General features: G+C 46.5%; 6 protein-coding genes across 10 annotated transcripts; 3 read left to right on the forward strand and 3 right to left on the reverse strand.

Moving 5' to 3' along the window:
• Positions 1-17,683: 17,683 nt before the first annotated feature.
• Positions 17,684-40,030, reverse strand: SURF4 (surfeit 4). 2 transcript variants are annotated; one of them, XM_040442082.1, is made up of 7 exons: positions 39,874-40,005; positions 34,755-34,763; positions 29,671-29,857; positions 29,114-29,190; positions 27,534-27,577; positions 25,335-25,521; positions 17,684-21,422 (listed from the first exon to the last, which is right to left on the reverse strand). In XM_040442082.1, the coding sequence occupies exons 1-7, from the start codon at positions 39,919-39,921 to the stop codon at positions 21,156-21,158; spliced, it is 819 nt and encodes a 272-aa protein (XP_040298016.1). In that variant the 5' UTR covers positions 39,922-40,005; the 3' UTR covers positions 17,684-21,155. The 2 variants fall into 2 exon arrangements, with proteins under 2 accessions (XP_040298016.1, XP_040298017.1); XM_040442083.1 differs by lacking the exon at positions 34,755-34,763 and having other exon boundaries at positions 21,156-21,422; positions 39,874-40,030.
• Positions 40,031-44,270: 4,240 nt separating this feature from the next.
• STKLD1 (serine/threonine kinase like domain containing 1) lies at positions 44,271-77,086 on the forward strand. Its single transcript, XM_040406449.1, has 19 exons — positions 44,271-44,469; positions 44,571-44,660; positions 45,666-45,710; positions 51,844-51,918; positions 53,614-53,718; positions 54,583-54,653; positions 55,453-55,568; positions 57,214-57,326; positions 57,413-57,573; positions 57,773-57,903; positions 58,544-58,627; positions 64,139-64,252; positions 64,686-64,829; positions 66,213-66,341; positions 70,757-70,885; positions 72,505-72,633; positions 73,117-73,257; positions 75,415-75,494; positions 76,986-77,086. The coding sequence occupies exons 1-19, from the start codon at positions 44,455-44,457 to the stop codon at positions 77,031-77,033; spliced, it is 1,920 nt and encodes a 639-aa protein (XP_040262383.1). The 5' UTR covers positions 44,271-44,454; the 3' UTR covers positions 77,034-77,086.
• On the reverse strand, positions 76,407-98,523 carry REXO4 (REX4 homolog, 3'-5' exonuclease). Of its 2 annotated transcripts, none has more exons than XM_040406451.1 (10): positions 98,385-98,523; positions 89,389-89,626; positions 88,609-88,961; positions 84,722-84,874; positions 83,358-83,551; positions 83,153-83,241; positions 82,968-83,042; positions 81,061-81,135; positions 79,615-80,694; positions 76,407-76,417 (listed from the first exon to the last, which is right to left on the reverse strand). In XM_040406451.1, the coding sequence occupies exons 2-9, from the start codon at positions 89,602-89,604 to the stop codon at positions 80,557-80,559; spliced, it is 1,293 nt and encodes a 430-aa protein (XP_040262385.1). In that variant the 5' UTR covers positions 89,605-89,626; positions 98,385-98,523; the 3' UTR covers positions 76,407-76,417; positions 79,615-80,556. The 2 variants fall into 2 exon arrangements, with proteins under 2 accessions (XP_040262385.1, XP_040262384.1); XM_040406450.1 differs by lacking the exon at positions 98,385-98,523 and adding an exon at positions 90,629-90,739.
• SARDH (sarcosine dehydrogenase) lies at positions 98,458-157,866 on the forward strand. Its single transcript, XM_040406448.1, has 21 exons — positions 98,458-98,595; positions 105,354-105,666; positions 110,950-111,128; positions 112,466-112,645; positions 113,037-113,160; positions 114,029-114,129; positions 116,184-116,288; positions 117,200-117,329; positions 119,239-119,325; positions 120,426-120,516; positions 124,591-124,732; positions 126,003-126,086; positions 126,543-126,656; positions 128,424-128,562; positions 129,300-129,413; positions 130,698-130,845; positions 134,860-134,953; positions 147,270-147,432; positions 152,051-152,219; positions 152,645-152,780; positions 157,048-157,866. Exons 2-21 carry the CDS (start codon positions 105,360-105,362, stop codon positions 157,171-157,173), a joined length of 2,733 nt encoding a protein of 910 aa, XP_040262382.1. The 5' UTR covers positions 98,458-98,595; positions 105,354-105,359; the 3' UTR covers positions 157,174-157,866.
• A 4,009-nt stretch (positions 157,867-161,875) lies between these two features.
• On the reverse strand, positions 161,876-191,247 carry DBH (dopamine beta-hydroxylase). 3 transcript variants are annotated; one of them, XM_040442816.1, is made up of 13 exons: positions 191,210-191,247; positions 187,201-187,532; positions 186,578-186,724; positions 185,883-186,140; positions 183,198-183,374; positions 182,712-182,814; positions 177,293-177,459; positions 171,316-171,459; positions 170,760-170,798; positions 167,019-167,078; positions 166,342-166,469; positions 165,556-165,715; positions 161,876-162,575 (listed from the first exon to the last, which is right to left on the reverse strand). In XM_040442816.1, exons 2-13 carry the CDS (start codon positions 187,528-187,530, stop codon positions 162,441-162,443), a joined length of 1,848 nt encoding a protein of 615 aa, XP_040298750.1. In that variant the 5' UTR covers positions 187,531-187,532; positions 191,210-191,247; the 3' UTR covers positions 161,876-162,440. The 3 variants fall into 3 exon arrangements, with proteins under 3 accessions (XP_040298750.1, XP_040298747.1, XP_040298748.1); XM_040442813.1 differs by lacking the exon at positions 191,210-191,247 and adding an exon at positions 190,987-191,067; XM_040442814.1 differs by lacking the exon at positions 191,210-191,247 and adding an exon at positions 188,493-188,528.
• Positions 191,248-282,832: 91,585 nt separating this feature from the next.
• Positions 282,833-284,884, forward strand: FAM163B (family with sequence similarity 163 member B). The gene is made up of 2 exons (XM_040405877.1): positions 282,833-282,925; positions 284,309-284,884. The coding sequence occupies exons 1-2, from the start codon at positions 282,833-282,835 to the stop codon at positions 284,687-284,689; spliced, it is 474 nt and encodes a 157-aa protein (XP_040261811.1). The 3' UTR covers positions 284,690-284,884.
• The last annotated feature ends 3,474 nt before the right edge of the window (positions 284,885-288,358 follow it).

A 288,358-nucleotide genomic window follows, 5' to 3' on the forward strand; every position in this document is an offset into this window, starting at 1 on the left:
ATTAAACCTGACAGGGCACACCTGTGAAGTGAAAACCATTTCAGGGGACTACCTCTTGAAGCTCATCAAGAGAATGCCAAGAGTGTGCAAAGCAGTAATCAAAGCAAAAGGTGGCTACTTTGAAGAACCTAGAATATGACATATTTTCAGTTGTTTCACACTTGTTTGTTATGTATATAATTCCACATGTGTTAATTCATAGTTTTGATGCCTTCATAGTCATGAAAATAAAGAAAACTCTTTGAATGAGAAGGTGTGTCCAAACTTTTGGTCTGTACTGTATATACGTAATGGTCCTCATACAACATGAGTCATATATACGTAATGGTCCTCATACAACAGTGCTCAAGCAATACTCATATGACAGTTGGTATTGAAAGTGAGGGACCACCAAGAAAGAATCGCTTGTAACTACATGTCTTTAATTGGACTATAAGCTACAACGGAGCAAATCACCTGCACTTAAGGAGATTTGAAATCCCCGCCTGGAAATCTAAATCACATGACCGCCTAGTGCACCACGTGGGACGCCACATAGGTCCTGGCAGGTCAAAGTGGTGGAACAGAGCTGTACCGCTACAACAAACACTCAAGAGCCTGGGAAATCCTACCTGCAGGTCCTTGCAGCTCACAGCAGAGCATTACATCAAAAGCTCCAGGTGCACAAGCGAACTTACTACAATAGAAGACGCAGGAGTGGTAAAGTACCCTGTCATATGAGTATTGCTTGAGCACTGTTGTATGAGGACCATTACGTATATATGACTCTCATGTTGTATGAGGACCATTTACTAAAACCATGGAAAGATAGGGAGTCCTCTACTGCAGGCTGCCTTCAGTAGAGGACTCCCTATCTTTCCATGGTTTTAGTAAATTCACATGGTACACCTGCTTCGGCTTTCGCCTCCTTTGCTGGTGTACCTTGTAATTTACCTCTCCCACTTTCTCGAGTACCTCGTAGGGCCCCTGCCACCTAGCTAGGAACTTACTGTCTACAGCTGGTACCAGATTCAGAACCCGATCACCCGGGTTAAAGTTCCGGACCCGAGCCTGCAGATTATAGACCCTACTCTGGGCTCGCTCCCTGACCAGAGGCAACACTGTCTCCATCCGTCCTGTGGGTGACGTACTTAATAACACTTTTGTGCGGTGTGGGTTGTTGTTCCCATGCTTCTTTATCTATTTCCAACAGACCGCGAGGGTGTCTGCTATATAGCAGGCCTGGGGTTTCCTCTCGCACTGCGAACATGAGATAGGGCAGAAGAAGGTCCCAGTCCCTCCCATCCTTAGACACCACTCTTTTTAACATGTTTTTTAATGTTTGATTAAACCTCTCTACCAGGCCATCCGCTTGCGGATGATACATGGACGTCCATAGCTGTTTTATGTGGAGCAACTTACAGAGTTCCCTCATGACAATACAGATGGAAGCGATCATTGTTGAAGCGCTGACACCCGTGACCCAGTCCCACATACTGCGGCGGGGCAGGGAGCGGAGCGCATAGTTCCCTGCCCCGCCACCAATCACCGCCATAGGCTTCAGGCCTAGTAGGCCTGAAGCCTATGCAGTAGTGAAATGCAGGCGCGCGTGATGATGTCATCGCGCGTGCCTGTGCCGGGACTCAGCAGCACAGTGCCGGGACTCTGCAAGCAAACACAGGTAAGTATTTAGCTTTAGGGTTTCCTTCTTTCTTTCTTTTTTTTTTTTTCTTTTCTTTTGCCAACTTTGGGGGACATGAGGGGGCCGGGGTGCACAGAGGACGTGTGGGGGCAAACTTTTATTTTACAATGTGGCAACTTTGGGGGACATGAGGGGGCCGGGATGGACAGAAGACGTGTGGGGGCAAACTTTTATTTTTTCAATGTGGCAACTTTGGGGGACATGAGGGGGGTGCACACAGGAGGACGTGGGGGGAATATGGTGGGATACTGTGTGGCACAGTGGGGGGGGCAATTTATTATGTGGGGGACACTACTGTGAGGGGGACACTACTGTGTGGGGGATACTACTGTGTGGGGGCAGCGTGAGGGAAATTACTGTGTGGGGGGCAGCGTGGGGGATACTACTGTGTGGGGGATACTACTGTGTGGGGGCCACTACTGTGTGGGGGCAGCGAGAGGGAAATTACTGTGTGGGGGGCAGCGTGGGGGACACTACTGTGTGAGGGGCAGCGTGGGGGACACTACTGTGTGGGGGGCAATGTGGGGGACACTACTGTGTGGGGGGCAGCGTGGGGGACACTACTGTGTGGGGGATACTACTGTGTGGGGGACACTACTGTGTGGGGGCAGCGTGAGGGAAATTACTGTGTGGGGGGCAGCGTGGGGGACACTACTGTGTGGGGGGCAACGTGGGGGACACTACTGTGTGGGGGCAACGTGGGGGACACTACTGTGTGGGGGCAACGTGGGGGACACTACTGTGTGGGGGACACTACTGTGTGGGGGCAGCGTGGGGGACACTACTGTGTGGGGGGCAGCGTGGGGGACACTACTGTGTGGGGGGCAGCGTGGGGGACACTACTGTGTGGGGGGCAGCGTGGGGGACACTACTGTGTGGGGGGCAGCGTGGGGGACACTACTGTGTGGGGGGCAGCGTGGGGGACACTACTGTGTGGGGGGCAGCGTGGGGGGCACTACTGTGTGGGGGGCAGCGTGGGGGACACTACTGTGTGGGGGCAACATGGGGGACACTACTGTGTGGGGGCAAGGTGGGGGACACTACTGTGTGGGGGCAACGTGGGGGACACTACTGTGTGGGGGGCAGCGTGGGGGACACTACTGTGTGGGGGGCAGCGTGGGGGACATCGGACTTTTGCCTGAGACTCAGTGACAATGTCATGCTGGATTATGGAAGTGCGTCCAGGGAGGTCCGAGAACACATCCGTGTTCCGACTAATGAACTCCCTGGCGTCCTGAGTCTGTTTAGAGGAGAGGCTGTCAGCAATTTTTACTGTGGCAACTGCTTCTCTTGCATCAGACCGAGGAGCCTGAACCTTTTCTCCTACAAAACCTGGCAGCAGGCTGCCTTCAGTAGAGGACTCCCTATCTTTCCATGGTTTTAGTAAATTCACATGGTACACCTGCTTCGGCTTTCGCCTCCCCGGCTGGTGTACCTTGTAATTTACCTCTCCCACTTTCTCGAGTACCTCGTAGGGCCCCTGCCACCTAGCTAGGAACTTACTGTCTACAGCTGGTACCAGAACCAAAACCCGATCACCAGGGTTAAAGTTCAGGACCCGAGCCTGCAGATTATAGACCCTACTCTGGGCTCGCTCCCTGACCAGAGGCAACACTGTCTCCACCCGCGCGCCTGCATTTCACTACCGCATAGGCTTCAGGCCTACTAGGCCTGAAGCCTATGGCGGTGATCGGTGGCGGGGCAGGGAACTATGCGCTCCGCTCCCTGCCCCGCCACCGATCACCGCCATAAGCTTCAGGCCTAGTATGCCTGAAGCCTGTGCGGTAGTGAAATGCAGGTGCTCGTGATGATGTCATCGCGCGCGCCTGTGCCGGGACTCTGCAAGCAAGCGCAGGTAAGTATTTAGCTTTAGGGTTTGCTTCTTTCTTTCTTTTTTTTTTTTTTGCCAATTTTGGGGGACATGAGGGGGCCGGGGTGGACAGAGCACGTGTGGGGGCAAACTTTTATTTTATATTATGATGTGGCAACTTAGGGGGAGATGAGGGGGCAGATTATAGACCCTACTCTGGGCTCGCTCGATGCGCTGCCTCCATATGCTCCCTGACCAGAGGGAACACTGTCTCCATCCGTCCTGTGGGTGACGTACTTAATAACACTTTTGTGCGGTGTGGGTTGTTGTTCCCATGCTTCTTTATCTATTTCCAACAGACCGCAAGGGGGTCTGCCATATAGCAGTTCGAAGGGCGAGAACCCAGTAGAGGCCTGGGGTACCTCTCGCACTGCGAACATGAGATAGGGCAGAAGAAGGTCCCAGTCCCTCCCATCCTTAGACACCACTCTTTTTAACATGTTTTTTAATGTTTGATTAAACCTCTCTACCAGGCCATCCGCTTGCGGATGATACATGGACGTCCATAGCTGTTTTATGTGGAGCAACTTACTGAGTTCCCTCATGACCTTGGACATAAAAGGGGTCACTTGGTCAGTCAGAACCTCTTTAGGTAGTCCCACTCGGGAAAACATCTCCATTAACTCCTTAGCTATGAGTTTGGCTGATGTATGTCGCAGTGGCACAGCCTCCGGGTACCGAGTGGCGTAGTTGAGGACGACCAAGATGTGTTGGTGCCCTCTAGCGGACTTCAGTACTGGGCCTATGAGATCCATAGCCATTCGCTCGAACAGGACCTCGATATGTCGGGAGAGGCATCAGGGGGCTCCTGAAATGTGGCTGGGGGCTATTTATCTGGCAGGTTGGGCAAGATTTACAAAACTCTTCTACCTCTCTGAACACACTGGGCCAGTAGAACCGCTGTAGTATCCGGTCCTGCATTTTCTGCCACCCCAAGTGACCCCCAAGACCCCCATGTTGGTGGGCAAGCTCCAATACGATACGCCTTGGGCACCACCAGCTGTTCAATATGCTCACCCCATAGTTGGTTTACCCCATACAGCATTTCCTGGTGAACGACAAAATGGGGAAACATCGACTCAGCCCCAGGTTTTTGTGGTTCACCATCAATTATTACAACACTCTCCCAGGCCCCGGATAAGGTTGGGTCCTGGTGTTCTGCGGTTCTGAAATTTTCACCGAAGACATTGAGGTCTGCCAATTCAGGACCCCGCGGCAAGTTCTCAACGTCTCCTAACAACACACTCAGCGGGGTTGTCTTCCCCTCTGTCTCACCCCTAACGCTGACCCTTCGGCCTCGGGTTCCCAGGGTTCTGGCCTCCCAGGCCACTCTGCTAAAGTTACCCCTGACTCAGGGGCATCAACAACTCTCACAGCCGGCCACAGGGTCGGGAAGCCCGGAAAGTCTCTCCCTATTATTAGTTCATAAGGTAAAGTGGTAGCGATGGCCACCTCGTGGGTCCACTTGCCGCCTCCCGTGGGATAGTCCTTTAAATCTCCATGTATGCACACGACCTCGATTTTTCGACCAGTAGGGTAGCTCTTGCCAGAGACACCAAATTCCCTGAGTACAACAAAGCCACTTCCAGAGTGTCTCCCACTTCTACCAGGCACAGGTGGTTATTGTCTATAGTCTCTGGGATACCTGATGCACACAGCTTCCTGGCGTACAACAAGTTCCGGTATCCATAGTTAGTCTCCATGGGTTCGCCCCGATGGGGACAGTCGGCCCTTACGTGGTCAGACTCCTGACACCGCCAGCATACTATCGGAGCCGGGTCTACGGGGGGTACACCCTGGGCGGGCTTGGTTGGCACAGGTCTCTGGGTCTGGGATGGAGATTGCTGCAGTTTGGCTGTCCCCCTCCCAAACGAACCCCCTTTCAAATTCCTTGTAGCCTCATAGCGGTCCACCATCTCAAGGGCATTACCGGGAGACACCTGGCCGGTCCAGTGCTGGAGGGGATATGGCAAAGCCTTCCAGAACACATCAGCCAACAGACGGTCCAACATAGCAGTGGGACTCAGCACGTCAGGTTGCAGCCATTTTTGCAACAGGTGTAATAGGGTATAATACTGGGTCCTCGCGGGCTCAGCCGGGTTAAACTCCCACTGATGCACCCGCTGGGCCCGGAATAATACATTCGTCCCCAGTATCACCAGGATCTCACCCTTGACTGTCGGGTAATCAGCCGCTTGATCATCCGGTAAGTCAAAATACACCTGCTGGGGTCCAGACGCCAGGAACAGAGCAACGACCTCAGCCCATTGCTCCCGGGGTAGCTTCTCTCTCACAGCTACCTTCTCGAAGATCGCCAAATAGGTCTCGACGTCGTCTGCGGGGGTCATCTTGGGGTCCGCTTTCCGGACATTGTGGACACTCTGGGATGCTCCTGCTTCTTGTAAAGCTATCACATGTTGTATCAGCAGCTGGTTTGTTTCCTGCTGTTGATTATTGGCCTCCCGCTGTTGCAGGTTAGCTTCCATGAGGGCTTTCACGACAGCTTCCATTTTGTCGAGGGACACGTGTTGTAATCTCGCTGAATTGATGTAAGACATATGTAACACCCCAGAGTTGTGTTACGACACTCTTCTACCCCGCTACAATCTCCTAAGAGCCTTTACCTTGTAATCAGATGTAATTTTACATTATATCCTCACAACTGTGCATTGTAAACCTTGTTAAGTGTATATTGCTGTAATTTCCATGTTCACCAGCAGGTGGCAGCAATGTGTTAGCAAGGAGTTAAGATCAGTACATCTAGGCTGGAATAGTTCGTTCCAGCTTAGCTCAACCCTCTGTGAGCAGAGTGGGCTGTGCCCATATCCTGCAGCGTGGGGAGAGAAGGAAGTTAGAGTCAGTGTGCCAGCCACCCCTGTTGGGGAAGGCTGTGTATGTTAGGAGCTCCCAGATATAGGGAACCAAATTAGGATCTTGTCTCAGCTGAGACATTGATCATCATCCCCAGCCTGAGCCCTGCAGCCTTGGCTGGATGAAGCAAGCAGACAACTCCAGTTCTAGGAAGAAATCATCCCCTGAAAAGATAACTGTGAGTAAAGTCCAGAGACCCAGGAGAAGCCATATTCCTCCTGAGCTAGTCAGTCCCCCATACAGCAGAAGATAGAAAGTGCAGAAGCCAAATTCCTGCCACAGCCTAGAGCTAACAAGCAGACGTCTTTTCCTGCAAGCTCCAGGTTGATAGAGCAGAAGCTAAATTCCTGCCAACCATTGCCAATACCTGCTGGGACCTAAGACTAAAGCTGTACCTTGCTTGGATAAAAGTTACCCTCAGTAAAGACGAGTTTGAACTTTACCAAAGGTCTGGATCTCAATTTCTGCTGCAAAATCCCTCTATTACTCCTCCTATCACTACACTCAATTTATTGTAAGTGAGCCAGGAGTCCAGTCGTACCCAGGTAGAAGACACCGTTGACACCATTACCACTACCATACAGAGACATTACACTACTCTGGCATTCCTAACCTGGGGCATGAGTTATAACACCTTGGAGAGCCCTGTGACAGTACCCTGCGCACGCTGCAATTGGCGTCACGAACAAAACTATAGACTATTATATCCATATCCTGACCCACTGCATAATTTGGCGTCAGTGTAACCGTACCACGGTCCTGTGCTCTATTGCACATACAACCGTGCCCGGAAAAACTAAAATATTTCGGCCTTCACGCCAGCCTCACTGCAATGCCCGCATCTTCTACCAATTGTGGGGATTCGCTCTGGTAGTTTGGATAAGCGGGTGCAGTACAGAGGCAAAGTACAAGTTCGTAATTCAAATGTCCATGTTTATTCACACATAAGGTCAAACAAAAAACACTCTTTGTAAGGTTGGTGTTTGTTCACACCGAGTAGAAAGTTCGTGCATAACAAAAAACGTCACCTTGTCGGCGGTTCTGCCTCCAGCAGTCCAAATGCAGGCTTTAGGTGGCCTGTTCTCCCAATGCACAGGTCTCAGGTTTTCAGCCCAGCACAGGGCTCAGTTCCTACACCAGCGATTGCCAGAGCTCTTCTGTCAGAGAGAGGTAATCACTCTCAGCTGACACTGACGGCTGGGTTATTTTTAGGCCAGTCAAGACCCAGCCTGGAACGTAGGGAGTAGTCATCCACCTAGCACTTTGACTACTCCCAGTAAGAGCCGTCCCGAATCAGCTATACAGCCATACTAAAATAGCAAAGTGTCAATCAGCATTAGCTGCCGCTGACACCTGAAAATACCTGCTCTTACTTCACCGAGGCCCGGAACCTCGGTGACACCTACCTTCCATCAACGACCCTTGCGCCTTCCTACAATATGTATCCATAGGGCCTCATGCATCCAGCGCATACAAAAAGTGTAAAAAACGTAACTAGCATTATAGATAGAAAGATGATAGATAAATATTCTGTATGCCTAAATAATGACATATGTCACATCTTCCTGTTAGAGACATACGCCAGTGAGTATTCCACGTGTATATAACTGATGGAAGGAAAAAATAAAGTGTGAACAGGCCCTAAACTGACCCCCAATCAAACAGATAATGACAGCACAACACTTACATGTGCTGTAAATTATGAAGCATGGATTGTGAAACATTGCTGCCATCAAGTGGCAAAAACACATATTACATTGCAAATAAATTTGGCCAAAAAAAAATAAAAAAAATCAACATGAAAGTAAGGCCTCATGCACACGGACGTATGTATTTTGCGGTCCGCAAAAAACAGATCTGCCAAAAATATGGATGACATCCGTGTGCATTCCATATTTTGCGGAACGGAACAGCTGGCCCTTAATAGAACAGTACTATCCTTGTCGGTAACGCGCATAATAATAGGACATGTTCTATTTTATTGCGGAACGGAAATACGTACATACAGTACAGACCAAAAGTTTGGACACACCTTCTCATTCAAAGAGTTTTCTTTATTTTCATGACTATGAAGGCATCAAAACTATGAATTAACACATGTGGAATTATATACATAACAAACAAGTGTGAAACAACTGAAAATATGTCATATTCTAGGTTCTTCAAAGTAGCCACCTTTTGCTTTGATTACTGCTTTGCACACTCTTGGCATTCTCTTGATGAGCTTCAAGAGGTAGTCCCCTGAAATGGTTTTCACTTCACAGGTGTGCCCTGTCAGGTTTAATAAGTGGGATTTCTTGCCTTATAAATGGGGTTGGGACCATCAGTGGCGTTGAGGAGAAGTCAGGTGGATACACAGCTGATAGTCCTAATGAATAGACTGTTAGAATTTGTATTATGGCAAGAAAAAAGCAGCCAACAGTCTATTCATTAGGACTATCAGCTGTGTATCCACCTGACTTCTCCTCAACGCCACTGATGGTCCCAACCCCATTTATAAGGCAAGAAATCCCACTTATTAAACCTGACAGGGCACACCTGTGAAGTGAAAACCATTTCAGGGGACTACCTCTTGAAGCTCATCAAGAGAATGCCAAGAGTGTGCAAAGCAGTAATCAAAGCAAAAGGTGGCTACTTTGAAGAACCTAGAATATGACATATTTTCAGTTGTTTCACACTTGTTTGTTATGTATATAATTCCACATTTGTTAATTCATAGTTTTGATGCCTTCAGTGTGAATCTACAATTTTCATAGTCATGAAAATAAAGAAAACTCTTTGAATGAGAAGGTGTGTCCAAACTTTTGGTCTGTACTGTACGTCAACTAAATGCACACGGAGTAACTTCCGTTTTTTTTTGCGGATCCATTGAAGTAAATGGTTCCGCATACGGTCCGTTAAAAAAAACCTGAACGGACGCGGAAAGAAAATACGTTCGTGTGTATGAGGCCTAAAGGTGTAAAAAGCAACTAATATTGGATTCCTAATGACTACGCGCAACGATAGTCAGATGCATTGTTCATGCAGGTTTTTCTGGCATTTTGCAAAGGGGGGGGGGGTGCAGCATAAAATGGAAAGCTCCAGAACGCAGCGCAACCTGGCTTTTTTTGTAGTGAAGTTTCTTCAGCCTTGAGGTGCTTTATTTTGTTTTGGTCAACAGCATTTTTTTTAAGTCACTACATGCCAGTTTCCCTTACGTCCTACCAGCAGCACAGATGGGGTTAACCCCCCGTGGACTGCGAGGAGCGGCGGAATTATTAATGAGCCCAAGTAAATCATACAATTAAATACCCCCTAAAACCCCTTAGTGACCAAGCCAAATTTTGGAAATCTGAGGTGTCATTTTAGCTTACAATAACTTTATAACGGTTTTGCACATCAAAGTACTTCTGACATTGTTTTCTCGTCACATATTGTACTTTACTTAGGTGGTAAAGTTCTACCGATAAAATATGCGTATATTACTTTTTTTTATTTTATTTAGGAGACTGTTAAGGTAATTTTAACATAAATTTTAAAATTTTTGAAGTACATATTTTTTCCTGCAACAAGCCAAGTTTGCAGAGGCTTATAAGTGTCAGAATAATAGAACCCCCCAAAAGTGAGCCCATTTTAAAAACTAGGCCCCTTAATGTATTTATCTATGGGTGTAATGAGTTTTTTGAACAACTTGTTTTTTAAAGAAATGAATGCTAAGAAGGTGAAAAATAAATAAATTTTCAGTTTTTTTACACAAAAGTGTTAATTTAAAGACCTATTTTTCCTACAGAGCACATTATTATTGGTCCCTGATGGTTACTGTGCTGAAGGCAGATCTTCAGCACAGTAACCAGTGCGCATGTCTGCGCCATTTATTTTTATTTTTTAATTAGATGTGGGGGAAGGGGGCCCTAATAACTTTATTTAACACATCTGGGGGCCATATTACCCCGATCGGGGTGCTGGGGGACCCGATCGGGGCATAATTTGAACTTCTCTCTCCTCTCCAGAGAGACCTTACCGTGAGTGGCGGCGGCCGTCTTTCAGTCTGCGCATGCACCGGGCCGCCGCCGCCATCTTTCTTGAGGGTAAGGGGGGTGGGGGGTGAGGATCGTGACCCAGCTTAGGGCCGGAAGCGCTGGGGGACCCAATCGCTGCACCGGAGACTTTCTTACCTCCTCTCTTACATGAGAGGAGGGAGAAAGTTTAGTGCGGGCAGCTCCGCTGCCAGCATTTTCTGTGATCGCTGTGATAAAGTGTATCACGGCGATCATGTGATCAGAGACCGCTTGTCACGGTCTCTGATCTCTGCCCCGAACCCTCAGCTACCTCCGGTAGCTGCGGGCACGGACCTACACCGCTTGATTTTTTTCGCTAACTTGGGCTGAAGTGCCGCCGTAAAAAGGCGGCGCTCCAGCCCAAGGCCCCTTAGTGACCGCCGTAAAAACACGTATGGGTGGTCACTAAGGGGATAAAGGAGGGAACCACCCCAAGCCCACAGTTTTTTTTCTGTCCTTCCGGACAGGTGGACTCCTTTTTTTTCGGGGATCTCTCTTTCTTTTCAGGCGCTGGTCCTTTGGTCTTACTGGCTGTCGGCACCGTGCCATCGCACCTTGTTTTGCTCCTCTCGGCAGCGTCATCGGTCCTGTTTTCCGCGACCGATGGGCGCTGCCATCTTCCGTACGTGACGTCGTAATGGAGTCGGACGTCACTTCAGGGTATTCCCCGCGGCCGTGATTCACGGTCGCTGGGGATCATATTTTCTTCTTCCTCCTGTTAGGAGGATTTTTGTTACTTTCTTCTATGCTCTGCTAGGTAGCATTTCTTATATTTATAGGTGTTCCATAAGTTTGGTTATTTTTTCCTCGCCTAGGGGCGGAGTTTTTCTTCTTGGTTTAGTCTATTTAAGGAAGCATTGTGCACCGGCTCGGTCTCTGGCTGCACACGCATCACAGCTAGCTCCCAGAGTCCCTTATAAGCTGGTATTTTTTCTGCTTATAGGGGCCTTTGTTCTTGGATAACCTTTCTTCTGCTACCTCCGGTGCCTCTTACCTTTCTGCTTAGTAACATTTGTTTTAATATACAAATATCGTCTTTTCCTCCTGCAGTGATGTCTTCTCCCCGCGGGATCCTGATAGCAGAAAGTTGGCTTCCAAGAGGAAGCATTTATCTTGCTACGATTGTAGCACTCCTTTCCTTTGGAGGATTGCTATCCCTAATCTAGGTGTGACAGCTGCCGTCCGAGGGTCCAACCTTCTGGTGAACCTACCATGCATGACGAGGGTATCGGTTATCCCCGTTCGTCCCCTGCATACTTCTTTTCCTCTTATTAACCCCTTACCCCCAATAGATTTCCAACCCGGCGTTCTCCCCCCCCCCCCATCCATCCGTTAATAAAACTCGGACACCAAGCTGGAATAAATTGGCCACAGCAGCCGTTTATTAGCATGAATTATATAAATAACCATAAATAACCATAACCACTTAGTTATCAAAGCATAAACATAACCATTACTGCCGGGGGAGGTCCTTGAAGCACCAAAACTGAGTTGCCCCACCGGGGAAGCACCACTGAATGGCCCCCTTTACTTCCGCCACAACTGCTCACCCACCATGGGAGTCCAGCCCCAACCGTGGAGCCCTCCCAATATCCTCACCTGCAAATATCACCAACTTCAAGGACCCCCCACCGCCACTAACGCACAGATTTGACCCCTTAATTCTGTGCGTCCATCCACATTCTCAGGGCAGTCTCGATTCCCTCCTGCAACGCCAAACTCCACATATCCAGCCCGACTGCATTGAGATGCACTCCGTCGGACCGCCAAAAACCCCCAACACCCTTCTCAAGCTCCACATGTCTAACTGCCACCTCCCTATTCCTGGCCATAAAACGACCTATCGCCCTATTAACTTTAACTCCTGCCCTATTGACAGCATCCACCGACCTAGCGCCCCTCCAAACCATCCTCAGGACTATGTCCGACCAGACCGTCACTAACTTGGGGAACAACGCCCACAAGCCCAACATGTAGAATTTTGTGTCCCTCAGCAGCTCTCGAAATGGCTGCGCCGCCAAATCATTCCCACCCGCGTGCACCACTAACAAATCCGGTGCCCTATCCTGCTTAACAAAACGATGCACCTCCAGTAGCACTCCACTCCACACCATACCCCTACGACCCAGCCACCTTACCACAGCCGCTGAACGATCGAAACTCATTTGCTGACCGTCCGGCCGCACCGCTGCCCGGACGGCCCCCCAAAAGACGTAAGAATGTCCTAATATCCACACCATAGCGGGTACTGCTAACAACATCTGCAAGAAAACCCCTCATCTTCCCTATCTACAGACGATTCAACCGAATATAGGACTTAAAACGAGCCGATTCCCAACGCCCAATGCGCTTTATGACCTCATCACCCAACCCCCACAAAAAAATTGGCCTGTTAAGGGAGGGGGGCAAACACTCAGTTAATGAAGAGGTTAAAATCCGCATTTGTTTCTGTAGATTTTTACACAAAGGGTGAAATCTGGGGCTAATTCGTGTCAAAAACTGCAAGTAAGGGCTCATGCGCACAAACATATTTTTTCTTCCGTTTCCGTTCAGTTTTTTTTTACAGGTCCATATTTGGAACCATTCAGTTCAATGGGGCTTGAAAAAAAACCAGAAATTACTCCACGCACATTACGTGTCAGTATGTCCGCTCTGCAAAAAAAAATAGAACATGTCCTATTCTTGTCCGTTTTGCGGACAAGGACAGGTTCTGTTTCAATGTATCAGCAAAAAAATAAAATGGATGCAACATGGACGTCGCACGGCTGTCCGGACCGTAAATACATACGGTCGTGTGCATGAGCCCTAAAGCCTCATTCACACGTCTGTTTTTAAATCTGTGAAAGGGTGGTCGGTCATCCATCCGCGTTGGGTCTGTGCGTTATCTGTTTTATTGACACTGAAAAGCTGAAAAATCATTTTCAAAGCATCGCTTCCTAATGATCCGGGAAACGCGGTTGAAATCTGTGTTGCATCTGTGGTTTTCACGGACCCATAGACTATAATGGACGTGATGGATCCATGCTAAAAACACAGACCCACAGACCGTGGGAAAAAACTGATGTGTGAATGAATGGGGAGTGTGCTGTCCGTAGAGAACACGTACACCACACGTACGTGGAACACTGACATGTGAATGAGGCTTAATCCACAAGAAAACCTGCAGATGTGTGCAGGTAGCCTACTTGTCCCAATAGGCGTCCATCTTTCGCATGATTTTTCCAAACTTATTAGATTTGTGAAAATATTGCCATACATTTGACATGAGGTGAAGTAAAGCAGAGAAAGGTGTCTGAAATGGCTGTGGTACCCCATTGTGAATACATTTCTTAGAGGCCGGTAGTTGCTCTAATGTGGGGGCCATCATTTGTACCCCCTTCTATGAACCCCATATTTTAATAACGTAACTCTATAGAGCATCCAAATACCCAAAAGTCCTTCCCCCATCCCAGGCGGTCAATACACAATACTTGGGGCCTACACAGACATCGAAGCCTTGTCGCCCATAGCAACTAGAGTTCACTTCTGTGGAAAAATGAAAGCTGAATTCTGATTGGTTGCTACAGGGCAACAGCTCTCTGAGGCAGTTTTTATATACAAGGCCTAGTACTTGGGCCAGACCATTATGAACTGGAAACCAGTTTATTTCAATGCAAACTGGTGGAATCTCAGCGAGAGTACAACACATGGCAATAAAAATAAGAAACACCTTAAGGCGCTGTAGTAAGGTGCGCCAAGTTTATTAAGAAGCACACTGCTAATAAATTTGGCTGGACGCCCGCAGTAAACTACGCTTTATATCTCGCCGCGTCCCCTTCCGCTAAGCCCCACCCACTTTTCCTTATCACTTAAAGGGTCCCTTCACACATGAATTTGGCTCTGGTGGGTTTTTTTTTTTACCAGAATACAGGTCTGTTCACACGCCGAAATTCCACCGGTGGCCGCATCCTTTCTGCACTGAGGATCCCTTGGCTTATAGCCGCACCCACATTGAAAAGGGACATATTCATTCTTGGCGACCGCTTGAGATCCTCAGCGCTGCCTCCCTTCGAGATGTATGGGAGGCAGAAAGGAAGCGGGAGCCGGTGGGATTTCGCTGTGGCTGTCCGCTCCAAAATTTGAAAACTTGCTGTATGTTTTTTTTTTTCTTCCATCGTCCATGGTTTTGCCACCATTTTGTGTTTTTTTTTTTTTTAACACGTGTATTACTACTACTGTTTTCTTCATGGCCTTTTTTCCATATAGAGGCGATGTAAAACCGCTGCATTTAAAAAAAATTTTTAAAAAGAACCGCCACCTAATTAAGAAAAATGTGTGTTCTGGGCTTCATATTTTCTGTAGACCTTCAGCTAACATCTGGAGGTGGCAATTTTACCACAAAAAAAAAAAAAAAAAAGGCGGCAAAAAGAAATGGTGATGAAAAACGTAGCCATGAATGCGCCCTAAAAAGGCATAGAACTGCAAGTCACTTGTTATCATGCAAAATCTATGAAGTGGATAGCGGAATTCTTGTTTCTGTTGGGGAAGAATAGTTGTTTTCTTCTTCTGCGCAGAACAGGAATCCATACGGAAACAGCGCATGTGCCAAATTCATCGATGAGGCGCAAGAGCTGCTGGTGAAGATGTCGCAGTAGTAAACCGACACCAAGGTGGACCTGGCATTTTCTGTCACTTTTGTAGGTACCGGAAAGTGTGGGTTCACACGTAGATTTGTTTTAATGGCATTTTTGTGCTCAGTTGCGTTTTTTTATGCGGCCAACCAGTGTGCACCTCTAGGCCAGTATAAATAACCCCGTCAAAAACTCCTAGCGTGCGGTGGTGATGGTTGGCCGCATCTGACACCATCTCTGACTACATCAAGCCATTGCGCTGATATGTTATGATAGTCCACTGATGAACCAAGTTGTGGAATAGGGGAAACGCGTCAGGTCACCTTGTTTCTGGGACACCACCTGTTAGGAAGGGACCTGTATCGCAGAGACAAACACCGAGAAGTAGGGTTGCCCCTTTCCGGGCGAACACTCCCTTTTAGGGCAGCGCCCACTAGGACACTAAGGAAAGGGTCCCTGTCAAATCTGACGCCTAGAAGTGGATTAACGTAAAGAGGAACCAAGGGGGTCCTTTATCAAACAGAAATACGTCTAAATTTGGCATATTTCTGGCGCAGATTGTGGCGTTTGCGCCGAGTCTTTAGGATAGGTCATCAGTACCTGATCAGTGGGGGCCTAACCAGAGTGCTGGTGCCTTTTCCAATAGCTGATCGGCAGGGATCATGGGTGTCGGACCCCCACCAATATCTCAGAAAACCCCTTTAAATGTAGCAGGTTGCAGCTTTTTTTTTTACCATTTTGACATCTCCGTTGTAGGAAAAAAAAATAAAAAATGGCAGAAACAAAAAAGCACAAATGTCTACTGACAAAACATAAAAGCAGTTGCTATGGCGTTTTTGAGTGAACAAACCGCCAGACCAAAATTACGTGTGTAGTGGCCCTACATGAGCTATGTTTAGTAGGACTATGAAGCCTCGCATGTGTCAGTGGAAAAAAAAACCCAGCACGGGGGGGATTTATAAATATATGGCGCTCCGCCTGCACGCAATATTTTTGCAAGTACTTACGCCATTGATAAATTTGCCCCATTGATTTTTGCACAGAACTCTTGAGAATACTTCTCATGAACATGGCTTACCGTTACCAACCTGTACTGGTCCAGATGTGGAAACTGGTTTACAGCCGCATTCACACGGTGCAGCAAACAGTAGAAACCAGCACTCAGACTAGGAGCTCGATATTGATGAGCTATCCTCAGGATAGGTCATCAATATCTGATCAGCGAGGGTCTGACAAATGGCCCCCCGAACGATCGGCTGTTCGTGGTGTTTTTCAGCGAGAGCTGCGGCCACTTTACAGCGTCATCCATTGTATAGTGGCTGTGCTTGGTATTGCAGCCCAGGCCCATTCACTTAAATGGGATTAAATTGCATCTGGAGCATGTGACCAAGAAAGAGGCAGTAGCAGTCACCTCGCCAGAGCACCACAGCCTCTTCCAGCAGCTGGGCGGGAGTCGGACCCCCACCAATCCTGAGGATTTTGCAGATTTACAGCGCTGGAGGTGTGGCACTCCGGCGGTTCGTGCACTCCTGATTAGCCTCTGCCCCATAGGCTGATTTTAATTAGTTTCAGTATAAGGCCTTTTTCACACTGGCGTGTGCGGCCCGTTGCCGTATTCCGTTCCGTGGGCATTCCGCATCACGGATGCGGACCCATTCACTTGAATGGGTCTGCAAATCCGGAGATGCGGAATGGTGCGAAACGGAACCCTACGGAATGCTTCCGTGGGGTTTTGTCCCGTACTTCCGTTCCGCAAAAAGATAGAACATGTCCTATCTTTTTGCGCAACGGCCGGATCGCGGACCCATTCAAGTCAATGGGTCCGCGATCCACTACGGCTGCCTCACGGACTGTGCTCGTGCATTGCGCCCCGCATTTTGCGGGCCGCACACGCTAGTGTGAAAGAGGCCTAAAGCTGTGGCCTGCTCTCACTACATTCATTGGAAGCTGTCTGGCACAAGGAAAGGTATGGAGTGGGCTCGGCGTGCATGTTGGTATCTGCATCCCTTGTAAGTAATGGAGACCATTTTGGCACCAAAAATGGTAAAAGGCAGAGTGGACCCAGCATGCATGTGGATCCAACACTTCCTGAACTTTATCACGGCCATTATGGCACATAACAGGTAGTATTTAGTGTTAGGACCCGTCTTACAGAGATCGCCTTGACGTTCGGCAGACGGGTTCAAATGGTTTTGTACAAAATGCATTTGCCAAGCATCTCACTTTATAAAAAGGCGTAGCATTAGCACTATAATATTTTTTGTGACTATGGCATTATTGTACTTTATGTGGTTTTCAGGATGCTGCTGCATTGTCTTTTTTTCTCTATGTTTTCAGCCATGGCAGCGTGCACCTGCGCACTGGGATGTGCTGACCGACCCCCTTTTCTTTGCAAATCCTGAGGATAGGCTATCAATATCAAAATCCGGGACAACCCCTTTAGCGAAATGCGTTGCGATGGCCAACGTGTTCACGGCGGCTCTCCCGATGTCGTGACACTATAACTCCCAGCAGACTCTTAGACGAGCGGTCTCTAAATGTCACGGCTCAATCAGCTCCACAGACCGAGCATCCTGTAAAGTGCGGTCACACGTGGCGCAGAGGAACACGGATCTCTCACTAAACATGCCTCTTTTTTTTAATGAAATATATTACAATGTTGAAACACTTTTAGCTCCACGCAACTTTTTAGAAAAAAAAAATATAAAGGCAAGGACTGCTCTGTAATAAAAAGGACAGTGGGGGGGGGGGGGGGGGGAGGGCAGAATTTAGGAGGAAAGTAGGCATTTATAGCTGCACTAACACAGTAATACTACCGCCATACGGTAAACTGTCCACCTATATATCCCGATTGATAGTTGTTGGCACAGTCGTCGCTTTTTACCTGCACTACGTTACCCCTTGCCAGGTCCAGACCAATTCTGCCCCCATGGCAATCGTGGCATCACTGTGCATAGGCAGCTTGGTGGCTTTTTATCCCATATTACGGCCCTGCAGATGGCCCGTTAACACAGGCACAAACGCCCGTTTTGGACCTACCACATCTTCAGTTTAAGAGAAGTTGACCATTCTAGCCTACACAAAAAGTTGAGTGACAACTGCTTTACTTTTACATTATACTCCAGTTACACCCAAAGCCACATTCACAATTTGAATGGTCAGGTTCAAGGATGTTATTTTATTACTACTTGTTCGGTGCCTTTATTGTGCCTCTTGTACCGATTTTGGCTGTCAGTTTTTCTACCCATTCACTTTAACGTTATATGTAGCTCAGAGCGAAAGCAGCAACCAGGATGCAGCTTTAACCGTGAGTGGAGTACAAGCTAAAATCAATCCATTCTTTGCCGTGGAGCTTCATGTCACTCAAAATCCATGACCTCCCCTTCTTCAAGACATGGACATAACCTTAGGGAACGAGTAGTCGTCATTATATCCCAATCTCGTGTCCCTAGTGCTAAAGGGAAACCCATACTATAAAGCAACCCCCCCTCCCCAAAATAATCCATCAGTGTAAACAGCAGCTGATAGGCATCACATTCGGCTAAGAAATATTACCCGAGATAGGTAAGTGACCCTGTAATTAATAGGTACCCCTCCCCAACAATTAAATACCTAACAAGATACATTAAAAGTCCAGACATTGGCTCAGTAATAAAGCTGGGGCCCCTAGGGACACAGGGTGTGGGGGGGGGGGGGGGGGGGGGGGTGTGCAGGGACCTAGTGAACGAAACATAAGAATTCAAAATGCTTTCCTATTTGGCCAAGAACAATAAGAAGACGACCAACGAGCGAGACACTTCTGTACAAGAAATTTGGCTTTGGCAACTGATAGAAAAGGTGGAGCGGCCTGACATTTGGAGAGGGGTCCGGCCACTTCGAACTGAGTAAAAGGTACTTGTGATTAAAAGGTGATATAAAGCTTAAAGGGGTCTTCAGAGAATAGAATATTGATCAATATATCCGATCGTGGTGGTCCGACTTCTGATGCCCCTGTTGATCAACCGTTAGGATGACATCATGATCCATCACATGGTCTATGTTCCATTTTGTGCCATTCAAGTGAATGGGCCTAGGCTGCAATACCAAGCACAGCCACTAAATGTAGGGCACTATGCTTGGTATGCTGTGAAGAGGCTGATCGGCAGAGGCGCCGGGAGTCTACCCCCCCCCCCCCCCCACATGGTGGCCATTAATACTCTACTCCCGGGAAACCTCTTTAAGGGAATGTCCACCAGGGATGGATACGCTGTGGATAGTCAGCTGAGAAAGTGGGGAATGATAAGCTGTAGCGTTTACAATGGTGGCAAAGTGGACGACGTTCTGCAAAATGGAAATTGGCTTACAGTGCTGATTTTATAAGCTATTAACACTTCTGGGGGGGGGCGGCAATTTTTTAAATGATTGATTTGTACTTATTTTGAACTAAAATAAATTTTTTCAAATGGTCTTTATTACAAATTTTGAACCCCTTTCTCTGTGCAGCCTTGAGTTTCTCTAGTAGCAGGCTCTGAATTTTCACTCTGTTCCATCAGGCAGCTCAGCTGATGGCTTCTGATCTCCTAAACACTCATTATAGCTCAGTTCTCTTCTTAATGATAAGAATGTGGCCTAAATAGGTGCTTAAGTGTTTATCTTGTAATTCAGAGATCGGGTTTATTAAATGACCCCACACAAAGTAAAAGTACCAGTCCATCAGCTACACAAAGCTATTCTTTGTAAAAGAACAGCTCAATATTTTTAATAAAGACCAATTGAAAAAATTATTTTTAGCCCAAAATGAGTAAAATGCAAATCATTAAAAAAAATTGCCCCTGAAGGTGTACATTGCCTTTAAGCATGGCAATTCACAGATTTCACCCTTTGCAATGCAATGGAAAATGTGGATTTTGCACAGGAAGCTGCAATGGATATTTTCCACAGCAAATTACAGCCTCTGTGGATGTACCCTTAAAAAGAGGTCTTCCAGGAACCACCTATTGATGATCTAGCTTCAGGATAGGTCATCAATATCTCATCGGAGGGGGTCCGACCCCCAGCACGTCCACCTGTTCCCTGGAGTCTCCTTGGCTGCCAGGTTACAGTCACTTGAATAGGAGCTGAGCTGCAGTAACACGGCGCGGCCACTACACTTTGAACAGCGCTGCTCAAAGCGCTGGCTGCCGGAAATATCTGTCTGGTGTCACCCCCCCAATGACCGGATATTGATGACCCATGTGAAGAATTTTGCACCTGGAAAACCCTTTTAAAAAAGGGCCAATAAACCAAAAATAAAAATCCAAAAAATGCACCACTATAGACCTATGAAACTTCTGGCGGTTCTCATTAACAGGTGTGGATTCTTCTGGACTTCCTGTCAAATGCAATGTCTGATTACAGAGAGCAATAAACGGAGAGCAAACAGCGAAGGCATACTTTAGACTGCATGTCCCTTTAAGTCCATGCAAAATCACAGCACAGACTTGCTTTGATGGACCAGACCCTTTAGAAGCACAGAGATTTGGGGGGGGGGTGATGCAGAGTCCAAAAAAAAAAAAAAAAAATATAAGAAGTTACACAGCACCAAGACCTGGCGGATACAGTATTAAATAATTAACCAGAGAATTGCACAGGAAAACATGGTTCCAGGAGCGTCCACATCCTAGTACTGCACACAGCTCTCCTTCCAGGGTTATGTGAAATCTCTACAGGACAGAATTCAGAGCCAGAGGCCGAGCCCTGTGGTCACCGTCAACCGCGCCTGGCTCTGGAGAAAAAAAAAAAGTAGAATTAAAACAAAAGGACGTAAAGCGGAAAAAAACGCTTCTTGAAGATCGATATACTGCATTCTGCACGGCTCAGGGAATCTCGTAACATTTTCTGAGCCAGGCGACCCAATCGAAGTCCAACCGGCTGGTGAGATCAGTGGACTATGGTGGTGAAGGTTCCTACAGGACACGGGCACGGGATAGGAACGCCGCAGGAATCCGTTGGTGGGATACAAAAGGGAAGGTAAAAAAAACAAACAAAAAACAATGAACATGGGGGAGATGTTGTAGCAGGACTCTGCTTCTAGGAGAAGAAGATTCCACGTGAGGTAGGGTCAGAAGCTACCACTCCTTTTTCTTTTCGTCCATGGAGACCCCACCAGGTCCCAAGGCCACCACTAGGAGAAGTCCGCCGATGACAGACATGGTCTGAAAGAAGTCGTATTTTAGGAAGTCGTGCATGGGTTTGTAGCCTGGGATGTTCCAGAAAGCGTTGAAGTAGACGTTGATGGCGAAGAGCCAAACCACCAAGGTCAGGGCCGCCAACTTGGTCTTGAAACCGATCGCCACCAGGATGATTAAGGCTGTGCCCACAATGTTCTGCAGAATCTGTAAGGGTAAGAGGAGCGCAATATGTTAAAGGGGGTGTTTAAGTCAGAGTCGGAGCTATTCTTGTGATAAAGGAGTTGTCCTAGATTCATCCAAAAGAGCGCCTCTCCTGTCCACAGGCTGTGTCTGGTATTGTAGCTCATCTCCATTCATTTCACTGGTGCTAAGCTACAAGAAGGGCCCTTGCACACGACCATATGCCCTCGGAGACATACGGTCCGTGAGCGGCATTGATCGTGCGCACAGCATCATAGATTTCAAAGATGCTGTGCACGTCCGGCCGCCTGCGGTGCTATTGTCCTGCACTTAAAGGCCATATCAGTGCGGGACAATACTCCCGCGGGCGGCCCGACGTCCACAGCATCATTGTAATCTATAATGCTGTGTGCTCCCTTGCGCACGATCAATGCCGCTCACGGACCGTATGTCTCGGAGGGCATACGGCCGTGTGCAAGGGCCCTAAGAGAAATAGCTCCTGGTTGGAAGTGCCGCTGTTTTTTTTTTTTTGGTGTGGGGGTGGGGGGGAATCCTATAGAGCTACTTTAAAAGAGGTTGTATCATGAACGCAACCCCTATTTTTTTATGTCCTGTTAGGGTAGATGGACGTCATAGATGGAGTTTCCACCGTCAGGACCCACCATCTGTGAGCCAAAAGAGAGAACAGCTTTGTAGGAGCCAGGGCCGTCTTTGCCGCAGGGCAAAAGGGGCAGCTGCCCCGGGCCCAGTTGCTCCTGGGGGCCCAAGGGAGCTCCGTTTCCCGACTCCCATTCACTAGTGACTGCATCGCTAGGTTAAAACATTCGGGGCCTGGGCCCCTGATGTTTTGTCCCAGGCCCCGAATGTCCTGCCTGGCTGCTAGATACAACTGTATTGCCGTACACAGAACGGAAATACAATTGAATCTAATACACTGGGAAGAGGTGAAGGACCTGTGGTGACATCACAGGTCATGTGATCAGCAAACCAGGCTGTGATAGGATGACCTGGATGATGTCACCATCATGTGACCAGTGCAGGATTGGACGAGTGAAGAAGGAGAAGGAGCCTAATGGTGATGTCTGTACATGAGAAAAGGTAAGTTAAGGGAGAGGCAGAGCAATGCTGGGAGTTGTAGTTATTTAACTAGAATGTATGTTAGGGCTGAAGGGAGGGATGTTATTAACATGGAACTGTGTGCTTGAGGTGGCTGGGGGAGGGAGTGATGTTATTTACATGGGACTGTATGTTGAAAGTGGATGGTGGGGGGGAATGATGTTTATGTACATGGGACTTAATGTTTAGGCTACGTTCACACTTGCGTTTGGGGATCCGCTTGTGAGATCCGTTTCAGGGCTCTCACAAGCAGCCCCAAATGCATCAGTTTAACCGCAACACATTCTGAATGGATGCAGATACATTCAGAATGCATTCGTTCGGCTCCGTACGGCCCCCCGTTCCGTTTTGGAGGCGGACCCCAAAATGCTGCAAGCAGCGTTTTTGTGTCCGCATGGCCTTGCGGAGCCAAACGGATCCGTCCTGACTTACATTGTAAGTAAATGGGGACGGATCCCTTTGCATTGACACAAAATGGTGCAATTGTAAACGGATCCGTCCCCCATTGACTTTCAATGTAAGTCAGGACGGATCCGTATTGGGACTTAGAAATTCTAATCTAATACAAACGAATCGGTCCTGAACGGATGCATTCGTTTGTATTAACGGTGCGGATCCGCACGAACGCAAGTGTGAAAGTAGCCTTAGGGGGTGATGTTTACATAGGACTGTGCATTGGAGGCGACTGGGGAGGAGGTGATGTTATTTACATGGGACTGTGCGTTGGAGGAGGTGATGTTATTTACATGGGACTGTATGGTGGAGGGAGGATTATAACTGCAGGGGGCACTGCAGATCCAGGGGACATTATAGGCGGTCTTATTACTACTGGGGGCTCTATAGGAGGGTCTTATAGATCCGCCTTATTTCTACTAAGCGCACTATGGGGGCCTTACTACTACTGAGGGGTCTGTAGGGAGCTTTATTACCACTGGGGGAACAATAGGGGGCCTTATTTCTACTGGGGACTCTGTGAGGGTATTATTAATATGGGAGGGCTCTTCTAATAATGGGGGCATTGTTGAGGAGCATTATCACGGTTGGGGCAGTGTTACTAATGAGGGCATTCTAGAAGGGAATTACTATTGGTGGGACTATGAGTAGCACTATTACTATGGGGGGCAGTAATGTTTCTTCAGGATAGTATTTGGGGGTATTTGGGGGGGGGGGGGGCAGGTACTTAACTAAAGGCTTATGGGCCCCTGCAAGAGTTCAGCTTGGGCCCCCCTTCCCTCAGTGCTTTGTGTGTCTTCTTATGCAGCACAAGTGTCTTTGGGCCCCTTCAGGCTCCTGGGCCCGGTAGCAACTGCTACCTCTGCACCCCCTATGGCTACATTCCTGGGGGGGAAGGGGCACAGCAAGCAGCAGGATAACACTGTGGGGACTCCAGTTGGGGGATAATGATAGAATGTGAGGAAGCTAAGATGTCTGTGTGTCACACTCTGCAGAGACGAGGCGGCTGAGAGAAGTTGTCCAGACCGAGTGAAGAAGATGATGAGAGAGAAGATGATGACAGAGGGGAGACGTCACCTGGAGGCCCTGGACGTGACAGGTAAGTGCTGCTGTATAGCAAATACAGCAAAGTGGGGGGGGGGGGGGGGGGGGGGGGGGGGGGGGGGGGGCGGGATCCAGGGGGCCCAAGTAAATTCTTGCCCAGGGTCCAATCAATATTAAAGACGGCCCTGGTAGGAGCGCCTCCCATTCTGGTGAACTCAAGCAGATAATGTATTATATTCATTTAAATGACCACCATGTAATATTACCTTTCCCCAGCAGTGGCCGCCGTAGGGAAATGCCTAGTTAGCTGTGGCTTCTCCTGGCAAAATCTGCCGATTACCTGGGGGTGGTCAGCTAATCAGCCTGGCCCCAAATTCTGAAAGGGGTCACCTCTGATTGGGCAACCCCCTTTAAAAAGGGTTTTCCGAGATATTTTTACTGATCGGTGGGGGTCTAACACCAAGGACCCCCACCGATCAGCTGTATGAGACGGCACCAGCACTCGCAGTAGCGCTGCGGCCTTCTAACAACTTTCCATAGGCCGTTCGTCGGTCACATGGCCTACTCATTGAAGTGAATGAGGTTGAGGTGCGATACCAAGAACGGCCACTATAGAACATACGGCGCTGTGCTCGGGGAGCAGAGAGAAGGCTGCGGCGCTACTGCGATAGTCAGACGATTTTGCCCAAGAAGCCACAGGTACCAGACATTTCCTTGCAGCGGTGGCCATTCAAATTAATATAATACACCCGGGACCTCCGCTTTCTCTCAGCGCACCATACACAGCGCTGTCCATTGCATAGTGGCTTTGCTTGGTATTGCAGATCAGTCTCATTCACTTCAATGGGGCTGGCTAGGTCAAGGGACTGATGAATTGACTAGGGAAAGCCTACTACTACTGCGAGTGCTGGTGCCTTCTCAAACAGCTGTTCAGTGGGGGTCCCGGGAATAGGACCCTCACCGATCAGATACGGATTACCTATCCAGAGGGTGGGTCATCAGTAAAAATATCCTCGGAAAAAAACTTTAAGGGGTTGTTCCTTTAAGGTTAAATACAATAGACTGCTAACAACAATCATTTTGGATTCTTAAAGGGGTTTTAGCACCACAATCACCAGGATATGCCAACCCTTCCTGATCAAGGGAGTCAAACCACTGGGATCAACACTGCCAAGGTGCTACTAAGGCTCAGCTGCCCATTGAGGGTTTCTCGGCACCACTCCCGACCGTGCACGGGCCATAGTGATATCATAGCAACGTGTCGCCTCTTACTGTGGTGGGAAACCCCTTTAATAGAAATGTTCACCCCCCACCAGGACTTACAGAGAAGAAGCTGGCATCAAAGTGCAGCAGGGTCATGAACATGAGGACAAGCAGCACGCGACCTCCAAGCTGCATGTACTGCTTTGGGGAACTCTCGCCCATGGTGGGCACTCCGGCAAACATGCTCTTTCCTTCAGACCGAGACTCAGCCAGAAGTAGTAAGAGGCCTCCTCCTAGAGCCAGGTTCCTGGGGGAGAGACAACATGAAGTCGGATTACTTTATATCTGATGCAGTAAGGCCTCTTTCACACGGGCGTTGCGGGAACATGCGTGATTTTTCCTGCGCGAGTGCAAAACATTGTAATGCGTTTTGCACGCTCGTGAGAAAAATCTGCATGTTTGGTACCCAAACCTCTTCACAGAAGTTCGGGTTTGGGATCGGTGTTCTGTAGATTGTATTATTTTCCCTTATAACATGCTTATAAGGGAAAATAATAGCATTCTGAATACATAATGCATAGTAAAATAGCGCTGGAGGGGTTAATTTTTTTTTTTATTAAACTCACCTTAATCCACTTGCTCGCGCAGCCGGCATCTCTTCTGTCTTCTTTTTTGCTTTGTGCAGGAACAGGACCTGTGGTGACGTCACTCCGGTCATCACATGGTCCATCACATGATCTTTTACCATGGTGATGGATCATGTGATGACCGGAGTGAGGTCACCACAGGTCCTTTACCTGCACAAAGCAAAAAAGAAAACAGAAGAGATGCCGGCTGCGCGAGCAAGTGGATTAAGGGGAGTTTAATTTTTTTTTTTTTTTTTAACCCCTCCAGCACTATTGTACTATGCATTCTGTATTCAGAATGCTATTATTTTCCCTTATAACCATGTTATAAGGGAAAATAATAATGATCGGGTCTCCATCCCGATAGTCTCCTAGCAACCGTGCGTGAAAATCGCACCGCATCCGCACTTGCTTGCGATTTTCACGCAACCCCATTCACTTCTATGGGGCCTGCGTTGCATGGAAAACGCACAAAATAGAGCATGCTGAGATTTTCACGCAACGCATAAGTGATGCGTGAAAATCACCGCTCATGTGCACAGCCCCATAGAAATGAATGAGTCAGGATTCAGTGTGGGTGCAATGCGTTCAACTCCCGCATCGCATCCGCGCGGAATACTCGCCCGTGTGAAAGGGGCCTAAGAGCTTTGCCGGTCCCTGTTCACGGGGCTCCAGTGATGCCATGTCTACACATCACTCCAATCACTGCACAGAGACCAATGGGGTACCTAGGAAGGGTCGTTCATGTGACCGACGCAGCAAACTTTTTACGTGTATGGCACATGACCATCGCGGGCCCATGTGTGATCACAGCATGAACGGTCAAAAACCTGAAAGTGCGCACTTCCGGGTTAATACCAGCATCCCCGTGCGGCAATTGGGGATGCCGGTAATGAATTCTAATAGGCTGGGTCTCTCTGAAGAGACCCAGTGTATTAGAAGTGCAGTTCCTATGTTGGCCAGCAGGTGGCAGGCCAACATAGGAAATCAGTAATTCATGCAATACTATACACTTTAAAGGGAACCTGTTACCGGGGTTTTGTGTATAGAGCTGAGGACATGGGTTGCTAGATGGCCGCTAGCACATCCGCAATACCCAGTCCCCATAGCTCTGTGTGCTTTTATTGTGTAAAAAAAATGATTTGATACATATGCAAATTAACCTGAGATGAGTCCTGTCCCTGACTCATCTCACATACAGGACTCATCTCAGGTTAATTTGCATATGTATCAAATCTTTTTTTTTACACAATAAAAGCACACAGAGCTATGGGGACTGGGTATTGCGGATGTGCTAGCGGCCATCTAGCAACCCATGTCCTCAGCTCTATACACAAAATCCAGGTGACAGGTTCCCTTTAAGGGGAGTATGGAAATAGTTTATAAAAAACAAAACTATTGAACTTTGTAGCCTTCTAGACTGGATAAAAAAAAATTATAAAAAAAACCCAAAAAAAAAACCACAAGCCCTTATATGGATCTGAACGGAAAAAAAAAAAAAAAGTTATGGTTCCAGGAAGACCGTGAAGAAAAATGAAAACACAAAAACAAAAAAAAACTCTCCAGTATCCTAAGGGTTAATGGAGAGGTTATGACAACAGGATTGGCCCGAATACGATGGAAGCTGGACAGATGGACATGAGATCCATCAGTGGTTGTGTTGAATGGAGTCCATAGAAGCGAATGCACGTACCTCAGTAAAAACTTCAGGTCCCACAGGATACTGTACGCAATAGTCTGCGGTGGAAGAAGACGCATATTACACAAGCCATCAATGTACACATTCAGCAGTCACATCGGATCATGAGCCGTGGGGGTCTGACTGCTGGAACCCCACCAACTCCTAAAATGAAGGTGCTATGGGTCGACCTGGTATCTCCTGCTGCTGAAGCCAGTGGTGGCTTCAGTAGCTGACGGGAAGAGCCCCCGCAAGTCCTTCCATTTTAGACTTTAAGCAGGTGCCCGCCATCGGCAGATCCCATCATACATTAAAGGGATGATGTCCTGTTTATGTGCCGTGACTGTTAGCGGGGGTGGGGCCTCTAGGTGCAAGTTCATGTACTGAAGCACGATGCATGATTTTTTATTCTTTGTAAATGTGAAAAACTTTTTTACAAAAAATAAAAAATAAAATAAATTCAGAGAGCATAAACACGTTTCAAAACCGTGCCAGTCTGCGGTAAAACAGGTGCGTTTTTGCAGCGTAGTAATTGGCCGCACGGCACACTACAGCTATAAGTGAACCCGGCGGCCTCTTGCACACGAATGTATTTTATTTCCGTTACCGTTTTGTTTTTGCGGTTTTAGTTTGTGGTCCGTAGGCGGAACCTTTGTACTTCCGTAGGCCGGAAGTACAAAGCGCTATGCACAGCGTAGTGGACGAAGCTTGTAACTGCAGCGCTGCTCCTATTCACATCAATGGGAGCAACGCATCAGTAATGAGCTCCCTCCGCTGCACAATGGACGGAGCTGTAGTTCTGGCGCCAAAGCTACTCAAACAGCCGATCGGTGCGGGGTGTCAGATCCCAACCATCTCCTAAAGGATAGGCCATCAACAGAAAAGGAGTGGACAACCCCTTTAAGGTCCCATGTACATGGGAATGCGAAAACAGGAGCGTCGCGGGGAGCCAGGTAAGTGGAATCAGTGTGAGGGGCCCGGGCAGTAGGGGAGACATTTCCTTTAAAGGGGTTCTCTCATCTCAGACACTGATGGCATATCTCTAGGGTAAGCCATTGTGCGTCTCCCACCTCTCCATGAAAGTGGCCCCCGAAGCGAAGGAGAGTGCGCTGCGCATGCACCACCACGTCCCTATTCACAGCAGAGCTCATCCCGTGAACAGAAGGTGCCCGTGCATCATGGCTGCTCTCCCTTCATTTCGGAGGGCCCGTTCTAGAGACGGATAGGCGCGGGTCCCACCTCTCCTGACTGGCACATCCTATCCCAGACCTAGCGTATTGCTAGGAATACCCCTTTAGTGAGCTCCAGATCATACTCAGACGAGCTGAGGCTCAGTGGGTATAAGGGCGCCCGTACATGAAGAAGCGGTTGTATGATGTGCGGTTGCTACCCGTCGGTTTACAGTAGAACGCTGACGTTTTACAACGCGGTTTTTGGTGGCGCAGCGAGTACAGGTGAAGCACACCAAACCATGCGGCACACCCAAGACCACAGGCTGAAAAACGGCAAACCGCGTGCATGATGGCCACGCGATTCTCGACTGCTCATCTTCCCAGATGTGAAGGAATGGAGTGACGCACACGAAATGTCCTCACCTGCATCACTATGATCCCAAACAAACCACAGCAGGCGTATTGTACGAAGTTGCGACTCAGGACCAGTATGCAGCCGCCTGGAAGACACGGATTAACGACACTTATCATCATCAGCCATCACTGCACATAGATTTCTGTAACATCCCGAAATCTAGGAGGCGAGAGCCGCATCCTTCACCCCGGATCTTTATGCACCCATGATGGACCTCTACATACGAGCAGGGGAGTAGTGATAGACGACACCAGGCGCTTACCTGCCCCCCCGCCCCCAAACAAAGCTAAAATCTGCCCTTAGACCTCAACATCAAGTCTTCTGCGTGACACTAGAGGTAGAAAAACATGGCCGCTTTCTTTCAGAAACAGCCCCACACCTGTCCATGGGCAATGTCTGGTATTGCAGCTCAGGTCCGTTGCAGTGAATGGGACTGAGCTGCAATACCACACGTCACCTGTAGACAGGCGTGGCACTGTTTTTGGAAGAAAGCAGCCATATTCATGTTTATTCTACCCCCCGTCCCGTAATAAACCTTGGTGCCCCTGCGGATTGTCACACTCACCCAGTTGTCCTAGCAGATTAATAAGGACGAAGATGGTGGCCAGCACGTAGCCGCAGTTCCACGTGACCTCTATGTAATCTTTCTGCTCGCTCCACTGGAACCACATGCGGATGCCATCTTCCAGGAACGTGCTGATAAGACAGAGGCGAGCGATGTGCGGCAGGTACTGCTTCGTGACCCGCAGGAACTGCAGAAGAAGCAGCAGAGGGTTAATCCTGTCTGTATACCCAAATAACTCATCCTGGTGGCCTCTCTTCGATGCCAGGGTGACCCGAGCACCTGGGGTACACATGGGCCTACACAAGACCACCTTACATAATAACCCCTAGGGTGACCCGGAAACTTGGGGTACACATGGGCCCAACTTACCCTTAATAACCCCTAGGGAGACCTGGACACTTGAGGTACACATGGGCCTACACAAGACCACCTTACCCTTAATAATCCCTAGGGAGACCTGGACACTTGGGGTACACATGGGCCTACACAAGTCCACCTTACCCTTAATAACCCCTAGGGAGACCTGGACACTTGGGGTACACATGGGCCCACACAAGTCCACCTTACCCTTAATAACCCCTAGGGTGACCCGGGCACTTGGGGTACACATGGGCCTACACAAGACCACCTTACCCTTAATAATCCCTAGGGAGACCTGGACACTTGGGGTACACATGGGCCTACACAAGACCACCTTACCCTTAATAATCCCTAGGGAGACCTGGACACTTGGGGTACACATGGGCCTACACAAGTCCACCTTACCCTTAATAACCCCTAGGGAGACCTGGACACTTGGGGTACACATGGGCCCACACAAGTCCACCTTACCCTTAATAACCCCTAGGGTGACCCGGGCACTTGGGGTACACATGGGCCTACACAAGACCACCTTACCCTTAATAATCCCTAGGGAGACCTGGACACTTGGGGTACACATGGGCCTACACAAGTCCACCTTACCCTTAATAACCCCTAGGGTGACCCGGGCACTTGGGGTACACATGGGCCCACACAAGTCTACCTTACACATAATAACCCCTAGGGTGACCTGGACACTTGGGGTACACATGGGCCCAAACTAGTCCACCTTACCCTTAATAACCCCTAGGGTGACCCGGGCACTTGGGGTACACATGGGCCTACACAAGTCCACCTTACCCTTAATAACCCCTAGGGTGACCCGGGCACTTGGGGTACACATGGGCCCACCTTACCCTTAAAGGGTTTCTATCACTTCGTTTCACCTATTTAGCTTTCAGACACTAGCGATCCGCTAGTGTCTGCTTTATCTAACCATCCTAATATAAGAGCTTATTGTCCTGCCGTTTAGCTAAAAAAAGAACTTATATAGATATGCAAATGAGCCTCTAGGTGCTATGGGGGCGTGATTAGCACCTAGAGGCTCCGTCTACCTTAACAAACTGCCGCCGCCCAGCGCGTCCCTCCAGCCCGCCCATCTCCAGCTGAAGCGATCCTCTCCGTGCGCGTCTCTGTTCTGCGCATGCGCAGTGAATGTCTGATGCTTCCCTGCTCAGACATCTCCACTGCGCCTGTTCCTCGGAGCACTATGACGTCATCGGCGCAGGCGCAGTGGAGATGTCTGAGCAGGGAAGCGATCAGACATTCACTGCGCATGCGCCGAATACGAGGCGCATCGCATTCCGGAGGAGATGGGCGGGCTGGAGGGACGCGCTGGGCGGCGGCAGTTTGTTAAGGTAGACGGAGCCTCTAGGTGCTAATCACGCCCCCATAGCACCTAGAGGCTCATTTGCATATCTATATAAGTTATTTTTTTAGCTAAACGGCAGGACAATAAGCTCTTATATTAGGATGGTTAGATAAAGCAGACACTAGCGGATCGCTAGTGTCTGAAAGCTAAATAGGTGAAACGAAGTGATAGAAACCCTTTAATAACCCCTAGGGTGACCCGGGCACTTGGGGTACACATGGGCCCACCTTACCCTTAATAACCCCTAGGGTGACCCGGGCACTTGGGGTACACATGGGCCCACACAAGTCCACCTTACACATAATAACCCCCTACTAACCAGTCAAAAAGGATGGTGAACCACCAAGCCATGAGCCACCTTTGCTCATGACGTAGGGGGTCCTTGTAGCATTAGGGTGGGCATCATTCCAGCCCCTCGGCCCGCACTTTGGGGGGGGGGGGTCATTTAAGGTTAATGCATCTCCACACACAGAGACAAACGATCAGCAATCCGCAAATCTGGGCCGAGCATGCACCGTTCACAACTACAATCCTCCCATTCCTGGCACGTGCGGGGGAAGGGAAGCGACAACAGGATGGGTCATCAATATCAGACACCCAGCACCCCCGCCGATCAGCTGTACGAGTAGACGACGCGCGCAGTGTGCACGTGCCATCTCCCTTCTCTCTTCCTGTCCGCTGCTGCTGTCTCTGATCTTTCCGTACAACCCCCTTTAAACCAGGTGTGCTGCCTTCTAGGGTTGACCCTGCTGTGAATATCAGTTGCAGGATTCCCAATTAGACTTTTATTCAGTGCACTGAGGGACAGGCGCTGGCTCTGAAGCCCTTATTTGCATAAAGAATAAAAGGTTTTCTTCTCAGGAACCCCGTCACCCAGATATCAGTTTAACCTGCAGTATCAACCCTACTCGGCGGCATGCCTGGTTTAATAGGCTTGATCCTGCAAAATGGCATAAAAGATAGAAAAATAGGAAAACACCACCGGGGGGCGCTGGACTAAAAAAAAAAAAAAAAAGTGAACCTGGACTGTGTGTGTCAAGCATGCACAAGGTTCACGCCCAGTACAAACAGCTGTACTACAAAGGGTTAAACAGCTTTGGCTTCACGGTTCCCGGGCGATCCCATGAAAGCCGAGATCCGCGTTACGCCACCAGGACATTCCCGGCCGTACAGATCGGTTTCCTCCAGGACACGTGACATGAACATACTTCCGCAGAACTAATGTGCAGCGTGCAATACCCCCTTCCCACCACAAGGGGCGCCTCTCGGAAACCTCCTTTAACCCTTAGGGTACTTTCACACTAGCATTATTCTTTTTCCGGTATTGAAATCCGCAAAAGAACGCATCTGGTCTGTCCTAATGCATTCTGAATGGAAAGCAATGTCTTCCGTTCCGTCCCTTTTACGGTATTTGACCGGAGAAAATACCGCAGCATGCTGCTTCCCCCCCCCGGTCAAAATCCCAGAACACTACCGCAAATGGCGGCATTAAATTTCCATTGAAATGTATTAATGCCGGATCTGGTACCAAGTTTTCCGGAAATTACCGCATCAACGGATCCGGTTTTCTGGTCTGCGCATGCGCAGTGCTTTCTAGATGTGAAAAAATAGATAAATACTGCATCCGTTATTTCGGAAGATAGCGGAAAGACGGATAGCATACGGATTTTCCGGCAACGGAACTGCCTGCCGGATTTTTCTAACGCTAGTGTGAAAGTACCCTTAGGCCCCATTCACACGAGTGAGTAATCCGCGCGGGTGCGATGCGTGACGCGAACGCATTGCGCCTGCACGGAATCCGGACCCATTCATTTCAATGGGTCTGTGTACATGAGCGTTGGTTTTCACGCATCACTCGTGCGTTGCGTGGAAAAATCGCAGCATGTTCGATATTCTGCAATTTTCACGCAACTCAGGCCCCATAGAAGTGAATGGAGCTGCGTGAAATATCGCAAGCATCCGCAAGCAAGTCCGGATGCGATTTTCACGGATGGTTGCTAAGAGATGTTGTTTGTATACGTTCAGTTTTTTTATCACGTGCGTGCAAAACGCATTAAGGCCTCTTTCACACGGGCGTTGCGGGAAAATGTGCGGGTGCGTTGCGGGAACACCCGCGATTTTTCCGCGCTAGTGCAAAACATTGTAATGCGTTTTGCACTCGCGTGAGAAAAATCACGCATGTTTGGTACCCAAACCCGAACTTCTTCACAGAAGTTCGGGCTTGAGATCGGTGTTCGGTAGATTGTATTATTTTCCCTTATAACATGGCTATAAGGGAAGATAATAGCATTCTGAATACAGAATGCATAGTAAAACAGCGCTGGAGGGGTTAAAAAAATTTTTAAAAAAATTTAACTCACCTTAGTCCACTTGATCGCGATGCCGGCTTCTCTTCTGTCTCCTTTGCTGAACAGGACCTGTGGTGACGTCACTCCGGTCATCACATGATCCATCACCATGGTAAAAGATCATGTGATGACCGGAGTGACGTCACCACAGGTCCTGTTCAGCAAAGGAGACAGAAGAGAAGCCGGCATCGCGATCAAGTGGACTAAGGTGAGTTACATTTTTTTAAAAAAAATTTTAACCCCTCCAGCGCTGTTTTACTATGCATTCTGTATTCAGAATGCTATTATCTTCCCTTATAGCCATGTTATAAGGGGAAATAATAATGATCGGGTCTCCATCCCGATCGTCTTCTAGCAACCGTGAGTGAAAATCGCACCGCATCCGCACTTGCTTGCGGATGCTTGCGATTTTCACGCAACCCCATTCACTTCTATGGGGCCTGCGTTGCGTGAAAAACGCACAATATAGAACATGCTGCGATTTTCACGCAATGCACAAGTGATGCGTGAAAATCACCGCTCATGTGCACAGCCCCATAGAAATGAATGGATCGGAATTCAGTGCGGGTGCAATGCGTTCAATCCGCGCGGAATACTCGCCGTGTGAAAGGGGCCTAAAATCGCATTGCACCTGCGCGCTAAAAACTTAACGCGATCGCAAACAAAACTGAATGGACTTGCTTGCGAAATCGCGCAGTTTTCACTGAACGCATCCGGACACGCTCGTCTGCAAGGGGCCTTAGAAACCAACGGGGAAAAATTGCAAAATGGGTTTGGGCAAAAGAACAGATTTATAACACCATGCCCCTAGTGGAGAGAGAGGGAACTACACATCATAACAGTATCACTCCAGCACAGTCCGCTCCACTTCAAGGCCGCGGACAGGTCACGGCTCGCGCGATCTTCCCCCGCGGCGTGGTGCACGGTCTACGTGTAGGACACAGGACACACTCGGCATGCAGCAGGCTCTAATACTTAGCACTCGGACGGCCTCTAGCACTAACCGCTGCTGCCTGGAAGAGAAGGGAGAAGGAAAACGTGAGAATGCCCACTGCGCCTCCCTCCGTCCCCCTCGCCTCCCCCCGTGCCCTCACCCACCGCGCCTCCCCCCGTGCCCTCACCCACCGCGCCTCCCCCCGTGCCCTCACCCACCGCGCCTACCGCGCCTCCCCCCCCTTGCCCACCGCGCCTCCCCCCCCTTGCCCACCGCGTCTCCCCCCGTCCCCTCGCTCTTCCCCCCGTGCGCCTCCCTCCGTGTGCCCTCACCCACTGCGCCTTCCCCCCCGTGCCCTCGCCCACCGCGCCTCCCCACCTCGCCTCCGTCCCCTCGCCCACCGCGCCTCCCCACCTCGCCTCCGTCCCCTCGCCCACCGCGTCTCCCCCCCCCGTCCCCTCCCCCTCACTCATCGCGCTTCCCCCCGTGCCTCCCCCCTTGCCTACCGCTCCTCCCCCCGTGCCCTCGCCCACCGCTCCTCCCCCCCGTGCCCTCGCCCACCGCTCCTCCCCCCCGTGCCCTCGCCCACCGCTCCTCCCCCCCGTGCCCTCGCCCACCGCGCCTCCCCCCCCGTGCCCTCGCCCACCGCGCCTCCCCCCCGTGCCCTCGCCCACTGCTCCTCCCCCCCGTGCCCTCGCCCACCGCTCCTCCCCCCCGTGCCCTCGCCCACCGTGCCCTCGCCCCCCGCAAATGTCTTGCTCTGTGCCCTTGCGCCCCCCCCCCCCCCCCCCCTCCGCTCCATATGGTCACTTTCATTTTACACCAAAGGATTAAAAAAATTAAATAGAAATCTGAGCGTGTTAGCGAGAGCCTCATTAATGCAGCGGAGGAGATAGTGAGTCAGTGGGTTTCCAGGAAACCGCCATGATGAACATCTGCCGAGCGTCAGCAGAGATAACGGATATATATCTAGTGACGACCAAGTTAACCCTCGACAGTCCCAGCGAATAACACGCGCTGGAACAGGTTCCAAACTTCGAGGGTTAGGCCGTCTTTCAGGACCCTCCTGTATAATGTATAAAACGGTGGGACCCGTTTATAGTCAATAGGGACTGTCCGGCGCCATTGCTTTCTGTCATGTGACGAATCCGCCAGAAAAAAGGTGTGAACGCAGACGTGGACCGGTCTATATAATACCTAAAGCCAAATGCCCACCGTGAACTGGTCATGTGAACAGTCCGATGACTGGGTATTAAAGTGGCACTCCAACAGTGGTGCCATAAATGTCTGACAGGCGCGGTGCCCACCTCCAAGGACAGTCGTCTACTGGGAGAAGGGGGTCCTGTGACCCTGTTCTCATACTGGTGACGTCCGTCATCTCACCGCTGGTTTCCATTACGGCAGCTGTCTATAGACTGGACAACCAGTGGTAGTCAGAGACTTTCCCAGTGCAGATCGCCTGCATATTATTGCGCCCTTGTGCTGACTCCGCTGTGCCCGGGTCCGTGCCACCACCAGGCTGGGAACTGTGCCCGGGTGCACGATTACAGCAAACATTTATATTCGTTTAATTAAGTAAACCCACACGACACTGGATAAATACACATGACAGGTGGCAGAACCCACCCCGACCTATGGCCTGGCACAGGATGCCATCTAAGCGTGCCACCAATGACGAAACCATTACCATGCAATTCCAAATCAATTCCAGACCATGTACAGTTATACCGCCATATGGTGCCAGTATGACTGCTATGGAGAATAGTGGGACCAGGTCAGGAAGATTGGGGGATGGAGCACGAGGCTGAAGAGTGGTGCCAGTGATATACCCATCCATGCCCACTATAATTGACAAGCCCCTGGTACTATATACATAGCAGTGCCCAGACAGTATACCCTCTCAATGCCCTGATACTATACACAGTGCCGTCATACCATGATACTATATACCTGTCCAGGCTCTGACTATACCCAACCAATGCCCTGGTACTATATAACCATGCGTGCCCGTTTAGTGTTACCAGTAAGGCCCTGATCGTATAGCCAATTGATGCCCCAATACTATGCACAATGCCCAGATATTACAACCATATCGTGATACATGCCCACACGTGCCCAGATATTACACCCTCTAATCTATACATGTCCAGACACTGTGCCCCATTTTCACAGCCATGCTATACCCAGTTATGCCAGTTACTATACACACACCAATGCCTTGGCATTATACCCAGTGATGCCCTGATGCTATAAACACAGTAACCCACTATCAGAGTCATCCAGGATAATATGCCCAGTGCTGCCCAATATTTCTGGACACTGTGCCCAGCGCTGCCCAATATTCAAGGATACTGTGCCCAACGCTACCCAATATTCCTGGATACTGTGCCCAGCGCTGCCCAATATTCAAGGATACTGTGCCCAGCGCTGCTTAATATTCCTGGACACTGTGCCCAGTGCTGCCCATAATATTCCTGGATACTGTGCCCAGCGCTGCCCAATATTCCTGGACATTACGCCCAGTGATGCCTAACATACAATACGCTCTCATTGTCCTGATAATATACACTGGTGCCCTGGCACCATACACACACCTGGACCTCTGATTTACTATACAGACTAGCGCCATGCCAACCCACAGAGCATACTGGGCAAATGTATCGCCAATTACACACTTTTAATGGGCACACCGATTATTAATATGGTGGAGGTCTGGGGACAACTGGCGACCTCTATGTGCCCATGCCCCGTATCCAGTGATCAGTCACAAGGTAATGCCAGCCTAGCAGCAGCCATGTTGGAGATTTCCCCTCATTTGTACCCAGCACAGATGCCACCACTATTTCAGAAAATGTGGCAGCCATAGTGTTTATTCTATGTACCAGGCTCTCTGTGCCCAAACCTACCACTACAGAACAGCCATGGCTGGCAGTCACTGGTCGTCCTGTCTTTCACCATATGATGCCAGTCCTGTTCTGTCAAACATCACGTTGTAAGAGGTGGCAGCGATATAGATTCTACCAGTGAATGCCAACCTCTCTGCACCCAAACCCACATCTCTACCTGCTCAGTGTCACCACAATGGGTGCCAGCCTCTCTATACCCTGGTCCAGTCCTTACATTAGGTGCCAGCCTCTCTATACAATGGTCCAGTCCTTACATTAGGTGCCAGCCTCTCTATACAGTGGTCCAGTCACTACATTAGGTGCCAGCCTCTCTATACCCTGGTCCAGTCCTTACATTAGGTGCCAGCCTCTCTATACCCTGGTCCAGTCCTTACATTAGGTGCCAGCCTCTCTATACCCTGGTCCAGTCCTTACATTAGGTGCCAGCCTCTCTATACCCTGGTCCAGTCCTTACATTAGGTGCCAGCCTCTCTATACCCTGGTCCAGTCCTTACATTAGGTGCCAGCCTCTCTATACCCTGGTCCAGTCCTTACATTAGGTGCCAGCCTCTCTATACCCTTGTCCAGTCCTTACATTAGGTGCCAGCCTCTCTATACCCTGGTCCAGTCCTTACATTAGGTGCCAGCCTCTCTATACCCTGGTCCAGTCCTTACATTAGGTGCCAGCCTCTCTATACCCTGGTCCAGTCCTTACATTAGGTGCCAGCCTCTCTATACCCTGGTCCAGTCCTTACATTAGGTGCCAGCCTCTCTATACCCTGGTCCAGTCCTTACATTAGGTGCCAGCCTCTCTATACCCTGGTCCAGTCCTTACATTAGGTGCCAGCCTCTCTATACCCTGGTCCAGTCCTTACATTGGGTGCCAGCCTCTCTATACCCTGGTCCAGTCCTTACATTGGGTGCCAGCCTCTCTATACCCTGGTCCAGTCCTTACATTGGGTGCCAGCCTCTCTATACCCTGGTCCAGTCCTTACATTGGGTGCCAGCCTCTCTATACCCTGGTCCAGTCCTTACATTGGGTGCCAGCCTCTCTATACCCTGGTCCAGTCCTTACATTGGGTGCCAGCCTCTCTATACCCTGGTCCAGTCCTTACATTGGGTGCCAGCCTCTCTATACCCTGGTCCAGTCCTTACATTGGGTGCCAGCCTCTCTATACCCTGGTCCAGTCCTTACATTGGGTGCCAGCCTCTCTATACCCTGGTCCAGTCCTTACATTGGGTGCCAGCCTCTCTATACCCTGGTCCAGTCCTTACATTGGGTGCCAGCCTCTCTATACCCTGGTCCAGTCCTTACACTGGGTGCCAGCCTCTCTATACCCTGGTCCAGTCCTTACACTGGGTGCCAGCCTCTCTATACCCTGGTCCAGTCCTTACATTGGGTGCCAGCCTCTATACCCTGGTCCAGACACTACATTAGGTGCCAGCCTCTCTATACCCTGGTCCAGTCCTTACATTAGATGCCAGCCTCTCTATACCCTGGTCCAGTCCTTACATTGGGTGCCAGCCTCTCTATACCCTGGTCCAGTCCTTACATTAGGTGCCAGCCTCTCTATACCCTGGTCCAGTCCTTACATTAGGTGCCAGCCTCTCTATACCCTGGTCCAGTCCTTACATTGGGTGCCAGCCTCTCTATACCCTGGTCCAGTCCTTACATTGGGTGCCAGCCTCTCTATACCCTGGTCCAGTCCTTACATTAGGTGCCAGCCTCTCTATACCCTGGTCCAGACATTCATTAGGTGCCAGCCTCTCTATACCCAGGTCCAGTCTCTACCTCAGGTGCCCACCTCTCTATACCTTTGGCCAGTCACTACAATGTGTGCCATCCTCTTGCACCCTCAGGTGGCACTATCAGGCCCCTCTATACAGACACCTTGCCATTATGACAGATGCCAGTCCTGGTTCCATGAGCTGTTACTATGGCCCTCACCCTCAGGTGCCATCACCTGGTGGATGCCAGCCTGCAGGTGCCCTCATCCAGTACATACAGGCAGCCATGGTATGGGGGGCACTAGGACCAGGGGCCTGAGCTATGGCCCCCCGGCCGGTGCTGGCCATGGAGGGGCCCGGCCTGACGTCTCTGCAGTGTGGCCCCCGGTGCTGGCGGCAGTGCTATAGGCCAACGTGTCACCCCAGTGGGGCCCCCGACACTGCCGCCAGGGCCCCGCTCCATGTGTCTGTACAGCGCCCCCCCTGCATGTGCTCCCCCCGTGCAGCTCCGACTGTGGCCCCACAACTAGCAGGGTTTGGCCCCGGGAAGGACGGGATGGGGCCCCCGGGTCTCACCTGATCCGCGAAGTCCTCGGCGGCGCCCATCATGTCGTTATTGCCCATGATCCGTGCCGGTGTCGGGCTGAGTCTCGGCCCCTCCTCCCCGGACAGCAGCTGCTACTCCCCGGCCTGCCACGTAGGCCAAGCCTTAAAGGGCCGAGCACAGGGGGGCGGAGAGACACCGGGGGGAGGAGCCGGGGGCAGTACTGCAGGAGGGGGCAGATAGAGGGGGCAGTACTGAAGGTCGGGGGCAGAGAGAGGGGGCAGTACTGCATGAGGGGGGGCAGATAGAGGGGGCAGCACTGCAGGTGGGGGGCAGATAGAGGGGGCAATACTGTAGGAGGGGGGCAGAGAGAGGGGGCAGTACTGCATGAGGGGGGGCAGATAGAGGGGGCAGCACTGCAGGTGGGGGGCAGATAGAGGGGGCAATACTGTAGGAGGGGGGCAGAGAGAGGGGGCAGTACTGCATGAGGGGGGGCAGAGAGAGGGGGCAGATAGAGGGGGCAGTACTGCAGGAGGGGGCAGATAGAGGGGACAATACTGTAGGAGGGGGGCAGATAGAGGGGGCAGCACTGCAGGAGGGGGGCAGATAGAGGGGGCAGTACTGCAGGAGGGGACAGATATAGGGGGCAGTACTGCAGGAGGGGGCAGAAAGAGGGGGCAGTACTGCAGGAGGGGGGCAGTACTGCAGGAGGGGGCAGCACTGCAGGAGGGGGGCAGAGAGAGGGGGCAATACTGCAGGAGGGGGGCAGAGAGAGGGGGAAGTACTGCAGGAGGGGGGCAGAGAGAGGGGGCAGTACTGCAGGAGGGGGGCAGAGAGAGGGGGCAGTACTGCATGAGGGGGGCAGATAGAGGGGGCAGTACTGCAGGTGGGGGGCAGATAGAGGGGGGAGTACTGCAGGTGGGGGGCAGATAGAGGGGTAGTACTGCAGGAGGGGACAGATATAGGGGGCAGTACTGCATGAGGGGGGCAGATAGAGGGGGCAGTACTGCAGGTGGGGGGCAGATAGAGGGGGTAGTACTGCAGGCGGTGGTAGATAGAGGGGCAGTACTGCAGGAGAGGGGTGGATAGAGGGGGCAGTACTGCAGGAGAGTGTGGATAGAGGGGGCGGTACTGCAGGACAGCGGTAGATAGAGGGGGCAGTACTGCAGCTGAGGGGTAGATAGAGGGGGCAGTACTGCAGGACAGGGGCAGATAGAGTGAGCAGTACTGCAGCAGAGGGGTAGATAGAGGGGCAGTACTGCAGGACAGGGGCAGATAGAGTGAGCAGTACTGCAGCAGAGGGGTAGATAAAGGGAGCAATACTGCAGCAGAGGGTAGATAGAGGGGGCAGTACTGCAGCAGAGGGTAGATAGAGGGGGCAGTACTGCAGCAGAGGGTAGATAGAGGGGCAGTACTGCAGCAGAGGGTAGATAGAGGGGGCAGTACTGCAGCAGAGGGGTAGATAGAGGGGGCAGTACTGCAGCAGAGGGTAGATAGAGGGGGCAGTACTGCAGCAGAGGGGTAGATAGAGGGGGAGTACTTCAGCAGAGGGTAGATAGAGGGGGCAGTACTGCAGCAGAGGGTAGAGGGGGCAGTACTACAGCAGAGGGGTAGATAGAGGGGCAGTACTGCAGCAGAGGGGTAGATAGAGGGGCAGTACTGCAGCAGAGGGGTAGATAGAGGGGGCAGTACTACAGCAGAGGGGTAGATAGAGGGGGCAGTACTGCAGCAGAGGGGTAGATAGAGGGGGCAGTACTACAGCAGAGGGGTATATAGAGGGGCAGTACTGCAGCAGAGGGGTAGATAGAGGGGACAGTACTGCAGCAGAGGGGTAGAAAGAGGGGCAGTACGACAGCAGAGGGGTAGATAAAGGGGCAGTACTGCAGCAGAGGGGTAGATAGAGGGGCAGTACTGCAGCAGAGGGGTAGATAGAGGGGGCAGTACTACAGCAGAGGGGTAGATAGAGGGGGCAGTACTGCAGCAGAGGGTAGATAGAGGGGGCAGTACTGCAGCAGAGGGTAGATAGAGGGGGCAGTACTGCAGTAGAGGGTAGATAGAGGGGCAGTACTACAGCAGAGGGGTATATAGAGGGGCAGTACTGCAGCAGAGGGGTAGATAGAGGGGGCAGTACTGCAGCAGAGGGTAGATAGAGGGGGCAGTACTGCAGCAGAGGGGTAGATAGAGGGGCAGTACTTCAGCAGAGGGTAGATAGAGGGGGCAGTACTACAGCAGAGGGGTAGATAGAGGGGGCAGTACTGCAGCAGAGGGGTAGATAGAGGGGGCAGTACTACAGCAGAGGGGTAGATAGAGGGGGAAGTACTGCAGCAGAGGGTAGAGGGGGCAGTACTGCAGCAGAGGGGTAGATAGAGGGGGCAGTACTGCAGCAGAGGGTAGAGGGGGCAGTACTGCAGCAGAGGGGTAGATAGAGGGGGCAGTACTGCAGCAGAGGGGTAGATAGAGGGGGCAGTACTACAGCAGAGGGGTAGATAGAGGGGGCAGTACTACAGCAGAGGGGTAGATAGAGGGGGCAGTACTGCAGCAGAGGGGTAGATAGAGGGGGCAGTACTGCAGCAGAGGGTAGAGGGGGCAGTACTACAGCAGAGGGGTAGATAGAGGGGCAGTACTGCAGCAGAGGGGTAGATAGAGGGGCAGTACTGCAGCAGAGGGGTAGATAGAGGGGGCAGTACTACAGCAGAGGGGTAGATAGAGGGGGCAGTACTGCAGCAGAGGGGTAGATAGAGGGGGCAGTACTACAGCAGAGGGGTATATAGAGGGGCAGTACTGCAGCAGAGGGGTAGATAGAGGGGACAGTACTGCAGCAGAGGGGTAGAAAGAGGGGCAGTACGACAGCAGAGGGGTAGATAAAGGGGCAGTACTGCAGCAGAGGGGTAGATAGAGGGGCAGTACTGCAGCAGAGGGGTAGATAGAGGGGGCAGTACTACAGCAGAGGGGTAGATAGAGGGGGCAGTACTGCAGCAGAGGGTAGATAGAGGGGGCAGTACTGCAGCAGAGGGTAGATAGAGGGGGCAGTACTGCAGTAGAGGGTAGATAGAGGGGCAGTACTACAGCAGAGGGGTATATAGAGGGGCAGTACTGCAGCAGAGGGGTAGATAGAGGGGGCAGTACTGCAGCAGAGGGTAGATAGAGGGGGCAGTACTGCAGCAGAGGGGTAGATAGAGGGGCAGTACTTCAGCAGAGGGTAGATAGAGGGGGCAGTACTACAGCAGAGGGGTAGATAGAGGGGGCAGTACTGCAGCAGAGGGGTAGATAGAGGGGGCAGTACTACAGCAGAGGGGTAGATAGAGGGGGAAGTACTGCAGCAGAGGGTAGAGGGGGCAGTACTGCAGCAGAGGGGTAGATAGAGGGGGCAGTACTGCAGCAGAGGGTAGAGGGGGCAGTACTGCAGCAGAGGGGTAGATAGAGGGGGCAGTACTGCAGCAGAGGGGTAGATAGAGGGGGCAGTACTACAGCAGAGGGGTAGATAGAGGGGGCAGTACTACAGCAGAGGGGTAGATAGAGGGGGCAGTACTGCAGCAGAGGGGTAGATAGAGGGGGCAGTACTGCAGCAGAGGGTAAAGGGGGCAGTACTGCAGCAGAGGGTAGATAGAGGGGGCAGTACTGCAGCAGAGGGGTAGATAGAGAGGGCAGTACTGCAGCAGAGGGTAGATAGAGGGGGCAGTACTGCAGCAGAGGGGTAGATAGAGGTGGCAGTACTGCAGCAGAGGGGTAGATAGGGGGGCAGTACTGAAGCAGAGGGGTAGATAGAGGGGGCAGTACTGCAGCAGAGGGGTAGATAGAGGGGCAGTACTGCAGCAGAGGGTAGATAGAGGGGGCAGTACTGCAGCAGAGGGGTAGATAGAGGGGGCAGTACTGCAGCAGAGGGGTAGATAGAGGGGCAGTACTGCAGCAGAGGGTAGATAGAGGGGGCAGTACTGCAGCAGAGGGTAGATAGAGGGGGCAGTACTGCAGCAGAGGGGTAGATAGAGGGGGCAGTACTGCCGCCTGGCATTATGTTACAGTGTCACACAGCTGATCCCCGGAGGCCTTGATTTTAGGATTATATGACACAACCTCCTAATCCTATGAGCGGAGGACCCCCGTGAGCTGCGCCCGTCTCCTATATGAGGGGCTACACTGATGACTGACAGATACCTGTCAATCACTGTGTGTGGGCGGGGCCAGCAGGACTCCCAGGCTTTCTCTAGGAGTCCTGACAGCAGTGACGGTTATTAGAGTGTGCGGCCTCATGGTGACAGACACCTGAGAAGTGAAAGAGAAACCATTTTCTTAAAGGGTGACTTCTATATAAGAAAGCTTTGCAAAATTAAAAATAAATTGTAGCAGGAAATGTCCTGAGGAGAAATCCGCACTTATCAGACATAGATTACGCAACCCCATCAATCCAGAGTACAGTAGGGTTTGCTGTACTGCGCATGCGTGCTCTCACATAATACGTACTGGGAATTCTCCGGCGGGTTAATACTGCGCCGTCCAATGAGCGCGGGAGGAGGCGTGACTTTAGTCTTCCACTTCCACGCCTCTGTCTGTCTCCATGGTAACGACAGGACGCCGTGGAGGACGGAAACCGATACGGCCCGAATTAAGGACTTATAATGAATAAATACAAGGTAATGGAACGCGTTTCCAGCGTTATTCGCGCTGTGAGCACAGGGACAAAGGAGTCTTCTCGTCTTAGCATCTCAGACTGTGGTGTAACTTGTGCTTGCAGGTCCTGGAAGAATGGGGCGCTGGAGCTTTTGGGGTGACCTGTCTGGTGGAGGAGTTAGGAGGAGGAGCAAAGAAATGTGTTGTTAAGAAGGTATGGGAGCTGTGTGCGTCCTCTCTGAACCAGCAGCTGGACCCCCACTCATCATATGCGGTGTACACCCAGTGTCTATGTATGCACACCCAATCCCGCTCAGTCCCCTTTGTGCCCCCTTACTGCCACCTGTGTCTCTTCCAGTAGTTCTGCCCACTTAGTACCCTCCACAATAGTGCTGCCCCCTTTGTGCTACTTCACAGTAGTGCTGCTCCATTAGTGCCCCCCTTACAAGAGCAGTCCCATTAGTGCCCCCCCTTACAAGAGCAGTCCCGATAGTGCCCCCCCTTACAAGGGCAGTCCCGATAGGTGCCCCCCTTACAAGGGCAGTCCCGATAGGTGCCCCCCCTTACAAGGGCAGTCCCGATAGTTGCCCCCCTTACAAGAGCAGTCCCGATAGTTGCCCCCCTTACAAGGGCAGTCCCGATAGTGCTCCCCCCTTACAAGGGCAGTCCCGATAGTACTCCCCCCTTACAAGGGCAGTCCCGATAGTGCTCCCCCCTTACAAGAGCAGTCCCACTAGTGCCCCCCTTACAAGAGCAGTCCCACTAGTGCCCCCCTTACAAGAGCAGTCCCACTAGTGCCCCCCTTACAAGAGCAGTCCCACTAGTGCCCCCCTTACAAGAGCAGTCCCACTAGTGCCCCCCTTACAAGAGCAGTCCCACTAGTGCCCCCCTTACAAGAGCAGTCCCACTAGTGCCCCCCTTACAAGAGCAGTCCCACTAGTGCCCCCCTTACAAGAGCAGTCCCACTAGTGCCCCCCTTACAAGAGCAGTCCCACTAGTGCCCCCCTTACAAGAGCAGTCCCACTAGTGTTCCCCTTACAAGAGCAGTCCCATTAGTGCCATACCATTGATTTCTAAACTGCAACTCCCAGCAAACCCTGAGAGGTGCACATGCTGGGAGTTGTAGTTTTGCAACAGTTGTGGAACATTGGGTTGAAGATCACTGGAATATATTATTAATAGTTGGGGTTCCCCTTTAAATGATATCTGTATTTTCCAGGTGGAGTGTATTGATGAACGGGAGGGAAATCTCGCCCTGGAAGAGGTAATTATCAGATACAGAAAAAACGCACCATTTATAACCAGTAGGTGTAATATTAGTCTGACTGGACTGAACCATAAGGTCGGGGCTACACCCATGGCTGCAACACCTGTTGTGCCCCGACCTTATGGATCGGTCCAGTCAGTCTATTGTTCTAGTTACTGGTTATAAATGGTGATGGAAGAGGAACGGCACAACATGGAGTCATAAGAACAGCTGCTGCAGAATTGTTATTACATGGGGGATGCAAGTAGTCACTAAAACAGACATGTCAGGAGAGGTGACGGCTCCTCTTTAACCCTTTCCCGACCAGCGCCGTAATAGTACGCCCGCCCGCCCGATCAGCTGCAGGGGACCGGCTGTTCCCATTAGCCGGACCCCTGCTGTATGCGCTGGTATCTGTGAAAACACCGATGACGGCGCATTAACCCCTTCTATGCCGCGGTCAGCGCTGACCGCGACATAGAAGGGGTTTGCTGTGGGTGAACGAGCCCATCCGGTCCCCGCGCTGCTGTAGCGGGGATCCGATGGGTGAAAAGGCAGCCCAATGCCGTGCAGAGGCTGCCCAATGCCTTGCACGTCATGGGGACCTGCCTTCTACGGGTGCCCAGCAGATCCAGCCTCAGGCCCGTCTCCTAGGCAACCCGTTAGTTTTCCGCGCGGGTGCAATGCGTGAGTTGAATGAGGCTGCGTGAAAATCGCAAGCAAGTGCGGATGCGGTGCGATTTTTACGCACGGTAGCTAGGAGACGATCGGGATGGGGACCCGATCTTTGTTATTTTCCATTATAACATGGTTATAAGGGAAAATAATAGCATTCTTCATCCAGAATGCATAGTACAATAGGACTTGAGGGGTTAATATTTTTTTTTAACTCTCCTTAATCCACTTGTTCGCGCAGCCGGCATCTCTTCTGTCTTCTTCTGTGAGGAATAGGACCTTTGACGTCACTACGTTCATCACATGGTCCATCACATGATCTTTTACCATGGTGATGGATCATGTGACGGACCATGTGATGACCGCAGTGACGTTATCAAAGGTCCTATTCCTCACAGAAGAGATGCCGGCTGCGCGAGCAAGTCGATTGAGGTGAGTTAAATTTTATTTAAAAATTTCTTTAACCCCTCCAGCGCTATTTTACTCTGCATTCTGTATTCAGAATGCTATTATTTTCCCTTATAACCATGGTATAAGGGGAAATAATACAATCTCCACAACCTTGAACCCAAACCTGAACTTCTGTGAAGAAGTTCGGGTCTGGGTACCACATTCAGTTTTTTATCACGCGCGTGCAAAACACATTGCACCCGCGCGATAAAAACTGAACAACGGAACGCAATCGCAGTCAAAACTGACTGCAATTGCGTACCTACTCGCGCGGGTTTGCCGCAACGCATCCGGACCTTATGCGGACACGCTCGTGTGAAAGAGGCCTTAGTGTATGACTCAGTGTAATACACTAACAGGCAATGCATTACAATACCATTTCACACAGGCGAGTATTTCGCGCGGATGCGATGCGTGAGTTGAACGCATTGCACCCGCGCTGAATCCCGACCCATTCATTTCTATGGGGCTGTGCACACGAGCGGTGATTTTCACGCATCACTTGTGCGTTGCGTGAAAATCGAAGCATGCTCTATATTCTGCGTTTTTTTTCACGCAACGCAGGCCCCATAGAAGTGAATGGGGTTGCGTGAAAATCGCAAGCATCCGCAAGCAAGTGCGGATGAGGTGCGATTTTCACGCATGGTTGCTAGGAGACGATAGGGATGGAGTCCCGATCTGTATTATTTTCCCTTATAACATGGTTATAAGGGAAAATAATAGCATTCTGAATACAGAATGCATAGTACAATAGGGCTGGAGGGGTTAAAAAAAAATTAACTCACCGAGTCCACTTGATCGCGTAGTTGCGGATCTCTGTCTTCTGTAATGTTGAGCTGCCGGCTAAGGACCTGTGGTGACATCACATCACATGGTCCCTCACCATGGTGATGAACCATGTGATTGGACCATGTGATGAGCATAGTGACGTCATCAAAGGTCCTATTCCTGTGCACAGCAAAGAAGAAGACAGAAGAGAAGCCGGGCTGCGCGATCAAGTGGATTAAGGTGAGTTAAATTGTATTTTTATTTTTTTAACCCCTCCAGCCCTATTGTACTATGCATTCTGTATTCAGAATGCTATCATTTTCCCTTATAACCATGTTATAAGGGAAAATAATACAATCTACAGAACACCGATCCCAAGCCCGAACTTCTGTGAAAAAGTTCGGGTTTGGGTACCAAACATGCCGATTTTTGTCACGCGCGTGCAAAACGCATTACAATGTTTAGCACTCGCGCGGAAAAATCGCGTATTTTCCCGCAACGCACCCGCACCTTTTCCCGCAACCCCGTGTGAAACCAGCCTTATACTTACCTCTTTGGAGCGATGCGATGCAGGTCTCTTCCGGCCTGTGTCCTGCGCTGTACGGCTCAGGTGGCGCGATGACGTTATCGCGCCGCCTACCCCGGCCTCTGATAGGCTGCCGGCAGCCTATCAGAGGAACAGGAAAGGGACACACCTCTCCCCAGCTCCTCCGCACAGACTTCTGTTTGTATCGCTGTCCTGAGGACAGCGATACAAACAGATCACTATGGAGATGAGTGCTACCACAATGGAAGCGCTCATTTCAGTGCCCCGCCGCCGCAAAATAAAAACTGTTTAAAAAAAAAGCCATTTTTGTCACCTTACATCACAAAAATTGCAAACCTAAGCGATCAAAAAGGCATATGCCCCCTAAAAAAGTACCAATTAAACCGTCACCTCATCCCGCAAAAAATTAGCCCCTACCTAAGACAATCGGTCAAAAAATAAAAAAAGCTATCACTCTCAGACAATGGAGACACTAAAATAGGATTTTATTTTGCTTCAAATATCACATGACCTAAAACAACGTAAAAAATAAAAATAGTGCCATTTTTGGTCACCTTACATCACAAAAGGCATATGCCCCCCAAAATAGTACCAAACGGTCACCCTACCTAAGACAATCGGTCAAAAAATAAAAAAGCTATGGCTCTCAGACTACGGAGACACTAAAACATCATTTTTTTTGTTTAAAAAATGCTATTATTGTGTAAAACTTAAATAAATAAGAAAAAGTATACATATTAGGTATCGCCACATCCGTAACGATCTGCTCTATAAAAATATCACATGACCTAACCCCTCAGGTGAACGCTGGAAAAATAAATAAATAAAAACTGTGCCAAAATTACCAATTTTTTTTGTCACCTTGCCCCATAAAGTGTAATAATGAATGATCAAAAAATCATATGTACCCAAATATAGTACCAATAAAAATGTCAACTCTTCCTGCAAAAAACGAGCCCCTGCACAAGACGATCAGCAGAAAAATAAAAAAAATATGGCGTTCAGAAAATGGAGACACAAAAACATACTTTAAAAAAAAAAATGCTTTGTTATGTAAAACTCATACAAACAAAGAAAGTAGACATATTAGGTATCGCCGCGTCCGTAACAACCTGCTCTATAAAAATAGCACATGATCTACCCTGTCAGATGAATGTTGTAAAAAATAAAAACAGTGCCAAAACAGACATTTTTGGGTTACCTTGCCTCAGAAAAAACATAATATAGAGCAATTAAAAATCATATGTACCCCAAAATAGTACCAATAAAACTGGCACCTTATCCCCTAGTTTCCAAAATGTGGTCACTTTTTGGGAGTTTCTACTGTAGGGGTGCATCAGGGGGGCTTCAAATGGGACATGGCATCTAAAAACCAGTCCAGCAAAATCTGCCTTCCAAAAACCATATGGCGCTCCTTTTCTTCTGCGCCCTGCCGTGTGCCCTTACAGCAGTTTACGACCACATGTGGGGTGTTTCTGTAAACCGCAGAATCAGGGTAATAAATATTGAGTTTTGTTTGGCTGTTAACCCTCGATGTGTTAAAGATAAAAATAGAAAATCTGCAAAAAAGTGAAATTTAGAAATTTCACCTCTATTTACCTTTTAATTCTTGTGGAACACCTACAAAGTTTGTAAAATCAGTTTTGAGTAGCTTAAGGGGTGTAATTTCTACAATGGGGTCATTTATGGGGGGTTTCCACTATGTAGGCCCCACAAAGTGACTTCAGACCTGAACAGGTCCTTAAAAAGTGGACTTTGGAAATTTTCGTAAAAATTTTAGGAATTGCTTCTAAAATTCGAAGCCTTCTAACGTCCTCAAAAAATAAAATGACATTTACAAAATGATGCCGACATAAAGTAGACCTATGGGGAATGTTAAGTAATGAATATTTTATGAGGTATCACTTTCTGTTTTAAAAGCAGAGAAATTGAAATTTAGAAAATTGCAAATTTTTCTAAATCTTTGGTAAATTTTTATGATTTTTTCCTAAATAAAGGTGAAATATATTGACTCAAATTTATGACTATCATGAAGTACAATGTGTCACGAGAAAACCGTCTCCGAATGGCTTGGATACATAAGTGTTCCAAAGTTATTACCACATAAAGTGACACATGTCGGATTTGCAAAAAATGGCCTGGGCAGGAAGTCGAAAACTGGCACTGGGGTAGAAAGGGTTAAAGGGGTTGGCCCATCTTGCACTTTGGTGGCTTATCGCTAGGATGTACCACCAATGTGGGGCCCCCAAAATGAATGAGGGCGCACCATCCTCCGTTCACTTCTGTGGGAGTGCTGAAAATATCCAAGTGCCGAGAACTCCCATAGAAGTGAATGGAGAGGTGGCCGCGCATGCGCGGTGCGTTCTCCTTCACCTTGGGGGCTCCGTTCTAGAGATAGGTGTGGGACCTGCACCTATCGGACATTGGTGTCATATCTTAGTGTTATGCCACCAAAATGCGAGATGGGCCAAACCATTTAAAGGCTATGGACACCTTTTGGGGGCAATTTTAATTTATTTATTTATTATGATTGCAATTTACTCATTTTGGGCTAAAAATATTTTTTTCAGTAGGTCTTTATTAAAAAATATTGAGGAGTCCTGTCACAAAGGGTTAACGGTTTGTCCAGTTGTGTGACTGGTACTTTCACTTTCTGCCGATCATCTAATAAGTGTTATCTCTAAACGACTAAAAGGTTATAAATACTTAAAGGGGTTATCCGATACTGTAAACTGCCCCCCCCCCCCCCCCATATGCCGGGCCCCTCACAGGGAATATACTTATCCCGCTCCTGGTCCCCACACCGCCGCTTCTCCCCATGCTTCGATGAAAACATCCGGTGTCGGGGGGAGCAGCCAATGGCAGGCGGGGACGAGCCTCCCTAGCATCGCTGGTGACGGTGACGCTAGGGAGGTTTGTCACCATCTGCCATTGGCTGCTCCCCCCGACACCGGATGTTTTCATCGAAGCATGGGGAGAAGCAGCAGCAGCGGTGTGGGGACCAGGAGGGGAGCGGGATAAGTATATTCCCTATGGGGGGACAGTTTATAGTATTGGATAACACTTTTAAGCCTGTATTACACCTACTGAATTTTTGACAGATGATCGCTATCAAGTGTTGGTGTGAACTCTTGTTGGCGATCACGTTGCCGCCACTCGTTCATCGGGCAATTGTGATTTTTGAAGCATGCTTAAAAATCATTGTTTGCCGGCAGCAGATCGTGCTGTGTAATTACGATCTGCCACCGGCAAACCACTGCCATGGCATAATGATCGCTCCTCCCCATGCTGCGGGGGAGTCAGCCTGTGTAATACAGGCTTTAAGTAAGCCACCTTCTATTAGTAAGATAAGAACTGAGCTATAACGAGTGTTTATAGGGTTAGAGATCATCAGAGATAAGGAGCCGTCAGGCAGGGAAACAGTAAAAATACAGATCCTGCTACTAGAGAATCTCAAGGCTGTACAGAGAAAGCAGCTCAACATTTTTTTTTTTAATAAACACAAATTTTTAGCTCAAAATGAGTACAATGCGGTAATTTAAAAAAAATGCCCCCAAAGGTGTACATAGCCTTTAAATTCCTGAAATTCCCCTTTTATTACCAAATTACAATCCTGGTCCAGGCTACTGTTCATAGTGAATTGATAGCATGAAGAGTGCCATTATGGACAACATAGTGTACGTTAATATTTTACTTTGTCCTTCGCTACAGGCTATGGCATTGCTGGAGCTTCAGCACCCTCATGTATGTGCCTATCAGGAGTTTTTTATGGTCTGGGATCATAAGGTATGTTTTTTACCTCTTGTATATGCTTCCACTATGTAGTATATTACTTATATACAGTGGATATAAAAAGTCTACACACCCCTGTTAAAATGTCAGTTTTCTGTGCTGTAAAAAAAAGAGACCAAGATAAATCTTTGCAGAACTTTTTCCACCTTTAATGTGACCTATAAACTGTACCACTCAATTGAAAAACAAACTGAAATCTTTTAGGTGGAGGGAAGAAAAAATATAAAAATAAAATAATATGGTTGCATAAGTGTGCACGCCCTTACACTAATACTTTGTTGAAGCACCTTTTGATTTTATTACAGCACTCAGTCTTTTTGGGTCTGAGTCTATCAGCATGGCACATTTTGACTATTCTTTGCAAAAACACCCCAAATCTGTCAGATTGCGAGGGCATCTCCTGGGCACAGCCCTCTTCAGATCACCCCACAGATTTTCAATCGGATTCAGGTCTGGGCTCTGGCTGGGCCATTCCAGAACTGTAATCTTCTTCTGGTGAAGCCATTCCTTTGTTGATTTGGACGTATGCTTTGGGTCGTTGTCATGCTAAAAGATGAAGTTCCTCTTCATGTTCAGCTTTCTAGCAGAAGCCTGAAGGTTTTGTGCCAATATTGACTGGTATTTGGAACTGTTCATAGCTCCCTCTAGCTTAACTAAGGCCCCAGTTCCAGCTGAAGAAGAACAGCCCCTTGGCATGATGCTGCCACCACCATGCTTCACTGTGGGTACGGGGTTCTTCTGGTGATGGGCAGTGTTGTTTTTGCGCCAAACATATCTTTTGGAATTATGGCCAAAAAGTTCCACCTTGGTTTCATCAGACCAGAACACCTTTTCCCACATGCTTTTGGGAGACTTCAGATGTGTTTTTGCAAAATGTAGCCTGGCTTGGAAGTTTTTCTTGGTAAGAAAAGGCTTTCGTCTTGCCGCTCTACCCCATAGCCCAGACATATGAAGAATACGGGAGATTGTTGTCACATGGACCACACAGCCAGTACTTGCCAGATATTCCTGCAGCTCCTTTAATGTTGCTGTAGGCCTCTTGGTCGCCTCCCAGACCAGTTTTCTTCTCGTCTTTTCATCAATGTTGGAGGAACGTCCAGTTCTTGGTAATGTCACTGTTGGGCCATATCTTCTCCACTTGATGATGACGGTCTTCACTGTGTTCCATGGTAGATCTAATGCCTTGGAAATTATTTTGTCCCCTTCTTCTGACTGATACCTTCTAACAATGAGATCCCTCTGATGCTTTGGAAGCTCTCTGTGGACCATGGCTTCTGCTGTCGGATGAGACTAAGAAAACTTCAGGAAAGACCAACTAGAGCAGCTGAACTTTATTTGGGGTTAATCAGAGGCCCTTTACATGATGGCCGGTGTATGCCGACTCCTATGTAACAGGATTGTGAATGTGATTGCTTAATTCTGAACACAGCGACATCCCCAGTTATAAGAGGGTGTGAACACTTATGCAACCACATTATTTTAGGGTTTTTTCTTCCCTCCACCTAAAAGATTTCAGTTTGTTTTTCAATTGAGTTGTACAGTTTATAGGTCACATTAAAGGTGGAAAAAGTTCTGAAATGGTTTATCTCTCATTTTTTTACAGCACAGAAAGCTGACATTTTTAGACTTTTTATATCCACTGTATATACATATTATAGTATCTAATGATGGAGATGATTTTTTCTTTAGATCTCATCGCAGTTTTTTTGCCTGGTGATGGATTACTGCGATCAGGGGAACCTGGAGCAGATGGTGCGAGATAACAGACGAGAGGGGAGGATCATAAATGAAAAAGTAAATAACAAGTCCAATACAGTGACATCCTGCTTGTTTCCTAGACGTAGGACTATTATCTCAACCATCAGGGCCCCGGTATTTCTATGGAGGAGGGAGAGCAGCGGCTGTCAGATAGGATTCTGCCCGGGATGTCCCATGTCGGTCGATGGGTCCTCAGGATTCATTTTAAAATCTCATGTCATCATAGAGATATAGGAGAGCTCGACTATCGGATCTAATCCCCCGGTGAATTTCAATGGGTCTGTGTACATGAGCGTTTTTTTTCACGCATCAGTTCTGCATGTTCTATATTCTGCGTTTTTCACGCAGCCCTGGCCCCACAGAAGTGAATGGGGCTTCAGTGCGGACGCGATGCGTTTTTAACTGATGGTTGCTGGGAGATGTTGTTTGTAAACCTTCAGGTTTTTTTTATCACAAGTGTGAAAAACGCATTGCACCCGCGCGGAAAAAACTGAACGCAATTGCAGACAAAACAGACTGAACTTGCTTGCAAAATGGTGCGAGTTTCACTGAACGCATCCGGAGCCAATCCGTCACGCTCGTGTGAAAGGCGCCTAAACCAAAGGATTCAACAGGGAAAATCTATATGGCTGCCTCCGTGTTTCCCACATCAGACGATACGTAGAGTATAGACGTTACACGGATATATGACTGATCCAGAATAGCACATATCGGACTGTTTTATGACCCAATTAAAGGATATGAAATCACTTATTCAGCATCCAATGCCGGGGCATGCTGGGCCTTGTAGTGAACGCCTCTAACGATGCCAATGCTCCTGCTCCTTCCTCGCTGTGCGATCAGTATATCTGCGATCATACAAAATGGTTTCTCATGTATTATCTCTTTTTTTTTTCGCAGATCATTCAGAGATTTCTCGCTCAGGCCATCGAGGCTTTAATTTATGTTCACAAAAAGCGCGTCCTCCACAGGTAGGTCCTGATTTTCTCGTTTGGAGCCTTTCAGGAGGGGATGAAGTGCGTCCCGAGGGATCGTCTCCACCATGCAATCCAATTTCATGCACCCTTAGGGTGCTGCCACATACAGCATGTCACGTCTTGTGTTATTTTTGGGCATTTATATATAGTGTGTTACACCCCCCCCCCCCTGGCGGTTTTTGCATGCCTTGCATTTTACATAGGACAGTATGTGAACCCCCCCCCCCTGTAATGTCACTCCTTACAGTACATTGGTAGGAAAAAAAAATTCCATGAAAAAACACAACACGGATCGGCACTCGCATTTTGGATGTCTATGGGACAGATGTTGGGGAAAAAACGCCGCGCCCAGAGTGAAAAAAACGCCGTGACTCAGTAAAGGCATCTCAAGGGTGAAAAAACACCACTACAAAAAAAATAAATTAAATTTGTCCTGTATCCAATATTTCCCATAGACTTCCATACAACATCTGGAGCTGGTATTGTTGCCAAAAGAAAACGAAAAACCGCCAAACCCCTCAAAGATGGGCAAAAAAACAAACTATGTGTGAGACCCACCTTAAAGGGATTGTGCAGTAATAAGTCGGTTTTAGCTAATGCCTGCACCCTGCCTCCCCGCTACTCCGGGCCATGTTCTCGCCGCTCCAACGTCTGGCGCGCGCTTGACCTAGTCACATGCTCCATTGCAACCAATGACTGTAGACTAGGTCAATGGGCGGGGTAGAAGTGGAAAATTCATCACCAAAATTTGCCAAGGGGGTTCTTAGATTTGTTTCATTTTCGCCCATCATAGAAACCTCAAACCAAGTAACATCCTCCTGAGGCGGGAAGACTTCTTCGTCTTAAGTGACTTTCTTCCTCAGACGTTGGCAACAGATGAAATGAAGATGAAGATAAGAGTGGATCCCGGTAAGAGCGCTACATACACATGGCTCCACTTGTCCTGTTAAAGGGGGTGTCCAGGATTTTGACATTGATGGCCTATCCTGAGGATAGGTCACCCATATCAGATCATTGGAGATCTGACACCCCGCAACCACACTTTTCCATTGCATAGGCTCTAAAAATCCTGGACAACTCAGTTTAAAGGAGTTTTCCAGGGTTTGTCTCATTTTAGACATTGGTGGAATATCGCTAGGATACGCCACCAATGTCAGATGGGTGCGGGTCCTAGAGGTATCTCCAGAACGGGCCCCCCGAAAGTGAAGGAGAACATGCGCTCTCCATTCATTTCTGTAGGAGTTCTGAAAATAAGTTCCAAGCAAGCGCACTCAGCTATTTTCCAAAATCCCATAGAAATGAATAGAGAGCGCATCGTGCAAGCATGGCCACCACTTCATTTGCTGCCATGAAACTGCCGGAGATGGCTGAGCCAGCGCTGGACTATTTTCATCAGTGTCATAGAAGTGAATGGAGGGTGGTTGCGCATGGGCAGCTTCTCTCCACTCACTTCAGGGGCCCCATTCTGGTAGGACCTGCACCTATCACCAGAATGGGGCCCCTGAAGTGAGTGGAGAGAAGCTGCCCATGCGCAACCACCCTCCATTCACTTCTATGACACTGCCGAAAATAGTCCAGCGCTGGCTCGGCCATCTCCGGCAGTTTCATGGAAGCAAATGAAGTGGTGGCCATGCTTGCACGATGCGCTCTCCATTCATTTCTATGGGATTTCCAAAAATAGCTGAGTGCGCTTGCTCTGATATCTTTGGAACTTCTACAGAAATGAATGGAGAGTGCATGTTCTCCTTCACTTTCGGGGGGCCCGTTCTCCTTCACTTTCGGGGGGCCCGTTCTGAAGATACCCCTGGGTCCCGCACCTATCTGACATTGGTGGCGTATCCTAGCGATATGCCACCAGTGTCTCAGATGAGACAACCCCCTTAAAGGGGTTCTGCAGTTCTTTTAAACTGATGATCTATCCTCTGGGTAGATCATCAGCATCTGATCAGCGGGGGTCCGACACCGGCGACCCCCGCCGATCAGCTGTGTGAGAAGGCAGCGGCGGCCTCCTCGCTGTTTACCGCAGGCCCAGTGACGTCACGACTAGTATCACTGGCCTGGGCGCGGCTAAGCTCTGTTCACTTGAATGGAGCTTAGCCGCGCCCAGGTCAGTGATACTAGTCGTGACGTCACTGGGCCTGCGGTAAACAGCGAGGAGGCCGCGGCGCTACTGCCAGCGCGGCTGCCTTCTCAAACAGCTGATCGGCCGGGGTCCCGGGTAGGGATGAGCGAATCTACTTCGGATGAAACATCCAGTCTATTCGCATAAAACTTTGTTTCAATACTACACGGAGCGAGCGCTCCGTACAGTATTAGAATGTATTGGCTCCGATGAGAAATTGATTGATCGGCGGGGTCCATTTGATCCAGAGGATAGATCATCAGTTGAAAAGAACTGCAGAACCCCCTTAATGATTAGGCCATAAGTATATTGACCTTTAGGGTCCCCACAAATCAGCAGAGGAAAGGGGGTCACAGATTCGTATACCCAATATAAAATATCGGACGTTGAGAATGTATTAGGTTCTCCTTTTAACCCCTTTTGACCCTGCAGAGAGAAAAATATTCATGGCTCCAGAATCGCTAGAATTCCTGTATACGGACAAGTCGGACGTCTGGTCTTTGGGGTGTATCTTACTGGATTTGATGATGACGTCCGCGAGGACGGTAGGTTACGTCAGATCGTTGCCTATGGTCCGAGATGACCCCCGGCCATCCTAATACTATGACTGATGACTTGTATTCCCGTGTAGGACCCTGAGATCATTGAGCTCTTGGAGAGGATAAAGTTGGACCCACCGTACTTACGTGTAAATTTAGATTTAATTCAGTACAAAGTCGGTTACTCAGAGGAGCTGTTCCGACTGCTACCAAAGATGCTACAAATTCATCCTGAGGATCGCCCCTCGGCTAAGTAAGTAGACATTGCGAGAACCTGCTGGAGCGCGGTGTAGAAATCGGACACTCACAGTGGAGCCTGAAAGGGTGGAGCATGACACGGGGATACTCTGTGTCGTGCCCCACCCCTTCAGGTCCTGCAGTCGGTATAACACAGGGTATCGGCGTTCCTTTAAGCAATCATGAGTTGGTCTATTTCCTTCGCCCTCCAACAGTGACTTGCTGCGTGAGCCTTACGTCATTGAGTGCTTGGTTTTGATTGGTTCTCCCATGTCGGGTTTGAAGAAGGTTCTGCCCCCTGGTGTTCTAGACGAGATTAAAGATGGCGGTATAGAAAATGTAATAGGTAAGAAGGATACAGCAGCAGCAGGCTCATATACGGGTAAATAGACTCTGGAGGACCCCCAACCTCTGATATCAATAAGAACCAGGTAATGCTTCTTTTCCCCTGTGGAGGCGCTAGAGGGGAATTCAGCGCCTGTCACTGGTTCATCGCAGGCATCCTCAAACTGCGGCCCTCCAGCTATTGTAAAACTACAACTCCCACAATGCCCTGCTGTAGGCTGATACCTGTAGACTGTTCGGGCATGCTGGGAGTTGTAGTTTTGCAACAGCTGGAGGGCCACAGTTTGAGGATGCCTGATCTACAGATTACAGGGGGGAATCTGCTTATTTTTGGTGCGACCTTTTTACAAAGGTTTGCCCTATGCAGACTCCATTTCATTTCTGTGAGACTGATGGACATAGGGAATGTTGTACTTGGGTGTCCCATGGATGGAGCAGTGGTCACAGACTGCCGTCCTTGTGATCAGTAGGGGCTCTGGTAGTTGGACCCCCAGTGATCGTACCGACCCCTGTAATCGGTGGCGCTCCACTTCTTCCGTACAGAGCGGAGGTCCTCCGGGGTCTTCTAGCATCCGGCTTTGTCTTCAGTCTGTGTCGTTTTCTGCAGTCAGTAAGGATGTGTTTTGTGCTTCTTCTTGCAGGGCTCATGAAGAGGTACCCCGACTTCGAGGAGGCTCAGTTATCAGCACTGAATCGCCTGATCAATTATGATTCAGATGGAGAAGGTACATTTTTGGATCTTCATGGGTGGAGGGGGAGGGGAGAATATAAAAATGGAGCTATTAAAAATATCACACATCTATCATTAGATCAATACCAATCTCTATAGATCCTTTTAGTGATAGACACAAGTATCTAACAAAACTGGGCCCACCCCTCACATTTTTGTAAATATCTTCTTCTGTCTTTTCCTGGGACAGCGCTGAAGAGCTGACACTTTGATACGATGTACAGTAGTCGCTGTGCGGCTTGTATAACGGTGTACATATAACAGTGTACATTGGGCGTTCCCTCAAAATAACGCAACACACCGCCATTAATGTCTAAACCGCCGGCAACAGAAGTGAAAATGGTCAAATTGCCCAATTAGCCATTTTTCCTCGTTAGTGTTACAAGGACTCAGGTGTGAATGGGGGACAGGTGTGTTCTATTTGGCGTTATCGCTCTCACGATCCCTCATTCTGGTCACTGGAAGCTCAGCATGGCTCCTCATGGCAAAGAACTCTCTGAGGAACTGAAAAAAAGAATTGTTGCTCTACATAAAGATGGCCGAGGCTATAAGAAGATCGCCAACACCGTGAAACTGAGCTGCAGCGCCAAGACCATACTGCGGTTTAACAAGACAGGTTCCATTCAGAACAGCCTCGCCATGGTCGACCAGAGAAGTGGAGTGCACGTGCTCAGCGTCATATCCAGAGGTTATATATGAGTGCTGCCAGCATTGCTGCAGAGGTTACAGGGGTGGGGGGTCCGCCTGTCAGTGCTCAGCGTCATATCCAGAGGTTGTATGAGTGCTGCCAGCATTGCTGCAGAGGTTACAGGGGTGGGGGGTCAGCCTGTCAGTGCTCAGCGTCATATCCAGAGGTTGTATGAGTGCTGCCAGCATTGCTGCAGAGGTTACAGGGGTGGGGGGTCCGCCTGTCAGTGCTCAGCGTCATATCCAGAGGTTATATATGAGTGCTGCCAGCATTGCTGCAGAGGTTACAGGGGTGGGGGGTCAGCCTGTCAGTGCTCAGCGTCATATCCAGAGGTTGTATGAGTGCTGCCAGCATTACTGCAGAGGTTACAGGGGTGGGGGGTCCGCCTGTCAGTGCTCAGCGTCATATCCAGAGGTTATATGAGTGCTGCCAGCATTGCTGCAGAGGTTACAGGGGTGGGGGGTCAGCCTGTCAGTGCTCAGCGTCATATCCAGAGGTTGTATGAGTGCTGCCAGCATTGCTGCAGAGGTTACAGGGGTGGGGGGTCAGCCTGTCAGTGCTCAGCGTCATATCCAGAGGTTGTATGAGTGCTGCCAGCATTGCTGCAGAGGTTACAGGGGTGGGGGGTCCGCCTGTCAGTGCTCAGCGTCATATCCAGAGGTTATATATGAGTGCTGCCAGCATTGCTGCAGAGGTTACAGGGGTGGGGGGTCAGCCTGTCAGTGCTCAGCGTCCTATCCAGAGGTTGTATGAGTGCTGCCAGCATTGCTGCAGAGGTTACAGGGGTGGGGGGTCCGCCTGTCAGTGCTCAGCGTCATATCCAGAGGTTATATATGAGTGCTGCCAGCATTGCTGCAGAGGTTACAGGGGTGAGGGGGGGTCAGCCTGTCAGTGCTCAGCGTCATATCCAGAGGTTGTATGAGTGCTGCCAGCATTGCTGCAGAGGTTACAGGGGTGGGGGGTCAGCCTGTCAGTGCTCAGCGTCATATCCAGAGGTTGTATGAGTGCTGCCAGCATTGCTGCAGAGGTTACAGGGGTGGGGGGTCAGCCTGTCAGTGCTCAGCGTCATATCCAGAGTAGGGTTGTTGCGGGTATCGAAATTTCGATACCCAATCGATACTTCTGTCCCGGTATCGATACGATACTGGGATTTCCATTTTTTCGATACTGGGCTGCGCTTCTGCGCAGTCTAGTATCTCTGAACATGAGAGCGCTGCTCTCAGCGCGCTCATGTTCTCTCAGCAGCACGGGGAGAAGGAAGCAGTCTCTCCCTCCCCCTGTGCTGCTCCCGCCACCGCTGCCACCAATGAGAAGAGAGGGGCGGGCGCACTGCGCCACCAATGATAGTACTTTTCCCACACAGAGCGGCGCCCAGCGATGTCCCAGCACTCACCATTAGTCCTGGGCGCCGCTCCGTTCGCCCGCTGTGACCCATTACTGTCTCCTCTCCTGCTCCACATGCTGATTACTATCGGAGGGATGGGGAGGAGACATCAGCTTCTCTAGTGGGCGTTCCTTCCTGCGCTGCGATTGGACAGCGCTACAGCCAGGGAGAAGGAACGCCCACTAGTGAAGCTGATGTCTCCTCCCCATCCCTCCAATAGTAATCAGCATGTGGAGCAGGAGAGGAGACAGTAATGGGTCACAGCGGGCGAACGGAGCGGCGCCCAGGAATAATAGTAAGTGCTGGGACATCGCTGGGCGCCGCTCCGTGTAGCCTAATACTGAAAGTCTGGACCCAGGAAAAGTAGACTTTAACCCATAATACAGGAGGCGGGTGCCGGTAGCAGAATCGCATTGCCGGCACCCTGCCCCTGAAAGGGAGCTGCGATCAGCGGCAGTTAACCCCTAAGGTGCGGCACCTGAGGGGTTAACTGCCGCTGATCTGCCAGTACCCGCCTTGGTGGTGCAGTGTGCCCCTTCTCCCCCCCCCCCCCCCAACCCCCATCCCATTAAAATCATTGGTGCCGGCCCCTCTCAACCACCCCAGTATTAAAATCATTGGTGGCAGTGGCCACAGGGTCCTCTCCCCTCCCCCTCATTGGTGGTGCAGTGGCAGCTTCTGATCGGAGCCCCAGCTGTGTAAGCCTGGAGCTTCGATCGGTTGCCATGGCAGCCAGGACGGTACTGAAGCCCTGGCTACCATGGTAACATCCCTGATGCTGTGTGCACAAGGCACAGAGCAGCAGGGACAGTGTGAAGTCCTATTTACCCTGATAGAGCTCTATCAGGGTGAATAGGACAAGGGATGAAAAGATCCCAGGTTCTGGCCCCTAAGGGGGGAATAGTTATTAAATAAAAAGTGTAAAAAAAGGAAAAAAATACCCCACCAACATATGAAGTATGAATCCCCCCCTTTTCCCAATTTCACATATAAAATGTATAAATAATAAACATATTACATATCGCCACGTCAGAAAAGTCCAAACTATTAAAATATAAAAAAAATCTATGCGGTGAGCGCCGTAACAGAAAAAATAAATAAAAACTGCGCGATTCGCCATTTTTTTTAATGCAGAATGCATATGGCTTTTTTGGTTTATTTTTTTCGCGTGGTATCGAATGGTATCGAGTATCGCAATACTTTTTCATGGTATCGAAACCGAATCAAAAAATTGGTATCGCAACAACTCTAATCCAGAGGTTGTACGGGTGCTGCCAGCATTGCTGCAGAGGTTACAGGGGTGGGGGGTCAGCCTGTCAGTGCTCAGCGTCATATCCAGAGGTTGTATGAGTGCTGCCAGCATTACTGCAGAGGTTACAGGGGTGGGGGGTCCGCCTGTCAGTCCTCAGCGTCATATCCAGAGGTTGTATGAGTGCTGCCAGCATTGCTGCAGAGGTTACAGGAGTGGGGGGTCCGCCTGTCAGTGCTCAGCGTCATATCCAGAGGTTGTATGAGTGCTGCCAGCATTACTGCAGAGGTTACAGGGGTGGGGGGTCAGCCTGTCAGTGCTCAGCGTCATATCCAGAGGTTGTATGAGTGCTGCCAGCATTGCTGCAGAGGTTACAGGGGTGGGGGGTCAGCCTGTCAGTGCTCAGCGTCATATCCAGAGGTTGTATGAGTGCTGCCAGCATTGCTGCAGAGGTTACAGGGGTGGGGGGTCAGCCTGTCAGTGCTCAGCGTCATATCCAGAGGTTGTATATGAGTGCTGCCAGCATTGCTGCAGAGGTTACAAGGGTGGGGGGTCCGCCTGTCAGTGCTCAGCGTCATATCCAGAGGTTGTATGAGTGCTGCCAGCATTGCTGCAGAGGTTACAGGGGTGGGGGGTCAGCCTGTCAGTGCTCAGCGTCATATCCAGAGGTTGTATGAGTGCTGCCAGCATTGCTGCAGAGGTTACAGGAGTGGGGGGTCCGCCTGTCAGTGCTCAGCGTCATATCCAGAGGTTGTATGAGTGCTGCCAGCATTGCTGCAGAGGTTACAGGGGTGGGGGGTCAGCCTGTCAGTGCTCAGCGTCATATCCAGAGGTTGTATATGAGTGCTGCCAGCATTGCTGCAGAGGTTACAAGGGTGGGGGGTCCGCCTGTCAGTGCTCAGCGTCATATCCAGAGGTTGTATGAGTGCTGCCAGCATTGCTGCAGAGGTTACAGGGGTGGGGGGTCAGCCTGTCAGTGCTCAGCGTCATATCCAGAGGTTGTATGAGTGCTGCCAGCATTGCTGCAGAGGTTACAGGAGTGGGGGGTCCGCCTGTCAGTGCTCAGCGTCATATCCAGAGGTTGTATGAGTGCTGCCAGCATTACTGCAGAGGTTACAGGGGTGGGGGGTCCGCCTGTCAGTGCTCAGCGTCATATCCAGAGCTTGTATGAGTGCTGCCAGCATCGCTGCAGAGGTTACAGGGGTGGGGGGGGGGTCAGCCTGTCAGTGCTCGGTGTCATACGCCACACACTGTGTCACATTGGTCTGCATGTCATCCCAGAAGGAAACCTCTTCTAAAGATGATGCACAAGGAAGCCCGCAAACAGTTTGCTGAAGACAAGCAGACTAAGGGTCCATTCACACGTCCGCAACTGTTTTGCGATCTGCAAATTGCGGATCCGCAAAACACGGACACCGGTCATGTGCGTTCAGCATTTAGCAGACCACACATGGCCGGAACTATAATTCGCCTTTTCTTGTCCGTGTCTGCGGACAAGAATAGGACATGTTCTATTTTGTTGCGGGGCCGCGGAACGGAAGTGCGGATGCGGACAGCACACTGTGTGCTGTCCGCATCTTTTGCGGCCCCATTGAAAATGAGTCCGCACCTGTTCCGCAAAATTGAAGCAGAGCATGATCCCCTCCCTCCGGAAACTGGGCCGCAGGGTAGTATCCAACATGATAACGACCCCAAACTCCTCCAAGACGACCACCGCCTTACTAAAGAAACTGAGGGTAAAGGTGCCGGACTGGCCAAGCATGTCTCCAGACCTAAGCCCTATTGAGCATCTTTGGGGCCTCCTCAAACGGAAGGTGGAGGAGCGCAAGGTCTCTAACATCCAGCAGCTCTGTGATGTCGTCATGGAGGATGGAAGAGGATTCCAGTTGTAACCAGTGAAGCTCTAGTGACCTCCATACCCAGTGCTGGAAAATAACGGTGGCCACACAAAAAATATTGACACTTTGGGCCCAATTTGACCATTTTTACTTAGGGGTGCACTCACTTTTGTTGCCAGCGGTTTAGACATTAATGGCGGTGTGTTGAGTTATTTTGAGGGCAGTCAAATGTACACTGTTCTACAGGCCGTGCACGGACTACTGATACTACTGATATGTTCACGTGTATAGTGACCTTATAATCATTGCTATAACATAAGACTGATTTCGGGGTTTTCCCTCTGCAGGGGTCTTGGACACAGGCGACACAATGCACCTCGTCTCGCTGGCTATGAGGACGCACAAGGACTCCAGGGTACAATGGGAGGGCAGCCGAGTGCTGCATAGACTGGTATCGCAAGGTAAGGGGTCCGGTCGGCTCAACAGAAGACCTGTGCCTATTATCTGGATCTGATCAAGGCCATAAAAAGTGAGGGGTGTCCGATTCAATGCCTTCATTTTCAAGGGAGGGATATGGCGGGAGGAATGCTGCCTAGTTGTAGCTAAATAACCTGCAGTGTCCATATAATTCTGCCATAGAGTGCAGATATAACCGTGCCGGAAAGATGACATTGCTGAGTAATACGGAAAGGTCCAACATAACACCAGAGCTAAATTCACTACAGAAGTTCAGGCCATGCAAGGTGAAGGAGTCCCTAACGGCTGGTGGCCCAGGGGCAGGTGCCTCATGAGCCTGTCCCATCATCTGGACTTACGAACCCTCGGCGGGGGGAGAAGTATTCCATCTGTTTGCACAGTGACCTCGAGATATAAGCGTTCTGTCTCTGTCTGCAGCCTTGGAACAAGAAGATCGTGAGCAGCTCTTGTCTGGAGATGATCTAGTCATTACTTTGGTGGAAGCAGCAAGGACTTCTCCCCAGAATGATGAGCGAATATCTGATATCTTCAGTGTGATGATGATGGCGATTTCAGTCAGTGGTAAGTGGGCTATCTTCTATCTATCTCATATCTATCGTTTAGGGATTGACCAATATTGATTTTTTTTTTTTAGAGCCGATACCGATAATTGGTGAACTTTCAGTCTGATAGCCGATAATTTATACCAATATTTTATATCTTATAATATATATTATATTAGTTGGCACTAGTATATTATACATGTAAATTATATATGAATAAAGCCCTTAGTTGGTAGTCAATTTATAATATACTAGTGCCAAATGCCAATTTCCACACCATTCCCTTCCCCTCCTCACTGACTTTATTTAACCCCTATCAGACCTAAGATCAGACTTTAACCCCTATCGGACCTCAGATCAGACATTATTTTAACCCCTATCAGACCTAAGATCAGACTTTAACCCCTATCAGACCTCAGATCAGACATTATTTTAACCCCTATCAGACCTCAGATCAGACATTATTTTAACCCCTATCAGACCTCAGATCAGACATTATTTTAACCCCTATCAGACCTCAGATCAGACTTTAACCCCTATCAGACCTCAGATGAATAAAATAAAAAAACTCCTCACCTCTCCTGCGCCGCGGCTCCTCTTCATCTCCGGGTCCGGCGTCTCGCTCACCCTGTTTTCTCCGGCCCGCGCTGCACTGTCACCTGACAGCGTGCAGCGTCAGGTCGTAGTGCGCGCACTACGTCCTGACGCTATACAGCCCCATCAAAGAAGACCAGGGAGGGTGAGTATCGGAAGCGCTTGCTGCGCTTCTTCCCTGCTCCCTGCACCCGATGCATAATGGAAGCGCTCACTAGTATTCGCTTTATACGCATTATCGGTATATCGGCAAGGTTATATGCCGATACCGATAATGTACAAAATCCTGAACATCGGCCGATAATATCGGTACTTCCGATAATCGGTCGATCCCTACTATCTAGTGTCGGACTGGGGTTCCTAGGGCCCACCAGTAAAATTTATTTTGGGGGCCCACCGTATGGATATATTCATATATTACCTGCTCACACAGCAGCAAGATGCTACCAGATTAATGAATATGGGGGTCCCTGCAGCAACTGGGGAGAAGAGGACACTGGCAGCTTTCCTCTATACCTAGAAGACATCTCAGCTCTGATCGTGTCTATGATAATAAACTCGGGAGTTTCTTTAATAATCTATAAGGTTTTTTTATATGAACACAGGCTGGTCGAGGTGCTGTACATTGAATATATGTATGTAGTGCAGTAAGTCTACTGTGTTACGTGCCACATGTGCAGAGAGTGGGAGACTAGGGGCCCACCTTGCTCAGGGGCCCACCGGGGGATTAACCTGTACCCCTGTGGGCCAGTCTGAGCCTGTATCTATCTCCTATCTATCATCTTGTGATTTTTCTCACTTCTCTTAGAGCCGGCAGTGGAGCTGCTAAGGAGAACAGGTTTCGTCTCAGATCTAGTCAGAATTATGGAGACATCACTGGAGAACAGAGACTTGTGTCAGTCCTGCTGTGCTCTGATATGGTCCTTGGCTATGACTGGTAGGTATAGACAATTCAAGATTTATACAGTGGCATGCAAAAATTTGGGCACCCCTGGTCAAAATGACTTGTTACTATGATCTCCAAAAGGCGTAAAGTTAAAGATTACACATTCCCTTAGTATTTTATTTTCATCTTTAACATTTTCAAAATAACAAATAAATAAATAAAGGAAAAGGGTCCTAAGCAAAGTTTGAGCACCCTGCATGGTTAGTACCTAGTAAGGGGTATAAAAGGAGAAAGAAGGTTTGAGGGTTAGTCAGATCTGATGGAAAGGACTCCACTTGATCTGAAAAACCTGAGGCACCAGGGGTTTAGAGGAGTAGCATGGAGGAGAAAGAGTAGGTAGATAGGCTGCTCGGGGTTTGTCAAGCAGACTAGTGCATCTGCTTGTGTAGGATAATTGGGGTAGAAGAAATAGGGGGGGGACCGGTGGGTATGGGTAGCCCCTCGAATCCGCCTATTTCTGGAGCGCCAATCGTATTAGGTCGGTAGGAAGGTATGTGTTTAATATAAAGTACCATAAAACAACAATGTACTACACTGGGGGTCTCAGGTGCCTAAGAGACCGTTAGCTGTAGTATCATACAAGCCAATGTGTGGTCAATGGATAAAACGAACAAGCAGAAACATAAGGGTAAAATACGTAAAAAAAGATACATGTATCATAAAGATACTAAAGTATCGTATACTTCTTACCCACTTCACGAGGGGGGTGGTTTACCAGGATAAGCATAATACACCTGTAAGCCAAACCCCCCCTCCCCCTTCCAGGCTGGATCGATTCTTCATCAGGAGCAAGGGACGGGCCTGCCCCGAAACGCATTGAGCCGGATATATACCCTAATAAAGACAGAAGCACCCGTGTGATTGGCTGCCTTCATCTTGTAAAATCCTAGAAGCGATACAGGCTGGGGGGGAGGGGGGTGTTTGGTGTACAGGTGTATTATGCTTATCCTGGTAAACCACCCCCTTCGTGAAGTGAGTAAGAAGTATACGATACTTTAGTATCTTTATGATACATGTATCTTTTTATACATATTTTACCCTTATGTTTCTGCTTGTTCGTTTTATGGGTTTCCAGAAATAGGCGGATTCGAGGGGCTATCCATACCCACCGGTCCCCCCTATTTCTTCTACCCCAATTAGTACCTAGTAACGCATCGTTATTAGATTTCTGGAGAAGGGTCGTTGATCCAGGGAGTTATTCTGATGCCTGATTGGAGTCTGGAAGGATTTTTTTCCTCTAAAATGAGGAAAATTGGCTTCTACCCCAACAGTTTTTTTTTACTTCCTCTGGATCACCTTGCAGGATAACAGGCCGAACTGGATGGACAGATGTCTGTTTTCAGCCTTATAAACTATGTAATATTATCCATTTGTAGAAGCCATCCCCTTATTAAATTCAGCTTTTTTTTTTAGACTTGGTGTTATGTTTTCTTCCAGACTTTGCTGGAATTTCATTGGATCCCTTCTTCCCTCTACCCGTGAAATGTTCCCCGTGCCATTGGCTGCAACACAACCCCAAAGCTTGATTGATCCACCCCCATGCCTAATCATTGGAGAGGTGTTCTATTCATGAAATTCTGTGCCCTTTTGTCTACAAACATACCTTTGCTCATTGTGGCCAGAGAGTTGTATTTTAAAGGGCTTGTTTTACTCCTCCATTGCCCTGCGCTGCACGGTGCAGGGCAAGGGCTGTTTGTTTACATTCTGATACTGCAAGGCGGAGACTTCCACCTAGCAGTGAGCCCGGTGACGTCACCGGCACTAATGGGCAGTCTTTAGCGCTGCCCTAGCCTGTTTACAGCCTAGGGCAGCGCTAAAGACCACCCATTAGTGCCGTGACATCACTGGGATCACTGCTATGTGGAAGTCTCCGCCTAGCATACCCATGCTGAGACCCGGTACCTCACTGGAGGTAAAGAAAAAGCCCTTGCCCCGCGCGATGCAGCACAAGGCAAAGGGGGGGGGGGGGGGAGGAGCATCGGAGCAATGAATACTGAATAAGAGAAGAAGAGGTTATGTCTAGGTTCAGCTCTGAACCCGGACAACCCCTTTAACTGGACTTGTTTCCAAAATGCATCAGGCTTTTGTGATGAGGACACATGAGAGGTTTTCATCTGGTGACTCTTCCATCAAGGCCATATTTGTGCAGGTGTCACTGAACAGTAGAACAATGTACCACAACTCCAGAATCTACTAAATCTTCCTGAAGGTCTTTTGCTGTCAAGCAGGGGTTCTGATTTGACTTTCTAGCAATCCCGCCAGCAGCTGTCTTTGAAATTCTTCTTGGTCTTCCAGACTTTCTCTTGACCTCCACTGCCACTGCCATTTCTTAATTACATTTCAAACCGAGGAACTGGCAACCTAAAAACGCTTTGCTATCTTCTTATAGCCTTCTCCTGCTTTGTGGGTCCCATTTTCAGAGTGTTAGGCAGAAGAACCCATAGCTGCTGTTTTGGGGTCAAGGTTAGAGGAGTCTGCGTATTTATAAAGCTATGAAATTTGGCCTTTCCTAACGATGATTGTGAACAAGCCTTGACCCTAACAGGCTATTTAGGTTCTTAGCAAGTCATCTGAGTGCTCACATCTCCTTGGGTTCCCATACTTGTAGAAGATACTCCTTTCTTTTTTCACTCTAAAATTGTACAAAACAAAAGAAATACACTGATATTGTTGAGACGCATGTTTCATCATTAACTTTACATCTTTTTGAGATCATTTCATCTTCATCTTGCTTAAGTGTTCACAGTAACAGTAATTTTGACCAGGGGTGCCCAAACTTTTTGAATGCCACTGTATATACTGATTTACATAGGCGCAAAGAATTAAAGTTGATATATAAAGTCAATATCAATCCTAAGATGTAGAGAGAAGGAACATATTGGATGATGTTTCGGAGCTCTGCTCCTGGCATTGGTGCTGTATACCCTGTACGCCTACATAGCCAATATCACTCCAGCCACTGTAAAACTACAACGCCCATCATGCCCTTATAGCCCCTGGGCCCACACAAGGGAGAGGGAATGCTGGGTGATGACTACCATTATACACATGATTAATGATGAGCTGAGGTGATAGTTATTATGTACCTTACATGACAATCAGTCCAGAAGATAAGAGGTGGTATTTTTAGTATTGGTTGGGGGTCTGGCCATTCATGGAACGGGGTGCCCTGAGTCTTTGTGTGAATGGAGTGACCACCGCTCCATTCACTGATGGACATAGCTGAGCACTGTACTCGCAGTCCCATAGAAATGAATGGAGGTAATGCCACCACGCCACTGAAGGACTCAGTGAACCCCTGTTCTTGTCTCTGGTGGGGGTCTCAGTAGTTGGATCCCCAGCAGTCAGACATTTATCATCTGTCCCGTGGGAGATGATAAATGTTGTCGATAGGAAACTCATTTAACCCCTCCCCGACCTCCGCCATACATGTACGGTGGAAGTCGCACCTTTAAAGATGGCGCCTGCTCAGAAGCTGAGCAGGTGCCAAAGCTGCTGGTTGTTGCTGTTGTCCTTAGTAATGATTAACGCTGATGATGGACATTTAACCCCTCAGATGCCGTGGTCAATTGTGACCATAGCATCTGAGCGGTGAAATCCCGGGAGCGCTGGACCCAAACGACCCCCACACGGATATCGAGCCAAGGGTCCTCTGAGGGCTCCAAGGCCTACTACAGCAAAGTTCCTACGAAGCCCTGGAGCACAGCCAATATTATGTTAAATCATTGCAGTCTATGGGAGAAGCGATTAGACGATCACATGTTAAAGTGCCCAAGGGAGACTTGAAATATGTGAAAAAGGAATGAAAAAAAGTTTTTAAATATATAAAAATTTCAATCACCCCTTTTCCCCATAATTAAAATAAACTATAAAAAAAATATTAGCATCGCCGTGTCCCAAAATGTTAACTGAACTGTTACCATACATATGTATTTATCCGGTACGGCGAATGCCTGAATGGAAAATGATTTTTGTAAGTACTAAAACATGAGAAAAACGATATCAATGTGGTATCGCTGTAATCGCACTGACCAGGAGAATGAAGGCAACAGGTCAGTTAGACTATACAGCAGGCATGGCCAACCTGCGGCTCTCCAGATGTTGCAAAACTACAACTCCCACCATGCCCTGCTGTAGGCTGCTAGCTGTAGGCAGTCTGGGCATGCTGGGAGTTGTAGTTTTGCAACAGCTGGAGAGCCTCAGGTTGGCCATGCCTGTTATAATGGGAACGCCATAGAGACAAAACCCGTAAAACTTTCGCAGAATGGAATGATGATGTCACACACGGGTGCTGCCGGCCTCTCACATGTGGCGGGCTGAGAGGTTGGACCCCTTATGGATCCAGCATTTATCACCTATCTTGGGGACGGGGTAGAAACCTCTGCTTTATTTTCTGGTTTTCACAGAGAACCAAACAGATGGGGAGTGTCTGAAGAAAGCCGTACCGGTAGTCTGCACCGCGCTTGAGAAATACCGCACTGACGGACCGCTGGTGGAATCGGCCTGCACCGCCCTGTGGATCCTCGGGATGAAAGGTGGACACCTAATAATATTCAGTGGACTAAGTTCATAAAATAGAATACGATGCCAGACTTTGGTGTGACCATTTCTGATCAGGTCCTACAGGGATCCGCTGACCCTATCTGCACAGCAGGGGGTTAGGGCACCGCCGTGCAGGGTAATACCGTGAAAGGGTGAATCAGCACTGTAGCCCCTTCAATTGGGGGGCCGCAGAGGTCAGATCCTCACCATCATAAAGTGATAGCCTACACTAGCAATATTTAATGAGTGGGAAAGGAATAATCTCACACTGGCTTCTAGTTGTCAGTGTATGCGGACTGTAAGGCGGCCGTCCTGCCTCCCGATAGGGAACCCTTCCCCTTCTGTGGTGGTCCAAGCCGTGCATAAGGTGCCTATGATGAAGAAGGAGAGAATAGGAAACATTTTTATATACTTAAAGGGGTATTCACATCTGGGACCGTGGGACCCGCACCTATTGCGCGAACGGAGTGGGGAAGGTGGCGGCTAAAACATACCACCAAGCGCTCTCTCCCATAGAAGTGAATAGGAGCGAACCGCCACTGCTCTCATTCATTTGTATTGGGCCGACGGAAATAGCCGAGTCGGCGCTAAGCTACTTTTGGCAGCCCCATAGAAATGAATGCAGGACGGCTGCGCATGCGCAGGGCACCCTCCAACACTTTTGGGGCTCCTTTCTCGGTGTAGGTGCGAGTCCCAGAGTTGGGACCCGCACCTATCAGACAACGGGGGCATATCCTAGCGATATGCCCCCATTGTCTGAGATTGGAATACTCCCTTAATGGCCAAATGACCCAAAGATAATTGCCCATAGTATTCTTAAAGGCTATGGACACCTTCAAGGGACGGTTTTTATGATTGCATTTTACTTATTCTGGGCTTAAAATCCCTTTTTCTTTTTTTTTCAATTGGTCTTTATTAAAAATATTCATCAGCTTTGTCGTAAAGGGTTAAATCCTGCCTAGCTGTGAGAATCGTACTTTCACTTTGTGAAATAACCCTCATCTCTAAACTGGTAATAGCCCAAAAACACTTATTGAAGCCACATTGTTATCAGTAAGATATGAACTGAGTTATAATGAGTGTCTATAAGGTCAGAGATCAGGAGCCGTCAGCTGAGCTGCCTGACGAAACACGGTAAAAACACAGAGCCTGCTACTAGAGAATCTCAAGGCTGTACAGAGAAAGGGGCTCAACATGTTTAATAAAGACCAGTTGATTTTTAGCTCAAAATGAGTACAAGGCAATAATTTAAAAAACTTGCCCAAAAGGTGTCCACAGCCTTTAAAGCTTCCAGTTACAAGAGAAAAGCAGCTCTGGAGCACAAACTGCTACTATCCCATGTGAAAGGCTGTGCAGACTAAGAGAACAGTAACGTGTAGGACCTGCAGGTTTTATTATATGGGTGGAGGGACTTTTACCCTTTCCTTTCGCAGCCAACATGGTCGCTTATACGTTAATCCCAGCGAACACATTTTAGGGGGTACAGATTCTCGCTAATAACTCCAGCCACAAATTAATGTTAGTTCGTTCTTTTTTTTTTTTTTGTCTGTCCCCATTTTAAAGTCATTAGAACCAATCCCCCATTAATCAGATCTCTATTCGATATTTACAGGACATATAACGGAGGAACAGACTGAATCCATAACATTACTCCTCCTGGAAGCCCTGCGAGCGCATTCACCGCGTCCCATCCTGTCTAAGAACGTCTGTTTGGCGCTGACTGGTTTGGTGGTGAATTCAGGTAACCCTTACATCGGTTTTAGGGCCATATTTTGCATCCATGTCCAATCTCCATTTTTTTATGGATTGCCCACGGACACCGTTCATTTCCTTGGGAGTGAGAAAACTGCAGATTGCACACAGAAGGTGTCTGTATTTTGTGAATACGTGGTTTACGGACGCGGTCATGTGCAGGAGGACTTAGGCTTTGTATGGGATTAGAAAAACATTCTCTCTTTCACTCTTCTTTATAGGCTCTGTCTCTGCCCGAGCTGCAACACCATACACGGACAAGAGTGGCGCCGTTTCTCTAATCCAGGGATCAGCAACCTTCGGCGCTCCAGCGGCTGTGAAAACTACATCTCCCAGCATGCACACTTGCTCAGCTGTTCTTGTAAATACCGTAGATGTCAAAGGAGGATTCTGGGAGTTGTAGTTTCAGAACAGCTGGAGCGCCAGAGGTTGCCGATCCCTCCCTCTAATCTTTCACAACCCAATTTTTCAGAATTGTCCGCTTATCGCGTGCTGGTGCCTGCGGCGGGGATGAGCGGCCTTCCTCTAATCAAAGAGCTTTACCGATTACACGACGATGACCCCGAAATCGTGGAGAACATCTGCCTGCTGCTCAGTGAAATGGCTCATTATGGTGAGAAGGAGCGAGGAGATACATGTGGAATAGGACTAAGAAGTCATCTGACAAGGCACTGCATCGCCAATGGTTGTGCACGTGACTACACCTTCCCCCATCCACCTTAAGGCCACGCTAAATCAATACTGCTCCGCAGTTAAAGGGTTTGTCTCACCTCATGCATTGGTGGTATATCTCTAGGACAGGCATCAGCAACCTTCGGCACTCCAGCTGCTGTGAAACTACAACTCCCAGCATGCAAACATGCTTGGCTGTTCTTCTAACTCCTGTAAAAGACAATGGAGCAGTCTGGGAGTCGTAGTTTCAGAACACCTGGAGCGCCGCAGGTCGCTGATCCCTGCTCTAGGAGATGCCACCAACGTCTCACCTCTAGGACAACAGGCACCTATCTCTAGAACGGAGCCCGCAACGTGAAGGAGAAAAGAAATGTGCAAGTCCGTCTTAAAGGGGTTGTCCAAGATTAGAAAAACATGGTTGCTTCCTTCCAAAAAGAGCGTCACACCTGTCCATGGGTTGTGTCTGGCTCGGCAGCTCTGCTCCTTTGAAGTGAATGGGATTGAGAAGCGATACCACACACAACCAGCGGACAAGAGCGGTGCTGGTTTTTGAAGAAAGTAGCAATGTTTTTCTTGGATAGCCCCTTTAAAGGGCATCTGTCAGCAGTTTTGTCCCTATGACACTGGCTGACCTGTTACATGTGCACTTGGCAGCTGAAGACGTCTGTGTTGGTACCATGTTCATATGTGCCCGCATTGCTGAGAAAAATAATGTAATAATATATGCAAATGAGCCTCTAGGAGCAACGGGGGCGTTACCATTACACCTAGAGGCTCTGCTCTCTCTGCAACTGCTGCGACCTCTGCACTTCGATTGACAGGACCAGGCGTTATGACGTTATCACTGCCTAGTCCTGTCAATCAAAGTGGAGAGGGCATGGCAGTTGCAGAGAGAGCGGAGCCTCTTGGTAAAGGACCACATGCAGACAGATAGGACCAAGTACTAAACCTCAGAGGGCTATGATTAAAGAATATGCCACCACTTTATGTTGGTGGGAGTTTGACCTCTGGGACACCCACTGATTCTAAGAACGAATGGACCGCAGCGCTATGGCCACTTGCTGTGAAATAAACGGATCCTGAGCATCAGTTATGCCCATTTGGCATCCGTTTTTAGCCATTTCCTTCAGAGATCCGTCATTTTAGATGGGGGGAAAAAAAGTCCTAAATGGTGCTGCATGCAATTCTCTGCACAGGTGGGTGGCCGAGAGTGCCACTCTGCAGAGAGCAATAGTTAAAGGGCATCTGTCAGCAGTTTTGTACATATGACACTGGCTGACCTGTTACATGTGCACTTGGCAGCTGAAGGCATCTGTGTTGGTCCCGTGTTCATATGTGCCCGCATTACTGAGAAAAATGATGTTTAAATATATGCAAATGAGCAGAGCCTCTAGGTGTAATGGTAACGCCCCCGTTGCTCCTAGAGGCTCATCTGCGTAAAATAAAACTCCATTTTTCTCAGCAACGCGGGCACATAGGAACATGGGACCAACACAGATGCCTTCAGCTGCCAAGTTCACATGGAACAGGTCAGCCAGTGTCATAGATGGGCTTTAAGGGGCTGCAGCACTGTGGCCTCATCACTCAGGGGTCCCCACCACTCACAGAGATGACATATCCTAGTTATATACCAGGGATCAGCAACCTCCGGCAGTTCAGAAACTACAACTCCCAGAGTGCTTCATTCAGCCGAGCATATTTGCATGCTGAGAGTTGTAGTTTCACAGCAGACGGAGTGCCGAAGGTTGCTGATCCCCGTTATATACTATACCCCCTTCGGTAGCAGTAAAATAGCCACGTCAGCATCTTTATTATTGAGGTTCAGTTCACTTGCACCATGCGGAGTCCAGTTCTTGTTGTCCCAATTCCGAATTTTGCAGAAACACCACCACATGTGACCTTCGGCCTTACCCGATATTACATCTCAGTCCTATTTTTAAATGTACAGTACCCCCGTACTCTGATTATGGGGTGTCTCACTGCTGGACACTTCCTGGTCTGGGGCTATCATACAATCCCACAGAAGGTGACGGGGAGCAGGGAATATACGAAGTATCTCCAATGTCGTCTTATGTGCTGTCACCTGTATGTCTCACAGGCAGCGCTCGTCCTGAACTGGTATTACAACGCGTGGATCAGCTGATGGCTGAAATCAAGGAGCGCTATGACTGCCTGGAGGTACGAAGGGGCTGATGTGTGTTCAGTGATCTACATACAATCATCTCTTAGTGCTGGATAAGCCAGTTAAGCGACTTGTGATCCAACAGTAAGACCACCTGCCTAAGGGCTCTTTCACACGAGCGAGTAATCTGCTGCGCGAGAGAGCGCCAAGCCCCGTTCCGGACAGCAGAGACACGGAGCATTAACATGATTGATAATACTCCGTGCCTCTCTGTGATCTTTTTACTACAAAATCACAGTGACATAAAGTTGTCACAGAGAGGCAAAGAGCATATTCAATCATGTTAATGCTCCGTGTCTCTGCCGTCCGCAACAGGGCTTAGCTCTCTTTCACGCAGCAGATTCCCGTGTGGAAAAACCACCGCGTATTACAGTATACCAGCAAAGCTTATGGAATTAGACAATCCTCATGTACACTTTGCAGAAATTGACCTGCAGTGCGGATTTCCAAATCCCCAGTGCGTCAGTTATGTTTCCAGTTTTAGGGTCCATTCACACGTCCGCAAAAGGGTCTGCACCCATTCGTTCTCTATGGGCCTGGACGTGAAGCGGAGAGCACACTATGTGCTCTCCGCATTTGCGGAGCGCGGCCCCAAACTTCCGGTCCGCAGCTCCGCAAAATATAGAAGCTGCAGACAAGAATAGGCATTTCTATAGGGGGTGCCGGCCGGGTGTGTTGCGGATCCGCAACACACCACGGACGTGTGAATGGACCCTTAGGCTGGGGCTACAGGACATGTGTCGCGCGACATATAAGGTACAACTACACTGGGACATTGATGTCGCACCACATATTTTTTTTTTTTAATGCTAGTCTATGGTGTCGCTCTGAGACTGCGACGCAACAGTCGCACAGAAATCCATCTCGTCGTGTCACAGTGCGACGCCATAGACTATATACAAAATATGTCGCTCGACAACTCGTCGTGTAGCCCTAGCTGCGGATTTCACCCTTTTCAAACGAAGGGTGATTTCTGAGGCAAAACCACATCAAATCCTCAATTAGAAATTGCTGGTTTTGGTGCAGAAACGTACAGAAAATCTGCACGGAAATTTCCAAATTCCACAGCTCCCCCCTCCTTCTGTAAGATATGTGACCTTTGAGTTTAGCTTTGGGTAGGACTAGAGGAGAAAGCGTCCTACAACTCCAAATTAGTAAGGCTACATGCACACGACCGTGTTTTGCAGTCCGCAAAACATGGATGGCGTCCGTGCGCTTTTTCTGCAATTTGCGGAATGGCACGGACAGCCTTTAATCTAACTGCCTATTCTTGTCTGCAAAGCGCAGGGGCCACAGAACGGAGCAACGGATGCGGACAGCACACGGAGTGCTGTCCGCATCTTTTGCATCCGAGCCGCCACAACTGAGTCTCGGATGTGGACCAAAACAACGGCCGTGTGCATGAGGCCTAAAAGTTATGAATCTGCAACAATTAGTCCAGTTTCCGTACCTTCTGCGTCCTAATGACCCTGCGCCTCTTTTCATAGGAGATAACGACACTGGCAGACGCCACACTGTCAAGATTGAAGACTTAACGTAATAAGACGCATGACTTATACAAGTAAAGATTGTATGTTTTGTTTGGAAACTGAAGATGGAAGACTCTTCTTTCTTTATGAGTCAATTCTTGGCAAGTAGACATTTCAGATGTGTGTCCTGTAGCTCGGATGTCACTGAAGTCATCAGCAAATGGGTGCCATCTACAAGCGCCATGCCCTGGATCCCTGTAGCTTGGTATAGCCCATCATCAATATCTGTGACCTTAGGCCTCGTGCATACGGCTCGGATGTGGACCCATTTACTTCAATGGGGCCGCAAAAGATGCGGACAGCACTCCGTTCCATGGCCCCGCAAAAAAATAGAACATGTCCTATTCTTGTCCGTTTTGCGGACAAGAATAGGCATTTCTACAATGGGCATACGGGCGGTTTCTGTTTTTTGCGGATCCGCGGACCGCAAAAACGGAACGGTCGTGTGCATGAGGCCTTAAAGAAATATTGCAATCTCGTATCGTAATCAGGAGAATGAAGGGGCCCCTTGACTGTTTTACCATGGACAGGTGCGCCAACCCTATTCACTTGAAGGGAGCTGTGCTGCAGATCTCCTTGCCCAGCAGGTGGTCCGGGTGCCACTGTACAGGGAACAGTAGCGCTGTCACCCCTTCTTTTATTCCACAGGTTGGACACCCACAGATCATAAAGTGGTGGTCCATCCTAGCAATGTGGCATCTCATTATATGTTGGGAATAACCCCTTCAATTAGCCAGTGCTCTGTATTCCAAGAGAGGATCTATACCTATAGGATATGCCATACATCAGGCATGCTCAACCTGCAGCCCTCCAGCTGTTGCAAAACTTCAACTCCCAGCCTGCCTGGACAGCCTACAGCAGGGCATTGTGGGAGTTGTAGTTTTACAACAGCTGGAGGGCTGCAGGTTGAGCATCTCTGCCATTAATGTCTGATAACTCAGGGGTTCCACCTCCCAGGAGAAAGGGGGTTCTAAGAAGCAGGACCCCCTCCCCTCTTATCAGACACTCATGGCATCAACAGGATGGGGATAACTATTACATCAGTGGGGGGGGTCCCACCAATTATGAGAACGGGGACCCTGTATCCCGTGGTGGGCCTGAAATAAAGGAAGCGTCCGATTGGGCATGCGCGCGGCCGCTCCATTAATTTGTATGGGAGTACGGCGCTCCGCTATCTCTAGAACTCCAGAAATGAATGAAGCGGTTGAGCACATGCAGTTCCATTCATTTCGGGGCCTCCACAGGATACTGGGTGTCTATTCTCGTATTGGTGAGTATCCCAGTGGAAGGACCCCCCACTGATCTAGTGTATCCCCTATCCACAGGATATAACTTTACCTCACCGGAATACCCCTTTAAAAAGAACAGACCATTCATTAAATCTGAAGGCAGCTTTATTTCCCAAGATCAACAACCAGACAGAAGGGTCTGAGAGCAGCAGATGGAAGAAATGTACCTCACGGTAAAGCGCCAGGTTATCGCCGTATAATACACGAAGCCTGGCCTCAAAAATATAAAATAAAAATAAGTTTCATTTCTGTACAAGACTTACAAAACTTAGAAGTTATTGTCTCTAATTAAAAATATTATATCTGATGTTTAAAAGTATGAAAAATTCTTGTACAGTATTTGAAACAGCTCAACGAAGCCACCATGTTTGTCAAAATTCAGAACAGCCCCTGCCCCGATACAATAAACACTATTCATTTCTATTACCAAATATACTGTACTCCCAGCATTTGCCACTAGGGGGCACATAAAGTGCAAGGAGCATGCTTAAAGGGGTTGTCCAATCTGGCCGCTTCCACAGCGAGATGGGACTAGGCACCAGCCCCAGGCGGCCGGGCTTACAGTTTCCGTAACTCGCAGCGCTCGTTCACTACAATGGGAGTTACAGAAACAGAGGAGCGCCGGCCCGTTTAACACTGTCCATAAGCCCAGCCGCCTGCAGCCAGTACTTGGTCCCAGCAGTGTAGAAGATTGCAGCTTCGTCCTATTCAAGTGAATGTGACAAAGCTGCAATACTATGCACTGCTCCTGGCAGACGGCGCCATGTCAAGAATGAAGAGTCTGCAGCATACTCACTAGCACCACGGCCCCTTCAAACAGTGACCACACCACCAATCTGATATCTGTGACCTATAATGGAGGCCAAGCCATCGACACCCTGATCCCAGAACACGCCTTTAAGGATGGAGCAGGATCTCTGTCCTCCTGGATCTGCGCGCTGAACTTGTGTGTACACAGCTTCCGTGCAGACCTATACGTTTTTATGGTTACAGATTTTGGGGACGTCAGTGGAAGTCATTTTTTCTTCTGTGTTAGGGTCCATTCACACGTCCGTAGTGTACTGCGGATCCGCAATACACCCGGCCGGCACCCCCCCCCCCATAGAACTGCCTATTCATGTCCGCAATTGCGGACAAGGATAGGACATGTTCTATTTTTTTTTCCGGAGCTGCGGACTGGAAGATCGGGGGCCGTGCTCCGGAAATGCGGATGCGGAGAGCACATAGTGTGCTCTCTGCATCCATTCCTGCCCCATTGAGAATGAATGGGTCCGCACCCGTTCCAGATATTGCGGAACGCATGCGGACCCATTCCACGGACGTGTGAATGGTAGGGTAAATTTGTGCAAAATTGATAAAAATTTGCACATTGATAAAATTTGGCACACACTTTTGTCTACACTTTTTCTTCTTACACCACCCCCTACTGGAGTAAAACTGCAACTTTAAAAAAAAAAAAAAGTTGAGCAATCTAGAACTTCTTTGCTAACCACAGAGAGTGGCTACGGAAACGTAAAACCAAAAAAGTTGCACATTTTTGTGCCAGAATTCCATGGAGGGAATGATACATTTCTCCCATGGTGTCTTTTCCCCCATTACCCTTACAAGCGAATTTTGGAAAGTCAGAAAAGTTTTCAGTCCTTCTCTTCCTCTTAAAGTCCCCATTCATGGAACATTTTGGCTCACCCAGCCGCCACCATTAAAAGGAAGGAGATCGGCTTCTCAATAGCCTTCAGTGCTGAAAATAAGTCTCCACGCATTGAACCCCTACATTGGTGATAATCTGTACACACATAAAATACACATAGAAAGTCTTATTGTTACAGAAGCGGCCACATAAGGCGTGTATGGCCCTGTTCACATCACACTAGGACCATCTGTTTCATGTATATGCCAGGAAAAGACCCCGATGTATACCTCCGATGGAAGGCCGAGACGACTCCCACAGTGGCGTACCTCGTCCATAGGGCCCCATTACATGAAAATGTAGACTGCACGGTACTACATAGCAGACCGCATAGACCGCAGCAGAAGACAAAAGAACCTCCATCGGGTGACTGGGGCCCTATGGATATGCTTATTGTAAACACTGGCGGCCATACATCACTAATGTGACATGGCGGACTGGTCCCTGCTTTAGCAGCGGATGACCCAAACCCCCGCCCCCCCCCATCCCCCGGAGTCTGGGGCTGAGCTGGACGAGTAAGGCACCATAACAACAATAAACTCTCCAGCGCAGATTAGGAGGATGCTTTTGATGAGGACGACTCCTTTTTTGGGGGTTCCTTTTTGGCGGGGTTATATTTTGCCTTGATGGCGGCTTCCCAGTTCTTCTTCTCCATGGTGTATAACCTCATGGCGGCTTGTGCATCCTGGATCTAAAATAAAGAGCGGTAACATGAGTACCAGTGGATAACTACCATGGAAGCCGACCAGGGCGCTGGTATGGGGCCCGGTTGTGGAATTCCTAACATAAGAAGGAGCTCAGCGCATACTGATTGTTACAGTCTCCGTTGACTATAAATTCCCATGCAGTGAGCTCCCCCTTGTGGTGGCTGCAGGCAGCTTTGTAATAAACTGTGAGAGCGGAAGCAGAATTATAGCGGTACATTTTCTACCTTTCCAAGTTTATCTGTGATGCGTACACAAAAGGTTAAGCTATTTCTCCCCCGACCCCCAAACACATACCCTCTTACTTTATCTCCTGTGAGGACAAAGGGTCGAGATGGCGGCTTGTTACTTACCGAGCAATGTTCTCCAGTCTGTACTTTTACATTTAAGATATTCTCACACAGCAGCTTCAGGGACGGACGTCCACACTACAGGGGGACAAGACAGGACATCAGAAATAAACGCAGATGTAGCCGCTAAATTCAGAAACGGAGTCAAATGAATGTAAGCGGAGCTACCCACATTGACTACAATAGGGGAACTGTCAGGACAGAAAATCCACGCTACAACCATGGCTTCTTCATGTGGTACCAGAGCAATCTGATCCCAATAGCATTTTACTCTTTAAAAGGGTTTCGGTCACCAGAATTAACCCTCTTAAACTGTCGATGTGCTAATGTCAGCAGAATCCAAATCGGCTATTTTTAGGTTTATTGATGCCCCCCCCTTACGGCACAATTCTTACTTTTGTAATATGCAAACTAGCCTCTAGGAGCGGTTGGGGGGGGCGTTGCTCCTGCTCCTAGAGGCTCTGTTCTCCCACCTCATTCCACGCCTTGCCGTCCTTGATTAACAGGGCCAGCGTTCGTCTCCTGCCGACACTGTGTGCTGGTTAAACGGCACTGCGCATGCGCGAGAGTTACCCAGCACAGGGCCGGCAGGAGAAGACTCCTGTCAATCAAGGACGGCAGGGCGTGGAATAAGGTGAGAGAACAGAGCCTCTAGGACAGCCATCCTCAAACTGCGGCCCTCCAGCTGTTGCAAAACTACAACTCCCAGCATTCCCGAACAGCCTACAGGCATCAGCCTGCAGCAGGGCATTGTGGGAGTTGTAGTTTTACAACAGCTGGAGGGCCGCAGTTTGAGGATGCCATATCTAGAAGCTTTAGCAACGCCCCCCTCCCCCCCCCACACACTTCTAGAGGCCAATTTGCATATTACAAAAGTAAGAATTGTGCCGTAAGGGGGGCATAAAGCCACACAAATAGTTGGATTCTGCTGACATTAGCACAGCGCTAATGTCAGACAGTTTAAAAGGGTTAATTCCGGTGACAGAAACCCTTTAAATATATACAGAAAGTTGAGTTATTACACAAGTACTTGGCTTCACAGTTTTTCTATCAATTTTAAAGCCCATCTGTCAGCAGTTTTGTCCCTATGACACCGGCTGACCTGTTACATGTGCGCTTGGCAGCTGAAGACATCTGTGTTGGTCCCATGTTCATATGTGCCCGCATTGCTGAGGAAAATGATATTTTAATATATGCAAATGAGGTTTTAATTAGGTTTTAATATATGCAAAGGAACCTCTAGGAGCAATGGGGGCGTTACCATTACACCATAAGGCTCAGCTCTCTGCAATTGCCGCACTTTGACAGGGCCAGGCAGTGAAAAAAAGTGCAGCGGACGCAGCATTTGCACACAGAGCAGAGCCTCTAGGTGTAATGGCAACGCCCCCATTGCTCCTAGAGGTTCATTTGCATATATTAAAACCTAATTTTTCTCAGCGATGTGGGCACATATGAACATGGGACCAATACAGATGTCTTCAGCTGCCAAGTGCACATGTAACAGGTCAGCCAGTGTCATAGGGACAAAACTGCTGACAGATGCCCTTTAAAGGATCAGCATCGTAGAGACTTGTCAGCAGTGTAGATCCAGGTGTGGAAACAATAAGACTCTTTACTACAGAATGAGGTGTCGTCCCCCCCCCTTTCGCTCCACAACTTCTGACAGGTCTGTATGATGTTAGAATTAAAGTGGCACTGTCCCTTTAAGTTTTTTTCCCTTTGCTCACACATACAGCAGCTTTCAGAATCCAACTGGTTGCGTTCGGCCACTAGGGTCACATGACGTGTCACCCCAATAAGTGACACATCATCATGTAGGAATATACACAGGGTTTACGACCATAGAAGACCCCTTTCCATGAGGTGCAGTTCTTTGATGGATGCAGACTCCTGTAGGTACATGATCTTACCTTCACCCTTTGTTTGAACGGTTTGTACTTCTGAGTGTCTCTAGTGGCCTTCTTAGGATGATCCAAGAAAAAAATCTAAAAGAAACAATAACGCAAAAGTGTAAGCCACAAATCCATATGATGTCCATAGGGCTGTCTTCATGAGACCACCCCACTATGAAACTCTAAGGATGCAGATCACCTACCTTTAGATCATTATGTACAGCGTGGCCGACCAAAATACGTCCTTTAAGGATCTCAGATACTTCTTTCTGTACAACCTTGAAATCTTCCCCTGAAATGACATGTGATGTACACGTGAAGGAGGAACTCTACCCCCCAATAAGCATAATACTAAACCAGGACATAATGTATTTGGAAGACTGCGCGGGTCAAGCCCCGAGTCCTCACCGTTCTTAATGTCCTGAGGCCTGATCCCGCTCACTGCCGTCCTGTAGTCTGTGACTCGTTCGGTGGGTTTAACAAACTTATCGTACACACATTTCCCAAACTGATTGACAATGGATACCCGCGCCAAGATGCTTTCTTCACCATCAGTGCCAACCCCCACCATCTCGCAGTCAATAGCAATAGTCCTGGTGAGTCTGAAATAGAAAGGTAAAAATCAATGTCCCGTTAAAGGGGTTTTGCCATCACATACAAGGATATGCCCCCATCGTCTCTACAACGAGAACGGAGAGGGGAAGTGAATGGAGGGCGCACTGCGCATGCGCAGCCGCCCTACATTCATTTCAATAGGCCGCCGAAAATAGCTGAGCGCGCATGCGCAGCTGCCCTCCATTCATTTCAATGGGGCCGCCGAAAATAGCCGAGCGCTGGCTTAGCTATTTCTGTTGGCCCTATAGAAATTAATGGGAGCAGGGGCCACGCGTGTGCGGTGTGCTCCCTATCAGCGCTTGGTGGTGGACGGACTCTTGCCTAGCATCTGCAGAGGAGGAAAAAGGGAGAGTGGGCCGCCACTAGGGCTGCAGCTATCGACTATTTTTGTAATTGAGTATTCTATTGATTAATCCAATGATTAATCCAGTACTCTAATAACAAAAAACGAATTAAAAGAACGTTTTTCTTTATAAAAACTCATCAGCCCCCTGTGCCATCAGCTGCCCCCCTCCGATGCCACCAGCGCCAGTGAGATAAAACACTTACCACTCCTCTAGGGGCGCCGCTCCACAGCTCGTCCATCTTCTTCTCTGCGCGCTGCACTGTCATCCTGACATCACACATCGTCAGGACATAGTGCATGTAAGCGCGCACTATGTCCTGACGATGTGTCAAGAGGAAAGTGCAGCGCGGTGCGGGCTAGCGGGTGACCACGGAGCGGTAAGTAATAGCAAGCGCTTCACTCCCGCTCCGTGGTCACATGACAAAAACGAATCCTCGATGCAAAAAAAATAATTTGTGTCGAATTACTTGATTCAATCGAGTAATCGTTTCGGCCCCAGCTGCCACCATCCACAACTCTTTGCATGGAATTTTATAGGAGTTACAGGAACGGCTGCTTGCTCTTGGTCGGCCGGTCCTCACCGCTTCATCTATTTGCTGCTCTACAGCTAAAGGCTACAGATCAAGGGACCCCAGGACTGCAAGGATCCGGCTACCACATATCGGTCATCAATGGCATTTCCATATAGCCAGGATACCTAATTCAACTCCTGGCATAACACAATCCTGCGGGCGGGGCGCCTCTCTCTTGGGCACGCTGAATCCTTCATGTACTTATCTTCCATAATGGCTTCAGTGACACCAGCACTTACCCCTCGAACGCCCTGTCCTTCACTAGAACCTTGTCCACAGCATCTGATTTTTTCTCTGGTAACCCTTGCATCTGCCGTGCGATTTGACCAGCTTCTGTACCCAGCGCCGCCTCAATGTCATCCGGATCCACGTCATCAAACCACAGGTCTATTCTGAAAAGTCACAATTTATTAACAGCCTATAAGCCACTCATTTTGTTGAGGTTGAGTTGAGGGACTACCCATAAAGCCTCCTCCATGTCATGGTCGCCGAGCTTTCCTTCATCAACTAGTTAGGCAAGATATGGAAGGGGGTGGGGTAGGTCATTACTTAAAAGGGGTTGTCTCACCTCAGTCACTAGGATATGCCCCCAATGTCTGATAGGTGCGGGTCTCACCTCTGGGACATGCACCTATCTTTAGAACAGAGACCGCAAAGTGAAGGAGGGAGCACCGAGCATTTGTGGCCGCCCTCCATTCATTTTTATGGGAGCGCAGAAAATAGTAGAGCGGCGCACTTGGCCAAATGAAATGAACGGGAAGTGCACTGCGCAAGCGAGGCCACCGCTCCATTCATTTCTATGGGGCTGACAGAAATAGCCGAGCCAGCGCTCAGCTATTTTCTGTGCTCCCATAGGAATTAATGGAGGGAAGCCACGTCTAAGTGGTGCGCCCTACGTAACTTTGTGGGCTCCTTTCTAAGGATAGGTGCGCTGTTAGGCCTCTTTCACACGAGCGTGTCCGGATAAGGTCTGGATGCGTTGCAGCAAACCCGCGCGAGTAGGTACCCAATTGCAGTCAGTTTTGACTGCGATTGCGTTCCGTTGTTCAGTTTTTATCTCGCGGGTGCAATGTGTTTTGCACGCGCGTGATAAAAAACTGAATGTGGTACCCAGACCCGAACTTCTTCACAGAAGTTCAGGTTTGGGTTCAAGGTTGTGTAGATTGTATTATTTTCCCTTATAACATGGTTATAAGGGAAAATAATAGCATTCTGAATACAGAATGCATTGTACAATAGCGCTGGAGGGGTTAAAAAAATAAATAAAATAATATAACTCACCTTAATCCACTTGTTCGCGCAGCCCGGCTTCTCTTCTTCTTTGAGGAATAGGACCTTTGATGACGTCACTGCGCTCATCACATGATCTTTTTACCATGGTGATGGATCATGTGACGGACCATGTGATAAGTGCAGTGACGTCGTCAAAGGTCCTTTTCCTGCGCACAGCAAAGATGAAGACAGAAGAGATGCCGGGCTGCGCGATCAAGTGGATTAAGGTGAGTTATATTTTTTTTTTTAACCCCTCCAGCCCTATTGTACTAAGCATTCTGTATTCAGAATGCTATTATTTTCCCTTATAACCATGTTATCTTTCAATATATCTTTATTGAGAATTTTTTCATAAATCCAAAAAATACAGTGATCAGAGGGATCGTACATATCACCCGTGCAACGGGTTATATTATATTACATTAATATGCGTTGTTCGCATGTATCAGGTGGAATCATGTACTCCAAAGATTACATCTGTACAATAGTTGGTATAGCGTCAGTACAATCCAATGACCTTATCTTACAGAATAAACATGGAGAAATGAACGGAGAACGAGAAAATAAATAAAGAAAAAGCAGAGAGGCAGACTCTGTGTAGTATATCAAGGCTTCCGAATATACATCAAAAGCATAAATAATGCAAGCAAGTATTGACTGTGTAAATACCCTTTATGTTTGTAGGTTGTTAGAGACAATCTATTGATCACTGGAGTTACCACTCCACTGTGCCCACTCCCTTTCAAATTTGCGTACCGCAAAGTTTTTGTGTGCTAACATTTTTTCAAAAGACCTAGTAGTGTCCACTGAGTTGATGATTTCCTGTATGGTCGGAATTGTTGAACTTTTCCAGTTCCTAGTTATAGCCAATTTTGTGGCTAGGAATACGTGCATGGCAATGGTCCTAAAATCATATGGGATCTCTGTAATATTAATAAAAAGCAAGGCCAAAGCTGGGTCACTTTTTAGCTCGCGGCCCGTTATTTTTGACACTAGCTGGAAGATGCCAGCCCATAAATCCTTTAACAAAGGACAGCACCATAATATGTGTATAAGGGACCCTTTGCCCCCACATCCCCTCCAGCACAGCGGCTCCAAGCCAGGATAAATGCGGCTCAATTTCAGAGGGGTAAAATACCACTTGAGTAGAGTTTTCGAGTATGCTTCAAGGTGAGATACACATTTCAATCGTTTAGTTGCATATGTGATAGCTGTGGACCACTGCGCTGGGGGGATGCTACGGCCAAGATCTTGTTCCCATGAGATAATGGGTGCGGTTTTTACAAAGGAGTTTTTCTTGCCTAAGAATGTATATAGAGGGCGGATCCCCTTCCACTTGGGTTGTGTCAAGTTCCATTGGCACAGGAGTTCCGCGTGTGAATGAACCATCAGTGTAGGATTTGTGGCTAAGAGGTGGCGAACTCTCAAATACTTATAAAAATCATTTTTGTGTATTTTGAACCTTTTTTGCAGATTTTCGAAGGAGTCAAGATCCTTCGAATTGAGCAAATCCGCCACCGTTGCTATTCCCTCCTTTTTCCATCCCTCTAGAGAGAGGTCAGGGATAAGGTATTGCAATGCCTCTATTGGAGTGATTTTTGCTATGGAAACAGTTGTTTTATGATCACTGCCATGGTATCTTTTCCAGGCTTTCAAAGAAGTAGAGAGTAAATACGGGAGGGGATGTGGTGATAGTTCTTTGATAACCATGTTCTAAGGGAAAATAATAAAGATCGGGTCCCCATCCCGATCATCTCCTAGCAACCGTGCGTGAAAATCGCACCGCATCCGCACTTCCTTGCGATTTTCACGCAGCCCCATTCACTTCTATGGGGCCTGCGTTGCGTGAAAAATGCACAAAATAGAGCATGCTGCGATTTTCACGCAACGCACAAGTGATGCGTGAAAATCACCGCTCATGTGAACAGCCCCATAGAAATGAATGGGTCAGGATTCAGTGCGGGAGCAATAACCCGCGTCACAGAGGCGCACGCGGCAGCAAAAAACAAAAAAAAATTACACTTTAAGGACTGAGCCTATTTTAATTTTTTTTTATTTAATTTTTTCCTCCCCACATTCTGATAGGCATAACTTTTTTTATTTTTCTATTCACATAGCCATATGAAGGTTTATTTCTTTGCGGGACAAGATTGTAATTGTATTGGCAACTGGGAAAAAAAAAAAATGTCTGTGGGGTAAAATAAAAAATAATTCTGCTTTTGGGTATTGACATTAGGGTGTTCACTGTGCGCTAAAAATGAAACCACGTTCTTATTCTGCAGCTCAATACGATTACAGTGGTGTAATATTACAAATTTGGATAGTTTTTTTACTTAAAAAAATAAATAAAAACATCTACATTTTCTTTGCATCGCCATTTTCTAACAGCCATAACTTTTTTAGATTTCAGTCTATAGAACTGTATGAGGGCTTGTTTTTTCGCGGGACGAACCGTAGCTTTTATTGGCACAATTTTTGGGTTTCGTACAACTTTTTGATCGGGACAAGGTGACAAAAAAAATAAAATATATATGTTTTTTTTTTCCATTACAACATTCCTTAGACTTCCCATCCCCTTAGGGAGCTAGAACCTGAAATCTTTTGATCCCGTGTCCCATTCACTCTAACAGAGATCTATTAGGGCGAATGGGATTCTGAGGCGCTCCCTGCTGTGCCTCGGGCCTAGTTGCATCTCGGTCCTATTCACACGAATCGGCCTGGGCTGCAGTACCAAGCGCAGCCACTATACAATGTACGGCGCTGTGCTTGGTGAGCTGTGAGGAGGCCGCCTCTACAAACCCCTAGACCTGATATATATGGGGTATAATATACCTGTGTGTAATACAGAACTTACTTTGGTGGCTCTGCTGTGCTGTCCTCACTAGGCTTCTTTTTAGGGTCCATGATGGGTTTATCACCTTCAGGTAATTTTCTCTTCTTCTTATTCCTCGCCTCTTTGCTCTTATCCGTAGTCTCTGGCTCTTTTATGGCTTTCTTGTCAGCCGTCAGGGTCTCCTTCACGTGACCGTTGACTTTGGGGGCTACAGTTTTAGGTCTGGGCTCAGATTTTTCCTTCCCATTCACTTTGACTTCCTTTTTAGTTTTGGGCTTTCCCTTCTCCTTTTCTTCTTTCTTCAAGCCCTTGTCCTGTTTCTTGGGGGGGGTGGTCGCTGCACGGACAGGACTACTGCTCTCGGGTTTCAGCAACTGAAAGGGTAAAGCACAAAGTTTACGGGATTATAACGGCACAATTAGACAGGCACATTTCGGGGGGGGGGGGGGGGGGGGACGACAGACAAGCTTCTAATGTGTACGAGGGTAGATAGTAATGGCAGATATTGGGAAAAGGTGGATCAGCTGTTGGATTTCAACATGCCTGATCCTTTTGTTCTAAGGAGAAATATGCCACCACCAGAGGTGTCTGGCCGTAGCCTATTCCCCTTCTATCATTGACAGCACATGCATGCTTGGCCGAGCACAACGTGCATGTGTATGGAGGAGTTGAGAGGGATAGCAGTAGGCCAAACACACATTCAGCCAACCTCCATCTACAGTGTATGGCCAACCTAATGTCCTCCTATATGGGGGCAGCCTGTATATAACACCCAATGGGATTCTCCCCCCGTACACTTACTGTCTGTAAAGCTTTCCAGTTAGATGAGAACTCCTGGGGCGTCTTGGGAGGCAGAACAGGCGTCTGTGTCACCTTGGTAGGCTTCTCTTCCTTCGCAGCGATCTTCGGATACTTTTTCCAGAATTCCTTCTTCTTCTTCTTTTTGGTCTGATTAAGATTGTTCTTCTCTTTCACAGCCGTCGAGGCTTTGTCCTTCACCACGACAGCCTTTGCCATCTCTGTGCCGTCATTAATGAGTCTGGAAAAGCCAAATGAAACACAGAGAATGAGCTGCAATACCGGACACCGACAGACGTGGCGCTGTTTCTGGGGGAAGTGCACAGACCTTTTTTAATCCCTTAAAGGGTTTCTGTCATTAAGCTAGCTGACATTAGCGATGTGCTAATGTCAGCTAGACCTAACTAGCCTATTCCTACTTTTATCCGTGCCCCCGTTACGCCAGAAATCTAACTTTTATAATATGCAAATGAGCCTCTAGGAGCAACGGGGGCGTCACCATTACACCTAGAGGCTCTGCTCTCTGTTGCATCCTCTCCACTTTGACAGGACCAGACAGTGTCAACGTCATCACACCAGGTCCTGTCAATCACAGTGAAGAGGGCGCGGCAGTTGCAGAGAGAGCAGAGCCTCTAGGTGTAATGGTAACGCCCCCGTTGCTCCTTAAGGCTCATTTGCATACAGCAAAACAATTTCTCTCAGCAATGCGGGCACATAGGAACCTGGGACCAACACTGATGTCTTCAGCTGTACCGACCTGACATTTTCGACTTTATGGCCACATGGCCCCTTAGGAAGTGTAAAAATCGCATGTCTGGAGTCTAAGGGTTAATTCGCATTGCAATTTTGGGGAGAGGGGTAACTTATACATACACCCCATAGACAAATATGTCCAGCACCATCAATATCAGGGGGCAGGGTACCAGGGATACCCCCATACTAGCGACCAATGTGTTGGGGGTCTCAGCCAGGGACCTCCACCACTTCCCAACCCAAAAGTATGTGCCCCTCACCCCAGGTCACACCTACAGCCCCTGCCATACCCTAATTTAACCCTGGGGAGGGGCAGACAGGCCCAATGTGCACTCACACCCCCCTCTATACAGCACTGCTGGGACATTAGCCTGGTGCCACCTCTCCTGTATGCCCAGCCTGGTGCCACCTCTCCTGTATGCCCAGCCTGGTGCCACCTCTCCTGTATGCCCAGCCTGGTGCCACCTCTCCTGTCTGCCCAGTTACTCACATAGGAGGACATGCCAGAGCCCGTGCACAGTCTCTACAGCTTCATATGTCGCAGCATGGTTCCTCCGGAAACCGACACATAATACGCGCCGGGTCGAAACAGCTAACAAAACTTTCGTTCCTAGGAAGAAGAGTACGCGCATGCGCCGTAGCTACTAGTTGCTCGCTCTGGGTTTGCTTGACATGCGCGCTCGGTGACTTGCGCGGTATACCTCCGCCCTCTGCTGGTCATTGTGAAGATGACACGTCAATGCAGAAGAGAATGGAGGAGTGATGGCAGCACAAGGGGAAATAGGGGTACAGCCGGGTGAAGATTGTAATGCATGGTCAGTGTGTATAAGCCAATTGCCTACTTTTAAACAGTGGCATGTTGCCACCATAACACATACACTTTTAAGAGTATATCTACATAATAAAACCATGAATCAATAAAAATTTAAATTTTAAGTGACTGTTCACTGGGTAAGAATTGCTGTGCAGTGCCCACAGACCGCCATGCAATGCCCATCACTCCTATATGGCATACGGTGACCTATCTAAAGCCAATCAGTAAGCACATACTGGTATACTTTGCCTGCAAAAAGCAAAAGCGCGCCCTACTTTGCCCACGTGTAGACAGATACAGCCCTCATAGCGCCATATTGTGCCTGCATACTGTCAAAGAGATCTCATAGGGCCCCACAGCAAAAATGGGTATGCCCTCCTCAGTACACAGGCGTCAACCCGTCCCAAGCAATGCAAAGCTCCACACATCAAATTTCTAATGAATTTAAAAAAATTAAAATAAATGTCATCCTTCACTTCATTTCATCCGACTTGTGTCTTAGGTGCTTCATAAATATGGCGCTCATTCTGACCACCATATTTCTCACCAGGCAACTGGCATAAATCCATTGATAAATCTCCAGCTTCCCATCTATTACAAAGCTGACTGCCCGCAGCCACCACTAGGGGGAGCTCAGTGCGTAGGGTATTATGCAGTTCCAACTGAAAGGTAAGCTGTAAGCATCTGTTTGCACAGAGCTCCCCCTAGTGGTGGCAGCATTAAAATACAAATTGAAAGAGGAGTTCAGCACCGTCCCCCCTTCCCCTCTCCCCAGGCCACTGGTGCCCAGAAAGTGGTATTCTTTCACACCTAGTGCCATACTGTGGCCACCTACAGCCAAATGGCGCTAAATAGCACCCAGAGAGTGTCATACCCGTCCAGCACATTTCCACTGAGAAATCCACAGCGAATGTGTTACCTGCGGATTTGTTGTGGAATTGCCCTGGAATTCACCCTTTGCATTTTAAAGGGTGAAAATTTTTGATTTAAAATCCACATCCGCTGTGGGTTCCTCGCTGACGTTTTTTTTTCACGCAGCGTGTGGATGTGATTTATTGGCAGACTCTCATCCACTTTGTTGCTACGGTGGATTTTCTGCACGCAAAACTGCGTCGGAAAATCCGCAGCATATCCCGCCCCACGCGGTAATACCCTCATAGTGCCCGGGTGCCACCACTCGCCCCTTCAAGTTTCAGAGCAGAGCTTGGTTTCCTACATACTATGCAGGAAGGTTCTGCTGCCCTCTGCTGGCCCTTTCTTGTAATGTCTCATGGACGCTACTTGTTTAACCACTTCATTACCGGGTGATTTTTTTTAATGAAATTTTTTTTTGCGTTTTCATTTTTCACTCGCCTGCCTTTCCTAGCTGCATTTGCTTGTTTTTTTTTTTTGTGGAAAATTCCAAATGTGGTGCAATTGGAAAAAAAAAATGACAGAGAATGAACGGCACAGGTCAGTTTTACTGCCTAGGGCAGGGATCAGCAACCTTCAGCACTCCAGGTGTGGCGAAACTACGACTCCCAGCATGCACTCTTGCTTGGCTGTTCTCAGAACTCCCATAGAAATGAATAGAGCATGCTGGGGGTTGTAGTTTCACAACAGCTGGAGTGCCGGAGGTAGCCGACCCCTGTCCTATGCAGTAAAACTGACCCGTGCCGTTCATTCTCTGGGTCAGTACAATTACAACGGAACCAAATTTATATAGTTTTATACTGAAAAAAAAAATATATAAAAAAAAAACAACTTGTGCATGGCTTTTTGATCACTTTTTATTCAATTTTCGTTACATCATTCTCCGTATTGGATAGAATGATTTTTTTTATATTTTAATAGTACGGGCATTTTTGGATACAGGATGCCCATGATGTTTATTTTTTGATTAATTATTATTTTATTTTGGGGGGGGGGGGGGGGAGTATTGGCCCATTACTACTAAGGAACGCCTTCCCCAATCTCAGCAAGGGGAAGGTGTTCCTGCCCGGAAAGCAAAGCACATCTGGGTTCTTTACTTTTCACATTTAACCACGGCATCCGAGGGGTTTGAATGTCTACAATCGGCACTATTGCCGATTGCAGACACTAACCCTGGGTGTCTGCTGTGCGAAACGGCGTTCAGGATGTAGTTAATGGGGATTTCTGGTACTTTAATATTAGTGGTCCATCCTCTGGATAGGTCATCAATATCTGATCGTAGGGGGTCTGAAACCAGCGCACCCCTACCGATCACCTTTTTGGGCGTAGCTCTGGTGGTGGAACTACGCTGCTCCATCCACCACATATTGAACAGAAATGTTTGCATTCTCAGGGCTCTGGAGTTAATATTTATTTGAATAGTTTGTATGTAAGACTCAGACTGGGACAGGTTGACTCCACGGAGGTCTGAAGTCCACTAAACACCCTCCATTCGGCAGAGGCTTGACTAACGTGATGGTGCCTGGACCTTGTCATAAAAAGAAACCCGTCAACAACTTGTCAATTTTTCGACCTATTTATGAAGAAAATGCTCCAAAAAATCCATTTCACTTAGCTTGTCCGTTTCATGTTTCGGGCAGGGCTTAGTGGACATGGACAAGGCTTAAGATACAACAGCGTTCACCAAAATTTTGTCGCTAAATATTCTTATTCTTCCGTATCTTTAATATAACGTATCTTTAGCACGTGAGTGACCCCTTGTCAACTCCAGGCAGACCCTCGTCTGATCCTCTCCAGCCTCGCAGACGTAACACTTGGCAAAATCCGTCCATCCCTTCCCAATAAACACATTCAGACAACACAATAAAACCCAGAGCGCGCGTCCAAGCAGACGCAGGAGGCCGGTTCCAAGCTGGAACGCATCTCCGCAGTTATTGTTGTGTCCATGGCCCCGGCCCAATCCGAATAGCTGTCTACCTGACAAGCGATGGCGAGAATTTACATCTGCATGTTCAACGTCAAGGATGAGCTCATCGTCCAGGCTCCTCACACCTGTGGGGACGCCAGAGCCAAATATTTCAAAAACGACATTGATCCGAGAGGTTTTTTATTTCCCCCCAGAGTGGAGGAACGTGTGAAGAAGTATTTGGCCCATTTGTGGAGTTGCAGAGCAGACCACCATCGTTGACGTCTTGGACTATGTGCTCACTTTACCACCACTTGGAGGTCGAGTTCAAAGGAAGCCAGTTGACCTATCAGTATGTTTTTCGGGTGTAGGAGGACACCCCTGGATCTGGAGAAAACCTACTAAACCCGGGGCAGAACATCCAAAACTCCACGTCGGTGTTGCCCCCTGGGGACCCCAGCACTGCACGACCACATCGAGTCCTTGTAGCCATTGCCCAAGACACTCAACATCTTCAAACCCCCCAGAGATGCAGGAACAGGTCACAAAAGAATATTTTGGGACTCCCAACACCCCCGCCAATCAGCTGGATGAAGGGGCTGCTGGGTCCGACTGAGAACATGGATGCCTAAAAGGGGCTCACAAGGTCTCAGTGGGGATGGTGTCTTGCAGCCATTTATATTTTTCCACCTTTTGACATGCAGGCCCTGCTGAGCTGAAGGTGCACAGATCTATATCTGCTGACCATCTACTGTGTATGGGGGTGTCCTGACTCTTCCCAGACAGCAGATGTTGGAAGAAACAAGGATCGGGCTGCTTGATTTCAACGTGTCTGATTCTTTTGTTTTCCAAAAGAGGAGCCTGGCAGTGGCTTTCTCCCTATTCAAAACACATGCTTGCTTGACTGGGCCAGGCATGCATGTGTATGTGGGGTTGGGAGAGATACATGTCAGCCTAACATCGTCAATAGCAGGGGCATCTCTAGAAAAGACTGCCCCCCACCCCCTCCCCAAAGACCTTCCCCACAATCCCCTTTCACAGCTAGTCTAGACCGACTACTGTGTGGGGGCACTAAGTGGCAAAACTACTGTAAAGGGGGAAAACTATTGCCAAGGGGACATTAAGGGTTCATTCTACTGTGAAGAGGGCACCCTAGGCCATTACTAAGGGGGCATAACTAGGTGAGTGGGGTGTTGCATGGGGAATGCAACACCCCACTCACCTAGTTATGCCCCCTTAGTAATGGCCTAGGGTGCCCTCTTCACAGTAGAATGAACCCTTAATGTCCCCTTGGCAATAGTTTGCCCCCTTTACAGTAGTTTTGCCACTTAGTGCCCCCACACAGTAGTTTTTCCCCCTTAGTCCCCCTTCACAGTAGTTTTGCCCCATACAGTAGTTATGCCCCTTATTGCATCCATACAGTAGTTTTGCCCCTAAGTGCCCCCACACAGTAGTTTTGCCCCCTAAGTGCCCATTTCAAAGTAGAATGCCCCCTTCACAGTAGTTTTGCCCCCATACAGTAGTTATGCCCCTTATTGCACCCATACAGTAGTTTTGGCCTTAAGTGCCCCCACACAGTAGTTTTGCCCCCTTTAGTGCCCATTTCAAAGTAAAATGCCCCCTTAGTGCCCCTTCACAGTAGTTTTGCATCCTTAGTGCCCCCTTCACAGTTGTTTTGCCCCTTTAGTGCCCCCTTCACAGTAGTTTTGCCCCAATACAGTAGTTATGCACCCATACAGTATTTTGCCCCCTAAGTGCCCCTTTCACAGTAGAATGCCCCCTTCACAGTAATTGTTCCTCCTTAGTGCCCTCACACATCAATGCTCTCCCCAGGGGCTTTGCTAGGTTAAAAAATTTGGGGCCTGGGCCCCTGATGTATTGTCCCAGGCCCCGAATGTTATGCCTGTCTGCTACATAAAACTGTATTGCCATCCTCAGGAGGGCAATACAATTGAATCTAATGCCCTGCAAGAGCTGAAGGACCTGTGATTACATCATAGGTCATGTGATCAGTGCTAAATGCAGTAGCTGAAAAGGACCTGCGATGAGGTCACCATCATGTGACCAGTGCAGGAGAGGACGGCTCAGCAGTGAAGAGAAATCCTGGGAAGAAGCTGTGGTGAGGTCTGCTACATGAGGAGAGGTAAGTGAAGGGAGAGCAATGCTGGGAGTTGTAGTTATTTAACTGGGACTGTATGTTAGGGATGAAGGGAGGGAAGTTATTTACATGGGACAGTGAGGTGGAGTGATGTTATTTACATGGGACTATATGTTGAAGGCGGCTGTGAGAGGGAGTGATATTATTTATATGGCACTGAATGTTGAGGGGTAATGTGATTTTACATGGGACTGCATGTTGGAGGTGGCTGGGGAGGGGGTGATTTTATTTACATGGGACTGTATGTTGAAAGTGACTGGGGGAGGAAGTGATGTTATTTACATGGGACTGAATATTGAGGGGGTGATGTTTTTTTACATGGGATTGTATGTTAAAGGCGGCTGGGGAGGGGGTGATGTTCTTTACGTGGGACAGTATATTGGAGGGGGCTGGAGAGATGGTATTTACATGGCATAATGGCAGAGAAGGGAAATAATGTTATTTACATGGGACTGTATGGTGGAGGGGCTGAGGAATTCTAATCTTTAAGACAGTAAACTGAGGAATATAACTACAGGGGGCACTGCAGGGGGCATTATAAATACTGGGGGCACTTCAGGGCGAGCATTATAACAGTAGGGGGCGATATAAATACTGGGGGCACTGTGGGGGCATTTTAAATCCAGGGGACATTAGGCGTTCTTATTACTACTGGGGGCTCTATAGGAGGGACTTATAGATCCGCCTTATTTCTACTAAGAGCACTGTGGGGGACTTATTACTACTGAGGGGGTCTGTAGATAGCTTTATTACCACTGGGGGAACAATAGGGGGGCCTTATTTCTACTGGGGGCTCTGTGAGGGTATTATTAATACTGGAGGGCTCTTCAACTAATGGGGGCACTCTTGGGCAGCACTATCATTGTTGGGGGCACTGTAGGGGGCAGTATTACTAATGAGGGCATTCTAGAAAGGGAATTACTATTGGTAGGACTATGAGGAGCACTATTACTATGGGGGCACTCATTTTTATTCAGGATAGTATTTGGGGGTACAGAAAAATGAGGAAGCTAAGATGTCCATGTGTCACACTCTGTAGAGACGAGGCGGCTGAGAGAAGTGTCCGGACGGAATGGAGAAGATGACAGAGAAGATCTACATCAGAGGAGACGTCACCTGGGAGGCCCTGGATGTGAGAGGTACGTGCTGCTGTATAGCTACAGCGGGCTTAGGAGTCGGTTGGTCGACTTAGAGAATTGGGCCATATGCATTGGGGCTTGGGCCCCGGATCTTTTGAGACCCTACCAACGCCCCTGGCTCTCCCTTAGTGCCCCCTTACATTAGTGAAGCCCCTGTGGTGTAAATAAAATAATAAAAATAAAAAAAATTATACTCACCTACCCCCGTTCCACCGATGAACAGAGCACATTCCTTCACATTGTGGAAAGACCGCAGCATTTACGTCACCTGTGGCGGCACCCTGTGTCTTGTAAATGGCTCCTGCAATAAATTCACCTGCCTCTGCGCCACGAAAACTGAAATTCTGCTGGGCGGCGCCTAACTGATGATAATTCGTCTCCTACCTCTCCCCATACATGTGCATGCTTAGCTCGGCTGAGGATGCATGTGTTGTGATTGCTAGAAAACCATTGGCAAACATCATTAGCAGCAGCATACCGCCCTGAGAGATAAAGGATCGGGCCTGTTGAAAACCAATGTGTCCGATCCCACTATTCAGGGGGGGGGGGGGGGGAGTGGGGAGGAACACAAAGACTGTAGAAATGTCACTTCATAATTTCAGATTTCAAATCCGTGCAGTCGCAAATCAGTAGCCGTATGAATGACAACATGGATTCCCACTGCTTAGGAAGAGGTATGGAATTTAGTGCAGAATGCACGCCAAAGTCTGTGTGAACATACCCTTAAAGGAGTTTTCCAAGGCTTAAAAAAAAAAAAAAAAAAAGATAGCTGCTTTCTTCCAAAAACAGCGCCACCCCTGTCTGCAGGTTGTGGGTGGTATTGCAGCTCAGCCTCATTCATTTCAGTGGAGCTGAGCTGCAGTACCAGGCAGAGCCCACGGGTAGGTGTGTTTTTGGAAGAAAGCAGCCATGTTTTTCTAATCCTGAACAACCCCTTTAATTCCCACAGCTGAGAGTTTGCTACAATTGCATCCCGCCCAAAAAAATCCCCTGGGAGCTGAACACGTCAGCACATGTCTCTCTCTCCCCTTTGCTACAATGTATCAGCCTGGAGTCAGACTGTCTATATAACCAGACTGGATACAATTGTAACAAACCCTCGCCTGTGAGAACTATTTGGGGAGGACCAGGTGTCAAGCACCTGATATCCAACTGGAAGGTTCCCCCATCATTGACGGCAAACAGAGATCCTGAACGTGAGGGCGGAATAGAAACCCATGCATATTAGAAAGCTGCAGAAAATAAAAACCACTGACAGAAAACTGGACAATTCCTTTAAGTACAAAAAAAAAAAAGAAAAAGAAAGCAGGACCGTACCATTATCAGTCAGCGGGTAGAGATCCTTTCCATGTGCTGCAGTGCACAGGCGGCTGCCATGCGTGGTTATTGACACATGGGGAGGGTTCGGGGAGGAGAATCAGTTTAACTCATTGTTGGAAGGAGTCGCGGAAAGCCCACGTAGACCAATAATAACCGCATCCAAATCGCCTCCTGCGCTTGTTTCCGGGCCGCCAGCTGCTGTCAGACGGTATGTGAACCCTAGGCTGAGGACTATATAAGCAGATCATTTAAAGGGATAGTATTACACTAGTGTCTCTCGGGGGGAGTCGCCGCGTGCCGCGGTGGTCTGTGCTGGAAAAAGTTAAGAAATAAAGTTCATTTACTTGTGCAGCGTTGAGGCCGGAGAAAACAACACGTGAGATTACGTCCTGTCCTGTGCAAGCTGCAGCTGGGGTGATCTCATCGATGAGTGCATTGTGCTGCATGTAGCAGAGCTGTACGGGTACGATTTCTTGACCGGAGAGGCTTTAAGAATGTTTTTTTTTTAAGTGTTAGCTCATGGGACAAGCTTGTATAGCACAGAAGCTAGCTGCTCGGGAGGGGGTGGTTTGTGGGTCTACCCTGTGGCTACATGCACTCTGCGGGGTCGTTCATCCGGTTTTTGCTACATTTCTGCACCAAATTCTCACGTGTTAGGGCTCATTCACATGCGGACCATATGCAAAACCATTCACTTCAATGGGTCCGCAAAAACAACGGAAGGTACTCCGTGTGCATTCTGTTTCCATATTTCCGTTCCGCAAAAAAGTAGTGCATGTCCTAATATTGTCAATGGGTCCGCAAAAAATACGGAACACATCCGTATTTTGTGGATCTATACTGTAAAAATGCTATGCCCAGCCCATATTGCTCATGTGTTTGGTGATTTAATACCATTTACACGTCCGTAGTGTATTGCGGATCCGCAATACACCCGGCTGGCACCCCTATAGAACTGCCTATTCTTGTCCGCAATGGCGAACAAGAATAGGACATGTTCTATTTTATTCTGGAGCCACGGACCAGGAGATCGGGGGAGCGCTCCGGAAATGCGGATGCGGACAGCTCACGGTGGGCTGTCTGCATCCATTCCTACCCCATAAAGAATGAATGGGTCTGCACCCGTTCCGCAATTTGCAGAATGGATGCGGACCCATTCTACGGACGTTTGAATGGACTCTAAGTTACTGTTTCCGTTTCCGATCGCAAAAAATGGATCGCATACGGAAACTATACGGATATGTTTTGTGGAATAACGGAACGGAAGAGGACTTAAATCAGAGAAGAAAAAAAAACTCAGATACGGAACAACGGATCTGTGAAAAATGGACCGCAAAACAACAACTTGTCGTGTGCATGAGGCCTTAGGGTGGGTTCACATCAGCGCTATGTATTCTGTTATGGCTTTCCGTTATAACATGGTTATAACGGAATCCATAAGACGGAAGTCATAACGGAAGCCTTTAAGAGGCATTCCGTTTTTACTTTCCGTCATAATAGAAGTCTATGGGAATCATAACGGATCCGTCGACAGGACTTTGTTTTCCGTCTTGCATAACGGAAACCAGACGGATCCGTTATGATTCCCATAGACTTAATTATGAAAGATCAAAACGGAATGCCTCTTTAGGCCACTTGCACACGACCGTATGTATTTTGCGGTCCACAAAAAACAGATCCGCACAGACATCCGTGTGCATTCCGTATTTTGCGGAACGGAACAGTTGGCCCCTAATAGAACAGTCGTATCCTTGTCCGTAATGCGGACAATAATAGGACATGTTCTATTTTTTTGCGGAACGGAAATACGGACATACGGAAACGGAATGCAGATGGAGTAACTTCCATTTTTTTTGTGTGGACCCGTTGAAGTGAATGGTTCCGCATACGGTCAGCAAAAAAAAAAACGGAACGGACACGAAATAAAAATACGTTTGTTTTTTCCGTTCTAACAATGTTAAAACGGAAAGCCGTAACGGCAGGGGCGTAGCTATAGGGGAAGCGGCTGCTTTGGGGCCCTGACCCATAAGGGGCCCATCCAGGAGGAGGAGGAGGACTAAAAGATTTTGTCAGGGCCCCCTCAACAGTATTACACAATGAAATTATATACAGTGGCAGTATAGACGGATGTGACAGCTGCCGGGCCTGGTCTGAGAGAGCGATCTTTACTAGCCACAGGGGTGGGGGGGGGCATGAAAGGAAGGGGTTGCGAAAAAATTACTGGCGGAGGAGGCCCCATTCAAAAATTTGCTGTGGGACCCAGTCATTTCTAGCTACGCCACTGCATAATGGCATACATAACCCTGATGTCAACCCACCCTTAGGGTACTTTCACACTAGCATTATTCGTTTCTGGTATTGGGGCTCAATACCAGAAAAAAAAAACTCATCAGTTTTATCCTAATGTATTCTGAATGGAAAGCAATCCGTTCAGTATGCATCAGGATGTCTTCCGTTCCGTCCCTTGTACGGTATCCAGCCAAAATCCTGGAACAATACCGCACTTGCATTTGCAATGTATCCATTGAAATGTATTAATGCCGGATCTGGTACCAAGTGTTCCGGAAATTGCTGCATTGCCGGATCCGGTTTTCCAGTCTGCCCATGCGCAGTTCTTTCTAGTTTTGACATTTTTTTTTATACCGGATCCGCTATTCCGGATGATACCGGAAAGACGGATCCAGTATTTCAATGAATAAGTCTAACGGATCTGTATCCGTAAAAAAATTATACCCGTACATTTCACAGGGCGGACTTTTGCCACGGACTTTGGAGCGCCATCCACGGCAAAACCTCCTCCTGTTGTTTTCAATGGGAGTCTGCACCGTGGGTTATTTACATACGGCTTTCCAGACCGCACCAAAGATAGACATGTCCGTTTTTGAAGTTTTTTCTGCACAGACAGCATGGGAAACCGCTTGGGGGCCAAACTGCAAACAGTTCTACAGCAGTAAAATTAAAAAAATTAAAAAAAATCTGCAGTGTGAACATGGCCTAATGGCAATGTTATCTGAGTGCTGTATGATTACATTATTTGGGCACTGTTCCTAATGCCAGCTCTGAGCTGGTGCATAACTATAGCCATAGCACTTGCTCTGGGGCCCCAAGGTTGAGGGGCCCAATCGGCTGCAAGAATATTTTTACTTTTTACTATGATCTGGGTTTTCTGATGTATAGTGCTATTATGCATACCTTTAATTATTGCTGCTTTTTTAATTTTCTTACAGTAGGAAGTGGGGGGCCCCCATCTTATTTTGCTGTGGGACCCCAAAAATTATAGTTACGCCCAGGGGTGCACCTAGCCTTTCTGCCGCCTGATGCAACAAAACTGAAACGGCGCCCCCCCCATGCCAATTTCTTAACCCCTTTGCCACAATGAAAGCGCTCATTGCCCATGGCCCTTCTGCTGCCCCCCTCTTGCCTCTACCTGGTGCTGCCTGAGGCGATTGCCTCACCTGGCCTCATTAGTGGTGCACCCCTGGTTATGCCCCTGTCTCTGAGTGAACTTTTGGGCCCAATATATCAATTACCTGGTGGCGCAAGCCAAGGGCTTAAAAATCCCAAGCCTGAGGTGGAAGGGGGGGGGGGATTTATCAAAGAAAAGCAAAGGAAAACTGGCTTAGTTGCCCATAGCAACCAATCAGATCAATCCTTTCCTTTTCTAAAGGAGCTCTGAAAAATGAAAGGTAGAATCTGATTGGTTGCTAGGGACAACTAAGCCAGTTTTCCTTTGCACCGGTTTTGATAAATCTTCCCCCCGGAGTCTGTGTTTCGCATATGTATCCTGGCCAGATCATTAGTCCTCGGGATTTATGATGCTGTGAGTTCGGGCCCAGCAAACAGATCCCAAATACAAATGAGCAAATCTGGCCTTGTTCCTTATTTGTACCACTGTGTATTTTATTAGTGCAAATTTTTGGAAAATGACCCAAAAATGATCAATTTAGGGCACCTTACTGGTGACGTGGTGCTAGACAATATCTGGATATTAGCGTTTGGGCTTACGGGATTTATCACTGCTGGTTGGCGGTTTTCATGACGGAGAACCAATGGCGGGCACATTTATCAAAACTGGTATAAAGGAAAACTGGCTTAGTTGCCCACAGCAACCAATCAAATTCCAGCTTTTGTTTTTCAGAGCTCCTTTGGAAAATGAAAGGAGGAATCTGATTGGTTGCTATGGGCAACTAAGCCAGATTTCCTTTACACCAGTTTTGATAAATTTCACCCGATGTTTCAGCTAAAAAACAAACAAAGCGGCCATCCTGAAGATTGTCTAAAGCAGGCATGCTCAACCTGCGGCCCTCCACACAACTACTCACAATGCCCTGCTGTAGGCTGATAGCTGTAGGCTGATCGGGCATGCTGGGAGTTGTAGTTTTGTAACAGCTGGAGGGCCGCAGGTTGAGCATGCCTGGTCTAAAGGGAGACTTGTCCTGGTTGCCCATAGCAACCAATCGCAGCAAAGCTTTCATTTTTTCAAGAGCACTGTTAGAAATGAAAGCTGCTCTGTGATTGGTTGCTGTGGGCAACAAACCATAATGCTAGCCTGTAGTCTGTGACATCCATGAAGGGGAGGGGGGCCCTTAGCAAATCACAATGGGGCCCCTCCTACTGTGTATGTTCACAACATCCCAGCCTTACATCCAATGATGGTCATTTACTAAGAACAGTCTTAGATTCCCCCCTACACTGCCATAAGATTAGTGGCATCTATGGCAGTCCGTAGGCCTGGCGTAAAAAATACTACTCCAGTCCCTGGCTGGCATAGTTCTTCGCCAACATTTACGCCTGGTTCCAGTAAATTTGCTGGAGCCGGCGCGCCCCCGTTTTGCCCAACTGTCGAATACAGCGTAAAACCGGCTGTGCGACTAAATATTGTCATGGGGCCTGTCAAAAGAGGGACTTTTACCACAAAAAAGTCCCAAGTCCCTTGAAAAATGATCCCCAATGTCTGCTAATTTACTCCCTTCAATTAGGGGGAAGGGAAACGTGGCACTTAGGTCTAATATTTCTATCATTGTTGGTCCTGTGGGGAGGAGGGCTTGTACAGGTTCAAGACCCTTTTCTTTTGCCCCCATAGGCAGTGGCAGACTTTGCCACAAAGCACATGTTTAGGGCCCCAGAGATCTGGGGTGCCCCTACTGGCCACAAGAGGTTGGTTGAGAAAACGGAGTAAGGGCAGCCATACCGCAGGTGCAACCGGTTCAGGTGCATGGGGGTAGGACCCTTCCTAGCTGTAGGACAATAGCAGAACTGCCCTAAGCTGAGAGTGGGGCTTAGTGGGCCAGTAGGGCAGAGCTTAGCTTTGCCACAGGGGCCCCACCAGACAGCGTTCCCTGCTGAGGTGTTATTCGGAATGGTGGAATGTCCCATCACATTCGCCACCTCCCACCACCTCCTTCCAGACACGTGTAGACATAGTGACAAGGATCAGTGAACCTGCATACAGTACACGCTGAGCAAATATTATGCTTATGTTAGCCTGTCCTGACTTCCTGACGAGAATGTGCAGGCTTAGCGCTTTTAGACAGCAGCCAATCGGAGCGATCAGAGCTGCAGTGTAAAGCATGATAAGGGACATGTGTAACATCCCAGAGTTATGTTACTAAACTCTTTTTCCCCGCTACTATTTGTTGGTAACATGTGCCTTGTCATCTAATGTGATTTTATGTAATATTCCTCACAAATGTGCATTTTCTAAGCCTGTAATTTCCATGTACACCAGCAGGTGTCAGGAATGTGTCAGCAGGACCTTAGTTCAGTTTAGCATATCTAGACTGGAATAGTACATTCCAGTTTAGCTCCCCCTCTTTGAGCAGAGTGGGCTGGCCCATGTCCTGCCTCATGGAGAGGGAAGGAAGTTACAGTGTGTGTGCCAGCCACCCCGGCTAGGGGAAGGCTGTGCAAGTAGGAGCTCCCAGAAATAGGCATCCCAGACCAGGATTGAGTCTCGGCTGAGACCAAATATCTTCATCCCCAGTTTGAGCCTTCAGCCTCGGGTGGTGACCAGCAAGCAGCACCTCCAGAACTCCAGGACGAACCATTCCCTGTGAGCATAACTGTGAGTACCATCCAGAGGCCAGGAGAAGCCAAATTCCTCCTCAGCTAGTCAGTCCCATATACAGCAGAAGATAGACAGAGCAGAAGACAGATCCCTGCCATATTCTCCAGGCACATGATAGGAGCAGAAGAGATATTGATCCCTGCCATACATTGCCAATACCTGCTGGGACCAAAGGCTATTGCTGTACCTCATGTGGATGAAAGCTGCAACCAGTAAAGACAAGTTGAATTATATTCCAAGTCTGGATCTCATTCATTACTACCAAGTTCCTCAATTACTCCTACTAGCAAAACACTCATTTATTGCAAGTGAGCCAGGATCCAGGAGTCCAGCCGTACCCAGGTAGGAGACACCGTTGACACTATACCTACTACCACACAGAGACATTACACCACTCTGGCATTCCTCACCTGGTACATGAGTTGCAACACCTTAAAGGGCCCGGAGACTGTACCCTGCGCACGCTGCAATTGGCGTCACGAACAAAAACTATAGACTTATATACCCATATCCGGACCCACTGCATAATTTGGCGTCCGTGTAACAGTACCACGGTCCTGCTCATTGCACATGGAAACCAGAAATGGCTCTAAAATATCGCAGATTTTGATAGGCAAAAAGAAGGCATAAGGGTTAAGAAGGGGGTGGGTTGTTAATATAGAAGATGGATGGCGAGCAGATGGAATGTGGCAGGGTCACATGATTGCGCCCAGAGGCAGATATTACGTTCCTAGGCAAGACAGGAGGTGGATTCCATATCTTGGCTCTACTACTACTACTCCACAGTGGCAGGGTCAGTGCTAGCAATGGCTCTGCCCGTCAAGGTGTCCTACAAGATAATGAAGGACATTTTAGGTCAGGCTCGTTGATTCGCTAATGGACTTCTCTGTCTGTTCCAGATCACCATGAGCTACTTAACCAGAACGGTGCCCTTGGCCGCCAGGGCTGGCTACAGATATGGCTACCGTGGGCTCAGCACTGCCACTAGTCAGACAACGGAGAAGAGCGTTCCATATGCCACCACTCTGAAGGAGGAAGGTTCTGCTGACAAAGGTCCTTCCAAGCCCCTGCCTGAATCTGCAGATGTGGTGGTCATTGGTGGGGGCAGTTTGGGATGTCAGACTACTTACCACTTAGCTAAGATGGGCATGAAAAATGTTGTGCTGCTGGAAAGAGACCGTCTTACCTCGGGGACAACGTGGCACACTGCAGGTAAGTTGGTCACCAACCATAATGTGCAGGATAATGTTCCTGGGAATCTTCTCATAGTGCCAACATTGCCTCCTTGGTTTCCATATTTTGTACAAGAGCACGGGCTAACAATTGGTATAGCCAAACATGGTATAGTTGTATGCCCTGTATTGGGTAGCACATGAAGTCCCTGTGACCTCATATTATGGAGACATAGCTACTGTATGTACCGTCATATGTTACCTGTGTACAGATTCTATAATATGGCTGTTAGCATGAGGCCTTAAAGGGCACCTACCAGCAGAATCGACCCTATCAAACCAGGCATACTGCCTGGTAGGGCTGATCATGCTGATTAAAATGATACCTGTCTTGTGAAAATCCATTGTTGCGTTCCCAAGAAAAAATACTTTTATTCTTTATGCAAATGATGGTCTCAGTTTACTGAGGGGTGGGGTCTAGCTCTCTAGTGCTGGCCACGCCCCTCGATGCACTGAGGCCATCATTTGTATAAAGAATTAAAGTCTTCTTTTTCTTGGGCACATTGCCACCGATTTAAACAAGACAGGTATAGTTTTAATCAGCAGGATCAGCTCTACCACGGTGTATGCCTGGTTTAATAGAGTTGACCCTTCTGGCAGGTGCCCTTCATCATTGCTCTTTTTTCATAGGCAGGGTATTTGCACATGGGACCCTATACATCCGGTAGCAAGGCCTCTTTCCATAGGCAGAGTATTTGCTTCACCACTGGATACTGTACAGCCTGTCACATTACTCTCCTTTTATAGGCGGAGTACTAGCAATACCACTGGATACTGTACGTCCTGTACCATTACCCTCTTTCCATAGGCGGAGTATTGGTACTACCACTGGATCATATATTCCCGGTAGCATTGCCCTCTTTCCATAGTGGGTGTATTTACACTTCCACTGGGTACTGTACATTCTGTGACATTATCCTCATTCCATGGAGTAATTGCGCTACCACTGGATCCTATACAGACTGTAGCATTACTCTCCTTCCTTTGGCCGGAGTAATTGCACTTCCACCGGAGACCATATGTTCTGTCGCATTACCCCTTCCGCCGGCAGAGTAATTGCACTAATCCTGGTTATCTTCTGTCTGGTTGGATTTCCACCTTCTATAGGTGGACTAGTTGCACCACAATCGCTTGCTTTAGATCCTGTTGCATTACCCTCCTTCTATTGACGGAGTAGTTGCACAACCAGTAATGCCTGCACCACCAGTGGACCCTGTACATCTGTCAGGTTTCCCTCTTTCCGTCAGCGGAGTAACTCCACTACCACTGGAAACTGTTTATCCTGTCACATTAGCCGTCTTTCATAGGTGGAGATGGGTACCACACCTGCATACTGTAAGAACCTGTAGCATTACCCTCCTTCCATCGGCGGGGTAGTTCCACAACCAGTGGTACTTGTTCTACCAGTGGATAATGTACATCTTGTCGGGCTCCCCTCTTTCCATAGGCGGAGTATTCCCACTACCTCTGGAATCTTCCGCCCTGTCGCTTTATCCCCTTGTCACATTCCATCCCGTTCCAAGGTCTCCTTCCTAGACACAGACAATCGCCTTAACCCCTGTCATATATCCGCACTACCACGGGATACTGTGACTACTTTCACACTATCCTTTTCCTCAGGTAGTCATTGTACGGATTGGGGTGGGACACCTACGTGGCAGCCTCTGTCTTTCCAGGGTGTTGACCCATGACATGCCTCTCCTCGTGCCTTGAGTCCCCATGAGGAGCATTCTAATTTTGCTGCTTTTCCTTGGCACGCTCGGCGTCCACACTCCCTTCAGTAGGTGGAACGTCTGCACGGGTTGCCAGTTTTCTTCCTTCCCCGGTGGAGTATTGCGCTACCAACAGTTCATGTTGCCTACTGCTGTTTGACCTCATTTTCAGGTTGAGTCTCCCCTCTGGAGAGGCCATGGGTGCTGGTATGGCCTCTCCCTATGAGGCAGTCTTTGCGCTGGCCGTAGATTTTTGGGCTACTCCTGTTCCGTGTACCACTGTCTGACCCCTGTGTTTTTGCGTTCTTCCTTCAAATGCCGACAGTCACTGGTTCTGGCTTCCAGGTCACATTGTCAGTAGGTGAGGCACCAAAGGTTCTTGCTGCATCCCCTTCCTCCATGTGGGGTATCGACCCTGGCATTTCGTGCGGTTTTCTTCAACACATTTACCAGGCATGGTATGTTTGGTGTTCCTGAGGCGGTGGCTGATAGTTTCACTTATTCCTTATGGTGCTGGTCAAATGCCCATACCAAGCCATGCTACTGGTGATGGGTTTGCTCACTGATGGTAGGCACTAGTGCGGTTTTCTGTACCTGGTATAACCTATGGATTTCTGTTGCGCTGGTTTAGCGCCTTGTTCTCTTCACATGTTGCGCATTGCCTCTACCATCTGCTACAGTGACATCATCAGCGTTCCCTCCTTGTGAAAGTTTGGGTATGCACTTATCCAGTTTGCCTCGGTAAGTTGTCTGCACTGCTTCCCTCACCGGGTACGGCGGTCGTACTGTCAATGTTGTCACCACTTACACTAGTTCTCTACTGAACCGTATCAGCCTCTTCTACTTGTCCTCTTCCGCAAGGCGAGTAGTTGCAATTCCCCAGATACTGTTTCTGCTTGCTTGGCCAGTTTCCATAGCCGTTGAGTTCTTGTAGGCCCCCTTTCTGCTGTGGAGTATCTGTGGACTTTGTTGCGTTCGACGTCCGCACTCCCTTCCTGGTGCAGTATTTATCCCATATCTGGTTCCGGTCTGGCCGTTTTGTACATTCCTCTCATAGCCTCCTTCTCTTCTTCTTTAGGCAGAGTTGGTCCGCAGTGGCGGTCGATAGTGTCTGATGGGTTTGCGCAACTTTTATGTTTTCAGACATGTACGTTGCTTCCACCTGTTCCCTTGGCCTCAGTACTTTTTTTTTTTATTTTTTTTTTTTAGCTTCTGGTTAGGTCTGCCAGTTCAGGCAGCCTCCCATAGGTATCAGGCTTCTCTATTCTCTTGTTATGGAGCTTAAAGAGGACCTTTCTTCGGTCCAAACATTGTAAGATAACTATCAGGCTGTGTAGAGCGGTGCCCAGGGATCTCACTGCATTTACTATTATTCCGGGGCGCCGCTCCGTTCTCCCGCTATGTCCCCCGGTATTTTCGCTGACTTGGTAATACTGGGAGGAGCCTGCCCTTTTGCTCCTGGGCGTCTCCTTCTCCCAGGCTGTAGCGCTGTCCAATCGCAGCGCAGAGCTCACAGCCTGGGAGGTTTTTTTTTTCAGCCTGGGAGAAGGAGACGCCCAGGAGAAAAAGGGCAGGCTCATCCCAGTATTACCAAGTCAGCGAAAATACCGGGGGACATAGCGGGAGAACGGAGCGGCGCCCCGGAATAATAGTAAGTGCAGTGAGATCCCTGGGCGCCGCTCTACACAGCCTGATAGTTATCTTACAACGTTTGGACCGATGAAAGGTCCTCTTTAAGGTCCTCCTCTCCATGTCTCTGCTTACCTCATTTTCCTTGAGGAACATTCTTATGAGACAAACCCCTTGGCCATAGGTCTAAAGGAGACTTTTTTTTGATCCCGCAGAACACTCTTTTCCTACCAGGTTACTCCTCAATTTTTTGGGCGTTTATTTGGGTCAGTCCCACTGCCTTGTTCCCATTGTGTCTCTTCTCTCCCTCAAAATTTTTTTTCTTGTGGGCCATGGTCATGCCTGACATCCAGGTTCTCTAGCCCTGATTTGTTAATGGTTCTGCGGGAGTGCTCTTCTCATTTGACAGCCTGGTATGGAATTGGGGGTTGTTGCCTTCTGACACCTCTACTTCTTCCCCCATGGGGGGCAGAGATTTGTCTGACCCTTGGTATCAGTTTGTTTTCTTCCCATGCCATGTCGTGTCTGTTGGTAACTCCTGGGGAGTCTTTTCCTCGGGTGCTGGTCCTTGGGTATCACCTTCCTTAGAAGTCTTCTGGGCCCAGGCTATGTTTTCTCTCTCCGGTATATTCCGTAGTCACTCCATTTGCTCTCGCGCCTGACTTGTTTTCATTCTTGTCCATGTTGTGGATATTCGGTGTGCTCGCCACTTCTTCCGAAGTCTCCTAAGCCTTGGCTTATGTCTCCGGGGCTGTTCTTCTGCCCAGCCGGGGCATCTGGGTATTCAGACGCTCTCTGGCTGGCCTTCCTGGGAATGGCTCTTCCTGTCCTTTTTCAGGGGTCCGGGTGTGTCCTCCCCCCACAATTCTGTGCGGGGCCTTATGACAGGCCTTGGATTTGTTCTGGTCTTGTTCCCTCCCCATGGTACTGCTCTTTAATGTCCCATGGTCTTCTGTGTCCCCCAATGATACGAGCGAGAAAGTAAGATTTTTGTCTTACCTGTAAAATCCTTTTCTCGCTGAGTTCATTGGGGGACACAGCTCCCACCCTGTAAGTACATTGCTGGCTCTCCTTGATGGGTCCCTCCGGTTCTTGGTTCTGACCCAGCTTCGCCTTTCTTACATTTTATTGTTTTCTGTTGGCTTTTCCGGGCCGCTCCTCCTGCTTTCGTACAAACTGATTAACTCAGTGTCTGCCAGAGGGGTATAGCTGAGAGGAGGAGCTAACACTTTTTTGCTCGATGTCGCCTCCTAGTGGCAGCAGCTATACCCATTGTCTTCTGTGTCCCCCAATGAACTCTGCGAGAAAAGGCTTTTACAGGTAAGACAAAAATCCTACTATCTCTAAACTACTGAGAGCCACATTCTTATCAGTAAGGTAAGGATTGAGCTAATGAGTGTTTATAAGGTCAGAGATAAGGAGCCCGTCGGCTCATCAGATGACGGAAATGACAAAAAATCCACAGGCAACTAGTAGAGCATTTCAGCTCTGTAGAGAAAAAAGGATTCCATATCGTTAATAAAGACCAATTGAAAAAGTGATTTTTAGGTCAAAATATGTATAATGCAATAATAAAGAAAATTGCCCCCAAAGGTGTGCATAGCCTTTAAATAGCTGTTGTCTGACCACTTGACTTTAGGAGACGTCAGGACCAGGTGTGATCACGTTTACATTGCCTGGCCCTGTCAATCAAATTGCAGAGAGAGCAGAGCCTCTAGGTGTAATGGCAACGCCCTCGTTGCTCCTAGAGGCTCATTTGCATATATTAAAACATAATTTTTCATGGGACCAACACAGATGCCTTCAGTTGCCAAGTGCACATGTAACAGGTCAGCCAGTGTCCTAGGTACAAAACTGCTGACAGATGCTCTTTAATAATTCTATAATCTGGTTTATGACCTGTAACTTTTCTCACCCTCCAGGGCTTTTATGGCAGCTGCGGCCAAGTGACGTGGAGGTGGAACTGCTGGCTCATACTCGTAATGTAGTCAGCCACGACCTGGAGAAAGAGACGGGTCTGCACACTGGATGGATAGAGAATGGTGGTCTCTTCATTGCCTCCAACAAGCAACGCCTGGATGAGTATAAAAGACTCATGTCCGTAAGAATCGTGTCATAATGTGTGTCTGGAAGATACTTCTCTCTGCTAGTCCGGAACATTTGATGATCTGGAACGTGTCAGGTCCTGTGGTGCTCAATTGGCTGTTTCCAAAAGGCCCATTCACCCCTATGGTGGAGCGGGAGCATCACACGCTTCTCCTACTCTCTAGCCCGCAAATGGGGACTTGTGGAGCCTTGTTCTTGACAATGGTGGGAATCACAGATGACAGACACCCATTATTTAAAGGGGTTATCCCATGATTAATGTAAAAACAGTACATGACAATCTTTTTCCAACAAAGCTAGAACCAGCCCTGTACCTCACATGGAACCATAGATTCCATGTGAAGGATGGAACGGAGCATGTGCTACCATCTCAGTGAGTCAGTGAGCTGGACAGAGAAATTAGGAAAAGAGCAAACAGCAGGTGGCGCTATACAGATAGATTTTATTGAATATCTCAGTGGCTATACAAAAGTTTTAACGACCTGCAATTACAAAAGTATTCAGATCCAGGCGCTGGTTTCAAAAATATAGAATATTTTTCGTGGGACAACCCCTTTAAGTTCTAAATTTTAAAAAATCTGCCCATCTACTGTGTGCCAATTATGCGGCATAGGAGCCTTTAGGCCCCCCTGACACAGGACCAAATGTGACTGCACCTAGTATTAACGCTACTCCCCTGTCAGATATATTTGAGGATGAGTAGTGCTAGGGGTGTCCGGCATCTGCTGCTCCTGTCCCTCGATAGACCTTGAAGGCTCAAGCATCTAAGCCATATGCGTTATTATTGGGGGCATCGGGATTTTCGTTATAGGGTGTTCATTCACCCATTCAGCTTTTCTAAGGGTTTTGGTTGCCCTTTTTCCTGTAAATTTCGAATTCCGTCAGTCAGAGCACGCTGTCCATAATTTTGCCTCCGTAGTGTACGGATTCTACAACACCCTTCTACTAATAGTTAACACCTTGACTTCACAGGCGGCAGAGCTGTGATCACTGGTGTAATGTAGTGTTACTAGAAACGGGGGTGTTATTAATTTTATTTCATAGTCCCGCCAGTGGAGCTGATCACGTCAGATGTTGAAAAATCTGTCCCTGTTTCCCCTGTTGAGGAGAGTAACTTTTTGGAACATCTCTTTCTCTGGAGGTCCCGGCAAATCTGTGCATGAAATTATTTTCAATGGGAATACCTTTTTTCCCCTGTAGGGGCACTGTAGGGAGATTCAACACCTACTGCCAGGTTCTTTTACAGATCACATCTGATCATTAGGGTTCTCAGCAGCAAAATATTCTTTAGCTTGCTGCTTCAATGATGATTTTGCCTCTTTTTCATGAAAGCTTGGAAAGGTTTATGGTGTCGAATCGTACGTCCTGTCGCCGGCTGAAACCAAGGAGTTATATCCACTCATGAACGTCAGCGATCTGTACGGCACCCTCTACGTCCCAAAGGATGGTACTATGGACCCTGCTGGCACTTGTACCACCTTGGCCAGGGCTTCGACTGCCAGGGGAGCTCAGGTAAGATGATTCTATTGTCATGGGTGGAGGTTGCTGAGATATGAGGAGCTATTGGGTGGGATCCTCAAACTGTATAGCTGCTTAGCGCCTGTCTGTGACTGGAAAGAAAAGTATTGGTGACCTCCGACTTCCATCCATGAACCTCTAGTGCGAGGCCAAGGCCTTAACGAAATTCACAAATCTCAACTTCCTAGAACCCTCCGAGTTTGACTGAGATGGTGGAGACACAGGAAGGTGACCAGGCTCCTCGCTTCATATAGAACGTGTTGTGCTGTCAATGAGCTTGTTTATTGCTTAATTAGTGATCTCTGTCCATAAGACCCCAAATTTGACCCACAGAAGACGTGATAAATGGCCTAATGGCTGACAAGTTCCTTCTTGTCCCTCACAGGTCATTGAGAACTGTCCTGTCACTGGCATCCAAGTAAAGACTGATGACTTTGGGGTGAAGAGGGTCATGGCGGTGGAAACGCAGTATGGCACTGTGCGGACCCCCTGTGTGGTCAACTGTGCAGGTAAAATAAATCTATCTCATATCTATTTATCTATCTATCTATCTATCTATCTATCTATCTTCTATCTCAGGGGTAGGCAACCTCCGTCACTCCAGCTGTTGTGAAACTGCAACTCCCAACATGCATACTTCCTCTGCTCTTCTTAGAACTCTCACAGAAATGAATGGAGCATGCTGGGAATTGTAGTTTCACAACAGCTGGAGTGCCGAAGGTTGCTGACCTCTGATCTATCTATCGATCTCCTATCTATCTATCGATCTCCTATCTATCTATCGATCTCCTATCTATCTATCGATCTCCTATCTATCTATCGATCTCCTATCTATCTATCGATCTCATATCTATCTATCGATCTCATATCTATCTATCGATCTCATATCTATCTATCGATCTCATATCTATCTATCGATCTCATATCTATCGATCTCATATCTATCGATCTCATATCTATCGATCTCATATCTATCGATCTCATATCTATCTATCGATCTCATATCTATCTATCGATCTCATATCTATCGATCTCATATCTATCGATCGATCTCATATCTATCGATCGATCTCATATCTATCGATCTCATATCTATCGATCGATCTCATATCTATCGATCTCATATCTATCGATCGATCTCATATCTATCGATCTCATATCTATCGATCGATCTCATATCTATCGATCGATCTCATATCTATCTATCTATCTCATATCTATCTATCTATCGATCTCATATCTATCTTTCGATCTCATATCTATCTATCTATCGATCTCATATCTATCTAATATCTATCTATCGATCTCATATCTATCTCTATACTTTATGAATTACATATAATAGTTATGTTTTCCTCGTTATTGTTTTCTCTGTAGGTGTCTGGGCGAGAGCTCTGGGACAGATGGCGGGTGTGAACGTGCCTCTGATAGCCATGCACCATGCCTATGTGGTCACTGAGCGGATAGAGGGAATCCAGGTCCCGTTGCTCGGCCCGCAGTATTTCTTATCTTGTCTTAGTTATGTGCATCCGCTGTCATTATATCAACATTTGCCAACGAGACGGCGCTATCATGTTAAAATATTGCTGCCCTTATAATTAGGTCACAATAGTGTGGAGTGCACGGTCTGCACCCATCTCTCATACCCACAATGCACCGGGCCTGACCTTGATTAGACAGCGCATCATCCATTGTGGCAGTCACTGGAGGGTTTGTGTTCTCCAAGGAAGGTGAAGACCTGATCTCAGATATTGATGGCCGCCCTCTCCTTCCATTAACCTCTATGTGTTCTGAAGACACATACAATTCAGTGATCAATGAGGTCTTATAGCCAACATTTGTAGATACCCATAGAAAAGTATATATAAACCCAGGGGTGGACGGTAGTGCCGCTGTTTCTACAGTATTGCACAAATTAAGGGAATCTGCAGCACTCTTCCATTTTGGAAAAATAATCCAGTTTATTTATTTAGTTAGGCAGCATACAATTGCGACGTTCCGACTTATGATAGTCTTTATCAAGCCATTGATAAACAGTATTGCAGTTACGCCAATGGCCACTAGAGGCACTGTATCTAAATTCTATTACTTGGATACAATGGATTTGTACGGTTCCCAGGAATCTTATACACAAGATATCATTGGGCATGCAGTCAGTCAGTTAAAGGGGGTTCTGCCATGATTGATGTAAAAAATGAAAATCAGACTTCACATAGTACATGACGATCTCTTTCTTATAAAGCTAGATCCAGCCCTGTACCTCACATGGGTCCAGAGATCTCCCTGTTAATTGCTCCAACTGTTCTTGTAGATTTATTTCAGGCTGGCAGCTCAGGGGCGTGTCCTTTCTCAGGGGGTGTGACCTTTCTGCTGCAACTTTTTCTCTGTAACTGCTACAGCTTCTAACAGAAGGTTGTGACAGTTGAAGATTTAAACTGAGCATGTGCGACCACCTCAGTGAGGTGGACAAGAAATAAGAAAAAGGAAAAAAAAAAGCAGGTGGCGCTATACAGATACATGTTATTGAATAACTCAGAGACTATGCCAATTTTTTAATTACATGCAATTACAAAAGTTTTCAGATCCAGATGCTGGTTTGAAAAATGTAGAATATGTTGCATGGGACAACCCTTTTAAGCAAACCCAAAGGCATACCATAGAGGCAGACCATGCGGCTGGTGGAGGCCCCTGGAGCGAGGGGCCTGGTCCAGGCTGGCTGGATGCTTTATTATAATGGGTGTGGGGAATCAACCCAAGGATTATGCAATGGAGATGGGGGCAAAGCTAGCATCAAGTTAGGGGTACAGTAGTTTTTGCTATGTAGACCCCTAAGAAAATCATTATAATGGGGGTCGGACCCCCACCATCTGTGGATAAAAGGGACCCTCAGCACCCTCACAATCAAAAAAGCTAAGTGGCCACTGACACCCCACCTTATTAAAGGAATTTTTTTTAAATCAATGTTTACGATTATTTTTGTAATTTTTTACGAGTGTTTTGGTTATTATGTATTATTTATTGTTTTTGTTAATTTTTGCTCTATTATATTTTTAATGATATTTTTTATCATGAATTTTTTCCGCCTCTCTACCCCACAATCTGCGGATCAAAGGGACCCCCAGCACCCATACAATCACTAAATCTAAAGGGCCACTGACACCCCACCTGCAAAATCCAAATCCAATAAATTCTTAGAGCAGTGGGACAGAATGCTAGGAAGAGAACCGGGGCCCCTTCTGTTGATCAGGGATCCCAGCTCCGTGCGTCTCGTATGACATGTCAAAAGATTCTCTCATCCTGAAATGCCAAATTAAATTTTTTTTTTAATAGTTTATTATTTTTAGAATTGGTAATTTTTTTAAAATGATTTTTATGTGTTATTTTTGTGTTTTGGTTATTGCGTAGCATTTAGTACTGTTTTTATTATATATTTTTTTTCCACCCTTTTCCCAGGATTTGAGAAGCTCTGAGCAAAGTACAATGTGTCTAAATTCCTTTTCTTCAAATTTTCTCTCTGGCGTTTTATTTTTAGAACATGCCAAATGTGCGGGACCACGACGCTTCGGTGTACCTCCGTCTCCAAGGTGACGCGTTGTCAGTGGGAGGATATGAGTCAAACCCTATATTCTGGGAAGAGGTGAGACGCTGATTGCTGTCACATACATAAGACAAAGTGAGATGAGCAACAGTGTACCTACCTCTCCCAGTCAGTGACCGTTATTGTCAGTTAATATTGAAACGCCAGCCTCCCTCCTAAGGATCGCAAATTAAAACGGACTATAAATATTTTGAAGGTTCGAAAGTATTGACCACCTTAAAAACGAAGGGTGCTCTCCAGCTTTTATAAATAAAGTTTATTGAAATGAACTCTGAATATGTTCTATAGGTCTTCCATTCATTTGGTCTTGATTGCCTAGAAAGGGACAGCCCCCGAGGAGCAGCTGTTTTCAATAAACTTTATTTATGTAAATGTGAAGACGTCCAGATGACCGTATACATAGTTACCAACGGTCTCAAATTTGCAGGGGCTGTCCCTAACTAGTTTGAGCTGTCCCAAGCCAAAAATGGACGGAGTTTATGTAAGCCCCTCCCATACATTGGCAGTACCACCTTGTTTGGGGTTGTTTCAAGGGGTGGGGCCTGTTAGTACCAAATTTACCAACTGCAAAGTTGGTAAGTACTCTAATAAGACAAAAGGACAGAGACAATCCCGTTAAATCATAGGTCAATAATAAGCTGGACAGGATATGAAAAACATGGCAGCTTTTTTCCAGAAACAGCGCCACACCTCTCTCTGGGTCGTGCCTGGTTGTGCAGCTCAGGTCGAGCTGAACTGCAATACCACACATGACCAGTGGATAGGGGTGGCGCTGTTTTAGAAAAGAGCAACCCTGGTTTTCAAACCTTATACAACCCCAAGTTCTGCCTGTTTTCTGTGCTTTTCAGCGATCCTTTGAGGGATACTCAATTTCTATAGAGAATTTATCCCTAAATGTAAAAAAATCCCAGAAAATATGTCAATAAATCCTATTTTTTTAATGTTAACAGGTTTCGGATAAGTTCGCCTTCGGCCTCTTTGATCTGGATTGGGATGTGTTCATGCAACATATCCAGGGGGCGATCAACCGGGTACCTGCCCTGGAGACTACGGGTATTAAATCCACTGTGTGCGGCCCAGGTGAGCACTTACCGGCCTGCATGTTATTTTACCAGCTTAGCTGATTGAATCCTCAGGTTATAGGCATCAGTGTTATCAACAGGGATCAGCATGTCCCAGGTGGACCAACCCCTTTAAGGTGACACTTGAGCAGAAAATTTGGTAGAAATGCGAAAAGCAAATAGGACAATTCCAAATATGGCCACTAGGTGGCAGCAAAAAGCAAGAGCTGTATAGGGCTCATTCTATATATATAGATAGATTGATTATAATTCATAACTTACTATAAATGCACAAGTTTAGCTAAATTTGCGTCACTTGTGCTCAATGCCTTTTGAATTTTTTCCATTTCCAATAAAAATAAATGTTGCTTTTAAAAAAAAATAAAAAGTTGAATTTTGCCCAAGTCACTCTGCAAATCTGTTCACTTTCATTAATCGCCCAGACTCCTCTGTGACAAGTCCACCTAGTCATGCCATGGCGCCCCATAACATTACATAACTGGACGAACGTGCTAGTTAGATGGGTGGCAGACCCAGTGGCATCTGTAATGGACGCCATATTGGTGGGCACTCAACTTTCTCCAAAGCAGAGACTAAGAAATGGTTGAATAGGACGCCTTATGGACTTCGAAATGAGTTTACATGAGGCTTCATGACCATGACAGATCCTTCAAGTAGAGCTCCGATGCCTCCGAGCCTCCCGTCTCTCAGCCGCTGTTCATAAACTGCCTCCTTTGATTCTGCTGGTGGGCCTCTGCTGCCGCCTCCTGCGGGGACATCTTCTGCTTTGGCCACCGATATCTAGGTCACATCTTTCTTCTAACCAAGATGCAACTTGACATGAACACTGGAGATGCTCTGGCCCAGGCAAATGCAATGACGGATGGAGGTGTAGGAGGCGGCAGACGGGTCTCTATTATACATGTCGTCGTGACCAAGCAGCTGCCCAAGAAATACAAAAAAAAGCTAAAATATTCATCGTCCTCCTCTCGTCACCTGGAGATAGTCTTCATTAAAGGGCAATGACACCCAATATTGCACAGTCTGTCCCATGAGTATGGGTTTTCCACCTCCAGGTCATGGCCGCCACTTTGGAGACAACTAAATGGTTCCCTTGCTCATAAGGTCCTTTCTTACCTCGTATGCCCTCTTGTAGGCTGTTTTCATACAGTCAGTGTTTCATCCGTTATTTTGAGCCAAAACCAGGTACTGGTCAAAAACACAAAATAGGTGCAGACCTTGTTATTATACCTTATCTCGGCTTTAGGCCTCATGCACACGAACGTAGGCCAAGTTTAGGGCAGAAAGGACATCATTCCTGTGCTTTCAATATGTCCGTTCTGCAAAAAGATAGAATATGTGTGCAAATGGTAGACCACGGACCCCCTGAAGTCAAAGGTTCCGCGGAGGGTACACGGACTGTATCCACCACAAAACAGACACGGTCATGTGTATGAGGCCTAAAACAGAGATAAGGTTTGTACCTGTTCAGTGTTTTTGACCTGTACCTGGTTTTGGCTCAAAATAACTGATGAAACACTGACCAAACACTGACTGTGTGAAAGTTGAAGTTGACATTAAAGGAGGGATCAGCTTCCCTCATCTGCTACATCACCCGTGAACTGCTGACAGCTCCCTGCCTTCCTCGAGGCACATCTCTGCTTAGGCTGTGATCTCCATTGATAGGGTCAACACGAGAGGTGGATTTCCAAGATTACTGACCGCACCCCACAGAGTCCATTTTGGGTTATGGGTGCCAACAGTTTTGTGTAATTTGACGTACTGATGGACTGAACTGCTGACACCCTACACACTCAGCCGATCCAGGCTCTGTCTTGGTCCATCGCCCCCATCAGTGACCCTCAACGCCCTTGTATCTTGCTTCCTGTTTACGGACACTGTAATAACTCTTCCTCTCCATTTCCCAGAATCCTTCACTGCGGACCACAAGCCGCTCTTAGGTGAATCTCCTGAAGTCCGAGGCTTTTTCCTGGGCTGTGGATTCAATAGCGCAGGTAATGGAGCCAGAAGGTGCAGATCTGGTACGAGCAACTCTGCCCGTTAAAAAACAATCATGGACCATGTCACCGTGAGTTAAAGGGGTTCTCCAGGATTAGAAATACATGGCAGTTTCCTTCCCGTAGTGGCGCCTCTCCATGGGTTGTGTCTGGTACTGCCGTTTGACTTTAATTTGTAATGAATGGGTTTAAGCTGTAATAACATGTGCGACCTGTGGTCAGGTGTGGAGCTGTTTTTAGAAAGAAATCTTATCTAATTGTGTGCATCCATGGTTCTCCACATCTTGAAGGCCATTGGAAGATGTGGACCCAGTGGGTCACTATGGGTTTAGAGCTAAACCAGGGATTGGCGTCTAAAGGATTGTGAGCTCTTCGTCCTTACCCTCTGCAAGGAGATCCCCGGGTCACTCCCCTCATAGTAGTCTCAATTAGCAATGGGGGGATCAGTGGGGTAACTAGAAGCTCCTGAGCCCCTGTGAAAGATCTGTACCAGGGCCTTCACCATGCATGTGCCATTTTTAGTACTGTCCTCCACCCTAGGCCCTGGTTGCACCTGCTACCCGCTATAGCTATACCCTTGGAAATTATGCCATAGCTCAGCGAAAGGGGGTGTAGTTTGCATAAATTTACCCCATAGTGGGCGTTTCTTTGCATCCCACCTTATTTTATACTATGTAATGACATGTGAGCCTCCTCGATGCTCTACACATGGCCATTAGTTTGTTAGTGAGTGCAGCCAACTCCTCTGGTGTACCCCAACCTGCTGCTCTCCAGACAATGCAAAACTACAACTCCCAGCATGCTCTGACAGCTGTCAGTAGTGCTGCCGTTGTCAGTTTGGAGAGCCACAGGTTGGCAAAAAACCTTCTATAGGGCATCTTCTAGATGTGTTCATATGAAAGGAACTCTCCGTCCCCGATTCCAGCCTTGAGGCACAATGAATAATTTGGTGGGATCAGCCATTTTGGCGGCCGGCGTAGCTTGGATAGCATGTCTGCTCTGTTTCCAGTACGTTTCACTGACCTTGAATCACAGATTAATTACTGGGAATCAATGTAAAGACGTATTTCTTGTGACGGCTCCTGTGGTTTCCTCAGGTATGATGTTGGGAGGAGGATGCGGGAAGGAGCTTGCTCACTGGATTATTCATGGTCGCCCAGAGAAAGACATGTACGGCTATGACATCAGGTGAGATAAGAGTCTGCTGAGGACCGCCACTGATTTAACGCATGTCTAGATCGGGAGTCTAGATCTTGCATCTCTTATTCCACTCTAAAATAAATATCCTGTTACATTTCGGTTGCTGTAACAAGTGATTTTGACGAGTAGGAGCAGTAGTCATCTGACAGCAGCTCCATTCTATGAGCACCACTTTTGCAGGGAAGAAGCCAACAGGATCTTGGTTCCTTCGTTCTTGTTATCAGAGGAGGTCCCAGGAGTTGGACCCCAACTGGTTGTAACAAACTCATGGCAAATGGCAGCGGAGAGGGGAAGTAACAGTAGTCATCTGACGGCAGCTCCATTCTTTATTCAGGGAAAGAGCCAAGGGGATCTAGGTCCCTTCGTTCTTGTGATCAGAGGTGGTCTCAGGAGTTGGACCACCACTGGTTGCAACGTTATGGCAAATGGTAGCTGTAAGGAGAAGGAGCAGTAGTCATCTGACAGCAGCTTCATACTGTGATGAGAAGCGGCTGCAGAGAGAGCCGCTTTTGCAGGGAAGGAGCAAAAGAGATCTCAAACCCTTCGTTCTTGTGATCAGAGGAGGTTTCAGAAGTCGAATCCCACTGGTCGTAGTGAACTTATGGCAAATAGCAGCTTTTTGAGGAAGGAGCAGTAGTCATCTGACAGCAGCTCCATTCTGTCATGAGAAGCAGCTGCTGAGAGCGCTGCTTGTGCAGGGAAGGAGCCAAAATGATCTCGGTCCCGTCTGTCTTGTCATTAGAGGATTCTAACCCCCCCCCCACTGGTCGTAACGTTTTGGCAAATGGTAGCTGTGAAGAAAAGGAGCAGTAGTCATCTGACAGCAGCTTCATTCTGTGATGAGAAGCAGCTCTGAGAGCACCACTTTTTTTGCACGAAACGAGCCAACAGAATCTCGTTCCCTTCGTTCTTCTGATCAGATGAGGTCTCGGGAGTCAAAGCCCACTGGTCATCAGTGGACACCTGATTCCAGGGACTCCGAAGGGACCCTCGGTCCCTACATTTTTGTGATTGGCGGAGGTCCCAGAAGTCGGACTCCCGCTTATCGTAATGTTATGTCATATGGCAACAGTGAGGTGAAGGAGGAGTAGTCATCTGTAAAGAGCGTCTGCCATCTGACAGCCTCTTCACTTTTGGGATTTTCATGAGTGAGCGTTTTTACACAGGGGTGAGTGTGTGACCCACCTACCCACTTTTAGGCAGCACGGCGGCATATTATAAAGCCTGGCAGGTTGCTGTTATCAGTCATCATAGTAATATGGGCCCATCCCAATTTTACCTATGGGGCCTCATGGTTACTTCTGAAAACATCTTAGGTGGAGAACCAGACTTCTTCCCCCTGTGTCTTAAAGGGGTTGTCCAGGATTAGGAGAAAGGATTTTTTATTTTAGTTTTGAAACCGCACCCCTCTCGTCTGATGGACTGTGCCTGGTATTGGAGTTCAGCCTCATTCACTACATTTTTTTGTGGTCTAATCCTGGACGACCCCTGTTTTCAACTTAATGGGAATGAAGCTTAATTACTGTATCGTTCGGCAACTTTAACGTTCTTTAACAGTTCTGCTTGCTGACAGTAAATAGAAACCCGTCCAAAGTGTGAAAACCAACTTTGGGCTGCTCACAGCTTCAAGAGAAAGTCCTGATAGACGGTAACCAGGTGACTCAAGTTTCCATTCACTGACAGCAAGGAAGGAACGGAAACGCAAAGTATATTAGAAAATTGCCAAATAATCCTCACTTATCCGTATCTACTCCTTGTCCCTCGACTCCTTTGTATTGAAATCCCATTATGGGCGAGCTGCGGATATTAATTATAACAGCGCAGCCGTTAATTATTACCCCGCTCCTCCAGTACTCCTTCACCCTCTTGGCCTCTTGATCTCTCCATTGTGACGCATCTGCAGGCCCCTGTGATTACTTCTTTTGCAGTGGCCGGACAGCGCCAGGCGGCAAACACATGACACGCTAAAACTTGTCATTAAAACTATTTCTGCCATCTAATTATGCCACGGGCTAATTACGGAGGTGAGAGGAATAAATGGAGGAGGAGGAGACGGCTCAGGACTGATGTCCTTCCACCAGTGACAATCCACCGCCGGAGCCCAGGAAGTGCTATAAAGGAGATGCGACAATTACCGTCACTTTTATCCCATTCCCAGGATGCTTTTAGTCACGGGTGAGCGCGGCCATTCTCTCCTCAAGGTTAACATGATCTAAAACCGTAGATAATAATGATAATTACATCACACAATATGGCATAGAGTGACGGCACAATGCCGGGGTCAATCACGCTTCAGGTTGGTTTAGTCACAGTCGGGTTTTCGTAGATTCTCCGAGCACCAGATATTGAGTCTATTGTCAAGCGCTTATAAATGAGAATATCATACTTGCCAACTTTTGAGAAGTGATATCTGAAGTTTTTGAGAAGGAATGTATTGACTATGGCGCCATGTTCAAATTTATATATATATTTTTTATTATAAACCCCATCAATTTAAATAGGGCAGGCCCCCAACATAAAGCACTTGGATTACAAGTAGTGTATACGACTCCATTCTCCCACCCTAAAATTATTACAGACCCCAGACCTCCGAAATAGATACAGATCCTACACCATGCCCTCTTAAATAAATGAGGACCTCAGACCAGAACCCATAAATGAATACAGACCGCAGAACAGACACTGTAAATGAATATAAACCCCAGACTACATCACCTAAGTAAATGCAGACCAGACCCCCTATACATATACAGACCCCAGAATTGAACCTGAAACGCATACAGCCCCCCAGACCAGTCCCCATAAAAAAAATAGAGACCCCAGACCAGACTCCTTGTATACATATAGAATTGAACCTGAAACAAATTCAGACCCCCAGACTAGTCCCCTTAAACAAATACTGACCCCAGACCAGACCCCCTAAATACATGCAGACCAGTTCCCCTAAATAAATACAGACCCCAGACCACCTAAATAAATGCAGACCAGACAACTAAACTAATACAGCACACTGGAACCCCATATCAAATACAGACCCCCACCAGCCAGACCCTCTAAATACATACAGATCCCAAACCAATCCCCCTGAATAAATACAGACCCTAGACAAGAATCCATAAATAAATACATACCCCCAAACTGGATCCCCTTAGGAAATAAATACCCCAAACAAATCCCCTAAATACATGCAGATGCTAGACCAGACCCCCTAAGCTAATACAGACCCTAGACTGGAACCCTAATCTAATACAAACCCCTGACCAAACCCTCTACGTAAATACAGACCCCTTACTAGATCACCTAAAAAAATACAGACCCCAGACTAGACCACCTAGATATAGACCCCAGTCTAGACCACCTAGATAAATACAGACCCTGACTAGACCACCTATATAAATACAAACCCCAGTCTAGACCACCTAGATAAATACAGACCCTGACTAGACCACCTATATAAATACAAACCCCAGTCTAGACCACCGGAAAAAAAAAGCCCTAAACAAATACAGACCCCAGACCAGAACCCCTAAATTAATAAAGTCACCTAGTGGAATTGAGCAACTAACAGATAAGTATGGGCCCTTCTTTCTAACTGTAGCCTGGACCTTTGACCACAGTATCACCCGTACAGCCCTGATGGAGTGCAGCATATCGGGACAGTCTCCCCATGATGTTTTTGTCTGTATTGATACGTTTCATAGGCACTATACATTCCTACGGGAAGATTTTATTAATCTTGAAAGACCAATAAACCGAAAATTGGAACTATCCATGAAAGAAGTAGGGCACCAGACAAGCATGGGCAGATGCTCGAATCCACTTTTTTCTAGCCAAGGACTCTTTATAACCCAAAGACACACACTTAGAAGGGAGAGGCATGTTCCTTGGCTAGGGGTTGCCAATAGGTCACTCGGTTAGATCAGGGAATTAGGTCTTTGGCCGTGGTGAAGGAAAGCTGGGTATAACTCTACTACTCCATGCCTGATATTTTGTCCCTTGTGGGCACTGGTAGATGCCAATTTAAGGGAATATTATTTAACCTCTTGTCTTTTTATACTTCAGGAGATTCCATCATTCCTTAACTAATCACAACCGTTGGATCCGTGAGAGGAGCCATGAGTCTTATGCCAAAAACTACTCTGTAGTTTTCCCGTATGATGAACCGCTGGCTGCTAGGGGCATGCGGACGGATCCCTTGTATGAGGTAATAGGGGCAACTCTTCTACGAATAAGTCATTCCAAAACATGAGAGCAAAGGGGCCACCGTTGCTAGACCCTGACATGGTGAATGTGGGGTAGTGGTGGCATAGACCCGTCCAATTGTCCCACAAGGCTTCCTCACTTCCATATACCACCCCATACATGTCTCATTTCTGGGTAACCTCCTTGTCTTGGTTTATTTATGGAAAAAATACACCAAAAATTTGACTATAGAATTATTTCTAGATAATTTTGAAGTCTTCGGTGTATAATAACACGCTGACAATGTACTCATATCATTGAACGTCTTCCCCGTGGTGTCATCTGCTAGATCCCTGCATTCCCAGTAAAACGGGGTTAGCCGGTCTCCCGGTAACTGGTATATTTTAGGATGGTTGCTAAGCATCTCGGGCACGACGTGATTGATCGTTAGGATTGCCAAGAGCCTCCTGCTGCATCTGCCTAAAGTTAAAAGCCACATAAGTTGGGATATTTATAACACCATTATTTTCTGTTATCGTGCTTGTATGCCTTTATATAGCTAGTGATAAGGTATGTATATATGCAGCATGCGAGCCCGCAGGGGGAGGCATGGGGCACAGAGGATGGGAGTGGTGGCAATGGCAATGAGGGTGGTTGGAGTCCTCACGGGAGGCCTCACCCTGCAGTTATGGGAGGAGCTCAACTCTTCTTTCCCTTTGGGCAGACCCTGGTTTTGAGGGCTCCTACCTGATGTTGGATGAGGTGCCCTTGGTGTCATTGGGTCTTGGGGTGCAAGGCAGGGCTCCCTCGAGGTACCTGCAAAGAGGGCAATACAGATGCTGGTTTTAGGGGTAACAAGTCCACTGTACTTTACTGAGGCACCTTGGGCATACGTCAAATACAGGCACCTGCAAAATTAAGTTTAGCCTTTCCAAGTTACAGATTTCCCAAGGCTGTATATAGAGATGTTGGCCATACAATAAATGCCTCTCTGAGTCTTTCACCAATTAATCCAAGCAATTTACCAATTTGGCCAAGCGGTGCAATTTCTCTCTCAATATCTCTGCAATGCCCAACTGCGGGGTCCAGTCCTAGATCAAGATGACCTGTTCGTCTCTGTAGTGTGGTGGGCACCAGAAGCAGTATAACTCAAACCATGTGCAATGAAGAGGCCCAAGTGAGACTGAGTTGCAATACTAGATACAACCCAAAGACAATAATGGCGCTGTTTTGGGGGAATAAAAAATCATTCCCTGATAACATTTCCAGTGTATGGTATATCCTTTCTACAGGAACTGGTCCAGGAAGGCTGTGTATTCCAGGAGAGGCATGGCTGGGAACGGCCTGGGTGGTTTAATCCAGAAGGTCCAGCTCCGGTAAGTTCAGTTGTCTTCATAACCCCCCCCAGTGGGCACCCAACAATTTGGTCAGTGCAGGATGGTCCCCAATGTCAAGTTCTTGAAGGGCTGAAGAGCAGCTTGTACAAAGAAGTCATATTTCACATGGCTTCAATATGGTCACATTTTAGGGTCCATAGCCCAGACCCTGTGGTGCTACTGAAATGAACGTTGATTATCATAGGGTTGTATAATGACAACTGGTGGTCCATGATGGACACCAAGGATGCTTGATGGACCTCATTGACGTCATTATGTTTCTTCCAAAAAAATTATAGAATCTGTGATGGCTTCTCCAATGCAGATGTGAACATAGCCTAATCGGTATGCCTAATGATGAACAGCTGTCCGCTCCTGGGATTATCATCAGTAATCACGTTGAAATAGGGAAGGGTCATCCTTACTATGATATTAATAGGACCACTTTTTGTATAGGTTCAAGACTATGATTACTATGGCGCCTACGGTCTTCAGCAACACGAAAACTACACCTACAGTCAACTCCTGGAAAAAGAGTACACCTTTGACTTCCCCCCTCACCACGATGTGGTAAGTGATTGCTCTAAGAAACTTTAACTTTAATTGGAAGTTGGGCATGTCCTTTCCATAGACATGATGGGGAGATTAGGAGTGGACATCTCATAGGTCCATCAGGGAAAGATGAGTTAGAGGGGTTGTCCTACAGTAAAACCTATCACCTATCCACAGGGCAGGTCTGACTGCTGGGGGTATCACCAAATAGCTGGACTCATATGAATAGGTTACATCACCTGGACATCTTATTCCAGTCTAAATTTATAATTTCTCCAAAAAAAGAAAAGTCCCTCAGATGACAAAAAGCTCCCAAAATCCACACATGGTTGAATGTTCTTCATGAATTGCTCCAGATGTTCATATTCACCAAGGAAAAATGTCCGTGTTGGGCTTATCTCTGCTTGCAGGTGACCAGCAGGAGCTGATGTATTTTTACCCCGTGTTCTCTTTTTTTCTTGTTCTGTCTTCTTTGTCCCTAAAAATAGTATTTTCAAATTATTCTGTTCCCTTTTCATTTAAATCACCGCTTTTCTCGCTCTTTCTTTTCTCATCCTCACCCTGCCTGGGTAAATTATGCAGCTCGTAGATTGTAAAGCATTTGATCTGTGTGTTTTTTTTTTTGTGGTTTTTTTTTTTTCTGCAGACAATTTTTTGCTTTAAGAATGCGAAAATCAAAGACCAGCTTCAGCAGGGTGACGTGGAGATCTCTGAGTCTCTGACCCTCACACGCCCCCTCCCCCCCCCCCCCCCCCCCCCCCCCCCGGACTCTAAAAATGCCACCTTGCAGTGAATGTCTACCATATTGTTTGTAGGTCTAACATTCAATGCTAATGACACAAAGCTCCAACCTTCCAGGCTTTCACTGTGTTTTTATTAACCCATTCTACACCATATATTAAAATTTTAACCCCACAGGACAACCCCCTTAAACATCCATAGGTTAGGACATCAATGTTTGACCAATAGAGTTCTAGACATAAACAACGAAGAGGACTTCCTGTGAGTGCATCTGCCCCATTGAGGCCCTAACCTAGGGATAAACTACCAACAAGTCAACCCCTTTAATGAATCTTAGTATACCATAGTGCAAGCACCCCAAATTTTGCCATTTGCTTTCCTCATTCTATAGACCCCCCTTTTAAAATGATTATATTTTTATGTTTTTTTTTGTTTGTTTTTTTTAAACTTTTTGTTTGTTTTTGGATTACCTTGCAACCAAAATTCTTCACCGGTAAAGGATCCCGCGTGGGAGTCCTTGACACGCCGCAGTTCTGTCTGCTGAGAGGACTGCTAGAGAGATGGGATGAGTTAATAATGCACTTATTCTGACAAGCTTCTGTGCCAGCGATCCCTGGCAGCGTCTCTCGGCATCTCAGCGTAGATGAGGCACAGCCTGTGTTGAGGAAAAAGCGTGTTCCATGACAGGATGACAAACCCCTTACAGATCTCCATTATAATTAGCCGTCCAGAAGCTCTCGCTAGGACTGTCACATACTGGAGATTGGGGAAGCGCTCGCTTTACAATCTCAAGGATGCTTTTGGACTTTTATCTGCTCCTCTTGATTAAGATGATTGGGGTCCAAGCTCGGAGACTCATGAAAGGGTTACTTTTTTGAGATTTTTTTTACCCACCTGACAAACTTTGGGAATGAGTCACTGTAGAGTTTATTTCCATCTCTAGTTGTTCTACTCACTGTGGAAAGCTCAGAATATCTTCTACCCTCCCCCCCTCCCCCTTCCACCGATGTTCATCTGTTGTGTTTGACGTGCTGTCATTTTTAGATCAGGAAAGAATGTGTTATGTGCAGGAAAGCGGCGGCTGTCTTCAACATGTCCTACTTTGGAAAGTTCTACCTAGTTGGGTCGGATGCAAAGAAGGCGGCTAACTGGCTGTTTACTGCGAACATCAACAAGAATCCAGGTAGACAATCAACCTGAGAATGGAGAGAAGAACCGTCATACCTCCTCATGTATGGTCCAGACCAGCACGTAATGCACAGTTGGCCTAATGTTAAGATGTTGGTATATTCTACCTCCAAAAGGACACCTCTAACCAGTTTAGATGGACATTTTCTGTGACGGGACTTGCTGTCCAGTACAGATCTACTTGTTGACTGGTGTAGAAAGGAAAGATTTAAGCTGCTGTCATGTGACAGCCGCTCCATTCCCTATTAGCAGAAGGATCATAGTATCATCCTTCTACATGATCTTCAAGTATCCTATTATTCCTTCTCTCAGCAAGGGATTCAGCACCGTTTTTGACAGCTTCTTGCCTCCCTTGGCTTGCCTTGTTCTAGCTTAGGGGTCAGCAACCTCTGCCACCCCAACTGTTGTGAAACTACGACTCCCAGCATGCTCCTTTTACCTCTAAGGGAGTTCCAAGAACAGTTGAGCAAGTTGTAGTATCACAACAGCTGGAGGAGTGGAGAATTCTGACCTCTGCTCTAGCTGTATCCGAAGGTATTTGCTATGTCTAGTCTAACCCAATCGACTATACTGAGCCTTGTGTCCAATACGTATGGTGCCCCTTTCATGACATCCCAGTGGTATATAATTGTCCGAAGAATTTGCTGATGACCCATTGGGATATGCACTGCCTAAGCTGTAGAATATAGTGTGTACATTCTCTGATGATAGTCCGTTTTATCCCACATGTAGGTTCAACCGTTTATACTTGCATGTTGAACAAGAGGGGAGGAACAGAGAGTGACCTTACCGTCAGCGTCCTTGCACCAGAAGGTTCTCCATTGCCTCTTGCACCAGAATTTGAAGGTGGGCATACAAGACACGAGGTCCAGACACGCATACCAACTTTCCAATTTGACTACTTCTATTGAAACCCCCATAGCTACGCCCCTGTATATAATAAACCAACCCCTCCTCTTTGTGTGGATTCCCAATTGACCACGCAGTGCCACCAAAAAACATGGCTCTAGTGATACTTTCTAGAATTATTAATGTGTGTTTTGGATCTAGTCAGAGGTTGGGGGACTAAAAGCCAAAACGACCCACACTGTTTGTGTATATTGTTGCTTCCGAGAGGGATGCAGGGCTCGTCTTATTAGACCTTCAGCAACCCACTTGCCATTTTCAGACAGTTCTCGTAATTTCATCCAATATAATACCACCAAACAATATGCAGTATCCAAATAATACTCCCTTTAAGGTCACATAAAAAAAGTGCCATATAGTTCTCACATACTAGCACACACCACTAAATGATACAGGACCCTCTGGTAAACAGGGGCCCTAGGCAATTGCCTAGTTTGCCATCTTTTAAAAGCCTCCCTTAGAGGTATGATTTGTTAATAGGACTCACCTTCCATGACCTATAGCAGTGACATAGCCTGCCCCTGTGCCAAGTATTTCCCTTTATATTAATCAGTGTGCTACTAATTGTGTTGATGCCACATTTCCAGTGCATTGTCACCCGTTTCTGCTGGATGAGATGAAACGCAAGAGTTACAGACGATTCCTATTAGTTGCCACAGTTCCCATATGCGGCTCCGTTGACCTCTGATCCCTGGTTCTCTCTTCAGTCGTTGGCTTTGAAGCTCTCGTTCCGATGTCTGTTTCTTATCACAGCTGATAGGGACATCTAGCGATACAGTTTACTTTATTTATAGCCGGTTTAGGCTCAGCCCGCCGTTGTACATTATTTTTATATACTGATACATGTCCTAGTTTAACTTTACACTTAACTGTAGTTCACAAACTAAATGTATCTGAAAGGAATGCACTCCAAACACTAGGCGATGATAGCCTGAATTACAAGGAATGGGCTTGAGGCATGGTGGCTCCTTTGGCTTGCTTCTGATGCACGACCTACGGCACCATAAGGAACTGAACTGAGGAGGAGCCCCAAAATCGGTAGATCTTTAGGAGTTCAAGGTTCAGAGAATTTTGGAGATGTTTCCATCATCGCGTCATGAATGGTGGCAAGGTGACAACCTCACATGAAGAAACATGGGTTTTCCTAGCAATTAGTAAAAATATGGGTAAGATACCAAATATTTGGATGTCTTAACGTGTAAACTTAGGTAGTCTTCTTCACAGGTGAAGCTTACTATCTGGCCATCGGTGGAGCTGTCGCTCAACACAACTGGAGCCACATCAACAACGTCCTGCAAGACGAGAAGTTCAAGTGCAAGTTGATTGACTGTTCTGAAGATATGGGGATGATAAGCATTCAGGGGCCTCTCAGGTAGGTTGTAAAGACTTGGATCATGTATGACTTTGCTGCCACCCTATGGAAATATGACCAAGGAAAGTTCCTACACGTAGAAGGTCCATGAAGAAGATCTCTACACTCCATTGGGTTCTTCTTAGCTATGTCAGGTCTGAAAACCTGGAACATTTGATAATCTGGCACCTGCTAATGGTGGGTATGGTTGGTAGATGGAGCAGAACCAATGACTCCGAAGACTTCCATGGATCTATGGCTATGTGCTCCCCTGCTCCTGGCCACAAAGCACTGAGGGAAGGGGGGCCCAAGCTGAACTCTCGCACCAGGGCCCATGAGCCTTTAGCTACACCCCTGAATCCCCCTATCTATATACTGTAGGTGGCTTCCTTGGCTAATATGGGTGGTCATACAAATCAGCTAAGGGTGTATTCACAAGGTGTGGTTGTACAGCAAGTTTTGACACAGTCAAGAACCTCATGTCAAAACTGGCATGTATTTTTACCGCAAATTTATGCAGTTCCACAACGAGCACAGAACTCCAGCAGATCACAGTAAGGCTAGGTTCGAATCTGCTCTGTAGTTTCCATATTTTCGTTCCATTATAGTAAACACAAAAATAATGGAAGTGATGGATCCGTCATAAGATGGGCACCCGATGAACCCATTGACTATATAACAGGCCTGTCAAGTGTCCATTGTGGTGTCTGTCATTCTGCTGGACAAAATAGCGCTACTTTGTCCTGCATTTTTCACAGCATTACTGGCTTCTAAGGGAACCTCTGTTGCAAATGTGAATGTAGCCTTAAACCATGTGTGGCAAAAAACTGGATGGAACAGCACAGTAAAAATTCATCTTGGTGTAAATGGTAACTAATCAAGCTGGGGCATTGTGTATGCATATATATACACTACTCACAAAGAGTTAGGGATATTTGGCTTTCGGGTAAAATGTATGGGAAACATGAAAAGTTCCGGCTACAGTGATATTATATCATGAAAGTCAGGCATTTTAAGTGGGTTTTCAATGGGATTCAGGTCTGGAGAAAGTGCAGGCCACTCCATTTGAGGTCCCCCAGTCTCCAGCAGCCGTTCCCTAATGATGCGACCTCGATGAGCTGGCGCATTGTCGTCCATGAAGATGAAATTAGGCCTGTGTTGTTCATGCAGAGGCACAATGACTGCATTGATGATGTTATTCAAGTACTATGGGCTTGTCACTGGACCATTCACATGTAGGACAGTTCTTTATTGACTAGACACACCTGCCCACACTGTAACACCACCACCAAAGGCTCTTCTGGTGACAACAGTGGTTGATGCATAGCGCTGTCCTTGACGTCTCCATCATTTCTGCTCAGCGTGAATCATCAGCACTAAGGCCCACTGGTCCCTTGTCCTGCGTAGCTGCTCCCTGACCCATGCAAGACGATTACGCCTGTGGTCAGGTACCCTTGTGGGTCGTCTAGCATGCAAAATGGTTTTGAATGGTCTGACGGGACACTTGGTTGCCTCTCACCTCCCTTAAATGTGCCTGGAGTTGTGTGGCATTCATCATCCGGTTCTGCAGGGCATTGCTCACAATGGAGCAGTCATCAGTGTGGGATGTGGCCCCTTCTATGCCTTTCTGTGACTCTTCCAGTCTCTTTGTATCTCTGATACAACCTGCTGATGACTCTCTGTGACTCTCTAAGCTCAGTGGCCACTTCCGTCTGAGAACATCCTGCTTGAAGCCTCGCGATGGCGAGGTACTGTTAATCAATTGGCAGGTGTCGTCTTGGTCTCATGATGTCAAAATGTGAACAACATGATGAGGAGGACTGTGTAAGCCCTGTACCAGGGTGGGCTCCCCAGGATACAGCGAAGTCACAGACAAGCTCGCAACTGTTTAAATATCAATTCTAATTGAACCAGGAAATTAATTGGGCGATTCATGGATCAAACTCCTGTTGTGAATTTTGTCATAAGCTTCTTGTTAGAGAACAACAAGTTGTGCAAAAAGTACTGAAACTGAACAGTTGGACATGTGCATGCAAAAGTTTAGAGATGGTCACATTAAGTTCACCTGTAAAGGTTAGAGGGCATTTTAGGTTCATCCTGAAATTTCACCCACAAGCCAAATATCCCTAACTTTTTGTGAGTAATGTCTGTATGTATGTATGTATGTATGTATGTGTGTGTGTGTATGTATATATATATATATATATATATATACAGTACAGACCAAAAGTTTGGACACACCTTCTGATTCAAAGAGTTTTCTTTATTTTCATGACTATGAAAATTGTAGATTCACACTGAAGGCATCAAAACTATGAATTAACACATGTGGAATTATATACATAACAAACAAGTGTGAAACAACTGAAAATATGTCATATTCTAGGAGGTTCTTCAAAGTAGCCATCTTTTGCTTTGATTACTGCTTTGCACACTCTTGGCATTCTCTTGATGAGCTTCAAGAGGTAGTCCCCTGAAATGGTTTTCACTTCACAGGTGTGCCCTGTCAGGTTTAATAAGTGGGATTTCTTGCCTTATAAATGGGGTTGGGACCATCAGTTGCGTTGAGGAGAAGTCAGGTGGATACACAACTGATAGTCCTACTGAATAGACTGTTAGAATTTGTATTATGGCAAGAAAAAAGCAGCTAAGTAAAGAAAAACGAGTGGCCATCATTACTTCAAGAAATGAAGGTCAGTCAGTCAGCCAAAAAATTGGGAAAACTTTGAAATTAAGGGCTATTTGACCATGAAGGAGAGTGATGGGGTGCTGCGCCAGATGACCTGGCCTCCACAGTCACCGGACCTGAACCCAATCGAGATGGTTTGGGGTGAGCTGGACCGCAGAGTGAAGGCAAAAGGGCCAACAAGTGCTAAGCATCTCTGGGAACTCCTTCAAGACTGTTGGAAGACCATTTCAGGTGACTACCTCTTGAAGCTCATCAAGAGAATGCCAAGAGTGTGCAAAGCAGTAATCAAAGCAAAAGGTGGCTACTTTGAAGAACCTAGAATATGACATATTTTCAGTTGTTTCACACTTGTTTGTTATGTATATAATTCCACATGTGTTAATTCATAGTTGTGATGCCTTCATAGTCATGAAAATAAAGAAAACTCTTTGAATGAGAAGGTGTGTCCAAACTTTTGGTCTGTACTGTGTATATATATATATATATATATATATATATATATAATTTGTGCTGCGCCTCTCTCTTCTCTGATGGCGTAGACCGAAATCTTCAGTGTGAAATCTTCAGAATATTTGATGCCCCATCCTTATGGCCGTTTTATGTGACCTGCCACGTCCGCTTAAAATCAGCAAGCCGCTTCCTTCCTGGCAGCCCCACAGTCCAAATCTTTTCCTACTCGTATCAATCTTTAATGCGTGTGGCTTGCACATGTGTGTGCCTGGAACGAGCAGCCTGTGACAGGGGCGAGGACCAAATATGTCACATTAATTTGATTATTGCTGCCGTCTGCTCCCGGGACTGATCTTATGCCGCTTACCTGAATTCACATGCCTCATTGTCAGCCTTGCGGCAGTAGCCTGCTATGATGAATTATACAGGGAAACAATCAGTATGCCCGGATGGATTTTGGAAAAAGCACCAGCTTCTAATATTGGGTTTGGGAACCTACACTTTAAAGGGGTTCTCCACTTTGGACAATGCCTTTTGTGTTAGCCTGTAAGTTGATCATAGGGGGGGGGGGGGGGGAGTCTCATTGCTGGAAAGCACAGCGATCATCTGTAATCTGTAGAAGATCATTGACATTGAGGGTCATGCCGTATATTTCTGCTACGATGGGAATTGTAGTACTACGTGGGGACCATTCGGATTAATGTCTAAGCATATAATACTGGTATGGATTGGGTTCCCCAGTGTAGAAGCCACTCTTACTTATTGTCTTCTAAATCGTAGGCAGGGGTTCCCAAGCCAGAGACATGAATGGAAAAGAGGGAAGCGGGGGGGGGGGGGGCACTTCAGTAGTAAATTAGATTGTTAGCTCCACTTAACCATCTGTATTCTGTCTTCAGTCGCTCCATTCTTCAACACGTCTTGGATGAAGATCTGAGCAATGAAGCTTTTCCATTCTCCACGCATAAGATTGTCACGGCTGCTGGGTTTAAGGTATGGACTGGGTAGCAGATGTCATTTTCATATCAGCAGGAGAGGGAGAAGGTGCAGATCATGGGGAAGGGGGACTTATATAATTATATTGGACAAGACTCTTGCTACTATAAGCTGAGCAGGTTGTCTCCTGCTGCTCAGACCCCCTGTGATCAGCTGTGATTTGAATCTGAACCTGGCAGCAAATGTTCAATTTCCCTACAGCACCCCCGCAGGATAAACAAAGTATTACTCATTGCCTGTTTGAAATCAATATTCGAGTGAGAGACCAGAGATGTAAACTTCATACAAGTTTAGTTGGTTCAGCCCTACACCCTACTTTTTCCCATACATTGCTATTCTGGGTCTGCAGGTGCTTGCAATTGCTCAGTGACCTCCCTAGCCCCCTAGCAGCTGTACTTTGTTAAAAGCTTCCCTTTTGTAACTCAAATAGGCTCTCGGATCCTCCCCAGCCATATCCTTCCATCCGTCTCCTTGCCTGACTGATCTAATAGTATAATGGAGAAAAGAGCTCCTGGCTTGCCCAGCACAAGACCCTGTGTGCAAAAGAGCTTCAGAAAGTAGGCTTCTGACACAATCTGAAGGACTGAGAGACGAGCGAGGGGTTACGTTAGCATCATCTGCTATGTACGCCGGCTTCTATCACACACCGTAAAGGATTTGTGCATTTTGTACTTCATTTAACTCTGCTGGTAGCAAGAAATTCCTTAACTCCTCGTGGTGTCTCCGTTGCTGGGAGAGAACAGACACAATGAACATTCCCTAAACTATACCTCAATTTGACTCCTGACTGCTTTAACCCCTTAGGGACCGGGCTCATTTTCACCTTAAGGACCAGGCCATTTTTTGCAAATCTGACCAGTGTCAATTTAAGTGGTGAAAACTTTAAAACGCTTTGACTTACCCAGGCCATTCTGAGATTGTTTTTTCGTCACATATTGTACTTCATGACACTGGTAAAATGGAGTAAAAAAAAATTATTTTATAAAATACCAAATTTGGAAATATTTAGAAAAATTAGCAAATTTCAATTTCTCTACTTTTATAATAGATAGTAATACATCCAAAAATGGTTATTTTACATTCCCCATATGTCTACTTCATGTTTGGATCATTTTGGGAATGACATTTTATTTTTTGGGGACGTTACAAGGCTTGGAAGTTTAGAAGCAAATCTTGAAATTTTTCAGAAAATTTTCAAAAACCCACTTTTTAAGGACCAGTTCAGGTCTGAAGTCACTTTGTGAGGCTTACAGAATAGAAACCACCCAAAAATGACCCCATTCTAGAAACTACACCCCTCAAGTTATTCAAAACTGATTTTTAAGGACCAGTTCAGGTCTGAAGTCACTTTGTGAGGCTTACATATTAGAAACCACCCAAAAATTACCCCATTCTAGAAACTACACCCCTCAAGGTATTCAAAACTGATTTTACAAACGTCGTTAACCCTTTAGGTGTTCCACAAGCGTTATTGGCAAATGAAGATGAAATTATAAGAATTAAAATTTTTGGACTAATTTTCCATTTTAATCCATTTTTTCCAGTAACAAAGCAAGGGTTAACAGCCAAACAAAACTCCATATTTATTGCCCCGATTCTGTAGTTTGCAGAAACACCCCATATGTGGCCGTAAACTACTGTACGGGCACACGGTAGGGCGTAGAGAGAAAGGTTCGCCCTGTATTTTTTGGACGGCAGTTTTTGCTGGACTGTTTTTTTTTACACCATGTCCCATTTGAAGCCCCCCTGATGCACCCCTAGAGTAGAAACTCCATAAAAGTGACCCCTCTTTGGAAACTATGGGATAAGGTGGCCGTTTTGTTGGGACTATATTTAGGGGTACATATAATTTTTGGTTGCTCTATATTACATTTTTGTGAGGCAAGGTTATCAAAAATAGAAATTCTGAAATTTCATCTCCATTTGCCATAAACTGTTGAGGAACACCTGAAGGGTTAATAAAGTTAGTAAAATCAGTTTTGAATACCTTGAGGGGTGTAGTTTCTCAGATGGGGTCAATTTTATGGAGTTTATGGGGTGCATCAGGGGGGCTTCAAATGGGACATGGTGCCCAAAAAAAAGGCCATCAAAATCTGCCTTCCAGAAACCATACGGCGTTCCTTTCCTTCTGCGCCCTGCCGTTTGGTCAGTCAGCAGTTTACGACCAGGTCACGGTGTATTTTTATAGAGCAGATTCTTACAGACGCGGCCATACCTAATATGTCTACCACCCACAGGACTCTTAAAGGGAACCTGTCATCAACTTTATGCTGCCCATACTAATAGCAGCATAAAGTAGTGACAGGTGAGTTGATTTCAGCGGTCTGTCGTTTATAAGTTACAAGTAAGTGGTTGCCGAGAACCAACATCACAATCATTGCAGACTGGGCCTGGAGAAGAGTCATGGCCACCTGAGAAGAGTCATGGTTATCCATGAATTCCTGCTCTCCTGCCCACCTGCTGATGACTGACCGGCTTCTACCTAATTTTCTCCATTTCTTTCTAGGAGAGAACTTCTAATCATCAGCAGGTGGAGAGCAGGAGATTAGGAATAACCAGGACTCTTGTCAGGTAGATTTGACTCTTTTCAAGGCCTGGGCTGGAATGATTATGATGCTGGTTCTCGGCAACCACTTACTTTTAGCTGAGGAGTGACACGCCGCTGACATCAGCATTTCTGTCACTATTTTATGCTGCCCTCAGTGAGGTCACCATAAAGTTGATGTCAGGTTCCCTTTAAGTCTATGGGTTGTGTATAGTATTACAGAATTGCTATTTCTCGTGCTGCCAGTTGCTAAGGGTGTCGCTCCTCTCTCTGTCTTCTCCTGTGTGTTGATCTATATGACTAGTGCAAGGGAGGAAGAGGAAGGGGAAGTGGAATGGACCCGTTCAGCCTGCTGTTACAGTGGGACTTTGCTAAAGGCTGGAGAAGTGACTAACAAGTGGCTCCTTCACTGCCCTAGATGCCTAGGGACCTCAAAGAGAGTCCCTACCATAGCCTAGACTACCAGTACCCTTATCATTAGCCCATACACTGCCTTAGAACACCAGGAAATTACCAATTAGCCACCAGGGAGTTTAACATCAGCCCCTGCAATGCTCATACACAACCAAGGGCTTTACTATTATCTCCTACATTGCTCTAGATCACCAAATACATTATTGTTAGTTCCTGTCCTAGAACACCAGGCACTTTCCAATTAGACCTTACATTGCCATAGACCACCAAGGACTTAACCATTAACCCCCACACTACCCTAGACCACCAAGGGCTTTACTATTGGCTAAATTGTTCATGTAGTGGGACACTCATAAAGCCTATGAACTAAGTGAAAGGGCTGCCAAAAATTACAAGGAACCGGCTCTCCAATACACCCTTTATTACACATAAAGGATGGCATCATACACACACTAGAAAAATTATGATTGATGGCCTGCTGGTGATCCTCAAAAACATTAGGAGCAAGGGCCTGCTGGTGACCCTCTAAAACATTATGGGCGAGGGCCTGCTGCGGAGCTGACCATCTAAAACATTATGGGCGAGGGCTTTCTGCCCAGCTGACCATCTAAAACATTATGGGCGAGGGCCTGCTGCTGAGCTGACCATCTAAAACATTATGGGCGAGGGCCTGCTGCTGAGCTGACCATCTAAAACATTATGAGCGAGGGCCTGCTGCCCAGCTGACCATCTAAAACATTAGGGGCGAGGGTCTGCTGCCCAGCTGACCATCTAAAACATTAGGGGCGAGGGCCTGCTGCTGAGCTGACCATCTAAAACATTATGAGCGAGGGCCTGCTGCCCAGCTGACCATCTAAAACATTAGGGGCGAGGGTCTGCTGCCCAGCTGACCATCTAAAACATTAGGGGCGAGGGTCTGCTGCCCAGCTGACCATCTAAAACATTAGGGGCGAGGGCCTGCTGCTGAGCTGACCCTCTACAATATTAGGAGCGAGGGCAACCTAATAAGCATGTTGATATGATGGAGGAGGACGAGAAAAGGAAGATTGAACCATATACCCTTTTTTGTGGTGGAAGGGGTGCATGGGAATACAGCGTATTCAATACACCATAAAAGCCACATTTTAAGTGCCTTTATGTTCAGCCGCTTTCCTCTGGTGGAGTAGAGAAGTCAGGGGCAATCCAGGCCTTGTTCATTTAGATAAGAGTCAACCTGTCAGCATTTCCAGTTGACAAGCGGATGCGCTTATCAGTTATGCCCCCAGCAGCACTAAATAACCGCTCTGACAAAACGCTGGCGGCAGGGCAGGCCAGCACCTCCAAGGCGTAGAGTGCCAATTCGTGCCACGTGTCCAGTTTGGACACAATAGTTGTAAGGCACAGAGGGATCACTGAGGACGCTGACACGGTCTGCTACGTACTCCTTCACCATCTTCCAAAACTTCTCTCTCCTTGTGACACTAGGCCGCGCATAAGGTTGAGGGTGCTGGCGGGGTGTCATGAAAGTGTTGCCTTGTCTCTGTTGGAACTGTCGAGTGTTCCCCTCGTCTCCCCTCCTCAGTTGCCCACGGAACTATGTACTCTGCCACCAGCGTTGTCAGCTGGAAATTTTTGGAGCAGTTTTTCCACAAGGACCTTCTGGTATTGCACCATTTTGCTAGTCCTCTCTACCACAGGAATGAGAGATGAGAAGTTCTCTTGGGTCGAGAAGGGTGAACAACCAGTAATCGGTGTTGGCCAAAATGCGTATAACGTGAAGGTCACAGTAAAGGCAGCATAACATAAAGTCAGCCATCTCCTCTTCCTCCTCTTTGGCCCATCCACGCTGAATAGATGGAATAAACCTGCTGTGGGTACTACCCTCTGTAGCGGAGGCAACCGTCTCCTGCTCCTCCTCATCATCATCCAATTCACGCTGAGAAGACAAACGGAGGGTGGTCTGGCTATCACCCTGTGTACTGTCTTCCCCCATTTCCACCTCTTCCACATGCAAAGCGTCGGCCTTAATTGTGAGCAGCGAGCGTTTGAGTAGACACAGAAGTGGGATGGTGACGCTGATAATAGCGTTATCGCCGCTCACCATCTGTGTTGATTCCACAAAGTTGCATAAAACCTTACAGAGGTCCGACATCCATGCCCACTCGTCGCTTGTGAAGAGCGGAAGCTGACTGGAAAGGCGACTACCATGTTGCAGCTGGTATTCCACTACTGCCCTCTGCTGCTCACAAAGCCTGGCCAACATGTGGAACGTGGAGTTCCAGCGCGTGGTCACGTCACACAACAGTCGGTGAGCAGCTGTAGATGACTTTCGGAAATGGGCACACACGCGGCGCAACTTTACCAGTAGCTCAGGCAAATTGGGGTAGGTTATGAGAAACCGCTGAACCACTAAGTTGAACACGTGGGCTAGGCATGGGATGTGTGTGAGCTTGCCGAGCTCCAAAGCCGCCACAAAGTTACGGCCATTATCAGACACAACCATGCCTGGTTGTAGGTTGAGTGGTGAGAGCCACAGCTCAGTCTAGTCCCTTATCCCCTGCCACAGCTCTGCGGCGGTGTGCTGTTTGTCACCTAAGCAAATTAGTTTCAGCTCGGCCTGTGGCCGCTTCCCCACTGCAGTGCTACACTGCTTCCAGCTACTGACTGGTGCTGCAAGATGAGAATTCAGAGGTGGAAGTGGAGGAGGAGAAGGGGGGGGGGTTGCAGCCACTAATGTAGGTGGTGGCGGAAATCCTGATGGAAGTAGGGCCCGCAATCCTTGGCGTCGGTAGCACCTGTGCTATCCCAGGGTACGACTCACTCCCGGCCTCCACAACGTTCACTCAGTGTGCTGTCAGGAAAATGTAGCGTCCCTGGCCGTCAGTCGTTAAGTGGACCTTCCCAATAACTGTGTTGGTCATGGCATGGGTGCATGGACGCCGCCATCAGGCTGTGGAAAGCCTCGGTGTCCACAAGCCTAAATAGCAACATTTCCATGGCCAGCAATTGGGAAAGTTGCGCATTAAGTGCTATGGCCTCTGGGTGGGTGGCTGGGTATTTGCACTTTCGTTCAAAGGCCTGGGGTATGGACATCTGTACACTGCGCTGGGACACAGAAGTGGATGTGCTAGCTGATGGTGTTTGCAAGGGTCCAGGGCGGGAGGCATCCGGGCCTGCGTCTTGGACAGGGGATTGGCCAGCACGTAACACAGGGGAAGAGGAGGCAGTGGTGTGACCCGCAGACACTGATTGTGGACCCAGACGTTCGGCCCACCTATTAGGGTGCTTTGATGCCATGTGGTGGATCATGGTGGTGGTGGTGAGGTTGCTAGTGTTCACGCCCCTGCTCATTTTGGTACGGCACAGGTTGCAAATGACAATTCTTTTATTGTCCGCACTTTCCTCAATAAAGCGCCAGACTGCGGAACACCTACCCCTTGGCAAGGGAGATTGCCACAAGGGGGTGCTCCGGGGAACAGTTGCGGGCCTGTTTGGTGTGGCCTGCCTTCTCCCTTTTGCCACCCTACTGCCTCTTCCAGCCTGTTACGGTGCTGCGGATCCCTCCCCCTCTGTATGGCTGTCCTCACTCGACTTGCCACTTTCCCAGGTTGGGTCAGTGACTTCATCGTCCACCACCTCCTCTTCCACTTCCTCACTCTGCTCATCCTCGTGACTTGTTGACCTAACAACAACCTCAGTTATTGACAACTGTGTCTCATCCTCATCATCAACCTCTTGAGACACTAATTGCCGTTGACTTATTGGCAACTGTGTCTCATCATCATCATCCACCTTTTGAAACACTAATTGCCGTTCCCCACTGTCATCTTCTTGTAACTGTGGATGCTCAAGAGTTTGGGAATCAGTGCACACGATCCCCTCATGTCCCCTTTCAAGCGGGCTTGGCGAGAGGCCCAAATCAAGGTATGGCGATGAAAAGAGCTCCTCGGAATATCCGAGTGTGGGATCACTTGTTTGGCAAGACTCTCCATGGTGAGAGGAAGGAGGATCAGGGTGAGGATTCTGTTGACCAGACTCTTGGCTACTGAGACTGGACTTTGTGGAAGACAAGGTGGTGCTTAACCGACTTGAAGCATTATCTGCTGCAATCCAACCGACCACCTGGTCGCACTGGTCTGACTTCGAGAGTGGTGTCCTGCAAACTGGGACATGAAGCTAGGTATCGTGGATGAGTGTGTTTCTTGTGCTCTGACAGCAGGCACAGTTTCACCACGCCCAGGGCCACGGCCTCTGCGTGCAACATCAGCATCACGGCCACTTCCCCGTCCCTTACTGCTCGCCTTCTGCATATTAAATGGTATATATGCTTGCAAGTATGTCACACGTACAGTAGCGCAGGTTTTGTAAGTGTATGCGCAAATAAATTAAACTGAATGTCACTGATATTTAGGATGTGCAAACGTTATACAGGAGATGTAGCGCAGGTAATGTCGCTGCTGTCACCAGCGGCTAACGTTATACAGAAGATGTAGCGCAGGTAATGTCGCTGTCTGCAGCGGACAAACAATTGCAAGCTATTTAGCGCAGGTTGCGCTAATAATATATATTGCTGCCAGACACAACAATAGTCCTTAAAATGACTTTTTGGTCTCTAACACCAATCCTGCTTAACAAAAAAAATTCAATTCCCTACTCTATCTGTCCCTTCTACAACACAGCTCTCCCTGACTAAGACTGAGCTTTATAGCACCCGATGACGCCTTCCGGCCAGCCAATCTCTGTAATGCCAGTAACCAACATGGCTACAGCATTAGAGTGAGTGGCAGCACTTACCTGCACGTTTATTGGCTGCGTAGCAGCCAACAAACGTGTGGGGAGGAGACTCGAGCATCGCGATGCTCGAGCCGAACTGGTGTTCAGACGAGCATGCTCGATCAACACTATTAATCACTACACTGCACTAGACCACCAAGGACTTAAACATTAGTACCGACACTGCCCTAGACATCCAAGGGCTTTACTATCAGCCTCTACATTGCCTTAAACCACCAAAAACATTCATGTTAGTTACTATACTGCACTAGACCCCCAGTATCTTAAACATTAGCCCCTACACTATCCTAGACCACCAAGGGCTTTACAACTAACTCTTACATTGCCATAGAGCAGCAGAGACTTTAATGTTAGCTCTCACACTGCCCGACACCATCAAGGGCTTTGCCATTAGCTAAACCCAAAACCACAAGAAACTTTCATGTTAGTCCCTACACTGCACTAGTCCACCAGGAACTTTCCCATTAGTCTCTACATTGCCTTGGACCACCAGGGACTTTACAGTTATTGTCTACACTGCACTAGACCACCGGGGACCTTTTGATTAACCATTTTACCATTTAGACATCGTATGATGGAATTATTTGGTCATTGAATACCAGTTTTTTTGTCATATCCTGGTGGTGAGGCAGGCAATCCTACTCCTTCTTCTGTTCTTCTTCGCTCTCCAAGGTGTTTGCTCTACACGTTTTCAGGACTCATTGATTTCTTTTTATTTAATCTCGTTCCTTGACTAGTTTTTTTGTTTCGGATTTTCACCCTTCACTGGTTTTATTGATATGAGGTATCCAGGGAGTTCCCCAAAATATGACAAACGACGTAGGTTAAATGTCCAGGTTTTTTTGCGACTCTTGGACAAATGTGTGGAAAAGATGACAAGCTCTCCATCTATTTATCTGTCTCCCTGATTGAAGTCAGAAGTTATGGAATTGTCTGTCATCAGATCTGCGGGAACCGTTCTAGCCATTCATTAATCAGCGCACAGGCAAAAACCACGAGAGGAATCGATATGAAAACAACTTAATTCTCCAACATCATCCTCAGCTTTATCATCAGCAGCATTATAATGGAGACACGGGGAGAGGCCGTTTGGTCTTGAGGGCGCAGCTCCTTAAAGGGGAAGATCACTATGGGCAAATGGGGGGCGCAACATTAATGCGGCAGAATGGTCATTTTGAACTGGGCTGACAGGTTGGTACCCTGTGCAGTATCTTCTATTGATGTCTCCTCCTGCTTATGTGATGCCTTATAGTGCATACAGCGGTGTATAAAAATATATATAATCTAGCTGTATCCCATGTAGTTGCCTGTTTGAAGGTTTGGGCTCCAAGTCTATGGCGCGAACATCAAGTCCACTGGTGCCCACTTCCATGATCCACATGCAGAGGGGTAGCTGGGGGTTGGAGAACAACAAGAGCATGTGCTCCTGGTGGTGAGTGTCATCATGGGGGGGGCGCCAACACACCAGCTTGCCTTGGTCAGGGTATGTAAATGAAGGGTCAGGGCAGCAATCTCAACCTTTATCTGGGGTGCAAGAAAGCCTGGCTCCAGCTCTGTCCACACGGGTTGCACACCCCTAAGACTAGCCCTTAATTAGACCATGATTTTAGCACCAATTTTGTTATGATTGTCAAATTGCAAAGTGTTTTTTGCTGTTTTTATCATTGTGTTTTTTTGCCACTCTTTTTTTAGCTTTTTGTTCATGGTGCAGCACGCCGGCCCACTGGGTAGGCATGGCAATGGCTAAAACTGGAAAGGATGGGAGTGGTAGAGGTGGCAATGAGAGTGGTTGTAATCCTCATGGTGGTTAATCCCTCTAGCATTCCCTTTCCCTTTCCTTATTGGGAGCACACTCTGGATTTTGGGATTGGAAGTTGGGATTCCCTTGATGGTAGATGGTTGGCAGGGGTGGAGACGTAGGGGCGGTGTATTTGTGGTGGAGTCAAGGACCAGGCCCCTTTGGTTACAATTAGAGATGAGCAAATAATTGAAAAGATTGATTCGCTGAATGTTAAAAAAAATAATAAACTTTGTGACGAATTACTTCGTCACGAACCGCATTTTTTTGTAAGTAGCGGGTGCATTGACATGGAGCTGCTATAGCGCCGACCCCGTCATTGTACCCCTCAGATGCTGCATTCATACATGATCGCGGCATCTGAGTGTAAAATTAACAATACATTTTTTTTTAATCAAACTTACCGCCTCCATTTGCTCATGACGAGCCAGCTTCCGCCATCTTGCTTAAAGATCTGGAGCGAAATCTCGCGCGGCGCGAGATTACGTCATCACGCCAGCCAAGATCTTAAATCAAGATGGAGGCTGGCGGCCCGTCGCAAGCAAATGAAGGAGGTAAGTTTGAATTTTTTTTTTGTTTTTTACACAATTTCAGGTTAAATCGATTTGCTAACACAAAGCAGGAGGAAATTCGGCTTTGAGGCGAATCGAATTTATCCTGAAATTCGGATCGAATTCCACTTTGTGGGATTCGATTGGCTCATCTCTAGTTCCAATAAATAAAATCTCTCTTTATTGAGAAAATTATGGGAGTTGTGTTGGGTGCCGAAGCAATATACCCAGACAACAAGCAGTAAAGTCTTATTGCCGTAAACGAGCGGGCACCTCACTGTCTTCTCAACCATCAATACAATAGATATCAGTTCTCTTTCTCTCAGGGGTAGTCTCTCAGTTCAGTTGCTTTTCTCTGGCTGCTTTTCAGTCACTGGAGCTCACACAGACATGTCCTTCTGCAACGGGTGGCCTCCCCCCAGGGCCCTCTATATATCACGTCCCAGGTGTAGGAAATGCTGACTGCCGCACGCCTAAAATGTCTCTTTATGTGTGTCACAGTGCTCCTACCTTGATACGGCTGGACCCCAGGCTTTGGCTCCGAAGCAATAAATAGGGGGAATAATTGAGGGATTTGAAGAAATAACTTGAGTCCAGACCTTGAGATGAAGTTCAATGGCAGCTTTACTTGAGTAAATGATTCTCCAAACAGCTTCAGGCTTTGCATTGGTTCCAGCAGGCTTTAGCATTAAACTGGCAGGCAAACTCAACTCTGCTATATCTTTCTCTCACTCTGCTGTACTGACAAGCTAACTTGGTAACTTTAATTCTTCTGTATGCTGCACTTCTCTGTGTAGTCGGACTTATGTTTCAGCTGAGGAACTAATCTCCTGGCTCCTGAAGCTTTAGACTTCTACCTCCATGGCCAGCAGAGCTTAAGGGGCTCTGGCTGGCGTGGGCACATCCAGTAGAGACGTTCCCCTGCATACCCTTCCTCTGTCTAGGGAAGACCTAAACTGGAACTAACTGGTCCCCACCCTTCCTGCAGGAAGTAGGACTAGCCCACTCCTCTCCAGAGGGGGGTTAGAATGGAATGAAAGGTTCCATTCTATCTAAGATAGCTCTGCCAGAAACGCTGCCACCTGCTGTGGAACCAGGTACATTACATGAACAGTTACATAACATCATTAGGAATGCACAGTGTGGAGGACCTGGACAGCCATACATAAGATGACACTGTGTTAGCCCAATAAAGACAGTAGCAGGGTGCAGGAGTGGTAACACCACTCTGGGGTGTTACATTTCCTCTAGGCCTGCTCAGCTAAGACCTCAACCAGGGGGCGGGACCAGCCCATCCCCCAGGCAACTGCACTAAAAAGTCTGCTAGTTTAACTATATATTACCCATACATACATACATAACCATTTGAAATTTCAATGAAAAAGCAAAAAAAGAATGCCTCGTCAAGAAATCCAAACCTTTAACTCTTTAGCAGTCATCCGCTGGGTCACTGCAATGAAACCGGCTGGGAGTTACTGCAAAGCGGATGTTACATTCAGGTTTTATGTCATTATGTGCCAGCAAACACTGATGTAGCTGAATAAGGCCTCTTGCACACGGCCGTATGGCTTTTTCAGTATTTTGCAGTCCACAAAAAACGGATCCGCAAAAAATACGAATGACATCCGTGTGTATTCCGTTTTTTTGCAGAACGGAACAGCTGGCCCCTGATAGAACAGTACTATCCTTGTCCATTATGCAGATAATAATAGGACATGTTCTATCTTTGAACGGAAAAACGGAAACCGAAAGCATACGGAGTACCTTTTTGTTTTTTTTGCGGATCTATTGAAATAAATGGGTTCCGTATACGGTCCGTATACAGAACGCAAAAAACGGAACGTAAACGGGGAAAAAAACCTTTTGTGTGCAAGAGGCCTAAAGGTTGTATTCAGACGCAGCAGATTTGTTGCAGAAATTCCTTGCCTTCCTGCCTTAATGTTCATGTGTTAAAAAGAGCATTGATGTAACATACAGCCACATATGATTTGTGTGTTCACTTTAAGCCATCCCATCCGAATAGCGATAATCAGCCATCCTACCTACGGGATACATAGGGGATCATGTGACGAGTCCAGGGCTGCATTAGCTTCTGCATTAAATGTGTTAGAGCACTTTAGCTCCAGGCTGCCCCTTTGGTAAAACCAATCCTCCGCTCCGATTGGAATCGCCCTAGGAGGTAGAACCCACTCTGGATGCCCTTCTTATTAACTCTTCCCTGTCTCCCTCCAGGTACGCGCCATCCGGTTGTCATTTGTAGGTGAGATGGGCTGGGAACTGCATATGCCTAGGGAGGCCTGTGTGCCCGTATATCGAGCTGTCATGGAAGCTGGAGCCAAGTATGGAATGGGCAATGCCGGGTACAGAGCCATTGACTCCCTCAGCATTGAAAAAGGTAAGGCTTATTGTAACCAGAAGGTAAAAAGTACCAGGGTTTTTCTGGTTACCATGATTACAATTAAGCAGATTTGAAGAACATTGGGAAATTTAGCATTTTTTGGCCTCAGCAGGACACTGTTCTGCATTAAAAGTCTACCAGATCTGTCATCAGCAACTTGCTAACGGTTTCCCTCCAGATTTGTTTGCACTGCCCTCATTATAGTCAATGCTAACCAAGCATGGAGTTACAATTTAAACGACAAGTAAAAATGACTTCCGTACCTGTATAATGCATCTCTGTTTATTATGAATGGCACGTTGTTGTTAGATGAGCCGTGGGGTTGGGTTTAATCCTAGAATGGATGGCCATCTCCTTCTCAGCAATGTGGCGAGGGCCAGAAGGAATATAACCCAAACCACATGCAGTAAAGTCTACAGCTGTATGAGTGCCTTATCTTTCACTGACCTTGTCCAAGCACTGTCCCTATAGTAATGGTCCTCAAGCTACTGTAAAAAGTCTGTTCTTCTCTTCCTCAGAGGTTTAGTTCTTAGCAAAGTTGGTTTTCTGGCAGCTCTACACTCACAGGGATGGTGTCTACCTGTAGAAGAATTATTTTCTCCTGTTTTAGCTTGTCTGGCTTGTCTTACACACCAGCAACTGCATACACGTCCTCTTTCTTGGCCAGGGACATAACTATGATTCATAGGGCCCCACGGCAAATTAAAATGGGGGCCCCCCACCTAGTGTAAGGAAATTAAAACAGCAGCATAAGTAGCAATAATTACATGTACAATACCATCATATATCAGAAAACCCACATTATAGCAAAAAGCCACCACATTGTTATTACCTACAAAAAAGCACAAGGTTCTTGAAACTTATAGCCCCCCTCCCCCCAACCTTTTCCCCAATAGCAAGTGCTATGGCTATAGTTACACCCATGCTTTTGTCTTGGCATACTTGCCAGGAACTAACTAGTCAAGGGAAATGGGACCAGCTCACAACTGACAACTATAAGGACTGCCAGTTAACTATTTCCTACCCATATACAGCCTTTTGGAATAACAGTGTCCACAGTGTTAGATTTTGACCAAAGGAAGTTCATAAACATTGCACATTAAAGGTTTTTAGACTTTTATACTGATGACCTTTCCTCTGGATAGGACATCAGTATCTGATAGGTAGAGGTCCGACACCAGGGACCCCCGCCGATCAGTAGTTTGAGAAGGCACCTGCCCTCCTGTGAGGGCCTCAGCCTTCTCTCAGCTTTCCCTAGGCCAGTGACGACACGTTACGTGGCCTAGAAGCAGCTCAGCCCCATAGAAGTCAATGGGGCTGAGCGAGATACCAAGCAAAGCCGCTATACAATGTACAGCACTGCGCTTGATAAGCTGCATGAACTAACAGCAGTGGGCAGTGTCTTCTGAAACAGCTGATCGGCGGGGGTCCTGGGTGTCAGACCCCTACCGATCAGATACCGATGACCTATCCTGAGTATAGTTCATCAGTTAGAAAATATTGGAAAACCCTTTAGCAGTAAACCAGGGGCGTAGCTATAGGGGAAGCGGCTGCTTTGGGGCTGGAGCTAATAAGGGGTCCACCCAGGAGGAGGACTAAAAGATTTTGTCAGGGCCCCCTCAACAGTATTATACCATGACTTTATATTCAGTCACACTGTAGGATATGGATGTCGCGCCTTCCGGGCCTCTCCTGAGAGAGCGATCTTGACTAGCCACAGGAGTGGGGGTTGCACGGGAAGAGGGGGTTGCGAAGAAGTTGCTGAGGGGGGCCCGTTCAAAAATGTGCTGTGGGGCCCATTCATTTCTAGTTACGTCACTGCAGTGAACCATTTGACAACTTTAACAGTGAACTGCTGGGTCACTGTATGTGATGGAGCTGATGGTGTGGTATGTATATATATATAATTTTAGCATTTCTATTTTAGTTATGTTTTTTGTACCGCCGATATGCCCTTTAAATACGCATCTGGGCAGCATACAAGAAATGAGAGCACTGGGTCCAAAATAAATCAGCTCAGCAATTGTGTTGTCTGTAAGGAAACCTTCACCTGGATTCTGCTGCAGAAATTGAATTCTGTTATCTCTACTGCCTCCTGACCGTGTTCACATAAAACATGCATGAGTTTAAGCGAAGAAAAGACTGCAAGGAATGGAAGAAGAAAAGTAACGTTTTCATCTCCTTAGACCTCCGCTAAGTGAACTGAATGTCGAGGTCTCATTAGAAATAATAATATATTGACATTCGCAAATGGAGATAAATTGCCACATCTCAAAACCATTGTCTCCGCGTGATTACGTTTTTTTTTAATCTGTGACACGAGAAGCCGAAGGAATCTTCATTCTCTGGAATAAAAAAATAAAAAAAAGAGCGGTGAGCGGAGCAATGACACTTTTATGTGAGATCACACGGGAGACACTTTGCTGTCATTTAACAGATGTGTGGATTTAATGAGGATCCCTGAGCGGCTCCTGTGTCACGCTGAGACGGTCGTTACCAAGAGTCACGGATGGCGGAATGAAAAATAAAAAAAATGATGACTATGGGGTTTAATCGAAAACTATGAACAATTAGCGCTAACCATTCTTTTTCCACCATAGAAAAAAGGGGTGAGTGCGAGAATCTGTACCAGTCCGCCATGTTAAGTTCTAATAAACCGAAATTTATAAAGGGGACTTTCCTGCAGCCAGTTTGCTGCCCTAGCTCACACCTCCCAACATTTGCATCCCTTTTTGCGCTAAACTTTTAAGCCCTGCCCAACTGGGAACGCCTACTTTTATGAAATGGTTGCATAAGCCCCACCCACTTGTGACCTGTCTCGCATGCCAATCTGACAAAAAGCATGGGGCAATTCGTAGGTATGCTCTAGCTCATTATCTAAATACCCCGGCCAGGGCAGAGTAGCACCCTGGACACATGCCCATACTTATCAACCTTATCAACATTGCTGTTGGTATTTTGAGGGCATTTAAGCCTCGCCCATGAGCACACCTCCAACCTCTGGGCAGGATTTACATAAGCCCTAACCTGTATTTTGGGATAATCCTGGCAAATATGGGACTACTTGCAACTAAGTATGCCTTACCAGCTATGCCGCCCTCGCAACGGAGAATGTTGGCATGGAAATAAAATTGATTGGCATATCTACAATGGTGGCATTGGCCTGACTGCTTCCCCTTCCTGCTTTAAGCCCAATGCCAGTAGGACTTTGAGCTGAACATCTCACAATTTGGTTGCTAGGGATACATTATCTATCAACTATAGATTTTCAATAAGGTAGGGTAGTCGGGCAACACTTCTGCAGCCTCCGAGCCGCATGTGAGTGTGGGTGACCAGATGGGTGTAGTGGTTGTACTCATGGTGTTCGAAGCTTACCGGGCCGGCTTGCAGTGATAGAAAGGGTGCACCTGTTCTTCTCTTTGGGGCACACTCCGGTTCTCGGGATCCTCCTGCCTGATGGCGGTTGAAGTGCCCTTGATGTTGACTTTTTCACGGTGCAAATGTAGGGGAGAAATAAGGAGTGCATGTTAACAGCAAACGATTCTTTACTAAAGATTCAAGTTCAGTGCATTAATCACAGATTAAGCATGCATGGTCCGGCAGATGTTCCACAAGCATTATTTCCACAGATTTTACAGTCCTTACAGCTGCACGGTTAACAGCCATGGTTGTCCCTTGGGAGCACTTTTCCTGATACTGCACTTCTCTGGCTGACTTATACACACAAGCATCCAGGCATGGGGTGTATACTTTACTTTACTAGGCAATGCAACCACAGAGCGTTTCTCCCTAATGGCAGGCAAACTCTTCTGCTCCATTCTTTGAATATTTTGCTGTACTTACAGTACATGTCCACAAAATCCACCTTGGGATGTGGAGATTCGCACAGTCAAAACTGCAATTTAATATGCTCAGGCATCAGAGGCTTCTTCTGAACATGGATGGCACAGAGTTAATAAGTCCGTTTAGACAAGTTATCTCTACTGGACTTTCACTACACCTCTCTGTTACATCTGGCATGCTTTGGTAGTTGTTTTATTTGTTCTTTTAGGCCTCTCTGTGGCTGGTACATTCATCCAGGGGTGGCTTAAGTGTCAGCTCTTTGCATTAGCTCCTCTCAGTTCGCTGTCTAGGCGACTCAGCTCCACCTAGTGGTCGGTGGTTACGGCCTGTTATCACAAATCATTTTATTACAGGAATACACAGCAAACTGCATACATGACAAGATAAATCTATAATTGTACTTTGCAGCCGGATGCTGCACTTCCTTAGAAACCAGTATGTCTTATATTACTGAGGCTGAATTTAACTAATGCAGAGAAGGGGCAACGAGGCTTAAAGGGTGTTCCCCCATAAAGGGCAAGGCAGGTGCAGAGGGAAGTATGTCATGTAACCTCCCCATGGAGCATCCACGCGGATTGTTTCTCTTGGCGGTAATGGGTCATAGACGCCCAAATAATGGTCCAATAGAGTCTAAAAGATAAGCTGCGCTTGACTGAGGTCCAAGGACTATGTTCAGGATGTATATGGGATTATATGCCTTGCGTTATGTGTAATACTCGGCTGTGCTATTTATTGCAGCAGTGCCCGTGCTGTTACCTATATTCCTTTCTAGGCTATAGGCACTGGCATGCTGACCTGCGCCCGGATGATACCCCCCTGGAGGCCGGCCTGGGCTTCACCTGCAAACTCAAATCCAGCATCCCATTCCTAGGACGCGAAGCCCTGGAGAAGCAGAAGTCCGAGGGGCTCCATAGGCGTCTGGTAGGATTTACTATCAATGAGTGAGTATTGAGTCCATCCCCTGAAATACTCTGTGCTGCAAGCGTCTATAGCCTCCATTTTCCCCTGTTTCCTTCAATTGGCCTATCCGCAGTAATGCAATGACATTATTTTACAGGCTACGATCTCCTGAAATACTCTGTACTGCTCTGTGCACTTCTCCTTTCATCTATTATTAATCCAACTGTGGAGAGATTGAGATCAGTTCAATAAAGATTTGGTGTTTAGCGTTGCCTTGGCTCCTTTCTTCCAGAACCAGCACCACCCCATGTCAATGGGTTGTGTCTGGTATTGCAGCTCTGCTCTATTGAAGTGTGCAGGTGTGGTGCTTTTACTGGAAGAAAATAGTCATCTTTCGTATCCTGACAACCCCTTTAAATTCATACATGCGATTTTTATTTTTTATGTTTTTTTTTTTTTTTTCCAGGAAGGTCCCTCTATTTGGTCTGGAAGCCATTTGGAGAAATGGAGTAGCTGTTGGTCACATCCGGAGGTCTGACTTTGGATTTGCGATTAATAAAACCATTGCATATGGATACATCCGAAATCCTGATGGTGGTCCGGTAAGTATTACATTAATGGACCAAACTTTCGACCAGTTAGAAATCCACATTGAAAATTCCAAAGCAATTGGGGTAGCTATGGGGCCCCTGGAAGGTAGGGGCCCAGTCCTGGTACATTCCGTCTCCTTTCATGTTGGGTGATGAGAACCTATGCAGAAGTAAATTTATTGTTATCAAGGATGGAGATGGGAAATCGGCCAGAGGACCCATGGTGGCAATACCAAACACCATAATTGGGGGCCCCATAATAATCGTTGTTCTGGGGCTCTTTCTCTTCTACTGTGCTGACAGGCGTTTGGTATGGAATTATTTAGGCAATTACCTTAAAGGGAACCTGTCACCGGGATTTTGTGCATAGAGCTGAGGACATGGGTTGCTAGATGGCCGCTAGCACATCCGCAATACCCAGTCCCCATAGCTCTGTGTGCTTTTATTATGTAAAAGAAAAAGATTTGATACATATGCAAATTAACCTGAGATGAGTCCTGTACGTGAGATGAGTCAGGGACAGGACTCATCTCAGGTTAATTTGCATATGTATCAAATTGTTTTTTTACACCATAAAAGCACAAAGAGCTATGGGGACTGGGAATTGCGGATGTGCTAGCGGCCATCTAGCAACCCTCAGCTCTATACACAAAATCCCGGTGACAGGTTCCCTTTAAGCGTCAGGGCATGGGAGACTAGTAACGTTGGTCTCCGATCATTTACTCTCTTAGTTGCCTCAGTCAATACCAACCTTGACATCTAAGGTGTTTGCCAGAGGGAGGGGACTCAGCTCATCGTGGTCCTTGTCCTATGATCTTGGGAGGCTGATGCTTTCTGATGGCAGAGGACATGTCTGCCATCTTTATCTACCTAACAGGTAGCCTGACACTGACAGCCAATAGTGCTTTGAAATACCATGACTCCTGGTGGGGAAAGGGGACAAAAAAAAGGGCAATAGAGTCTAATAAAGTTTTATTTAAAAAATTAAAGCTGCAATCATATGGTTATAGCGATAGAAAAAAAAATGTTGGCGTTGACGTGACATTAAAATTTGTCAATGAAAAAACTTAAAACAATTAGCTTCGTCCGTTAAAAGGGTTGTCTGGGATTTTGATATTGATGGCCTAGTCTCAGCATAGGCGATGTGAGCTACAGCTCACAAACCCCCCCCCCCCCCCCCCCCAAAAAAAAACAAAAACAAAACACTATGCCGAAAAAAGTCATCATACGGTTATATTGATAGAAAAATAAAAAAGTTATGGCTTGAAATGCGTCAGGAAAATAGCTTTGTCTGTTAAATGGCTTGTCTAGGATTTTGATATTGATGGCCTAGCCTCAGAATAGGTGATGTCAGATGCAGCTCATTTTTGTCGACGCCCCCCCCCCCCCCAAATAAGCCCCCCCACTATGCTCCGTATGCCGAACCACCATTTAAATCCCCTATTTTTAGTCCTGTGGAGGACAAGGAGCAGCGATTTGGTGTAAGGAGGGAGACTTGGAGATGCTTCTGTGAGAGGTGGAAGTATCCGAATATCGCTTGTCAGTCCCCAGGGCTGCGTCATTACCACCGGTGGAAAAGCAAGCTCTAATGGAGTGATTTTCCTGTCACCTCGTGTAACACTTTGTATCTGTTTATTAAACTGAGTCTAATGCAAGGTTAAAGAGGTATTCCTGCAATGAAGATGGGGTCTTATTAAGTGACATCTAAGGCTGGGTCTCTAAGGTGGAAGTGTGGCAATATTGCAACGTGTCATGGTTTCTCAGCAAGGAATATAGGGTATACAGGCTGCACTGAGGATTACTCGAGATTATGTGTAAAGTTGTCCCTTTTCTGGACCAGGATCTGTGCCAAAAAGATATTAGAGGCACAGTGTCAGAAAAGAAGAAGGAGCAAAGGACCAACCAGTAGGCATGCAAGAGTTTCCATAAAAAAAATGTAAAGAATTGGGCTTTATTCTAACGCTTTCCTGTAAAAATAAATTATGAACTATTGCAGTTCTCACATTGGCCACTAGAGGTCAACACACTAGTCTTTACTAGTCTAGAGTGGTAGAACAAGCATCTCACTTTACAGCTTACTGTGAGACTGAATGTCATCACTATTATCACTAGTTTTTGTAGAATTTTTGCCAATTTTATAGGATCCAGAATAATGATGTATTGCCTGTGGTCTGCCACTCTTAGAAAAAAGGGCCTTGGCAGTGGTGTAGCTGTAGGAGGTAGTAGTCACGCCTGCGCCGATGCCTGAAGTTACCCAAAAACGTATCTGCCAAATATGAAGACACTGGCATTATAAATGGCATATGGTAGGTGGGGGTTCCTGTCGCAGATTTTCCTTGGGGCCTAAAAGCTTCAAGTTATGGCTCTGAGGCCTGGTAATATACCTGAACCCAGGGTTGGACTGGTACAACAGAAGACCAGGGTGTCTTCTTCAGACTATGATGGAGCAATAGGGTCAAATTCCAGCCTGATCCATGAGGTTCAGCAATCAATTCTTCTTTAATGATGTTTAAAGTTTTTTTTTTTTACTTGTAGGGAGAGTTATTTCTGTGGCGGCCTAGTGTAGACCAGTCCTCAGGGCCATAACCCATCATGAAAGATCTTTGACCACTGCTTGAGCAGAACATCAGAGCATAGTTCTCAGCAGCTTAGATGTTTATTTGTCTTCCATGAGTCTCTGTTTGACTTTCCTTGACTCTTCGGGATTTAACGATCATAAGTGGTTGACCATGGTCTTCATTAGACCTGGCCACCATTAATATGATGGTGTATAGTTCATCATATAAATTGGTCCAGTGTATCGATCAGTCTATTGGTCTTGAAAGCTCTGCAAAGATAATTACCCACAAATGCTCATAAAGGAAAGGGGCACAAACAATACCATTCATCTTCCCGATGTTCTTAGAACCCATCACACACAATTCTGTCACTTATCAGTCAAATAAATCCGCCACCCTAGGAAGACACGGGACATCTCATTCCATACCAGCTGTTTTATGTCCCGTTCATTAGCTAACGAGCTCTTTTACAGCCCAGATCCAGCTGGCGCGGCCCTCTGGAGAACATTATAGGTTGATGTTGGTTCACTGGTTGTTTAGTCTCGTAAAACGTGGTCAGATAATCAAGGGGTTGATGGGCTCAGCGCTCGGGAGCGGCTTGTGTGCCAGGATATTAGTCTACCTATAAAGCCGAGGTAACTGCACCTTCTGCAAATGCCATTCTCCTTAAATCTAACATTTAGGGAGCAGGAGGTATAACGTGAAGCTGTCACATCAGATCAGGCCGCACTGCGACAGAAACTACTGTGTGCACTGTATGGCACTGTTATTTGGCCACTACACTGCATGGTGCCTATAATTAGGCACTTTGTGGCAACGTGTGATTGTACAGTGTAGAGCAAGTCCTGCACAGGGCGCCATCTAACGCAAGACTGTTCTGTTTCTAGGTCAATTCGGGTAATAATTTATTAAATTAACCCTTTTATAACAAAATCACATCTCCACTTAAATTTATTTTGACAAAAATCTGATTAAAAGAGATGGAGAAAAAGCCTTTTTTCATTGACCCTCTCTTTATTGGATTTATGGTAGGATCAGCCTATCTGATGTGTATGGGGGCATCCCGGCTCTCCCCAGACAGTCAATGTAGGGGGAGATAAGGATTAGGCAGTTGGATTTCAACTGCCTGATCCTTTTCGTCTTGGGACAATAAGTCACCCTTGAGAGGCGTCTGCCAGCTGTGTTCTACCCTCTCCAATTCATAACACTGGTCTCGGCTGAGCCAGGGTCTGAAATTGATCTGATGTATATGACCTTAATCTAAGTAATCTGAGACTGACTAGTTGCTAGGGAGGTGTTGCCTGGCTACCTTTTAGAATTAGGCAGCATATCCCTGGAAACTAGTCTCAATTGACTTAGATGTTCAGATGAAAGTCGGATTTGGCACTTTGCTGCCAGAGTGATTTTCTCTTATTTGGTGTCATCAGTTAGGTCCTGACATTCTGTATTTCACTCTGCCTTATTAATCAGATTTTTGCTGCCAGGGTGCTTTTCTCTTATTTGGTGTCATCGTTTAGGTCCTGACATTCTGTATTTCACTCTGCCTTATTAATCAGATTTTTGCTGCCAGGGTGCTTTTCTCTTATTTGGTGCCTTCAGTTAGGTCCTGACATTCTGTATTTCACTTTGCTTTATTAATCAGATCTTTCTAAAATGAAATGTACTTGTGTAAGTGTATGCTTCATCGATGGAGACTCCTGAACTTTATCTTCTTTCTGCAGGTCACCCTGGATTTTGTTAACAGTGGAGAATACAGCCTGGAGAGGATGGGGGTGACGTACCCTGCAGAAGCCCACCTCAAGTCCCCATTTGACCCTAACAATAATAGGGTCAAGGGGATATACTGAACTGGTCCCGGTGACAAAGCCACATCATGAGCGCCACTTATAGAATCCTCCTACAGTATTCAGAAGAGCCACCGGGCTCAATCATGCATCATTGCCTGGAGAACTTGTATCCATCGATGATTGATATCACTTATGGTCCATTTTTGATTTACTGATCAAGATGTCATCTTGTCAGAAAGGACTGAACGCAACATACTTTACCCATTAAGCCATAATGTACTGTATTAGCTGGATCGATAATGTACCTAAAATAACAAGAGTTGATAAGTTCTCCAGACCCTTCTTTTCGTCAGTGATCACAATGGAAACAACCATGATGTAGCATGGACGAAATGAAGGTCCATGATTACCATCATGAATGGTCATAGAGGTTCTACTGCTGCTCCACACCAACACATAAAATGGAACAATGAGGCTTCATCGATTGCCACCTCTCTGCATTATAACTAATAGCATGGTCCGGACTTCAACAAACATACATGAGGGGTTTCAAGGAAGACCTGGTTGTAAGCCATTTGCATCCCTCAAGGCTGTGAAATGGGATGTTGAACACCCAGTTCTTGAATTAGCTTTTCCCAAAATGTCTATCCATCCTCCGGATAGGTCATCAATATCAGATTGGTGCTTGGGCAAGCGTTGGAGCCTCTTTCTTTGCCTGTGATGTCACCTCCATTGGTCGCGTTACAAGTAAAGGGCATTGAGATGCAATGCCAAGCGTGGCCACTATATAAGGTATGGCGCCGTGCTTGGTATACAACAGCGGAGGTGCCTGGAGTCAGACTCCCACCAATCTCATACTGAGGACCTATTCTGAGGATACGTCATCAGCATTTAACCCCTTTAAAGGGGATTTACATGATTATAAGGATATTGTTGCTGTTTCCCCAAAACTGGTCAGAGCTACAGTACCGCCTACAACCTGAGGACAGTTGTGGCGCACTTAGTGATAGGAAGCAGCCATGTTTTCCTAATCCTGTACAACCCCTTTAAATCCGACACGAAATAAGTATATCGTGACACCCACAGGACACGATGTACAGACAAATTTATGGCGACAAAGAAGAACATTTTTCAACCGTTCCAGCGATAACTATATAGCGGCACTTTTTTTTCTATTAGAGGAGTGACGCGGTTGAGCACATAATGGCGCTCTGACGCTTTGTTCATGCTCTGCGGGGGTTGCTGGGTGTTTGAGAATCGTGATTCGTGACTGCTCTATGATTATGACAGTGAGGGAGCGTTACCCGTGTCAAGCTGTCTCATTGTGAGTGCTGACGGCAGGAAAAGTCTACCTGACAATAGCACCAAAATTGTAAGGAGCCGAGCTGGAGTCCCCCCAGCACCCTGCAGAGGACTCGGATGTAACTCCAGCCGTATTGCATATATCGTCTTCTGTAGCCGGCTATGTCATAGGGTTTTCCCATAAAATATTAATATCCCAAATCCGTGACAGTCCCTGTAGCAAAAAAAAGCAATTTTTTTTTACAATTCTGACAACCAATATGGCCACCATTGGGGTCTGTCCGATTACACAGCTAGGGGTGCACCACCAATGAGGCCAGGTGAGGCGATCGCCTCAGACAGCTCCAGGAAGGGGCAAGAGGGGGGGGCAGCAGAAGGGCCATGGGCAATGAGCGCTTTCATTGGGGGCAAAGGGGGTTAAGTTAAGAAATTGGGAAGGGGGGGGGGGGCGCCGTTTCAGTTTTCACCTCAGGCGGCAGAAAGGCTAGGTGCACCCCAATACATGCTCCACTCTACATCTACTAATGGCCACCATTAAAGGGGGTGCCCTATTAGGACACATGATGCGTGGAAGGAGCTTGAGGATCGATTAGGTGGCTCCACTCTGAAGGTTGGTTGTCCAGTTAAGTGGCCATAAAGGTTGTCATTTAGCTTTCCAGAGAGCATATATACCGGCACTATTATGCAGTGTTAAAGGGCTTGTCCATGATAAGACAATATGTCTGCCTTCTTCTAGAGACAGCCCCACACCTGTCTACAGGTTTTGTCTGGTATTGCATTTCAGCCTCATTAAAGTAAATAAGACTGCCCCGCAATACCATACACAGCCTGTGGACAGGGGGTGGCGCTGTTTATAGAAGAAAGCAGCCATATTTTCTAATCAAGGACACCCCCTTTAAAGGGCATCTGTCAGCAGTTTTGTACCTATGCCACTGGCTGACCTGTTCCATGTGCGCTTGGCAGCTGAAGACATCTGTGTTGGTCCCATGTTCATATGTGCCGCATTACTGAGAAAAGTGATGTTTTATTATATGCAAATGAGCCTCTAGGACCAACGATGGCTAACCTCCGGAAACTACGACTCCCAGCATGCTCCATTCATTTCTGTGTTCTGAGAACAGCCAAGTAAGTGTGCATCTTGGGAGTTGTAGTTTTACCACAGCTGGAGTGCCGGAGGTTAGCTCTCACCGGACTAGGAGCAACGGGGGCGTTGCCTTTACTCCTACAGGCTCTGCACTCTGCAACTCCTGCGTCCTCTGCACTTTGCACCAGGCAATGAAAACCTCATCAGAGCTGGCCATGTCGATCAAAGTGGAGAGGACGCGGAGAAAACGGAGCCTCTAGGAGTAACGGTAACGCCCCCGTTGCTCTTAGAAGTTCATTGGCATATATTTAAACTTTTATGATGCCCTTTAACTCCATTGTGATTTTCTATTCTAGTAGCAGTTCTGTCCGCTCTGTGGTCTTACTCGTGAAGCAGGCAGCTCAGGATGAACAGGCTTTTAGTGCCTATAACGCACGGCGATGGCAGGAAGTGAATGTTCTCAGTAAGAGGAACACATTACCCTCTGTGGGCGTCGTGGCATCTGTCGCTGCGGTCTATGGGGGCTCCTGGAATAGCTGCTCCTTAAAGGTGAAGAGGTTGTTTGCTCGCTGACAAGTGAAGGCCAGAGACGGGCATCATCCTGGCATTATGTAAGCTCCCGGTTTTTGCACAGTTTAACCTTTCCAAGATTCATTAGCCGTTCAGTGAAGTCCCTGGAGGGCATTACCCGGCGCTGGCACCAGCTGGCTGCCGCTTCATATTCATGTATGAGATAAACTTCCAAACAGAAATATGGAGATTGCTTTTTACTGACTCCGGGCAAAAGCCGTGCAGACTTCACTGAACTTCTATTTTTCTTTCGAGACAAGTAAGCGGAACATTCCCGCTCCTGACTCTACCTGTTTATTTCCCCGATTAATGCGCCCTGACAAGGGTGCCCGTATCTCTGCCGTAATTACAGCCCCCCGGGGGGGAGGCAAGACTGCTTGGAGGAGTTAAGTGCTGCTGAAATGGAAGCTGTTGGGAAACATTTCAAACGGTTCTCCGAGACCGGGAACCCATGGTCACAAACATTTGGGGGGGGGGGGGGGTGAGCTTCCATCGCCCCCCCCCCCCCCCCCCCCCCCCGAGGACCCCACTGGACCAGAAGTGTGATCTGCCGGCCAATCCATGGCCTCAGAAGTGACCACCGTTCCTGCACAGGTCACTGACTGGCCAGCAGCGGTGACCATGGTTGGACTGGCCCACCGGAGCATCCTCCAGTGAGCCCCAGCTCTGACTACAATGGACCTCTAGTAAAACAGGGCCCTTTAAGGTCCTATATACACAGAGGGTGGGCCCTCAGAATCATTTCCTCTGGAGGGCCCAAGGGACTTCAGTCCGACGCAGGTGACAACATGCATATCGCACTTTGAATCCAAGTCCTGCCCGACCCACCACTCCTGACCATGGGTTCCTGGTCTCGGAGAACCCTTTTAAGGATATGTTTATACAAGGATTTTCCACGGCATATACCTATTTTTTTTTAAACATTTCTGTGAAGGAAACTGCCTACAATATGGCCCACGGTGCGGACCGTAAAACCGTAGCATGTCACGCTGATGATTTTTTAGGTTTGGCCGCACTGTAAAGGATGAAATCCGGACATGACTCGTGAGGGCATGTTCGCACAGTGAATCTACTGTGGGATCCGGGCCAGAAATCCAAGACTGAACCTTGGATCTTCAGTTCTACATGCCGCGGATCTGCCCGCAGATTTGACTCCATTCAATGGGGGTAATCTGCTAGCGGTCACCCGGAAATTGTGGCAAGAAAGAGAAAGACGATTGTTTTGCTCCAACAACACACGTTTCGAATCCGTGCACATTAAAATCAATGGAGGGCAGATTGGGAGTGTGGATTTCTGGTGCGGAATCTGCTTTGAAATCCGCTCAAGGTAAACTGTGTGAACAGACCCTAAACGGTTAAGAACCCAAACACGCCTAATCACAGTAAAGCATCGCAACGCTATGCTACAGGGCCTATGTAGATGTAGAGGCCGGCGCATCTACATAAATAATCCGCCGCCAGCTAAAGGGGGATTACGACGGGCGTATAAAATTTCAGTCTTAATAAATTACCCCCTGTATATTTATGGGAAAAGCTTCAGTACAAATTGCTATTTTATTGATGTAAATCAATAGTCCGGTGGGCGGTCCTACAACAGAGAAGGCTGTCAGTCATTGAGTAAGACCGCCCACTGGACTCTTAAATACAGAGGTGTCCGATTTACATCAGTAAATGACTTCTACTGAATCTATATGTCAATCTGCTCAGCACCTCCTGCCCTAAATCATGAACTGAAGCATACATCTCACACGTACATAGATCACAAACAGCCGTACTACAATGCAATTTTTTTTTCCCCAAAAAAAAACCTTGGTTTATTTATTTTTTGTAGTTCACAAATACATCACTTGCCGTACCACTGTACACCACTGCTGGTAGCAAGCACTGTCCATTGATATCAATGCAACAGCGCCCCCACCTCTAATTTAATCTAAAGGCTAGCCATCTCAAAATACTAATACTTAAGATATTATATATTAGGAATGAAGGAACGCACTGCAATGGCCACAATATTCTTAAGATGCACCTGAAAAATGCCTACAACTTGACCCAAGTTAAAATCTTGTAGGTACGTCTCCTTTAAATGGCAAAAATCCCTACTTAGTCGCATTCTATCATTAAGTGTCCCTATGTTATCGCTATATAGCTGCAGCTTAAATTCGGATATACATTCAAAAGTTTTCTACCCCTCTGTCCAAAAATATATTTTGCTTTCTCATGAAAATACTTTATGTTGGCATCTTATAAGCAGGTATGAGCGGTGACTTGACGCTCGGCGTCACCCGTAGCTGGCGATGTGTTGTCCTGGACTGTTAGCCACAAAAGCTTTATAATTATAATTTTTGACAGAATTTTGCAGCCTTCAATGTCCTCAATAATGTCCCAAATTCTTTATATTCACAAAAGCTGGTCCTGCAGAGATGGAGTCCTCTTGGCATTGGCACATTGCGGGTGTTGGTGCCAAGACTTGTTTAACCTCCGGTAATGGCTGCTTCTCCCAATCACCCTGAAAGATATGCGCAACATAAAAAAGTGAAGCCCCTGATACACAGCGATCATAACAGTAGTCGTCACGTATGCACCCCGTATGATGAGGATGTTAAGTGGCCCTTTGTAGAGGGGGGGGGGGGGCCCAAAGGGGTGGAATATGGATGGATCTGCAAAATATGAGTGCGGTCTGTGCGCCGTATGCCTTCTTTTTGCGGACCCTTTGACTTCAGTGGGCCCATTCTTTTTGCAAAACGGACATATGGATGCGGGCAGCACGAGGATGATCCGCGCATTTTCCGCATTCGTATGTTTGTTCCGTAAAGCGGTAGAACATGTCCTGTACTTGGCTGTAAAATGCAGACCGCGGAGACATTGAAGTCAATAGGTCTGCAAAAAAACAAGCGGATGCAACCCGGTCAGTATCTGTAGTTTGGGGATCCGCAGTTTGAGGACGGCATGGGGCATTTTCATGTGGTTTTCACTGCTAAATGGGTTGCTTACGCCATTTCAGTTGAAAAGGGTCAAATCTCCACCGGAAATCCGCGCAAACAATTGACACGCTGTGGATTTCCGCACCGTGTACATGAGATTTTGAAAATGTACTTAAACTGGAACTGTATAATGCTGTGCAAAAATCCATGCATATTACGCATCATGTAATACCCAAAAATCGGAGCAATTAGTCTACGACTGGACTACTTTATGGCGACATGTGGGCCGCGGGGTGCGTGCGATTTTGCATCAGTTAGACAGTAGAAAAACGGCAAAAGATTCGCTTATATTGCTGGCAAAGTCGACAATAATCCCAAAAGTTTGGATTTTTTTTTTCGTGGTTATGTTGCGACTCGAAATTGCTGTGCGACTCAATTTGCCCCCGAGCCTTGTGAGGATCCTGCTCGACCTTCACCGTGGTGCCCCGTAAATGCCACTGCCAGCGAAATATCTAGATTTCTTCAGGGTCGTTCACCCGGTTCACTCCCCGCAGCTATTTTTCAATAGTCCTTTATTTTCTTTCTTCCTTCTGCTTCATGCGGCACGAAATCTGTCATTCAGTTTCCTACAAACACCTTCCCACAGAGCGGAGAGAAAGAGCCGAGATATAAAATACCTTTTCTATAAAAAAAAACGAAGGAGCGAGCTCTGAGAGATTCCGCCCCCTCCTCGGAGCGAGCGGCGGGGGGGGGGGGGGGGGGCTCGTGTTTATTCCATCTCACTAGCAGCGTGGGTGAGCCTCGCATTAGTAGTGTTTATCCCAAAAAGATTACTTGTTCCTTCCCCATGGGAAAACACTTCTCCCGTTCAGAGGGAAAACAAAGCCGTATTCACAGGCGAAGTGCAGTATAGGACCGCGCCGCGTACAGATTAGGGAATTATAGGTTTCTGTGTCTCGTGGTCTATAAAACGAGGGGTTGTAAGAGCCCGATCCCTCCATACCTCTATAAATATATATATCATTTGTATTCTTCTGTGCTTTTTAAGAAACGCGTGGGACGTAAGTCACGGTTACAATAACCAGAGGATCAGGGCAGAGAAAAATCAACTAAATGTGCACTTGAACTTGAATGCAAGATAAAGGTCGGTCCCCTTCCTCCCACAATGAGGTTTCTAAGCTTCATTATATGTAAGGAATTAAAGGGCACCTGTCAGCAGGATCAATCCTATTAAACCCAACATACCGCCTGGCAGGATTGATTCTGCTGAATAAAACGATACCTGTCTTGTGAAAATCGGCTGCAGCGTTCCCGAGAAAAAAATACTTTTATTGTATATTTGAATTAGGGTGTCTGTGCATGAGGGGTGTGGCCAGCTGTGAAAAGCTTGGCCACACCCCTCAAAGCACTGGAGCTCTCATATGGATTATGAAGAAAAGTTTTGTTTTCTCAGGAACGCCACAACCGATTTTCATAAGACAGGTATTGTTTTAATCCTCAGGATCAACCCTGCCAGGCAGTGTGTATGGTTTAATAGGGTTGATGGGTTCTCTTTAAGCTGCAGCTTCAGGGGTGTAACTATAGGTGGTGTAGAGGTTACAGTTGCACATGGGTACTGGTGCCTAAGAGGACCTGACTGATCCTTTGCAACCTAAGAGCACTTTACTTAGGGGGCCCCATGACAGACTTTGCATTGGGGACCAGGAGCTTCACTTACGTCTCTGCACGGAATTTAGTTATAAAGTAAATGCACGTTTACGACAATGGGAGGGGGGGTCTCAAAAAGTGACATAATGAGCATTAAAACAATGGAGTCATCACTTTGTGAAGGCAATGCCTTGAATCCCGCCTCTGAGGAACAGCTCAGCCTGAATTATGTGATGTCACTATTATGTATCATAGTCCACTTCTACTGGAGCACTAGTGTCACATGACTGAGGCCACCTCCAGGTGTTTGGGTCCCTTAGGGTCACTGTAAAGTGGGTTTTCTGTTTACTACACCTTTGACTTGACAAGCATACAACATACAGTATCCAGCTTACCAGAGGTCCATCAAGCCCAGCAGGCCCTGGCATCTGCCCAGGTCACCCTGGTGCTGTTCACCGTACAGCTACTTAGTTTCTGCATTCGAGAGCCTGACTTCCCCCGAGGAGCCTCACACCCAGGCTTACTATTAAGCCCCCTGGAACCTCAACCCCCAAGTCTCAGGGCTGAGTATTAAGGAACCCCCACAGATTTGCTCAAAAGGGTGTGGGAGAATTTGAAGCTCCTGGGCCCTAATGCTAAATATTTAACGGGCCCTCAGCAACCATCTGCCATTTATAATAGTGGTGTCCTATTATGTGGCAGAGAGGCCTTTGGGAACCCTCAGGAACCAGGACCCCAATTTGTCTGCTAGCTCTACACCCTATATAGCTACTGCATGACCCAGTTTCCATGAGTTGAGCTAAGGTACTCTGAGATCCTAAAATACTATCCCATTCACCTATTGATCGTGATGTCATTCTGGGCTCCCAGGATCTAATCGTGACTTCTGACCTAGATCATACATTGGGTGATACTCACCGGGAACCTCACAGCGGAGGATTTGTTGCAATGCATGGAGATGGGAGAATAATTATACAAGGAGTCCAGGACTTTGCTGGTGAAGGAATTCCACGGGACCTTGTTAAACTGTTCAGTGACAGATGACTGTAGACAGGTGCAGACCTCCTGACCGCTGAAGCTATGGGGAAAACAGATGTTAAAGGGGTGATACCAGTCACCTGTATGGTACTATGCTTAGGGTACAACAATGGGGCAGTGTGCTGTCCGTGACCTGCCATATGTCTGTCACTAGTGTCGCCACTCACTTGTTTATAAATAGGGTTGTAGCCATATGGAAGCAGCTGTGTGGGGTCATTCATTTTTGGGGGTGTAAAAAAAACCTAAAATAAATGCAGGGTAGATGTAAATTCATGTTAACTGATTGCAGGCCTCAAGGGGGCGCTGTATGACACAGGGACTAGATCTCAGCATCGGGACAAGGCTCAGGCAAAAGATGCCGTTCCCTAAGGTGAAAAGTGGCTTAAAGGTGTAAACACCCATCATCTTATGGTGTAACATGGGAATGTAGCTGCTTTTTCATAGTGTGGGACCAGGGGCCCAAGCCATCAGGGCCAGTGGCCTGTGATATATTCCTGAAAAGCTATTGCTGACTAGGGACTTCAGAAGCCCTGTCAACACAGGAGTGGACAGGTAGGTCACTGACTCCAGAAGATCAGCACACTCCTCTCCTACTGCCGTCTTTAATTCTGTGATTTGATTGGCTACCAGATGTTGCGTGCCCGCCCCTGAGGATACTTTTCTTACTTGTTCACAAGGCTGAAGTACTTCCTCAGATATTCAGGATCCACGTGGCTCTTGCACAGTTCCAGTTCAGTGCGGGGGTAATAATGTACATAGTTCACACACATCTCATCAGTAATGCTGAACCCACCCTACATAAACCAACATAAGAATGAAAAGTAAGAGGCCTCCACCATATAGGGGCCCTGCCATCTTGACTCACCGCGCTGTAACAGTCTGTAGTATTGTTATTATATGTGTACAGTTTTGACACTATAGGCGCTATATGGGCACTATATGGCATCTTTTCACACTATATGTTCACTATATGGCCATTATATGGCATATTTTCACACTATATGGGCACTATATGCAGGGGTGCACCTCCAATGAGGCCAGGTGAGGCGATTGCCTCAGGCAGCGAAACCTAGAGACAAGTGGCGGCCGTGGCGCATTGTACCCGCACGGAAAACTCGCTCGTGTGAAAGGGGCCTAAGAATGAATAAGAAGAGGACAGAAAAAGAAGATTACTGAGCGATCTTCTATAATAAAGGAGTGAAGGGAACTCGGAGATGATTGCCGCCAGTTAAGCTTATGTAATCCAGAATCGCTCTGACGCTAGTGCTTCACAGGATGCGATGGAGCACCTGGGGAGAGCTACAAGAAACGTCTTAAGACGTGGGCATTACGTGAGCACTTACCACTGTGACTTTGCTCCTGTCTTCTGTGTTGTAAGTGCATCTCGTTACCAGCAAGTCCCCCTGCCAGCCCGAATACAGAAAAACACATTTAGGAATGACTGATTTTAAGGTGCCCGTGGAAAGGAATAGGTTAAATCAAGGATGAACGTGTCGAGAAATATGGCTGCGGGTGGTCCCTGACCACAGCCATGGGCTATGTAATGGTAGTCAACTCTGCAAAGGTATACGGCTGCCATGGGGCCCTTGGAGAGAGGGGCCCTGCCATGCTTGGCTTCAGCCTTCTCTAGGTGAGAACCTATTAAGGATTTCACCCCCTGGGGGACTGCACTGTAAGGGTCCATTCACACATCTGCAAGCGTTTTGCGGTCCGTGTCTGCCGACCAGAATAGGACATGTTCTATTTTTTTGTGGGGCCACGGAACGGAAGTGCGGATGCGGACAGCACACTGTGCGCTGTCCGCATCTTTTCCGGCCCCATTTAAAAAAGAATGGGTCCGCACCCGTTCTGCAAAATTGCAGAACGGATGCGGACGCATTTTGCGAATGTGTGAATGGACCCTTAGTGTGGGGAATTGTCCCAAGGGTCATGGACGGGTGTAGAGGGGGCAGAAAATGTCAATTTTGATTTTTGCCACTGGACCCATTGTCTTCTATGACCACCACCATGGAGACCACCTAGCACTGATATATACTCATGAAGGAGTATACAAACCTGCCCACTTTGTACCAGAAACGGTGCCACCACTGTCCATAGGTTGTGTAGTTGTGTAAGGTATTGCAGCTGAACTCCATTAAAGGGTTTGTGCCACGAAATAATTCGAAATTTTTCAAACCAGCACCCAGATCTAAATACTTTTGTAATTGCATGTAATTAGCCAGTGAGTTATCTATCTGTAAAGCACCACCTGCTGTTTCTTACTTTACTCATTTCTTGTCCACCTCACTGAGGTGGTCGCACGCGCTCAGTTAAAATCTTCTACTGTCACCAGCTATATCTTCTGTTAAAAGTTGTGGCAGTTACTGGAAAGAGCAAAGGCAGAAAGGACATGATCCCTGAGAAAGGGCACACCCCTTGAGAAAGGGCACGCCCCCTGCGAAAGGACAAACCCCCTAAGAAAGTACTCGTTCTGTGAGAAAGGACACGCGTTGAGAAAGGACATGTCCTGTGAGAAAGAACACCTCCCCTGGAAAGGGACATGCCCCTGTGAAAGGACACAGCCCCTGAGAAAGAACGTATACTCACCCTGAGAAACGGCACGTGCTCTGAGGAAAGACATGCCTTCTAAGAAGTGACACGCAGCCTGAGAAAGGACACGCAGCCTGAGAAAGGACATGCACCCTGAAAAAGCACATGCCCTCTGAGAAAGAACATGCCCTCTGAGAAAGCACATGCCCTCTGAGAAAGCACATGCCCTCTGAGAAAGCACATGCCCTCTGAGAAAGCACATGCCCTCTGAGAAAGCACATGCCCTCTGGGAAAGGACATGCCCTCTGAGAAAGCACATGCCCTCTGGGAAAGGACACGTCCCATGAGCTGCCAGCCTAAAATAAATCTAGCAGAACAATTAGAGCAATAAATGTCTGGATCCATGTGAGGTCCAGGGCTGGTTCTAGCTTTGTTAGAAAGAGGTTGTCGTGTTCTATATGATGTCTGATTCTCATTTTTTACATTAATCATGTAATAAACCCTTTAAAGAGAACATAGCTAAAATGCAATACCACACACAACCTGAGGACACAGGCAGCGCTGTTTCTGGAAGAAAGCAGCCATTTTTTTCTAATTTCCTTGACTACCACTTTTAAAGCAATAGTACGCAGCGGATGGAGCAGATACGGGCAGGTGATTAGCGCCCATTGCCCGCTTTCCTGTACACATAACGCCGTTGTGACCTTGGTTATACAGTACACACAGTCCATTACGCATACAGATGCCGAAGCGCGTCGCCTGCATAAGTGGTATTGACTTCTGTAGGAGCCAGGAACGATCTGATTAATAAAAAAATAAAAAAATAAATAACCTTCACGATCCTGATCCATCGGGGCGGCTGTGATTAGGAGATGAAGGCGCCGGGTTGAAGGTTAATGATAGGGAACATCATAAGGAATTAAAGCTGACGACAAGCAAGAGGATCGGGGCTTAGTACATAAGCTGAGGTATTGACTTGGGGGTGGTTGTATCTTAAAGGGGACGCCCGTTTTAAAAAACTGACCAGGGCAAATTTATAAAACTAAGCAACCTGCCTATAGCAACCAATCACAGCACAGCTTTCATTTTTCAAAAGCAGGAAGTGAAAAGAAAGCTGTGCTGTGATTGGCTGTTATGGACAACAGACAGCTCTTCTTTCATACAGCTTTATAGATCAATGTACATTGTACGTCTGTGAAGGTTTGCGTTCATCCAGGTCATGGTATCTTGGTAGTAATAAGTCAGAGCAAAAGGGTGTAAAAGAAGCTATCCATGTAAAACTGGAGAAACTGAGCTTGAGCAGACGTGGAGGGTGCCACATCAATGGTCTGCAGCTTACAATGCTGTTCTAACACCTCTCCCGAGGCAGTTTAATCCAGACATGCAAACTGCTATCAACATCTTACTTCCATGAGGTCCTTGACCTTGTATGGATTATGATAAACAGATTATGCTGACTGAGGCATGAGTATTTAAAAGCTAGGTACACCTTCGGGGAGAATTTTTTTTGATGATAGCACTCATTTTGGGATAAAAATCATTTTTTCAATAGGTTTTATTAAAAAAAATATTGAGCCATTATGTCACAAAGGGTTAACTGTTTTTCTAGCTGTGTGAATGGTACTTTCACTTTGTGCCGGTCATCTAATTTATCTCTAAATTACTAAACAGTCATAAACACTTACTTAAGCCACATTCTTATCAGTAACATAAGAACTGAGCTATAACGGGTGTTAAGGAGGTAAGAGATCAGCGATGAGGCGCCGTCAGCTGAGCTGCCTGACAGAACAGAGTAAAAATTCAGATCCTGCTACTAGAGAAACTCAAGGCTGCACAGAGAAAGGGGTTAATTTTTTTTTAATAAAGACCAATTCAAAAAATGATTCTTAGTTCAAAATGAGTACAATGCAATAATTTAAAAAAAACTGCCCTTCAAAGGTGTACTTAGCCTTTAATGCCGGAGATTTCTTGTACAAGTTATTTTAACTGAGACTGCCATTCAGATGACTAGCAAAACATCTTCAAGAGAAAATACAAGTGACTGATCACTACTGATAATATACATAGATAGATGTCTGCAGCTATCTCTCCTGACCCCTCCATACACATGCATGCTGGGCTTGGCTGAGCATGCATGTATTCTCAATGGGGAGAGACAGAAAAGCTGCAGCCAGATACCTCTAGCAGTGGCTCGTTTCATCTGGCCTACTGAAATCTAGTGGGGAAAGTTAGGAGTCCTCCATAAACGTTGGATGAATGATCAGTCTTGCCAAAATTGGTGGATTTGTCCGACATGGCCAAATTTAACTGGGGAAGGGGGGGGGGGGGGTGTCTTTCCCGTTTCCTATCACGTGACAGAGCTGCAATTGCAATACCACTTAGGCAGTAGTCACACTTTGCGTGTACACTAGGAAGGCTCCTGACCTACACCCTATACGTGTCTATAGTTTTGTATTATACCGCTGGCCTAAAACGCGTGGGATCTCCAGCCTTGGACTTTCACAGTAGGTTTTACTGCTTTGGGTTTCTGGTTGAATACCCCGAATTTCACTTACCGGTAAAACTCGGACGGACTTCTTGAGCATCCTGATCTCCTGTGGGCAAATACCAGACGTAGAAATACTAGCATTAGTACTGTAACTAAATCCATGTGAACACTGGATGTATGTGCTCTTGGTCACTGTGCACACTATGACTACCCTGATGCAACGCAGTAGAGCCTGCTCCAGGTAGAGAGCCAGCAGGGGGCAGCAAGGTTATGTGCAATCCAAGCTCTAGGAAACCTGTGCAATCTGGTCAGTTGACTTGCATTATTCTGCTAATTGCACTTCCAATCGTGACCATGTGGGGGCACTGTTGTAATGGGTGCATAACCAAGATAAAGGCAGACATAGCGCTGGGGACCATGTGGAGGGATGGGGGTCCCAACTTATGATGGTCCCGTCTCTTTGGGCGGGGGCTGTGTAGAAACTTGCCTGAAAACCATGTTGTCACACAAAGAGGGGTTAGCAAGGTCCTCCAAGGATTAGGAAATGTGGCACCAGGAGAGGTTCCCGCTTCTTGGTGCAGCCCCTCTTCTGTATGGACACCCCAGTGTCGGAGACCCCTTACCTGAAAGTGTGGGCTGAAATGTTTATCTTGGTTCACAATGGCGATTTCCTTCCCGTCCCGCACCATCGTGGTGGTCACTGTTCGTCCGGTTAAATGCGTGTGGAGCTGAGAGGCGAATATGTGGATCCCGCCTGAAGGAAGAGCCTGCAACGCAACGCACATGGATATATTACATGCAGGGGATCCGGGGAAGCGAGTCAGATATTACATGTAGTAACCTGATCCCTCAGTCTATAGGGATTGTGTTCATCTGCCTGCAATATGGCTGCAGCGGCGGGGGCGCGAACCCTGGAGGTGCGGGAGATAGAAGATAGCCTTTGGGGTCAGGCGATTCTACACTAGTCACTAGGAAAGGGAGCGGCCGGGGACAGGACCACCGACCCCCCCAAGTCCATCACCTGACTATAATGATACATTACATCCGGAAAAAATAATCCGTGAAATGCGTGTCTTCTCTGCACTCCTCCATAATTAATACGTCCCGGCGTCATGTAAATGTCTCTTCTGCATGAGAGGAAAAGGCGACAGGGGCGAAGATTCGGAAACCGTCTTTCCAGAAAATTATCTATCTATCTATCTATCTATCTATCTATCTCATATCTATCTATCTCTCTATCTATCTATCTCATATCTATCTATCTATCTATCTATCTCATATCTATCTATCTCCTATCTATCTATCTATCTATCTATCTATCTATCTCATATCTATCTATCTATTATCTATCTATCTATCAATCTCATATCTATCTATCTATCTATCTATCTATTATCTATCTATCTATCTCATATCTATCTATCTATCTATCTATCTATCTATCTATCTATCTCATATCTATCTATCTATCTATCTATCTATCTCATATCTATCTATCTATCTATCTATCTATCTATCTATCTATCTCATGTCTATCTATCTATCTCATGTCTATCTATCTATCTCATATCTATCTATCTATCTCATATCTATCTATCTATCTATCTCATATCTATCTATCTATCTCATATCTATCTATCTATCTATCTCATATCTATCTATCTATCTATTATCTATCTATCTATCAATCTCATATCTATCTATCTATCTATCTATCTATTATCTATCTATCTATCAATCTCATATCTATCTATCTATCTATCTATCTATTATCTATCTATCTATCTCATATCTATCTATCTATCTATCTATCTATCTATCTCATATCTATCTATCTATCTATCTATCTATCTATCTCATATCTATCTATCTATTATCTATCTATCTATCAATCTCATATCTATCTATCTATCTATCTATCTATTATCTATCTATCTATCAATCTCATATCTATCTATCTATCTATCTATCTATTATCTATCTATCTATCTCATATCTATCTATCTATCTATCTATCTATCTATCTATCTCATATCTATCTATCTATCTATCTATCTATCTCATATCTATCTATCTATCTATCTATCTATCTATCTATCTATCTATCTATCTATCTATCTCATGTCTATCTATCTATCTCATATCTATCTATCTATCTCATATCTATCTATCTATCTATCTCATATCTATCTATCTATCTATCTATCTATCTATCTTTCTACCAATTATCTATCCTCTCTATTTGACATTCCAGAATAATAATGAAATATCCATCATCTGATGAGACCTGGATGGTGGGGGTAGTACTTCTGGGGGGGGCTACTTTATTTTTAGCGTTACAGCTGAGCCCATTTGCCACCCTGCCGGCCACAACGTCCATGAATCTGACCCCCAAGCAAGAAGACATTGTACTCAGCAAATTGTAGCCGGAATAAGGACAGCCGCCTGGTGGTCCCCAGGTGTCAGAATAGCAGGACATTAGTGACAACTCACTGGCACTCAAAAAACTATCTGCCCCCGCTCCCTGCACACGATGGTAAAAACCTAAATTATTAATAGAAACTTCCAGTCTACCTTGAAGGAACGTGTCAAGTAAATGTCTGGAAATCTACACACACATCTGCAATGGGGCTATGTCAGGATATGAAGTTCAAGTCCTCCAGCCCGAGGCAGGGTAAGATGAGGCCTGGAGGACATGGGGTCACTGCTTGCACAAGGGACTGTAAGCAGCAGATTCAGAGATCAAGGAGAGGCAGGAGAGGCAGCCATTGTCTCCGAATGGTGATAAAGCTTTCAGACCTTCTAATGATGCCCAAACACCTTAGACAGCAGGCGGGTGCACTCCTATTAGTCTCAACTCCCCCCCTTATCTCCTCGGAGAAGATTGGATCGGGCATCTTGATCCTTCTTTTGGGGAGGAGTCAGGACGCCCCCATACCAAATGGTTGGTCAGCCAACTTTTTTTCTAATGTGTATGGGCGCCTTAAGCAGGAAATTCACAATGTGTTGTAGGGCTAGCGCTGCTGAATGGAGTGCACTGAGGGCGGGCCCAAGCCACTCTGTGCACCCTTGCTCCTCCTACTTCATCTGCCAGCCCCTCCTTCTTCTTGATTGACAGTTACAGGCGACATGGACAATGCAGGAAACTGACCCTGTCAATCAAGAGGAGAGGAAGTAGGAGGAGCAAGGCTGCACAGAGCGGTTTGGGCCCGCCCCAGGACACTTCACTGCTCATTTGCATATGGCTTAAGAGCACTTTTCCAGAAGGAAGCAACGGATTAGGCTGAGCGAGTCCTACAAGACAGTGGGCCTGGTCTACCAGTGAACTTCGTGGTGGCAAGTTCCCTTCAAATCTCAGCTAGGGTTCCACAGCAGAACCAGTGGTTAAAGATGCCTGTGAAGCAAACACCCAAGGACTGGACTGTTTGGGGTAGGCCACTTTAGGAATACTGACAAAACAGGATGTCCTGCTGCTGGGACGGACCTGCAGCGATCTGCTGAAATCTGTGGGGAATCTGGCACAAGTATTCAGTTTCCCTACAGCACACCCGCAGGGGAAATGGAGCATTACATTTTTCCCACTGAGATTGTCAGCTTGTTAAAAACATGGATGTGCTGGGTCCTCCTTAGTCACTCTACTTGGTTAATACAAAAGCCCCCCCTCCTTATTAACTCCACTAGAGACCCCCTTTAGTTGCATTCCACGAAGCATCATGCATAATTATTTAAAATGTGATAGTTCTCAGAAGTTACTCAGTTAGCCTGGGCTCTATAGAAACCTGTTCCTATCAGTACTACAAATCGTAAATGTTGATTAGGGGTCCTATTTAAATTGTTTACACTGGACCCAGAGTGTCTGTGCAGCATGGGGTGTGTGTGTAGTATGGTGTGTGTGCAGCATGGGGTGTGTGTGCAGTATGGTGTGTGTGCGTGTGCAGTATGGTGTGTGTGTGTGTGTGCAGCATGGGGTGTGTGTGCAGTATGGTGTGTGTGCGTGTGCAGTATGGTGTGTGTGTGTGTGTGCAGCATGGGGTGTGTGTGTAGTATGGTGTGTGTGCAGCATGGGGTATGTGTGCAGCATAGAGCGTGTGTGTGCAGTATGGGGTATGTGTGCAGTATGGTGTGTGTGCGTGTGCAGTATGGTGTGTGTGTGCAGCATGGGGTGTGTGTGCAGCATGGGGTGTGTGTGCAGTATGGTGTGTGTGCGTGTGCAGTATGGTGTGTGTGTGTGTGTGCAGCATGGGGTATGTGTGCAGTATGGGGTATGTGTGCAGTATGGGGTATGTGTGCAGCATGGTGTGTGTGTGTACAGTATGGTGTGTGTGCAGCATGGGGTGTGTGTGTGTGCAGTATGGTGTGTGTGTGTGCAGTATGGGGTATGTGTGCAGTATGGGGTATGTGTGCAGTATGGGGTATGTGTGCAGTATGGTGTGTGTGCAGCATGGGGTGTGTGTGCAGTATGGGGTATGTGTGCAGTATGGGGTGTGTGTGCAGTATGGGGTGTGTGTGCAGTATGGGGTGTGTGTGCAGTATGAGGCGGCATATGTCGGGTGACTCCATTATTAATTGTTACAGGGAAATCTTTCTGTTCTCATTAAAGGAAAACAAAAATCTATCAAAGAAGAAACAAATCTCAGACGCCCGGAATCAGCGCCGATCAAAGATTCATGGCGGTGGCGGCTGGCGGACGGCCTGCCATCATCCACAGAGTATTCCCTGACAGCCCGTGTTCACATAAATATGTAGCTTGTTGTGTGCGACAGGGATACGGGCGAGGAGGAGGGAGCGTTAACCCTGTGTGTGGCGTACTATCGGGATTAGACCGAGCGGGCGCCAATCACAAGGGGCCAAACAGGCTTCTGAGCAGTCACCTACACATGCCATGAAGAGACCTCCACCCAGGGAGGTGGTACTGTTCATGTACAGAATGTGGGAAGTAGTACTGTGCATGTACAGAATGTGGGAAGTAGTACTGTGCATGTACAGAATGTGGGAAGCACGGTAGTACTGTGCATGTACAGAATGTGGGAAATAGTACTGTGCATGTACACAATGTGGGAAGTAGTACTGTGCATGTACAGAATGTGGGAAGCACGGCAGTATTGTGCATGTACAGAATGCGGGAAGTAGTACTGTGCATGTACACAATGTGGGAAGTAGTACTGTGCATGTACAGAATGTGGGAAGTAATACTGTGCATGTACAGAACGTGGGAAGTAATACTGTGCATGTACAGAACGTGGGAAGTAATACTGTGCATGTACAGAACGTGGGAAGTAATACTGTGCATGTACAGAATGTGGGAAGTAATACTGTGCATGTACAGAATGTGGGAAGCACGGCAGTATTGTGCATGTACAGAATGCGGGAAGTAGTACTGTGCATGTACACAATGTGGGAAGTAGTACTGTGCATGTACAGAATGTGGGAAGTAATACTGTGCATGTACAGAACGTGGGAAGTAATACTGTGCATGTACAGAACGTGGGAAGTAATACTGTGCATGTACAGAACGTGGGAAGTAATACTGTGCATGTACAGAATGTGGGAAGTAATACTGTGCATGTACAGAATGTGGGAAGTAGTACTGTGCATGTACAGAATGTGGGAAGCACGGTAGTACTGTGCATGTACAGAATGTGGGAAATAGTACTGTGCATGTACAGAATGTGGGAAGTAGTACTGTGCATGTACAGAACGTGAGAGGTAGTACTGTGCGTGTACAGAACGTGAGAAGTAGTACTGTGCATGTACAGAATGTGGGACGTAGTACTGTGCATGTACAGAATGTGGGAAGTAGTACTGTGCATGTACAGAACGTGGGAAATAGTACTGTACATGTACAGAACGTGGGAAGTAGTACTGTGCATGTACAGAACGTGGGAAGTAGTACTGTACATGTACAGAACGTGGGAAGTAGTACTGTGCATGTACAGAATGTGGGAAATAGTACTGTGCATGTACATAATGTGGGAAGTAGTACTGTGCATGTACAGAACATGGGAAATAGTACTGTGCATGTACAGAACGTGGGGAATAGTACTGTACATGTACAGAACGTGGGAAGTAGTACTGTGCATGTTCAGAACGTGGGAAGTAGTACTGTGCATGTATAGAATGTGGGAAGTAGTACTGTGCATGTATAGAATGTGGGTAGTAGTACTGTGCATGTTTAGAATGTGGGAAGTAGTACTATGCACATAAAGAATGGGGGAAGTAGTACTGTGTACATATAGAATGGGAAAGTAGTACTGTGCAAGTACAGAATGTGGGAAGTGGTACTGTGCACATATAGAATGGGGGAAGTAGTACTGTGCAAGTACAGAATGTGGGAAGTAGTACTGTGCATGTACCAAATGTGGGAAGTAGTACTGTGCACATATAGAATGTGGGAAGTAGTACTGTGCATGTACAGAATGTGGGAAGTAGTACTGTGCATGTTCAGAATGTGGGAAGTAGTACTGTGCATGTTTAGAATGTGGGAAGTAGTACTGTGCAACACAGAACAAAATAAAAGGTTCTTAAAGACACGGAAGGTTCTGCGGACTGGTTTCTATGTGGCCCCTTACAGGCGTCCGCTCCAGCACCCCCAGGACTCACCTCATCAGTGCACCTCTCTGTACAGTAGCCGGTGAGGGGGAAGTCCCTCTGGAAGGGGGGGATGGCCATCTGCGGGGTGTACACCAGGCCGAGCTCCATGATCCCCGCATCATATTTCCTCAGTGATGGTGTGTAATGGAGGCGGATGCCGGACGAGTCACGTAGACCTACAGGAAGCAAGCCAGAGACATAAGACTGGTACCCCAACTGTCATAGACCTGTGCCCCAACTGTCATAGACCTGTGCCCCAACTGTCCTAGTCCTGTGCCCCAACTGTCCTAGTCCTGTACCCCAACTGTCCTAGTCCTGTGCCCCAACTGTCATAGTCCTGTGCCCCAATTGTCCTAGTCCTGTACCCCAACTGTCCTAGTCCTGTACCCCAACTGTCCTAGTCCTGTGCCCCAACTGTCATAGACCTGTACCCCAACTGTCCTAGTCCTGTGCCCCAACTATCCTAGACCTGTACCCCAACTGTCCTAGTCCTGTGCCCCAACTGTCATAGACCTGTACCCCAACTGTCATAGACCTGTACCCCAACTGTCCTAGTCCTGTACCCCAACTGTCATAGACCTGTACCCCAACTGTCCTAGTCCTGTGCCCCAACTGTCATAGACCTGTACCCCAACTGTCCTAGTCCTGTGCCCCAACTGTCATAGACCTGTACCCCAACTGTCCTAGTCCTGTACCCCAACTGTCCTAGTCCTGTACCCCAACTGTCGGTTTTAGTCCTAAGCCTGTCACCGTGCTGTGCCCGCACTACCAGTCTCTATGTTCCGCAGCCTGGCACTGAGCTGTGCCCGCACTACCAGTCTCTATGTTCCGCAGCCTGGCACTGAGCTGTGCCCGCACTACTAGCCTCCATGTTCCGCAGCCTGTCACCGTGCTGTGCCCGCACTACCAGTCTCTATGTTCCGCAGCCTGGCACTGAGCTGTGCCCGCACTACCAGCCTCTATGTTCCACAGCCTGGCACTGAGCTGTGCCCGCACTACCAGCCTCTATGTTCCGCAGCCTGGCACTGACCTGTGCCCGCACTACCAGTCTCTATGTTCCGCAGCCTGTCACCGTGCTGTGCCCGCACTACCAGTCTCTATGTTCCGCAGCCTGGCACAGAGCTGTGCCCACACTACCAGCCTCTATGTTCCGCAGCCTGGCACTGAGCTGTGCCCGCACTACCAGCCTCTATGTTCCACAGCCTGGCACTGAGCTGTGCCCGCACTACCAGCCTCTATGTTCCGCAGCCTGGCACTGAGCTGTGCCCGCACTACCAGCCTCTATGTTCCGCAGCCTGGCACTGAGCTGTGCCCGCACTACCAGCCTCTATGTTCCGCAGCCTGGCACTGAGCTGTGCCCGCACTACCAGTCTCTATGTTCCGCAGCCTGGCACTGAGCTGTGCCCGCACTACCAGTCTCTATGTTCCACAGCCTGGCACTGAGCTGCGCCCGCACTACCAGTCTCTATGTTCCGCAGCCTGGCACTGAGCTGCGCCCGCACTACCAGCCTCTATGTTCCGCAGCCTGGCACTGAGCTGTGCCCGCACTACCAGCCTCTATGTTCCGCAGCCTGGCACTGAGCTGTGCCCGCACTACCAGCCTCTATGTTCCGCAGCCTGGCACTGAGCTGTGCCCGCACTACCAGTCTCTATGTTCCACAGCCTGGCACTGAGCTGCGCCCACACTACCAGTCTCTATGTTCCGCAGCCTGGCACTGAGCTGCGCCCGCACTACCAGTCTCTATGTTCCGCAGCCTGGCACTGAGCTGTGCCCGCACTACCAGCCTCTATGTTCCGCAGCCTGGCACTGAGCTGTGCCCGCACTACCAGCCTCTATGTTCCGCAGCCTGGCACTGAGCTGTGCCCGCACTACCAGCCTCTATGTTCCGCAGCCTGGCACTGAGCTGTGCCCGCACTACCAGCCTCTATGTTCCGCAGCCTGGCACTGAGCTGTGCCCGCACTACCAGCCTCTATGTTCCTCTCATCAAGCATGGCATTTGATGCCCCACGTCACAGAGCTCGGAGCAAATGCTTTTGTTCCATAAAGTTGAACTTTCATGCGACCGGCGTCTATAAATATCATGCGGCGACCGCTGTCAGGAACGTTGCGTCTCCTCCATTGTGTAGCACGGGCAGAACTGTGCCTGGCATCATCTGCCATGTGTCAGCGAGACAGCCGGGCACACTGCTCTGAACTCTGCTCCCCCCGTCCTACACGGCACATACTGGACTGACATGTTTCACAGAGATCTGGTAATGAGGGCGAGCCTTGGGGGCAATGATAATTGGCAGATCCGGGCGGCAGGCACGTAACCGCAGTGTCACATGACCTCCAGAAAATGGGGTACGTTAACCCTTTAGCCGCAGTGATGGCGTTAATCCGACGCCGACTGGGTCTGTACCGATCTGTCAGGGGCTGATGGGCCGCGCTGCGTTGCTAGGTATCTCGGCGCTGCTATTTATACCGCCTTATATCACTGCTCGCCCGTCTCAAGCCTCGCCGTGGTTTGGGGAAAAAAACATTTATTAACAAAATGGGTTATGTTCCTTAGAGACTAGAGGGTTAGTAATGAGATGATCTGCAGAATATATGGGAAGATGGAAGGTTAGAGATGAGATGATCTGCAGGTTATACGTGAAACTGGAAGGTTAGAGGTGAGATGATCTGCAGGTTATATTTGAGATTGGAAGTTTACAGATGAGATGATCTTCAGGAGATATGTGAGACTGGGAGAGTAGAAATTAGATGATCTGCAGTTTATGGTGAGACTGGAAGGTTAGAGGTGAGATGATCTGCAGATGTAGGTGAGGCTAGAGGATTACAGATGAGATGATCTGCAGATTATATGTGAAGCTGAAAGGGTAGAGATGATCTGCAGGGCATATGTGAGACTGGAAGGTTGGAGATGAGATGATCTGCAGATTATGGTGAGACTGGAAGGTTACAGATGAGATAATCTGCAGGTGATATGTGAGACTGGAAGGTTACAGATGAGATGATCTGCAGGTTATATGTGAGACTGGAAGGGTAAAGATGAGATGATCTGCAGATGTAGGTGAGGCTAGAGGGTTACAGATGTGCAGGTTATATGTGAGGATGAAAGGGTAGAGATGATGCGATGATCTGCAGAGTATATGTAAGACTGGAAGGTTACAGATGAGATGATCTGCAGGTGATATGTGAGAGTGGAAGGTTACAGATGAGATGATCTGCAGATTATGGTGAGACTGGAAGGTTAAAGGTGAGATGATCTGCAGCTGTAGGTGAGGCTAGGTTACAGATGAGATGATCTATGTTCTCATCACGGGCATCTATGCCCCTTTTGATGCAACCCATTATCTTATTGGCCTTGGCAGCAGCTGCCTGACACTGGTTTTTGCTGCTTAGTTTGCTGTTCACTAAAATTCCTAGATCCTTTTCCATGTCAGTGTTACCGAGTGTTTTACCATTTAGTATGTACGGGTGACTTGCATTATTCCTTCCCATGTGCATAACCTTACATTTGTCAGTGTTAAACCTCATCTGCCACTTCTGTGCCCAGGCCTCCAATCTATCCAGATCGCTCTGTAGCATATATATACAGTATACTGTCCTCTGTAGTATATATATACAGTATACTGTCCTCTGTAATATATATATACAGCATACTGTGATCTTCCGTGTCAATTACTTTACACAGTTTAGTGTCATCTGCAAAAAATTTGATTTTACTGTGCAAGCCTTCTACAAGATCATTAATAAATATATTGAAGAGAATAGGGCCCAATACTGACCCCTGAGGTACCCCATTAGTGACAGTGACCCAATCTGAGTGTGTACCGTTAATAACCACCCTCTGTTTTCTATCACTCAGCCAGTTACTTACCCACATACAGACGTTTTCTCCCAGTCCGAGCATTCTCATTTTATATACTAACCTTTTATGTGGTACAGTGTCAAATGCTTCGGAGAAGTCCAGATATACGACATCCATTGATTCGCCGCTGTCAAGTCTAGAACTTACCTCCTCATAGAAACTGATTAAATTAGTTTGACATGACCGATCCCTCACGAAGCCATGCTGATATGGCGTTATTTGCTTATTTTCATTGAGGTGCTCCAAGATAGCATCTCCTAGAAAACCTTCAAACAGTTTACCCATGACAGATGTTAAACTTACCGGCCTATAGTTTCCAGGCTCTGTTTTTGGACCCTTTTTGAATATTGGCACCACATTTGCTATGCGCCAATCCTGTGGAACATTCCCTGTCAGTATAGAGTCCTTAAATATCAGAAATAAGGGTCTGGCTATGACATTACTTAATTCTCTTAGGATACGGGGGGTGTATGCCATCTGGTCCTGGCGATTTGTCTATTTTAATCTTTTTAAGACGCTGCTGTACTTTTTCCTGGGTCAGACAGGACACTTTTAATGGGGAATTTATTTTAACATTCTGCATTTCATCTGACAGTTTATTTTCTTCAGTGAATACAGTGGAGAAAAAAATATTTAATAGCTTTGCTTTCTCCTCATCGCTCTCTGCAACTCCCTCCTCATTACTCTGTAGAGGGCCGACACCTTCAGATTTATACTTTTTACCATTTATATAATTGAAGAACATTTTAGGGTTAGTTTTACTCTCTTTGGCAAATAATCTCTCGGTCTCTAGTTCGGCCTCTTTTATTTGTTTTTTACATATTCAATTTTTTTCCTTATAGTTTTTAAGTGCTTCCTCGCTACCCTCCTGTAGCTGGCTGACATTAGCGATGTGCTAATGTCAGCAGAACAGAACTGTATGACTTGTATCTCCCTGCCTGCCGCCGTTCGCGCTAAATAATGACTTTTATAATATGCAAATGAGCCTCTAGGTGCCAGTGGGGCGTCGCTGCAGCACCTAGAAGCTCCGTCCTCTCACCGTTTGGCACGTCGCTGTAAAGGTGATTGACATCCTCGGTCTCCTCTGTGCCCCGCAAATCCCGCGCCTGCGACGTCCATTTTAGTATTAGACGTAGTGAGTGAAGGACGGCAAAAGGCACGGAGGAGTTGGTAAAGTTTGGTATTTTTGTTCCTCCCTGAAGAAACACTCTTCTGAATGACAATTGGAAGGTTATTACTTTATGGTCACTATTTCCCAGGTGTCCCCCGACCTGCACGTCTGTTGTTCTGTCAGGTCTATTGGTTAATACTAAGTCCAGTATGGCCGTCCCTCTAGTCGGCTCCCGAACCAGTTGGGAAAGGTAATTGAGGCTAGAGGGTTACACATTAGATGATCTGCAGGTTATATGTGAAGTTGAAAGGGTAGAGATGATGAGATGATCTGCAGGGTATATGTGAGGCTGGAAGGTTAAAGGTGAGATGATCTGCAGGTTATGACTGGCAGTGCGGGCTATATGTGAGACGGTCTGCAGTTGGTCTTGCTCCACACACACACACAGATATACGGTACCTTTGAGTTCCAGTGGATTGTGGTAATGAACTTCTAGTCGAAGGAACCGAGAAGACCTGGGACCTCCGAAGGCCAGACCAACATCGTCCGGATAGTAGAATGCCTAGAATATAGACAGCCGGCATTATCCTGGAGCCCATGGCAGAGGGGGATGGGTACTGCTCGGAAGTCCTAAAAGTCCACGCAGCGCCCCCTGAGGAATGCCTCTACTGTCCTCCTTCTTTATGAATATCATGGAGCTACTTTCAAATTCTTCTGGTTGCCCTTGGAGACAGTCAGCAGTTCCTCCAACTTGCTGTCAGTCATGTGACCTAACTGTGCAACTGTCATCTGAGCTCCCACAATGCACTGCTCTCTGGTAACAGGAAACAGAGAACTCTGAATCTAGCTTTAGCTGTGACTAGAGGAGATAAAAGCTTGTGACATCACTTGTATGCTGATTTCATGTTCCTGGCCTTCCACACAACTTGTAACTCGTATATCTACCTGTGCTCCCATCGCCCAGGCGGCCAGGACGTGCCTACAGTAGTCAAGTCTATGCGGTTTCATCTTGGAGTCACAAGGTCCGCTGTAGTGAGGGAACGTATCATATTCCTCTGAGCACTGGAAGACTTCAATGTGATGAACGATAGCCTCGTGTCCCTCCGTGATGACTGGTTCATACTAGAGACGGAGAGAACGTATGTGGAGCGTTCACAGGGAGGACATTAGAATCATGTATGTACTCCACCAGCAGAATAGTGAGTGCAGCTCTGGAGTATAATACAGGATGTAACTCAGGATCAGTACAGGATAAGGAATGTATGTACACCGTGACTGCACCAGCAGAATAGTGAGTGCAGCTCTGGAGTATAATACAGGATGTAACTCAGGATCAGTACAGGATAAGTAATGTATGTACACCGTGACTGCACCAGCAGAATAGTGAGTGCAGCTCTGCAGTATAATACAGGATGTAACTCAGGATAAGTAATGTATGTACACAGTGACTCCACCAGCAGAATAGTGAGTGCAGCTCTGGAGTATAATACACAATGTAACTCAGGATCAGTACAGGATAAATAACGCATGTACACAGTGACTCCACCAGCAGAATAGTGAGTGCAGCTCTGGAGTATAATACAGGATGTAACTCCGGATCAGTACAGGATAAGTAATGTATGTACACAGTGACTTCACCAGCAGAATAGTGAGTGCAGCTCTGGAGTATAATACAGGATGTAACTCAGGATCAGTACAGGATAAGTAATGTATGTACACAGTGACTTCACCAGCAGAATAGTGAGTGCAGCTCTGGAGTATAATACAGGATGTAACTCAGGATCAGTACAGGATATGTAATGTATGTACACAGTGACTGCACCAGCAGAATAGTCAGTGCAGCTCTGGAGTATAATACAGGATGTAACTCAGGATCAGTACAGGATAAATAATGTATGTACACAGTGACTCCACCAGCAGAATAGTGAGTGCAGCTCTGGAGTATAATACAGGATGTAACTCATAATCAGTACAGGATAGATAACGTATGTACACAGTGACCACCAGCAGAATAGTGAGTGCAGCTCTGGAGTATAATACAGAATGTAATTCAGCATCCATACAGGATAAGTAATGTAATGTATGTACACAGTGACTGCACCAGCAGAATAGTGAGTGCAGCTCTGGAGTATAATACAGGATGTAACTCAGGATCAGTACAGGATAAGTAATGTATGTACACAGTGACTGCACCAGCAGAATAGTGAGTGCAGCTCTGGAGTATAAATCAGTCTAGTAGGTTTCACATGGTATCTCCCTGATGCGGGGGTTCTGTAAGTATTCACTACTTTTTTTCTTTCTACATTGTGCAGAATCCACTGATGTGTCTGTCACCCTGCCGGGTGCAATTTTCTAATCTAGAAACGCCTAAGGAACTGTCTAGTTATCATGTGGGAAATTTTCTTCCCTAAATCTTTTCTATCTTTTCTTGAGGAATTTCTGCTGGTATGGCAAACACACCTGACAGGGCTGATGAGGCATTGTCCATTCTGCGTGTATAATTACCGGAGTAATTACAATTCAGTGTCAACTGAAAGCACTGGCAGAGAACTCCGCTCCTGTCATATGTTTCCTGTGGGAAAGCGTACTTCTAGATCACATTTGGAGGCATGGCCCCCTTTAGAAAAGCGTCAGACTGCAAAGATTATATGTGCAAGAAAAATTCATTGTCATTTCCACAATGCTAGAAATTCCAAACCCATTTCGTAAAGTCAATCAGAACAATTACCCCCCTAACCCCCACTGAACGAAAGCGTGTCCCCAATCTCTAGAAATAAGAACTGAAGATAGAGATTTGTAATGTTATATGTAGAGAAGACTTTACTGACAGCAGACTGACATTGAGGCTACACACTAGCACTTCCACCCATAGAATGAAGCAGTAATCTGGTCACCCACTCATGCCATGATCATCTTTGGGATTGAGGTTTTAGTCAAGCGCTTCAAGGTAGGTAGAAGACGCAGGGTCACATCTGGCTGCTACAGTCATGTATGGCAGCAATCAAACCGCCCAAGGCAGAATCCCGACAACCGTAATAATAATCGTCTGTATGTCCATGTAGAAGATGGACCTGGCGAAAGCTGGAGACAATGGTCTGCAGGTCTATTTTCCATGAGATGCAGACCAAAGCAGTGCTTGGTCTGAGTTTGTCCGCATTGAGATATGAATGGCACCATTGACATTTATCTGTATGCACACGGATGAAAAATACGGCCATCTCTCAGGCCTTATGAAGAAGCCAAGTCAATGAGGGGAACCAAACCATTATGTTTTGGGTACTGCAGCCTTCCTTCACCTTTAAAACTCTAGGTTGGCCTAAAGTTGCCTGATAAATCCTTAGAAAAACACTCTACAGTCAACTTGTGGATATCACACTCTACAGTCAACTTGGATATCTAAATTTTCCTAGGAAGATCTGCATAGAATCAACCTGAAGTGATAATTCACATGGTTACGAAGAGCGAGACCTTCATTAACTTATAAGCTGATATGAGGTGGGTTTCTGAGGTTTCTACAGATGTTTTCAGACACAGCTGCATGTATGATATATATTAAAATGCAATTGTAACTGGTTGCCCATCTGTTGGCCACCTAAATATATGTCCATATCTCACAAAGCTTTGTCTTACCATGACTATGTGGTGTTTGGGGAAGTCCTCAGGCAGCTCAGTGATATAACACCAGTAGGTCGTCTCTTTGTCAGGAATGATTACATCTGGGGACAGGACGTCCATTGTGATCATGTCCTTCGGGAGGTGAGGCGTCGGGATGTCTGGTTTCAAAAGTTGCACCCGTTGGAGTCCTCGGTGGAGTGAGGAAATGTTGATAGCAGACAGGGACTGGAATGGCTTCTCCAGCAAGGCATAAATTAAGTGTACAGTCCCATCCTAGAGAGGAAGACGAAAGAAATGGAAAATTTGGATAGCCAATGAGTTTTCCAAGTGGTGCACCAATTTCCACCATAGATGGACGAATTACTGCTGCTCTCATAACCCATATTGTCATAAGCCAACATTGGGCATACGTATGGGGTAATGGCCCCATGGGAATTTTTTTTTTTTTTACTGCGTCCCCTATTTTGCCACACAGGACAGAAGGGTCTGGTGTTGATTTCCCCCCTGCACCCTTTCCATAAGCTTTGGACCTATTAACAACCACCCTCTTTGAAGGAAAGACCTGCACCCTTGCCACCCAATAGATAAGGGGATGGGACCGACCAGGGCTGGACCCCTTCTCTCCAAGGGCCTTATAGCAGGCGCATGGTCTGTCTCTATGTCCTATATGCTTTGGTATTGGGTGGAATAGAGGAGTATGTACACAGTACCTCTATGAGGTAGTCATTGGGATCACAGGTAGTGAACGGCCTTCGGAAGACAAGATAGAGGCCCTCAGGTGTCTGTTGTGCTGACAGCAGCTGGTAGTCTTGGTGGGAATCAATATGTAGATGTCCATTTTCATCACTCCAGGCATCCTGAAATAAGTATTGGTCATAGTACACGCAGAGAGCTGGTGGATGTAGCAGAACTAAGCTTTAACATTTACATTTATTGTGCCTCTAGATCATACACTGACTTAAAGCCAATGAAATAGTGTACAAGGACCTGAAATGGGCAGTCCATGCATAAAAACAAACCAACATCAAACTTAATATACAATAGAAAAAAAGACATGGTTCCAGCTGGAAGAAACTGTGAGGATTAGCCCAAATAACTGACAATTGGGGGTAATCCTCAGGTGGATCTTCTGTAGATCTGCTGCAAACCCATGGCAGAAATCCATGAAATAAACAATATGACATCTGGAAAACCTCCTGCCCTCACAATATCTACTTTACCTCCCATATGTCCAATGGTGAGAACGTGTGATTTGTATTTAGGGAGTCAACAAGACATTAAAAGTCCTAACTACCTAAAATATATAGCTATGAAAAAGTGAAAAGCAGCTTACCCCGAAATAAGACCTCAGTCCATCACTCCACAGGACTGCCAAATCTGCACCTTCGAACTCCCCCCGGTCCGACATGCCAAAAATCATCCCGAATTCTAGCTTTTTGATGAGGATCTTGAAATTCACCACTTCTTCGGCATAACTAACATTCCAGAAGAGCTGGAGGAAGCCTTCGGGGTCCAGGGGGACGGAGTACGGGTAGAAGTTGGGCACCGGGGTTGTGTCATGTAGAGTCACGAGAGACAGGGCCAAAACCAAACCGATCATGGTGAAGTAGATGGGGACGACCGTTGTGATCTTCAGGTGAGAGGAGGGTCTCCGCTTAGCCATCTCTGCATGATGTGATCAGGAGACACGGCTGGTGACTTTTATACCTCAGCTCTTCTCAGCAGGTTGGGTCAGCAAAGGTCTATAATCACATTTAGTTGCTTGCAAATCTCATTGAGCTCAGTGCCCTCAGGTCACGTTGTCTTCATTGGCTGCCACAGACTAATGGGCCCTAATTGGCATTGTCCATGCAGCTTTCAATACCAGCTACGTCTCTGAATGACACCTGCTGGTACATCAGACTTGGCAAAGAGCCTTTAAAAAAAATGACCACTAAATTGCCCAGTCTAGTCAAGATATTAAAGGGACTGTCCACTTTAGATGATCCCTTTTTGTAATAATGGCTCTTGCAAGTCCCGATACTGGCACCACTGGTGATCAGCTGTAATCTATGGTGAAACCTGGCAGCAAGTGTTCACTTTCCCTGTTGTGCCTCCACAGGAGACATTAAGCATTACACAGTATCCACTTAAATCAGTAAGCACGTTGAGTCCTCCACAGCAACCCACTCTTCATCCTGGCTAGTAGATGAGGAGCATGGCTGGGCTTGAGAACCAAGCAATGTCCTAAGCTGGGTCCTGTCCATACAGTGACTGTCAACCCTCTGCCTCACCTTGGGGTTTGCACTCCTGTATCGCCAAATTCTAATCTTAGAACCATAGTCTACTATCGTTGGGTGTCTACCATCTCCAGGTATTCGTTACACATTGTAAAACCCAGAATCTGGCATAGTGCCCCCTGTGTAGACTGACTAGTGATCTATATAAAGGTGAAATATTGTTTTCCTCATGAATATCCAGTTATTCCACTTTAGCAGCTGCTGCCTGACATTGATTGCTAAAGTTAATTTTACCATTCACAAATGCTTCTCTGTCCTTATCTTAGCCAGTGCCCCATTATTATACCATATATTATGTAATTTTTGAATTTCCTCTACCATTACAATCATCTACATCTAACCATACCTGTTTCTCAGTCCAACTTCTCCAAACCCCTCTGTAAAAAATGACGCGCTTCTGTTTTATCTACCATTCACAGTTTTGTATCATTTGCAGTTATGGAAATCTAGCCCCAAGCCAGTAACAAGGTCAATAATGAGCATATTGAAAAGAAGTGCTGCACTACATGTGGTGTCACTGGTAATCGAGACCACGATAAAGTCTGAGAATCCCATCTTTATTGTGGATATTTCTCTGTGGGGACAAAATAGAGGTGCGAGATGTCTTGACGTTACCTTGTATGAACAGAACAGAAGGACTGTGGGTTCTGCCTCTCCACTGACTTCTGTGAATAGCTTACGTTCCAAGCTGTTTCCTATGTTCTAAACGCAAGTAACTGTTTGTCCTAAAAGCTGAACCTGCCAATTTTTGTGAAAATAAATCCCCACAAATGTAATAGATTGTTTAAAGATAACCATGATATGGCATGTTAGGACTCATCAATGGGCCAATGTTTTTTCAGCAGGGACAGGAGATTCCTACAGCTATCTACAGTCGTGGCCAAAAGTTTTGAGAATTACATAAATATTGGAAATTGGAAAAGTTGCTGCTTAAGTTTTTATAATGGCAATTTGCATATACTCCAGAATGTTATGAAGAGTGATCAGATGAATTGCATAGTCCTTCTTTGCCATGAAAATTAACTTAATCCCAAAAAAACTTCCCACTGCATTTCATTGCTGTCATTAAAGGACCTGCTGAGATCATTTTAGTAATCGTCTTGTTAATTCAGGTGAGAATGTTGACGAGCACAAGGCTGGAGATCATTATGTCAGGCTGATTGGGTTAAAATGGCAGACTTGACATGTTAAAAGGAGGGTGATGCTTGAAATCATTGTTCTTCCATTGTTAACCATGGTGACCTGCAAAGAAACGCGTGCAGGCATCATTGCATTGCATAAAAATGGCTTCACAGGCAAGGATATTGTGGCTACTAAGATTGCACCTCAATCAACAATTTATAGGATCATCAAGAACTTCAAGGAAAGAGGTTCAATTCTTGTTAAGAAGGCTTCAGGGCGTCCAAAAAAGTCCAGCAAGCGCCAGGATCGTCTCCTAAAGAGGATTCAGCTGCGGGATCGGAGTGCCACCAGTGCAGAGCTTGCTCAGGAATGGCAGCAGGCAGGTGGGAGCGCATCTGCACGCACAGTGAGGCAAAGACTTTTGGAAGATGGCCTGGTGTCAAGAAGGCCAGCAAAGAAGCCACTTCTCTCCAAAAAAAACATCAGGGACAGATTGATCTTCTGCAAAAAGTATGGTGAATGGACTGCTGAGGACTGGGGCAAAGTCATATTCTCCGATGAAGCCTCTTTCCGATTGTTTGGGGCATCTGGAAAAAGGCTTGTCCGGAGAAGAAAAGGTGAGCGCTACCATCAGTCCTGTGTCAAGCCAACAGTAAAGCATCCTGAGACCATTCATGTGTGGGGCTGCTTCTCATCCAAGGGAGTGGGCTCACTCACAATTTTGCCCAAAAACACAGCCATGAATAAAGAATGGCACCAAAACACCCTCCAACAGCAACTTCTTCCAACAATCCAACAACAGTTTGGTGAAGAACAATGCATTTTCCAGCACGATGGAGCACTGTGCCATAAGGCAAAAGTGAAAACTAAGTGGCTCGGGGACCAAAACGTTGACATTTTGGGTCCATGGCCTGGAAACTCCCCAGATCTTAATACCATTGAGAACTTGTGGTCAATCCTCAAGAGGCGGGTAGAAAAACAAAAACCCACTAATTCTGACAAACTCCAAGAAGTGATTATGAAAGAATGGGTTGCTATCAGTCAGGAATTGGCCCAGAAGTTCATTGAGAGCATGCCCAGTCGGATTGCAGAGGTCCTGAAAAAGAAGGGCCAACACTGCAAATACTGACTCTTTGCATAAATGTCATGTAATTGTCGATAAAAGTCTTTGAAACGTATGAAATGCGTGTAATTATATTTCACTACATCACAGAAACAACTGAAACAAATATCTAAAAGCAGTTTAGCAGCAAACTTTGTGAAAACTAATATTTGTGTTATTCTCAAAACTTTTGGCCACGACTATACATACTGCTTCAGGGAGCTAAAAAATATATTTATTACTGAAAAAAAACACATTTAACATAACCCTCTTGGGGAGTAAATACAGACAGACCTAAATATAATAATGGGCACTCCTCCTGCCAATTTCAGATGATGCACCTTCTACTGGCTGTGGCTCCTGCCATCATAGACCCCATCCCTAATATTGAGGACAAAGCAGTTGTTCTCCTTTCCACCTTCTTCCCCTTCTTGGTGTGGAACCTCTAAACTGTCTCTGACCCCCAATCCAATATGGGGCTCCTTCTGCTAGTAGTGGTAAATGCCACTAGAAATGGAGAACCATACATGAGTCATCCTATTTATGTTCTTCCATAAATTTTAAGCTGTAGCCTCCATTCTTAGATGAGACTCCATCTGCAAGTGGTGTTACTTACCATCACACACTCCGTCTTTAAAATGGAGGACTGAGCACATGTTAATTCTTTCCATCTTCCTCCCTACATGGTATGGGACCTTTAAGCTCCTTCTTTTCTCCAATCTCAAATGGGGCTCCATCTGCTAGTAGTGGTACCTTCCATCACAGACCCATCCCCAAAATTGAGGACCAAGCACCTTCTTTCATAAATCTTAACGAACCTTTTAGCCATTTTATCTCACCAATTTCAGACGAATCTCTATCTGCTAGTGGTGTTACCTGTCATTGCAGACTTCAAAATGGAGGACCATGCACTTGCTCCTTGTTTCCACCTTCTTCCGTAAATGGTGTAGGACCTCTAAGCTGTCTTCTTTCTCTAATTTCAAATGGGGCTCAAACTGCTAGTGGTGGCACTTTGCATCACTGAACCATCCCCAAAATTGAGGACCAAGCACTTATTATCCTATTCACCTTCTTCCATAAATTTTAAGGAACCTTTAAGCCTTTTCTTCCCACCAATCATAGATGAGGGTCTATCTGCTAGGGGTAGTACCTGTCATCCAGACTTCATTCTCAAAATGGTGGACCTAGCACTTTCTCCCCTTTCTTCTCTGCATGGTGTGGGACCTCCAGACTGTTTCCTCCATTCAATCTCAGGTGGAACTCCATGCGTTGGTGATGGCACCTTCCATCATAGACTCTATCTTCAAAATAGAGGATCAAGCTCTTCTTCCCTACATGGCAGGGTATTAAAAATCTGTACCAAGCACGTTACCCATTCCACCTTCTTTCTTACATGGTGTAGGACCTTGAAGTAGTTTCTTCCCTCCAATCTCTGTTGGGCTTCCTACAAGTGTTGACATTGGTGGTAAAGCTTCCTTAGCTTAATTCAACATTTTATATAATCGCCAAATTGAGCGTGTACAGGTTAAGCTTACCGCACATTGGATCGCATTGTTCCTAATGTGTATGGGGGCAACCTCTGCCATCTGTTGGTGGTGGACTGCCTCCTCCTACACTCAGACATTACAAAGCAAAGATTGGTAGGTGTTACCTGTATTACCCTTCTCTCCATGATCCTTGGGTCTTCCACCTTGGATCCTTGGTCTAAGGAATAAGACCCTCATTACTATGCTGCCATCATAGTTCTCCTAGTCCAGAAGCAAGGCCCTCCCAGACTAGGATAGATCCTGCTGCCACTCCCACCGCAAGGCATCACGATCCTGAACTTTCAGACTATAAAAAAAGCATTTAAATGGCCTCTTTTTCCCTAAATTACGACAAATTCTACCTTAATATATGTTGCTGATTAGATGCATGCATAAATATAGGACAGGAGGAAGGTCCTTTAAGAATCTGTCTTCCTCTTTTAGCAACTCTCGTTGTATACCATAGTGTCATCTCTGGGAATATTACATTTTACATCTAAAACGGCATGTCACTGGTGCATCGCCTCCTTGGTTATACATAGCCGAAGACCCTCCGGCTATGCCTTGTACTCATCTCGTCCCTGGTACAGGGGAGCATTTTCTCTCAGTTTGCAGGGTAGTCACACACTTGAAGTCTGATTGACTTGGGCACTGTCTCTCCAGCTGCAATAAAATGCACCCCCCAGGCCCCCCCCCCCCCCCCCTGTCCTATCAGATGATTGGATTATGCACAGGAGAACGGCACCTGCTCCTCTGAGACTGGATGAGTGCTGTGAACAGACCCCGCCGCCCCGGGGTATATGACATTCTCACTTTGTCCATATTTAGTTCTTCAATGGCTTTATTGAATTTACCATCATGGACAATGTGACGCGACACAAAAATAAAATAAAAAATGAAGCCTTGGGGGGACAGGGTACGCACGTGACGAGTGATCGAACACACGTACGCCTAGCTGGAGTCATGTTAATGGGTAAAAAAAAAAAAGCAATAATGACCCAATTTACTTGTAGGTCATTGCAATTAATGGAAAGGATACAATGTTTCCTGAGAGGACTAGGGGCAATCATTTCGATGCCGCAGATATACAAAACGCTTTTATTTCAAGAAACAGCGCCGCCTTTCTTCATAGGCTGTGACTGGTATTGCAGCTTGAAGCTAAACTGCAATACCAGGCACAACGTAAGGGGGCGCTGTTTGTGGAAATAAAGCAGACCCATTTGAATAATTATATAAATATATCATATTGAGGAGTGCCATGTGAACTGCATGCAACAGTGCCATAGACATAGGGTTGGCAGGAGTTGTGAATAGAGCTGGGCCCTTTATAGTTAGGGGCCCATAGATTCCCTGCTGTAGAGGACAGGGTCATCATAGGCGGACGGTATAAGTGGCTCTTGCACTATGATATAATCCTAATGTGTCAGTCAGTCAGGAGTTTTGATTGCTTACTCCATATTACACCTATAGTCTACTGAGGGTGTCAAAAAAAGCTCAATCTCTTCAAGGGGTTGTCCACCTTGGACAATAAACTGATCACAAGGTCTACCGTTCCAGCAACTGGCTGCAGTCTGTTTGGATACCTGGCAGCAAGTGTTCACTTTCCCTGCAGTGCCCCCACTGGAGAAATACAGTATTACACAGTTCCCATTAATAGGCTGTTAGTGTAATGCATGGATGGGCTGAGTCCTCAAGGGGTTGTCCACCTTGGACAATCCTTTCCTATTAGGCAATAAACTGGTCACAGGGTGTGCCGTTCCAGCGATCGGCTGTATTCTCTCCTGGCACCAAGTGTTCACTTTCCCTGCAGTGCCCCCACTGGAGAAATACAGTATTACACAGTTCCCATTAATAGGCTGTTAGTGTAATGCATGGATGGGCTGAGTCCTCAAGGGGTTGTCCACCTTGGACAATCCTTTCCTATCAGGCAATAAACTGATCACAGGGTGTGCCGTTCCAGCGATCGGCTCTAGTCTGTCCTGGCAGCAAGTGTTCACGTTCCCTGCAGTGCCCCCACTGGAGAAATACAGTATTACACAGTTCCCATTAATAGGCTGTTAGTGTAATGCATGGATGGGCTAAGTCCTCAAGGGGTTGTCCACCTTGGACAATCCTTTCCTATTAGGCAATAAACTGATCACAGGGTGTGCCGTTCCAGCGATCGGCTGTAGTCTCTCCTGGCACTAAGTGTTCACTTTCCCTGCAGTGCCCCCACTGGAGAAATACAGTATTACACAGTTCCCATTAATAGGCTGTTAGTGTAATGCATGGATGGGCTGAGTCCTCAAGGGGTTGTCCACCTTGGACAATCCTTTCCTATCAGGCAATAAACTGATCACAGGGTGTGCCGTTCCAGCGATCGGCTCTAGTCTGTCCTGGCAGCAAGTGTTCACGTTCCCTGCAGTGCCCCCACTGGAAAAATACAGTATTACACAGTACCATCAATAGACTGTTTACTGGGATCAGCTAACTCCGACACTCCTGCAGTTCTGAAATGACAATTTCCAGAATGCTTCCTTAACTTCTACGGGAGATACGACACCTGAGCAAGTGTGCATGCTGGGAGTTGTAGTTTCACAGCAGCTGGAGCGCCAGATGCATGGATGTACTGAGTCCTCCAGAGGGAGAGACACCCTTTGTGGCCATTCAGGGTTTGTAGATGAGAGCTCTGAATATCAACGCTATACTGTTGAAAAACTACAACTCCCACCATGCCATGGTGTAAGGAGTCGTAGTCTCTCAACAGCAAAACAGCCACAAGTTAGAACACAGTCTTATTCATTTTGTTACAGCCACGGCGGAGTTAAAACCAAGGATATTTGCAAGTCAAGCAAAATAAAATGATCTGTCCAGTCCCGTGGAGACAGATAATGGTGTGTGTTGTCTTGCCTTATTAATTCAGATAGTTGTGGCCTCCCAGCCAATCAGGGCCGCCTTAGGAGGGCCCGAGGATGGAGTCGGCTGCAGGGGCGCCAGAAGAAGACGCAGGTCCGATTCCTCCTCCTGCAACGTGACACATAGAGTTTTTTGGCTTGCTAATTAGTGTATACAGGCCCCATGCAAAAAAATAAAATGACATTAAAAATTGCAATACATTCCATGTTTGGCAGCTCAGCCTGTGCCTGGACGGTCGTGTTCACGGAGCCTGGATTTCATTTTTGTGCCTCGTTAATAGGGAACTGGAAAATAATTCGGAAGAGCCGCGCTGATATGCAATGACATTCCTCCTATTAATGATGGCGGCCGCTCTGGCTAATGACAGAATGGAGCACTTGGGGCTTGAAGGGCAGCTCCAGTCACTGCCGATATCATCACTAGATGTACAATGGTCATGCCTGGTTTATATAGTAAAGGGATTTCAGAAAATAGAATTCGCTAAATACCCTCAATTCTGTCCTAAAATTCACTCGCATCATGCCTCAGAGATTTCACAGTCTCGTAACAGTAGGCGGAGCTTTCTCTTCTGCTCAATGTCGCCCTCTGCTGAGTACTTTGTATAGGCCACCAAGAATAAGTCAGTAAGGCAAGCTTTAGTTGATAGCTATAGCCGCAGGTAGGGCCAGGGAGAGGGTAAGGCAAAGTGGGCAGGTGTCTAGGGCGACACTGGATGGTGTCTCAGAATATTACAAAAAAGAGCACTAGGGATTGGTGAGGAAGATGGTCAGAAAGGGGCAAGGAGATGATTGACCGTCCAACAGCTATCATGCTGAACTTCAGCGACCCAAAGGTGCGGATAAACTAATGGCTATGGACTCCTTCAGGGGCATTTTGTTTTTATTATTTGCATTTTACTCATTTTGGGCTAAATGTGATTTTTTCAATTGGTCTTTTTCAAAAATGTCCAGCTGTTTCTGGGATACAAGGGTTTAAAAATTAGTTTTCTTTGAATGCCATCATCTGACAGCTCATGTGTAGCTCTTATCTCTGACCTCCTGACCTCATAAACACTTATTTAAGCCATATTTTTATCAGTTTGATAAGAAATAAGCCCTAATGAGGTCAGGAGATCAGAGATAAGAGCTTCACAGGAGTGCTCAGATAACAGGATTCAAAGAAAACAGACTGCGACACCCTGCAAACAGACTGATTTCCTAACCCCTGTATCTCAGAAACGGCTGAACATTTTTAATAACGACCAAATGAAAAAATTATTTTTAGCCCAAAATGAGTAAAATGCAATCAGAAAAAAACACTGCCCTGAAGGTGTCCATAGCCTATAAAGGAACATGGGTATAGGGGCTGCTGTGGCATTTGGGGGGAGCCAAACTACAGGACCCAAGGTGGTCATAAAGAAGAGGACACCCCATAGCAAATATCTAACATATGGTTGATTCCCTGTGAAGGGGAGATCTCTAGGTCCGACTATTGCTCTATTCAAACAGATGACTCGGGGACCCCATTCTTGTGATCGGTGGTGGTCCCAGCACTTGGAATCATACATTTATCGCCTATCCCTTTAACTTATGTTATGCAGTCTACCGGGACTGGACCCCCTCTCTCCATGGGTCCCTAAACAGTTGTATGGATGCCTCTAAGGAATGTCTGCCAGGGTCCCATAGCCTTAATATGGGCTGCCGCCATGGTGTGTCCACCCTAGATGGGGTCCCATGGTCTACCCAATCGTATAAGAAAATGCTGCAAAGCTTTTGTCCCTGGATACCTGCTGAAAGCATCCGTAGCGCTATTACAGATTTAAAGGGGGTGTCCATGATTGTCATACTGATCCTGGCAGAGGTCTGACACCCCACACCCCGGCTAACCGGCTGTCCGGGAGTAGATCCAGCAATGTAAATAGGCGCCTGAACTCCACAGCTCCATCCCCTGTGTAGTGGACAGAGTTGGTTACTGCAGCGCTGCTCCCATTCATTTCGCTGCAGTTACCGGCTCAGTCCACTACACAATGGATAGCGCTGTGGAGCTCCGGCACTGGAAGGTAACAGCTGATCGCTGGGGGCGCGTTGAGTGTCGATCTGATCTTGATGGACTATCCTGAGGATAGGCCATCCAAATCGAAATCCTGGACAATCCCTTTAAGAATGCAAAGATCTCAATCAGAGTTTATAAAATTGTATCCTTCCCTCCTCAATGGAAGGTATGGGAAGCTCTGATACATTGTTACAGAGCACAAATAAGGTCAGTAACCTCTAATCCAGCCCAGAAGATTGTTGGAGCAGCGTCTGCAGATTGATACCAGCAGATTACGGTCCCTGGGGGAATCTATAGCGGTATTGAGCCATTTTATCGCCCTCTCCTCCGCACACCTGTCCTGCGCTCTCGGGAGGAAGAGTCATTACTACGGCTGTCAACTTACCGCTGCAAGGAGAAAATAGCATGTAAGCATAATTTACTGTATTATAACAGTGCTGTACGTGCCGCCATCATATGCAGCAGCCAGACCGCCAGGGGAATACGGCAAAAAATGCGGCCGAGCCATGAAAGAGCAGAGAGATCAAGCGCTTGTAGGCGTAAATGTATACACACACAGATGTAGCAGAGCTGAAATCGTCCCACACCTTGTATGACTAAAATGACATACTGAAAGCATAGTTCATGAACTCTCCACCAATGTGGCTCTCTAGCTGAAGCAAAACTACAACTCCCAGCATGCACTGACTGAAGAATCACAGGTTGGGGACCACTAGCATAGGGTAGGGGGACATTACCAGGCTAGAAAAATACGGTTTATTTTTTGGTAATTTTTTGATATTGTCATGGGTTGTGCTGAACAATAAACTCAGCTCTGCTACATCTGATGCTATTTTTTTGGGACTGTAAAGTAAGTCTCCCCCCCTTCTGAGTTGCAAGCAATGACCTTATGTTTTTATGGGGTCACAATTAGAATAAATCACCCCCTATTAAGTAGCTGGCCAGCTAAGACCTGTCCTAGGTTGCTAATATAGCTTATATGTTTATACCGCTAAACCTGTCAATAACCTTAAAGGGAACCTGTCACCTGGATTTTGGGTATAGAGCTGAGGACATGGGTTGCTAGATGGCCACTAGCACATCCGCAATACCCAGTCCCCATAGCTCTGTGTGCTTTTATTGTGTAAAAAAACCAATTTGATACATATGCAAATTAACCTGAGATGAGTCCTGTACGTGAGATGAGTCAGGGACAGGACTCATCTCAGGTTAATTTGCATATGTATCAAATCTTTTTTTTTTTTAACAATAAAAGCACACAGAGCTATGGGGACTGGGTATTGCGGATGTGCTAGCGGCCATCTAGCAACCCATGTCCTCAGCTCTATACACAGAATCCCGGTGACAGGTTCCCTTTAATACAGTTCCTATGTTTGTGTGTTAAAGACAAAAGCAGAGTTATTTACAGTGACTTCATGTTTGGATGTCATATAACTGTTATATATATTGTGTTCACAGGAGCAGAAAAGATAATATGCCTTTAAGATTCATGATATAATGTAAGGTAAGCTCAATGACACAGCAGAAACAACAGAAAGCATAGAGTTAATCTGTTGTTGCTGGGCAGAAGTGTAGACCAATCACAGCCAGCCTCACACACAGCCTGTCTGGGAATTCCCCCAGCTCCTGCTGATAGAATCATTCTACACCAGAGGAAAGGAGCTGAACAGACATTCACTACACTGAGAGCAGTGTTTTATGGAAGCAGAGAGGCCAAAATAGGTATATAAAGGTATTTATAAACTATATGAACCGAGTATGCTGCCATATAGAGCGGCGCCCGGGGATCTCACTGCACTTACTATTATCCCCGGGCGCCGCTCCGTTCTCCCGTTATGCCCTCCGGTACCTTTGCTCCTTAAGTTATAGTAGGCGGGTCTTCCCTTGTCCTGTGGGCGTCTCCTTCTCCTAGGCTGCAGCGCTGGCCAATCTCAGCACACAGCTCACAGCCTGAGAGGTTTTTTTCTCCCAGGCTGTGAGCTGTGCGCTGCGATTGGCCAGCGCTGCAGCCTAGGAGAAGGAGACGCCCACAGGACAAGGGAAGACCCGCCTACTATAACTTAAGGAGCAAAGGTACCGGAGCCTATAACGGGAGAACGAAGCGGCGCCCGGGGATAATAGTAGGTGCTAGTAGGTGCAGTGAGATCCCCGGGCGCCGCTCTATATGGCAGCATACTCAGTTCACATAGTTTATACAGGTGAAAGGTCCTCTTTAAAACAGTTATATGATATTCCTACTGTTAATATAGTGATTAGAACTGTATACTGAACCAGTTATACGTGTGTTTACTTACAGGTCCACCAAATTGCAAGCATCCAATTGCAAACTACAAATACCATACAAACAATTGCAATCATTCAAATTCCATATTGCAATCCAAATAGCATACAACCATACCAGATCATACTCAACCAATCTACAAATAGTTACTGCTAACTGCATACTGCAAATTGCGACTAAATTCAGCAAGTGAACTATTAGTTAAACCTCAGATATACCTCTCAGAGAGATCATAAAGTGCTTAAATAACATAAAGTGAGAGTACAGATACTGAAGAGAGAAAATATATCCACCATCTTATGCATACCGCCATTTTGTGATATCTTTTCAACACGTGTTTTGTACATGGACTATCTGCTGCGGAGGCGGAAGTGTTATATATGAAGAAAAGGTGAAGTTAATAAAGAAGTTATTTGAAGCTTTTGTTGAGCTCTTAATAATAGACAGTCTGGTTAGACTTAAAAGTCAAAGATATCAAAATTCTTCTAATGCCACAGCGCAAAATACACTTCACAGTGCTGCGCCTGCCACATATTATCCTTAAAGGGGTTGTCCCACGGGAAATATTCTACATTTCTGAAACCAGCACCTGGATCTGAATACTTTTGTAATTGCATGTAATTAAGATATTACTATAGCCACTGAGCTATTCAATAAAAATCTATCTGTATAGCGCCACCTGCTGTTTGTTCTTTTTCTTATTGCTCTGTCTACCTCCTTGAGGCGGTCGCACATGCTCAGTTGCATCCTTCAACTGCCACCAGCCGTATCTTTCTGTTGGAAGCTGCGACAGTTACAGGGAGAGAACTGCAGCAGAAAGGACATGCCCCCTGAGAAAGGACACGTCTCTGGAGAAGTGATAGGGAGAGAAAGTTAATACAAGGCACTTACTGATGTATTGTGATTGTCCATATTGCCTCCTTTGCTGGCTGGATTCATTTTTCCATCACATTATACACTGCTTGTATCAAGGGGTTACGACCACCCTGCAATCCAGCAGCAGAAAGGTCACACCCAAATCTAGCAGAACAATAGAAGCAATGAAGGAAAAGATCTGCACCTGTTCTGTATTTTTGACCTGCACCTGGTTTTGTCTGACTGATAGAAATCACTGGGGGGAGTCAGGAGATATACTGCAGCTAGGGCAGCCCTAGGAGATCAGAAATTCAGGGTCAGACTGACCCACGAGAGTATCAAGCCCACCCCCTGACAAAATAATGTGCTTCAGGCCCACCTTCTATCTAGAAGGGAGGGTCACATACTTGTAGTCATGTAGAATGTATCCATATTTTCCAAATATATTTTCTTTAAAGGGATTGTCCAGGATTAAAAAAAAAACAAAACATGGCTACTTCCTTCCATAAACAGCGCCACACCTGTCCACAGGTTATTTGTGGTATTGCAGCTGAGCATCATTACTTCCCTTTCCATGACTAAACTCTAAAAATCATAAAGTATTAATTACCGGAATTTTATGACAGTCAGGTCGTGAGTTCCACCCTGCGACAGCACATGGCCGGGATAAATTATTGATACCCAACCCTCCTAATTGTGTGTCCGTGTAGAGTTTAATGGCTGATTTGACAGCTTTCATTATTGAACACACGTAATTCGTTTCATACGTATCCCGTACATGTTAAGCTCATTACCAGCGCCGGCTGAGAGAGGTGTGAAATGTAAAATCATTGAAAGTGTTTAGATTTCATCGGGAAGAAAAATTAAAGGAAAACTCCAGATTTACAGTAAAGAGAGTTAAAGGGGTTGTCCGGATTCAGAGATGAACCCGGACATACCTCCATTTTCACCCAGGCAGCCCCCCTGACCTGAGCATCGGAGCAGTTCATGCTCCGATGCTCTCCTTTGCCCTGCGCTAAATCGCAAAGGCATTTTTTGGAGATCCGGTGACGTACCGGGGCTCTCCATGCGGCTGCCAGGAAGCCCGGTGACGTCAGCGGCAGTGATGGGCAGGATTTAGCGCTGCCCTAGCCAGTAAAACGGCTAGGGCAGCGCTAAAGCCCGCCCATTAGAGCCGGTGACGTCACCGAACACACTGCCGGGCGGAAGCTTCCACCCGGCAGTGTGTTATTGTAAACAAAAGAGCCAGTGTCCTGCGCGATCTAGCGCAGGACAAGGGAGCGCATCGGAGCAGGAGATGCTCCGATGCTAGCCTCAGGGGGGCTGCCTGGGTGAAAATAAGGGTATGTCCGGGTTCAGCTCTGAACACGGACAACCCCTTTAAAGGGTAATTCCAGTAGTTTGAAGTTATCCCCTATCCAGAGGATAGGGGATAACCATTATTAGATTGGTGGGGGTCCTACCTATTACGAGAACGGGTGCCCTGTACCACCTGCAGCCCCCCTGAAATGAACGGAGCGGCCTCCCATAGGAATGAATAGAGCGGCCATGCGCATGTGTGACCAGACACTCCATTCATTTCAGGGGGCAGGGGGTACAGGGCCCCCGTTCTCGTTAGACCCCCACCAATCTAATAGATATCCTCTATAGGGGATAACTTCAAACAACTGGTTTACCCCTTTAAATGGGTACTCCCATGTAGGACATTGATGGCATATCGCGAGGATATGCTACCAATGTCAGATACGTGCGGCTCCCACCTCTGGAACCCGCTCCTATATCCCGAAATGAAAGGTAAGCAGCTGCACATGTGCAGGAACCCTTCATTCTCCGAAAATAGCTGAGCACTGGCTTGGTTACTTCCGGCAGGTGAATGTAGAGGTGGCTGCATTCCAGCGGTTTGCTCTTTATTTAATGATATGGGGCTTCCGAAAATAGCAGAGCGCGCTCGCTCAATTACAAACCCCAATTCCAAAATAGTTGGGGTGCTGTGTAAAATGTACTCCCATCTGGGACATTGATGGCCTATGGTGAGGATATGCTATCTATGTCAGATACGTGCGGGTCCCACCTCTGGAACTGACTCCTATCTCCAGAGCGCGGCCCCCGAAATGAAGGGAGAGCAGTTGCGCATGCGCAGGAACCCTTTGTTCACCGCTACGGGAGCTCCATAAATAGCTGAGCGTTGGCTTGGTTACTTCCGGCAGTCCCAGAGCGGTGAATGTAGAGGTGGCTGCGATTGAGCGGCTTGCTCTTCGTTTTCCCAATTTGGGGTTTCCAAAAATAGCCAAGCGTGCTCGCTCAACTACAACTCCGATTCCCAAAAATTTGGGGAGCTGTGTAAAATGTACATAGAAACAGAATGCAATGATTTACAATTCTTACAGACCCATATTATAGTCACAACAGATCATAGAACAGATATCAGATGTCGAACGTGAGACATTTTACCTTGTCGTCTAGAAATGTAGAACTTGATGGCAGCAAAACATCTCAAAAAAGTTGGGACAGGAGCAACAAAATGCTTGGAAAGTCAGTGGCCCCAATGAAAAACAGCCAGAGGAGCAATTTGCTAGTTTGTAACAAGACTGGGTATAAAAAGAGCATGTAAGGGTAATTTTTAAGTATTTTGACGCTTATTACGCGCATATTTTGACGCTTATTACGCGCATAATACACCTGTAAACTGCCTCTCATTCGTTTCAATGGGAATCAGCAGTTGCTTCTTTTTTACACATGTAAAAAAGCAGCAGCATGTCCTATCTTGGGGCAGAATCAGCGCTGATTTTCCCACTGTAATTAATGGGAAGAAGAAAAATACACATCAAAAAACACCCCTAATTTTGAGGCAGAAAAATCTGCTTGGATTCAGCCGTATGTCAACACGATCCAGAAACATTGATGTCTTCTCTGGGCCAAAAGCTCATTTAAAATGGACTGAGGCAAAATGGAAAACCGTTCTGTGGTCAGATGAATCAAAACTTTAAATTCTTATTGGAAATCACGGACATTATGCCCTGCAGACTCAAGAGGAGAGGGACCATCCAGCTTGTTATCGGCACAGAAGTTCAGAAGCCTGCATCTCTGATGTTATGGGGTTGCATTATTGCCTATGGCGTGGGCAGCTTTCATAATGCTGAACAGTATATAGAGGTTTTAGAACAACATATTTTCTCATCCAGACACCGTCTCTTTTAGAATTTTCAGCAAGACAATGCTAAACCATACAGTGAGGAACAGAAGTATTTGAACACCCTGCGATATTACAAGTTCTCCCACTTTCACATTGTAGGTTTAAAATTCCCACTCAGACAGAATAAAAAAAATAAAAATTCCAGAAATCACATTGTATGATTTTTAAAGAATGTATTTGTCTTGCACTGCTGAACATAAATATTTGAACACCTGAGAAACAGCAAGAATTCTGGCTCTCAAAGACCTGTTACTGTGCCTTTAAAAAGTACACTTCTACTCCACTTATTAATCTAACTTAGTAGCACCTGTCTGACCTCTTTAAAGACCCCTGTCCATCCCACAGTCAGTCAGACGCCAACTACTACCATGGGCAAGATCAAAGAGCTGTCAAAAGACACCAGAGACAAAATGGTGGACCTCCACAAGGCTGGAAAGGGCTACGGGGCAATTGCCAAGCAGCTTGGTGAAAATAGATCAACTGTTGGAGCAATTGTTAGAAAATGGAAGAGGCTGAAGACGACTGTCAGTCTCCCTCGGACTGGGGCTCCATGCAAGATCTCACCTCGTGGGGTATCACTGATGATAAGAAAGGTGAGGAATCAGCCCAGAACTTCAAGGGAGGAGCTGGTCATGGACATGAAGAGAGCTGGGACCACAGTTTTAAAGGTCACTGTCGGTAGAACACTACGCCATCATGGTTTCAAATCATGCATTGCACAGAAGGTTCCCCTGCTCAAGTCATCACATGTCCAGGCCCGTCTGAAGTTTGCCAATGACCATCTGGACGATCCAGAGGAGGCCGGGGAGAAAGTCATGTGGTCAGATGAGACCAAAGTAGAACTTTTTGGTCTAAACTTCACTCGTCGTGTTTGGAGGAAAAAGAAGGATGAGTTGCATCCCAAGAACACCATCCCTACTGTGAAGCATGGGGGGTAACATCATGCTTTGGGGGTGCTTTTCTGCGAAGGGGACAGGACGACTGCACAGTATTAAGGAGAGGAAGAATGGGGCCATTTATTGTGAGATTTTGAGCAACAAACTCTTTCCCTCAGTCAGAGCATTGAAGATGGGTCGTGGCTGGGTCTTCCAACATGACAACAACCCGAACCACACAGCCAGGATAACCAAGGAGCGGCTCCGTTAGAAGCATATCAAGGTTCTGGAGTGGCCTAGCCAGTCTCCAGACCTAAATCCAATAGAACATCTTTGGAGGGAGCTGAAACTCTGTGTTGCTCAGCGACAGCCTCAAAACCTGACAGATCTAGAGGAGATCTGTGTGGAGGAGTGGGCCAAAATCCCTGCTGCAGTGTCTGCAAACTTGGTCAAGAACTACAGGAAACGTTTGACCTCTGGAATTGCAAACAAAGGCTTCTGTACCAAATATTAACACAGATTTTCTCAGGTGTTCAAATACTTATGTTCAGCAGAGCAAGAGAAATACATTCTTTAAAAATCATACAATGTGATTTCCTGATTTTTTTTAATTTTATTCTGTCTCTCAGATGGGAATGCACCTACAATGTGAATTTCAGACCCCTCCATGACTTCTAAGTGGGAGAACTTGCTAAATCGGAGGGTGTTCAAATACTTCTGTTCCTCACTTTATACTGCATCCATCACAAGAGCATGGCTTTGTAGAAGAACAGTCTGGGTGCTGAACTGGCCGCCTGCAGTCCAGACCTTTCACCAATAGAAAACATTTGGCGCCCCATGAAACTAAAAATCCGGCAAAGAAGATCCAGGACTGTGGAGCAGCTAGAATCCTGAATCAGAGAAGAATGGGACAAGATTCCTCTCCCAAAACTCCAGCAATTGGCCTCCTCACTTCTCAGACCTTTTTAAAAGAAGAGGAGACGCTACACAATGTAAGACATGGACCTTTCACAACATTTTTGAGATGCGTTGCCATCAGGTTCTAAATTAGTCATTTTTTTTCATGAAATGGTAAAATGTCTCGCTTTCAACATCGGATATGAGTTCTATCATCTATTGTGAATAAAATATGGGTCTATGAGATTTTCAAATCAGTATTCTGGTTTTATTTACATTTTACACAGCGCCCCAACTTTTTTGGAATTAGGATTGTATTTTCTGAAGTCCCATAGCAATGAATGGAAAACAAGCTGCATATATGCAGTGTGCTCTCCTTCACTTTGTGGGCACTATTCTCTAAATAGGAGTGGGTCCTATAGGTGGGACCGGCACCAATCTGACGTTGATGGCATATCATAGTGATACGCTATCAATGTCCTAGGAGGGAATACCCCTTTAACCCTAGAGTGTGTCTGACTGTCACTGTCCATATATACCTTACAACTTGGCGTAGTCGGCAGGACAAACTTAAACATGGTGAGGAGCAGCATGTTCCTCCAGCCCCACATATCCTACAGTAACAGTGGGAAACCTTCTGAACCATCTGCTGAAATTTAATGGACCAAACTTGCTGTTGGAAGAGTGGCGAGAGATACTAGGTGGAGCAGCCTATCTTTTCAATAGCGGAATGAGCCCTCAGTAAGCTGGAGTGTGAAGCAAGAAGAATAGTGCTGCTACAGCTAGAGAGTGACCAGAAGGCATCTGGACAGATCTCCCAGGCGTTAGATGACGTCTATGGAGATACATCTTCTGTGAGAATGTTACAGAAAAGGTCCTTTGCCTGCCATCAGAAGGAAGGCGAGACGCTGTCCAATTTGCTAATGGACTACAAGTGTCGCAGCGGGGAGCGGGGAAAACTCTCCACCTTGCAATGGAAGTGGCTGCAACGCAAGATAGCAGGGCACAAGGAGCTGGTCACCACCTAAAGTAACCCTGAGCTCTCCCTGGACTCCTAGCGCATGAGCCGCCTCAGATGGTAAGGGGGCTCATGCTCACGAACCTAGGACCCTACTATCCCTGTAATGCCCTAGGCCAAACGACAGGGCAGAGACCACCTATTCATCCTACACCACGGATGAAAAGGTGTCTCCAGAGAACCAGTGGCAGACAGGAAGCAAGACCATGGGATAAACAGTACGGCAGGTAAGTTACACAGCAACATAACTATGCAATGCACACTTACCTGCCGTAGCCAAGATGGAAAGAGGCTCCAGGCTGGGAAACCCACAGTCTTGTCTTCGCTTAAACCCCTCCGGGAAAGCACGCCCCTTGCGGAGCCCAGACACCACCAGAAAACCTCCATACACCAACCACACCAATACAACATACACCAGGTGGGGGAGGAAAACAGAGACACACCGGAGGGGACACACAGCCAGGGCAAGGAATCAATATAATAAATAAGGGTGACTCACACAGACTAAGACATTTAGCCAGGGAGCAGAGCTCCTACACAGACTGAAAAAATCAAACTGACCACAGGCTCCAACACACCAACATATAAGGAGGCCTGAGGTCACACCCACCACACCTAGCAAACACAACTGAACCCTGTGCACACCAAACGGAGAAAGTGCACACATACAAACACACATTGCCAGAGGCAACCGCATGCATTGACAGCGAGACGCCTAGCAACAAGCTCAGGCTGCTGCACTGCCAACAACACCATGTTGCCAGCGGCAACCGCACGTGAGGCTACCAACTAACAGCCCTCACCTGTGGTAAACAACCAAACCTGGCCGCTGGCAACTGCATGCGGCTCTAAGAGTCACGACCATGACCATAGTCGTGATAACAAGAGCTGATGGCAAAACTGAGACGTAAAGAAAAACAAGAGCACAAAGCTTTCGTGAACTTTAATGTTGTGTGCTGGGACCAATTTGTACTAGGCCTGAGGAGTCAGACACAGGAAAAGCTGGAATCTGACCTGACAGTGCCCCAGTGGAACACTGCAAAGGGTTAAATGTTGTGATTTGCTATCGAAGCACTTATTTCTTTGCACACTATGTATACCTAATGGCAATGTATGGGCAATATATAGTTAACACTGGCAGACTTGGTTAGTATACAAGGTTGATAGATTTAGCCCGCCCCCCGGTTAGTGTTAGATGAGCAGAGCTACACACAGGACGTGCGTGTTAGGGCTCCTGCAAGGTAGCCAAAAGAGAAGACTCCTCCAGTGGACTCCACTTCTGAGACTGAGAAGCTGCCAGATAGTAACTTAACCAAGAGAATACCCTGGAGGGAAAGAGAACTGACAGATATAGAAGATCTAGAACCACCAAAGCCGTGCACTGGATCCTGACAGTGAGGTACCGCTCGTTTATGGCATTAGAGACTTTACTGCTGTGGAAAGGGATAATTGCCTCCGTCCCCCACCACACTTTGAGATGGACTGGACATCTGGATCTAAGATATGCACCCCCCTAGCCCGGGAATTGCAGAAGTAGTCGAGAACAGCACGCCCGTGGTTAACTTGGAAAGATTGCAAAGTGTTTAGAGAGACTCAGGGGCTACTACTACCACCATCATTGCCACTGCCCATACACACCTATTGGAAAAAGAACTACACTCTGAAATGATTTGGAACTGTGATATATGTACTACTATGCCCATCATCAATTCGGTAAAAGTAGACTTTATTGATTGCAACCAATGGACTTTTTCTACCACCATCCAACGGCCCCTACATCTGCCCTCCTGCCTTGCACGCTGCCAACTATCCACCATCAAGGGCACCTCACCTACCACCAGGTAGGAGCTCCAGAAAGTCAGGGAGTACCCCGAGGGAAGAAAGGGTGTGCCCTCCATTCAGTGTGAAGCAAGATTTCCACTGTAAACTGTGAGTACTACTACCACCATCATAGCCACTACCACTTCTCCCTCTCCTCCAGGTCGCTGCAACGGTAAATCGAAAAACATCTAGAGACCGTACACATTCATGAGCCATTTACAAGAGTCTAGTCTCCCAGCTACAAAAGGGACACCATCGGATGAAACCTGGTGGGTTCCACCTATAGGAGTTGCAGAACCACTGGAGGAGAACCTCAGCTGTGGCAGAAGAGGAACAAGCCCTGATACATCAATCACAATGGCCTAATTTTGGTGAACGACCAACCAACCAGGTTCCAAGACTGCGGGACACACGGCCCCAAAAAACTTGGGGGGGGGGGGGGGGGTAGGTGAGTGTAACCTGTGGAAGAGACCTGGTCATTGGAGTGGTGGCTTCCAAGGAAAGACGTTTGTCATATAGTGCTGACTATGCCAAACACGGCATAAATATTCCACGGTATGGTGCCCAAGTGGCAATGCCACACAATGCCCAAACACCATACGGTGCTCAGATGAAAACCTATATGAAGTCATGGGTGCCACCACTCAGCAGGGTGGACAACACGGACCACCGCCCCGAAGACTGGTGGACAAACTACCTTGGGTTGGACAGACCATCTTCAAGGATGTATTATCCCCAATTGCATCATACATTTTATTGGAGCAGAGGGGGCCCCATTATGTTAGGGCCCATTATCAGGGTCTACACAACTGTATCTTAGTATTTCAGGTCTTTTCTCCATCTCCCTCTCTACAATTCGATGTGAAGGTCAACCATTACATCTTCACGTCTGTAGTGATGCTGATGCAGATAGTGATTAGAAGAGGGGTGACTTTGCATCTGAACGTCCTCTCCTCACCCTGAGCAGAGTCCTGTGACGTCAGCTGCCGGTAATCACCAGTAATTACCACATCACCCGTCTCTTCATTCCGCGCGCGAGGCTGGTCGTCGCGGATCTTCTCTCTCTCTCTCGCGCGCGCGTCCAAAAAAATCCCGCGGTCAGTGCGCGCCCGCGGAGTCCTGCTGAGCGCGCGCGCCCCGACAATAACATCCAGCGGCAGCGGCGAGAGGAGCAGCAGTCAATGAGCAGAAGAAGAACTGGCATCAGTGCAAGCTACTGCGGGCAGGGCAAGGACCCCGATGTCTCTGTAAGCACAGGATAGACCTCTCAGACTTCGTTGAAGGCATCAGAAGAGGACACACCGCCCCAGCCAGCACTCTGAGGACAGGGCATCACTCCAGAACATCGGTGCATGCAGGTCAGGAGCCTTGCACTTGGCTGCAGAGACGACCCTTCAACCCTTTTCTAAAAACTGGAGATCTTCTCAGTAGACCCTTTAAAGAAAATACATCATCACAGGAGCAACTCTGAGAAGACATTATCACTTGAGGAGCATTTTTGCACTAGTATGGAGAGAAGTCCTGAATGCCTCATTGCAGTCAAGGCATGGCCCCCAAAGAATTGGTGAAGGCAAGTCATTGACCTTCTTAGGGTATAATTCCTGCAAAGTGAGCTGGCAAGTCCTCCATTGTCTTCTGGCAAGTAGGCTGGGACCACCAAGATTTGAGTGAACACTCCATTGAAGACAGCAGAACCTCCAAAGCTTCACCCTGGACAGGATATCCCTCCATTACCTCCTTATAGCTTCTTGCAGATAGTGGTAGACCAAGGGAACCATCTATTTACAAGGTATTATTCCATTGTCCATAGGACCTCCAGAAGTTAGGAACCCAACAGTTCACTGCAATCAGTCAATTACTTCATGGACATGGTCATGGCAGGACTTGTAGTTAGAGCACCACCCCCATCATTTCCCTGGATATAGAACATTGTATGCAAGACTTTGCCCAAAAATCAACCCAGACCATCAAGGCATGACCCAACCACACCAGTCTTGTCACAGTTGAACTACTACCACATGAGTACAGCATTCCAACTCTTCACTTCAAGAAGCTCATCACTCAACCTAAGATTCAGATGAGATCTGGTCACCTCTTCTCCTTGTACGTCTCCTTCCATGCACCTAGCACCAGGATGGACCCTGCTCCTCAAGTCTGAGCGGATCCTCTGTCAAGACACTAGCTTGAACTCTCAGCATCTCCAGAAGACTCCACCAGCGTTGAGGTCTACATACTAAGAAACCAAGGACATCAAGTTTCAGCCTCATGGTCTGAATGCTGGACCTCACATAACAGCCTGTTTAAAGGTGAGCATCTCAATGTGTGGTGAGGACCGGGGTTACCTGGAATTTGAGATATTCCCCATCAAAATTGCAGTCCTCCTATACTGCAGACTGATGGACAGCATACTGTAGGTCTGTAATATATTATATAATTCACATAGATGTTCTGCCTACAGATGAAATTCCTACCAAGAATTTCACCTTAATGACCTGCTCTTGGGTAAATTCCCACTGGGGTGAAAATAAAACTTTGTTGTCATCTTCGAAACATTTGAGGGTATATGTCCGTCATGTGCTCCTTTACATAATAGTGAGATGGGATTTAACTCTTTCATAAATGATTGCTAGTGGCTCCCCATGATATTCCGCTATTGTCCTCATCATAATAATAATAATGGTAATGTAACTGGAAGAATTATATTACTAATAGTAATGAGACTACAGGCTAATAATAATAAATCATATTAATTAAATAATGACACTATCATTCAAATAATAAAATAATGATACTGCCACCACTAATAATAATAATAAAAAAATATAAATATAATAAAATATTGCCATGACTAATACAAATAATTATAGTAAAATAATATTACCGTCATTAATAAAAATAATTATAATAAAAAGAATATTGCCATGCCTAAAAAAATTAATAATTATTAAAATAACGATAATAAAATAATATTACCATTACTAATAATCATAAAAAATAATGATAATAAATATTTCCACCACTAATAATAATAATAATAATACAAATAGTGATAATAAAGTAATATTACCATCACTAATAATAATTAAAAAAAATAATGATAATAAAATAATATTATCATCACCAATAATACAAAATCATTATAATGAAATACTATCACATAAAATAAAAATAATAATCATTAAAAAATGATGCAACCGCCATGAATGATAATACAAAATAATTATTATAATAATAAAAAAAATAATGACACAACCACCTCTAATAACAATAATAAATAATAATACTTATAATGAAATAATGACATGGCCATAGCTAAATGATGACACAAAAATAATAATAATAATAATAGTACTATCAATTAAAATAATGATACCTGCCAACATGAATAATAGATGCAATAATAACAATAATAAAAAACTCTACTACCACTACTACTACAACTCCTACTAGTTAGTGTCCTATTTTGGAGGTCTGCATGTATAGTTATTTTATTAAGCGTCTATTTATCATGCGTGTTATACACTGGAAGTACTATTATAGGTGAGTGGATCTGTTAGTATTTTGGATTACTCTGAAGGGTCCTTCAAACCTCTCCTCGTGATCCTCCACAGATGGTCCTGTCTACTTTTCAGGGAATGAATGGTCTGCGTCAAGCATGAAAAGTCTGGTTAGTGTTTCTGGCATTGACTTCTTCTGCTCCAAGTCAAGTTGAGACTAAAAGACCTGGAGGGAGATAATGAGATCATTTTTACTTCTATTATTTATATGAATATTTACCGTATGTATATTTTTATTTCTATATTTTGGATTTTTTTTTTTCTTCATCTTTTCTATTATATATTTTTGAAACTTTTTTTTTTCTATTTAATTTTACTTATTTCTATTTTTTGCATTTGCTTCGTTTTGTAGATTCTCTAGTCATATTTCGGCCCCGGTCTGGTGCTTACTTCTTCTCTTTATTTGGCTGCTGCAAATCCATTCAATCTGCAATAGTAACAGACCAGCAGTATCATGTATATCTGCAAAGGTCAGCACATACTGCAATAAAATGCATCGCTTCAGATTATTTACGCCCTCCATGAATTATTCTGCTTTCAGGAATGAGATAGGATGTGCGGATTAAGGTTACATTTTGCTCAGAGACCTGACAGGTAGATCTTGCCATTCAATTTAGGTTGTTTTTTTTTTTGGTTGTGTAACAATGTGACAATTTATTATATACCATATAAAAGATAACATAAAAAATATTTATTCCATTTATTATTAGAGCTGTGGTTTTAGTGCATATATTCACAGTCATAGATCTGGAATGTTATAGGACGTAAAAAGGACTTTCAATTCTAATACTTCTCATGGAGACGTCCTATACATATTAACACACTGTGCACAGGTAACTAATGTCCTGCCTGATTTTCCTTCCTTGGGCAGCTATAGATTTGACCCTGCACTGAGGTGTAACAGGAGGAGCTGCAGGGGAAGGGGGGGGGGGGGGGGGAGGAGCAGGGGCTATGCATTCCTATATAGCCTAAGTGACTCTGTGACAAAGTTTTAGTTCCATAGCAGCTAAAAAATGGGCACCTTCCCAGAAGAATAGAAGAGCGGGTGCTGAGATGTCTTATCCGACGAAAAATATTCTGCAGTTTTCAAACCAGCACCTGGATCTGAATACTTTTGTAATTGCATGTCATAAAAAAATTTGTATAACCGCGGAGTTATTCAATAATATGTATCTGTATGGCGCCACCTGCTGTTTATTTTTTTTGTCCTGCTCACTGAGAAGGCCGCACATGCTCAGTTTCATCCTTCGACTGCCTCCTGAGCTGTGATAGGGAGAGCTGAGACACGCCTCCTGAGCTGTGATAGGGAGAGCTGAGACACGCCCCCTTAACTACAGCAGAAAAGACACGCCCCTTCAGCTGTCAGCTGGATATAAATCTAGCAGAGCAATGAATGGGGAGATCTCTGGATCCATGTGAGGTCCGGGGCCGGTTCTAGCTTTGTTAGAAAGAGGTTGACATGTTCTATATCAGAGTTCCCCAACTCCAGTCCTCAGGGCCCACCTACCAGTCAGGATTTGAGAATATCCCACAGAATGAACACCTGTGGTAAGTCCTAAGGCATTGACACTAATTATATCACCTGCTCAATACTAAGGAAACCCTAAAAACATGACTGGCAGATGGGGCCCGAGGACCGGAGTTGAGGAACACTGTTCTATATGATATCTGACTTTCATGTTTTACATTAGTCATGGGATAACCCCTTTAATTATCATAGGTTATATCATTTGTTGGCATTTAAAGGGGTTGTCTAATGTTGACAACCAGCCAAGACCAAGCAGTGGCTCCTGCTCTGGAGGACCTGGGCTGAACTTGTATTATATGATAAGTCACCCATTTTTTTGGTCTGTGACAGCGCCCATGGTGACTTATGACCTATTTAAATTTGCACAGGATTTAGTTGGCTCAAACCTACTTATTTCTGTAATTTTACTTCTGGATTTAGGCATGCAGCGGAGACATTGTCCGTGTCTTCCGTGCATCTTGCTTTACAGATCACAGGTAGACTTATGGCTATTAGAGTGGGTCCTCCTAGAATCCCCTTTGCCCCCTCAGCAAGGAACATGTGACATCATGACGGCCTGATCCTGGTGATGGCAGTAAGGCGATAAGGTGCATACTAATGGATTCTTGAGATGGATCCATGCAGGGTTAAGTTGGTTGTGGGGTCTCCTCCCGTTTGAATCCCGAAAGATAAGCTGTAATCTGTGGTGGAACCAGGAAACAAGTGTTCAATTTGCCTGCAGCTCCCCCAGAGGGAATGTGTAGCATTGCACTTTTGTCATTGAAATCAATTAGTAATGATGACAAATTAAATGGCGCCTAGGATGCGTGACTGGGATAGAAAATGGCACTGGGATACAAGAGTGGGCATTTTTTAAATATATGTTATTAACATAGGGATTTAAAGGAGTTGTCTCATCTCAGGCTAGGATATGCCATCAAAGCAAGATAGTGGCAGGCAGTGATGGTCAGTTCGCCAGCGAACTCATGCGGGCTGCCATCTGTAGTAAGGTAGACTCACCCGTCCGGCGATGCACAGGTAAGCCCTTACCTGTGCCTGTGTCGGGAGCCGGTCTGAAATCAAATGCAGTCACCGAGAACAGCCTGATGAAGGCCCCCGGCGGCTGTTCTCGGAACTGCCTGCTCCCGGTGACGGCATTTGGTTTCAGACCGGCTCCCGACACAGGCACAGGTAAGGGCTTACCTGTGCATCGCCGGACGGGTGAGTCTACCTTACTAAAGATGGCATCCCGCATGTGTTCGCTGGCGAACACTGCGAACTGACCATCACTAGTGACAGGTACCACCTCTGGGACCCACTCCTATCCCCAAATTAGGGCCCTCAAAGTGAAACGAGAGCAGCTGCTCATGCGAGTCCAACCTATGGTCACAGCTATAGGATTTACGAAAAGAGTGCTGGCTTGCCTATTTTCGGCTGTCCCATAGCGGTGAGTGGAGTGGTGGCTGTGCATGTGCGGTGTTCCTTCTCCATTCACCACTATGGAACTTCCAAAAATAGCCGAGCACACTCACTTGACTATTTTCAGAACTCCCATAGCGATGACTGGAGAACTTGCCATGCAGGCACGGTGTTCTCTTCGTCACTTTGGGGCTACCTTCTGGAGATAGGAGTGGGTACAAAAGTGGGTACCCTCACCTATCTGCCTTTGAGATATGCCATCAATATGTGAGATGTGCCAACCAACTTAAGAAGAATTTTAAAAGGTTTATCATCTACCCTGGACATGTGGAGATCAGAGAGAGGGATCTAACGCTCAGGACTCCGCTCTAACCAAGGAGAGCTCCGAACAAGGAGTAGCTCTCGCTCTGGTGGACCTAGCCAGTATATGTTCATCCAATCATTTGAATGGCCAGCGTGTAATACTGCATTTCCCCTCTAGTGGCCGCTGCAGTGACAATTTATAGCCAGCAGAAGGTTCCACAGGCGATCATCAAGGTTTTCTAAATCTGAACCATAAAGATCAGCTTGACCCTGGGGAACTTGTAACGGTGGCCATTTCAGTGGTCACCTGGAGTTGCCAGAACCAACTCATAAATGTCTGGTAAGACATGCTGTGATTTTACAGCAAAATATTCTTGAAACATTATATTCTGTGCTTGAGGGCAAAACATTTCTTCAATACGGACCTTAAAGGAGTTTTTTACCTTTGACTTTAAGAAGCTGCTGTGTTTTTCTCCCTCTCGAAACATCAGAGGGAAGGAAGTGAAATGTCTCAGCTTGGTATCTCTTTGCATCAGGGCAGGGTTTCATGGCTCGGTCTTTGTACCTCGGCTCCCTGGTCCAAAATAGCAAAAAGCGTAATATTCCGTGAAATCAGCATCTAGCGGGTCGGTACAGACGTGACATAGGTCCCTACTCAGCCTGTAGGAACTCTACAGGATCCAGGCAGAAGATCAGGAGGAGGAAGAGTCTTATAAATGAAGAGAAGCAGGTCCCTGTATGTTAGTAATTAGCCTTAAATCTCCCGTACCCTTTGCTTATGCAGAGCGAGGGGAGCCGGAGACTGACAGAAAATAATTACATTCGGTAATAAAACAGGGAAAATTAGTGACAGTGATGTATGGCCGCCCCCTTAATTATTCCTGACATTCAGGCTGCAGTGTAGAGTAATGTAAAGTACGAGATGGAAGCTGGATGTCATTATAGATTGCCACCGATCTGGAAAATGCACGCGGGATATTTTTATTTTTTTTAATAAATCTAAATTTGTATAAAAAAAAAAAATCTATTTTCTGATGCAAAATGTTATCACGCGACCAGGCATCTGATAATTGTAATGAAGGAGGTGGACGTCACTTCCGCTTTTAAGGGCGTGTTCACACAAAGTTTTTTCTGAGCTGAAAAAAAAAAAGCGATGCAGAATTCGCTTCAAAATTCCACATGGTTTTTGATCCTACCCATTGGATGTGGATCCAGCGTGGAATCCGCCCCGAGAATGAAGAGGTCGCTTCTTTTTTTCCTTTAAAACTGCGAGCGGAAAAAAAACAACAACACGCCGTGTCAATTACCATGAACGAAATCAATGGGAGGTGGTTTGCATGTGTTTTCTGTAGAAATTTTGCCCCAAAATCCACGTCGAAAAAAAACAAAAAAAACATACGCTTAGGCCCCTTTCACACGGGCGAGAATTCCACGCGGGTGCAATGCGTGAGGTGAACCCGCACTGAATCCGGACCCATTCACTTCAATGGGGGCTGTTCAGATGAGCGGTAAGTTTTCACGCATCACTTGTGCGTTGCGTAAAAAATCGCAGCATGTTCTATATTTTGCGTTTTTTCACGCAACGCAGGCCCCATAGAAATGAATGGGTCTGCGTGAAAATCGCAAGCAAGTGCGGATGCGGTGCGATTTTCACTCATTGTTGCTAGGAGATGATCGGGATGAGCGACCCCATTAAAGTCTATTCACTGTATGATTTTCCCTTATAACATGGTTATAAGGGAAAATAATAGCATTCTGAATACAGAATGCTTACTAAAATGTCCATTGAGGGGTTAATTAAAAAAAAAAATAATTAACTCACCTCATCCAATTGATCGCGCAGCCGGCATCGTCTTCTTGCTTCTTCTTTCAGGACCTGCAATAGGACCTTTGATGATGTAATTGCGCTCACCACGTGGCGAGCGCGGTGACGTCAGCGCAGGTCCTGCTGAATGAAGATAGAAGACGATGCCGGCTGGTAAGTTAATTATGAGGTAAGTTAATTATTATTATTTTTTTAACCCCTCAAGTCACGTTTTAGTAAGCATTCTGTATTCAGAGTGCTATTATTTTCCTTTATAACCATGTTATGAGGGAAAATACTAAAATCTACACAACACCTAAGGCCCCTTTCACACGGGCAAGTATTCCGCGCGGATGCGATGCGTGAGTTGAACGCATTGCACCCGCACTAAATCCCGACCCATTAATTTCTATGGGGCTGTTCACATGAGCGGTGATTTTCACGCATCACTTGTGCGTTGCGTGAAAATCGCAGCATGCTCCATATTCTGCGTTTTTCACGTAACGCAGGCCCCATAGAAATGAAGGGGGTTGCGTGAAAATCGCAAGCATCCGCAAGCAAGTGCGGATGCGGTGCGATTTTCACGCACGGTTGCTAGGAGACAATCGGGATGGAGACCCGATCATTATTATTTTCCCTTATAACATGGTTATAAGGGAAAATAATAGCATTCTGAATACAGAATGCATAGTACAATAGTGCTGGAGGGGTTAAAATAAATATAAAAATAATTTAATTCACCTTAATCCACTTGATCGCGCAGCCGGCATCTCTTCTGTCTTCATCTTAGCTGTGTGCAGGAACAGGACCTGTGGTGACGTCACTCCGGTCATCACATGATCTTTTACCATGGTGATGGATCATGTGATGGACCATGTGATGACCGGAGTGACGTCACCACAGGTCCTGTTCCTGCACACAGCAAAGAAAGAAGACAGAAGAGATGCCGGCTGCGCGATCAAGTGGACTAAGGTGAGTTAAATTATATATTTATTTTTTTAACCCCTCCAGCGCTATTGTACTATGCATTTTGTATTCAGAATGCTATTATTTTCCCTTATAACCATGTTATAAGGGAAAATAATACAATCTACAGAACACCGATCCCAAGCCCGAACTTCTGTGAAGAAGTTTGGGTTTGGGTACCAAACATGCGTGATTTCTCTCACGCGCGTGCAAATTGCATTACAATGTTTTGGAAAAATCGTGCATGTTCCCGCAACGTACCCGCACCTTTTCCCGCAACGCCCGTCTGAAAGAGGCCTAACCCAATCCTGAACTTCAGTGAAGAAGTCCAGATTCGGGTCTGGGTACTACATTCAGTTTTTTATCACGCGCGTGCAAAACGCATTGCACTCGCGCAGAAAAAACTAAACATCGGAACGAAGTCGCAGTCAAAACTGACTGCAATTGCGCGCGCCTACTCGCGCGGGTTTCCCGCAATGTACACGCGACTCATCCGGAGCAAATCCGGGACGCCCGTGTGAAAGAGGCCTTAGGGTATTTACACATGGCAGTGTAGGTTATGTGGATTTGAAGAGCGGATTTTCGTGCGGTTTTCGCTGTGTTTCAGCACTGAATCCGCATCAAAAATGCATTGCTTGTTGTTTTTGACATGGATTCGCCCCAGATCTTGCATTGCAAAGGGTGAAATCTGCACTGAAAGGCCTCATGCACACGACCGTTGTTGTGTTCCGTTCCGCAAAATGGGGTTCCGTTGTTCCATGATCCGTTTCCGTTTTTGTTTCCGTGTGTCTTCCTTTATTTTTGGAGGATCACCAGACATGAAGGAAAGTAAAAAAAAAATCGGTCAAGTTTGCCATGCAAATGATAGGAAAAAACGGACGCGGATGACAATCTTGTGTGCCGCCGCATTTTTTCACGGTCCCATTGACTTGAATGGGTCCGCGAACCATTTTCCGTGAAAAAAATAGGACAGGTTATATTTTTTTGACGGACTGGAACCACGTATCACGGACGCGGATGGCAAACGGTGCATTAGCCGAGTTTTCAACGGACCCATTGAAAGTCAATGGGTCCGCAGAAAAACGGAGCAACGGACACGGAATAAAATGGCTGTGTGCATGAGGCCAAAATCCGCAATTTACATGCCACAGATTCCACAATCTGCACTGCAGGTCAATTTCTGCACCGTTTACGTGAGACTTTGAAAATCTCATCTATCTGGTACTGTTTTAGGGCTCATGCACACGACTGTTGTTGTTTTGCGGTCCATTTTTCACGGATCCGTTGTTCCGTATCTGAGTTTTTTTTAAATCTGATTTAGCCTACATGCACTTGAACGTGGTTTGGTTCCGCATCCGATTCGCATTTTTTGGGGTTCGGGTGCGGACCCATTCACTTCAATGGGGCCGCAAAATATGCGGACAGCACTCCGTGTGCTCCGTTCCGTGGCCCCGCAAAAAAAATAGAACACGTCCTATTCTTGTCCGTTTTGCAGACAAGGATAGGCATTGTTACAATGGATCTGCAAAAAAAAGGATGCCATATGGACGTCATCCGTTTTTTTTGCGCATCCGCTATTTGCGGACCGCAAAACACAAACGTTCGTGTGCATGTAGGCTTAAGTCCTCTTCTGTTCCATTATTCCACAAAACATATCCATATGGTTTCCGTATGCGATCCGCTTTTTGCGGATCGGAAACGGAGACAGTAACTTATTAATCACCAAACACATGAACTGGGTATAGCATTTCTACAGTATGGATCCGCAAAATACGGATGAAATACGGATGTGTTCCGTGTGCGTTCCGTATTTTTTGCGGACCCATTGACTTGAATGGGGCTTCGGACCGTGATTTGCGGACAATTATAGGACATGCACTACTTTTTTGCGGAACGGAAATATGGAAACGGAATGCACACAGAGTATTTTCCGTTGTTTTTGCGGACCCATTGAAGTGAATGGCTCCGCATACGGTCTGCAAAAAAAACTGAATGGAAGCGGAAAGAAAATACGTTCGTGTGCATGAGCCCTTAGGGCTCGTTCACACGAACGTGTAATGCCCGTTGCCGTATTGCAGATCGCATTTGCGGATCTGCAATGCGGATCTGTACATATTATATGGTATTGCAGCTCAATCCCATATAATACTCATTTAAGACAAGATTGAATGGAGGGGGGCCTGAAAGGAAGACCACTGATGTGGATGAAGCAGATGATGTAGTGCTGATAACCAAAGGTTATTGCTAGGGAATGCCTTAAAAGACATAAGGACTGTTAGCAGGGCGTAGTAGGACACAGGGACTGTTCTGCATCCCGCTCCCTCAGGCATAACCCAGTGGGACAGATCAATAAAAACTGACCTAAAAACAAAACAGACTCTGTTGCCCATAGTAACGAATCCCAGCGCAGCTTTCATTATACCAGAGCAGTTTCAGAAATGAAAGCTGGACTCTGATTGGTTGCTATGGGCAACAAAGGCAGTTTTGAGGCCTAGATTTCCAGGGCCATGGCTACCCATCAACTTTAGTCACGCGACAGCAAGTAGAAAAAAATGACAGACTTTACAAAGTCATTTCTGGTCATTCGGGCGTTAAAAGGTTGGCTTCGGTGAAGGGTGGGGGAGGATAGTAGGAGGCCGGTGTCTTTTGGGTTGCTTTTGGAGTTGGGAGAACAGTTAAAAGGGGTCTGTAGTTCGGCCTGGGAGGTGCGTTTATTTAGACTTGCATTTTCTTTGGCACGTTTTGGGGCCTTACGCCTAGGGGAGTTGGTTTGTCCAAAGGTTAGTTGGGTGGGAGGGTTGTTTAGGGATGACATGGACTTGTTCCACAATAGGGTGGAATTCATAATACGCCGTTCCAAGACGGATGTAGAAGGAAGAGGGTGTAGAGTAGTGTTGTTTGATATTCCGGATTGGGCAATGTATGCGGGAGTATGGGGCAGAGGTAAAGGTTGGGATTTTGCCGTTGTTAGTGCACGCTGATGGATCTTTTTTGTCTCGCTTTCAGTTTACAGCGGTTTTTACAAAGTGTTTAGATCGGTTAGGGTTGGGTCAAGCGGGGTATTCAAGCCATTCGTTCAGGATTGGGGAGGCAACTGAGGCGGCTCGGTGGGGGTTGGGGGATGAGGTTAGAAAGCGTATAGGGTGCTGGGAATCTATTCGTTTTAGGTCTTATATCCGCTTGAATCGAATGTAGTTTGAGGGAGTTGGGGGGCATTAGAGGGGTTGCGGGTGTTAGCAGCAGGGTTGTTCTTTGATTTCAGTTGTGGCGGAATTAAAGGGGCCATTCAGTGGTGCTTCTGAGCTGGCGGGCAACGGCTGTAGGCAAGATGGCTCACCGGTGGGGTAACTCAGTTATTTGGGGCTTCAAGGACCTCCCCCGGGAGTAATTGTCATTGTTATGATTATGTTTATGTTTTGCTAAGAAAAAGGTTTCTGGATATATAATTTATGGTAATAAGGCTACTTTCACACTAGCGTTGTTTAAATCCGGCGTTCAATTCCGACACCGGAACTGCCCGCCGGATCCGGAAAAACGTGTGAAAACGGATTACATTTGAATCCTGATCAGGATTTTGATCACAATGAAAAATTGCATTGGAAAAAACGGATCCGCCATTTATGGACTTTAACTTTTTTTTTCACATTTTTCGGGTTTAACATGCAAAAGCCGGATCCGGTTCGACTGAACACACGGCGCCGGATCCGGCGTTAATGCAAGTCAAAGGGAAAAAGACCGGATCTGGCGTTCAGTCAAAATGTTCAGGATTTTTGGCCAGAGGTAAAAATACAACATGCTACGTTTTTCTGAAAAGCCTGATCAGTCAAAAAGACTGAACTGAAGACATCCTGATGCATCCTGAACGGATTACTCTCCATTCAGAATGCATGTGGATAAAACTGATCAGTTCTTTTCCGGATTTGAGCCCCTAGGACGGAACTCAGCGCTGGAAAAGAAAAACGCTAGTGTGAAAGTACCCTAAGGGCTCTTTCACACTTGCGTTGTCCGGATCCGTCGTGCACTCCATTTGCCGGAGGTGCCCGCCGCATCCGGAATAACGCAAGTGAACTGAAAGCATTTGAAGACGGATCCGTCTTCAAAATGCCTTCAGTGTTACTATGGCAGCCAGGACGCTATTAAAGTCCTGGCTGCCATAGTAGTAGTGGGGAGCAGGGGAGCAGTATACTTACCGTCCGTGCGGCTCCCGGGGCGCTCCAGAATGACGTCAGAGCGCCCCATGCGCATGGATGACGTGAGCCATGTGATCACGTCATCCATGCGCGTGGGGCGCCCTGACGTCACTCTGGAGCTCCCGGGGAGCCGCACGGACGGTAAGTATACTGCTCTCCCGCTACCCACTACACTTTACCATGGCTGCCAGGACTTTAGCGTCTTGGCAGCCATGGTAACCATTCAGAAAAAGCTAAACGTCGGATCCGGCAATGCGCCGAAACGACGTTTAGCTTAAGGCCGGATCCGGATTAATGCCTTTCAATGGGCATTAATTCCGGATCCGGCCTTGCGGCAAGTGTTCAGGATTTTTGGCCGGAGCAAAAAGCGCAGCATGCTGCAGTATTTTCTCCGGCCAAAAAACGTTCCGGTCCGGAACTGAAGACATCCTGATGCATCCTGAACGGATTTCTCTCCATTCAGAATGCATTAGGATAATCCTGATCAGGATTCTTCCGGCATAGAGCCCCGACGACGGAACTCTATGCCGGAAGAAAAGAACGCAGGTGTGAAAGAGCCCTAAAACGGCTGCTGTGGCCAATTTTATCCAGCCTGGTGTTCGAGTTTTATTAAGGTTTGATGGGGTATAGAACATTAGGTTGGAGATTTATTGGTGGGAGGGGGTTAGATAAGGCGCAGTTAAGTATGAGAGGGGGCGAACGAAAAGTAACCAATACCCCCGTCAAGTAATGGCCGGACTGGGGGGCAGAGCCTTTAGGGGAGGGCCACATGATGGGGGGTTTGGTTCAGGGAGACCCCAGGGGGTAGGGATAGGTCAGTGGGGTTAGAGGGGTTGGGTTAGGGAGAGCCTGGGGGGTAGGGATTGGCCAGTTTGAATTTAGGGGTGGTGAATAAGGGGTTAAAAGGGGGTTGCAGGGGGAAGAAGGGTGCCACTTTAGGTGAAAGAAAAGAGCTCCCACCCACCCACCCTCTTATTTTTGAGTGTTTCTGGTTATTGGAGAGTTTAAGGGTGTCTTTTGTATGGGGTGTTTTGTTTTAGGGGTGGGTAGGGACGGTGGTAATGGGGGGCAGTATTTTGTCACGGCGGCTGTGGCGGTGGGAGGTCCTTGAAGTTGGTTATATAGGTGAGGATGATGGGAGGGCTCCACGGTTGGGACTGGACTCCCATGGTGGGCGATCAGTTGTGGCGGAATTAAAGGGGCCATTCAGTGGTGCTTCTGAGTTGGCTCAGTTATTTGGGGCTTCAAGGACCTCCCCCGGGAGTAATTGTCATTGTTATGATTATGTTTATGTTTTGCTAAGAAAAAGGTTTCTGGATATATAATTTATGGTAATAAAACGGCTGCTGTGTCCAATTTAATCCAGCCTGGTGTTCGAGTTTTATTAAGGTTTGATGGGGTATAGAACATTAGGTTGGGGATTTATTGGTGGGAGGGGGTTAGATAAGGGGCAGTTAAGTATGAGAGGGGGCGAACGAAAAATAACCAATACCCCCTTCAAGACTCGCGGAGACATGAATAAATGTAAATCGCATTACTGCGATAAATGTAAATCCCATAGCAACCAATCAGATTCCACCTTTCATTTTTCAGAGCTCCTTTGTAAAATGAAAGGTGGGATCTGATTGGTTGCTATGGGCAACTAAGCCCGTTTTCCTTTACACAAGTTTTGATAAATCTCCTCCACTGTATGAAAATTAGAAGCTCTCTGCGCACATTTTTGATCAAAATTGTGTCGGTCCCATCTACCAGCAACAAGGTGGCTTCCAATAGATGGGACCTACACTGTCAGACATGTCTCTTCTGGGCTTTTGGCCTACAAAATTTGTGGCAATATAGAATCCAACCGTGGGCAGGGAGTGCACGGTCCAAGTGGGGGCAACCACTGTCCCAGATATACAATGCAAAAAACAAAGACCAGCATCTCCAAACTATGGCTGCAAACGCAAGCGCGACGCAGTCACGTGGGACCCGCATTACAGTGTATGATTGGCTAGGTCACCTGCAGTCATGAATCCAGCAGGGATGAATTTTAGGTGACAGACGCATCGCAGGGAGTGCATACGTCTTGAAATGCCCACTTATGGGTTATTGTTAACCCATACTTACCAACGTTTCAGTTGGTAAAATCAGGGACCCCCGTGAATGCCCCGCCTCACGCCCTGAAACACCCACTTATGGGCAGGGTTTGCCTTAGCCTGCCCATTTTTGGCCCGGGACAGCGCAAATTTAACCATGATCGTCTCTGAAAATCAGGGACAGTCCCTGCAAATTCCGGACCATTGGCAACTATGGTAGTGGCGCACCACCGTGCATCCACATAGGTGATCATCGTGAGGTGGCATTGTATGGTGCCTCCCCAATAGCAACGTACCCCACACCACATAATAATTTCCCCCACATTGCCCCATATAGTAATTTCCCCCACAGTGCCCCATATGGTAATTTCCCTCACACTGCCCCATATAGTAATTTCCCCCACATTGCCCCATATAGTAATTTCCCCCACACTGCCCCATATAGTAATTTCCCCCACACTGCCCCATATAGTAATTTCCCCCACACTGCCCCATATAGTAATTTCCCCCACACTGCCCCATATAGTAATTTCCCCCACACTGCCCCATATAGTAATTTCCCCTACACTGCCCCATATAGTGATTTCCCCCACACTGCCCCATATAGTAATTTCCCTCACACTGCCCCATATAGTAATTTCCCTCACACTGCCCCATATAGTAATTTCCCTCACACTGCCCCATATAGTAATTTCCCCCACACTGCCCCCATATTGTAATTTCCCCCACATAGTAATAATTACCCCCACACTGCCCCCATATAGTAATTTCCCTTACACTGCCCCATATAGTAATTTCTCTCACACTGCCCCATATAGTAATTTCCCCCACATAGCCCCGTATAGAAATTTCCACCACACTGCCCCATATAGAAATTTCCCCCACACTTCCCCTATATAGTAATTTCCCTCACACTGACCCCATATAGTAATTTCCCCCACACTGCCTCCATATTGTAATTTCTCCCACATAGTAATAATTACCCCCACACTGCCCCATATAGTAATAATTACCCCCACACTGCCCCATATAGTAATTTCCCACACACTGCCCCATATAGTAATTTCTCTCACACTGCCCCCATATAATAATTTCCCCCACAATGCCCCCACGTAGTAATTTCCACTACACTGCCCCATATAGTAATTTCCCCCACACTGCCTCCATATTGTAATTTCCCCCACATAGTAATAATTACCCCACACTGCCCCATATAGTAATTTCCCACACACTGCCCCATATAGTAATTTCCCTTACACTGCCCCATATAGTAATTTCCCCCACACTGCCCCATATAGTAATAATTACCCCCACACTGCCCCATATAGTAATTTCCCCCACACTGCTCCATATAGTAATTTCCCCCACACTGCTCCATATAGTAATTTCCCTCACACTGCCCCCATACAGTAATTTCCCCCACACTGCTCCATATAGTAATTTCCCCCACACTGCCCCCATATAGTAATTTCCCCCACAATGCCCACACGTAGTAATTTCCACTACACTGCCCCATATTATAATTTCCCTCACATTGCCCCATATAGTAATTTCCCTCACACTGCCCCATATAGTAATTTCTCTCACACTGCCCCCATATAGTAATTTCCCTTACACTGCCCCCATATAGTAATTTCCCTCACACTGCCCCCATATAGTAATTTCCCCCACACTGCCCCATATAGTAATTTCCCACACACTGCCCCCATGTAGTAATTTCCCTCACACTGCCCCATGTAGTAATTTCCCTCACACTGCCCCCATATAGTAATTTCCCCCACACTGCCCCATATAGTAATTTCCCCCACACTGCCCCATATAGTAATTTCCCCCACAAAGTAATAATTACCCCCACACTGCCCCATATAGTAATAATTACCCCCACACTACCCCATATAGTAATAATTAACCCCACACTGCCCCATATAGTAATTTCCCTTTCATTGCCCCATATAGTAATTTCCCCCCACACTGCCCCCATATAGTAATTTCTCTCACACTGCCCCCATATAGTAATTTCCCTCACACTGCCCCATATAGTAATTTCCCCCCACACTGCCCCATATGGTAATTTCCCTCACACTGACCCCATATAGTAATTTCCCCCACACTGCCCCCATATAGTAATTTCCCTCACATTGCCCCCATATAGTAATTTCCCCCACACTGCCCCATATAGTAATTTCCCCCCACACTGCCCCATATAGTAATTTCCATCACACTGACCCAATATAGTAATTTCCCTCACACTGCTCCATATAGTAATTTCCCTCACATTGCCCCCATATAGTAATTTCCCCCACACTGCCCCATATAGTAATTTCCCCCCACACTGCCCCATATAGTAATTTCCCTCACACTGCCCCCATATAGTAATTTCCCCCACACTGCTCCATATAGTAATTTCCCTCACACTGCCCCATACAGTAATTTCCCCCACACTGCTCCATATAGTAATTTCCCCCACACTGCCCCATATAGTAATTTCCCCCACACTGCCCCATATAGTAATTTCCCCCACACTGCCCCATATAGTAATTTCCCCCACACTGCCCCATATAGTAATTTCCCCTACACTGCCCCATATAGTGATTTCCCCCACACTGCCCCATATAGTAATTTCCCTCACACTGCCCCATATAGTAATTTCCCTCACACTGCCCCATATAGTAATTTCCCTCACACTGCCCCATATAGTAATTTCCCTCACACTGCCCCATATAGTAATTTCCCCCACACTGCCCCCATATTGTAATTTCCCCCACATAGTAATAATTACCCCCACACTGCCCCCATATAGTAATTTCCCTTACACTGCCCCATATAGTAATTTCTCTCACACTGCCCCATATAGTAATTTCCCCCACATAGCCCCGTATAGAAATTTCCCCCACACTGCCCCATATAGAAATTTCCCCCACACTTCCCCTATATAGTAATTTCCCTCACACTGACCCCATATAGTAATTTCCCCCACACTGCCTCCATATTGTAATTTCTCCCACATAGTAATAATTACCCCCACACTGCCCCATATAGTAATAATTACCCCCACACTGCCCCATATAGTAATTTCCCACACACTGCCCCATATAGTAATTTCTCTCACACTGCCCCCATATAATAATTTCCCCCACAATGCCCCCACGTAGTAATTTCCACTACACTGCCCCATATAGTAATTTCCCCCACACTGCCTCCATATTGTAATTTCCCCCACATAGTAATAATTACCCCACACTGCCCCATATAGTAATTTCCCACACACTGCCCCATATAGTAATTTCCCTTACACTGCCCCATATAGTAATTTCCCCCACACTGCCCCATATAGTAATAATTACCCCCACACTGCCCCATATAGTAATTTCCCCCACACTGCTCCATATAGTAATTTCCCCCACACTGCTCCATATAGTAATTTCCCTCACACTGCCCCCATACAGTAATTTCCCCCACACTGCTCCATATAGTAATTTCCCCCACACTGCCCCCATATAGTAATTTCCCCCACAATGCCCACACGTAGTAATTTCCACTACACTGCCCCATATTATAATTTCCCTCACATTGCCCCATATAGTAATTTCCCTCACACTGCCCCATATAGTAATTTCTCTCACACTGCCCCCATATAGTAATTTCCCTTACACTGCCCCCATATAGTAATTTCCCTCACACTGCCCCCATATAGTAATTTCCCCCACACTGCCCCATATAGTAATTTCCCACACACTGCCCCCATGTAGTAATTTCCCTCACACTGCCCCATGTAGTAATTTCCCTCACACTGCCCCCATATAGTAATTTCCCCCACACTGCCCCATATAGTAATTTCCCCCACACTGCCCCATATAGTAATTTCCCCCACAAAGTAATAATTACCCCCACACTGCCCCATATAGTAATAATTACCCCCACACTACCCCATATAGTAATAATTAACCCCACACTGCCCCATATAGTAATTTCCCTTTCATTGCCCCATATAGTAATTTCCCCCCACACTGCCCCCATATAGTAATTTCCCTCACACTGCCCCCATATAGTAATTTCCCTCACACTGCCCCATATAGTAATTTCCCCCCACACTGCCCCATATGGTAATTTCCCTCACACTGACCCCATATAGTAATTTCCCCCACACTGCCCCCATATAGTAATTTCCCTCACATTGCCCCCATATAGTAATTTCCCCCACACTGCCCCATATAGTAATTTCCCCCCACACTGCCCCATATAGTAATTTCCATCACACTGACCCAATATAGTAATTTCCCTCACACTGCTCCATATAGTAATTTCCCTCACATTGCCCCCATATAGTAATTTCCCCCACACTGCCCCATATAGTAATTTCCCCCCACACTGCCCCATACAGTAATTTCCATCACACTGACCCCATATAGTAATTTCCCCCACACTGCCCCATATAGTAATTTCTCCCACACTGCTCCATATAGTAATTTCCCAGACACTGCCCCATATAGTAATTTCCCCCACACTGCCCCATATAGTAATTTCCCCCACTCTGCCCCCATATAGTAATTTCCCCCACACTGCTCCATATAGTAATTTCCCCCACACTGCCCCATATAGTAATTTCCCCCACACTGCCCCATATAGTAATTTCCCCCACACTGCTCCATATACTAATTTCCCCCACACTGCTCCATATAGTAATTTTCCCCACACTGCTCCATATAGTAATTTCCCCCACAATGCCCCCATGTAGTAATTTCCCCCACACCGCCCCCTTATAGTAATTTCCCCCACACTGCCCCATATAGCAATTTCCCCGATACTGCCTCCCATGTAGTAGTTTGCCCCCAATGCCCCCATTATGTAATTTGCCCCACACTGCTCCTATATAGTAATTTCCCTCACATTGCCCCCATATAGTAATTTCCCCCACACTGCCCCATATAGTAATTTCCCCCACACTGCTCCATATAGTAATTTCCCCCACACTGCTCCATATAGTAATTTCCCTCACACTGCCCCCATACAGTAATTTCCCCCACACTGCTCCATATAGTAATTTCCCCCACACTGCCCCCATATAGTAATTTCCCCCACAATGCCCACACGTAGTAATTTCCACTACACTGCCCCATATTATAATTTCCCTCACATTGCCCCATATAGTAATTTCCCTCACACTGCCCCATATAGTAATTTCTCTCACACTGCCCCCATATAGTAATTTCCCTTACACTGCCCCCATATAGTAATTTCCCTCACACTGCCCCCATATAGTAATTTCCCCCACACTGCCCCATATAGTAATTTCTCACACACTGCCCCCATGTAGTAATTTCCCTCACACTGCCCCATGTAGTAATTTCCCTCACACTGCCCCCATATAGTAATTTCCCCCACACTGCCCCATATAGTAATTTCCCCCACATTGCCCCATATAGTAATTTCCCCCACAAAGTAATAATTACCCCCACACTGCCCCATATAGTAATAATTACCCCCACACTACCCCATATAGTAATAATTAACCCCACACTGCCCCATATAGTAATTTCCCTTTCATTGCCCCATATAGTAATTTCCCCCCACACTGCCCCCATATAGTAATTTCCCTCACACTGCCCCCATATAGTAATTTCCCTCACACTGCCCCCATATAGTAATTTCCCTCACACTGCCCCATATAGTAATTTCCCCCCACACTGCCCCATATGGTAATTTCCCTCACACTGACCCCATATAGTAATTTCCCCCACACTGCCCCCATATAGTAATTTCCCTCACATTGCCCCCATATAGTAATTTCCCCCACACTGCCCCATATAGTAATTTCCCCCCACACTGCCCCATATAGTAATTTCCATCACACTGACCCAATATAGTAATTTCCCTCACACTGCTCCATATAGTAATTTCCCTCACATTGCCCCCATATAGTAATTTCCCCCACACTGCCCCATATAGTAATTTCCCCCCACACTGCCCCATACAGTAATTTCCCCCACACTGCCCCATATAGTAATTTCCCCCACACTGCCCCTATATAGTAATTTCCCCCACACTGCCCCATACAGTAATTTCCATCACACTGACCCCATATAGTAATTTCCCCCACACTGCCCCATATAGTAATTTCCCCCACACTGCCCCATATAGTAATTTCCCCCACACTGCCCCATATAGTAATTTCCCCCACACTGCCCCATATAGTAATTTCCATCACACTGACCCCATATAGTAATTTCCCTCACACTGCTCCATATAGTAATTTCCCTCACATTGCCCCCATATAGTAATTTCCCCCACACTGCCCCATATAGTAATTTCCCCCCACACTGCCCCATACAGTAATTTCCATCACACTGACCCCATATAGTAATTTCCCCCACACTGCCCCATATAGTAATTTCCCCCACACTGCTCCATATAGTAATTTCCCCCACACTGCTCCATATAGTAATTTCCCAGACACTGCCCCATATAGTAATTTCCCCCACACTGCCCCATATAGTAATTTCCCCCACTCTGCCCCCATATAGTAATTTCCCCCACACTGCTCCATATAGTAATTTCCCCCACACTGCCCCATATAGTAATTTCCCCCACACTGCCCCATATAGTAATTTCCCCCACACTGCCCCCATATAGTAATTTCCCCCACTCTGCCCCCATATAGTAATTTTCCCCACACTGCTCCATATAGTAATTTCCCCCACAATGCCCCCATGTAGTAATTTCCCCCACACCGCCCCCTTATAGTAATTTCCCCCACACTGCCCCATATAGCAATTTCCCCGATACTGCCTCCCATGTAGTAGTTTGCCCCCAATGCCCCCATTATGTAATTTGCCCCACACTGCTCCTATATAGTAATTTCCCTCACATTGCCCCATATAGTAATTTCCCTCACATTGCCCCCATATAGTAATTTCCCCCACACTGCTCCATATAGTAATTTCCCCCACACTGCCCCCATATAATAATTTCCCCCACACTGCCCCATATAGTAATTTCCCTCACACTGCCCCCATATAGTAATTTCCCCCACACTGCCCCCATATAGTATTTTCCCCCACACTGCCCCATATAGTAATTTCCCAACACTGCCCCATATAGTAATTTCCCCCACACTGACCCATATAGTAATAATTACCCCCACACTGACCCCATATAGTAATAATTACCCCCACACTGCCCCATATAGTAATTTCCCCCACACTGCCCCATATAGTAATTTCCCCCACAATGCCCCCATATAGTAATTTCCCCCACACTGCCCCCATATAGTAATTTCCCCCACACTGCCCCCATATAGTAATTTCCCCCACACTGCCCCTATATAGTAATTTCCCCCACACTGCCCCTATATAGTAATTTCCCCCACACTGCCCCCATATAGTAATTTCCCCCACACTGCCCCCATATAGTAATTTTCCCCACACTGCCCCATATAGTAATTTCCCCCACTCTGCCCCCATATAGTAATTTCCCCCACACTGCCCCATATAGTAATTTCCCCCACACTGCCCCATATAGTAATTTCCCCCACACTGCTCCATATAGTAATTTTCCCCACACTGCTCCATATAGTAATTTCCCCCACAATGCCCCCATGTAGTAATTTCCCCCACACCGCCCCCTTATAGTAATTTCCCCCACACTGCCCCATATAGCAATTTCCCCGATACTGCCTCCCATGTAGTAGTTTGCCCCCAATGCCCCCATTATGTAATTTGCCCCACACTGCCCCATATAGTAATTTCCCCCACACTGCCCCATATAGTAATTTCCCCCACACTGCCCCATATGGTAATTTCCCAACACTGCCCCATATAGTAATTTCCCCCACACTGACCCATATAGTAATAATTACCCCCACACTGACCCCATATAGTAATAATTACCCCCACACTGCCCCATATAGTAATTTCCCCCACACTGCCCCATATAGTAATTTCCCCCACAATGCCCCCATATAGTAATTTCCCCCACACTGCCCCCATATAGTAATTTCCCCCACACTGCCCCTATATAGTAATTTCCCCCACACTGCCCCTATATAGTAATTTCCCCCACACTGCCCCCATATAGTAATTTCCCCCACACTGCCCCATATAGTAATTTCCCCCACTCTGCCCCCATATAGTAATTTCCCCCACACTGCTCCATATAGTAATTTCCCTCACACTGCCCCATATAGTAATTTCCCCCACAATGCCCCCATGTAGTAATTTCCCCCACACCGCCCCCTTATAGTAATTTCCCCCACACTGCCCCATATAGCAATTTCCCCGATACTGCCTCCCATGTAGTAGTTTGCCCCCAATGCCCCCATTATGTAATTTGCCCCATATAGTAATTTCCCCCACACTGCTCCATATAGTAATTTTCCCCACACTGCTCCATATAGTAATTTCCCTCACATTGCCCCCATATAGTAATTTCCCTCACATTGCCCCCATATAATAATTTCCCCCACACTGCCCCATATAGTAATTTCCCTCACACTGCCCCCATATAGTAATTTCCCCCACACTGCCCCATATGGTAATTTCCCAACACTGCCCCATATAGTAATTTCCCCCACACTGACCCATATAGTAATAATTACCCCCACACTGACCCCATATAGTAATAATTACCCCCACACTGCCCCATATAGTAATTTCCCCCACACTGCCCCATATAGTAATTTCCCCCACAATGCCCCCATATAGTAATTTCCCCCACACTGCCCCCATATAGTAATTTCCCCCACACTGCCCCTATATAGTAATTTCCCCCACACTGCCCCATATAGTAATTTCCCCCACACTGCCCCTATATAGTAATTTCCCCCACACTGCCCCCATATAGTATTTTCCCCCACACTGCCCCCATATAGTAATTTCCCCCACACTGCCCCATATAGTAATTTCCCCCACTCTGCCCCCATATAGTAATTTCCCCCCACACTGCCCCATATAGTAATTTCCCCCAAACTGCCCCCATATAGTAATTTCGCCCCCACACTGCCCCATATAGTAATTTCCCTCACATTGCCCCATATAGTAATTTCTCCCCACACTGCCCCCATATAGTAATTTCCCTCACACTGCCCCCATATAGTAATTTCCCCCACACTGCCCCCATATAGTAATTTCCCCCACACTGCCCCCATATAGTAATTTCCCCCACACTGCCCCATATAGTAATTTCCCCCACACTGCCCCCATATAGTAATTTCCCCCACACTGCTCCATATAGTAATTTCCCCCACACTGCTCCATATAGTAATTTCCCCCACACTGCCCCATATAGTAATTTCCCCCACACTGCCCCCATATAGTAATTTCCCTCACACTGCCCCATATAGTAATTTCCCCCACACTGCCCCATATAGTAATTTCCCCCACACTGCCCCATATAGTAATTTCCCCCACACTGCTCCATATAGTAATTTCCCCCACACTGCCCCATATAGTAATTTCCCCCACACTGCCCCATATAGTAATTTCCCCCACACTGCTCCATATAGTAATTTCCCCCACACTGCCCCATATAGTAATTTCCCCCACTCTGCCCCCATATAGTAATTTCCCCCACACTGCTCCATATAGTAATTTTCCCCACACTGCTCCATATAGTAATTTCCCCCACAATGTCCCCATGTAGTAATTTCCCCCACACTGCTCCATATAGTAATTTCCCCCACACTGCCCCATATAGTAATTTCCCCCACACTGACCCCATATAGTAATTTCCCCCACACTGCCCCATATAGTAATTTCCCCCACACTGCCCCATATAGTAATTTCCCCCACACTGCCCCATATAGTAATTTCCCCCACACTGCTCCATATAGTAATTTCCCCCACACTGCCCCATATGGTAATTTCCCCCACTCTGCCCCCATATAGTAATTTCCCCCACACTGCCCCATATAGTAATTTTCCCCACACTGACCCCATATAGTAATTTCCCCCACTCTGCCCCATATAGTAATTTCCCCCACACTGCCCCATATAGTAATTTCCCCCACACTGACCCCATATAGTAATTTCCCCCACACTGCCCCATATAGTAATTTCCCCCACACTGCCCCATATAGTAATTTCCCCCACACTGCCCCATATAGTAATTTCCCCCACACTGCTCCATATAGTAATTTTCCCCACACTGACCCCATATAGTAATTTCCCCCACTCTGCCCCATATAGTAATTTCCCCCACACTGCCCCATATAGTAATTTCCCCCACACTGACCCCATATAGTAATTTCCCCCACACTGCCCCATATAGTAATTTCCCCCACACTGCCCCATATAGTAATTTCCCCCACACTGCCCCATATAGTAATTTCCCCCACACTGCCCCATATAGTAATTTCCCCCCACACTGCCCCATATAGTAATTTCCCCCACACTGCCCCATATAGTAATTTCCCCCACACTGCTCCATATAGTAATTTCCCCACACTGCTCCATATAGTAATTTTCCCCACACTGCTCCATATAGTAATTTTCCCCACACTGCTCCATATAGTAATTTCCCCCACAATGCCCCCATGTAGTAATTTCCCCCACACTGCCCCCTTATAGTAATTTCCCCCACACTGCCCCATATAGCAATTTCCCCGATACTGCCTCCCATGTAGTAGTTTGCCCCCAATGCCCCCATTAAGTAATTTGCCCCATGTAATCATTTGCCCCAACTGTCCCTGCAGAAATATCACCTCCCCTGCCCCCCAAAGTTGGCACACACAAAAAACAAAACAAAGCAAAAATAAAAAACTAAAGGCTAATATTTACCTGTGTCTGTGATGGTGTGGCAGGCACTCGTACATCAAAGTCCTGCGCCCCGGCACAGGCACGCGATGACATCATTGCACATGATGACATCATCACGCACGCCTGCGCCAAGCATTTATTACCACATAGGCCTCAGGCCTACTATGCCTTAAGCCTATGGCGGTGATAGGCGGTGGGGCAGGGATCTATGCGCTCCCGTGCCCCGCCGCAGTGTGTGGGCGTTCGGGTCGGAGTTGGGCCCCCCAGAGATGCAGGGCCCGGGGCTGCTGACCCGAACGCCCCTTTTATAATCCGCCACTGCCATGTAGCCCTAACCATCATGTAGAGAAAGTTCATACAAAGGCAATTACTAATGTATTGTGATTGTCCATATTGCCTCCTTTTCCATCACATTGTACACTGCTCGTTTCCATGGTTATGACCACCCTGCAGTCCAGCAGTGGTGGTCATGCTTGCACACTATAAGAAAAGGCACGAGCCGTGTATAATGTGATGGAAAAGGAAGCAATATGGGACAATCTCAATACATTAGTGCCTTGTTTTAACTTTCTCTACATGATAAATGCCATTTGCTGAAGTGAGAGGACCCCTTTAAGGCGACACGCGTCTCTTCTGAAGTAAACTTTCCAGCAATGACGTCGTCTTCTCTGCTCTGACGCCGCATATATAGAAGGTTTCGATGAAAGACGTGAATAAAACTTCTGCCTTTTGCTTTAGTGATGAATGCGTCTTATGTGTCTTGAGCTTTTCTTTGTCAGTTTCTTCTTCCCCTCTGAGGATTAAGCGGTTTTCTTGGGCACCGCTTGGCACGCGTTCCATATACATCAACATGAGTGGTGCCGCCGTTCATGATCCGAATGTCATATTTTGATTTAAGCTGCCATCAAAAGACGGGGGTTGACAGAAGGAGAAATATAAGATTGGAATAATGGGCTAGGATATCCACACGTTAGTTTTATTTTGGTATTTGAGCTGAGGGATGATCGGTGTTTGGAGAGGCGGCAAAGTGATGGAAGGCGGAAAGAAAGATTGGCATAATCCATCAAGGCTCTGCAAGTCTATTGTTCCTGGTGTATAAGCCGCGGTCGTTTAACACATTGCTGACGTCCACGTCTTCTGTAAGAAAGTGGTTTAAGAAAGATGGCGGTATAGATTGCAGCCTCATGTGCTTAGTAATGGCGGTGTAGACTGCAGCTTCATGTGATTAGTAATGGCGGTGTATACTACAACCTCCTGTGCTTAGTAATGGTAGTATAGACTGCAGCCTCTTGTGGCTGTCACTGTGGTGGTCACGGTGACTGTGACTTTTTGGTGGTCTGAGGTTGACAATATGTGGGGGGTCCTGTGGGTGACACAGTATAGGAGTCTGTCACTATTTCGGGGTCTGTGTCTGACCCTGCATGGCAGTCCTGTGCTGTGAGTTTGGGGGGTCCTATGAGACCCTGTGGTTGTGACTGTGGATCTTCTGCCTAACAATGATTGGGGGGTCCTATGGATGACACTGTATGGGATTCTGTGTGTGACAGTATATGTAGGTTTTGTGGCTAAGATTGTATGGGGGTCTGTGGCTGACACTGTATGGGGGTCTGTGGCTGACACTGTATGGGGGTCTGTGGCTGACACTGTATGGGGGTCTGTGGCTGACACTGTATGGGGGTCTGTGGCTGACACTGTATGGGGGTCTGTGGCTGACACTGTATGGTGGTCTGTGGCTGACACTGTATGGGGGTCTGTGGCTGACACTGTATGGGGGTCTGTGGCTGACACTGTATGGTGGTCTGTGGCTGACACTGTATGGGGATCTGTGACTGACACTGTATGGGGGTCTGTGGCTGACACTGTATGGGGGTCTGTTGCTGACACTGTATGGGGGTCTGTGGCTGACACTGTATGGGGGTCTGTGGCTGACACTGTTTGGGGGTCTGTTCCTGACACTCTATGGGGGGTGTGACTGACACTGTATAGGGGGTGTGACTGGCACTGTATGGGGGGTGTGACTGGCACTGTATGGGGGTCTGTGACTGACACTGTATGGGGGTCTGTGGCTGACACTGTATGGGGGTCTGTGACTGACACAGTATGGGGGTCTGTTCCTGACACTCTATGGGGTCTGTGGCTGACACTGTATGGGGGTCTGTGGCTGACACTGTATGGGGGTGTGGCTGACACTGTATGGGGGGTGTGACTGACACTGTATAGGGGGTGTGACTGACACTGTATGGCTGACACTGTATGGGGGTCTGTGGCTGACACTGTATGGGGGTCTGTTCCTGACACTCTATGGGGTCTGTGGCTGACACTGTATGGGGGTCTGTGGCTGACACTGTATGGGGGTGTGGCTGACACTGTATGGGGGGTGTGACTGACACTGTATAGGGGGTGTGACTGACACTGTATGGCTGACACTGTATGGGGGTCTGTGGCTGACACTGTATGGGGGTCTGTTCCTGACACTCTATGGGGTCTGTGGCTGACACTGTATGGGGGTCTGTGGCTGACACTGTATGGGGGTGTGGCTGACACTGTATGGGGGTCTGTGGCTGACACTGTATAGGGGGTGTGACTGACACTTTGTGGGGGTCTGTGACTGACACTGTTATGAGGACACCATGGGAGCTTGTGATGCCACTCTACAATACCACAAATATATCTAGAACAATATCATATGTACATTGACGAGGACTTGTCGTAGAGGAAGTATTAGCTCGCTATGGTCGGGTACGAGCTATGTTTTAATTTTTTTTACCAAAATTAGGACTGGATCCACAAGAGCAAAGATCCACAACACGCAGGATAAAAAAAACCCTGTGTTATGTTTCCCCGGCCTGAACATCCATCGTCTCCTCACTGGTGACTGCACACGTACCAGCGATAAATGACTGCACTGTCGCTGCTGATGTGTGCTTCTACCCCGATGGGACAGTTTGCTCTTCAAGGCTGGTGCGTGCTCCCCGAGGGCCAGAAAAATCTCTTTGATCAGCGCTCACATGACGCAGCGTTTATGCGCACTTCCCATCAATGTCCCACCACTGCCCATCAGAATCTAAATACAGATCAGGTATAGCTGCACCTTGCGGACGGGTCCTCAGCTGTGTCTGGTCCCTGTCCCTGATGGGCAGTATGAACCTACCCAGGGCGGCTTACATGGATGGTGCTGCCACCTGCAATTCCACCCCCAGTCTGGGGTATGGGGCGCCATCTGTTCACAGTGCATTTTGTGACACAAAATTCAATTTGTCGCACAGAATGTCATTTTGTGACATAGAATTCTACAAAATGACTTTTGTGTATACAAAATGCGCCGTGAACAAATGGCGCCCCATAGTTCACAGTGGGAGCGAGCCTACGTGCTGCCTTTGTTACAAAATGTAATTTTGTGCGCAAAAGATTTATTTTGTGATTCTGTGTCACAAAATAACATTCTGTGCGACAAAATGAGTCTTGGGTCACAAAATTAAAGAGGTTATCCAACCCTTAAAATGACCTGACCCCTATAATATCCAGGCACCTCATATAGATTATACTTACCCCGGCTACCGCGTCGCTCCTGCTTCCCGCATGGCGGCCGCAGAATCTCAGAATAGATTTTGTTACATGAAATTAAAGGGGTTATCCAAACCCTATAATACCCCCCAATGCCCGGGCACCTCATATAGGTTATACTTACCCCGCTCCCCGCGTCGCTCCTGCTCCCCGCACGGTGCTGCTGTGATGCTAGGGAGGCTCGTCCCCGTCGCGGCCTGCTATTGGCTGCACCTATGTCGCTGGATGTTTTAATCTGCGCGACGGGGATTTGCCTCCCTAGCGTCACAGCCGAGACTGTGTGGGGAACAGGGGCCACGCGGCGAGCAGGAGCGGTTAAGTATAACCTATATGAGCTGCACGGGCATTAGGGGGGTCATTATAGGGGTTGGGTCACCCCTTTAATTCCATGTAATAAAATCAAATCTGCGTGACAAAAAGGTTTCTGTAAAGACAAAATGAATTCTGTAATTTTGTGTCACAGAACACATTTTGCATCACAAAATACATTGCGTGCAAACGGCACCACATACCAAGGCAGGGGACGAGAGTACAGTGGATGCCACCCGGTGTCCGTCATTGTAATGGGGGCCTATGGGTCTGTTTAGTCCATGTGCATATGAGAAACGGACACAAAAGAGCCTTAGGCTAGCAGAGTGCCCGAGGGGGCGGTGCATGACCTCTCTGTTTAGTCATGCTCCACCCCCTGGGAACCCTAAGAATAATACACCATATTATTTTGCTGGAGTGTTCCTTTAAAGAAGAGCCGTCAATTCAGAAGCATCTATTCTTATGTCTGTATGTTGTGCCGTTCCTTTACTATTCCTGCTAGAAGGTATGAATGAATTGCTAGTGGTTTGGTCCAGATGGGTGTCACCAGTCTTCTAGCAGGAATAATAAAGGAACGGCACAACATAGAGTCATGAGAACAGATGCTCCAGAACTGTTATTACATGTGGGATGCAAGTAGTCACTAAAACAGACATGTCAGGGCAGGCGACAGCATCGATCATTCCTCAAGGTTGCAGGTCTGACACCAGTGACCTTGTCCGATCCAGCACAGCACTGCGGAGGATTTTACATACAAGATGAATTTGCCTTAGATTCTGTGTGCCGGCGAGAGCGTTTACAATGTAAACAATGCAGTCTAATCCATATTCAATGTCTACAGATGCTGTTAGACCCATGATTCATTCTGCAGCGAGGCGGAGGTGCTCACCCAGCAATCCGCAGCCGCTGCAGGAATACCACGGCTATCATCGGCTCCCCGGGCTGGGATTGCCCATATGTGCCGTGAATGCTACATTGCAGGTTAATTTCCTTTGTACCCCATTGGACCTGTAGAGGAAGAATTAAAGGGGTATTTCCACCACAGACACTTAGGGCAATTCCACGTTAAAGATGGGACACGCACCTGTCTTCAATCACAGTGGCCTTACACACACCCTGGCTCCTAGGACCCTTTCCTCCCTAGGGGCACACATGGGCTCCTGCCAGATGGTAGCTGGGGTGTTTGCTAAGTGTTTGGATGGCGTGTGGTTGTGGAGTGCAATGGCCGGTGTCAGAAAACCAAGACAGAGACAGAATAAATGCCTCTCTTTACTCAAGTGAAAAATAGGAGTTGTAGTACACCCAGTTATAGCGATGTATGGATTTAGGGAAGGATGCGAGTCATGTCCCTCTTTGTACACTATCTTCCTAAAGTCTGTCTCAGTAGAATCTATGACTGGCAACAGTACTTGCCACTAATGGCTGTAATGTCCACTGTGGGATACAGGATTTTGAGGGCACGTCTGGCCAGGTGTGAAGGGCCAGGTCTTAACAGTATCCTTCACAGCAGCAAAGTCTGAATGGCTGTAGTAGCAGGTTACCCTGCTGACTCATGTGCTTCTAAGTTCTCCTTAGAATCTGCATGGCCAATCTTCCTCTCTTTCTCATCTTCTTTTTATCTCCTTCTGTAGATTATGCAGAGATCTGTTAGTCTCTGAAGCTTTCTCGGCCTAAGGAGAGGGATCATGAGGCAACAGCTTACTTTCGCTCTGTACTCTCACTAGAACCCACTCAAGTTAGTGGTGGAGCCAGCCAGCACCTAGCCTTCTACAAGAGCTGTGCCAGGATTTTTAACCCTGGCTGTGCCATACATACATAGCTACACTGAGTACACATTACATAACAATACAATACATTAAATAACAAACCATTTTGCTGTTTCCATGACATGCACGGCCATCTTTCCATTCTATGCCTGGATGCTACAGCCACCTAATTGGCGGAGGACCCCTGTTCTGGAGATAGGTGTGGGTCTCAGAAGAGGAGAAACTATCTATTAGTCTGTTCGTGACACCCGTTTACAGCCAAGAGGTATAGTATAGAAGGACACCTCTCTATATGGCAGGAGGGTATTGTCACCATGAGATCTCTCACTGGAGTTGGTAAGCATGAATTCCAATCTGCCTTATCCTCTTCAATTTTAGGAGATAAGCGGCACCACATGGATTGGGCAGCCCCTCATCCTCTATAAAATCTGGTGTAGAAGAATCTAGGTGTCTGCTTGTTTGCCCTCTAGCTATATCACGTGTGGATGGCCAAATGGGATAGCCCATGTTTAATGTGAAAAAATAAAAATTAGACATCTTATAGTACATGACAAAGCTAGAACCAGCCTTCTACCTCCCATGGTTCCACAGATCTCCCCATTCATTGCTCCAGTTGTTCTACTAGATTTATTTCAGGTTGCAGCTAGTGGCAATTGAAGGTTAGAGCTGAGCATGTGCGTCCACCTCTGTAAAATGGACAAAGAAATTGGAAAAAGGGCAAACAGCAGGTGGCGTTGTACAGATAGATTTCATTGAATAATATAGTGACTTTACAAAAAATTTTGTTAAATGCAATTACAAAAATAATTAGATCCAGGTGCTGGTTTGAAAACGAACAGTTTTTTTTTAAACTTTAATATAATGGTAGGCTTAGAGAATGCGATACAATGATCCATCGCCGTTGAGTCCCCTGATCAAACATTGATGGTACATATGGTTATGGTGAGATGACCCTTTTAAAGGCTATGTATACCTTCTGGGGCATTTTTTTTAGGATTGCATTTTTCTCATTTTGGGCTAAAAAAAAATCATTTTTTTACTTAAAAATATTCTGCTGTTTCTGAGACACAGGGGTTAAAAATCTGTCTACTTGCAAACTGTTACTTTCCGTTTTAAAGGCTATGTATACCTTCTGGGGCATTTTTTTTAGGATTGCATTTTTCTCATTTTGGGCTAAAAAAAACATTTTTTCAATTAAAAATATTCTGCTGTTTCTGAGACACAGGGGTTAAAAATCTGTCTACTTGCAAACTGTTACTTTCCGTTTTCTTTGAATCTCGTTATCTGAGGGCTCATTTGTAGCTCTTATCTCTGATCTCCTGACCAAAACACTCATTATAGCTCAATTCTTATCATACTGATAAGAATATGGCTTAAACAATTGTTTATGAGGTCAGGAGATCAGAGATAAGAGCTACAAAGGAGCCCTCAGATAAGACTGATTTTTAACCCATGTATCTAAGAAACGGCTGCACATTTTCAATAAAGACCAATTGAAAAAATGATTTGTAGCCTAAAATGAGTAAAATCCAATAATAATAAAATGCTTCTGAAGGTGTCCATTGCCTTGAATGATTGGTGGAAATTGGCGCCATCTGTCTTGTGTGTATGACGAGCCTGACACCCTAGCAGTGAGGATGCAGAGAGGAACTCCGGAGACGTTATAATCAGTAGTTAATGTCTGTCCTCCTGTTATATATTCTGCGGATGCAGCTCACTCTCCCTATGGTACGAGCGTTGTGTATGTTAAATTATGGTCAGCATAATTGATCAGACAAGAGCTTCACTGTCCAGTTTCCTAGGCCACGGGCGGCTTTTTATTTATTTCTCTTTCACCGGCAAGGAAAACTCCCGAAGGAAGCGGCAGAGACGGAAGGATTGTGTTATCAGAGGCAAAACATTCATTATTTAATTAGGAACGTTTAAGAGGCCATAGCCAGATAGCCATCTCCACAGCCGGGGCGTATAATCTGGACGCTCCACTTAGCGGAATGCTAAAAAAAAAGGCGAAGGTTTCTTTATTTGAGGATCAGACGGATTTATTTGCATCCAGTCGATCAAATGTTGCCGTATTTATAGGGAAATTCACTGATAACCAGGTCTGAATGCGATGATACCTTTCACTTAGAGATGCGTTGCTTCATTTTGGAGGATGCAAATGAGCTGTTAAGTGCACTGTGGGCGGGCCCAGGCCACTTTGTGCACCCTTTTGCTCTTGTTCCCCCCTCTCCTTGATTGACAGGGCTAAGTCCATGCACAGACTGCTCCATGGCACTGTCAATCAAGACGGGGCTGGCAGAGGAAGCAGGAGGAGCAGTAGTGGCTTCGGCCCGCCCTCAGTGCACTCACCTCCTAATTTGCATATGCAATAAAAATGCTTTTCCTGCAGAACGAAGCAACGGATCGCATTCAGCTGAGCTAGCCCTACAAGACATTATACCAGGTTAATCACACTTGTGACACACTCCCTTTAATTTAAAGGATCATACATTGACTGTAAGATATTTCGAACAGTTACGGAAGCCATCGTCCAGGGACGTACCGTATATACTACTGACCCGCTGTCCATTCACGAGAACTACCTTCTCTCCTGACATGTCTGTTTTAGTCAATACTTATATTCCTCATGAAATAAGAATTCTGAAGCATCTTTTCTTATGTCCTGGTGTTCTGCCATTCCTCTTTTATTCCTCCTAGAAATGTGGGAATAAATGGACAACTGGGCGTTACCGTTCTCCTTGTGAAAAGAGAGACAGCACTGATTGGACAGCATCACACTATGTAGGGACTAACCTCTAACTAGTATCATCCAGTTGTCACAATATTCATACATTTCTAGGGGGAGTAACAAAGGAACAGCACAATGTACAGTTCTAAGAAAAGATGCTCCGGAATTATTATATTGTGGGGGGTACAAGTATTTAGTAAAATACACGTGTCATGAGGGGTTCCTCTTTAAAGGCATTGCCCTGCTTAGACAAATCCCTTTTCGTTTTTTGAGTCAAACTGATCACTTGGGATCTGTAGGTTATCACAGAGGAGCCCACTTTATAAAATCGGGGTGGCCGTTGAGGAGCAGATGTCTCTGTAATACTTAGGGTCCATGTGCCAACAGTGTGTGGCGATTAGCGCCTCTTCAAGGTAAATTAAAAAATGTTGACAGGACCAGGTTGGTGCCCATGGTGGTGCCCACTGCTATGAGATTTTGCCAAGGTGTCCTGTATTCACATTTGACTATGGCTATAGTTTTTCATTGCACTATTGGGTCCAATCACCATCAGATCACCAGAGTAGCAGTGTGCAGCAAGTTATTTTAAGGGATATACAATTTTCGGGAATTGTTCTAGAAACGTCCCTATACTGAAGATTTCTCTGCCTGTTATTGCAGAGCTGAGACTCGTGCCATGATAATGAATTATCAGACCAGTCATGTGATGCAGGGGGGGGGGGGTATATACCGTCAGGTATGCGGCGTAGACATGGTGGCCATGCATTTTATTCCAAAGGCCAAGGTCCTGTCTCATTGCATTTAGATAAGCAAATGCATATGTCATAGTCGGGATAAGCGGTTGAGACACTCTGCTCTTGTGGTGCCGCGTGCAGAGAAGAGTCGCCGATGTCTCCGCATTTGTCATTTTCTTCCATATTGTTTTTCAGGGTGTTGTTCTGTTCTGTGAGTTATGGGTTTTCAGTGCCGAGAAGAATTATAGGATCGGCATGACGCTAATCGGAGCTGCGGGAGCCATTTCATTTCAGAGGAGGATGCAACGGAAATTTCTGTATAAATCTTTTTATTAGACATTAAAGTATAAACACTTTGATTGCACATGTACATTACAATGTATAAACCATACAGCATACTGACATCAATGAGAAGCATGCCATAGGCAATTAGGAGCTAAGGAAGAGAGGAGTATTTAAATAAAGTGCTATGCGTGCCATGATACCAGTTACTGAAAAGGGAGCATGGCGGCCTTGGAACGCGGCCTGTTCTAAATTGTGTCTCCTGAAGAAAGCAAATGCTTGCCTTGGTCCTCCTTAACATCGCCAACACCTGTGAACGCTTTTGTGGGGTGTTCATACCCTCACATTAACATAGTAACATAGTACATAAGGCCGAAAAAAGACATTTGTCCGTCCAGTTCGGCCTGTCATCCTGCAAGGAAAAAAAAAAGAAGTGAGGTAGAAGCCAATTTTCCCCACTTTAGGGGAATAAAAAATTCCTTCCCGACTCCAATTAGGCATCAGAATAACTCCCTGGATCAACGACCCCTCTCTAGTAGCTATAGCCTGTAATATTATTACGCTCCAGAAATACATCCAGGCCCCTCTTGAATTCCTTTATTGTACTCACCATCACCACCTCCTCAGGCAGAGAGCTCCATAGTCTCACTGCTCTTACCGTAAAGAATCCTCTTCTATGTTTGTGTACAAACCTTCTTTCCTCCAGACGCAGAGGATGTCCCCTCGTCACAGTCCTGGGGATAAATAGATGATGGGAGTGATCTCTGTACTGACCCCTGATATATTTATACATAGTAATTAGATCTCCCCTCAGTCGTCTTTTTTCTAAAGTGAATAACCCTAATTTTGATAATCTTTCAGGGTACTGTAGTCCCCCCATTCCAGTTATTACTTTAGTTGCCCTCCTCTGGACCCTCTCCAGCTCTGCTATGTCTGCCTTGTTCACAGGAGCCCAGAACTGTACACAGTCCTCCATGTGTGGTCTGACTAGTGATTTGTAAAGTGGTAGGACTATGTTCTTATCACGGGCATCTATGCCCCTTCTGATGCAACCCATTATCTTGTTGGCCTTGGCAGCAGCTGCCTGACACTGTTTTTTGCTGCTTAGTTTTCTGTTTATTAAAATTCCTAGATCCTTTTCCATGTCAGTGTTACACAGTGTCTTACCATTTAGTATGTACGGGTGACTTGCATTATTCCTTCCCATGTGCATAACCTTACATTTGTCAGTGTTAAACCTCATCTGCCACTTCTCTGCCCAAGCCTCCAATCTATCCAGATCCATCTTTAGCAGTATACTGCCCTCTGTAGTATATATACAGTACACTGTCCTCTGTAGTATATATACAGTACACTGTCCTCTTCCGTGTTAATTACTTTACACAGTTTTGTGTCATCTGCAGAAACTGATATTTTACTGTGCAAGCCTTCTACAAGATCATTAATAAATCTATTGAAGAGAATAGGGCCCAATACTGACCCCTGAGGTACCCCACTAGTGACAGTGACCCAATCTGAGTGTGTACCACTAATAACCACCACAGCGTTACCTTAATACTGGCCATAGCTTAAAACGAAACATGTACCAAGTCCAGCATTTATCTTCACCCCTGCCTTTCGCATAACAAACAAAACAATAGAGAATAAAAAGTAAAAGGAATAATCCTCTCAAGAGAAACATAAATCGAAGGGGGAGAGTGGATGAAGAGCATTGCACAGATAGTACTTATAGACACAGAAAGCCCTCACCGCTCTGAACCCTCCATATGATGGGGAAGGAGATAATATGACTCATAATCATTATCCTGAACTGTGTCTCCTCACCCACGTTCCAGCATTTCCCTAATACAAACTGTTAAACAAAATTATTAAGGCTACTTTCACACTGGCGTTTTGGCTTTCTGTTTCTGAGATCCGTTCAGGGCTCTCACAAGCGGTCCAAAACGGATCAGTTTTGCCCTAATGCATTCTGAATGGAAAAGGATCCGCTCAGAATGCATCAGTTTGCCTCCGATCAGTCTCCATTCCGCTCTTGAGGCCGCCTGCAGCGTTTTGCTGTCTGCCTGACGAAGCAGAGCCATGTGACCTCTCTGACCAGTCCTAGCCCTCCTGCACATACATAAGTGGCTCAGCCCCCTACCCAGAGGCCTCAGTGTCAAGGTCCTTGTGTCCTGTTAAGGTTCCTCAAATCTGCTTGTGTTCCTGACTCGTACTTGTATTCCTGGACTGCTTGCCTTGACTCTCCTGTTGCCGAATCAGATTGCCTGACCTGTACCTGTGCCGCCTGCCCTGATCTGTTGCCTGTTTGACTTCGCCTCTGCCTCATCCTTCGGTCTTACACTGTTGCTCTTGGTTACGACTCAATTTGCTGACAACACTTGTACCTCTGGTACCTTGCTCAGGTACCTCCTGGTCCGCCTGGACCAGCTGCCTCGTATGCCAATCCTCCTCAAGAGGTAGCGACCTAGTGTTCCCCTTGGGAAAGTCTATCCCCACAATCAGGGGCACTGTGAAGATCAATGGGTTTACTTAGACAACGCGCTTAGAGAAGATAGGACACGTGGCACAGTGGGTTCACACCTGCTGGTTTGTGACAATAGCTTTGGGGAGGGACTGTCCTGTGTCTCCTCAGGGGTGTAGCTTGGGGAGAAAGTGTCCTGTATCTACTGAGGCTCATAGCTTTGGGGAGGGACTGTCCTGTGTCTCCTCAGGTTTATTGCTTGGGGAAGAACTATCCTGTATCTACTGAGGGTCATAACTTTGGGGAGGGACAGTCCTGTGTCTCCTCGAGGGTGTAGCTTGAGGAGAAAGTGTCCTGTATCTACCAATGGTCATAGTTTGGGGGAGGGTACTGTCCTGTGGTCTCTTCAGGGGTGTATATTAGGAGAGAGACAGTCCTGTATCTACTCAGGGGCATAGCTTGGGTGAGGTATTGGCAGGGCATGTGATATTAATAAACTACTGTGCCTTGGGCGGGGTATGTGGCTACATGGCCAGGGTGACAAATTAATCTTTGCCCCAAGTGAAGAAAATCCTTCGTGCAGATGAGATATAGGCGAACATATCTGGCCCCAACCGCCCCGCAGTTGGCTGTGGACTTCCTAGCACAGTGAATAAGAAGAGATTCGTCTCACGCTATTGATTCTCATGCTCTGTCGAGATAAAACCTCAGTGCCGAGTAGGCAAAAATACATTAAATAGCTCAGGCTTATTCCCAGCAAGGGAAATTTACAGCTGATATACTGGCTGAAAGAGATAAATCTCTGAGAGAAAGCATTGGGTGTGCAGTATTTCTGCAGTTTGGACATATTATAAGCCCGTAAAGCCTAAGTGACTCCTCTTGTTGGCCGTTTCTCACTGATCTTTCAGTATTTTTTAAATAACAGGGCCTAGATGAAGATTGGTAGAGGTCCCTGGGCAAAAAAAAAAGATGGCTGTGGCCCCCATCTCTACGCTGGGACCCAGTCCGGAAATCTCCGCCACAAATATATGACACCTTTTCTTGGCATGAAGGCCTTGCAAGCCACATTTATTCATGACCAGCTGTCTTTTATTGGCTTTATAGGTTCATGCTACGACCATGTTGTATGATGGGTGGTGGAGGTCTCTTAGGTCACCAAGTTGCTGGAAACCCCTACCACTCTCTCTTATCTTTGTAGGGTAACATGGTTACTTGTGAAACTCCCAGATCGAGCAAAAGTGCTGTTTTATGATCCATCAACAATAGCTAGCCTGCTTGTTGATGGTTTCTGATGGTACACCTAAAAATAAAAAAAATATAAAGAAAATATAAAAAGGTAGTGAAACTATGGTACAAAGTTAATAGAGTTAAAACTTTTTGTTTGTGCAGCCAATATTTGTCACAAATGTACAATTTTGATATAAGACGTGCGTGAGGCATCAGTAAGTAGTTCTGGCTGGATAAGCAGAGGTACTGAGATGGTTTTCCTGGCAGTGACTCACAACAAACCCTTCAGCTTTTGTCGTCTGTGCAATCAGCATAAAGTTCCATATTGCTTAAAGGAGATTTTTGGATGAGACATTCATCCCGAGGCAATGCGCGTCAGTGTGCTGCGTACCTCATCCATCTTCTTGTAAACTCTTTACTTCTCCAATATCTTAAGAATAAGATTAATCTCATGTCAATTACTGTCCGTCGCCCAACTTGTCTGGTTATTCCAAAGCTAACCAAAGCCATAACTGCTGGCCAAAAAATATTCATTAGACCTTTCTCAACCTCAGCTCTCCATTAACTTGCAGTTGAACCAAGTCATTTTTTGTTAGCTCCTCCGAGGCATCTCCATCACTTTTTAGACTTGAGGAAACAGACCATTCCCCTAAAGGCAAATGGTCCCTTGCCCTATTACCATGTCAGGAGATGTTCCAGCACGTTGCCTCTGAAGGTTTTGTCTCTGGGCCTTTATCCTTATGCAATATTAAATGCTACCTTAGATGGTTGAGCTGAGGTTGGTTTCAGGTGATGACTGTAGGTAGGTCTCTTAAGGGATTTCTGTAGTGATTGGGGCCTGAACTGATCCAAAAAGGTGTAAAACCCTAAACAAGTAGCAAGATCTGGTTATCTGTCCCCATAGGGACATTTTTATGGGGTTGGCAACTGAGCAGCTGCCCTGGGAGTCGGAGATTACCGGGTATTATTTATTGAGTATATTGAGTTTCAGAATGATATGGGAATTTTATGGTAATATTATGTGGGTTTTATATGGCAGTATTATTCTGGTACTATGGTTACATCATCTGGGCTGATATTTAAAAAAAAAAAACCTGTCTACAAATACCAAGCTTGGCTGGGGGCTTATAGGGCTATAAAACCATCCTTAGCCAGCTTCAAGGGGTTCCCCTAATTTCACAGTTGTGGGGATTCTGCTGCTGAGACTCTTATCTCTGTCCCCAGATAATGAGGTATTTTGATGGGCATGTATGTGATATAGGTGATGGGTGTTTGAACCGTATTCCCTCACCTGCAGCAGGGTCTGTAAAGCTGTGTCTTACTGGTCGCACTGATGACTATATCACGCTGTAGCTTTTAGGAAAGCTGTATCTTGGTGTTCTTGCAGTCTCTCTGAAGTAGTGGTCTCACAGGAGAGTTGAATATCTTGCTGGTTCCTAAGACCCTTGGAGTGGTAGCAATTGGACGTGCTTCCTTCTAGCTAAAACCTCCTCTTGGCAGGAAGCAGAACCAGTCCAGTCCTACCCAGAGGGGAGGAACAGCGTGATTAACCCTGTCCCTGCCAACCATAACATATCATTGCTGGTGTACATTACATAACACAAATAACATTAACATTTGTAGATACCTCCAGGTCTTGGGTACTGCACATCCTACCACCCTCGTGGTACACCACTGGCAGAACTATTATGACCCACACTAAAATAAATATTGGTTTCTTAATCGTTTTATGAAAGCTGGAAGATATGACTTTATGTTTATTTTTCTGTATTCAGAATCAAATTATCATAGTTTTTTTTTATTCCCTAATATACTTTTTTTAGGGATTAGTAAAAAATAAGTGGGAACCAGATCTGCATATTATTCATCTGTGACTTATGGATTATGGGCCTGCCTAGCCCAAAGAATGGCGATGTGGGGATGTATGTTGGCACTGACGTGAACTTCATTCTTGCCGCACAAGGCGCTAAACCTTTTCAACGATTGAGAGTACAAATGCTGAGAAATTTGCGATTGAAATCTTTCTTTAGAACAAACATTTTATCTTTTTCCACGATTTCTTAAGAGGTTTTCTAGTTTTAGCAAATGCTTGGCGGGTGGTAAGACGTATGTTCCTCAGTGATGTTAATGGTTGTGGTTGTGGGTTGCCTCTGTTAATGGTTGTGTGGCTGTGGGTTGCCTCCTTGCGAATATGAAGAGACCTGGTGATATCACAGGATCCAGGTCGTAGGTTGTATACTCAAAAATATGAAGTGTTTTAGTGATGTCACAAGATCCAGGTGGTAGGTTGTACCCTCATAAATGTGAAGTATCTCAGTGATATCACTGGATCCAGGTGGTAGGTTGTATCCTCATGAATGTGAAGTATCTCAGTGATGTCACTAGATCCAGGTGGTAGGTTGTATCCTCATGAATATGAAGTGTCTTAGTGATGTCACTAGATCCAGGTGGTAGGTTGTACCCTCATGAATGTGAAGTATCTCAGTGTTGTCACTGGATCCAGGTGGTAGGTTGTATCCTCATGAAAATGAAGTATCTTAGTGATGTCACTGGATCCAGGTGGTAGGTTGTACTCTCATGAATGTGAAGTATCTCAGTGATGTTACTAGATCCAGGTGGTAGGTTGTATCCTCATGAATATAAAGTGTCCTAGCGATGTCACTCAGTCCAGGTGGTAGGATGCATTCTCATGAATATGAAGTGTCCTAATGATGTCACTGGATCCAGGTGGTAAGATGCATCCTCATGAATATAAAGTATCTCAGTGATGTCACTGGATCCAGGTGGTAAGATGCATCATGAGTGTGAAGTATCTCAGTGATGTCAATGGATCCAGGTGGTAAGATGCATCATGAGTGTGAAGTATCTCAGTGATGTCAATGGATCCAGGTGGTAGGCTTCATCCTCATGGTAGTTTGCATCCTCATTAATATGAAGTATCTTAGTGATGTCACTGCATCCTAGTGAATTGAAAAGCTTTGTCCTCATAAATATTAGGGGATGCATAAAAGGTCAGATTTGATATTTACCATCAAACTTGGCTTCTTTATGTAATCCAACTTAGAAGCTCTCTGCCTTCAGGGGACATCATTAAAGTGCATTCTACAGCTTTTAACATTTCCCTTCCCCCCTTCCCCCGAAGGGACTTGTTAAATTGATCCAGAAAATAGCCTGCTGGTTATTGTATCGCCAGATGAGCACAGACATATATTATAATATAGTTCAATAGAAAAGTGACACTGGTGACGGACCGAGGTGTAAAGTGACCTCAAGGGAACGTGGTTACAAAGCTCATCAGAAACTTTCTTATGGATTAAAAAAATATTTTGCTTTGCAATAAATATTTTCTTTGTGTAAAAGACATACTGGTAAAAAGAAGCCATCACCTTTATAGATGTATGCATTATAGCGCATTCACCTCCAGTGTGAACATTGCGTGTTTTGTGTTTCTGTTGCAGAAGATAGAGTTACTGTACACCTGGCTTCCATACCTTAGGTGCCCTCAGTTTCCATCATCACATGGGAAAAGGGCAGTGTTGTAACTGGGGCGCGATATCAGGTCAAGCTAATAGCACAATCATGTAAACATATGCAGTGTAATGTTATCATCAGACCATCAGTGGCCTATGACATCATAGGAGGCATCATATGACATTATTGAAGGCTAGGCAGCAGTTGAGCTCAGATATAACTTGTACTCCTGGAAAATCTTTGTGGAAGACACAAAAGATGTCTCTTTAGATAATTCAGCTTAAGTAACTTGCCACCCTTTCATTCTATCATCCTCCTGCCTTCAGCTACCCTTTGGTCGCCAACCCAGGTTCTCAACATCTTGGGTTTTGTTCCTGTAAAATCAAGTCAAAGTTTACAACCTTGGAACAGCTCAGACGACAATTAGTGAAGGTCGTGACTATTGATCTCTTCATTTGTCTTGATTGACACTTCAAATTACTTATACGAAAGAGGTTGCGTAACCCAACCATCCAGGATCTCACAGCTGAAGATGCCATGTAGACTTGGCCTTTCCGTCAAATGTATGCAGCCATCCATCCAGTCCTTTACTCATTCACTTTATATTATAGGACTCACAAACGGTTACAATGTGCCAATGTTTAGCTAACGCACCTTGACCCTATCTGTCCAGTGGTGGATCCTTGTTTGTCAAGGGCTGGATGAGCCACCTGAAGACGTACGAAATGGATCTTCTGAAATCCTTCTGAGATTTAATGACTGAGCCGCGTCAATATGAGCACCTACATTTCTCTCTCGAATCTGCTTTGTGTCTGCTCCGTTCACAGGCGAGTGCTTTGTGCTTTGAATCCAGACCATTTGGGAGGAATTAGACATAATCAAGAGCTCGGATGTCTGATAACAGCTGCAGCATAGTGAGTGAAAATATTACTCTCCCTCCTAATTACATTTCCTTGCTCTAATTATTTTTTTTTCTCCAGTGATCTTCTATATCTTGGTTTGCAGGTCCAAAGGATACTTCATGTTAGCATTTATCTTAAAGGACCATTTTAAGGAGCACTTACCCAGAAATAGGTTTGATCACAAAGCAGTATTTTGGGTGGTGGAACAATTTGGCCTACGTGGAGGTGATGATGCCAACCCACCTTTTCACCCTGGAACAGGACTGGTGCATGTTCCCCAGCCACCCATCCCTTTTAGTAAAGATGGTTGACGTGACCCATTGGGACAAATTCGCCTGCAATCCTGGAACAGGAGGACCCGTTGAAGAACATAAAGATGGATTGACTCATGGGCAGGTGTGCAGTTTATTTTGGAAAAGTAGAGCCTAATTTGGATTCACACTGTCGATTGGTGATACTTGGGGGGAAGGGTGACAAATAATTGGGTGACATTACAGAGATAGGCCTACCATTGTGTGACCTCTGTCTGGAGGATGATTAGTAGGCAGAGGTTTGCACTTTCAGAAGGATGTATTTACTGCCAGTAAAATGTCTCGAGGATGCGAATGATAACACAGCAGGAGAGTTAATGAAGCCATAAAATATAGAGTCAAGTCAGCCTCGCTGGAGCGGTTGCTTCTCCTTTAAAGATAATTCGAGGCTCGCATGTCATTGTGCATGAGGGACTGACCCTTCCAGCAACCAGAAGCATGACTAAAATGATCCGAAGGCCCGGCAGGACCATGGTAACATGGTCTAGTGTGATGAGGATGCAGGGCCCTGACAGGATGGGTGATCAACGAGCAGCAGAAATTGTCGGATTATGCCAGGCCTGAGCGCCCAACACAGTAAACATCACTGCATCAATGCTGACTGCATGTCCAGTCATTGCAAAGAATCAGTAACAGGATCAGAAGTAGAAAGATGACAGAAAGTTCCTATCTATTTATCTATCTATCTATCTATCTCTAATATGTATCTTCTATCTATCTATCTATCTATCTATCTATCTATCTATCTATCTCATATCTATCTATCTATCTATCTATCTCATATCTATCTATCTATCTATCTATCTCCTATCTATTATCTATCTATCTATCTCATATCTATCTATCTCATATCTATCCATCTCGTATCTATCTACCTACTGTAGATTGACAGCCATGCAGAAATTTTGCCGAAAACCCACTGGCAGCCAGGTCCTTTCTGCCTCCCATTAGGATGTATGGGAGGCAGAAGGGACATGACTCTCAGTGGGCTTTCGGTGCGACCGTCAGCTCCAAAATTCCTCTGTAAAATCCCTTAGGGTGAATAAAGGGAGTTCACTTCTCTCCACTACATTTGGAGTGCTGCCTCATTTTTTGCATTTTATATAAGGGTCTCTGGCCAAAGACCTATAGAGGACTTTCACCTAGTTATCATCTATCAATCTATCTCATATCTATCTAATCTTATATGGTCTTGTATCAGTTATTTATGTATATACACCAGGGTGGCTTTGATTTTAATCAAAATTATTTAAATCACGATTTAAAGCACGATTTAAATCACTAGTCAGTAAGGCTTGATTTAAATCATAGTTTTCTACATAAATACTAATTCTTGCTGGTATAACTTATAATGTGCAAGTAGATGAAGATTTTTAGAATAACAACTTTTCATATTAGTTTGATTAGGTTGATTCTGCATTCATAAGTTTATAGAAGTTAGGATTAAAGGGCTTCTGTCACCCCACTAAAGTCATTATTTTTTTTTTGGCTACTTAAAGGGAACCTGTCATGTGGATATTTGATTATAATCTAACTAATTATATACAATCATGCCGCATGCTAATGAGCTGATTTGAGTCCAGCGTGATGTCATTGAGTCCAGCGTATATTTAATTCAGAGCTATAGCCACTCCCCTGCTGATTCATATGGAAACAAACTGTCATTCAGCAGCAGGTGGGCGGGGAGAGTCAGGAGCTCATAAATATTCATGACTCATCATTATCAGCTGGAGCTTTTCAATACAAGATGTTGGCAGATTGACTGGGTCAATTAAAGAAAGTGACCCAGCAATTTGCTAAGAGAATCAGTCACTTATTTATGTTGCCCTTAGTTAGGACACCATAAAACTGGTGACAGGTTCCCTTTAAATTCCCTATACTGCGATATATCAATATATAATGCTCTTACTGATTTTCGTTCAGTAGTTTCTTAAAAAAACAGACTTTTATCATATGTAAATTACCTCTCTACCAGCAAGTAGGGCGGTTACTTGCTGGTAGCAGCCGCATCCTCCTTTCATAATGATGCTCCCTCCTCATGTTGATTGACAGGGCCAGCGAACACGCTCGTCCTCTGACTGGCCCTGTCTGCGTTCAAAATTTTGCGCCTGCGCCGTACCGGTCTTCAGTCGGTACGGCGCAGGCGCAGGAGGACGCTCGCTCGGCCGCTCCATCCTCAATGCGCCTGCACCGATGACGTCACATCTACACCTGGCGCAGGCGGACTGAGGAAGGAGCGGCGAGCGAGCGTCCTCCTCTCAGTGCGCCTGCGCAGACTGAAGCCCAGTACAGCGCAGGCGCGAAATTTTGAACGCAGACAGGGCCAGTCAGAGGACGAGCGCGTTCGCTGGCCCTGTCAATCAACATGAGGAGGGAGCGTCATTATGAAAGGAGGATGCGGCTGCTACCAGCAATTAGCCGCCCTACTTGCTGGTAGAGAGGTAATTTACATATTATAAAAGTCGGTTTTTTGAAGAAAGGACAGAACGAAAATCAGTAAGAGCACTATATATTGATATATCGCAGTATAGGGAATTTAAGTAGCCCAAAAAAAATATATGACTTTAGTGGGGTGACAGAAGCCCTTTAAGGTATTTTTCTCAACTCTGTTCATGTTATAACATTTTTGCTGTGAAGAAGAGGCATGTGATTCAGTTTTGAGAACTGCAAAAGTAAACCAAGCATCTGTGATAATATCTTCTGTTCCAATAGTTTTTATTGGTTTAGTATCAATAAAAGATAATAGGGGACAATAAAATGCAGTTCCACCTGCTAAACATTGGAGATGGAAGAAACTATATGTTTGTCTTTACAGCATGAGACAAACAGCCAAGTGGATAATATTATTATAGTAAAGATGCATTTGTAGGCAGAGAAACTGCCCAATAATCTTACAAAAACCTCTGGAAGAGCATGACATTGTGAATGGATTAATGGAATTTATTTACTAAAAAAATTACACATATAGAAACATAGAAACATAGAATGTGTCGGCAGATAAGAACCATTTGGCCCATCTAGTCTGCCCAATATACTGAGTACTATGTATAGCCCCCGGCCCTATCTTATATGAAGGATGGCCTTATGCCTATCCCAGGCATAAGTTTTTCTTCTTTTAAATATTCTCTCCTCTTTTACCTTGTTGATTCCCTTTATGTATTTAGCAGTTTCTATCATATCCCCTCTGTCTCGTCTTTCTTCCAAGCTATACATATTAAGGTCCTTTAACCTTTCCTGGTAAGTTTTATCCTGCAATCCATGTTCTAGTTTAGTAGCTCTTCTCTGAACTCTCTCCAAAGTATCAATATCCTTCTGGAGATATGGTCTCCAGTACTTAGCACAATACTCCAAATGAGGTCTCACCAGTGTTCTGTAGAGCGGCATGAGCACCTCCCTCTGTCTACTGGTAATGCTTCTCCCTATACACCCAAGCATTCTGCTAGCATCTCCTGCTGCTCTATGACATTGTCTGCCTACCTTTAAGTCTTCTGAAATAATGACCCCTAAATCCCTTTCCTCAGACACTGAGGTTAGGACTGTATCACTGATTGTATATTCTGCTCTTGGGTTTTTACGCCCCAGGTGCATTATCTTGCACTTATCAACATTAAATTTCAGTTGCCAGAGTTCTGACCATTCCTCTAGTTTTCCTAAATCCTTTTCCATTTGGTGTATCCCTCCAGGAACATCAATCCTGTTACAAATCTTTGTGTCATCAGCAAAAAGACACACCTTACCATCGAGGCCTTCTGCAATTTCGCTGATAAAGATATTAAACAATATGGGTCCCAGAACAGATCCCTGAGGTACCCCACTGGTAACAAGACCATGGTCTGAATATACTCCATTGACTACAACCCTCTGTTGTCTGTCCCTCAGCCACTGCCTAATCCATTCAACAATATGGGAGTCCACGTACAGCCTTATTCTACATAATTAAAAAACTAATCTTTATTTCATGATGGAATAACCTTTTGATGGTAATATATTTTCCTCAAAAAGCATTTTATATAAAAAAAATCAGATTTAAACAAAAAAAATCCGATTTAAATAAAAAAAATCAGATTTTTTTAATATTTTTTTTTAAATCATTGATTTTTATCCACCCTGTTATACACCGACGACCACAAGGGTAACAATGTTTTAAACTTTTTGACTTTCAGGTTCCATATCTCACCATCCACTGCAGCTTTGAACATGAGATTGCCATCATTTTGTAGACAATCATCTTGGTATCTCATACATAAATTGGACTTGCAACTACTTAGCATCTGATTAGTTCTGCAGATTCTTGTCATGTAACTGCATTGTTACTGTTTTGCTCCTGGTCGTGAAACAATCTCTTTCTTCTTGTAGACTACAAATTACAACCTGTTCTCACATTCCCTAATAGCTCAGTGTGTTATCGGGTTGATTCCCAAGCAAAAGGTGACTGGTTCAAATCCAGGAGCAGCCATGAAGAAGATTTCCCAAGAAAAGAGAAAAAGCATCATCCAGCTCATTGATAGTAGTATCTCGGCAAAGAAAATTCATGTGAGCGCCATGACAGTTGGAAGAATACAAAATAAAGTCTGTCCATCTATTCCAAAGCCAAGAGGTGGACGTCCAGGCAAAATATCAGAGTCAACAAGTCGGCTCATCACAAAGTCTATCAGTTCTGGAGCGACAAACACAGCAGTGGAGGCGTCTCGTATGCTTCTTAATAGTGAGATCACAGACGTCCATGCAAGCACTGTACGACGCACATTACACAAGTCTGGAATGGTGACCTGAAAAAAGTGGAAGAAGCCTTGAGTTCAATATCGTCATAAGAAGCGTCGGCTTGAGTTTGCAAAAAAGTATGAACAGTGGACAGTAGAAGATTGGAAATGGGTGGTTTGGAACGATGAGACGAATGTCAGTAGACTGGGCAAATGGCTATGGAAGACAAGGGAAAAGGGGCTAACGGATCAAGAAATTGAAGGAACTGTCAAGTTCGGTGGAGGAAGCCTGATGATATGGGGTTGTTTTACTGCCAAAGGGGTTGGATACTTGACCAGGATCAATGGTAGTCTCAAAGCTGAGCTATATGTGACTATCTTACAAGACGAGTTACTTCGTACACTTGAGTACTATGGGTATGAAAAGGACGACATAGTGTTTCAGCAGGACAACGACCTGAAACTTATGTCGAGATTGGCGAAGAAATGGGTCAATGACAATGAAGTAGAGGTACTGGATTGGCCCCTAGACCTCAACCCAATCGAACACTTGTGGGTAGAGTTGAAGAAAAAGCTGTATTCATACCCAAGTGAGTCAACCAGTATGCACCAACACTGGGAAGAGACCTGGGAACAGATTTCGGTCAAGAAATGCTTGAATCTGATCGAGAGCATGCCCAGAATAATTCAGGCAGAGCTGGAAGCCAAAAGTGGATTTACAAAATAATAAAAATAAAAATTTCGAATTTTTGGAGCAAAACAGTAACAATGCATAGATAGATGATTGTCTATAAAATGATGGGAGTCTCACATTCAAACCTGTAGTGGATGGTGAGATATGGAGCCTGAAAGTCAAAAGTTCAAAACATTGTTACCCTTTTGCTCGTCATGGCCATTATCCAAATAATACTTTTGCTTTGGACACCGAACCCCTTGGTAATAGATAACAGGGTGCCACACCACTGGACACTAAATCTGTGCCTAAAGAAGAGCCATATTATATTATTGGGCTTTCCCAAGTCACAAGTGCCACGTGTTTCCTATGGCTGAGCCCTCGGAAATCCACCTTCCTGACCATGAAGCTGTTTTCCTGTTCTCCGCTGGGAACTCTCAAATGCCCTTTTTGCTTTTTTTGTCCTTTGGTTAAAAAAAGATCCTTCCTGGGCTGTCTGCCCTAATCTTTCTAGTGACTGTTCTTAAACTGGATCGACTTTCACAGGTCAAATAGAGCTGCTCATTCCGTCATCAGCTGATTTCCAGGATTATGCCATCTACACCAAATGCAAGTATATTGGTTGATGGCGGGTCACCGGCTTCTACTATCTTGACCTTATATGACATTCAGGTGGGCAGAGGAAGGTCTATCTTGTCTTATGTGTGAAGCTTCTGCATTCTGCCAGCTTCAGCTTTTACCTCCCTTAGTCTTGGATTTATGAGATTGAATTCGGCAGCAATGAAAGGTCTTAGGAATTATGATAAAGTCTCCCGGCGGGGTTCCCCGTCTGTGCCGCCAAATCTCTGCTTTGTAAGCAGTGTCTCATTGATTGAGTTAAATGGAAGAAACCGAGTCTCACCGCCCACGAAATGGAAGTAGTTTCGCTAATAGATAGAACAAGACGTCCCGTGAAGGTCCTGAAATATTGCTTTCCCTTTCTCCGTGATTTGAATGTGAAGAAAAAACTCTTGCAGCCCAAAACTCTTGTGGCCCATGAGAACATAATATGAGATGCTTTGTGATCACCAATGGAGATTTCTGCTGACCTCACAATGAGGAGAAGGAATAAACCAACCCCCAAGATGAAGCAGTGACTCAAGTGATGGACCTGAGAAGATTCAAGAAACCAACCCTCAAGATGAAGCAGTGTCTCAAGTGCGATTACTTCTCAGGTCCATTACATGAGTCAGTGCTTCTGTAGTACCTCAGATCTGGGGGCAGGGGCGTAACTACCATAGCGGCAGACCATGCGACTGCTATGGGGCCCACGCAAGAGGGGGCCCAGTCTTAGTTGGTATTATCTTCTCTTCTACTGGAGGTGAAAACTTGTTCAGGACTCTACCCTCTAAAGCAGGGATGGCCAACCTGCGGCTCTCCAGCTGTTGCAAAACTACAACTCCCAGCATGCCCAGACTGCCTACAGTTAGGCATGGTGGCAAATGTAGTTTTACAGCAGCTGGAGGGCCACATGTTGGCCATCCCTGCTCTAAAGGAACAACTTTTAGCAAATGAGGCAGTGGAAAATGGCCCAAGGGTCATTGAAAAGGGTTTAGGCAGAAAGCCTTCTGTCCTTTGTTTGGGGGCCTGGTTTGATCCTTGCTATGGGGCCCTTACTTCTCTATGTACGCCACTGCCTGGGGGTACTAAAATTGTAAATAGTTTTATATTATAATGTTGTGTTTTTTTTTATTTTATGTATTTGGCCGTATGTTCTAGTTAAGGATATGGATGACATAGATTAACAAGGAACAGGGCTAACCACCCCTCTTGGTGGGAGTGGGCTGGCTCTGCTTCCTGCCAGGAGGAGGAGTTCCTGTCCAAAGACAGAGGAGAGAGGAAGCTTACTGCAGAGCTCCTGCTCTTGAGAGATTTTCTTACCCCAACCTCAAGTGAAGTCTTGAGATGCTAGACAGTAGAGTGAACTGCTACAACCAGTGTTAAAGACAGTGCTGCAAGATGAGGGTTTACAGCCAAGACACCCATCACCAAGAACTTAAAGTTACTAGGCCAAGTGCCAAATTGCCACCATCCAACCTGCCTCCATAATCCTTACTCTAGTCTGATAGCTGTACGCTGTCCCGGCATGCTGGGAGTTGTAGTTTTGCAACAGCAGGAGGGCAGCAAGTTGGGCATCCCTGATTTAATGCATTTGTTCTAGGTTGCACGTAGCAAAAAGGCTTTGTTACGTTTAATTCTGATCTCATTCTTCAAAACTACATTTCCACTGCGCTGATTCCCAGGGAGCAATGGTGTGAGGGAATACACCATGACACAACACTTCATCAGAGCCTCTAGCACTCCCATCCTCTACACTGGCTCCCCTGGGGCTCGCTGCACTTCATCTTGGAGGTTGGTTTCTTCCATCTTCTCAGTGTGATTATTTCTCAGGTCCATCACATGAATCAGTGCTTCATCTTGGAGGTTGGTTTCTTCTATCTTCTCAGTGTGATTACGTCACAGATCCGTCACTGGAGTCTGTGCTTCATCCTGGTTGGTTTCCTCCATCTTCTTAGTGTGATTACTTCTCAGGTCTATCACATGAGCCAGTGCTTCATCTTGGAGGTTAGTTTCTTGAATCTTCTTGGTGTGATTACATCTTAGGTCCATCACTTGAGCCAGTGCTTCATCTTGGAGTATGGTTTCCTCCATCTTCTCCATTTGTGATGGACCTGAGATGTAATCACACTGAGAAGATTGAAGAAACCAACCTCCAAGATTAAGCACTGACTCATGTGATGGACCTGAGAAGTAGTCACACTGAGAGGATGGAAGAAACCAACCTTCAAGATGAAGCAGTGACTCAAGTGATGGTTATCAGTTGGCTTTCAAGGATCTAAGGGTCTTTACTTTGGTGGACCCAAGATTAGGTGTGCTTCTTTTGACCAAACACAAGTTAAACAAGTCCATAGATTATGTGTGGTACTGCAGCTAAGATTAATTGAAGTGATGGCCCTGAGCTGCAGGACCACTCATCACCGGTGTGGCACTGCTTTGGTTGAAAACAGCCATGTTTTTATAAACGTGGACAACCCTACTAAATCACATTAGCTTAGACATTAAATACAACTACATCCTATCTCATTGTCTTAGAGGGACATAAAGGGAATTTTTCACCTGTATTTTTATAATTAAAACCAGACACTGTATATATACTTTTTATCAAAACAGTTTTTTACTGATTTAGTTTATTTAATTATGTTTTCTGAATATGATTATGGGGGCTGCCATCTTGTTTGTGCACCTGTTAACATCATAACATCATTCATAGATTTGCTTTACAGCAGCTCCTTAGGGACCTGTAGTGTGGAGATGATTTATTAACTTCTATGGGAGTGTGTTGTGGGCATCTCTGTGACATGTGCAGAGGTCACTGTGCAGGGAGGGGGAGAAGGTGAGCTGTGTCTGTGCCTGATGAATACTGGCAAACTATGGAGAGGAGTCTTGAAGTACCTGGCCCTCCAGTCTTTGATTGGGGGAGAGGTGATAGGTGTTTAGCCCCTCTCCGCCATTCTTGCTCCAGTTTGCACGCGTTATAGTGATATCTTCCCAGACACCGCACCTTGTCAGCTGATCTGATTATCATGTTTGTCTATGTTGGTCTATGGCGGCATCTTTATGGAGCAGCTGCCCAGTGTCAGAGGAAAATCAAATCTAAGCCATGATTTTACTAGTGATAATCTCTTTAAATCTGCACGTCTTGGCCAGAGAACATCTGCCGCCTGACACCTGCTCTGCTCCATAATGCCGACATTATACGCTGGGGTCTGATATACTATGAGCACTGAGTCCAGCTCCATCACTGGCCACAGGAGAAGACAATGGGAGACCTGAAATTAGCGTAGCTGCAGTGGCTGCAGAGGTGGCAAGCGTACCCCATGCTTCAAGGAGCACTCACCTCCTTGTGTAGGTGAGTGCTGTGTATTGTTCTTTGCTATCAGCCACTGTCCTACTTGCAAATTGTTGACAAGGGACATCAGGAATATTCAGATCAAAGATGTAACATTTTCTTCCCTATGTCCCACCCATTTGGTCTGTACCCAACTTACACCATACTAATTACATGAACATATGACCCCCTTATCACACCCCAAAATCAGTGTACACCCCAGACCAGACCCATAAACATAAAACAGAGCCTAGAATAAATATAGATAGATAGATAATAAATATAAAACTGAGGACAGACCCCCATATACAGGCACAGACCTCAGAACAGGCTCCTAAATACAGACCAGAGCTCCAGACTAGATGTCCTAAACAGATACAGACCTGAGACCATGCCCCCTAAAGTAAAGACCCCAGACCAGACTTCCTAGACAAATACACACCACAGATTATGCCCACTAAAGTAATACAGACTCCAAACCAGACCCCTAAACAGATAAAGACCTGAGACCATGTCCCCTAAAGTAATAAAGACCCCAGACCAGACGTCCTAGACAAATACAGACAGCATAACCTCAACCCTAACGTAATACAGACTCAGACCATGCTCCCTTAATAGATGCAGACCACAGATCATGCCCACTAAAGTAATACAGACCCCCAAACAGATACAGATGTCATACCATAACCCCTAAAGTAATACAGGTCCCAGGCCAGACCTCCTGAACAGATACAAGTCCAAGATCATATCCCTAAAGTAATACATACCCAAGACCAGACCCTCTAAACAGATACACATCGAGGATCATACCCCCTAAAGTAATACAGACCCCTAAACAGATAGACATCCAAGATCATACCCCCTAAAGTAATACAGACCTCAGATCAGACTCCCTAAAGTAATACAGACCCCAGATCAGACCACCTAAAGAGATACACATCCAGGATCATACCTCCTAAAGTAATACAGATACACGTATACACGTCCAGGATCATACCTCCTAAAGTAATACAGACCCAAGACCAGACCCTCTAAACAGATACACATCCAAGATCATACCCCCTAAAGTAATACAGACCCAAGACCAGACCCTCTAAACAGATACACATCCAAGATCATACCCCCTAAAGTAATACAGACCCCAGACCAGACCCTCTAAACAGAGACACATCGAGGATCATACCCCCTAAAGTAATACAGACCCAAGACGAGACCCTCTAAACAGATACACATCCAAGATCATACCCCCTAAAGTAATACAGACCCAAGACCAGACCCCCTAAACAGATACACATCCAAGATCATACCCTCTAAAGTAATACAGACCCCAGATAATACCCCCTAAACAAATACACATCCAAGATCATACCTCCTAAAGTAATACAGACCCCTAAACAGATAGACATCCAAGATCATACCCCCTAAAGTAATACAGACCCCAGATCAGACTCCCTAAAGTAATACAGACCCCAGATCAGACCCCCTAAAGAGATACACATCCAGGATCATACCTCCTAAAGTAATACAGATACACGTCCAGGATCATACCTCCTAAAGTAATACAGACCCAAGACCAGACCCTCTAAACAGATACACATCCAAGATCATACCCCCTAAAGTAATACAGACCCCAGACCAGACCCTCTAAACAGAGACACATTGAGGATCATACCCCCTAAAGTAATACAGACCCAAGACCAGACCCCCTAAACAGATACATATCCAAGATCATACCCTCTAAAGTAATACAGACCCCAGATAATACCCCCTAAACAAATACACATCCAAGATCATACCTCCTAAAGTAATACAGACCCCTAAACAGATAGACATCCAAGATCATACCCCCTAAAGTAATACAGATACACGTCCAGGATCATACCTCCTAAAGTAATACAGACCCCAGACCAAACCCTTAAACAGATACAAATGCCAGACCATAACCCCCTAAAGTAATAAAGCCCCCAGATCAGGCGCTCTAAACATATACAGACCCAGATCATACCCCCTAAAGTAATACAGACGCCAGATAAATCATACCCCTAAGGTAATACAGACGCCAGACCAAAACCAGTATGGGTTTGGTAGGGTAGACCCCAGACCAGATTCTGCAGATACTCCTCTCCTAATGTGGGCCCTGTGTGGACAGTTTTCTATGCCCAGGAGGGAAGAGGCGAATAGAGAGGACACAGGGACATTTCAGGAGACCCGGCGACTATGGCCACTGTGGAAACGCTGATCAGAGTTTGCGCAAGTAGTATGAAAACAGGAGAACTGTGCAATAAGGGAGGGTGCCCTTTAATTTTTCAGCCCCCCTCTCTCTCTCTCTGCTGCTATTGCCTGGTCTGACATTTTGGGGTCACTTCCATCAGGGTTGGGTCACAGCAATGAAAATGTTCAGAGATCGGAGCTGCTTGATGCGTTTTTTATTACATAATCGCAGGCAACATTTTTTATAAGCAGCCGAGAAAATGTATAAAGTGGAGGTGCCTGAGGGCCATTATATAATATGCGGAAAGCAGACCATATGGAGCATCCCTGAAAGCACGGTGAAAGTGGGTCAGGCCTGGAGACAAGAAGGCATCTCAGACTTGTCCGTTCTTCAAGAGGAGACGGCGTTTTCTGGAGATGTCTAAATATCAGTGTAGAATGCATACAGAAACAAACGATGGATCATTTTTAGGAATTTTTTTTTTTTATATATATTTTTTTCCCACAAACAGCGCCACTCATGTTCTATGGCTGTGTCCGGTATTGCAGTCTTCATTATTTAATTGAATGCTGCAAAACCAGACTTGCCCATCACCACAGTGGGGCTATTCCTAGAGGGGGAAAGCAGATTTTTTTTTTAGTAGTGGCTTAAAAGACAATCCCTTAATATAGTGTCATGCCTGGAACCTGTCAGCAGAGCGCTGGCCATGGAGTGCTGACAGGTATGATGAAAAGTAATGCAAGTTTCTAATGTCATTTCAAGATCTCTGCTTGCAGTCAATGATTGGAAACACTTGTTGAGACACTCGCACAGCCCATTAAAAGGGTTATTCCCACTATGAACATTTATCAACTCTCCACAGCATCCGTGATAAATGTCGGGGCCCCCACTATCACTTGATCCCCATTCTGGAGGAGTTCTCTCGAATGTGCTCTCCGCATCCGAATGTCCGTTCCGTAGCCCCACAAAAAAAAATAGAACATGTCCTATTCTTTTCCGTTTTAGGCATTGTTACAATGGATCCGCCCAAAAAAATGGATGGCATACGGATGTCTTCCGTTTTTTTTTGCGGATCCGCAATTCGCGGACCGCAAAACACATACGCATACGGTCGTGTGCATGTAGCCTTCTGCATAGGATCCAACAGACAACTCTGACTGTTTGTGAGATAAGCTGGACTGTTAAATGAAGTCATGTCAGAGTAAAATCATTTTTCCGATACCTACGGATGGGATGAAGAAATCTAGGGGAATGGGTGACGGAGGAGCCGCCATTGATGTGTTTCAGGTCGGCGCAGCATTAGCATTGCAGGTAGCCTTGGGGAGCTGATATATGGGCTCTTAGAATTGAATTACAGAGCGGGGAATGTAGAAAGCTGCGCGCTGATGCATGGTGAATTATGGCGAGAGGATGTGCTGCGCTCAGGTTGTAGGATGGCGCAGGGAGGAGGGTGTGAGCTTCTCTCCCAGGACCCACTCCGCATGTAATAAAGCTTTTAAACTGTTCAGGGTCCAGGGGGAGGAATTAAGAATTCAGCCGCATCTTCTCCAAATCTTGCACATTCTGTCTGTAGGACGAGGGGTCTGCGGGATCAGCGGCAGTGATGTCAAGAGGCCGTATTCAAGGGCTGCTGGGCGTATAGCGATTGTGATATATGTATACTGGTAGGTGCAGAACAATACAGCGAGCCCCTCTAATCTGTGCTGGGCAGAAGGGGGCGCTGTGGGGTCACTCAGCAGTCAGGCTCCACCAGACTCTGTTATGGGGCACTGTGTACTATTATGGGGGCATTGCGGCTTCTGGTACTCTTATGCGGGCACAGTGGCTTCAGTTACTGTTATGGGGGCACAGTGGCTTCAGTTACTGTTATGGGGGCACAGTGGCTTCAGTTATTGTTAATGGACACTGTGGCTTCAGTTATTGTTATGGGGGCACTGTGGCTTCAGTTATTGTTAATGGACACTGTGGCTTCAGTTACTGTTATGGGGGCACAGTGGCTTCAGTTATTGTTATGGGGGCACAGTGGCTTCAGATACTGTTATTGGGACACTGTGGGTTCAGTTACTGTTATGGGGGCACTGTGGCTTCAGTTACTGTTATGGGGGCACAGTGGCTTCAGTTACTGTTAAGGGGGCACAGTGGCTTCAGTTACTGTTATGGGGGCACTGTGGCTTCAGTTATTGTTATGGGGGCACAGTGGCTTCAGTTATTGTTAATGGACACTGTGGCTTCAGTTACTGTTATGGGGGCACAGTGGCTTCAGTTACTGTTAAGGGGGCACAGTGGCTTCAGTTATTGTTATGAGGGCACTGTGGCTTCAGTTACTGTTATGGGGGCACAGTGGCTTCAGTTACTGTTAATAGACACTTTCACTGCTATTAATGTTATAGGGACACTGTGGCTTCAGTTACTGTTATGGGGGCACAGTGGCTTCAGTTACTGTTAAGGGGGCACAGTGGCTTCAGTTACTGTTATGGGGGCACTGTGGCTTCAGTTACTGTTATGAGGGCACTGTGGCTTCAGTAACTGTTATGGGGGCACAGTGGCTTCAGTTACTGTTAAGGGGGCACAGTGGCTTCAGTTACTGTTAAGGGGGCACTGTGGCTTCAGTTATTGTTATGGGGGCACAGTGGCTTCAGTTACTGTTATGGGGGCACTGTGGCTTCAGTTATTGTTATGGGGGCACAGTGGTTTCTGTTAATGTCATGGGGGCACTGTGGCTTCAGTTATTGTTAATGGACACTGTGGCTTCAGTTACTGTTATGGGGGCACAGTGGCTTCAGTTACTGTTATGGGGGCACAGTGGCTTCAGTTACTGTTATGGGCGCACAGTGGCTTCAGTTACTGTTAATAGACACTTTCACTGCTATTAATGTTATAGGGACACTTTGGCTGATGTTACTATTATTGAGGCACTGTCGCTTCTGGTACTATTGTGGAGACGCTGTGGCTTTTGTTACAGTTAATGGGCACTGTGGCTTCTGGTACTGTTATGGGGGCACTGTGGCTTTTGTTACAGTTATTGGGGTGCTGTGGCTTTTGTTACTGTTAATGGGCACTGTGGCTTCTGGTACTGTTATGGGGGCACTTTCACTGCTATTACTTTTATGGAGACACTGACGGATATTACTATTTTAGGGGAACTATGGCTTCTGGTACTGATATTGGGAAATTGTGGATTGTTTTTCTGTTATATGGACACTGTGGCTTCTGTTACTGTTATGGGGCACTGTGGCTGCTATTGTTAAAGATATACTGTGGTTGTTATGGCTCTAATGGGGGCATTGTGTCTGCCATTATTGTTATGGGGGCACTGTGGCCAATTATGGTGTAGGGACTGTGACTATTTCTATTCTGATATGGCTATTTGGGCTGATAATATTGTTATGGGGCACTGTGGCAGCCATCAGAGTTATGGGGACACTCTGACTTCTACTGTTATGGGGACACTGTGGCTGCTATTCTAATGAGGGCACTGTGGTTGCTATTATTTTTAGGGGGCGCTGTAGCAGCTATGACCATTATGGGGGTACTGTGGCTGCATAGCTTGTCATGTGTCTGCACATCAAAGACTCAAGACCCCAAATCTATGAAATATTAATTTGTGATTGGTCATTAAGGGCCCTAGAAAATCAGGTTCACCATCCATTAAATACATGACACCATGATAGATGCATTCTCGCCACTGAACACTAGAGGGAGGCAGTGATCTGCTTCTCTGCACAGAAATCAATTACGTAATTAAATACGGAACCCGAATTACTCCTTTTATTTTGGAGCCAGAGAAAGATTTTACTAGAAAGACATAATAGAAATTAAATGATATCATTCACTTTATTTTGTATCATTTCCTTTGATTTCCATAATGAGCAGCTCAGATTTAAAGGGATGGTTGCTCAAACCTTTGCCCCTCCGCACTGTGCTTTGTAATGGTATACTGGAAATCAAGGATCTGATTTGTCTTGAGAAACAGTGCCGCCTTTATCCATAGGCTGTGCCTGGTTTTGCAGTGAATTGGACTGAGCTGCAGTACCATACAGAGCCTATGGAAAGGAGTGGCGCCATTTACGGCAAACATCACTGCTAGGCCCCAGGGTTGTAAACTTGAGGTTAATTTTCAGTAAGCGCAGTGTTGTAGACCAGTGGATCTGGTGCCACCGGGGAGCTTAGGAGAGATTTTAGATGGCAAGTGGCAGGCTTCCCGGCAGCGAGCGGCTGCTGTCACTTTACATTATGCTGACGGGTGGTATCAGTAATAGGTCACTGTTGTTGGTCCCGGCAGGTGGATATGTCACCGTCTTGCAGTGGCATCTGACAAAACCAGTTTATCAGCAGTACAAAAAGTCAGGGCTCTGGGGAAGAATGAGCCATTCGAAGCTACGTGAGACACAAGATGCTCATATCACTTCTCCAGGTGTCTCCAGACCATGTCCCTGAGATATGGAATACTTCTAGCTCCCTCATAGGAGGTCACTGTAGCTCGGTCTGGGGTTAGTGCCGTTGTACTCGGCCGAGAAGATGGGGACCAACTCTTCAACCATCAGGGCTGAGATGTAAGTTGTAGTTTCTGGGCCCCCAAACACAGAATTTGTAGCAGAGCCCCTAACGGTTACCTATCATGTGGCATTCATATTATTGGTACAAGGCCTTTTGGTTGCAACTGCACCCCTAATCACTATGCCCCCTAAATCAGGCTTTTTAACATGGCAACCAATCAGATGGCTGCTTTCAATTTATCTGACACTCCCATTTAGGTATTTAAAAAGGAAGCTTCTTTGAAAAGCATGAGTTGCCTAGCAACAGGGCCTGCTACCATAGGTGTCCAGTCTAGCCTTCCATACTTCTGTGGAGACCAATGTGGTCACCTTCTATGTAACACGTGTTGGTTGTGGATTGTCCTACTTATACGAGTTGCCTATCAACAGGTCTTGCATCATCAGGTGATTATTCTATAGAACACGAGTGTTGGTAGGGGGCTTGCCCTACATATATGAGTTGCCTAGCAACAGGCCCTGCATCCTTAGGTAACCTCTCTGCACTTCCATACTCCTCTAGAGACCAATATGGTCACCTTATACATAACACATGTTGGTTGTGGATTGTCCTACATATATAAGTTGCCTAGCAACAGGCCCTGCATCCTTAGGTGACCACTTTGCACTTCCATACTCCTCTGGAGACCAATGTGGTCACCTTCTATATAACACAATTTGGTTGTGGATTGTCCTACATATATGAGTTGCCTAGCAACAGGCCCTGCATCCTTCCCTACTCCTGCAGAGACCGATGTGGTCACCTTCTATGTAACACAAGTGTTGGTAGTACCATATGCCCTACACCAGTTGCCAAGCAACACGCCCTGCATCTTAAGGTGACCACTCTGTACTTACATACTCCTGTGGAAACCAATGTGGTCTTGTTGTATGAAACTGAAGTGTTGGTTGTGGCTTGTCCTACATATATGAGTTTCCAGGCAACAGGTTCTGCAGCCATGGGTGACTCTGCAGACTTTGTGCTCTTATGGAGACCAATGTGGTCACCTCTTGTATCCAAAGTAAGGGTTCATGGTGGCATGTCCTGCCTATATGAGTTGCCTAGCAACATGCCCTACAACCACAGGTGACCACTTTAGACCTCTATGCTCTTATGGAGACCAATGCATAGTGGCCAACAGCCCAAAATTTGCAGGGATTGTCTAAAATTTCCATTGATAATCCTGGCAAATTTGTCTTGTCCTGGATGAAAATGGGTGGGGATTTTTTTGTAAACCCTGTCCAGGCTGGCCCCAGGCAACTATGGTCCACCACAAATGTCGGGAAGTATGCCAGTTAGTTCACCTTCTATATAATATACTGTATGTGGTGGTAGTGACACATCATACATGAAAGAGTTGCGACAGGCCCTACAACCACAGGTGACTACCCTGGAGTTCCATGCTTGTCTGGAGAACATCCATGCTTGTCTGGAGAACAATGTGGTCACCTTCTATATAACGTAAGAGATTGAATCCTTACATGAAAATATTTCACCCCCCTCCCCAGTCCTGGAATGGGGATTGTGAGACGATGACAAACAACAACCCAACCCCCATGGGAGGTTTTATTTAATTACCTGCAATCTGAAAGTAATTTAGCATTACATGGAGTTGACTGTGTGACTCTGAGTCCAGCTTCTTGGCGGCCCCCGAGCTAAAGAAACTGCTGCAAACAGGAGACTCTCATCCACATTTAGGTTAGAGACAGAAACCCAATATTAAAAATAGCGTTGAGAAATTATAGACGGTCTGCGGACGTCAGGCTGCACACAGGGACCATTGTCTGCTCCCATAATAGCAGATGTGGACCTTCCCTGACGTTTGCCAAGGACTGCTTGGTTAATCTTGTCCTTCCCTCCGCACAGCATGCCAATATTACAAGCTGAGCGCAGCCCTGGCAAGTAGTAGCTGAGATTTAAGGAGACAAGTAAACAGGTTTGGACCACCATGACGCAGGAGAGTCTATCTATCACGCGTGGATGAAGCCAGTGGACGCTCAGGAAATCATTTATCATAAGAAGAATTATCCAGTTGTTTCCCCTTGAGGGCACGTTCTTCTGGCAGTTGAGATGATGTCTTGTTTAAGGATGTTACGATTAGTTATTTTATTGAAGATATCTGCATGAGAGTCTGTACAAGGATATGCCTTCAACTTGCCACGTTCTTGAAAATGTATCTTGCTATGGCATGAGTAATGAATGGAGGTTGGCCATGTTATCTGTCCATCTGTGGTCTTCTTCTTAAGACTTTGGTTAGTGTTGGAGCCCAGTGCACACTATTATTCCATGGGTTGTCCAAATGTGAGACTGAGGTTCCTTAAGTCGACCCAAAAGGATGATTCTGAGGACCCACCCACCATAAGAAAAAGACAAGTGATTGGCTCCTTAGTCACCTCAGTGTGTGTTTGTCATCTGCTGGAATTCTGGAGCCCATTATGGGACCATCAGAGGATCCTCTGGTAGCCTAGTGGACCAGTCTGAGCCTTGAGTTGTACTTTATCATGGAACAGACATCCACGAAGGAGGTTTAAAACTGTTGTCTCCAAAAGACAACCTCATGTTTAAGGCATACGGATGTCATATACTGGTCAGCCAACCCCTTTAACAATCACACTCTATAGTCTTGTATGGGACTGGCATTGGTAGGCTGAGTTGAAGGAGTATATTAGTATGCTTTTAGGGCCCCTTTTATTAAGGAGGTTGTCTTCTCCTTGGTACTTATTAGGGCTGATGAAATTGAAGCTTTTGATTGTATCCATATATAACATTTACTAGGTGTCATCTTGATGAAATGGGGCCTATAACCTTTGACCTCCCAGTCGAGAAGGTCATGGGCTGTCACGACATCCAGGTCTAACAATCTGTATAAAGATGGCCTTCTGTTTACAAGGTCACATTTATCTTTGGTCATTCCTACATTTGTGAATTAACGTGACGCTTCATTTTTCATAAATTGTCATCTCCATGTTTTGTTTTTAAAGGTAAAGTCTCTTATAGGTTGGGTGGCCCAAATATTGTGTGCAGTCATATAGTAAAGAAAGTCTCAAGTCCTAGCGAGATTTTCCTTCCTTTCTTAATGGCCTAGCCTTGTATCTAAGTACCCTGGCCAAGGCAGAGTGACTTGTTGGCAGGAAGTCAGCAGCAAGAGCATATGGTGCACCAGCTGGATATTAATAGTGAATTGGATCCATGGGTACTTAGGCTACTTTCACACTTGCGCTTTCCCTTTCCGCTATTGAGATCCGTCATAGGATCTCAATAGCGGAGGAAAACGCTTCCGTTTTGTCCCCATTTATTGTCAATGGGGACAAAACTGAATTGAAGGGAACGGAGTGCACCAGAATACAATCCATTCCATTTGGTTGCGTCCCCATCGCAGATAGAAAATGTATTCGTCCCCCATTGACTTTCAATGGTGTTCATGACGGATCCATCTTGACTATTTTAAAGATAATACAACTGGATCCGTTCATAACGGAAGTAGACGGTTGTATTATCAGAACGGAAGCGTTTTTGCTGATCCATGACGGATCCAGCAAAAACGATAGTGTGAAAGTAGCCTTAGCCAAGATATGAGAGAGATAGATAGATAGATATGAGATGTTAGATATAGATAGATATGAGATAGATAGATAGATACATAGACCAACTGACAGATAGATAGATCAGTGGCGTTGCGAGGCGGCTGCTGGCTGCACCGGGTGACACCAGTCTGATGGGGTGAGTCACCCGCCGGACCCAGTGGCGGATTATAATAGGGGCGTTCAGGTCGGTAGCCCCGGGCCCGGCAACCCCGACCTGAACGCCCACATACTGCGGCGGGGCACGTGAGCCGATCACCGCCATAGGCTTCATGCCTAGTAGGTCTGAGGCCTATGCGGTAATGAAATCCCGGCGCAGGCGTGCGTGATGACGTCATCGCGCGCCTGTGTCGGGAAGGACGCAGGACAATGAAAATGTGCGCCTGCCTCACCATGCCGGACACAGGTAAGTATTAGCTTTTAATTGTTTTTTTTATTTATTTTCTGTGTGTGCCAACTTTGGGGGGGGGCAGAAGAGGACATGGGGCAGTGTGGTAGCAAATCAGTTCAGGGGGGTGGGGCAGATTATTAAATGGGGTCAAATCACTTCATGTGGGGCAGTGTGGGGGCAGATTATTACTTGGGGCAAATTAGTTCATTGGGGCAGTGTGGGGGCAAATCACTTCAGGGGGTGCAGTGTGGGGCAAATTATCCATGGTGGGCAGTGTGGGCCCAAATTACTTCATGGGCCCCAGTGTGAGGGCAAATTATTTTATGGGAGGGCAGTGGGGGGGGGGGGAATTACCTTATGGGGCAGTGTGGGGGCAAATTACTTCATGGGGGCAGTGTGGGGGCAAATTATTTCATGGGAGTGCAGTGTGGGGGCAAATTACTTCATGGGGCAATGTGGGGGCAAATTACTTCATGGGGCAATGTGGGGGCAAATTACTTCAGGGGGGCAGTGTGGGGGCAAATTACTTCAGGGGGGCAGTGTGGGGGCAAATTATTTTATGGGAGAGCAGTGTTGGGGAAAATTACTTCATAGGGGCAGTGTGGGGAAAATTACTATATGGGGGCAGTGTGGGGAAAATTACTATATGGGGGTAGTGTGGGGGAAATTACTATATGGGGGTAGTGTGGGGAAAATTACTATATGGGGGCAGTGTGGGGGAAATTAATATATGGGGTAATGTGGGGGAAATTACTATATGGGGGTAATGTGGGGGAAATTACTACATGGGGTAATGTGGGGAAATTACTATATGGGGCAGTGTGGGGGAAATTACTATATGGGGCAGTGTGGGGGAAATTACTATATGGGGCAGTGTTGGGGAAATTACTATATGGGGGCAGTGTGGGGGAAATTACTATATGGGGGCAGTGTGAGGGAAATTACTATATGGGGCAGTGTTGGGGAAATTACTATATGGGGGCAGTGTGGGGGAAATTACTATATGGGGGCAGTGTGGGGGAAATTACTATATGGAGCAGTGTTGGGGAAATTACTATATGGGGGCAGTGTGGGGGAAATTACTATATAGGGGCAGTGTGGGGGAACTTACTATATGGGGTAGTGTGGGGGAAATTACTATATGGAGCAGTGTTGGGGAAATTACTATATGGGGGCAGTGTGGGGGAAATTACTATATGGGGGCAGTGTGGGGGAAATTACTATATGGGGGCATTTTGGGGGAAATTACTATATGGGGCAGTGTGGGGGAAATTACTATATGGGGGCATTGTGGGGGAAATTACTACATGGGGCAGTGTGGGAGTAATTACTATACGGGGGCAGTGTGGGGAAAATTACTATATGGGGGCAGTGTGGGGGAAATTACTATATGGGGTAGTGTGGGGGAAATTACTATATGGAGCAGTGTTGGGGAAATTACTATATGGGGGCAGTGTGGGGGAAATTACTATATGGGGGCAGTGTGGGGGAAATTACTATATGGGGGCATTTTGGGGGAAATTACTATATGGGGCAGTGTGGGGGAAATTACTATATGGGGGCAGTGTGGGGGAAATTACTATATGGGGCAGTGTGGGAGTAATTACTATATGGGGGCAGTGTGGGGAAAATTACTATATGGAGGCAGTGTGGGGAAAATTTCTATTAGGGGACATTATTTTTGGGGACACTATACAGGCATTATTACCTGGAGCACAATATAGGGTGTTATTATTACTGGGGGGCACTCTTGAGGAAATTATAACTGCTGTAGACAGGGACCTTTGAGATAATTTATCAAACTGGTGTAAAGTAGAACTGGTTAAGTAGCCCATAGCAACCAATCAGATTCCACCTTTCATTTTTGACAGCTTCTTTGGAAAATGAAAGGTGGAATCTGATTGGTTGCTGTGGGCAACTAAGCCAGTTCTACTTTACAACAGTTTGATAAATGACCCCAATTATGAGAAATCTAACATGTCTGTGTAACAAACTCTGCAGAGACGAGATGCGGCTGAAAGAATTTGTCATGGTGGTCTGGGTCGAACGGAGGAGAAGAGGAAAGAGAAGGTCTACATGACAGGAGATGTCACTGGAAGTAAGAGGTATGTGGTGCTGTATTCCCCTATATGTAGAGCGGGCTAAGATTAAAATTGTCACATGCAGTCCTATGTAACAGCCCAGATAAAAGTGCTAACTTTCTGTGTGCAGATAATGTAGTAGATGTTCCCTGCAGTCCTATGTAACACCCCACATAACACAATAGTTCACTGTGCTATGTGGGGTGTTACATAGGACTGCAGGTAACATCTATGACATCTGTACAGAGTTAGGAGATTTGTGGGGGTCCGACTCCTGGCACCCCCGCCAATCAGCTGTTTGAGGAGACCGCGATGTCCCAGTGAGCGCTGCAGCCTCGTTGCTCCTTACCAAGCACAGCGCTGTCCATTTAATAGCACTGTGCTTGGTACTGCAGATCAGACCCAATCACTGAGATTGAGCTACACATAGACCATGTGAACGATGAATATGATGTCATATGGCCTAGGAAGAGACTGTGACACTGACGAAGAACCGCAGCCTCTTCATACAGATTTTTTTTTAAACTAAAATGGAGGGAGGGGCCATGTGGGGTAGATAGCCCCGGGCCTCACATGCACCTAATCCGCCCCTGGCCGGACCCAACAACACTAGCACCCCCTTCCCCGTCGTCGGCGATCTGTCTTCTTAGCCTGGTGTGTGGATCTCGGCTGAGTTCCTCGTGTTGCCATAGACACTTGAAGTTAAGTGTTTTCTTTCCCCTTTTGTATTTTGTTTGGGTTATTTTGTGTGTTGCATTTCCCTGTCATTTGTATTAAAGCCTGAGGGAGACTCCTGTTGGTCCTTCCTTTTGGAGGAACAGGTTGTCTCAGTCCTGACATTAGTACCAGGGTCCTATAGGGCGAGTTAGGACACTCGTTATTCCTGTATATGAACTGACCTACCTCTGGGGTCTGTTCATACTGGTAGTTTGTCAGGACTTTGATTAGGGTTTTACTAGGAGGTGTCCATCTCCTTTCCCTAGTTTCCAGGCCTTATTCCCTCACCTCTTTCCCTCCTATGTTCGGTGTGGTGTTTTCCTCCCACACCCAAACGTGACAATAGATAATAGATAGATAGATAGATAGATAGATAGATAGATAGATAGATAGATAGATATGAGAGATTTTAGATAATCATTGAGATCAAGTTGAAGGTAGACCCCCTCTATATCAGTGGGATCCCCGATCTAGATCCATCTCAGGGTCTAGTCTTATTGTCGAGCTTTTTCTGAGGGAGATTATATCATCTCCTGTAGTTATCAGTAACAAATATCTAAGGAGATCCATGTCTTGTTTCTGTGTCCTTGTGGAATGGTCATGTTTGGCCCAGGAGTCTTTCTTTGCAGGGTGAGACATTCTGCAGGCATAACACCACAGCTCCTGGAGACCCGGGACTATTAATCAGAAACGTTGTAGTCTTGATTGATCCTTAGTCGCAGATTCTTACATCTGCATAAGACTGATAAAAGAATGGATATTAATCTCCTTATTCTGCAAGTCAGATGGAGCCCAGATTGGTTGTCATGAAAAGACCTGTTCCAGCCAGTAATTCGGCTGAGCGGAATAGACATTTCTGAAATCTCTTTTAGTATTTGAGAAATGAATCATTATTGTATTGTAGGGCTGCACGATATGGGAATTTTGTGTGATTGCGATTAGGGCCCTAAAAATTGCGATAACGATATGCGATGCGATATTTTAAGGGAATTGTGCTAGAGGTCTATTTGCTTGGATTTTCCCATATGAGCCGCTGACGCGGCTGGGTATGACGCCCTTATGTGGGGGATCTGTGGAGGACGCCGTTATGTGGGGGATCTGTGGAGGACGCCGTTATGTGGGGGATCTGTGGAGGACGCCGTTATGTGGGGGATCTGTGGAGGACGCCGTTATGTGGGGGATCTGTGGAGGACGCCGTTATGTGGGGGATCTGTGGAGGACACCGTTATGTGGGGGATCTGTGGAGGACGCAGTTATGTGGGGGATCTGTGGAGGACGCCGTTATGTGGGGGATCTGTGGAGGACAGTGTTATGGGGGGGATCTGTGGAGGACAGTGTTATGGGGGGGATCTGTGGAGGACGCCGTTATGTGGGGGATCTGTGGAGGACGTCGTTATGTGGGGGATCTGTGGAGGACGCCGTTATTTGGGGGATCTGTGGAGGACGCCGTTATGGGGGGGATCTGTGGAGGACAGTGTTATGGGGGGATCTGTGGAGGACAGTGTTATGGGGGGGATCTGTGGAGGACAGTGTTATGGGGGATCTGTGGAGGACAGTGTTATGGGGGGGATCTGTGGAGGACAGTGTTATGGGGGGGATCTGTGGAGCACAGTGTTATGGGGGGGATCTGTGGAGGACAGTGTTATGGGGGGGATCTGTGGAGGACAGTGTTATGGGGGGGATCTGTGGAGGACAGTGTTATGGGGGGGATCTGTGGAGGACAGTGTTATGGGGGGATCTTTGGAGGACAGTGTTATGGGGGGATCTGTGGAGGACAGTGTTATCAGTGTTATGGGGGGGATCTGTGGAGGACAGTGTTATGGGGGGGATCTGTGGAGGACAGTGTTATGGGGGGATCTGTGGAGGACAGTGTTATGGGGGATCTGTGGAGGACAGTGTTATGGGGGATCTGTGGAGGACAGTGTTATGGGGGATCTGTGGAGGACAGTGTTATGGGGGATCTGTGGAGGACAGTGTTATGGGGGATCTGTGGAGGACAGTGTTATGGGGGATCTGTAGAGGACAGTGTTATGGGGGACCTGTGGAGGACAGTGTTATGGGGGACCTGTGGAGGACAGTGTTATGGGGGACCTGTGGAGGACAGTGTTATGGGGGACCTGTGGAGGACAGTGTAATGGGGGACCTGTGGAGGACAGTGTTATGGGGGACCTGTGGAGGACAGTGTTATGGGGGACCTGTGGATGGCACTGTTATGGGGTGGATCTGTGGAGGACGCTGTTATGGGGGGGATCTGTGGAGGACAGTGTTATGGGGGGATCTGTGGAGGACAGTGTTATGGGGGGGATCTGTGGAGGACAGTGTTATGGGGGGGATCTGTGGAGGACAGTGTTATGGGGGATCTGTGGAGGACAGTGTTATGGGGGGGATCTGTGGAGGACAGTGTTATGGGGGGGATATGTGGAGGACAGTGTTATGGGGGGGATCTGTGGAGGACAGTGTTATGGGGAGATCTGTGGAGGACAGTGTTATGGGGGGGATCTGTGGAGGACAGTGTTATGGGAGGGATCTGTGGAGGAAAGTGTTATGGGGGGATCTGTGGAGGACAGTGTTATGGGGGGATCTGTGGAGGACAGTGTTATGGGGGGGATCTGTGGAGGACAGTGTTATGGGGGGATCTTTGGAGGACAGTGTTATGGGGGGGATCTGTGGAGGACAGTGTTATGGGGGGGATCTGTGGAGGACAGTGTTATCAGTGTTATGGGGGGGATCTGTGGAGGACAGTGTTATGGGGGGGATCTGTGGAGGACAGTGTTATGGGGGATCTGTGGAGGACAGTGTTATGGGGGATCTGTGGAGGACAGTGTTATGGGGGATCTGTGGAGGACAGTGTTATGGGGGATCTGTGGAGGACAGTGTTATGGGGGATCTGTGGGGGACAGTGTTATGGGGGATTTGTGGAGGACAGTGTTATGGGGGATCTGTGGAGGACAGTGTTATGGGGGATCTGTGGAGGACAGTGTTATGGGGGACCTGTGGAGGACAGTGTTATGGGGGGGACCTGTGGAGGACAGTGTTATGGGGGACCTGTGGAGGACAGTGTTATGGGGGACCTGTGGAGGACAGTGTAATGGGGGACCTGTGGAGGACAGTGTTATGGGGGACCTGTGGAGGACAGTGTTATGGGGGACCTGTGGATGGCACTGTTATGGGGTGGATCTGTGGAGGACGCTGTTATGGGGGATGTGTGCTATGACACATAGGGCCATGAGGGGGGCCAGCATAAGACATATAGCATCTTATGCTGGTCCCCCTCATGGCCCTATGTGTCCTAAACTGCGCACATAACTGGCTTTGTGTGTAAAGTATTTTACTAGTGTGTGAAACAATCTCTCTCCTATTGATAACATGGCAGCCTCTGTACTCACTGTCACTATGAATGCACTACAGCGAGCTGGCCGGCCGGCGCGTGACTGACTTCACTTAGTAACGATCCTCCCACTTCAGGAAGCAGGAGCGTTACTAAGTGACGTCAGTCACGCGCCGGCCGGCCCGCTCGCTGCCGTGCATTCATCGTGACAGTGAGTACAGAGGCTGGACCTGTTATCAATAGGAGAGAGATTGTTTCACACACTAGTAAAATACTTTACACACAAAGCCAGTTATGTGCCTGGGGCCCCTTCATATATAATCGCAGCATTTTCGGGTCGGCCAAATCGCCATATCGCATTTGCCGACTATCGCGATTCGATAATTTTTTCGATTTATCGTGCAGCCCTATTGTATTGCATTATACTCATTCCGAGCTAATAAAATCATTTTTTCAAATGGTCTTCATTAAAAATGTTGAGCCCTTTTCTTTATACAGCCTTTAGATTCTCTAGTAGCATGTTCTCTTACTGTGTTCCGTAAGGCAGCTCGGCTGACGGCTCTTTATCCCTAATCTCTGACCTCCTAAACACTCATTATAGCTCGATTCTTATCTTATTGATGAATGTGGCTTAAAGGGGTTCTCCAGGGATTAAGAAAATGAAAATATGTAAATATTACTTTATTATAAATATATTCCCAAATACCTTTCATTAGTTATTATGGCTTGTTTTGTCTAGGGAGCAATGATTAGGAGAAACAAAATGGCCGCTGTCCTATTAGTACACACAAAAACTGTCCTAATCACACAGGAGGACAGGTTACTTCACAACACTTAGCTACAGAGCTGCCTCGTCCTCCTCTCTGCTCTACTTGTAAGGGATTATGATCCTGAATACAGTTTAATATGATATTTAGCTGAATCTCTGTAGGAATAGAGTTCATGAGGAGACATGAAGTACAGAGAGGATGGACAGGACAGGCTGTGGTAATGGAGACTGCATACAAGAGCTGCTGCTTATCAGCCACATCTGCTCATGAACTCAATTCCAACAGAGATTCAGCTAAAGAACTTATTATCTGTATTCAGGATAATAATCCCTGACAGAGCAGAGAGGAGGATGAGGCATCTCTCTACCTCAGCATTGTGAAGTAACTTGTCCTGCTGTGTGATTAGGACAGGTTTTGTGTGTGCTAATAGGACAGCGGCCATTTTGTTTCTCCTAATGATTGCTCCACAGACAAAACAAGCCATTATAACTACTGTAAGGTATTTGGGAATATATTTATAATGAAGTAATATTTAAGTATTTTAATTCCCGGAAAAAACTCTTTAAACAAGTGTTTATAACCTTTTAGTAATTTAGAGATCAGGTTTATTACATGACAGACACAACGAACGAACGTTAAAAGTATAATTCACACAGTTAACCCTTTGTGACAGACAGGACGGCTGAATATTTTCAATAAAGAGCTATTGAAAAAAAGATTTTTAGCCCAAAATGAGTAAAAAAAAAATGCCCGATAGCTTTTAAAGGGAATCTTTGGTCAGGAAATGTCAGAAAATTACACACATTTTTGTAATCAACTTATAAAAAAAGTTGGTATTTTTCAATTTTAGGTATTGGTTAAGGCTGAGTACTCACCACCTGGGCCATAGAAGACAATGTAGTTGTAAAACACCTGGGTATTTTATTAATAAAAGGCACATATGTATATCAATTGTATATATTCATATAAGACCTAAAATGTAAAATCATACATAACAATACTAAAATGAATACATATAGTAACACCATAAAAAGATAAAAGGTAAAATTTTTTATATTATCAGGGGAATGAGCATGTGTCTCATACACCAATAGTGTTCTTATACTGTCCGAACGTAAAAACTGGGTAGAGACGTCTATGATAGCTTCTAAATGTCACGTATATGGATCCCAATTGTATTCACTCCTGTATATGGAAGGCAGTTTTGCATAAATACATTGCGCGGAGATGTTATAGATATAACTGCTGACCAATAGTAATATATTCCACTCTACGGTACACACGTAACCCTATGGTCAGGTTAATAATGAATGGCGTCCCACGTGGCTGAAGTGTCGGATACACAGGTACCTGTCTGGGAGATGGAGGTCGCTTGTCTCTGCGGTGTATTCCTTCAATGTCCCGCTGTATCTTTGTAGACAATCTCCGACCGCTGCAGTTGTTTATGTGACGTCTCCAATACTCTTTAAAGCAGGAGATTCAAGTCACGGCATCCCAAATATGTAGACTGGGAGGTAAGGCTGGTCTCTATTGTGGTAGACTCTGGATGAAAAGGGTATGGGTCCATCAGCTGATGTGTGGGTCTCCTGTAACCAGACGCGTTTCGGGGTCTATTCCTGGCCCCTTTCTCAGTGAGCATGTGGCTCTGTGTGGGCCAAGCATAGGGTTGCCACCTGTGCACTATTACTAATGAGCACTTCCATTGTGGAGCACTCATTAGTACAGCCTTTGCCCCCTTCTTCTGCTTGTGTTAAAAAAATAAAACGCACCTCCTCCATTTGATCGCGCCGATCAATGGGGGGCCACTAATCGGGCCTTATTAATACTGGGGGCCACTAATGGGGGCCTTATTAATATTGTGGGCCACTAATGGGGCATTATTAATACTGTGGGCCACTCATGGGACATTTTTAATACTGGGGGCCACTAATGGGGGCGTTAATACTGGGGGCCACTACTGGGGCATTATTAATACTGGGGGCCACTAATGGGGCATTAGTAATAATGGGGGCCTTATTAATACTGGGGGCCTTATTAATACTGGGGGCTACTAATGGGCATTATTAATACTGGGGGTCACTAATGGGGGCATTATTAATACTGAGGGCAACTGATGGGGCATTGTTAATACTGGGGGCCACTAATGAGGCATTATTAATACTGGGGGCCACTAATGGGGGCCTTATTAATACTGGGGGCCACTAATGGGGGCCTTATTAATACTGTGGACCACTAATAGGGCATTATTAATACTGTGGGCCACTAATGGGGCATTATTAATACTGGGGGCCACTAATGGGGACCTTATTAATACCGGGGGCCACTAATGGGGGCCTTATTAATACCGGGGGCCACTAATGGGGGCCTTATTAATACTGGGGGCAACTGATGGGGCATTATTAATACTAAGAGGGCGCCAACAGGGTCATTCATTTTACTAGAGCCTGTGTTAACCCACGCCCATACAGCTTTGCTTGGCTAATATTTTTCAGTATTCAGGTTAAATTGCCGTGTTGGCACTTTGAGGTAAATAAGTGGGTTTTGGGTTGCAGTTTGGGAGCTCGGTCTCTAAAAGGTTCACCATCACTGACCTATAATCTAATAATTCCTATCAATTTTCAGTGTGTGCTGTGTACACTGGGAGCAGGGTCAGCAGTCCTATCATTGCCACCAGAGGGTAGATTACAATGAAAGCTGGAGAGAGATAACTGAGGATCACAGAGAGCCTCTCAGCTCCTCCTCCCTCCCCCCTTTCCATGCACAGAGCATGCTCACTACATTCTGCCACAAAAGATAATGGGATATTTTAAAGATAGGGGTCAACATAAGAGATCTAATGCATAAATTACTGATATCAAGAATGGTGGAGTGGGTCAGGAGGAGAGGTGGTTCCATCAGCATTATAGGAAAGGGTTCTTTACAGTAAGAGTACCTTGGGTTTTGGGGACAATAACTGGATCAACTTAAAGATAGGGGTCAACATAAAATATTTGATGCATGAATTATTGATATCAATACTGGTGGAGTGGATCAGTAGGAGAGGGGCTTCCATCAGCAATATAAGAAAGGGTTATTTACAGTAAGAGGACCTTGGGTTTGGGTGACAATACATGGATCAACTCAAAGATAGGGGTCAACATAAGATATTTGATGCATGAATTATTGATATCAAGAATGGTGGAGTGAATCAGGAGGAGTAGGGGTTCCATCAGCATTATAGGTAAGGGTTCTTTACAGTATCAGGACCTTGGATTTGGGTGACAATAACTGGTCAAACTCAAAGATAAGGGTCAACTTAACAGATCTGATGCATAAAGTATTGATATCAAGAATGGTGGAGTGAATCAGGAGGAGTAGAGGTTCCTTCAGCATTATAGGAAAGGGTTCTTTACAGTATCAGGACCTTGGGTTTGGGTGACGATAACTGGATCAACTCAAAGATAGGGGTCAACTTAGCAGATCTGATGCATAAAGTATGGTGGAGTGAATCAGGAAGACAGGGGGTTCCATCACAAATATAGGAAAGGGTTCTTTACCATAAGAGGACCATGGGTGTGGGTGACAATAAATGGATCACATTAATGATAGGGGTCAGCATAAGAGATTTTATGCATGAATTATTAATATCAAGAATAATGGAGTGGATCAGTAGAAGAAAAGGTTTCTTTACAGTAAGAGGACAATATCTTATAACATTGAAATTAAAATTGGTAAGGTGTTATGATGTCATCATGATGTCGACGCTGTCAGCACTTTCCTGTACCATATGATTTACCCACTATTAATGTCTGTCCATCTCTTAGGTAGTTAATGGAGAGGCGGTCGAATGACAGCTGGGACTGTGGTCATCACCGGTGGAATATTAGCGACTGTTATCCTTCTCTGTATTATCGCCGTTCTCTGCTATTGCCGGCTACAGGTAAGGTGATCTTAGTGGTTGACTTATCAAGGTGGAGAGGAAGAGTAGAAAAGCCCAAAGCCCATCAGAGAGACTTAAGCCTTATGTCAGCCTTGGTACTCAACAGGTCAAGTCACTTCAGAAATATATTACATTGTTTTGTTGCAATCCTGATATACAGCCTGTATTTTACTCCATGGCTGCATTCACAATTCTTTAGGCTTCAGAGCTGAAATCTGCCCTACTTTCTACTTGTTTGGTGTCTGTACAGTGCTGATTATTAATGCTCATTTGCTCTTCACAGTCATTATTGCATTCCTGCTGTTAGGGGTGTGTCTGTCCATACTCTCGTTGACTTTCAGGGATGAATTAGGAGAATTATGAATGCAGCTCTGGAGTATAATTTAATGTGTTTACAAAGTGACTCAATTTTATATGTAGATTATATTTGATCTGGGGTGTTCTGTTAAAATAAGCATGCACGTAAGATAACAATCGGCTGAGCAATCATTTGTCTGAACTCTCCTGATCCTACCGTACATGTGCATGCTCAACAGAACATGCCGACGTAGCAAATGGGGCGAGTGGAGAAAGCACCTGCCAGAGACCTGTGGCAGCGGCTTATCTCGTGAAAACAAAAGGATCGGGAGATCGGGAATGTTGAAAGCCAATATCAGCTGTCGGGGGAGAGCCTCACCACAGATTCTATGCACAGAAACACGGGGATCCGTTACGGATTTTTCTAGAATTTTCCTTATTTTACATCCACATCTCCATGAGTCGCTGTTTAGAACAGTGATGTTAGAGACATGGATGTCTCCCCATTTTAAAATAGTTTATCTCTGATGAGACAACCCCTTTAAAGAGCAGGCTCAATCCTATTAAACCAGACATGCTGCCTGGTAAAGTTGATTATGCTGATTAAAATGATACCTTTGTTGTGAAAATCGGTTGCTGTGTTCCCGAGAAGAAAATACTTTTATTTTTTATGCAAATGATGGCTTCTGTTTGAGGGGCGTGGCCTAGACCCTCTGTGCGCCTCAACTCCACTGCTTTCCAATGCTAGCCACGCCCCTCAGTGCACGAAGAGCAAAGGATAAAATTACTTATTTCTTGGGAACACCACAACCGATTTTCACAAGACAGGTATCATTTTAATCAGCAGAATCAGCCCTACCAGACAGTATGCCTGGTTGACTAGGATTCATCCTGCTGTCAGGTGCCCTTTAAGGAAATAGTAATAGGCTGTGTGATGCTTGGTGCAGAGCCTGGGGGGCCCTAGCATGACACTGATGAGAGTATTCTTCCCACAGAGATTCTATTTTTGGTGTGCTTTATATCCTTGCACGGTCAATGACCTTGCATTTAGCAGTTGCTCATTATGTTGTCTTCTGCTCTCCTTAGTATTACTGCTGCAAGAAGGAGGACTCAGAAGAGGATGAGGAAGAGCCAGATTTTGCCGTGCATTCCCGCTTCCCACCGGTACATTGCAACCGGAATGTAGTCTTAGCCAATGGGCCGTCCATCTACGCTTCCCCCTACAAGAAGCATCAGCACTGCAGGAGCGTCTGCCAAGGCTGCTCGCAGAATGAACCGCCAGCGTTCCTCCTGCACCCACCGGACGAGATCCGAAACGGAGGCGAACGCATCACCTACAAGGCCATCAGCCAGGAAGAAATCGAACTGCCGGTCAATCTGAGCAATTTTCAAGTGCTCAATCCCAACCGCCTGTCTGCAATGAGGGAGGCTTTTTCCCGAAGCCGCAGTATCAGCACGGATGTGTGAGGGCAGAGTGCCGCCTCCCGGTGTGCCGCCGCCTCCTCTTCTGTTCTCGGCATGTTTGGCTTTGCTCGGTACCACTTACCTTTACATTATTCTCACCGGCATCTGTTTTTTCGTGTTTTTTTTTTCCCTGAAACTGGAAATTTTTTAAAACTTTGTCTCCCCCTTGTGGTCGATATTGTCCAAAAATACCCCCAAAACTTCTCCTGACCAATAAGAATTATCGGCAGAGCATTTTTTTTAACCATGAATGTATTTATATACCATAAACACGATAAACCGGATATAAGTATAAGGCAAGCAAAAAAATTTGAAAAAAAATGTCGGTCCTCGCTGCAGTTGATTATTGAAATATTTTTTTTCGGATGAAACTTTATCTGTAGCCTGTAATCACTGACATATGGCGTGTTGTACTTTTTACATGTGAAAAAGGGGCTTGGTATTAAATATGTTTTTTTTCACGGATGGTTTCTGACGCGGTCGCCAAATGGTGATTGGATATTTTATGCAATGGGCGGGGAGAAAAAGGAGACAATTTTTGTCAGGTAACATACAATGGGTCAAAGATTAAAGATATTTGCACGGAAAAGAGGGCCGCAAACATTTTCGCAAGGCTCCTCCCAGCCATAAAATGCGACTTGATATATATTTATACATTGGATTTTTTTTTTTTTAAAGCTATGTGTGGCTATATATCTGCCAAAATGAAATTCCTTTAATCCGGTATTACCACAACCTGAATTATCAAGCATCCCGGATTATCGGATGGTCCTATAAAAACGAAATCAGATCATTCGCAAGGGTAGAGACAGCCTATAACATAAAATATGCTGCTATCACTTTATCTCTGCTCCTCCTGGTCACAGTTTCTGGATTATCGGTTGTCGTATTAAAGGAATTCTCTGTATATACCCTAATGGGATACCGAGAGCAGCAGAAACTCGGAGGGATGGCGATAATATTTTTTTATGAACTAACTGTATGATGTGTGTTTGTGGTTGTGAGTCTGTGGTATACAAGAGGTTAAATTCACATTCATGAAATTTTTCAAGCCCATGACAAAAAAAAAAAGGCCTCAGCTGCTGAAGAACAGCTTGTGCCATATCAAGATGCAATACTGCCTGCTAATCCGTAATCAGAGCGGTTCCTTATGCTTATCCCGCTAGGAAGAGCAGCTCTGGAGAACAAACTACTGCACTCACAAGTGACATGCCGTGCAGGATAAGAGCAGGGACATTCATGAGCATGTTGTAGCCCTGGTCCTGGTTCTACATCTTGGCAAATTTGATAAATTTCACGTCATTGTAGGTCAGTCGTAGTTTCCTGCACGTTAATCTCTAGTTACACCTTCGTACAACTTCGTGGAGTAGAATTACCAGCTTCATCCATAATATAAGACAGCCCTAGTACATGAAGGTCCAGACCGTGGTGGCGTGTGGTAGTTGAAAGATGATGCTGTCTTATTGCGCCCTGGGGAGAACTTTCCATTCACTCACAGGGAATGAAACAGAGCTGAAATAGTGCCCCCTGCTGGTGCCGGTTCATCTCGGGGCCCAAACCTGCTATGACCTTCATGGTGACACCGACCAAATATGTTTCCCTTATGTCCTTATGTTCTTCTGTATAGGGCAATAGAACTAGTTTGATTGAAGGTGGTTGGAACTGGCGGACCATTTGAGACATATTAGATGCTCGGCTGATGTCCGTTTTTGCTAATGTCACGGAAAAAAGGTGGAATTTCAGCTTGCCCGAACCCTGGTTCTTAAGGGAAATAAGCCACAACCACAGGTGTCGCCACCTCTCTCCACGTTGACATTGAGCATGCATGGGCCAATTGAGCGCTGAGCCAACAGCTATTGTAGGTGTAGGAACTCCTTTAGACCACCTTTTCGAATTGTCCCCATGGATGGCACCACCCAGTTCCCATTAATTGTACCAGAGAAGGTAAGGTCATATAGCCCATGGCAAAATGGAGGCAGCCAGCCCTACTGTCCTAGGCCCACCTACGTGAAGGAAGAAGGGAGTGGAATGGGGAATTTTTCTTGACAGGTGGGAAATGTTTGTGGGTGGGACTGCAACAACTTCCTATATCTTTCTGTTATGTCTTCAGCTTGGTGAATCTCATAAAGCTCTGGTGACAACCGTATTGATCCTCAAATAGGAGGGGGCTGCGTATTTTTGTTTGGGAGCAACCCCATTTCATAAGGTCATTGTGTGTGTGAGATATCAGCTGACGTTGAGTTGAAAAATATTATGGGCGCCTTTATTTTTTGGGAAAAAAAGGGATCAGATGAATGTAGTTCCAAGAGGAAAGTTTTTTTGGGAAGATAATGGAGGTAACACAAACCAAGCGGTAAGCTGTATAGTCAATGTCTAAATAGCTGTCTAGGTTTGGGAAACACTTTTTGAAATGCAGGATGGGGGCATTCATTCATAACCCCCAATATTTTATTCTTGGCACTGGTGTCTTTAAGGTCACCAGTGGTAAGCAGTCAACAGTATGAAGATCTTTTGCATACAATGATCTGCCTTCCTTTTTGTTCTATCCATGTGTGGTCATCTGAGTCAGCCACTGTCTGGGAAGGTAAACCAATGAGGTTTTGAAGGGCTTTCCCTAAATAAGGGGCTATTAGGAAAGGATAGTAACCAACAATAATTAAAAACAAAAGTTGCAAAGATGGAGAGGCAAATTTTTGTGGAGTTCCTTTTCCTTCAATGACCATGAAATCCTTCACAACACAAGATACTGTAGTACAGATTCACAGTTGATGACCTTTGCAATAGTTTATACTAAGGTATACTCCATGTGTAGGTCTCTTTGGGAGAGGGGCATCTAATCAGAACCATTCTTGGCATTGGTGTCTTTAAAAGCTACACCTTTGGAGGCAATTTTTGTTTAAGATTGCATTTTAATCATTTTTGGCTAAAAATCATATTTTCAATTGGCCTTTATTAAAAATATTGAGCCGTTCTGTCACAAAGGGTTAACAGTTTTTTTTTAACTGTGTGACTGGTGCTTTCACTTTTTGTCAGTCATCTAATTAACCTTATCTCTAAACTACTATGAGGTCATAAACACTAATTTAGGCCACAGTCTTATCAGTAAGAGAAGAACCGAGCTATAATGAGTGTTTATAATGTCAGAGAGCAGAGATAAGGAGCCCGTCAGCTCCCCAACTGACGGAAAAGAGAGAAAATCCAGTGGCTGCTACTAGAGCAACTCTGTCAGAATGTCAGAAATGACTCTATATTTTTAATAAAGACCAATTGAAAAAATGTGGGGTTTTTTAGCTCAAAATGAGTACAATGCAATAATCAAAGAAATAGCCCTCAAAGGTGTACATAGCCTTTAAGGTCAGCCATGGTAAGCAGTCAATGATATGAAGATCTCTTGTATACAGTGATCTGCCTTCCTTTTGGATCCATCCATTCATGGTCATCTGATAGGAAAAAAAATCAGCCACTGTCTGGGAATGGAAACCAATGAGGTTTTAAAGGTGTTTCCCTAAATGAGGGTCTGTTAGGAACGGAGAGTAACCATCAATTTAAAAAAAAGTTGCAAAGATGAAGAGGCAACTTTTTGTGGAGTTCCTCTTCTGAAGGTATTGAGGGCATTGAGATGACCTTGAGATGTTTCACAACACAAGGTGGTACAGGTTCATAGCCAATGAC

Source organism: Bufo bufo, chromosome 8, assembly GCF_905171765.1.
Source record: "Bufo bufo chromosome 8, aBufBuf1.1, whole genome shotgun sequence".
NCBI lineage: Eukaryota > Metazoa > Chordata > Amphibia > Anura > Bufonidae > Bufo > Bufo bufo.

Excerpts from the sequence above, each read along its gene's own strand:
- SURF4 (XM_040442082.1), bottom strand. The coding sequence starts at position 39,921 with ATGGGCAATAACGACATGATGGGCGCCGCCGAGGACTTCGCGGATCAG. Across the intron at positions 29,191-29,670 it reads TAATCTGCTAGGACAACTGG|GCGGCTGCATACTGGTCCTG; the intron begins GTGAGTGTGACA and ends CGTGTCTTCCAG. Across the intron at positions 21,423-25,334 it reads TTGATGCCAGCTTCTTCTCT|ATTCTGCAGAACATTGTGGG; the intron begins GTAAGTCCTGGT and ends TTACCCTTACAG.
- STKLD1 (XM_040406449.1), top strand. Across the intron at positions 45,711-51,843 it reads GAAATCTCGCCCTGGAAGAG|GCTATGGCATTGCTGGAGCT; the intron begins GTAATTATCAGA and ends CCTTCGCTACAG. Across the intron at positions 57,327-57,412 it reads TGATGACGTCCGCGAGGACG|GACCCTGAGATCATTGAGCT; the intron begins GTAGGTTACGTC and ends ATTCCCGTGTAG.
- REXO4 (XM_040406451.1), bottom strand. The coding sequence starts at position 89,604 with ATGGCAAAGGCTGTCGTGGTGAAGGACAAAGCCTCGACGGCTGTGAAA. Across the intron at positions 83,552-84,721 it reads AAGGACAGGGCGTTCGAGGG|ACTCACCAGGACTATTGCTA; the intron begins GTAAGTGCTGGT and ends TTTCTATTTCAG. Across the intron at positions 80,695-81,060 it reads AGACTGGAGAACATTGCTCG|ATCCAGGATGCACAAGCCGC; the intron begins GTAAGTAACAAG and ends TCTTTATTTTAG.
- SARDH (XM_040406448.1), top strand. The coding sequence starts at position 105,360 with ATGAGCTACTTAACCAGAACGGTGCCCTTGGCCGCCAGGGCTGGCTAC. Across the intron at positions 111,129-112,465 it reads AGTATAAAAGACTCATGTCC|CTTGGAAAGGTTTATGGTGT; the intron begins GTAAGAATCGTG and ends TTTTCATGAAAG. Across the intron at positions 116,289-117,199 it reads ACCCTATATTCTGGGAAGAG|GTTTCGGATAAGTTCGCCTT; the intron begins GTGAGACGCTGA and ends TAATGTTAACAG.
- DBH (XM_040442813.1), bottom strand. The coding sequence starts at position 191,041 with ATGGAAAGAATTAACATGTGCTCAGTCCTCCATTTTAAAGACGGAGTG. Across the intron at positions 186,141-186,577 it reads CCAATGACTACCTCATAGAG|GATGGGACTGTACACTTAAT; the intron begins GTACTGTGTACA and ends CTTCCTCTCTAG. Across the intron at positions 182,815-183,197 it reads CCTGGGCGATGGGAGCACAG|GCATTCTACTATCCGGACGA; the intron begins GTAGATATACGA and ends TCTATATTCTAG.
- FAM163B (XM_040405877.1), top strand. The coding sequence starts at position 282,833 with ATGACAGCTGGGACTGTGGTCATCACCGGTGGAATATTAGCGACTGTT. Across the intron at positions 282,926-284,308 it reads TCTGCTATTGCCGGCTACAG|TATTACTGCTGCAAGAAGGA; the intron begins GTAAGGTGATCT and ends TGCTCTCCTTAG.